A 221,044-nucleotide genomic window follows, 5' to 3' on the forward strand; every position below is an offset into this window, starting at 1 on the left:
ATAAAAACAAAAACGGATGATAGCAACTTAAGATTAATGTACATAAGAACGATAGCTTTACAATTTGTTATGTATGTACTCTAATGGATGTGTTACCAGGTGGAATCATCAATAAAAATGTTGACACATAAAAAGATGGGGGAAAAAAAAAAAGTCTTTCAAGCCCGCCCGGGCCAGGCCCTTGCAGTTGAAATGACTCAAAAAGCAGGGTTGGGTTTCTGTGTAACCCGCCATAGGCGAGACACATGAAAACAAAACTGGGTCAAAAGTCTAAAACCTGGGGGGCAAGTCCAAACCATATGTCTCAGATGTGCTCCAGACCCAGTATACTTTGGGCAATCATCACCGGGGCTCAAGTGTAGCTCTAAATGCTTTGTGCGGGGAGATATGGAGACGCAGAAATCTGAATTGTAGCTCCCAAAAATCAGCATTCCCTAAAGTTTTGTATGTTCTCAACAAACACGCTTGAATTTGGGTGTCCTGAATGTGAAGTCCCAGTTCAGACTCTGAGCACAGGGACCATAAGCAGCAGTGGGTAGATATTCCCGCAAATGCCAATGGTAATACCTGAGGGGAACTAATAGTTGGGCATCCAAACCATATATTTCCAACAAAAGTTCTCATACCTATAGAGACAGAGACCCAAGGGAGCGAGGCAGTAATGTGCTAGCTGAAGATAAGAAAAGGAATCCTTAACCGGAAGGTGATGGCTGACCCGTAGATCTGTAAAGATTTAAATGTACCATCCTCATCAACACATGAAAAGGTAAACAAGTCCTTTTGGCTTCCAACGACGGAAAACTTGTGGACGAGTTTCCCACTGGAAAAGTCCCGCATTCCCTGAAATTGGTAATAAAGGGGATACGTGTGGTTTAATTTATGGAATTTAATATCCATCGTCATGCCTAGGTAATGGTAGGAAAGTGGGGCAAAATGTATGGAGATCGAAACAGTTCCCGGGCGGGCCTGAAGCCAAAAACTGAAACGATGGGTGCCCAGCAGACTGTACTATGTGTTGGTGTAAGAGAAAAATGTAGTATCCCAAACCAGTCCGTCAAATACACATGCAACCAGCCACCAAAGCAGTTTTAATATTGAGTGCCCCCAAGTTCCCCTTGAGTCTGGGTAAATATGTTTGAAACAGAGGGACACGAGAATGATGGCCCCTCCATAAAAACTGCTGCAACAGATGATGTAGCCCAATTTCGCCCCTACGTAATATGAAAAGACACAGAACTTGAACCACATAGGTCCACTTGGGCACCAGTAATCATGTTATAAAGGGTAACCCTAACCCATAAGGAGATGGAAGGTTCTGCCACATCATAATATTGCCCTCGTTGTAGTCCACAAGGGTGCAAGATTGATGGTATATAACAGCTTCAGCTCCCACTGGATATAAATACCAAGATACTTAATCTGCGAAGGTTGCTCTACTATAGTGAGAACTCCCCAACCCAACAATCCTGGATTGAGGACTATATTGGTAAAGCTACAGATTTTAAATTAAGCCTAAACCCAAGTAAAAACCAAATTCCCGAACATTATCCAATAAGTTCGACAGAGAGTGTTGAGGATTAGTGAGAGTGAGAAGGATATTATCAGCAAAGCAGGTTCCTTAATTGAAAGCTGTGTAAGGGAGACACCTGAGACATCAGGGTCTTTGGCAATGGTATGTAGTAGGGGCCTCCACATGTAATAAAACGGCAATGGGGATAATGGGCATACCTGGTCTGGTGCCTTTGCCTACTGAAAAAGTTGGAAAGCGAAAGCCATTAACTACAAGGGTGGCTGAGGGAGTAAAATATAAATGCTAAAATCACCTTGGAGAAACCACCCTCTATCCCCACATACTGTAACACCTTAAAAAGATAATCCCAGCCTAAGGGATCGAACGCTTTCTCAGCGTCCAAATAACCAACAACATGGGTCCTGGGAGGCCCAGCTTTGTGCCACTGCTAGAAGCGCTCTACGAACATTTAAGACAGAATGGTGACCCTTAACAAACCCCACCTGGTGGTCACCCACCAAGCTCAGAATGTGTTTGGCCAGCCTGTCCACCAAAATCCGCGCCAGAATCTTTATAGCCACGTTGAGAAGGGAAATGGGACAGAACGCTTCGGGATACTCTGGGGTTTGCCAGGTTTAGGTATTAGTGTTATAAGGGCTTCATTAGCCTGAGGAGAAAAGGCACCCCCAGAGACGGCTGCATCATAGTAAGCAGTAAGAGGAGCACATATTTGTTGTACCATCAACTTATAATATTCTGAAGAGAAACCATCGGACCCTGGAGCCCTGCCCGATGAAAGGGATTTAATTACTTGTTGTATCACCAGTGCTCGTAATGGAACACTTAAGTGAGTTTGTGTCTCTGGGGAAAGTGTCAGTATACCAGAACCGATGGACCTACTGGTCCCAGATCCACCTTGTACATTCGTGAAAAATAATCATAAAAAATGTTAACAATGTCTGCCGATGTTTGCATGAGTCGTCTGGGGCCACTAAGTGGGAATGAATTTTCTTAAGGACCATGCTTTTGCCACCCAGGCCAGTAACTTTCCTGTCCAGTTGCCATATCTGTAGTATTGAAAGTGATGCAAAAATAAAAGATTTTTCATTCGCTCATGAATCAACGAGTTCAAAGCTGCCAGAGTGGCCATCATATTCTCATAGTGGACTACCGAAGGGTGTTTCACGTGAGCCTGTTTGGCTTGTTTGTAACACCGTTCCAACAAAAGTATTCCCTGGGACAGTCTTTTGTTGCAGGCCTCATATAACTAATTATTTCTCCACGAAGAACTGCCTTCAAGGCCTCCCAGAATAAAATGGGCGTTTCCTGATATACACAGTTCGTCTCTGAGTGTCCATTTTTTAACCAGAAAAATCTCCGAATTCTGAGTTCATAACTAAATATGAAGGAAACCTCCAGTGACCTAACGTGTCTGTTGGGGGCCTCATCTCCAAATCTATCCAGAGCAAAGTATGGTCTGACACAACCATTGGGCACAGTGTCTCAGCAGCAACCCTAGAAAAAATGGAGGTAGAAGTCAAAATGTAATCTATGCAGGACCACGTTTGATGAATATGAGACAAATGAGACTAATCCCGCTGTGAAGGGTGTAATAATCACATCATGCATTTTACATAGATACGGCAGTCCCTTTCCCATTCCATGTAATAATTGTGTATTTTGTAAGCATGCTATTCATATGGATGCCATAAGAGTTCCTGGGTCCAATAGATTTTTCTATCTTCGTTCACGCACTAATTGTAATAGTGAACGTATTGTTTATTGTATAGTGTGCCCGTGCAATAAATATTATATTGGGCATACCAGGAGGAAATTAAAGAACAGGCTAGCTGAGCATATAAGCATGTTAGGATTTTAAGGAGTGATGCCCCCTTGGTTGCTCACTGGTTGATACAAGCACACAATTGAAGACATTAAATGCTTAGTGCTGGTGCAGGTTCCTTTGTCGGTTTGTGGAGGTAATGTGAGTGACTATCTGTTTCAATATTGAAACAGTGCTTCATTTTCCAATGGAGAACTGTGGCGCCTCTAGGGTTAAATCTTGAGGTAGAGTGGATATAAGGTTCTGACGTATCAGTGGGTGTGGCTTGGTTGGATATTTTAGGAACGCCAGTATGGGTTGGAAAGTGAGCGTCGTCATTTCCTGACCACGTAGATTTGGGAAACAGCCTGCTGGGCAAGCTGCCAAATGAGTAATTATTATTAGTGGAGATAAAAAGAGGCATATTTTCAAAGCACTTAGCCTTCCAAAGTTCCATAGAAACCTATGGAACTTTGGAAGGCTAAGTGCTTTGAAAATATGCCTCAAAGTGGGTTAAATCAGTTTATAAGGAGTTGTAGGAAAGTTTGTTGGGGTTATTTTATATAGGAATGTTATGTGTGTTTTTTTAGGTTGTCGGTTGTGGTTCTCCTGAGGAAGCCAAGAGTGAAATGCAGTCTCGCATTGAGAACAGAGAGTGAGAATATGTTCTGATTAAGGACGTGCTGAAGGTTGGATATTCAGTTGGCTTTTATGCTGAATATTTAAAAGGACAGTCATCAAGGACAGTCAGTTGAGCCTGTTGGCTTTGGATTTTGAAATATGCAGCAGAGAAGAAAGTGACTATGTAATCTGTATTTACTTGTATTTAGTTGTGTGTATTTAATAACAGCTGGGATACGGATTATGTATGTGTGTGAGTGACTGGAATTGGTTAGGGGAGATCTTTAGGAGTACTGAGGGTACTTTGGGGTTGTATGTTTTGTATTGTCCATATTTGTTTATATTTATATATTAAAGAAATTGAAATATTTAGGTAAAATTGTATTGATTGAACAACAGGGAGTACGTGGGGGTTTGGTTAAAGAGTTTGTACTTTGTTTACAAGTTTTCCCAGTATTTGTTATTATAAACCTTTGTCAAACCATGAGGCCATTATTTTATTCTCTTGGCCCCCTGGGAACCCCGGCTCCTGCGTTAGCCACGCGTAAGTGGATCTACTTTGCGTCCTCCTTAATTTATGCTTTAGCCTACCCCGGAGCACAAATAAATGGGAAATGAAGGGGTTCAAGGTCAGGGTTTTGTAGGTGTCTTCTGGAAAGGATCCCCAGAGAAGTGCATCCAACCGTCCCTCCCTTACAAAGATCTGCTCCAGCCGTGTCACCGGTGAGAGATCTACTCTGCTCCAGACCCCTATTTGCCTCAGTTGCGCTGCCCAGTAATACCAAGTTATATTAGGGAGTCCCCTTCCTCCTTGTTCTACCGTCCTCCACATTATTTTCCTGGACAATCTAGCCGGTTGACCCCCCCATATGAATCCCCCTAATTCCGCCTGAATTTTCTGCAATTCCCCTTTAGGGACTGCAATCGGTAACGTTTGAAATAAAAATAACAGCCTGGGGAGTAAATTCATCTTGACCACCGCTATTCGGCTCCACCAGGAGAGCCAACCCTCTTTCCATTTATTTAAATCTCTTCGAATGGCGGAAATAAGCGGTATGTAATTCAATTGATATAAAATGTTAAGGTCCCGAGGTATGTGTATGCCTAAGTAACGGAAACTTCTGCCTGTCCAGCATAATCCGTGCCTGCAGCCTATTTGTTCTATTTCCTGATCCGTAGTTGTTATCCCCATAAGTTCAGATTTATCAAAATTCACTTTGAATCCAGAGAGCTTCCCAAATGAATTCAATTCCTCTATATGTATCGGTAGTGTTTCTAGTGGTGATCCTATGTAAAACAGCAAATCATCAGCGAAAAGTGCTAATTTATGCTCTGTCCCCCCCCATGCGTACCCCTTTTATTTCCTTCAACATCCTTACTCGTTGGGCCAGAGGTTCAATGGAAATGGCGAACAGCAGTGGAGACAAGGGGCACCCCTGCCTGGTCCCCCGGTGTATATTAAAGGGGCTCGACCATCCTCCATTGACTTTGATCCTTGCAATCAGATGTTCATACAGTCTTTTCACCCAGCCTACAAATGGGGTCCCCAGTCCCATTTCCAACATCACTTCCCACAAATATGTCCACTCCACTCTGTCAAACGCCTTTTCAGCATCTACTGTTAGTAATGTCATAGAATCCCATCTCCTCTGTGCCCCCCACATCAAATTTAGGGTTCATCTAGTATTATCTGCTACCTGCCTATGGCGAATGAAACCAGATTGATCTTCATCTATCAGAGATGGTAAGAATCGATTCAGCTTGTCGGCCATTACTTTGGCTAGAATCTTGACATCTATGTTTAACAGGGATATCGGTCTGTAGGACCCGCACAACGTGGGATCTCTCCCAGGTTTCAATAACACCGATATCCCTGCTTCTTGCATACTGACCGGGAACTCCTTTCCTACAAAGCATGCAATCCCCATTCTCACTAGAAGAGGCCCCAACTCCTGCTGAAAGAGCTTATAGTATTTGGCAGTGAATCCATCTAGCCCCGGAGATTTCCCCTCCTTTAGGCCTCTGATTACCCCTAATACTTCTTTCAGCATAATTTCAGCCTGCATCTCCTCTCTCTACAGAGCTGTCACTTTCTGGAGACCTAGAGGCATATTTTCAAAGCACTTTGGGAGGCTATGTTCCATAGGTTTCTATGGAACTTTGGGAGGCTAAGTGCTTTGAAAATGAGCCTCTTAGTCTCTGTATATAGCCCCTAATATCTGCTATGGTTGCTATTGACTCTTTTTTTGTATAGTGTTTTATAGAATTGCATAAATTGATCTCTAATTTCCCCATCTTTATAAAACAGCATATCTTTTGGACCTTTAATTTTGGTGATCGTGTTCCGAATTCTTCTATCCCGCAGGCCTTTAGCTAGTAGTTTCCCTGCTTTGTTGCTAAACTCAAAGAACTTCTGTTGCATTAATTGCCTATGAAATTCCATGGTTCTCATCTGAATTTTTTGCAACTCTGCTCTCCATATGCTGGAGACCACCCTCCCTTTGATGTAGTGATTCCCATCTGGCCAATTGTTTCCTAACTTCCAGCTCCCTCTCTACCCTCAGCTTCTTCTTATGTGCCCCTTTCTTGATTAGTATCCCCCTCACTACTGCTTTTAGTGAATCCCAAACTATCCCCTCAGATACTTCTCCAGTGTCATTTATCTCCAGATATTCTTTGATAGTTTTTTTGATTTCCTGACAATCTGTTTCCCCATCTAATAAAGATTCGTTGAGGCTCCAGGTACGACCTGCTACTTGCCTGCCCAGCCCTGCTAGGGTGACCCATACTGTTGCATGGTCGGAGGCATGTATGCTCTCAATTTCTGCATCTTTTGTGTCCCCCCATACACTCCGGCTGCCCCAAATGGCATCAATTCTAGCATATGTCCCCTATACATGAGCATAATGTGTGTACTGCCGTTGCTCTGGGTGTTTCAATCTCCATATGTCTACCAGGTATAACTCAAGCATTAGCCTAAGAAGTTGGCGTCCATTATAGCCTCTCTCCTCATCCCATCTGTCAGAGTGATCAAGGGTCCCCACCAAATGATTAAAGTCTCCCCCCATCAGTACCACCCCCCCCTACAAAGGGAATCAGCTCTGCCCTGATAGTTTCAAAGTATCTCCCTTGGCCCTTATTTGGTGCATATAGGTTTATTAGGGTAATACTACTGTTATTCACCTTCCCTTCGATTGCTAGGCAGCGTCCCTCTGTATCTTTATATACTGCCTCTTTGACAAACTGCAAATGCTCTTTCACATAAATCACTAGACCTCCCGTCTTGTTCCCCCTAGAATCAGCCAATGCAAACCCCTCCCCCAACCCTTTATTCATAATTAACGATTCATCCTTCTTCCTGATATGTGTTTCCTGTAACATTATTATATCACAATTTAATCTCCGCAGTTCTCTGAAAATTATACTTTTTACCCGGACTATTTAGTCCATTAACATTCCATGACACAATGCGCAACCTTCCTCCCCCTTCCCTCCCCCATCCCCCCGCCCTCCCTACGTTCCCCCTCCCTAACCCCCCCTTTCCACTGGCATCCTCCATTTTATGCCAGTTATCCCCTCTAGGAAGCACGTCCTCTTCAGAGTATGACTATCCGATCTTTCAGCCTTACAAACATCCCCTCTCTTATAACAACTAATACAAACATTGCCCCCTACCTCAAATCTCATAGTTAACCCCTCAATTAGTTAAACTGTTGCAACCACTTCCCATATTGGGAGACTTATACCCGTTCACAGTTTGTTTCAAGTTCAGGTGCCATCTTCCTTCGCCATTTCGTCCCTCACAACCCGCGAGGGAGGACGATTCTTCTTTTCCTCGACCCTCTGGCAGCCTGCCTGTTCCTTCCTCCCGGGGCTGCGTTGAGAGTATTGCGCTGGGTCTTCCATTCTCGGGACATCAGTGCATCCCATCTGCTTTAGAATTGTCCACGCTCCCTGCGGAGACTGGAGCCGGCGTGAGCTGTTTCCCACCGATACTTGTAGCCCAAAGGGAAACAGCCATCGATAACGCAGTCCAGATTTTTGCAAGTAATTTGTGACTTCCTTAAAATTCCTTCTGCGCTGTAGCGTTTTCCTAGCCAAGTCCTGGTATATCCAGAGCTTGATTGATTTCCAGGTTATATCTCCTAGTTCTCTCGCTCTTTTCCATACCTTTTCTTTGATTGGGAACCTATGGAAACAGGCCACAATGTCTCGAGGGAGTCCATTCTTTGGTGATCCCAGGCTTCTATGTGCTCTTTCTAGTTCAACAGGTTCTAGCTCCAGACTTGCTCCATCGCTTGAGTCCTGATTTAGCAGAAAAGCACAGATTTCTTGCACCACTTTCTCTGAGTCTTTATATTGGTCCTCCTCAGGAATGCCTCGAAATCTCAAATTGCACCTTCTGGTGCGGTTTTCTAAGTCCTCCATCGCTAATTCCATATCTGCCCTTGCTTGCTGTTCGGATTTCAAGGACCCCCGGAGTTCACTCACTTCCAGCGTTACTGCCTCCATTTTCTCTTCATTCTCTGCCATTCTGTTTCCAATTTCCTTTACTTCCTCGCGTAGCTCCGCTACCGCAGTTTGAATACTGCGTCGCGTCATCACCATATCGTTTTTCAGCTCCTTAAACCACCTGGCAAAGTCTCTCTTGCTGATCTCTGCTTCGCTTTCAATCTGTTCCTCGGTGTCCGGGTCCGACTTACTTTCTTCGGCCGCCATCTTGGTCCCACGAGGCCGGAGACCGGCTCCTCTGCCAACACTCGGTGCATCCGACGTGTATTTAAACTTAGCCAACTTTTTCTTTGCTGCCATATTTCGGAAGCAAGTTCTCTTGCGATTGGGAGTTTATTTCGCGATATGATGCGGGGGGACGTCTCACTTTTGCTCTAAAGACTGCAGAGCTCACTGATCAAGCAGCCATCTCTTCAGCTGATGTCACTTCCTCCGAAAACCAAACATATCTTGTGCTTCCCATTATTAATCTATACTGATATAATTTGAAAACCATAATACGATTGCTCACGTCTCCATCAGTTCAGTAGTTTCTGTTGAGAACATTCACAGTCCAAACAGCAAGAAATAAATGGCAAACTAGTACAAAACTAGTTTCTCCACCAGTAAAGCACATGCATGGGAAAAAGCATGCCGCCAAACAGTCAGGGCGGCTGAATAATCTTGAAATATTTTGATCTGATCACCATCAAATTTTATTTCCTCCCTGCAGCCTTTGTAGAGCCAGAGTACCAATGATTTTTGTGAATAGCGGTGAAATTTGGCTATTATTACATGAGGTCGCAAGTCCCTCGTTTGGCGCTGACCCACACGGTGGGCCGGATCTAAACTAATCTTAGATTAGGCTAGACAAAGTATGTTCTAACTTCTATACGGAGGCCAGCTCCTTATATAGGGAATTTGGCATCTTGAACACAAAGAATCAAAGGAATACATAAAAGATTTATTATTACAGCAGCATAAGTTAATTTACCAATGATTGCACACACATAAAGTTTATAGTCTCCGTGAAAGACTCCTTTGCCCCTTGACCATCAGATTACCCATTATATACTGGAGTCATAAATTGCTCCCTAAGTCAAGATACAAATGACTTGTGATGTTTTCCTTTCCTAAATGTCGCTGTGTCACCTAATAGCACACCCTGCTATTCATACTTACACAGTGAGGTGATACACATTCAGACAGTGGTCATACATACTAGATTCTAACCTACTATCAATACCATATTAATAAATATATATCTTTAAAGTATAATTTTTTTCCATAAGACCATGACAATAGCAATGCCTCAAACAAACTTTCATAGCATAAATCCTCTTATCCTATATAATAATTTGCACCTCCAATGTTCCATTGCTGTCTGGCTGCCTGGGTTTGTAACATCTGATGACGTCAGCCCGCCTCCAGCGTTCCATTCCCCCTCACTGTCCCGCCCTCACGTCAAAACGTAACGACGTCAGAGGGCAGAACAGTGAGAGGGAACGCTGGAGGCGAGCTGACGTCAGGAGGGATGTTACAAACGGAACGGAAGCCAGCGCCAGCCAGCCAGAGAACATTCAGGTACAAATCAAGGGGAGGAGAGAATCGCGGGACATTGAGGAGAGGGAGGGAGGGGAGAGAAGAATTGATGGACATGGATGGGATGGGAGGACAGTAGAGGAGAGAATCGCGGGACACGGATGGGAGGGCAGGGAAGAGGAGAATCGCTGGACATGGAGGGGAGGGAGGGAGGAGGGATGGGGAGGGCAGGGCAGAGGAGAATTGATGGACATGGATGGGATGGGAGAACAGTAGAGGAGAGAATCGTGGGACACGGGTAAGAGGGCAGAGAAGAGGAGAATCGCTGAACATGGAGGGGCGGGGAAGGAAGAATCGCTGGACATGGAGGGGAGGGGTTGGGATGGAAGGGGAGGGAAGAATCGATGGACATGGAGGGGAGGGCAGGGGAGAGACAAAAAAAATTCGCTTACAAGAGAGCCTTTCTAGGGCCCGTTTCTTTGTTGAGGAAATGGACTGGGGTCCACTAGTAGTTAATAAGATTCCACGCCAACCAGTAATTCATAGCTTGGTTTACTTCCTAGAGATTTCATTAGCCACCTGGCACAGCTAGCAAAAACAATATAAGACAGACAGTTAGTCTTACTTTCTGTGCAGGAGCAACATCAGGCAGTGGTGAAAGAACGTGCTTTACCGGCTAGGTTTAGACTCCATGACAGACTCTACCCAGGCAAGTCCAGTGTTTGTCTAGGGTTAGGCAGCTTGTATCGTTTTGCTAGGAAGGTTGAACAAAGCCTGTATGACATGAACTACTGATTTGGGACTGTGAGAAATAATAAAACCAAAGAAATACAGCCTTCACTGCTATCAGTGATTAGCAAGACAAGATTTGCTCTTCGAGTATCTGTTCGTAGAGGGTTCTTCTTGTCCTTCCTCCCAAGTCCTAGCAGAAGTTGTGCACAAGGCTGAACCCTGCACCTCACACAGCACCTCAGCCGTTTCCCATCTCGTGCAGAGGGATTTCAGATAATGAGGGCCCAGAGTCATCTGTAGAATTCATGTTCCATGCAGCTGAACATGGTTACTACAATGTTGCAGGTCCAAAGCTCTTAAGCCTGGTCTCTGTGAAGAGAAATTTCAGGACCCATATTTTCTACGTGCGCATGGGAAGAACAGTATATCTATTTCCTTCACACTGAGTGCTGAGAAGGCTGAAGTGTTATGAGTTCAACAGGGTGATGGGTGGACTGACATGGAGTCATAATGGTGGCTTGATTCTGTTCTGGCTGCATGGGTACATTGAATGACTGGACAGAGAGACAAGCTGCCCTATGGGTTTTATTTTATTCCAGAGGAGACAATGCATAACATTTTGAAAAGCTTTTATGTTTAAATCTTTTTTATTATTATTAAGTCATAACAAAACTTGGCAGACATGATCCATATACAAACATCTCCATTGGCTTAAATGTGTCTGCCTCACGACAATGAACAATTTTCTCCCCACCCCCCCCCTTCCTCCCCCCTCCCCCCCCAAACAAAAAGGGAAAACCACCCCCCCTTTCCCCCCCCACAACACAAGATAACACTCAACAGTTCTCTTCCTTTCCAATGACACTGTCAATTCAAGAGTCTACTGCGAGCTAGGGGTTGCAGTGTGTCCCAAAAGTTGGCCCATGTTTTTTGAAGCCCCCGACCCTCTATAGAGTCCAGGTCATGGACTCCACGTCTCTCCAGCTTCAGCAGTTCTATCATTTGTGACCTCCATGCTCCAATTGATGGTCCTCTGTGCTCTCTCCAATGGAGGAGGATGACCCGTTTTCCAATCAGGACAGCACGCTGAACAAACGAGCAGAAGCCTGGTAATGTGGGTTTAGTTTGTTTAAAGTCTCCAAAAAGAAGTAAAGGTTGTCTCTTAATAGTGCGCCCCCAGTATTTCTTGGTCTCGCCTAGAATGAGAGTCCACAGTTTGGACACGTGGCGACAGTACCAAAACATGTGCGCCAGCGAAGCCGGGGCCACCGCACACCATGGGCAGGCGTCGGAATGACCAAAGCCTGCCTTGAAGGCCCTTGTTGGGGAGACATATAGTCTTAACGCAAATTTATATTGCATCTCCCAGAATCGAATAAAGAGAGATGTTCTGTTTATGGAGTTCAGATGTCTGTTCAGTACTTCTCCTGTAATTTCCGCCTGCAGGTCACCGCCCATTTCGTGCTCTAGTATTATAGTCTATGTCCTCTGTGGAATCCTGCAGGAATCTGTGGTGGAATTTTAGAGGCACTGGGTTTTGCGCTCCCAGTGTCAGAGCAGTGTTTAAGGTATCCTGTACATCCTCACTCAAGTTGCTCCAGCCCAAAGCTGTGATGTAGTGCTGGACTTGTAGATAAGCAAACCGGTCACGTTCAGTCAATCTAAATTCCTGTTGAAGGTCCGCAAATGTTCGTGTCTTGCCCTCCTCCGACACCAGTTGATAAATGAATCGTATTCCATTCCTCCGCCATCGGGCAAAGGCAGCTGAGGAAGTCCCTTCCGGAAAGTCTGGATTGTTGAGCAGTGGTAGGAACGGGGTCGCCCTCCATTCGAAGTGATGTCTCTTACATAACCACTGCCACGCTGCTCTGGCTGCTGTCATTAACGGGTGCGTTCCCAACCCCTCCTCCAATCTCTGTCCTAAAGCATGTAGTCCCCACCCCAGGTGTGCAGTGGGAGCCAAACCCCTCTCTAAGAGCGTAGCCGAGAAATCCTGCGCTCCCGTTAACCAATCTCTGATGTGCCTCATGGCACACGCTATCGTTAGGTGTCTAATGCTGAGCAGTCCCATTCCCCCATGTGATTTCGGTTTCTGTATCACCTGTATTGGCAATCTGGGCCTCCTCCGATTCCACAGAAACTGCTGTATGAGGTGATTGAGGACCCGCTCCTCCCTTGACTTCAAATACAGGGGCAACATCTGAAACGTGTAGAGCCATTTCGGGGCGATCATCATGTTAAAAAGGCCTACCCGACCCGTGAGAGAGGACATGCGCCCCATGTCTGTAATAGTCTCCTAGTTGTCTCTATTAGGGGAAGCACATTGAGCTCATATAGGTTTTTCATATCTGCTGGTATAAGTACTCCCAGATATCTGATCTGACCCTTTGCCCATAATAATGGAAACGGGCCCCTCCATGTGTGTTCTCCTGTCTCGTTAATTGGTAGGGCCAGAGACTTAGTTCGATTGAGCTTATAGCCCGAGAGATGCCCATAACTATCTAGGACGGAGAGGAGAGCCGGTAATGAACCCTGTGGATCGCTCAACAACATCAGCACATCATCCGCGTATGCGAGCACTTTTATTTCCTTCCCGGACACCTGTATGCCCTTTATGTCTTTGTTCCCACGAATCTCAGCCAGCAACGGCTCGAGTGTTAACAAGAAAAGCAATGGGGACAGGGGGCAGCCCTGTCTAGTGCCCCTTTCAATGGCAAAACTTTCTGTGAGGATCCCATTCACCCTGATCCTAGCCCGTGGATTTGTGTATAGTGACCCCACGGCTTGAAGGAACCACCCTGACAGTCCTCTGTTCTTCAGGACTTCAAACAAAAATGGCCATTCCACTCTGTCAAAGGCACGTTCCGCATCTAGACTTGCGAGCATCTTTTCTGCCTCCGGATGTTCCCCTGACAACACTGCTAATATTAATTTCCTGACGTTAAGGACCGATTGGCGGCCCCTCACAAACCCGGCTTGCTCCTCGTGCACCAATTGTGGCATCAGGGGCGCCAGCCTATCCGCCAGAATGCGTGACAATAATTTAACTTCCACGTTTATGAGTGAAATTGGCCGGTAGGAGCTAGGTTCTAGGGGGTCTTTATCTTTTTTGGGAATGAGGCAAATGGAGGCTATATTTTCATGTCTTGGAAGGCTGCCTTCCTCCACTACCGAGTTAAGGTAGTCCAGCAGTGGGCCCAGAATCTGTGCTTTCAGCATTTTATAGAATTCCCCGGACAGCCCATCGGGACCCGGTGCCGAATGATATTTCAGGGCTCCGATGGCCTTCTGCAATTCCTTTGCTGCCACTGGCTGATTTAACAAGTCCCGGTGGGCTGTCAGGACGTCCCCCAACTCTCTCTTTCGCAAATAAGCCTTAATAGATTCCTCTTTGCTCCTGTGTTCCATTTTTCCCCCATATAATGTAGCAAAATGGGTAAAGAATGTCTGGGCAATTTCTTTTAGGTTATTGGTGATCCCGCCCCCTTTCCTTTTTATGGCTGGGATAAAGTGTGGTTTCCGGGCGCCTTTCACTAGCCTGGCCATCATCCTGCCTGCCTTATCTCCAAACTTATAAAGCTGGTATTTCCTAAATAGCAAGGATTTCATTGTCCTTTCATGTATTAGGCTATTTAAGGCTGCTTTGGTGGACATAAGTAACTCAAAGTGAGGCTGGGTGGGATCCCTGGTGTATTTTCTTCTCGCCCCTCTCAGCTCCTTTTCCAAGGCCACTATTCTCTGTGTTATCTGTCTGTTCCTGTTGCTTACATATGCAATTATCTCGCCTCTGAGCACCGCTTTGGCAGTGGACCAAAACAACATGGAGTCCTCTAAGTGTTCAGAGTTGTGTTCCTTGAATTCTTCCCATTTCTTATGTAAATGTAATTGAAACTCCCTGGAGGAGGACAGGTATGCTGGAAACCTCCATCCCGGCGCCCCCTGTGAAGCTGCCCCAGACTCCATCTCCACCCAAATGGGGGAGTGGTCCGAGATCTCTTCCGGTCCGATCGTAGCTGACGTGATTTTTGCAAAAAGTTCTTGGGATGCGAAGATGTAATCTATTCTCGATTGTGTTTGGTGTGCTCGGGAAGTGTGTGTATAATCTCTCTCTTCTCCGTGTAGGGTCCTCCAAGGATCCACCAATCCTAGCTCCTGACAGAAGAGCTCCAGAATGGAGGGGGAGGGCACCGCGTGCTGCGTCGATGTGTGTGATCTGTCTAAATCTGCGTCCATGACCAAATTCATATCTCCAGCTAATATTAATGGATGCATTTCTTGTTCCTGGCTTTGAAAAGCTTTTAAAACAACCATTCTCACCACTGTGCATGTAAAAAACAAGCACTTTTTATTTTATGGTCCCCTTTTTGGTGGGGGGGGGGGACAGTTTACCACTAGATATTAGATCTGAGCAATCCCTTAAGAAATTTAAGAGTATTTTCAAAACTTTTTTTGTACTAAGGCATACTCTTCAGGTATGGAAAATGCTGGGATGGAAGGAAATTCTCTTGCAGTCCGGTATAAAGTGATACGATTGTTCTTGATGTGTGCTCTTTCCTGTTGGATACTGGCATTCTTTTATTATTATTGATTTTATTTGTACTGTACATCACTGACTTACCTGTCAATTTATATTTAAATTTATTTATTCATTTCAAATATTTATAACGATCATATTTGAAACAAGAAAAGGTACCTTCATCAATAACATCTTAATAACAATAATAAAGAAACATTTACTTGACTGGGTACACTCAAGTCCACAATTGTCGATCCAAGATTAACTATTTGGAGAATTAAATTGGATAAATTCAAAGGAAAATTAAACCGGTCTAATATCTGTGTCTTTAGTCCATTCAGAGCTAACCTCTAAGGAGTTCTGGCTGTAATAAATTCAGAAAGTTGAACTGATTCAAAAAACACATATTTAACCGCTTGATGGTATACTATACACTTACAAGGATATCGTAAGAAAAAGGTTGCCCCCAATTTGAGCACACCTGGTTTTAACAAAAGAAATTGCCTTCGGTTTTTTTTGGGTGTCTTTAGATACATCTGGGAATATATGACTTACATGTTAAAAAAACGAGTAAGAAAATTTTAATAAACAAACTTATGGAAGGGGAATTGGGGTGGGGGATCATTCAAGCAAGGTTTCCCATATTAGTATCAATGTCACGCCTGCATGATTCATGTGTAATGATGAAACTAACATGAACAAATGGAAAATGATTTCAGGAAACAGTACAAAAGAACCACTTTTATTCCAAAATCAATGGACAACAGAAACGTGTAGTCAGGACATTTAATTTCAATGTATAACCTGAGAATGTGGCAGCAATTCTCAACCTAATCCATGGGACTCATGCAGCCAGTCAGATTTGCAGGATCTAGCCAGATCTGCATGCCAATCTCTCTCATATTTATTGGGGAGATCCTGAAAACCCAACTGGCTGGGTGTGTCCTTGGTTGCGGATCCCCTGTGAAACACTACACCCACCCACCCAAATTCAAATGACTGAATTAATTATAATTACAAGTGTCAATAACATTTATTTTATTTATTTTTTGTTACATTTCTACCCCGCGCTTTCCCACTCATGGCAGGCTCAATGCGGCTTTCATGGGGCAATGGAGGGTTAAGTGACTTGCCCACAGTCACAAGGAGCTGCCTGTGCCTGAGGTGGGAATCGAACTCAGTTTCTCAGGACCAGAGTCCACCACCCTAACCACTAGGCCACTCCTACACTGTTGCTACTATTTGAGATTCTACATGGAATGTTGCTATTCCACTAGCAACATTCCATGTAGAAGTCGGCCCTTGCAGATCACCAATGTGGCCGTGCAGGCTTCTGCGAGTCTGACGTCCTGCACGTACGTACAGGTCGTCAGACTCACAGAAACAGAAGCCTGCGCAGCCTTCTACATGGAATGTTGCTAGTGGAATAGCAACATTCCATGTAGAATCTCCAATAGTAGCAACATTCCATGTAGAATCTCCAATAGTATCTATTTTATTTTTGTTACATTTGTACCCTGCACTTTCCCACTCATGGCAGGCTCAATGCGGCTTACATGGGGCAATGGAGGGTTAAGTGACTTGCCCAGAGTCACAAGGAGCTGCCTGTGCCTGAAGTGGGAATCGAACTCAGTTCCTCAGTTCCCCAGGACCAAAGTCCACCACCCTAACCACTAGGCCACTCCTCCCATCAAAGGTAGCTCAAGGGGCTGTGGTACCTTTAGCCAACTTTTGCTTTTGAGACCATGGTAGCTAACTCTGCCCACTCTCCTACCTCTCAAAAGTGAGAGCATTGCCGCTTCTACAGACACTCTTTGCAGTGAGTGATGGAGCATGAAAAATGAGCAGAGCCTGCTCCTTTGTGCACTCCTCCTTGCACATCCCATTGAGCCCCTCACTTGGCTACTTATTTTTCTCTTTTCACTATCTTCGGTTTGCTTTATGGACTCACATATCCCATTCATCTGGGGATGCAGATCAACAAATCCCTAGTTTTACTCCTCTCCTAAAAGGTTATTTATTTATTGTGAACATTTATATCCCACATAATCCCACCAAGGCAGGCTCTATGTGGCTTACAACGTTGGAGGAAGAGAACAATACAATCAGTCATACGCAAGATGGAGTAGAGAGTAGAGGAGGGGAAGAGAGGGGGTCAACAGGGGAGAGGAATGAGGGAATGCAGGAGATCAAGCAGGAGTGGTGTAAAAATGAGTACACAGGTAAGTCTTTAGAGATTTCTTGAAAAGGCTGTGTTCTGCTGTCTCTTTTATCATTGATGGAAGAGCGTTCCAGAAACGGGGGCATGTGTAGCTGAACGACGAGGCAAAGAGCAGCTTATATCTCAAGTTCCTGCAGTTAGGAAAGTGGAGAGTCAAATACGTGCGGGAGGACTTCACGGAATTCCTGGGCTGGAGGTCGATAAGACTAAACATGTAGGTTGGGGCCTCCCCGTAGACAATCTTGTGAACGAGAATACAGACTTTGAATTCAATTCTCTCTTTCATCGGGAGCCAGTGGAGCTTTTCCCGGAGGGGCTTCGCAGCCTCAAACCGCGATTTGCCAAATAGAAGATGCGCCGCTGTGTTCTGCGCAGTCTGAAGTTTCTTAAGGAAGTGCTCCTTGCAACCAGTATAATCCCATTGCAATAGTTAAAGTGGCTTAAGACGAGTGAGTGGATTAGCATCCTGAGTAGGTCAAAAGGTAGATACTGCTTAATACGCTTAAGGTACCTCATGGAAAGGAACATGCGCTTCGTGACAGCCAAGACTTGGAGCTCAAGGGTCAGATGGGAGTCCAGAATGACCCCAAGGAGTCTCATTCTGGCAGCGACAGGAATGGAGATGTTCTGCGCAGTGATCGACGCTGGGATAGATTTGTTAAACTGGGAGGAGAGTATGAGGCACTGCGTTTTTTCCTAGTTGAGTTTAAACTTAAATGTGCTAACCCAGTAAGACATGATGGCGAGGCTGGCCTCAATCTTAGCTGTGATTTCGGCTATGGAAGAGTGAAATGAGATGTAGATGGTCACATCGTCAGTGTAGATGTATGGATTCAGCCCGTTGTTATGGAGGGCCGCTGCGAGAGGGGTCACCATGATGTTGAACAGGGAAGGCGACAGGGGAGAGAGCCTTGCGGGACCCCACAGCAAGACTTCCAGGAAGGCGAGATAGAGGACTGGACTTTGACCCAATAGGACCGGCATGACAGGAATTCCCGAAACCAATCCAATACAGGACCGCCAACACCATTTTCCGCCAATAACATGAGGAGGAGACTGTGGTCAACCATGTCAAATGACCTTGACATGTCAAATTGAAGAAGCAAGATGTTCTTTCCGAAAGACAGCTCTTTCCTAAAGTTGGACAAGAGGGTAACCAGAACTGTCTCTGTGCTATGTTGCATCCGGAATCCAGATTGGGAGGCATGAAGAATCGAGAATTTGTCCAAATAGTCAGATAGTTGGGAATTCACTAAGCCTTCCATAGTCTTCACAAGCAAGGGGATTGTAGCAACAGGGCGGTAGTTGCTGATAACACTAGGCTCACACTTCGGGTCCTTCGGGATTGGTGTTAGGAGAATATGGCCTTGCTCAACGGGGAAGCGACCGTGCTGGAGCATGAAGTTAAGGTATGATGCAAAGTCAGCAATAAAACGGTCCGGCACAGATTGCAGCAGGTAGTTGGGGCAGGTATCCAGTTTGCAGTGCGTTTGGGAAAATTTGCGAAGAGCCAGAGAGACCTTCTCGGGGGTGACTGTCTCGAAGGTGGACCAATAGCGGTCGGCTGGGCAGGGGCCTTGTGTGGGTGCGAGGCCTTGCAGGAAGTCAGAAGCAGTAGAGTATGTTATGAAACATATCGACCCAGATTCAAATATCACTTCAACTGTATATTGAAAAATCACTTTCCATCTCTTCCATTCAAGTAGATCTTCTCAATGTTTGTGCAATTTGGAAAAAACATACTTACCAAAAGATCTCATCTTACTCGATAAACTGGATCTTCTTTGTCTTGTAGAAACATAGCTATCCGATTTCATCATTTCCTACTTGATTCAATCCTCCCCTCCAGATTATGAGTATACTGCCCAGCAAAGACAAACAGGTATAAGTGAAGGTCTGGCAGTCATATTTTCCCAAACATTTAGACTAATACCATTATTGAGATCCTTGCATTTCATCTGCAAATTATCTTCACATATTGACTTCACTTACATACCAATCCGTCCCTCCACCCCCAGTTACTTCTATATCTATTGCAAAACTACATCTCATGGTGTCACAATACTTTCTATTAAATAGGCTTATTCTCCTAGGCAACTTTAATATTCACATCAATGACATTACTGACTCATTCTCCAAAGACTTTCATTGCTTTATTCAAGACTTAACAACATGAATTCTTTCCAACACACTCAGCAAGACACACGTTGGACCTCATTCTTACAAACTCTTCTCTAAACTCTACTATAATCAATTTAATAACACATACCACTTCCACAGACTAATCAGCACTTATTATATTTTCACACTGACTGAGTTTTATTCCTCCTTGTTTTATATGTCATCAAAGAAACTAGATCAAATTACCACTGAGGCCCTGGATAGATCCACCTCAAGCCTTGACACAAGGAAACAAATACATAATGGCATTTAGCTACACTCAGCCCTAGATAAAATTGCACCAATCAAGATGCTTTCTCAAGATTGAAAAAAATAAACAACCATGGTACTGTCCAGAACCGAGTCCAGACACCAGTGTACTTCAGAGACTCTCCTGACTTACAAACACATAGCATTTCTCTCTATAAAAATAAACTCATTTGGAAAATCTTATTACCTGAAACTGATAAACTCAGGTCCAAAATGCTATTAAATTTTTTCATATGGTCCGATCCCTTACAATACCCAAACAATGGACAGATACAATTATTGCATTAAAAATAAAGTTGAGAACTTACAAGGCCAATTTGTCCCTTTAATTCCAAACTTCACAATTCAAACTGTTGATCATGCAACACATATTTGCTCACTGTCTATCTCTCTCTCGAAGTTCAAAACTCCCAACGCCTTTAGACTTACAGAAAACTCTTTTTTTCTGTAAATCTATTAGAATTAAAACAACTACACATGATCCAATACCATCTTCCTTATTAAAAAGAATTCAAGGTCTTCTTTCTTCCCTAGATGCACAATACGATTACTTCATCTTTGGTTCAAAATGCTTGGATAATTGCATGCACCAGTCCAAGAACAAAAAACCCGAAAAAAAGTCTCTCTGATATTACAAATTATCAACCAGTATCAAAATTGCCTTTCTTATCGAAACTGACAGAAAAAATTATTGCTGACCAACTATCTAGACTCTATAGGATACCAATTCTCTCCAACCAAATCAGACTAGGTTTCATAGGGGCTACTCTTCAGAAACAACTATAATAGGAGTTACCACACACATTTTGGCCAACCTCAACCAGAATAAAACAATAGTGCTAATTTCCTCAGATCTATCACCCACTTTTGACATAGATGATCATAATCTTTTAATTAAAAAGACTATAAGAAACTGGACTTCAAGATGCTGAACTACTGTGGTTTGTCTCATTTGTCAAAACTAATCAAAAACACTGTTATCTGAAAAGAACTAAAATCCCAGCCCTATTCACACACACTTCTAAAACAACGGTATGCTGGATTACCAGAACATATAAGGACCTACTTGGACCCCACCCACATCAATGTTTCACTCCTGACAGTGTATTGATTCCGCTAAGTGTATAAATTGATTGTACACTGTCATTCGAATACCAAATTTCTCAGGTGGTCCAGAAAGGTTACTTTTGGTTCTGCTGTATTCATTCTATCCACAAATAACTTGATTTCTCTTCCATGCATATTCTGATTCATGCATTCGACATCTCTAGATTGGATTATTGTAACTCTGTCTAATCTGATATCTCTCAGTTTCAGCTATGACATCCCTAAATCCTTCAAAGTTCAATACGTTTATTATTTCAGGCTAAGAAATATGACATCACCCCTCTTTTCTTGAAGTTACATTGACTGCCCGTAAAATTCTGAATACGGTTCAAAACCCTATCACTCACAAGGTGTTGCAGACAGAATCCCTTCTCTACCTTTCCTCACTGGTTATTCCATATACTCTGAATCGTTTCCTTCGTTTCTTGGATTCTCATTGATTGATTCTACCATCACTGAAATCTGCACATTACAAAGCCATAGATTGTCAGTGTTCTTCTATTTGACACTGAATGTTTGGTACAATCTTCTCTCCAACTTTCTTTGTCAAGATTTAAGTCACTATTAAAAACCCAATGTTTTTTCAGCAGGCATTTGATTTGCCTTGCAACTAAATGCCACCGCTTTCAGCCTACACAGATCATCAGAAACGCACCATCCCTTATCTTATCTGTTTATATACTTCGTGTGAGTGCGTATTGTTTCTTGTTTTAACTGGAGTTCCTTTCCATTGCATCTTTAATTTAATGCCTGTAAACCACTTTGACCTTTTGTTAGTAAAAGACGGTACATCAAATTCTACAATAAACAAAAACTTGCGGAGCCCCTCAGGGACAAGTCTGTCCCCAATGTTAAAATTTTCTTAGCCCCATTTGCTACTCTCATCTAATCCTTGGAAACTTCTGCGCTTACATACGCTGATGATATACAGCTATTACGTGCTATAGACTTGAATGACCCTTCCTCCATTTTATCACTGAACACTAAACTTGATATCATTCCTCCCTGGCTCCAAATCCATAAAATGAAACTGAATATGGAAAAGACAAAAGCTGTGATATTTTCTAGGACGCCCGATGTTTCCCTCCCCATTCCACTAATGATATCAAATGTAAAAATACAGCTGGTTTCATCTCTGAAAATTTTGGGCATTAGAATTGATAATAATTTTTGCTACCAGACACATATCTCTCCTCTACAGCACAAAAATGTTTCTTTAAAATGAAACATATTTGCTCCATAACATTTGTTTCTAAACTAAAACGCACTAAGAAAATTACTTCATGCTTTTGTACTAGGTCATGCGGAGGGGCATTTTCGAAAGGGACGTCCAAGTTTCGATTTGGACGTCCTTGCAAAACGGCAAAATCTAGGGGTGGGGAAACCCGTATTTTCGAAACAAGATGGACGTCCCTCTTTCGTTTCAAAAATACTGTCAGGGACGTCCAAATCCTTAAATTTCGCCATCCCTAGATTTGGACATCCCTAGACATGGAAGTTTCTGATTTTCAAAACCAAAGACGTCCATACATAGTAACATAGTAGATGACGGCAGAAAAAGACCTGCACGGTCCATCCAGTCTGCCCAACAGTAGAACAGCATCACTTTTTTTTGTGTGTGTGTAAGTAACACCTTAACTAAACTGAAGTACTGTCATCTGAATCTATAATAGATCAAAAATTTGCACCATGTCGTGGCTTTGCATATTTTTTTTTCTGTTCATAGAGATCGAATACAACAGAGGTGGTGCTAATTTGGTGTTTCATTTTAGAAGTTGTATACCAGACTTTAAAAGCTGATAAGTAGTTGAATAAACTGCTCTTGAAAAGTGGCAATCCAATGTTGTGGGGTGCCTAAACTGTGAAGCACAGCTGTGTTTCATGCATTCAATATAGTATGCTAATGCTTTCCTGTAGTCGAAAATGTGCAACTCAGGTTCCCCTTATTAGCAGAAAGTCAGTATATTATGGATTAGTATGGAATCTAGAAACTATTGTTGCTAGAATTTAATATATCTGCATAGAACACCTGTTTAAAAAAAAAAAAAAAAGCTGGCAATAGAGAATAGTAAGCTAGAGCTTGTAATTCACTCTTCATTGATGTAGTTTAAACAAACAACAGGTACCTTTCAGGTAAACTACAGTGTTGAATCCTCCTCCCTTTGAGGTAATGGAATCATTAGCAGTTAGAACCAAACAGATCCCATGGTGTTGGCAGTGCTAAACAAGCAGTTTTATTCCACAGTCTCTCCATAAACATAGCTATCAGGGAGATCACAGGGGTCAGGCAGTGTGATAGGGTTTTCCGTCTTTTGAAAGATGGCCATTGACTACCAGGTGCTCATCAAAAGAAATTCAAATTCTGGTTTTAACTCTGTGTTTTATTCAGCCCAACCTCAATATTTGGCCACTCTTTATTCTTTACTGTCCCCTGTAGTCATTGAGATCTCAAATAAAATCTGCTAGTCATTCCATCTTTGTCTACAGCAAGGCTCAACTCCATCTGGGAGTCTGTTTTTATTACTTTTCTCCAACATTATGGAATTCTCTCCCTGCCCAGCTTTGACGTGAGTCTAATCTTTACATTTAAGAAGGGGTTGAACTTCCACCCTTTATCCCCCCTCCCCCCCTCCCCCGCAAAAAAAAATAGCTCTCAGCTTTGGGTCACTTGAGTATCTTCAGGCCAGATTTGCTATATGGTCTCCTCCCCTTTGTGCTTCTTTTAGTTTATGATATGGTTTTGTGGATTTGATTTTAACTATAGTTTTATAAACCACTTTGATAGGCTCTTTTCTGAAGGGTGGTATAGCAAGTGTGATAAATAACTCTTGCCACTATTGGGTGCATCAAGATGGAAAAATTACCCACCTTAACACAATGGTATGCAGATGAACTTTGACTATCATAGGAGGTTGGTGACTCAGCTATTTGGGGAGGCTAAAGTGGGGGGGGGGGGGCTAAGGCGAGGCGCAATGAAACAGAGCAAGTTAAATCTTCAGAATGGGGGGGGGGGTAATGCATATGTCATGTCAGAAACGACCAAATGCAAGCCATTTGGTCATGGGAGGAGCCTGCATTTGTAGTGCACTGGTCCCCCTGACATGCCAGGACACCAACCGGGCACTGCAGTGGACTTCATAAATTGCTCCCAAGAACATAGCTCCCTTACCTTGGGTTCTGAGCTCCCCCAGACCCCCCAAAACCCACTACCCCCAACTGTACACCACTACCATAGCACTTAAGGGTGAAGGGGGGCACCTAGATGTGGGTATAGTGGGTTTTGGAGGGCTTGCTGTTTCCTCCACAAATGTAATAGGTGGGGGGGGGGGGCTGGGTCCGCCTGTCTGAAGTGCATTGCACCCACTAAATCTGCTCCAGGGACCTGCATACTACTGTCATGGACCCAAGTATGACATCTGAGGTTGGCACGTAATATTTTGAAAGATGTTTTTTGAGGGTGGGAGGGGGTTAGTAAGGGGAGCTCATCCCCGATTCCCTCCAGTGGTCATCTAGTCATTTCGGGCACTTTTTTGTGCCTTAGTCGTAAGAAAAACACGACCAGGTGAAAACGTCCAAGTCCTCATCTGGGACGTTCTTGTTTTTTTTCGATTATGGGTCAAGGATGTCCAAGTGTTAGGCACGCCCAAGTCCCACCTTCGCTACGCCTTCGAAACGCCCCCTTGAACTTTGCCGGTCCTTGCGACGGAGTGCAGTTGGAGACGTCCTAAATCGAACTTCGATTATACCTATTTGGATGTCCCTGGGACGGCGTTGATCTTCCGATTTATGTCGAAAAATGGATGTCCTTCTCTTTCAGATTGATCTGCTGCTGCCTGCAGCGCTTTCACACGGAAGTGAGAGGCACTGTCAGGTCAGTGCAGGGGGCCCGGCACAGAGGGGGGAGGGAGTGACAGCGAGGAGGGTTGCAGAAAATCTCGGCCGTTTTAACGGGCTTAACAGCTAGTACATTATAAAGAGTGATCTATCCTTCACTCCTCTGTATGCTTTTAGAGGATCTCTGAGAGGAAGGGATGGTAGCTGTATGGATTGGCAAACTTGATAAGCCATGTGGTCTGTATTTGCCATAATTTTCTCCGTTTCTATTTTTCTGCACTCAATCTCACAGCATAGAATACGACGGCAGATAAGGGCCAAATGGCCCATTGAGTCTGCCTATCCTCAGTAACCACTAACTCTTCCTTTCCTAAGGGATCCCACATGCCTGTCTCACGCTTTTTAAAATTCTGACACAGGCCTCATCTGCACAACCTCCACCGGGAGGCCATTCCACGCATCCACCACCCTTTGGGTGAAAGAATATTTTCTTAGGTTCCTCCTATTTCCTCTTAACCTCATCATATGCCCCCTCATTCCAGAGTTTCCCTTCATTTGAAAAAGGCACACCTCCTGTATACTGACACCACAGAAGTATTTAAATGTCTCTATCATATCCCCTCTCTCTCGCCATATACCGCCATTCTATGGTTACAATCAAAGCAGTTTACATATTATATACATAACTGGGGCAATGGAGGGTTAAATGACTAGCCCAGGGTCACAAGGACACAAGGAGCCGAGTTTGAATTGAACCCGGTTACCCTGTTCTCAGAGCACTGCACTAATTATTAGGTTTACTCCTTTCTACACTTTTGTAGGTGTATTTTATAACATATAAAAATGAACTCCAATTCACTTTATCACACATAAACAATCCAAATATAGGAAGGAATCATCTTTGTGATCATTGCAAGCTCTATTGATCAGTTGATCTGGAGCTCTTTGAGGCTTGTTCCTTCCTTTAATTGAATACCCATCAAGAGCACCAACAACTGCTTGTTAAAAAGCCAATTATTGGTACTAATCAGTTTGTTCAATTAAATTGCGTGTGCAAATTGGGCATGTGTCCAAATTTGCACACACAATTTTGGCAACTTTTATAGAATTAGAGGGCATACATTTAAATATTAAGCTTTATTTAGTATCTACCTAATAAAGGCAATTTCCAAAAACTATTTACCTGCAACGCACTCTACGCTGGCTGCAAAGAGCAAATAATCAAGAAACTTCAAACAGCCCAGAACACTGCAGCAAGACTCATATTCGGTAAAACAAAATATGAAAGTGCTAAACCCCTACGAGAAAAGCTACACTGGCTCCCACTTAAAGAACGCATCACGTTCAAAATGTGCTCCCTAGTTCACAAAATCATTCACGGAGATGCCGCAGCTTACATGTCAAACCTGATAGACTTACCACCCAGGAATGCTAATAAATCATCCCGCACATTCCTTAATCTTCACTTCCCCAACTGTAAAGGTCTAAAATACAAACTAACGCATGCGTCAACCTTTCCCTACCTGAGCACACAATTCTGGAACGCGCTGCCGCGCAACTTAAAAACGATTTATGAATTAGCTAACTTCCGCAAACTACTGAAGACACATCTCTTTAACAAGGTATACCATAATGATCAACAAATGTGAACTCCTCCACACACATCCAGAATTGTCTTATAATATCTGCTTGTTATACTACTATTATGTTTTATCATTATAATGTTACACAAGAATCTTCTGCAATACTAAATGTCTATTTTCTTACTTATTTCCACCATTCATGATGTATTGTAAGCCACATTGAGCCTGCAAAGAGGTGGGAAAATGTGGGATATAAATGCAATCAAACATATAAACGGCGAGTGACCGTACTCACTCGCAAATGCGCAGTAGAGACCTTCTCTGCCCCGCCCCCCACGTCAATACGTGATGACGGGGGGCGGAACACAGAGGCTCTGTACTGCGCATTGCTGAGGGAGGGACACCGCCGTCTAACGCTCCCCCCACCCGAGTCGCCGCCGCCACCCACCTTCTACCCGGTCGGGCCCTCACTCCACTATTGAAACAGCGAGGGTCCGGGAACGCAGCACTGAGCTCTGCTGAGCTGCCGACATCGCCCTTCCTTCTTCTTCTCTGCCTCTGTCCCGCCCTCGACGACGTTACGTCACACGAGGGCGGGAAAGGCAGCTGCAGGCAGAGAAGAAGAACGAAGGCTGACGTCGGCAGCTCAGCAGAGCTCAGTGCTGCATTCCCGGACCCTCGCTGTTTCAATAGCGGAGCGAGGGCCCGGCCGGGTGGAAGGTGGGTGGTGACGGCTCGGTGGGGGGGCGCGAACTCGGAGGGGGAGGGGCAGCGGCGAACTCGGCGGTGGGGGCGGGCCTTTCAACCCCCCCCTTCCTATAATAGCCCGTTTTTACAGGCTCAAAGTCTAGTAAATAAATAAATAAATAAAAATACCTGGCAATTTCCATTCTCTCTGCGAGCAAAAGTATATGCTGATGGCTCTTTGAGAGAGTTGGCCCATCAGGACTATTGCTTTGCTTTGACAGAATCAGCTCTTTGCCGCCTTAGGCAACCACCTAGTCTTACCCTTAATCGCTTGGCACTGAGAGCTACCAGTTTAATGCAGCACCCATTCATGATTTCAGTGACAGGTAGAGAAAGGTTGAAAGAACAGACAACTCACTCTGCACCAAGCTCATTGTAGAAACATCTCAGCAAGTCTTTCTTTTATATAGAGGGGCCTCCCTGGGAGAGAGAGAGAGACTGTAGCACTAAGGAGGTCTTCCCACACCTGCTCCATGGACCTCGCAGCCTGAAGCATTTTCAAGACATACAGACTGAATGTATTTATTTATTTATTGCATTTGTATCCCACATTTCCCCACCTCTTTGCAGGCTCAATGTGGCTTACAATATATCATGAATAGTGGAAGTAACATAGTAGATAACGGCAGAAAAAGACCTGCACAGTCCATCCAGTCTGCCCAACAAGATAAACTCATAAGTGCTACTTTTTGTGTATACCTTGATTTGTACCTGTCCTCTTCAGGGCACAGACCATGTAAGTCTGCCCAGCACTATCCCCGCCTCCCAACCACCAGCCCCGCCTCCCACCACTGGCTCTGGCACAGACCGTATAAGTCTGCCCAGCACTATCCCCACCTCCCAACCACCAGCCCCGCCTCCCACCACCGGCTCTGACACCCAATCTCGGCTAAGCTCCTGAGGATCCATTCCTGCTGGCCGTGGGGGCGGTGTTGGACTACTTCTCTCTCCCTCCTCCAGATTTCAACCCCTTCTTCCACTTCAATCTCACTGTTTTTCCTCCTTTGAAGTCCACTCTATCCGCCTTTTCTCTCCTCTGCCTCTTCGAATAGCGGTCATTTATCGTCCCCCTGATAAGTCCCTTTCATCCTTTCTCAGTGACTTTGACGCCTGGCTTGCCTTCTTCCATGATCCTTCCTCCCCCTCTCTCATCCTTGGTGACTTTAATATTCCTGCTAATGATCCTTCCAACTCTTACATTTCCAAGTTACTCGCTTTAACGTCGTCCTTTAATCTCCAACTATGCTCCACCTCCCCCACTCATCAAAATGGTCACTGTCTTGATCTCATCTTCTCCTCCAACTGTTCACCTTCTAGTTTCCTTGCCTCTGATCATCCCTCCTCTGATCACCATCTTATAACTTTCACACTTAAATCTCCTCCCTCCCAGTCCCGTCCTATCCTATCTAATTTATCTAGGAATCTTCACGATATTGACCCTTCATCTCTATCCTCCCATGTTTCAAACCTCCTCTCTACTATGGCACCATCCACGTCTGTCAACGAGGCTGTTTCTTCTTACAACAATACTCTATCCTCTGCCTTAGACACTCTTGCACCTTTGATGACCCGCCCTGTAAGGCGCACAAAACCCCAACCTTGGCTGACTTCTAATATCCGCTACCTACGTTCCTGTACCCGCTCCGCCGAACGCCTCTGGCGGAAATCTCGGGCCCTTGCTGAATTCTTACACTTTAAGTTCATGCTGACCTCCTTCCAATCTGCTCTTTCACGTGCCAAACAGGATTATTATATCCAACTGACCAACTCTCTTGGCTCTAATCCTCGACTTCTCTTCACCACATTGAACTCTCTCCTCAAGGTGCCCCCTCCCCCAACTCCCCCTTCATTATCTCCTCAGACCCTTGCTGAATTCTTTCACAACAAGGTTCAAAAGATAAACCTTGCATTCTCTACCTCACCAGCTCTCCCTCCACTAGGCCGTTCCCCTCTCTCTCCTTCCCCTCATTCCCTTTCCTCCTTTCCTGAAGTTACTATTGAGGAAACTACACTTCTCCTTTCTTCCTCAAAATGTACCACCTGTTCCTCTGATCCCATTCCCACCCACCTTCTTAATGCCATCTCTCCTACTCTTATTCCTTTTATCTGTCACATTCTCAACCTCTCACTTTCCACTGCGACTGTCCCTGCTGCCTTTAAACATGCTGTGGTCACACCTCTCCTTAAGAAGCCTTCACTTGACCCTACTTGTCCCTCTAATTACCGACCCATCTCCCTCCTTCCTTTTCTCTCCAAATTACTTGAGCGTGCTGTTCACCGCCGCTGCCTTGATTTTCTCTCCTCACATGCTATTCTTGACCCATTACAATCTGGTTTTCGCCCTCTCCACTCAACCGAAACTGCGCTCACTAAAGTCTCCAATGACCTATTACTGGCTAAATCCAGAGGTCAATATTCCATCCTCATTCTTCTTGATCTTTCCGCTGCTTTTGACACTGTTGATCACAGCATACTTCTCGATACCCTGTCCTCACTTGGATTCCAGGGCTCTGTCCTTTCCTGGTTCTCTTCCTACCTCTCCCTCCGCACCTTTAGTGTTCACTCTGGTGGATCCTCTTCTACTTCTATCCCTCTGCCTGTCGGCGTACCTCAGGGTTCTGTTCTTGGTCCCCTCCTCTTTTCTATCTACACTTCTTCCCTTGGTTCATTAATCTCATCCCATGGCTTTTCCTACCATCTCTATGCTGATGACTCCCAAATCTACCTTTCTACCCCTGATATCTCACCTTGCATCCAAACCAAAGTTTCAGTGTGCTTGTCTGACATTGCTGCCTGGATGTCTCAACGCCACCTGAGATTAAATATGACCAAAACCGAGCTTCTCATTTCCCCCCCAAACCCACCTCCCCGCTCCCCCCGTTTTCTATTTCTGTTGATGGCTCTCTCATTCTCCCTGTCTCCTCAGCTCGAAACCTTGGGGTCATCTTTGACTCTTCTCTCTCCTTCTCTGCTCATATCCAGCAGACCGCCAAGACCTGTCGTTTCTTTCTTTACAACATCCGTAACATCCGCCCCTTTCTTTCCGAGCACTCTACCAAAACCCTCATCCACACCCTTGTCACCTCTCGTTTAGACTACTGCAATCTGCTTCTTGCTGGCCTCCCACTTAGTCACCTCTCCCCTCTCCAGTCGGTTCAAAACTCTGCTGCCCATCTCATCTTCCGCCAGGGTCGCTTTACTCATACTACCCCTCTCCTCAAGACCCTTCACTGGCTCCCTATCCGTTTTCGCATCCTGTTCAAACTTCTTCTACTAACCTATAAATGTATTCACTCTGCTGCTCCCCAGTATCTCTCCACATTCGTCCTTCCCTACACCCCTTCCCGTGCACTCCGCTCCATGGATAAATCCTTCTTATCTGTTCCCTTCTCCACTACTGCCAACTCCAGACTTCGCGCCTTCTGTCTCGCTGCACCCTACGCCTGGAATAAACTTCCTGAGCCCCTACGTCTTGCCCCATCCTTGGCCACCTTTAAATCTAGACTGAAAGCCCACCTCTTTAACATTGCTTTTGACTCGTAACCACTTGTAACCACGCGCCTCCACCTACCCTCCTCTCTTCCTTCCCGTTCACATTAATTGATTTGATTTGCTTACTTTATTTATTTTTTGTCTATTAGATTGTAAGCTCTTTGAGCAGGGACTGTCTTTCTTCTATGTTTGTGCAGTGCTGCGTATGCCTTGTAGCGCTATAGAAATGCTAAATAGTAGTAGTAGTAGTAGTTCTGAACAGGATTCCTTTATGTTTATCCCACGCATCTATAGTTTGCTCATCTATAAGAGATGAGCAAACTATAGCCTGCAGGAGTTTGGCAATTTGGATCCTGAAAATGCTGAATAGAGCTGGGGGGGGGGGGGGGGAGAGGGAGAGAGCAGCAACAATTGCTGCGACAGCCTCTGCGATGCTCCAGAGATTTCCACCACTCCTTAGGCTTCCTGGGCAGGAGATGGGTACAACTGCCTCAGCCTACCACCATCAGGATGCCAAACTAAATGTTGTCCACCTTTGGTCTATAACCTGCTCCTCCCTTTCTGCACAATGCTGTGCTGGAAAAGGATTCCTAAAACAAGGGAAATGATGTACTCAGTAGAGACAAACTGCTTGCTTGAGATGTGCACATAGAAAAAAACAAGTAGATTAGAAAATAGACATTTAGCGCGTTAGATAAGGATCTTGGTAGCATTATAGTGATAAAACATGATAGTTATAAACAAGCAGATATTATAAGACAGTTCTGAATATATGTGGAGGAGTTGTGTATATATTCACGTTTGTTGATCTTTGTGGTAAGCCTTATTAAAGAGATTGTTGATCTTTGTGTAGAGGAGTGTGGTAGCCGTGTTAGTCCACTCTTAAGGTTATCAATAGAAATCAAACAAAATAAAACATGGAAAAGAAAATAAGATGATACCAGGGAGAATCTGCTACAGTACAAAAAGAAAAAAATCCACAGACAGAATCCCGCTTGTAGTGACATACAATCCAGAGCTGGAAAAACTGAGGAAAATCATAAGAGATCTACAACCTATACTCCAGGAGGATGAATTACTGAAAGAGATATTCCCATCCCCACCAGTACTGGCCTTCCGACAGCCACCCAATTTAAAACACAAGCTAATCAGAAGTAAACTTCCTTCACAGACTTAAAAGGAACAGAAGGGCACACTTCCCTGTAATTTATCCAGTTGCAAACTATGCCAAAATATTTCACAGGACCCCAAAGTCATCCACAAAGGAAAGATATTCAACATAAAGGGATCTTTCACTTGCTCATCTTCCAATGTGGTATATATCATTCAGTGTAAAAAATGTAACGAAGGATGCTATATTGGAGAAACAGGCCAGATGCTTAAGACAAGATTCAATTTACATAGACATCATATGAACAATACTGGTGCCAGCAGGGTTCCCACGCCTGTTGGCCAACATTTTACAGGACCAGGACACTGTACCAGTGACTTCACAGTGAGAATCCTCAAAGGTAACTTTAAAACCATACAAGAACGTAAGACCTTTGAAGTCAGAATGATTGAATATTTTAACACCCAACAGAAAGGACTTAACAAGGATCTGGGGTTCATAGCCCATTATAAACCATAAAGCTGTATGTCTCTGTTGATCACCCTCCCCTCACCTATCCACACCCATCCTGTTAGAATATCAATGATATGCTTTGATGTCCCCATCCGACTCACCCCCATCCTCCCACCCTGTCAGACTGTCATAGTAATGCTTGACTGTTTTCACTTATATACACTGTCAGCTAGCACATTTGCTTATTTCCAATCTGACCAAGAAGGGCAACCTTCGAAAGCTAATCAAGAAATGTATTAAGTTATGTCCAATAAAAAAGGTATCATCTTATTTTCTTTTCCATGTTTTATTTGGTTTGATTTCTATAGATTCTACATGGAATGTTGCTATTCCACTAGCAACATTCCATGTAGAAGTCGGCCCTTGCAGATCACCAATGTGGCCACGCAGGCTTCTGCTTCTGTGAGTCTGACGTCCTGCACGTACAGCCTGCGCAGCCTTCTACATGGAATGTTGCTAGTGGAATAGCAACAATCCATGTAGAATCTCCAATAGTAGCAACATTCCATGTAGAATCTCCAATGGTATCTATTTTACTGTCATAGTAATGCTTGAATGTTTTCACTTATATACACTGTCAGCTAGCACATTTGCTTATTTCTGATCTGACGAAGAAGGGCAACCTTCGAAAGCTAATCAAGAAATGTATTAAGTTATGTCCAATAAAAAAGGTATCATCTTATTTTCTTTTCCATGTTTTATTTGGTTTGATTTCTATTGATCTTTGTGGTAAGCCTTATTAAAGAAATGGGTCTGGAGACCAACCACAAGGAAATTCATTCTCCCTCTCTCTGTCTCCTCCTCCTCCCCAAAAAAGGTCTGGGAAGCCTCTGACAGAGGAAAGAGATGGAATCACACACATACCCGACCTGCCCTCACACGCCTTCATCACAAGCAACCGGCGACCCCAACCTCTCCCTCTCTCCCCACAGACCCGGTCTGCCACTTTTGCCCTGACACTGCCCACCCCGGCGTCCTAGCTTTCAACTTACCCTTCTGGTTACCCATGACTAGACGCACAGGATTCCTTCTGCAGCGTCCCGCTATCTGCTCTGTCTTTCCTTCAGGCGCATCGCTCCCGTCCCGCCCCTCCCTCCTTAGATACCTACAACTTCCTGTTTCCAACAGGAGGGCGGGACCAAGGCGGTTAGAGAGAGTGAGAAAAGGAGCCGACGTGACGTCGTCAAAAAGCTGAAGCTAAGCAGGTTAGTCTCCCTTCCCCGTGCCTCTGCGCGGCCGTCATCCCTGTTCTCCCAAAACAAAGCAAGCCTATGAGCTGCTGCCTTCACGTTTGTCGTTCTTCATTGTTGCAGAGCTGCCAACAAGGGGTCCCGATTCTTGAGAGGGAGATTTTTAGTACACGCCCCGGCCACGCCCATTCGGTATTGGAACTCCACCCGCTCTTTCGGCTCCACCCGCTCTACCTTGTGTCATCTTGAATTTCTTTTGATGTAGGCATAGGGGGAAAAAACACATTTTAAGCGCTCCCAGGTTTCAACCCAATTCATGTTTAATTATGGGATATAAATTGTATAAAGTAAATAAATAAATAGAAACGCTGAATGTTGAACACCTGATTCTCATAGAGGCCATTTACCTTGAGAAAAAAAAATTTCTTCACCAATGTAACAGTGCTAGGGTGTCCCTATGTTGCAGGAATTACCACTATTGTTAGCAGAATCTGTGGTACTTCAGGAGTCAAACACCACACACCAGAATGAGAGAGAAATCTTCTTTATTTGCCAGCAAACAAAGTAGGACATCAGCACTAGGTCTCTTCTTCTCTTTCTCAGCTCTCTGTGTCTTGTGGCTTCTGTCTCAGCTCCTTCTCTTCTTCTGACATAAGCTGCTTCTGCTCTCAGTTATATAGGGTCCTAAGCCCTTCTGGCCCCCCTTTCTCACCAGATGGTAAAGAATAGATTGATTACCCTGTCCTGAACTAATTATCTCTATACATTTACTCCAAAATATCAGTTACATAGGTTTGAGATATTTCCTAAACTGACCTATGACCTGGGGCCTCTCACACTAGACAATGTGGCACCTATCTCTTGTATTTTATTATTATTAAATTCTTAGGTTCCCAGCTAACTTCATACTAACTGCTAACTGGACTCTGGCATTCATTAAGGGGTCAAGGGCCAAGGGGCCAGTCTTGCTTAATGGCACACATACATTTATTATTTTCAGAATACCAGTCCTATACTTAGCTATAACTAATCAAGACTTTCCCTGACCTCTTTCACCTATTAGCTTCCTACACAGAACTCGCTAGGACTGTGGATAATTCAAACCAGATGATGACCTCTTAAACTGCAGACAATCTCACTTGAAAAGTCAGGCAAAGATGTAACACTGAATTGAAAAGATATTCTACATAGAAATAGAACTTATTAATTACACAGAATAAAACATATTCTAAAATAAGCAGAAATCAGAATTCCTTATAAGACAAATTCTAACTCATCTAGAATATCTATATCTAAACTATCTCCTTCTAGACAGCATTAGTCTAATCCTTTAATCTGCCTGCGAAACTGTCCAGTATGCCTTACTCATAATGGCATCCAGATGTGGTAAATAATTACTTCTCTCTGACCTTTCTAACCTCTAGTCTAGCAAAAGCTAGACTTCTGAGTAAATTAAACCCAGATGGCATTCCATCACTTTACAGGACTGAAAAGTTAAACACCAAATTAATATGATTTCTTTGCCCAAGCTGCCTCACCTATAATCAGCTCCTCCAAATGATACACTGATTACACTTTCTAACAAATTACTACTCTACCTAAGAAAAGTTATTCCCTTATTATACTTCCTCTGAGTACATCTGTATACTGCATAAGCCAGCAATTTTTTAAAATTTAAGTGAGATAAATAACAAAAAATGCTACCAACAATATAAAAATGACAACCGTGGATGCAGCAGCTCAGAGGTTACAATGTACTTACTTACAGAGACCAATCAATGGGCTTCAACTTTTCATCCGATCCCTCCACCACGATGCAGCCTGTGCTGTGCAGCAACTACATCCACGACAAAAAAAAAAAAGCAAGCAAACGCGGGGCCGCAGCAGCCTTCAGGCATGCGCTGTCGGCTCTGCTGCTCCTCTGCCCCTGCTGACGTCAACTTTGAGTTCCGGGGGCAGAGGACCGGCAGAACTGACAGCGCATGCCTGAAGGCGATGCTGCGGCTCCGCGCGTTTGCTTTTTTTGTTTTGTTTTTCCGCCGCTGCTGCCTTGGGAGAAGCAGCGGCCGATGAAATCTCAGCGGGAGACTTCACTGCTTTGGTGGGAGGGTGGGAGATGGCCCGCCAAAGCGGGAGTCTCCCACTGAATGCAGGAGACTTGGCAGGTCTGTTGTTGGTAGCGTTTTTATTTGATCTCACTTATATTTTTCAACATGCCAGCTTGTGCAGCATACGGATGTACACAGAGGAAGTATTGGTTTCATTGGTTAGAGTAGTAATTAGTTCTAAATTGTACATCATTGTGGCAACTGTAGGGGCTGGTTATAGAGACTCCTATTTGTGCAGAAATATTTTCACCTAGTAAAGGTCCACCAAAACAGACATCATGTTATGAGAATTAGGTGTTTAACAATAAGACTTACTGTTTATAAGTACTTCAAAAGAAAAAAGATGGCATGCAGGAACTTGCGCCTTTTGTTATGTGGAATATAGTGATATATCATCCTATATAATAATTCTCACCTCCAACAGGATGTGCTTGGGACCGTGCCTGCCGGAAGTGGTCTGCTAGGCAGGCACGCACTGACCTCAGTGACATCAGTGACAGACAATTTGGCAAAGCAAAACAATCTGAGTGCTGCTGACCATTAGGACACAGGGTTGATAGGAGAGTTTTAAAAGACTGAAGGAAACGAAAGTGTTAAACTGGAGAAGGGGGGGGGGAGTTGTGAATGACTGAAAGACATGCAAATTTGGGACAACAAAACAATCTCAATACTGGCCATTAGCACACAGGGTACAAAGGAGAGGGGGGGAGGGGCAAGTTCTGAATGAATGAAAGAAATGAAAATTTACCAGAGGAACACAATCTGAATGCCGGGCATTTGTATACAGGGTAGATAGGACACTTTAAAAAAAAAATGAAGAACGTGAAAGTATTACATCTTGGGAGAGGGGTGAGGAGGAAAGCGGTGGGGTATCCGGATACTGGACGTTAGGGCCACGGGGGTACATAGACTTTTGAAAGCCTTAAGGAACCCAAAGTGTGGGAAGGAGGAGGAAAAGGAGGGGAGGGAATGAGGTGAGAGGCATTAGGAACAGGGGAGGGGGCCCTGTCACACACTCTCATTCTCACACATACACTGTCACGCAGACAGTCTCACTCTGTTACACACCCGCACATTCACTCTGGCTCTCTCTCTCAAACATACACACTCCCAGGAAAACCTTGCTAGCGTCCGTTTCATTCATTCCAGAAACGGGCCCTTTTTACTAGTATATTATAAAAATGCATTTGCCTATTTTTATTACTACTATTTCAGAGGGGTATTGAATAATGAGAGAAAGGCTTCCTTCATGCAAACATTTTGTCCAGAGTCAGTCTAAATGTGCCAACATTGTCCACTTCAGCACACTATAAGGCACCAAGTTCATACAAAATTATTTATATTCAGTGGAAAATAAGGGCCCTGTTTACAAAGGCACACTAGCATTTTTAGCGCTCGCAAAAAATTACCATATAGTCGCCCATAGGAGTATGGGCATCTACATGGTTAGCATGTGCTAATTTTTACCACACACTAAAAACGCTAGTGCGCCTTTATAAACAGGCCCTAAATCTGTTGGCTTAGGCTGCTTGCTATGTGAATATTCCATCACTGTTTCATTATTGCTACCAAGTATTACATATTAAGGGCATTTGATTTAAACTTTGTTTTAATTCGTTTATCCAGTCCTTATATTCATTTGGTTTTGCTGTTAAACCCAAAAGTGAATCCTAAAGGTCGTTGTACAATTAGGTATAAACTGTGTTGTTTCTGACTTTACTTGTTTTGGACTGCTTTGGATCCTACTGATCTGTACATCTGCTGTCTAGAATTTTGGAAGATCGAAATGAGGAAATAAAAAATTGAGTTTTGGATATACTCTGTAGAAGTTATTGTTTACTTTTGCAGTGTGGATGCCTGTTCTGTTGTGTGCATGTGATAATGTTTGAATAACTGTCTATACTTATGGCTATAATTTTTGAACATGCGGCATCATTAAATGACAGACTTTTATACCAGTTGGTTATATATTGTGAGAGTGCAGGTGAAAGGGGATCCAGGAAGGCATGAAGAAAGGGGGTACAGGGAGCCGGGGAATCCCAATGGGGCAGATTTCATGTGCACAACACCCACATTCAGAAAGCTGGGCTACCGGAGGCAGAGAGGTTGGCTGGGTTAAGGAAGACGGGGAGGAACTACCAGTCCCAGAATCCTTCTCTTCCCCACCCGGCTGTGCTAGAGTTAGGGGAGGAGATAGAAGATTGGGAAATGGTCTCTGAGGAAGGTGATGAGGGCCAGCTGGAGAGATTGGGGGCGGGGGAAGTTGAAGAGGAGGATAAAATGGAGATTACTGAAGGACTAGGGGAGGAACAGATGGAGATTGGAGCCCTGGCTCAAACCTAAAAAGCTGCTGTAAGAGGGTGGCTAGCTGTACCTTGGAGAGACTGGTGGAAGACCAGAGGAGAGAGGCTGAGGCACTGGGGGAAATCTCTACTAAAGAGGAAACAGGTGCAGCCTGTCATGTGGGAGAGAAAGAGAGCTGGGCACAATTGAAACCCCAGCCTGAACCAGGTGGGAATAAAGCTGTGTAACCGTGCTGTAAGAAGGTGCAAGAAAGACTGTGTAAACTGTTTCATACTAAAAAGGTCTGGGCTGCAACCTACCAAGCTATTTGGTTTTTCCCTCTGATAATGTACTGTTCCCTAAGTGAAGTAATCTGAGCTAAAGTGACGGGAAGTTATATGGACTGTTTTTGAACCTGAATTTGACTGTGTTGAACCTGAATTGTGCTCTGGGCTGCTAGCCTAAACAACCTGGAGTGAAGGGTGTTTTGTTGATTTGAAGCAAGAAAATAAAAGCTCTTACTTATAAACATTGGGCTTTGAATGTGCCTCTGTGAAAGGAAAGGAGGGAGGAGGAAGTCCTGGGAGTTCATAGGGCCTGGAGCCAAGGCTCAGAAGAGCCAGATTGCAGTGGAGTGAAGGCAACAGTCGTGTGGCAGAAGAGGCAGCTAAGCAGGGTCAAGCCTGGCTGGGTCCTGGATGGGTGACCCAGCTACAATATGCCAATCTGAACTTTGTTAAATGTTTTAGATTTGGAGGGGCATAATCGAACGGCGCCGGCCATCTTCGGGGCCGGCTCCACGATGGGGCGGAGCCAAGCGTATTTTCGAAATACATTTGGCGCCGGCCAAATCGCTTGCCGAGTTTAGAGCAGGATCGCTGGGTTTATATGAGATGGCCGGCTTCGTTTTTCAGCCATAATGGAAACCAGGCCCGGCCATCTCAAACCCAGTGAAATGCAAGGCATTTGGGCGTGGGAGGAGCCAGCATTTGTAGTGCACTGGCCCCCCTCACATGCCAGGACACCAACCGGGCACCCTAGGGGGCACTTCAAAACGTAAAAAAAAATAGCTTCCAGGTGCACATATCTCCATAGGATACAGCGTTAGGGGCTCCTGTGAGTTGTCATGGAGGTTGTGAATGAGCCAACGGAGCACACATATATATAAAAGTGTTTTAGGTATATTATTTATTTTATGCTCACAGTGTATGTTGAGCACTTGAGGGTTTAGCTCATGTTATAAAATACTTAAAATTGAGTGGAGTGGTTCAACGATTGAGAAACTTGTCCACCCTTAGAGACACATTGTCTCAGATGGGTGAGTTTATACTCTGAGACCACTTTGTCCACATACACATTTATATATATATTATATACTATGCACCCCTACAGTTTTGAGTGGTGCGTGTGTGTATAGGCGTGTTGACTCTATAGTGTGCTCATTCACTTCCTCCGTGTATGCATGTTTTTTTGGACCTAGGTTCGTTTCATATATTGGACATTTGTTTACCTATGGTCATTTTTGGGGGGATTTAGAATCTAGTTGAGCTGAGTTGGGCGCTGGCATTTACACCAGGTTTTAGCTGGCGTAAATACTGGCACCCAGCTTTGGGCGCAGAAATGGGCTCTAAGCGCTATTTTATAAATGGTGCTCAGCCCGGAGCAACATTTCCAGAATAGCGCTCTGCAACAATTTTTTCCAGTGCCAGGATTTTGGTACCATTTGTAGAATGCACTCCTTTATCTCCAATTTCCTCAGATACCTACTTAAAGGGTAAACAAATAACACTCATTAGGGGAATAGTGCACATGTATTGCCCAAATAGCATGCGTTAAAGGGCAAAATCATGTTTATTTGCCCTTAATGCATGATTTTTTAGTACAGCACAAGTAATAATGAGTTGCAAGCATGTACATGCATGCAAAGCAGCTAATTATGCAAAATGAATGACACAACTTGACTTTGCAACCTAGATTATTCATGAAAACATAACAAGTTCACTGAGCTGGTATTATCTTTCCTCCCCTAAAATATCAGACTGTTAATATGTGGCCTCATGCTCCCAGGGAACCTACTACTACTACTTCTCATATCTATAGCCCCTCTTAAAGAGGCAGGTGCAGGTTCAAAAACCTGTGTCCCATCCCTCAACACCCCTGATCAGAACCTCCTCATCCCCCAAAGCCCCCTCCTAGAAAACCCTCAGACACTGAAAGTCCCTTCTTAGAAAGTTCCCCATATCTCCAATCCTTGGCACCTATTAGGGGTCTCCAGGTTGGCTACTGTGGTTGCTCCTGCCCTGTTGGTGCCTGAGTTCAGAATAGCACCCAAATTCCCTTACCAATAGTCTTGCACAGTTTACTTATACTGCAGCTAGGGGGTGGAGCTGTGCATAGGAGTGATTCATCTGCTACACAGTTCAAGTATTTGTTTGGCCTTTCAAATAAATGAGACTGTCAAAACACATTCCACAGAAGACAAATGCCCTCTAGTTGCTTAGTGGAGATCTAAACCTGGACAGAAGTTTAAGCATGTATCTTTAACATATAAGCTTTAAAAAAAAGATAAGAAAGCTGGCTTTTTCCATGACCTATTTTATATTTGAACCAAAGCAAAATTTGATTTATTGCTTTACAAAACATTTCTGGTTCCACATAAAATTAATAATCTTCAAAATATGTATTCATTTTAATTTTATGCTGGTCTTGTTGATACATGTCCTGCTTAAGTTTCATCAACAGCCCTTGTTAAATCAACTTTGACCATTTTAGTAGCAGTAGACGTTTGACATCCACGAAGACCTGCCAGGTAGACTTGTGGCTTTGGTACATTGCTTGAGTTCTCCCGTTTGGTCTGGGTACCAGTTTGCTTTGGTAGGTATACCTGGGTAAAGTTGTCTCTTCTCATGTGACTGTTATTAGTCTGCATTGAATGAGTTATTTTCCTTCGTAAATTAGCCTAAAAATGAAAACCAAATCAAAGCACAGTCAGATTAAGCCACCCTCAATTTTTAGTCAAAGACAAGTTTCCATAAATTAGTTGTTATTGCATAATGTACATAATGCAAGAATAGTGATCTCTTAATTACAAATACTCAGATATATAGATTATTTTTATCATGGGGAGAAAAGGATATTCAATTCAGATTGTTCAGAATTCAGCCGATAGGCTGTTGTTTGACTTATCGAGCTTGGAGTACATTACAGTATATTTGAAGAGGTTAAAGTGATTGCCTTAGATTTATAGTTTTAAAGTATAAATTGCTTGTGATGATACATTGTGCTTTGTACCAAGATATTTATTTTTTTTTTCTTTAACTTCCTGAACCTCATCTTATGGGAATTTTTGCTGACACATTTGCTATGCTTAAATCTGTAGACCTGCAAGAGACACAATACAAGATTTTGCATAGAGCTTATATATCACTAGTAAAAAAGGCCCATTTCTGTTTTAAAGGAAACGGGCGCTAGCAAGGTTTTCCTCGGAGTGTGTATGTTTGAGAGAGTGTGTGTGAGAGTGACTGTGTGAGAGAGAGTGAATGTGCGAGTGTGTGTGTGTGTGTGTGTGTGTGTGTGTGTGACAGAGAGAGAGTGAGACTGGGTGCGAGTGTGTGTGAGAATGAGAGTCTGTGCCAGGGTCCCCCCTCCCTCCCACCCAGTTCCAGGGTGATGCCCCGGTCTGTCTCCCAGTTGCAGGGTCCCTCCCTCCGTCCCAGTTGCAGGGGGTCCCCCTCCCACCCTCCCTTTTTCCCAGTTGTAGGGTCCCCCCTCCCCCTCCGACACCCCCTCCCTTCCTCACTCACTCAATGTAAAAACGACAGTGTGAAGCAGCAGCTCATAGTTTTGGTTTTTTTGTAGTGTATAGGAATGACGGCTGCGTAGGGGAGTGGAAACCGAGATCAACCAATGTGCTTCCTTGCTTACCTCGGCTCTCGCCGTCTTGCCGCCGTCCCTCTTCGTCATCTCTGACGGTCGGACCCACTGCTGTTTCCCTCCCCCATGTATTCCGATTCGCCAGTCGCGCCGTCTCGCCGCCCTCCCTCTTCGTCCTCTCCGATCTCCGACAGTCCGAATGTTGAGGAGGGAGGGCGGCGGCGTTTTTTTTGAGGGCGGAGTGTTGAACTGGGTGGGAGTGGCGTGAGGGCGGTTAGGTTACACAGAGGGGGGCGGAGTGTGGGAGGGGCGTGAGGGGGAACGTCAGAGTGTGGGAGGGGCATGAGATGGGACGTCACTGATGGTGCCTCGCAGACCACCGGATCCACGGTCCCAGGCACAGAACGTTGGAGGTGAGAATTATATTATAGGACTAGGGAAAGGGGGCAGCATTGCACCTCTGGGAAGATGCCAATTGTATTAAATGTAAAATGCAAATATCGTAAGGCAAGTCTGGATATATGTGAACTCCTACACATATATCCAGACTTGCCTTACGATATTTGCGTGTTATACTACTACCCTGCTTTATCACTATCATGTTAACCAAGATCCTTATGCAATACTAAATGTATATTTTCTTATATATTTCCACTATTCATGATGTAATGTAAGCCACATTGAGCCTGCAAAGAGGTGGGAAAATGTGGGATACAAATGCAATAAATAAATAAAGCTAACAAAGGGGAAAAACAAACAATGTTCTTACCAGAACTCAGCAGCACACAGAGACAGAGCAAACAGAGCGCCCACAGCTGCATGAAAGCAAGATAATCAAGGAAAGCAGCTAGGCTACGGAAACAATCAAGCTTACGCTGGGAACAACCAGCACACAGAGAAGCTACAAGCAACAAGAAGAGTAAGCAAACTCCAACGGATGCACAGTGTGCTACTAGCCCAGACAGAGAGAGGGCAAGAGGCTCAGCTGACAGGAATCAACGCTAAAGCATAAGCTGTAGGGAGAGGTAGGTTTAAATAGATCTGGCTTCTGACATCTGCTGCCTCAGATGCCAGCTCAATCCCTAACAGGCCAATCAGAAGTGAGTCCCAGTCAATACCCTGCCTGTCTCAGCAGAATCATAACATCCTGCTTTACCAGTAGTAGGTGTATTGGTGTTCTAGAGTGCTATGTAATATTTGTAGTTCTGCCTGTTCTGAGATAGGGTTCATGGCATTTGAATCATAGAAATTAGTGCTACGGTTGTATGCTAGGTTTGCTACATGTATGCCGAGTTAGGATTTTTTCAGATTTTGTAATATTTCACAGTGTGCTTGGTAGTGGAGAGATTTATGTAGATATTAGTCAGATGACATAAAAATATCAAAATATTCATTTTGTATGGTAACTTCCATGTAGATAATATGCCAGTTGTGGTCTGCACCTCTTATTTGGGGGGCAATAAGCTTTTGTGGATGCAGAGTATACATACATTTAATTCACAAAAACTGCTACACTAAGTATATAAGTACATAAGTATTGCCATACTGGGACACACCGAAGATCCATCAAGCCCAGCATCCTGTTTCCAACAGTGGCCAACTAAGGTCACAAGTACCTGGCAAGATCCCAAAACAGTACAATACATTTTATGATGCTTATCCTAGAAATAAGCAGTGGATTTTCCCCAAGTCCATCTTAATAAAGGCTTATGGACTTTTCTTTTAGGAAGCTATCCAAACCTTTTTTTAAACCCCACTACGCTAACTGCTTTTACTATATTCTCTGGCAACGAATTCAAGAGTTTAATTGAGTGAAGAAATATTTTCTCCAATTCGTTTTAAATTTGCTACTTTGTAGTTTCATTGCGTGTCCCCTAGTCCTAGTATTTTTGAAATGAGTAAAACAATCGATTCACATCTACCCATTCCATTTCACTCATTATTTTATAGACCTCTATCATATCACCCCTCAGCCATCTCTTCTCCAAGCTGAAAAGCCCTAGCTGCTTTAGCCTTTCCTCATAGGGAAGTCGTCCCACCCTATTTATCATTTTTGTCGCCCTTCTCTGTACCTTTTCTAATTCCACCATATCTATTTTGAGATGCGGTGACCAGAACTGCACATAATATTCAAGGTGCAGTTGGACCATGGAGCAATACAAAGGCATTATAACGTCATGTATGAAGTATGACATATATGTGAGCATCGTCCATCAGGTGTGTCCCAACTGAAAAAACGTTGAAAACCCCTGGCCTAGTTTACAAATTCAACTCAATAAATACATAAAATTAATGAGATTGATATTAGATTAATCTTGAGAATTTTTCTACCTCAAAGAGTAGAATGCGAACTCAGAAACACAAATGAAAAATGAAGCAAAACAACATATGGTATAACAGGGGCGGACTGACCATTCGGGCAACCGGGCAGTGCTCAAGGGCCCAGAGGTCCTAGGGGGCCCAGAGGCTCTGCCTGGTTGCCTGCCACTGCTGCACATTACAGCCCCCCCCCCAGCCTCAGTGGGCCCTCCCCAGTCCTACCTTGAAGGGCCCTGGTGTCTAGTGGCCTCTGTGGGGGCAGGAAAAAATCCCACTCTTTCCTGCTGCTGCTGCTCTGCCTGGTAGCACCGCTGTATTTTAAAAATGGCTGCTGAGACATCCTGCGGCAGTTTTGCGAGACTGCCGTGACCCGTGAGACTACTGTGGGAAGTCTTGGTGGCCATTTTGAAAACATGGCAGCGCAGGGCACAGTAGCGATAGCGGGCAAGAAAGAGTGGGGTTCTTTCCTGCCTCTGAAGAAGCCAGTAGACCACCACGGCCCTTCAAAGTAGGCCTGGGGAGGGCCCAATTTGGCTCAGGGGTCTGTAGTGTATAGGAAAGGGGGCGGTGGTGCAACAGTGGGATGACGGGCAGTGGTCAGGTAGGCCCCAATGACCTTTACTGCCCGGGGACCCGACCACTGTCAGTCCACCCCTGCAGTATAATGATAAGCCAATAAAATATTACTTAATCCATTTTCCAGTGTGGAACATTACACAGTATCCTGAATACAGACCAGCTTTTGGGCTTTTCTCCTTAGTTCCCATTCATTCCACTCGTATGACTTCACAATATTTGATTCCATGAAATGGGTGTCAGTTTGTGTGCTGCTGTCACACTTTGTGATTGGCTTCATCAAAATTCTTTCACCAATATGGGCCTAGATAAAAAAAATATATATATATATGAATTTAAAGATACCAAACTTAGTACAAGTGTCTGAATAGCAGTTTATGTATATCTACTACATCCAATAACCTGTGGCATAACTACCAAATCTTTGAAGTCTTGATTGACAGGTTTTGCAATATCTATGAATCAGAAAAAGTTTATTTCATTGCCAGCGCCTGATTCAGTTTTGGGGGAAAAACATGGCACTGGGTGAGGCTCCAGTGGATATATATGGATTGATATCAGCAACCTTTTAGACTGTTCAAGATATGTACTGTTTTCATGTTAATACAAATTTTGCTGCTGTTATTTTAGGCCAATAGCAAACATTCCTTTTCTTTCACTAAACTAACTGAATCCCTTTGTTGGGCTGCAATTATCTAAATCTCAAGATGGCCGCTGCTTAACGGGCTGACGATCCATCGGCTCCTGACACCATCTCGGAGTTGCCCGCTGTTTGCCAGGGATCTGGCCCGATTTTGATCTTCGGGGTCCGTGGTGAACTGTGGCTCCTTTTGCCATCTGCTTGGAGCAAGTTGATTCGGGGAGCGGCTGGCTGCCGTCGGTGTTTCGGTGCCAGCGGGTAGCCTGTTTTGCTCTGTCGGTGCGGTAGCGGGTGCCGGGTCAGTACGGGGTGCTCGTTCGGGCCGGTGTTTCCTTGCTCGGACTTCCTTCGGTTCGTCCGTGCCGCCGGTCTCCTCGCTCTACGTGATCGTCCTCAGCGTGCTCTGCCGAGCCTCTTGTCGCACGGCCTGGCGCCCGTTGACCGCTGGTTGCTGCACTGTTGCCTCTCCCTCGTTCCTCATCTTTTTCGTTGGGAGTCTGCTGCCTTCTCGCTCTTCTGGCCGTCGTGTTGGAGTTGACGTCGCTGCTGACATCGCCGGCTCTTCCTCTTCTGTCGGCCTGATGGGGGAACAGTGGAGGAGGTCCTTGGTCTGGAGAGCCCGACGGTTGGAGCTGTGGAGGACGACCGTTTGTTCCACCATTTTGATTCCCGCGCAGCTGACTCCGTTGCTGTGGATGTCTGCATGCTGTTGCTGTTTCTTCTGTGCTTCATGTGTTCCAGCAGGGCACTGTTGCAGCTCCTGTGTGAGGATTGCCTTGCTGGACCTGTTCGTGTCAATCTCCTCTGCCTGGATCTCCATCATCCCTTTTGGCCTCCTGCCGTCCATCTTTGTCTCTCTTCCCTTTCCCTCTCCCTTCTCATCTTGTCCTCCAGCCCCTCACTAATGTAATGTACCTGTAATTGTATTTATTTTATTAGCTCATTGTAAGCCGCTTTGGGGGCTGCTCACCTGTGGCAAAAGGCGGAGTATAAATTATCTGAAATAAATAAATAAATAAATATTTGGATGATCATGTTAGTTTACACTCCTCAGTTTGGGTTTAGGTGTTTACATAATATAGCAGCATTTACTTATCACCCTGGTAGCAGATGTTAAAACTATACTAAGTCAAGGCAGCTGGATAGTGCTTTTCCAATTTGATATCTCAGCTGCCTTTGACATGGTAGACCGTTCTTTATTATTGGAAAAATTAATTGACATAGGAGTTTCAGGTGGTGTTCTTAACTGGTTCGATGACTTCCTATATAATAATTCTCACCTCCAACGTTCGAAAACCTGGCTGCCTGTGTCCGTAACTTTGGGTCTCCGAAGCCTCGCTGACATCATGACGCATTACGCCGTGCAATCTGTTTGTGTGCGTGCGTCAGACGCACGAGCACAAACTGATTCCAACGCGGGTCCTCATTCAAGCCGTCTGGCCGACAAAAGGAGACTTCGGCTGGCGGGGGTTGAGGTCCCCCGCCAGCACAGGTACGCGACGGCGGCTGGGGAGGTTTGCCGGCGGGAAGGGGGGCTCAAGACGGTCGCCACAGGGGGGCCACAGGTCGGGAACTACGAGGGGAGGGGAGGGGAGGGGGGGCAGGAAATTGGAGGGAGGAAGGCACAGGTCGGGAACTCAGAGGGAGGAAGGTGGGATCTGGAACTCGGACCGGGAGGGACGGGCCTCGGCCTAGACCTGGGGGGGGGGGGGAGTGATGGAGGGATCTGGAACTGGGGGAGGGGGGAACCTTGCTAGCACCAGTTTCCTTTCTGCCTGAAACGGGCCTTTTCTACTAGTTTTAGATAATAGAAGGTTTTGCATCATGAAAGAATGGGGACCAATCTTTCACTTGGCAACCACCCTGTGGAGTTCCTCAAGGTGTCCTACTCTCACTCATATCTCTCTATATAAAACGCACCTCCAACGTTCGAATGAAGCCTCTGTTAGCCAAAAGTGAAGGGGGTGAGATCGCATTGTGTCTGCCCCGCCCACGCGTCAAACGTGATGACGTCGAGGGCGGAGCAATGACACTCATCCAATCGCAACGCTCGGCAGCGAAGCGTCAGGGAAGGAGGCGGCGCTCTCAACGTCTAGCCTTCCCTTCGCTGTGTTCCGCCTTCTTCTGACGTCAAGGATGACGTCAAAAGAAGGCGGAACACAGCGAAGGGAAACCTAGACGTCGGGAGCACCGCCTCCTTCCTTGACGCTTCGCTGCCGGAACCACGGAGGTACATTTAAAAACAAGAAAAAAAAATAAAAACCATGTTGGGGGGAGCGAAGAAGAAAAACAATGGGAGCGGGAGGGCAGGGGAGAAACGACACCATGGATGCGAAGGGGGGGGGGAAGAAGAGGGCGGCCCAGGCTGGGACATGGGAGAGAGAGGAGCATGGATGCAAGGGGGGGGTCATGGAAGGGAGACAGGGGACTTGCTGGAAAAGGATGAATGGAGGCGGCAGGGGACAGAGGAGCATGGATGGGCATGGATTGGGAGGGCAGGGCTCAGGGAGAGAGGGCAATTGCTGGAAAGGGATGAATGGAGGGGGCAGGGGACAGAGGAGCATGGATGGGCATGGATTGGGAGGGCAGGACTCAGGGAGAGAGGGAAATTGCTGGATAGGGATGAATAGAGGGGACAGATGGGCATGGATGGATATGGATTGCAGGGCAGGCCTCAGGGAGACAGGGCAATTGCTGGATAGGGAAAAATGGAGGGGCCAGGTGACAGATGAGCATGGATGGGCATGGATTGGAAGGGCAGGACTCAGGGAGACGGGAATTGCTGAATAGGGATGAATGGAGGGGACAGATGGCCATGGATGGATATGGATTGCAGGGCAGGCCTCAGGCAGAGAGGGGAAATGCTGGATAGGGAAAAATGGAGGGGCCAGGTGACAGATGAGCATGGATGGGCATGGATTGGAAGGGCAGGACTCAGGGAGAGGGGAATTGCTGGATAGGGATGAATGGAGGGGACAGATGGGCATGGATGGATATGGATTGCAGGGCAGGCCTCAGGGAGAGAGGGGAATTGCTGGATAGGGATGAATGGAGGGGCCAGGTGACAGAGGAGCATGGATGGGCATGGATTGGAAGGGCAGGACTCAGGGAGAGGGGAATTGCTGGATAGGGATGAATGGAGGGGACAGATGGCCATGGATGGATATGGATTGCAGGGCAAACCTCAGGCAGAGAGGGGAAATGCTGGATAGGGAAAAATGGAGGGGCCAGGTGACAGAGGAGCATGGATTGGACTCACACTTTCACTCTGACTCTCAAACACTCACGCTCACATACACTCTCCCAAACACACACACTCCGAGGAAAACCTTGCTAGCGCCCGTTTCATTTGTGTCAGAAACGGGCCTTTTTTACTAGTTGTTTAATATTTTCATGAGTTCCCTGGGTTCTATTTCCCTAGACAGGGGTGAGCAACTCTTTTTCTATGCAGACATGAGCTCTATGCACTGCTATTACACTCAACGTATACCATTGATTTTATTTTAGTACATTTTCTTTTACTGTGTATTGTTTTTTACATATTGAATTGTTGAGTATTGATTTTATGTTATTTTAATAGTATTTATTATAGACACAATAGTAATAAACTTTTTTTTTTTTAGCTTTTACTGTTTTTTTTATTAATAAAAGCATTTAGTCAGAGAGTCCAAATCCCATATCTTCATCGGACTCCTCTGATTCTTCCTTCTTCCTCTTTTTTTCTCAGCTGCTGGGGCAGCCCCACCAGCAGCAGGAGCAGCAGCAGAAGGAGCTGTAGCAACAGCGCCACCTGTTGGCAAGACCTGCATTGACAACATCATCAACATCTTTTATAGTAATAAACTTTTGATCTCATTGTTCCTGAGGTTTGTTTAGCCTTCCTCTGTTTCCACTTCCCTGCGTACTTTTAGTCATGATTGAAACAGGTCTAGACCAAAACATCTAACTTTTAGCCCTGGACGTTTTTGCTTTGTTCCATTATGCAGAAAAACGTCCAGGTTTTGGGATTGTTCAAATATCACCCTCAACATGCCTCCTTGTGATTTGGATGCACTGCAGATGAACAACATAGAAAAACGTCTTAAAATTGGTTTTGAAAATAGCGATTTGGATATTTTGGCAAACAAAACGGCCATCTGCCACTTTGTGCCACTTTTTGGATGTTTTTCAGTTTTGAAAATGAGCCCCTTAGCTTTTATTTTTCTTGAGTTTTAAATGTTTTCTAAATGTTTATTTCACCATTTGAATGTCATATCGAAAATGCCCTTCCAAATACACATCTTCTTCAGCAAGAGAATATTCAGACCGCTTTGATTACACTGTAAACCTTTTGTGTAATAGGAAGCAGTATGAGTAAAATCCATTTCTTCCTTTTATAAATTCATTATTTTTCATATTGTTGCACCCATTTGAACAGGAACCAATGATTTCACAATTAACACACTGAATCATCCAGGCAGAGCAATGCTATTCAACTATATAAATCCCTGCCCTGTTTCCTGAAGTGGAACAAGTTTAAGTGCATGAGCTGTCAAGAAAAAAAAGACTTCTAATAATAGCCGTTTCTGGTAATCTAAAAGTCTGAATTGCTGGCTGAACTGAAATGAATTCTGATCATCAGATGTGATTAAAGACCAATGCTTGGCAAAAGGAACTTTAATCACCCTCCAACCGGAAGCTGGAGTTTTGGCCAGAACACTGACTATGGCTCAGGGAACAATCAAAAACCTCAATCTGAATTTTTCAGTGGCTGGCACAATGGGACTTATAACTTTTGATTTTTTTTTTTTATAATTTATATGACGTCTTTATTTACTTTGATAACATAACAAAAGGCCCTTTGAGCAGTACGTATAGAGGGGCATAATTGAACGAAAACGTCTATCTCCATGGGCGTTTATCTCCGAGAACGGGTCCGTGAAGGGGCGGACCAAACCGTAGTTTCGAAAAAAATAGACGTCCATGTTTTATTCGACAATTTGTGAGCTGGGCGTTTTTGTTTTTCAGTGATAATGGAAAATGAAAGCGCCGGACTCAAAAACGAATAAATCCAAGGCATTTGTTCGTGGGAGGGGCCAGGAGTCGTAGTGCACTGGTCCCCCTCACATGCCAGGACACCAACCGGGCACCCTAGGGGGCACTTTTACAAAAACAAAAAAAAAAAAAGGTAAAAGAGCTCCCAAGTGCATAGCACCCTTCCCTTGGGTGTTGAGCCCCCCAAATCCCCCTCAAATCCCACCGTCCACAAGTCTACACCATTACTATAGCCCTAAGGGGTGAAGGGGGGCACCTACATGTGGGTACAGTGGGTTTGGGGGGGTTGGACGACTAAGCATTAAGCAGCACAATTGTAACAGGTAGGGGGGGATGGGCCTGGGTCCACCTGCCTGAGGTCCACTGCACCCCCTAACAACTGCTCCAGGGACCTGCATACTGCTGCCAGGGAGGTGGGTATGACATTTGAGGGTGAAAATAAAAAGTTGTGAAACATCATTTTTTGTGGTGGGAGGGGGTTAGTGACTACTGGGGGAGTCAGGGGAGGTCATCCCCAATTCCTTCCGGTGGTCATCTGGTCATTTAGGGCACTTTTTGGGGCCTTATTCGTGAAAAAACAGGGTCCAGGAAAAGTGCCCTAAATTCTAGCAACAAACGCATACTTTTTTTCCATTATCGGCGAAAGGCGTCCATCTCTCCTCGGCCGATAACCATGCTCCAGTTCCACCTTCGCCACGCCTCCGACACGCCCCCGTCAACTTTGTACGCTTCCGCGATGGAGTGCAGTTGCAAACGTCCAAAATCGCCTTTGCATTATACCGATTTATTCGTTTTTGTGAGATAAACGTCTATCTCCCGATTTGGGTCGAAATCTAGGCGTTTTTGTCTTTCAATTATAAGGTGGATAATATGCTAAAACTTGATTTACACAGACATATGATAACAAAAGACATATACCATCGTCTTAGAAACTTCTATCCCACATTATCAACATCCATATGGAAATCTGAAAAAACTTCAAAAATATTTTTTTTGTTAAGTTTTAACTAAAGTGTAAATCCCCCCCCCCTCCTTACCCACCCAGCACCCCCCTCCCTCTCAACCATAACTTTTGATTTTATGCTCACTGGAAAGTCTAGTGCTTGAGCCTTGTAGATTTGATCCAGTGATTCTGGATTTTGGATACAGTTTAGACATTTGACTGGTTAATAGTATCTCATGCTTTATAATTTATGCTAAAACTAAAAGGTGTCACTTTTTTTACCTAGTGATTTGCAGCTAATTCTGAGAATAAAGATGCTGAGTGTATTATACACAGAGAAAATGAAAATATATCAATTTACCTGTGAAAATGGAATGATGGACGCAAATTGTTGATAAAGCTCAAGCAACTGAATTAGTTCTGCATTTTTTTTAGCTTTTTCTCCAATTAACCTAATATATTTATCCGGGTTTTTGGCAAAATTGTATGCTGATTCCTTAGAACTGAAACAATAATATTTATCTTTGTGCTTTAGGATTCCAATATCAGGATTTCCTAACAACAAAAAAAAAAAAAGAAAAGAACATGAGGTAAAACACTGAACATACAAAAGTCTTCATCTTTCCTTAAAATGTCTAAAATTCAAGAATTTCCTGTACCAGCTGTTGTCTGTTACAAAATAATAGGCAACACAGTTGAGAAAATATCATTATTCCATACAACAATATCTATATAAATAAATCCCACCTCGAACGTTCTGAAGCTCACTCCAAGGTACTGAAGCACTGAACTCCTGTAGTCTTCGTAGGCTAGGCTATCAGGACCACTCACCCTCACTCATAGACCCGCCCTCAGCCACGCCCCATCTGTACATAAAATGCTACCTCAACGTTCTGAAGACAAAACCGGATGAGGCCATCTGCACACTCCCTCAAGGGTTCGTTAGTTCATGGTGGTGAAGCCATGAAACTCACCATGTCTGTGTTCCCCGCCCTTGCGTCAAACGTCATGACGTCGAGGGCGCAACACAGATGGACATCAACACACCAGTCCCCAACCACCATCCCTCCCACTTCAAGGCCCGTCACGCCCCTAACAACCACTTACACACGCCCCCCTCCCTGCGATCCCAACACGCCCCCTCCGCGTCACTGCCCCCTGGACCCCCCCCCCCGCCGTGACCCTCTGTACACCACCCCTCCCTCCAAAACCCCCCCCCCAAACCCTTCCTCTACCTCCGCTAACGCCGACTAACTTCTCCTCTTGCCTGCGGGGCCTGGCTTCACAAAGGAGTATCTGTCGTCTCTGTGCGTGCGTCTGACATCAGATGTCAGACGCACGCACAGACATGTCAACAGACGCTCCGTCAACAAGGAACGCCCCGCAGCCCTGAAAACAACTTCACCCCGCTCAGCACAGGTACGCAGAGGCTTCGGGCCACGCCTTCCAGAGCCAAAGGTGGCGCCCACATGGTCGCGCCTCGGGGGGGGGCAGGCAGCAACGCGAAGGGAGGGGGCTGCAATCGGAGGCAGGAGGGAGTCCAAAACTCGGTGGGAGGGCCGTGAAGGTTCAATTGCCACCCACGGAGCCTTGCAAGGCTGAAAGGCTCCTCCTCTCTCTGGCGCCGCCTGCCAGCCTTAGTCCACTCCCATCTCCCACCCCAACTAGCGTGCGTACCCATGTCGATGAGGCTCTACTGTCATAGGCGCTCCACCCCGCCTCCCCAACAGCGTCGGCAATAATAGTAACATAGTAACATAGTAGATGACGTCAGAAAAAGACCTGCACGGTCCATCCAGTCTGCCCAACAAGATAAACTCACATGTGCTACTTTTTGTGTATACCTTACCTTGATTTGTACCTGTCCTTTTCAGGGCACAGAACGTATGTCTGCCCAGCACTATCCCTGCCTCCCAACCACCAGTCCCGCCTCCCACCACCGGCTCTGGCACAGACCGTATAAGTCTGCCCAGCACCATCCCCACCTCCCGCCACCGGCTCTGCCACCCAATCTCTGCTAAGCTCCTTAGGATCCATTCCTTCTGAACAGGATTTCTTTATGTTTATCCCACGCGTGTTTGAATTCCGTTACCGTTTTCGTTTCCACCACCTCCCGCGGGAGGGCATTCCAAGCATCCACTACTCTCTCCGTGAAAAAATACTTCCTGACATTTTTCTTGAGTCTGCCCCCCTTCAATCTCATTTCATGTCCTCTCGTTCTACCGCCTTCGCATCTCCGGAAATAATGGTGGTGCTTGCAGCTTGCTTGCTAACCTGCTTCAATCACTGTCGGCAGGCGGGTACCGCAGTGATTGAAAGGAGCTGCCTGGATGCCTGCGTCGATCTTCCTTGTGATGGGTCCTGCCCACGCGGAACAGGAAACTGCATCAGCGAAGGCAGAGAACGCATGACAGGGAAGATCGAGGCACTGAGGCAGCATCTTTCAATTGCTGCGGTACCTGCCTGCCGACAGTGATTGAGGCAGCTTAGCAAGCACCATTGATGGTAAATAGGATGCATAAGGACACAGGAGGATGGTGGACATGGTGGGAGAAAAAATATCAAATGGAAAGAAGACACTGGGACCAAAGCGACTAGAAAAACTAAATGCTCAGACAACAAAGGTAGAAAAAAAAGGGTTTTATTCAGAATGTATTCATTGGAATATGTCAGCTTTTGGAAATGTGCATCTGTGATATTTTGCATTTAAGTTTCAATTTCTCTAGTATTGCTGCATGCAGAGTCTGACTTCTTGAGGTAACTTTCCAGTTCAGTATTTTGCCTTCATATTTTCTGATTTCTAGTTCCTTGTGTCATGTGTTTTTCATGTGTGATCAAGGTGCAGTATTCTGCTAGCGTGTAGTATTTGCAGCCCTTTTTTTTTCACGAGGTAGTGTATTGGTGTTTTAGAGCCTGGTGTAATTACAGTTCTGCTTTTTCACGCATAAGGTTGTAGCTCGTCCTGTCCAGGGCCGGTCAAACCCAGTAAGCGGGGTAAGCACCGCAGGGGGGCGCCTGCCTTCAAGGGCGCCGCTGCGACGCCATACCGCGCCGCCCTTGGGGGTTTAAATCTTATATTTACTTCCGTTCCAGCAGCCGAGTCATTTCAAAGCCTTGCCCGTCTCTAGCCTTCCCTCCCTTCGTGAGTTCGTTCCCTCAGAGTCCCACCTTCTGACATCAATTCCTCTTTCCTCGAGAGCAGGACTGACAGAACGAGCTGACGAAGGGAGGGAAGGCTAGAGATGGGCAAGGCTTTGAAATGATGCGGCCGCTGGGACGGAGGTAAATTAAAAAAGACTTAAACCACGCAGGGTGGCAGGAAGAAAAAGGGGGATGTTGGGGGGAGAAGAGGGCGGAGATGCTAGATGGGACAGGATGGGGCGGGGTGGGGGGGCACCAACTGATAGTCGGCAGGGGGGCACCAGAGACCCTAGGACCGGACCTGGTCCTGTCCTTGGATTAGTGCTGTTATGGTTTGGTAAGGATATGAGTGTGTTTTTGCACAAGTTTGTGTATAGCATTTTGCAATGGAGAGATTGTGTGCTGGCCTTACTGAGGTGGCACCAAAACACCAGAAAGGGTTTTAGAGCCTAAATCATGACATACTACCTCTTGAAGGATCTACATAAAGAGCCTATACATTTCTAAGATTAACACTGGCATGGTATGGAAAAGGGGGTGGGGAAATACTACTGGAGAGGAAGAGGGAGTGCTGGGTAAGGAGGAAGGAAGGAAGGAAGGGAGAAAGAGCTGGCTTGATATACATATTCATTATGGTTATTCTCAGAAAAAGCCAGCTCTTTCTCCCTTCCTTCCTCCATATTAGCATATTCATTTGCATATTTACAAATGAATATGCTAATAAGCTCCACCCCATCCTTTGCCCCCCCAAATGAAACAAACTACGCCCATGCATGTGCTAATTTTTAGCGCACACTATAAAGTGGAGTGGAAAACATGAAAAAGGATCTGCAGAAGCTAGAAGAATGGTCTAACGTTTGGCAATTAAAATTCAATGCGAAGAAATGCAAAGTGATGCACTTAGGGAGTAGAAATTCACGGGAGACATATGTGTTAGGCGGTGAGAGTCTGATATGTACAGGCAGGGAGAGGGATCTTGGGGTGATGGTATCTGAGGATCTGAAGGTGACGAAACAGTGTGACAAGGCGGTGGCCGTAACCAGAAGGTTGCTAGGCTGTACAGAGAGAGATGTGACCAGCAGAAGAAAGGAGGTGTTGATGCCCCTGTACAAGTCGTTGGTGAGGAACCACCTGGAGTATTGTGTTCAGTTTTGGAGGCCATATCTTGCTAAGGATATAAAAAGAATTGAAGCGGTGCAAGAAAAGCTACAAAAATGGTATGGGATTTGCGTTACAAGACGTGTGAGGAGAGACTTGCTGACCTGAACATGTATACCCTGGAGGAAAGGAGAAACAGGGGTGATATGATACAGACATTCAAATATCTGAAAGGTATTAATCCACAAACAAACCTTTTCCGGAGATGGGAAGCCGGTAGAACTAGAGGACATGAAATGAGGTTGAAGGGGGGCAGACTCAAGAAAAATGTCAGGAAGTATTTTTTCACAGAGAGAGTGGTGGCTACTTGGAATGCCCTCCCAAGGGAGGTGGTGGAGATGAAAATGGTAACGCAATTCAAAAATGCGTGGGATAAACATAAAGGAATCCTGTTCAGAAGGAATGAATCCTCAGAAGCTTAGCCGAGATTGGGTGGCAGAGCCGGTGGTGGGAAGTGGGGCTAGTGGTTGGGAGGCAGGGCTAGTGCTGGGCAGACGTCTACGGTCTGTGCCCTGAAAATGGCAGACACAAATCAAGGTCAGGTATACATATAAAGTAGCACATATGAGTTTATCTTGTTGGGCAGACTGGATGGATCATACAGGTCTTTTTCTGCCGTCACCTACTATGTTACTATGCGCCTACAGCACAGCTTAGTAAACAGGGCCCTTAGCGCATGCTAAATGATAATATGCCCATAGGAATATAATGGGTGTCTTATCATTTAGTGCACCTTAGTAAAAGGACCCCATTTTCAGTATATTATTAGGTATATTTTCAGCCAAACTACGCATTTAAGTCTGAACTCTGAAAATGCTGATATAACTTTATGTGGACACCTTATTAAAATCACCGCTATCCATACAAATTCTAGCCCCATACTGGCCCATCCCAAATTCAAACCCACTTTAAACGCATAACATTTGACCATATACAGGTCAATTTTATAAACTGGGCGCACACATTGCAGGTAAACATACAGAACACCAGCATTTTCTTGGATAAGTATATACTTACACATGTAAGTGGTAGCAAAGCAAAAGAGAGCTATTTTGAAAGGGTGCGTGCAAGTATGTAACCCTAGCCGCTTTAGCCATTCCCTATAAGGAAAGGCTAAAGTGGCTAGGGCTCTTCAGCTTGAAGAAAAGACGGCTGAGGGGAGATATGATAGAGGTCTATAAAATAATGAGTGGAGTGGAATGGGTAGACGTGAATAGCTTGTTTACTCATTCCAAAAATACTAGGACTAAGGGGCATGCAATGAAGCTACAAATTAGTAAAATCTAAAATGAATTTAAAACAAATCAGAGAAAATACTTCTTCACTAAATGTGTCATTAAATTCTAGAATTCTTTGCCAGAGAATGTAGTAAAAGCAGTTAGCTTAGCGGGGTATAAAAAAGGTTTGGATGGCTTCCTAAAGGAAAAGTTCATAGACCATTATTAAAATGGACTTGGAGAAAATACACTGCTTATTTCTAGGATAAGCAGCATAAAATGTATTGTACTGTTTTGGGATCTTGCCAGGTACTTGTAACCTGGATTGGCCACTGTTGGAAATCTCAACCAGTTTAAGACGAGAAACTTTGCATTTGAAATTTTAAACTTTTTTTCTACTTAGATTTCAGCAAACCTTTGATACTGTTCCTCATAGGAGGCTTATAAGTAGTGGTGTGCTGGAGCAGGCTCTCACAGGCTCGCAAGAGCCGGTTGTTAAGAATTTAAGAATTTTGGGAGCCGGTTGTTAAAGTAGGGCCCTCCATGGCTACTTTAACAACTGACTCCCAAAATGTGGGGTTGGGCCCCCTGCTGAATTCTCTTTTACTTTGCTGGAAGGGATGGTGAGCCCTGCCAGCCAAGTAAATAGATTGCTGCTGCCCCGCTCCTTGTTTCCAGCTCTGAGCATCAGGCTGGGACTTCTCCAGCATGTGAGAGAAGTTTCAGCATGCTGCTCAGAGCAAGACGTTGAGAGTGGTGGCAGTCCATTTATTGGCTGCCAGCAAAGGTATGCCTAGCGTGCCCGCACGAAGGGAGGGAGGAGAGAGAGGCAAGTGTTGCTCCCTAGGCCTTCCAACTGCAGAGCTGGCTACGTCTGGAGAAAGAGCCTGTTAAAAATTTACCAGCACACCCCTGCTTATAAGTAAACTGAATGCCCTGGAGGTGGGTCCCAAGGTGGTGAACTGGATCAGAAATTGGTTGATAGACAGAAGAGGGTGGTAGTAACTTGAATTTACTCAGAAGAAAGAGAGGTGAGTAGTGGTTGTGCCTCAGGGTTCAGTCCTGGAACCAATTCTGTTAATGACTTTGTGAGTGAAACGGCTGAAGAGTTAGGAGGATATGTTTGCCCTTTTGTGGATGACACAAAAATCTGCCACAGAGTGGATCACCCTGGAGGGAGTAAACATGAGAAATGATCTACAAAAATTGGAAGTGTGGGCTAAAGCTTGTCAGTTAAGATTTAATGCAAAGAAATGCAGAGTAATGCATTTTGCATGCAGAAATCCAAAGAAGCTGTATATGATAGGAGGAAAGAGGTTAATGTGCACCAGCTCCTTTAGCTAAATCCATGGCTTTGTCCCATTAATCAATGCCTATGCCCAGTAATTTTGTTCTTTATAATAGTCTCTACCATTTGCCTGGCACTGAAATGAGGCTCACTGGCCTATAATTCCCTGGGCCACCTCTGGAATCCTCTTTAAAAACTGGCATTACATTCCCCAGCCTCCAATCTTCGGGTACCATGTTTGATTTTAAAGATAAATTACGTATCATTAATAATAGTTAATACAAGTTAATTATTTAGTTCTATCAGTACTCTGGGATATATACCATCAGGTCCACTCATTTTTTAATTTGTCAACTTTCTCTATTTTAGTTCTCATGACTTATCACCATTAAATACTATTTTTGGCATGGGTATCTCCCCCACATCTTGCTCAGTGAAGACTGAAGCAAAGTATTAATTTACTCTATCCACTATGATCTTGTCAAGGTTTCGATAAGTTCCTGGAGGAAAAGTCCATAGTTTGCTATTGAGACAGACATGGGGAGGCACCTCCTTGCCTCGGGATTGGTAGCATGGAATGTTGCTATGGGTTTCTGCCAGGTACTTGTGACCTGGCTTGGCCACTGGTAGGAAACAGGATACTGGGCTAGATGGACCATTGCTCCGACCCAGTATGGCTACTCTTATGTTCTTATGTATGTTCTCCCAGAGTGCCCCTTTTACGCTTTGATCCTCTAGCGGAGGAATGGGATCAAAGCAAAACAAATTTATTTATTTGGATTTTGCTCAAACAGTTATTCAATAGTAGCTCAAGGTGAGTTACATTCAGATGCATGGGGTACTTCTCTGTCCCTGAAGGGCTCACAACCTAATTTTGTACCTGAGGCAATGGAGGGTTGAGGACTTCTTTTACAAAGCCACGCTACCGATTCCCACACGGCTTTGTAAAATGAAAGAGCTTCCTTTCATTTGCTGTACTATCAGCAGCACGGCTTTCTAAAAGAGGTCCCGAGTGATTTGCCCAAGATCACAAGGAGCAGCAGTGAGATTTGAATGTGCCACCTCTGGATGTCAAGACTGGTGCTCTAACCACTAGGCTACTCCTCCAGAGAAGGATATCTATTTATTTGTGACATTTCTATCCCACATTATCCAAAACAAGGTTGAGTTCAATGTGGCTTACAATAAACAGTATAGAATACATAACAAATCATAATGCATAAGAAAGTCATTTGTTGTAAGAATCCAATTTACAATACAGTATCATAAAGGTACTGGGATAGCTATGGATGTTTAACATTTAGAATTTATCTATTATGAATGAGAAATTGTACATGAAACAAAGAGAAAGTTAATGGTAGAGTAATAATCAATTCAGGTAATAATTAGTTGTTTGAAATATGATTGTTCTTTGTGAAGGTTTGTTTGAATTTGAACAATTTGAGGATTTTGCGGAATCTAGTATATTCCTGCAAATTTCTTATTTTGGGTGATAAGGAGTTCCACCATTTGGTTCCTAGGTAAGTGAAGAGTGGACAGTTTTGTAGGTCACCTTTTGCAATTTGGGAGGTGTAGTCTGAGATAGTTTCTTGCCTCATATTTAGTGTTTCTTTGAGGTTAGTTTATTAATGGTACCATATAGTCTGGAGCTGTGACATTTAGCGTTTGAAAGATAAAGGTACATAATTTGAAGGTGATTCGCGCTTTGATGGGAAGCCAGTGTAATTTGATTAATAAAGGGGAGGCACTTTCAAAACGAGAGATTTTTTAATATGAATCTGGCTGCAGTGTTTTGAGCTATTTGGAGTTTTTTCTTATAGCCAGCATATACGGCATTACAATAATCGAATTGGGATAATGTTAATGATTGTGCCAATAGTCTGAATGTTTCTGATGGGAAATAGGGTCTGCTCCTTTTTCTTTTTCCAATAATGTTGAGACCAAAACAAGTTTACACAAAAAAAGTAAAACATTTAAAAGAAAAAAAATCTTAAATCAAGACTTTCTTAGAAACTTTTGTAACAATAAAGTTTTCTAGTGCTTACGAAATAATGGGCATAAAAATATTTTCTTTAGTGTGATAGGAAGACCTGAATCGCTTTGTAGGAGAAGGACTTTTCCAGCTCCTTTGTTTTTAATGGCTCAGCAAGTCAGCATTGAGGGGGAAAATTATCAACATGAGATACCATTAAGATGGATTATTTTACCATTAACATAGTACTACTTATCATTTCTATAGCGCTACCGGACGTACGCAGCGCTTCACACTTGAGCATGGAAAGACAGGCTCTGCTCAATAGAGCTTACAATCTAATTATGACAGACAGACATGCTGCTTTCAGATAAAGTCCTTGTCTCTACCATTTCTACTTAGAGGCTGTTCTGTAAGAAATATTTCCTTAAATTTCTTCTGAATCTATACCCTTTCACTTCCATCCTATGGACCCTCATTCCTGAGTGTCCTTTCAGTCGAAAGAGGCCCAACTCCTGCACATTTATGGCACAGATGCTTTTAAATATGTTTATCATGGGGAAGCAGGCACTGCTGGACCAGTCACCTTACCCTGCGAGGCCGGGAGGCAGAGTGCTGTTTTACCACAGGTCCCATTTTGAATTTTTAAAGGGATAAGTTCTGACTCTATTTTTTTCAAGATTTACTACTTATCGCTCTGAGGTAACTACTACTGCTACTTATCATTTCTATAGCACTACAAGGCTTACGCAGTGCTGTACACCATACACAGAAAGACAGTCCCTGCTCAAAGAGCTTACAATCTAGATAAGACAGGTAAACAGATAGGTAAACAGACAGAACAATAAGGGTAAGGGAATAAAGAGGTGAGGATAAAAGGACAAGGCAGGTGAGTCGTGGTTAGGAATCAAAAGCAGTGGTAAAGAGGTGGGCTTTAAGTTTGGACTTGAAAATGGCCAAAGACGGGGCTAGACATACAGGCTCAGGCAGTGGCGTTACAAGGGACGCTGACACCCGGGGCGGATCGCCGATGAGCCCCGCCCCCCTGGGTGCAGCGCCCCCCCGTGCAGCATGACCCCCCCGGCGAAGGGACACCCCCCATCCCGGCGAAAGACCCCCCCGGGTGCACGCCGCTGGGGGGGGGTGCCGCGCGCCGGTCAGCATCGTTCGTTTCCATGCTCCCTCTGCCCCAGAACAGGTTACTTCCTGTTCCGGGTCAGAGGGAGCATGGAAACGAACGACGCTGACCGGCTCGCGGCACCCCCCCAGCGGCGTGCACCCGGGGCGGACCGCCCCCAACACTCCCCCCCCTTGGTACGCCACTGGGCTCAGGTAGTCTATTCCAGGCGTGAGGTGCAGCAAGATAAAAGGAACGGAGCCTGGAATTAGCAATAGGTAACCTATGGCTTAGGTGTGATGACTGATCACTGTTTATTGAAATCCAAGCCTTGACAATCCCCTGAAAGGGCTCTTAGACTAACCTGTTGAGAAAATATTTTTAAAGTCACCATACATACCTGGAAGGAGAAGGCCATCTTTAGCCGCCACTGCATAACCACAAAATCCATGGTACTGAATTGTCAGCTGATCAAAATTAGCTGTATTCTCTGGAAAAAACCACTCTTGTGTCTTAAAGTCAGAAACATTTACTCTCGTTCCTGGAAAAAAAAAAGAGAAGATTAAAAAAGGTAGTTAAATTCAAAATTTGGAGTCTGATGTCTACTGAAAAAAATAAAGAAGGCGAGTCACCATCTCCTTTTAGATAGAAAAGGTAATGCTCAATTCTATTTCTACAGATAAAAAAATCCCAGCACTTTACTCATGGACATAAACCTTTAGAAATTATTCTCTCCGCGTGGGTAATTCTGTAATGTAGGCACCTACATTTAGGCATCACATATATGTATAAATCATTATAATTCTAGCATATACATGCGTATATGTCCACATACATACCTATATGCTATATAATCCCCTCAGGCAGCGGCATACCAAGGGCGGGGCGGTGGGGGCGGTCCGCCCTGGGTGCATGCTACTGGGGGGGTGCCACGCGCCTGTCGGCTCCGCTGGTTCCCTGCTCCCTCTGCCCTGGAACAGGTTACTTCCTGTTCCGGGGCAGAAGGAGCAGGGAGCCAGTGGAGCCGAGAGCCACGAGGCTTCTCCCCGCAGTTAAAGATGCACCCGGGGGGGGAGGGGGGGTTGATGCGCCGGGGGGGGGTGTCATTTCTCCAGGAGGCGGTCATGCTGCACCCGTCTATGGCTGGCAGAAGCATTCACCAGTTCCACTAGTCCTATATAATAAAATGCACCTCCAACATTCTGAAGCTGCTCTCTGTATCCATCTCCTGAATTGACATCACGTACTTCCGGGTTCGTCACAAGCAGAAGTGACCAACCACACGAGGTTTCTCGGCTTCAGAATGTTGGAGGTGCATTCTATTAAATAGGATTGGTCAGTTCCTTGAAGCACAGCCAGAGCTCAGCGTCCTGCACAGTAACGCTCAGACACCAGAGAGAGAGGGGGAGGGGGGCCTGACACCAGAAAGGGCGGGGGGGGGGGGGGTATCTCTGTCACACACACACACTCTCTCTCTCACAGTCAATGTCTTTCTCTCTCTCACTCTCACACACTATGTCTCACACTGTATCACATTCACTTTCTATGTGTCACACAGTCACTCACATACTCTCTTGGTCTCATACACTCAGTCTCACAGAGAGTCTGTGTCTCACACACACTTTCTCGCAAACACTGTATCTGTGTGAAACACACTCTCTCTCTCTCACACTGTGTCTCACATAAGCACTTGCACACACTCTCATTCTCACACACACACTCTCTCTCACAGACACTCTCACACACACGCACATTCACTCTCTCTTGCACATTCACTCTCTCTTGCACACACAGTCACTCTCACACACACACTCTCTCTCACACACAGTCACTCTCACACACACTCACTCCGAGGAAAACCTTGCTAGCGCCCGTTTCATTTGTGTCAGAAACGGGCCTTTTTTTACTAGTATTCTATAAAGCAAGGCAATTTCAGTCCTTGAGAACCTCAGGCAGGTTAAGTTTTCAGGATATCCATAATGAATATGTTGGAGATAGATTAGCATACCAAGGAGGCAGTGAATGCAAATCCATCTCATGCACATTCATTGTGGGTAGCCTGAAAATTTGATCTGCCTGGGATTCTCGAGGACCGGAATTGCCCTGTGATAAAGGAAAGTAGGCTTTTACCATATGGCAGATTTTGATATCATCCACAAAGACTCAAACCTTACCAGACAGCCCTTCAGCAATATCGCTTTCAAAAAGTGTTAGAAAGTACAGGCCCAAGAACCAAGCCTTGTGGCATGTCACTTTCCTGAAAGTGAACTCCGTTCACTTCTCCCCTTTTCACCTTCCACTCATACAGTTTCTAACTCGGTCAGTCACTTTAGGGCCCATACCATGGGAACTTGCATCTGTGGAACTATATCAAAGGCTTTGTTAAAATCTAAGTACACCACATCTAGCACCCTCCCAAGATCTAATTCTCTAACCATCCAGTCAAAAAAATTAATCAAATTTGTCAAACAAGACCTACCTTTAGTAAAACCATATTGCCTCTGATCCTGCAATCTACTCAGTTCCAGAAACCTCACTATGCTCTTTTAGAAGCGTTCACATGTCAGACTAAGCAGCTTATTTTCGAAAGAGAAAGACGCCCATATTTCGACCCAAATCAGGAGATGGGCGTCTTTCTCCCGTGGGCGTCCAAATCGGTATAATCGAAAGCCGATTTTGGGCGTGTTCAACTGCAATCTGTCGTGGAAACTGCCAAAGTTGACGGGGGCATGTCGGAGGCGTGGTGAAGGCGGGACTGGGGCGTGGTTATCGGCCGAGGAGAGATGAGCGTCCTTGGCCGATAATCGAAAAAAGAAAGGCGTTTTTAGCGTGAATTTGGGTCACTTTTTTTGGGACCCTTTTTTTTCATGAACAAGTCCCAAAAAAGTGCCCTAAATGACCAGATGACCACCGGAGGGAATTGGGGATGACCACCCCTGACTCCCCCAGTGGTCACTAACCCCCTCCCACCCAACAAAAAAAACAACTTTAAAACTTTTTTTTCCAGCCTGTATGCCAGCCTCAAATGTCATACCCAGCTCCATCACAGCAGTATGCACGTCCCTGGAGCAGTTGTTAGTGGGTACAGTGGACTTCAGGCAGGTGGACCCAGGCCCATCCCTCCCCTACCTGTTACACTTGTGGTGGTAAATGGGAGCGCTCCAAACCGCCCCCAAAACCCACTGTACCCACATCTAGGTGCCCCCCTTCAGCCATAAGTGCTATGGTAATGGTGTAGAGTTGTGGGCAGTGGGTTTTGGGGGGGATTTGGGGGCTCAGCACCCAAGGGAAGGGAGCTATGGACTTTAGAGGTAGTTTGCTTTGTTTTTTTAATTGTTACAAGTGCCCCCTAGGGTGCCCGGTTGGTGTCCTGGCATGTCAGGGGGACCAGTGCACTACGAATCCTGGCCCCTCCCACAACCCAATGCCTTGCATTTGGTCGTTTTTGAGCTGGGTGCCTTTGGTTTCCATTATCGCTGAAAAACGAAACCGCCCAGCTGAAATCCGCACAAATCCGATGCATTTGGCTGGCACAAACCGTATTATCGGAAAAAAGATGGACACCCATTTTTTCCGAAAATACGGTTTGTCCCGCCCCTTCACGTACCCGTTCTCGGAGATAGACGCCCATGGAGATGGGCATTCGCGTTCAATTATGCCCCTCCATGTGGCCTGTAGTTCTCAACCTGCTCCTTACTTCTGTTTTTCTGAAGAGGGACCACTACTACTACTTATCACTTCTATAGCGCTACTAGATGTACGCAGCGCTGTACACTTGAACATGAAGAGACAGTCCCACCACATCTTCCTTTCTTCAGTACTCTGGGACCACCACTGACACTAAAGAAGCATTGAAAAGGTCAGAAAGCGGAGCTGTCAGACCTTCCCTAAGCTCCTGCAACACCATCCGGCCTCATCACTTTGTCTACCTTTAGTTTAGCTAGCATCTCATGAACACAGATTTCTGAAAAATTTTCAAGGACTACCACACTTGTGTTTGTCTTCTGCAATCCTGTTCCTGGCCCTTCATCTGTGAACACAGAAAAGAAATATTTGGTACAGTGCCGTAGCGAGGGCGGCTGACACCCGGGGCGGGTCGCCGCTGTGCACCCCCCCCCCCGGGTGCAGCACGGTGCAACCCCCTCGGCGCGTGCACACCTCCCCCCCCGGAGCGCATTCTTACCACTAACATAGGAAAGGGAACAGGTGGGAGGGCTGCTCCGCCCCGAGTGCACGTCGCTGGGAGCTGCGTCGGCTCCGCTGGTTCCCTGCTCTCTCTGCCCCGGAACAGGAAGTAACCTGTTCAGAGGCAGAGAGAGCAGGGAACCAGCGGAGCCGACACCCCCCCCCCAGCGGGGTGCACCCGGGGCGGACCGCCCCATCGCCCCCCCCTTCCTACGCCACTGATTTGGTAAGAATTTCCGCTTTATTTTTCTCAGCTTCTGTGTATTTCTCCCCTTCACCCATGAGACTTACAATGCCACTTTTGCACTTCCTCCTATCACTAACATATCTAAAAAAAAATGTCTTGTCTCCCATCTTATCATATTGGCTTCTCTTGGCTTTTCCAGATATTGTTGGCTGTCTTCCTCTTTCTGTGATTTATGAAGGCTAATCTCTTCTTTTCCTCTTACTTTTATTTACTTTCCTAGCAAAAGGTTTGTTGCCCTTAAAAAAGCTCCTTTCAGTTTTGCAAGCCACTTTTCTACTTCCCCCAGATGTTCCAGCTAACAACTCCTTGAGGTATTCTCCTATCTTGACTAAGTTTTTTTTTTTTTTAAGTTTAGAACCTTCACTTTTCAATATACCCTCTCTGTGAGTCTTAATGCTGAACCTCACCAACCGGTGATCACTGGATGCCAGATGATCACCCATTATAAAATCTCAAACACTGTCTCCATTCATAAGCACTTACATAAGTACATAAGTATTGCCATACTGGGTCAGACCAAAGGTCCATCAAGCCCAGCATCCTGTTTCCAACAGTGGCAAAGCCAGGTCACAAGTACCTGGCAAGATCCCCAAAAAGTACAATACATTTTATGCTGCTTATCCTAGAAAAAAGCAGTGCATTTTCCCCAAGTCCATACACTTTTCCTTTAGGAAGCCATCCAACCCTTTTTTAAATCCCGCTAAGCTAACTGCTTTTACTGCATTCTCTGGCAACGATTTCCAGAGTTTAATTTCATGTTGAGTGAGGCAAAATTTTCTCTGATTCATTTTAAATTTTCTACTTTGTAGCTTCATTGTGTGTCCCCTAGTCCTAGCATTTTTGGAAAGAGTAAACCAGTAATTCACATCTACCCGTTCCACTCCACTCATGATATATATTTCTGAATAAACTTTTGAACATAGATGAGCAACATCAGATAATAATCAATAGGCTTTATGAGCCTTGGCAAACTCTCTGTAGCATCTCGAACCTTGGCACGAAGCAGACGGCAAACCTCCTGGGACACCATGGCTGGTTGGCAGATGGATGCCTTTGTTCCCTTCAGAAGGGAATCATCAACCACCACTATCCTTCACCTTCTAGTGGTCACTAATCTTGGAACTTTCAGGGTTTTGAGCTTCAGTTCCTCCTGTCCCTGAGATATTTTCACCCCCTCCACTTCCAAGGCTGTATACCAGTTCTTCAGGTTGAGGGAACGTGGATTTGGGGCATTGATTCTGTAGTATCTGGTTATGTGTGCCCAGTTGTCCTCTTTCAGCAAAGCTTCTCCTTCCTCTCTGCCGGGGTTCCTTGATGCCTTCAAGAAGCACTTCATTATTTCTCATTGTCATAGATATTGCTCAGTCTCACCACGCCCTCTCTGTTAGTCCACTTCTTTCATGAGAGAGTCAACATGGAACCAATCCCTTGCTTTTGTTCACACTGTCTGTCTGGGCAGAGGCAGAAGTTGTAATGAGGGCAACAGCATTGGTGATGCAATGCTTCCCAGCCATACTCTAATTGTAGGAATTTTTTTTGCTTGTTGCAACAACAACAAAAAAGGGACCTACCAAAGTCCCTACCTTTTCCTCAGCTGAATAAGTCAAAAGAAGTAGCTAGCCTCTTTTACCTTCCTGCGTCTTCTCTTCTCCCTCGGTCTGTCACTCTCGCTGCTTCTATGTGCGGAGACCCAGGTTATCGTGTTAACGCAATCACCTGGATCCCGACACACAGGAGCAGGAGAAAGACAGACCCCGGCACTGGACCCCCCTTGGGAGGCCAGGCCCAGGGAATCTTGCCCCCTCTCTCGGTGGCCTTGGACAGCAATCACTGGGGGGCTGATGCCAAAGGTCCCCAGAAAGAACCACTCGTTATTTCCACCTCGGTAAAAATTACCAAGGTGGAAATACGAGTGATTCTTAAAAGGAATCATATGCAAATGAGCTGCTCACAAAAACAGCGAGCAGCTCAGTAGGGGGAAAGCCAATTACTAAGCTGCACATGTGCAGAACAGTCAATCGCTAAGCGTGGCTGCTCTGTGGTTGCTCAGAACAGCGTGTGCTTCTCACGGATTTCATACACGCATACAAGCTGAGTGTATGACAGCCATGCGTAGCTTTTTTTTTTTCTTCAAAACTTGAGCTAAATCAAATGGAAGGAAAGCAAAAAGCAAAGTCAGAGGTTGTTCAGGACTCTGCAAGATTATAAACTACACAAGGAAAGGCATTGTAGTTTGAAAATAAAAGCTCAGGAAACCTGATCCAGCAGATTGGGGATCATTCAAGTTTTGCAGTAACCCATGGAGTTTTTTTGTTTTAATGAAATTAACGGAAAATGTACAATGTCATTGCAAAGTTTGCAGGAGCACGCTTTGCCATGGAATACTGACGGGAGGAGAGAATTCCAAAGAGGAGGGTGAACCAGCTGCTACATCGCCTTGACCCTTCACTGTTGATTCCACTGCTGAAGGACCTGCTATGACAGCTCCTGATCTTTCGTAAAATTTCACAAAGCCCAAGGCATAGAATGGGGAAAATCACTCGGCTCCATTCTCTCACATACTCTGTCCAATACTTGTTTGTACCCCCACCCCCTCTTCACGATCATCGAAAATCAATATTGTGTACCATTCTACTATGCGTATGACATACAGATTCTGTATCACGTTTCAGATTTTTCTTCCCCACCATCTGTACTGAATTTCTGTCTTAACACTGTTTCTGCCTAGCTTAAGGACAATGGCCTCTTTCTTAACCCCTCTACATGAGAAGCCATCATCTTTCCTAATCCCTTCCTGTCCCCTCCTCTGGTCATCAACAACCATTCCCTTTATTTTAGTGACTCCATCAGAATCCTGAGTGTTATCTTCGATCCCAAATTCACGTTTAAGGCTCAAACAGATTCTGTAGTTCATTCTGCCTTCCTTGCCCTTCAACCAATTCATGCTGTTCGTTCCTTTCTTCCCCCTCACTCCCTCTGTTTCCTTGCCTTGGTTATTTCACGTTTCGACTACTGTAACTCTTTATGCTTTTCTCCCCCTCCATTCACTGAAGCGTCTATAATTGATCCAATCTACTGCCGTAAAATCAATCCATCGAGCTCATTGTTTTGACCATGTCAGCTCCCTTCTCCATCTTGAATATTGGCTTCCTGTCTCCTCCCGAGTCCCGAATCCGCTATAAAGGTCGTTCTACTTCTGCTCCCACCTTTCTGAATAAACTTTTGATTCCCTATTCTCCCCTTCATCTCCTCTGGTCCTCCTCCAATAACCTGTTGTGTGTACCTTCAATGTCTGCCTTACATCTTTTGATTTCATTTGATACAGCCTTCAGCTACCTTGGTCCTAAATTGTGGAATTCTCTTCTCTCCCCCCTCCAAACTGTTGCCTCCTTCCAGTCCTTTAATGCTCTCAAAACTTTTCTCTTCTCTCTTCTCTGCTCTCACCTACATAGCCTGCCCCTCTCCTTTCTGAGTTGACCCTCTTTTTCTGTTCTCTCTCTTTGTATTTATTGTCAACAGCTTAATCGCCAGTTTTGGATCTATCTGCAGTATATCAAGTGCAATAAATAAAAAATATATATATACTGTATTTACAAATAAGTGTGTGGTAAATATAGGGGCCTTTCATAGGATATATGTACTATATACAAATATACACACATATGTTTTGAACGCAAACAGTACACAGAAATTCGGCACAGAAGCCATGATACTGAGTGCACAAACATATCCCCTGAAGAAGCCTGATGGGTGAAACGGAGACCCCACTAGAGATATTTTGAATAATTTGACAACATAAATGTTCATTTTGATTTGTTTCAACCAGAAGTATAGTAGCTGTACAATCTGTAACAGTACTGAAAATAGTATTTGTTAAAAAGAAATTTTTGATATTAAAAACAGATAAAAATCTGATCACATTGAACACTTTGCATTTGATTAAGGGAGTTTTTTTTTTTTTAGACCAATGAGTGAGTGAGAAATTCTAAAGTGTTGCAATAGAGTTCTGAGGTCTTTTTTCTCACTACTGTGAGAAGGCAGGTGAAAAGGGATCAAGGAAGTCACGAGGAAAGGGGGTGCAGAGAGCAGGGGAACCCCAGCGGGGCAGATTTCATACTCACAACTCCAGCATTCAGAAAACCGGGCTACCAGAGGATGAGAGGTTAGCAGGGTTAAGGAAGAAGGAGAGGAACTACCATTCTCAGAATCCCTCTCTTCCCCACCTGGCTGTGCAGGAGCTAGGGGAGGAGATAGAAGATTGGGAAATGGTTTCTGAGGAAGGTAATGAGGGCCAGCTGGAGAGGTTGGGGGCGGAGGAAGCTGGGGATGAGGATAAAATGGAGGTAACTGAAGGACTAGGGGAGGAACAGATGGAGATTGGGGCTCTGGCCCAAACGGGGAAAGGTATTGTGAGGGGGTGGCTGGCAGCTCCTTGGAGACGGTGGTGGAAGGCCGGAGGAGAGAGGCTGAGGCACTGGGGAAGGTCCCCCCTAAAGAGGGGACAGGTGCTGACCTCAGGGAAGAGATAGGAACTGAGTACAATTCAAACCCCAGCAGGAACAAGGTGGAAAAGAGCTGTGCTGTAAGATGAAGCAAGAAAAGCTGTATAAACTGTTTGATACTGGAAAGTGCTGTGACTACAAAATACAGTGAAACCTCGGTTTTCGTCGACTTCGGATTTTGTCGTTTTCGGTTACCGTCGATTTGTTTCGCGAAATTTTTGTCTCGGTTTTTGTCGGTCGCCTCGGATTTCGTCGGCGTTATCTCAATAATTTCTATATACTGTATGTAGCAAGGGCTGGGACGAGTATTCAACATCCGGGGAACTTCCGACGCTCCTTCACTTTGCATACATGCGAACAAAACCCCGCCTTCGCGTTGAGAGGAACTCCTTGCGTACAGGCAGCGTTGATTGAGAGATAAGGGCCAGGATTATGTGAGGACTGCTTGCGCTGCCATGGTGCCTCGGTTTTTGTCGGTTTCGGTTTTCGTCGATAATTTTCGAACGAATTATCGACGAAAACTGAGGTTTCACTGTACAGAGCTACTGTGTTTTCTTTCTGGTTATGCTCTGTTCCAAAGAGAAGTAATTTTGGTTAAAAGGAGTGGTTACATGGACTGTTTAAACCTGAAAGGTACTTTGGCAGCAAACCTTAACTAATGTGCTAGGTCCTGATTAGAAAAGGACTAATCAAGAAGACTGATTTTATGTTAAAGTAAGGACCTTGTAGGAGCTGCTTGGGCCTGAAAAGGGGCAGGACCTGCAAGAACCTGGAATTAAGGTGTTTTCCTTTGTGTTTATGTTGAATGGAAGCAAGAAAATAAAATTTTTATTTTTACTTATAAACGTTTTGCCTTGATTGAGCCTCTGTGGAAAGAACAGAGGGAGGAGGGAGTCCTGCGAGCTCTCAGGGGTCTGGCGCCAAGTCCCAGAGCAGCCCAAGGTGGTGTGGAGTGAGGCAAAGGCTGCCTAAAGAAGGAAGCTAAGCAGGGTCAAGCCTGGCTGGGTCCTGGAAGGGCAACCCAGCTACACCACTCATTGGTTAAATTACCTTCTTATACTGTATTATAGACAGTGTGTGTTTTTTCTAGCAAAAAAGGTGCTGATACCCAAATGCTAGGCCACCCTTCAGGAGTAGGCTGATCACTGAGGGACCCACCCCACAATAGCCAAGCCCTCTGCAACCAGTCACAGAATCTATGACAAGGCAGAATTGATGTGTAGGGCCTGAGCTCTTTCATTAAAACTTGGGGACCATGGGTCAATTTTAGCAGAAAATGGAAAAGGTGCCAGTACTCAGTACCCCCCCCCCTCAAAAAAAAAGCCCTGATTATAGATAAGTAGATACCTGTCACAGAATATATATATATATATATATATATTGTAAAAATGAGGCTATTGTGATGATGAAGCTCCCACCTCAGGATCCCAGGTCCCTCTTTCACTCAGGGTGAGCTGGTTCTCAGTATGCAGATTTTATGCAAATTAGTATCCTACCCCTTTCTACTCGGGGTGACCTGGTTCTCAAAAAGGCAAACATAGTCAGGTCTTATCAACAGGCTATTTTCATACACATCTTTATTCTGAGGCAGTGGGCAAAGAATAATTCTAAGAAATCATATTTGTTAATTCTAACTTTCACTCTGTAAGTGAAGGAATGCCAGATGGTTCAGATTATTTTCAATGTCTAGCTTGGCCGAGCAAAAGGTTAAAAAGGTCAGTGAGAAATGAAACTCTGTCCCTTGTGAATGATGAAAGCTAGCTCAACATCTGTATACTATTAGGCATATTGAATAGTTTTGCAAGCAGGCATGAGCCAGACATATGACATATTGTAGTTTAAGAATAAAGCTGAAATAATTTCAGAAGTTCTTGATATGTAGATTTTGTTATAAGGAGATAGCTTAGATATAGATATAGAGACCATTATAAGTATGTAGAATATGTCTTATAAGGATGCTTACTTTAGAATATGCTGTATTCTGTGTAAATTAATAAGTTTTGTTTCTGTGTAGAATGTCTGTTAAATTCTGTATTACTCTTTGTCTGCTGTTTAAGAGGTCAAACATGTGTTTTGAATTATCTGCAGTTCTGGCTGGTTCAATGTATAAGCTGATAGGTGAAAAGAGGTCAGGACTAGTCAGCTCTCTTCTCCTTGATTAATTATAGGTAAAATGTAGGAATGGTCTTGAAAGTAATAACTGATATGTATGCCATTAAGTAAGATTGGCCCTTGACCCCTTTAATGAATGCCAGAGTTTAGTTAGCAGTTAGTACTAGGAATATGAGAATAATAAATGTAAGAATATCCATTATCCTCTAAGTGAACCCAGGTTAAGCTATAGATGAGAAATCAATCATAATAACATGCAGGAGTTCTGGAGCCCAAATGTCTAGCTTGAGGGGCCCCCAGGTCACAGGTCAGTTTAGGATGTCTGGAACCTATGTAACTGATATTTGTATAGAGCTGATTGGTTGAGGCAAGGTAATCAATCTATTCCTTAACCAATTGGAGAGTAAGGGGGCTAGGCTAGGCTAGATAGAACTGTATTTAAGTGGGAGAAGAAGCAGTTTACGTCAGAAGGAGCTCAGAAGGACAGAAGGAACAGACAGAAGAAGGAGAAGACAGCATAAGAAGAGAAGCAGCTGAGACAGAAGCCACAAAGACACAGAGAGCTGAGAAAGAGAAGAAGAGACTTAATGCTGATGTTTTACTTTGTTTGCTGGCAAATAAAGAAGATTTCTCTCTCATTCTGGTGTGCTGTCTGACTCCTGAAGTATCATAAATTCATGCATCAATTCCTGCAACAATTCCAGCCTCTGGGGCACACTTCTTTTAGCTTAAAACACTTTCACAAGCTTAAACAGTTCTTCCAGCTTAACCATTTCATTTCTTCCTACTCAGTGCAATCTTCCATTTTAAACATTTCTTCTTGCACAGTTCAATATCCATAGATTTCTTCCCCCTGAGCCCTCTCACACAGGCATTTGGGCTCAGTACTAACTCAGTCCCTGGACACACAGTCCCTCCTTGTAGCACACAGCTCTAGACACACAGTCTCTTCATCTTGGACACACATTTCCGCATTTTTAGGTATAACTTGTCTGGAATGTTTTTACGTTTGGGGAGCGTGCCAGGTGCCCTTGACCTGGATTGGCCACTGTTGGTGACAGGATGCTGGGCTAGATGGACCTTTGGTCTTTCCCAGTATGGCACTACTTATGTACTTATGTACACAGTCCCTCTTCACTGTTCTAGACACACAGTCTTTTCAGCTGGGGACACACCGTACCTCTTTGAACACACCGTTCTTATTCTTGATACTCTAGGGCCTTCTTACCCCAGCCAGCTTCCTTCTTGGGAACACACAGTTCTACCACCAGGCCATAGGGCTCAGCCAGTACTTTCCATGGGGCTATTCCTGCTTCAGCTACCCGCCCCCCTCTGCAGCTGCTAGCTCTCCTTCCCCTCACAACTCAGGTGGGGTATTACGTGATTAATGGCCAAACAGGACCCAGCCCATAATCTGCTGCACCTGTTTCTATCCCCCAGGATTCTCCTCGGTCCTAGCGACCTCCTGCTATACACCCCTTACTGGCTCCCTTTAGTGACTCACCCAGCCCTTCTCCCTGGACATTTTAGGGGAACAGCGCCCTCTAGGGGCCTAACCAGGGTAGGACAGCCTCTTCCTTCTCACTATATATATATATATATATATATATATATATTGTGAAGATGAGGCTTCTGCTCCCACTCTCCAGCAGGCCTCACTGGCCTGTGGCCTCTGAACAGGACTCCAAACAGTCTCTTCCCAGCATCCTGAGCAATCCAACCTCAAGCTCCTGGGCCCCTTGCTCACTCACGGTGAGCTGGTTCTCAGTATGCAAATTGTATACAGATTAGCATGTTATCCTTTCACGCTCAGGGTGACCTGGTTCTCCAGAGGCAAAATTAAACAGGTCTTACCAACAGCATATTCAGGCAATTCTTTATTCCAGCCCCTGGGCACAATTCTTCTAGCTTAAATACTTTATACATTCACATATCTTTACACTGAGCCTCCCCACACAGATTCCTGGGCTCAGCATTAACCTCAATACTTTGGGGACTTCTAACCCCAGGCTTTGCAGCCTGCTTCTCAATACTGGGACACACAGCCCTACTTCTTCTTTGGACACCCAGTCCTTTCTTTCTTTAGACTCACCGTCCTTTCTTTGAACACACAGTTCCTCTAAGTACTGAGGCTACACAGTCCAACACTAATGCTTTAGGGACTTCTTACCACAGCCTGTTTTTCTTCCTTGAGCGCACAGTCCACCACAAGTCCATAGGGTTTAGCCACTTCTTTCCAGGGGGATTCTCTTTCTTCAGCTACCAGCTCTCCTCCTTTTCCTTTCCCAACTCAGTTGGGGTATAAAGTGGTTAATTAGCTACACAGGACCCAGCCCATAACCTCCTACACCTGTGGACCTCCCAGGGCTCTCCCCGGTCCTAGCGACCTCCATCTATTCTCCTAGTGCCCTCTAGTGGCCTACCCCGGACATCCTGGACATTTTTAGGGGAACAGCGCCATCTAGTGGCCTGCCCTGGCTAGGACAGCCTCTTATTTATCACAATATATATATATATACAAAGATACACACACAGATATGCGTATATATATATATAGATATAGATAGATAGATATAGATATATCATACACATAGAACAAACAGCTGGGGCTTACTCAGAAAAAAATTAATTAAAATTAGGTGGTTTCTGCACAATTAAAGGCTTCTAACTTTATTCCAAAACAAGTAAAACATATAACAAAATATATTAGAACCAAAACCCCAAGGAGGTCTCATGAACAAACCTGAGCAGCAAGTTGTTCATTTGTTTTTAGAAAGGGGTGGGGGAGGGAAGGATGCTACTCGCTGCTGCAGCGCATTGTCATAAGGATAAGGGAAATTGAATTTTCATGTTAGTACCTAGGGTTTCATTGATTCGGTCTTCATCACTTTTTACACGTAATCCACCCAGAAGAGATTCCAGAAAATTAGGAGGAAGGAATTGTCGATGACTTCCCAAGAATGGCTGCAGGTTGGTTACCATATTGCTGAGGACACTAAGTAAGACAATCTCATCTTGAAAACCATTCCACAGGTTAGACAGTGAAATAAAATGAGGCTGGAAGAGAAAATCAGAAAGGAAGTGAGAGGAGCTATTTTAATCCACATACACACTGTAGATAATTTTCAAAGCATTGATTCTCATAAATGACACCAGGTAATACACAAAGAAATGCAAATGAATGATAATTGTGTGCATGGATGTAGTTTGACCATTTTATTTGGGGGGGCAAAGGGTATAGCTTGGCATATTAGCATATTCATTTGCATACATACATCTCATATATATTCATTATGGTTATTAAAAAGAAATACACACACATATACTAGACTAAAATGCTGAATATGAAGCCAGCATATAGAAAAATGAAGCGATATTTTTTAACCAAAATGAGCCAGCACCATTTCTCTCATTATGCCCCCTCTCACATTCAAATGAATTAACAAGTGGAGAGTGCACTTTCCCACTCCCCCTTCCCGACACCAGCACACTCTTTCTCCTCCAAATCACAGCTTTTTCTCCCTCCTTAAAATAAGCCCCTAAACACAGTGGCGTACCAAGGGGGGGGGGCGGTGGGGGCGGTCCGCCCCGGGTGCACGCCGCTGGGGTGTGCCACGGCGCACGCCTGTCAGCTGAGTTTGCTAACTTCGTTGCAGCTCCCTGTGCCCCGGAACAGGTTACTTCCTGTTCCGGCCGGGGCAGAGGGAGCTGCAGCGAAGTTAGCGAAGTTAGCGAACTCAGCTGACAGGCGCGCACCGTGGCACACCCCCCCCCCAGCGGCGTGCACCCGGGGGGGGGTCATTTTGCCAAGGGGGGCCGCGTTGCACCCGGGGGGGGGGGTGCATGGGCGATCCGCCCCGGGTGTCATGCAGGCTAGGATCGCCAGGCAGCACTTTTTCCTCTTCTCCACCCCCCCCCATCCTTTACACAAAACCCTACAAAAAGACACTCAAAGCTTATACAGAAAACTTAACACACAACAGCCATAACCCATCTATGAAAAGACAGTGCTATAAATATTACACTGGACCCTAGAGCACCAATATACCTGCTAGTGGAAAACTATTACACATTCCTACACAGACAATACATTCCAGTAGAATCCTTCACCTCAGTTGCACATGCATAACACGGACAGACCCTCACGTGATACAAAATAGCAGCTCACAAAAACTAAAATAGAGATTCCCTTAAGAAAGCCAGACTCTTTAAGCATTGCAAATACTGGTAAATGAGAAACAGAAATGTATTTTTCCTGCACTCTGCAAAATACAAAAATAGAAAAAAATGTACATTTCACAAAGCAGGCACATCTTAGTTCTTAAAAAGGATTAAATTAAAATAACGTTTTCTTTTCTACCTTTCTAATTGGGCTGGTTCCAGTTTCTTTTCCACTTTCCACGTGTCAGTCATCTCCTGAATTCTTTTCCAGACTGGCTTTTCTATTTCTTCTCTCTCCTCTTTTCTTCCTTTCCTTATCTACAAATCATTCATTTAATGTTTTTTTTTCACACTTTTCTTTCATCCTTTAGTCCTTTGTCTCCGTTTCACTTCTCATCTACCTACTGGCTCTTGCCATCTCCCTCTCCAGAACTCCCATTGCCCTTTCTGTCTCTTCCTTGCCCAGTCTCCTAAACCCATCCCCCATCTTTCACCCACTTCCTTAGTCCCCCAATCCCATCCTCTGTACTCACCCTCTTAGCCCTTATCTACCCTCCACTGCATCTCATCACCCTGTCACAGCTCCATCCCTGTCTCTCTTTCCTTCCCTTGCTACCAAGGCCATTCTTCTGTCTGTTACCCTATGCCTAATAGTCTCTCTTTCACCTTCTTTTTAATCCCATTTCCACTCTCACTCAACCCTCTTTAGAGACCCATCCCCTTCTTCCATACCCCTTCCCCAGTACCTCCATCCCTTTTCAATGCCTCTCATCAGTCTTCTAGATTGACATTATGTCTCAACCTTTTCTCACATCATTCCCTTTTCTTGTCTCTCTTCTCTTATCCCTCATTTCACATCCCCACTCATTCTCCCAACCCATCAAAATATCCTCACATATCTAAAATTGCCAAGTATTCACTAGCCTCTCAAATTCCCACTCCATCTCTCTGATCCATAATTCCCTGCTCTGTTCCACTTTCTCTCCCCTCCACCCATACCCCCCAGTCCTATTCATCTCCTGCTCCTTCCCTTCCCCATCCCCAGTTCCATTCTTCATTTGATCTGGGAAGCCCAACGATCCTTGACTAGCATAGTTTTCTTGGGGGTAGATGCTGAGAAAGCATTTGATAAAGTTAGTTGGACCTTCTTGAGAGGGGTGATGCACCGAATGGGTTTGGGGGCAAATTTCTGTTCTTGGATTACGGTGTTTTACAAAGCTCCGAAGGCATGTCTCCGCATCAATGAGTCCTATACTTCCTTCTTTCCTGTTAGTTGAGGGACCCAGCAGGGGTGCCCCCTGTCGCCTCTTCTATTTGCTCTTTATATAGAGCCTTTGGCGGATTTAATATGTTGGCACCCAGATATTCGGGGGGTCCAGGTGGGGAGGAGTGGAACATCGCATAGTTCTTTTTGCTCATGAAGTGTTATTTTATATTAGAGATCCGGGCTTGATACTACCCATCGTGTTAGAGATGCTTCATGAATTTGAGAAGTTTGCAAGTTTGAAGGTTAATATGGATAAAAGTGAACTCTTGGGGATCTCTACCTCTCAGATGCAGGAGGATAGACTGAGGGCCGCTTTCTCTTTTTGATGGGCCTCCCATAGTATTCAATATTTGGGAATTTGAATACCTTGGGACCTAGATAGGCTATTTGCCCTCAATTATGATAAGATTTTTTCCCATATTAGTACAGATTTGTCCCATTGGAGAGGGTTATGGTTATCTTGGTGGGGCCGTATTGCTGTGGTGAAGATGAATGTGTTACCTTGGTTGCTCTTTCTATTTCAATCACTACCTATTCACATTCCTTGTATAACATGGTGTTAGAATTATTGAACAGTATGTCAGTTGATTGGGCTGAATCAGATACAAATATATAACAATATAAAAATACAGTTTTAAAAGACTAATTGAAATTGCAACAGGGAAACTGATCTGAACTTCAAGCCCCTCTAGACTCTGGAATTCATTGCCGGAGAACGTGGTACGGGCGGTTAGCTTGACGGAGTTTAAAAAGGGGTTAGATAGATTCCTAAAGGACAAGTCCATAGACCGCTATTAAATGGACTGGAAAAATTCCTCATTTTTAGGTATAACTTGTCTGGAATGTTTTTACGTTTGGGGAGCGTGCCAGGTGCCCTTGACCTGGATTGGCCACTGTCGGTGACAGGATGCTGGGCTAGATGGACCTTTGGTCTTTCCCAGTATGGCACTACTTATGTACTTATGTACTTATGTACTCTTTCCCCTCCCTTTTCCTGGGAACTTCTGATAGCAGGGCTAGTCAATTACAAACACTTAACAGAGACAAAAGGTACTGGCTTCACAGAGACATAGCTTCCTCTGCCTAAAAGACCTAACAAAGACTGGTAACAAAAGCTGACTGGGTGGATCACCAAGACACCTCTGAAGATCAAAGATACAAGGAGACCGAAAGTCTGGAGAAGCCATTGCAGACAAAGGCTTCAGAGGAAACCATAAACAAAACATTTGCCTGTCATCAGATGTATACCTGCCTCCTCCCATCAGCTATCAGACATGAAGACGCCAGGACATGTGCAGAAAGGAAAGACTTATAATGTGATCATGTGAACAGACTACATTAACCATAATGCCTTGCAAATTATCCAGAAGCAAGTGCTGAGGTTCATGTGATCATATCCGCCTGCAACTTGCAATGTTTAAAAGACAGAAGCTGTTCCACACACAGAGCTCTCTCTTCTATCCTGCTGCAGCCTTGGTCAGAGACTCTCCCTCCTCCTGTAACTATGCTGTTCATCACTCAGCTTCTACAACAAAGGACTCCTGTAAGTTCATAAATTTTGATTTAAACCTGCTACCTTACTTTAAGTACAGATTCTCTGTAAGAAAAAAAACTACCTCTCGCTGCAATTGTATTAAATAAACCTTTTCTGAAGCTAAATAGATGATCTTTTGTGTCTTGATACATGCCTTTAAATCTTGCAGCGCAGGATACTGCATTTCAACAGAGATAATATTTAATTCATTGCAATTGTGAATCATGTTGCCTTAAAGAGCAACTGGTGGAGAATTATTCAATATATATATCTTAAAACTTATAAATATTAGCTAGTGCTCTGGAGCAATATCCCCAAGTATAAATTATTTCTGGTTACACTTGGAGTCTTCTTCAACATATGAAGGCATTATTTCTCAGTTTATTTGGAATGGAAAGTGTCCCCACCTGGCATAGCGGGTTCTCTGGGGGGCCTTAGAACAGGGAGGAAGAGCGGTTCTCAATGTTGACTGGTACTATATAGTGGATAATATTGGATTGAGAGAGGAGGAAATTAAAGCCCTCTGTATTGCTGGAACAAATTTACTTCCCCTCACGTCCTTTATGGTCTCTTTTGTGGACTACAGAAGGAATAGGGGGCCTATCTTTGGGAGTCCAGAGTCCTTTTGTATGACATCTGTTTGACATCTGGGGGGAAGTATGTAGACGCTGGGGTCAATTGAACCAAGATTCCTTTTTAGTAGCGATTCTGTGGGAGCCTAGCTTTGCGGCAGGAAGGGAGAACAAGATATTTGCTTGTTGGGAACAAATGGGGTCGATTCACTTTCAGGATGTAATGGCAAGGGGCAGGGTTATGGAATTCGAGGCACTGCATTCCATGCATGATCTATCTATGGAGGATTTTTTTCCCTACATGCAAGTTCAGCATTTTATGATGAGACTGGGATGGCAATGGGAAGATAGATCCCTGTAAGCTGGAGTGTTTGGAGAATTTATGGCTCCTTCTGAAGAAGCTACCTAGACCCATTTTGGTGATATACAGATTTATCAGGGAGTGGGACCCATTTTTTCAGAAATTTAGGTGCTCCTGGGAGGAGGATTTGCAATGTAGCTTTTCTCCTTCAGCATGGGAGACCATGTGTGGAGAAGTACAGAGGGCTTCAGTGTATGTACTGGTGCAAGAAAATGCCTACTATGTCTGATATATGTTGGAGGTGCAAGACTCAGACGGGAACATTTTTACATGTCTGGTAGGGATGTGCTTTGATAGTTCTCTTCTGGGTGGGAGTGATGAAAGCCCTCTCGGTTATGCTTAGGACTTCCTTGGTCTGTGGTCCTACAGATTGCCTGTTGGGAATGCATAATGAGTGGCCTCTTTGGTAGGAGGGCAAGATGCTGAGGTGGGGGTTAGCTACGGCAAAATGCCTCATAGCATTGCACTGGAACAGCATGGACCTCCTACCTTAGAGGAGTGGAAATGTAAACTAGGCCAACTACTTTGGATGGAACGCCTCACGGCTCGGCGAAAGGATTGCTTTTTGCCTCATAAGCAAGATTGGGATAGACTCCAAAACTGTTTAGCTCACATTGAAAGGGGGAGGGATATTTTGGGAGATGATATGTTGAAGGGAAGTTCGTTTGGAGGGAGGGTGGTTAGGAGAGAAGGTGGGAGATGTTGAGGTTATGGGTAGATTGTCCTGAAGAGTTCACTGGACAATCTGATAGAGTTGGGGGTTTATGGCACAGGCTGGTGAAGGGGGTGTTGGGAGGGCATTTTCTGGAAGGGTGTTGGTTTGTGGAAGGGGATGCTTATGCTATTGTAAGTTGAGGCTTTTGAGGGGGGGGGGTATAATGTTTGTAATTTCCCTCCCACTTATCTTTCATATTTTGAAATGTAAATGTGCAAGCTGTTAACTTATTTTGAAAATAAAATATTCATTGAGAAAAAAAGTTATACAATATTTAGATATTATGTTTTTATAAGTTTCTTATTATTTTTGAAGATAATAACTGATAGACCTTTGACCATTCTTCTAATTTTTGGATATCTCTTCTCATGGTTTCTACACCCTTTGGTGTATCTATATTGGCTGTCTTTGTGTCATCTGCAAAAAGGCAAACTTTTCCCTATAACTCTTCAGCAATGTCTCTCACAAATATATTAAACATAATAGGCCCTAGTACCAACCCCTGAGGCACTCCACTACTCACTCTTCTTTTCCTCTGAGCAGATTCCATTTACCACCACCCTCTAACGCCTGCCTGTTGGTCAACCAGTCTCCAATCCAGTTCATCACTTTGGGTCCTAAGTTCAACCCTCTCAGATTATTCAGGAGTCTTCTGTGAGGAATCATATCAAAGGCTTTGCTGAAACCCAAATAGATTGCATCTAGTGCATGTCCTTCATCCAGTTTTTTAATCACCCAGTCAAAGAAATCAATCAGATTAATTTGGCAGGAATCTTTTCCTTCAGCGCGACTCTATTTTTCCTATCACTGACTTGAGGTTTACTGTCCTGTAGCTTCCCCAGTCCTTCCTTGTCCCTTCTTCTGTGAAGGGGGACCATATCCACTCATTGCAAATCCCGCGGAACCTCTCCTGTCTCTAAGGATCTTTTAAATAAATCCTTAAGAGGTCTTGTCAGGATTTCTCCCTCACTCTCCTGGGATGTATCCTATCCGACTCCATAGCTTTGTCCACTTTCAGATTTTCCAGTTGTTTATAAATACTTTCGTCCGTGAATGGCGCAATATCCACTCCATTCCCAGATATAACCTCGGCACCCAACAGCGATCCTTCTCCAGGATAAAGTCAGAAGGACAGAAATATAGTAACTTATAGGCACCAGTAGATCTCCAAGTCACATGAAAGGAAGTTTTGTTTTTGTTGTTGTTTTTTTTTTTAACATAGGATAGAGGTAAAGTCAGCAGATTACAAGAAATCTATTAAGAAAGAGGGACACACAGGGAAGAGAGCAGTTTAGAGTTTATGAAACAATCCAAAACACAAATTTGAAAATATATAAATTCAAAATATCTTAGCTTCATGCTTTCTAGGATTTCCTTCTCTCCAGAAAGCAGTTCCTCCCTTAAAGACAGACTCTTACTAGGCACCAGGTACAATGGAAGCTAAATTAATTAAATTAAGCCTTAATCAAATCTGCAATAGGAAGTTTCAAGAAAAAAAGAAGCCACAGATCTGGAAGTACAGCACCCTTATTTGGGGTCCCATGCTGGTGTCTGTCTCTTTCCTGCTCCTGCGTGTGGGCTGATTGCATTAACACAATAACCTGTTCCCAGCACACAGGAGCAGGAGAGTGACAGACCGAGGGAGGAGCAGACACAGTAAGATAGGGGGGTGGCGGGTGGTGACAGCCCAAGAGGGGGTGGAGGCGGCCCAAGTGGAGGGAGGCAGTGGGGGCAGCCCTGCACTGGGCTCGGCTCTGTCTGTCGGCAGCCCTGTCCTTATTAAACAATCAAATCCAGCATAAAAAATAAAACACATGGCAAGTTTAAAGTCAGAAAGGAAGAAATATAGTAACTTATGGACCATTTACTTGGGAACCTCTTAACAGTAGCAGCAAAGCTGCTTTTCAGGGTGCTAATTCAAACAGGAGAAACACATACTTAGATGAAAAGGCTGCTATCTTGGAATGGGCAGGGTGTTACTCCAGAAGACTACTGACAGCAGTTCAAGAAAAAGGTCCTCTATACAAGACAGTTCCTGAAGCTTCCTCTGCAGAATTAAGGAGGTTACCTGGAAGTGATAACAACCAGAAGGGAAGACAGGAATGGAAAGAGCCAAGGTTATTCTCCTGGAACAATTTTTAGATGGCTTGAGTTCATCCATGAGGCAGTGGGTCCAATGGAGAAAGGGACCAATGATAATGCATCCACAAGATCCAGTGAGAATTCAGGGGCCTTGAAACTGATGCCAATGATGCTGATGCCTTTGGATCAGACTTATATGATCTGAAGAGATTCTCCTTGAACTCCTGATGGCCACGAAGACCTCTAAATGTCATCTTTGACGGATGTTTGTGTAGCAAAAAACACAAAGTCAGGAGTAAACTAATTAGAAATTACAGACCCAAAAGACTCAAATTCTAGCAACTGGTTCAGTCAACTGTAATAAACACACAAAATTTAGTGAGATAAGATGAGTTCCAAGATGGCTGCTGACTGAGACAGACGTGTTTTAGAGCTCCTCCAGATTTTACTGCTACTCTCTAATTACCTTGTAATGCCGAAGAGAAGGGGCAGAGCTGCTGCTACTGCAGCCCAGCAGCAAAGACCTTTGATATCTTCTGGCTTGATTGAATCTTATCTGCAACGAGCTCAGGTTTCAACAGCAGCGTCGTCGGTGAGCAGTTCACTGGAACAGCCCAGGATAGGAGACCAGGAGCTGAACCTTGAACTGGAAGTTTCTTTGAGCCCCCACGCAAGGGCCCCTCCTCCCCAGCCTGTGAGAAGTAGTTCTCCGTGGCGGCATCCTTAGCCCTGAATACCGAAGTGTTACAGGGTGGAACTGGACGGGAGGCAGTGTTAGCCTTAATGGAGATTTGTCAGCTTCTTCCCTGTTATCTCACACTTCCGGAAAAACACAGGAGGAGTTGCGAGGGACATTGGAAGGTGAGAAACATGTTTCACAGGAAGAGAGTGAGAGCATTGCATTTGCTAAACTTTTTCAGAAACCAGATGAAGTGACATTGGACAATCTATGGCAGTTGATTGCAGAAATGGGGAAGTTTTTGTGCCCCCAGATGAGGAAAATAAGAAATGAAGTTGTGATATTAGATGGGAAGGTAACAGAAATTGAGAATGAGGTGAAAATAGTTAAAGCAGATTTGGCTAAACAGGAAAAGGATGTTTTAGAGTTGAAATCACAGCAAACAACAATGCTTAAAGACTTGGTTAATTTAAGGAGAAAATCAGAAATGCTGGAAAATACTTCAAAATCTAATAATCTGCGTTTTATAAATTTTCCGCGACAACCACTTATCTCCCCTCGGGAGATGCTAAACAATTACCTCAGAGAAATTCTAGAGATAGAAGATAAAGATATGCCACCCTTTTCACAGGTTTTTTATATACCTGTGAAGAGTTTGGATCCCTTACAAAGGAATAATATTCAGAATGTGCAACCATTGGATGTTTCTGCCCTTCTTGAAATGTCGGATTCAGAACAGATAACACCAACTACTATGTTGGCCACAGTAGCGTTACCTTCGGACAAGATCTGGATTTTAAAGAAGTTTTTTCAGAATAAAGAAAAAACCTTTCGAGGTTTGCAAACTCGTGTTTTTCCAGATCTAGCGAGGGAAACGCAAAGGCGACGACAAAAGTTTTTACAGATGAGACAGGAGACACTTCAACTTGGCGCAACTTTTTACCTTAAATATCCTTGTAAATGTTTAATTTCCTATCAAGCCGTGAAATATGTTTATTTTGATCCTGACCAATTGTCATCTTTTTTAACATCTAAGAGAGCTCCTAGTTAAGTAAAGTTGAATAGAAACTCATCTGTATCTCAAAATTTGATTTATAAAGTTTATTACCTGTTTTCTCCTATTTAGGAATCTTGGACTCCTGTTGTGGACTTTAAATGAAGCTATAATATTTAATTTGTGTTATGAATAATATCTTTAGATTTAATTGTAATAGTGGATTTTTCTTTACAAGTTTATACTTGTTTACTATGTATAAAAACGATAAATAAAATATTTAAAAAAAATTTAGTGAGATAAATGTGCTCAGAAAACCAATATGTACCCAACAGTGCAATCTCAGGAAGGCAGCACTTTTTCTATCATTGCACATTATATATCTCTAGTTATGAATTCAAGTTGAAAAGTACAATCATATTATATGCTTCCACATATTCTGACGGGGACCTTCTCGTATGAAAACATATATCCACAATCCCATCTTTGATAGGTGCACAACTAAGGATATTGGGAAAGGGGATGGGACTTGATATACCGCCTTTCAGTGGTTACAATCAAAGCGGTTTTCAGTTTATATACAGGTACTTATTTTGTACCAGGGGCAATGGAGGGTTAAGTGACTTGCCCAAAGTCACAAGGAGCTGCAGTGGGAATCAAACCCATTCCCCAGGATCAAAATTCACTGCACTAACCACTAGGCTACTCCTCCACTCCAGACCAAAGGCATGACAGGCACAAATTATGGATGTCAGTGTCCAGCAGAGTATGGTTATACTAGACATGTTTGTTGAAGCCACTGGGCATCTTCTACTTCTGGGATATCAGAAGAAAAATGGCTGATTTGATGGTATAATTTTCATCCAGTGGGGTTCAATGCACAGATGCTGATACAGGTTACGACCATGTGAAAAATTAAGGAAATATTAAAAACACTTGAAAAGCCTAATTAAAGGATCACAAAGAACTAAACTAAGGCAGTCCAATGTTGCCATTGAATTAGCTATTGTCTTGTATCTTGTATAAGTCTATCTATATTCCTTTTATATAGAAGACTAGTGTCTGCAGTCAACTGGACTCCCAAGTAGGCGGTTAGCTTGGCAGAGTTTAAAAAAGGGTTGGACGGTTTCCTAAAGGACAAGTCCATAGACACTACTAAATGGACTTGGAAAAAATCCATAATTTCAGGAATAACTTGTATAAAATGTTTGTACGTTTGGGTAGCTTGCCAGGTGCCCTTGACCTGGATTGGCCGCTGTCGGGGACAGGATACTGGGCTCGATGGACCTTTGGTCTTTTCCCAGTATGGCATTACTTATGTACATCTCTCCCTATGCTCCCTCCCAGGAACTCCGTTCACTAGGCAAATCTCTCCTAATTGCACCCTTCTCCTCCATCGCTAACTCCAGACTCCGTTCCTTTTGTCTCGCCGCACCTTATGCCTGAATGGGCTTCCTGAGCCATTACGACTAGCTCCATCCCTGGCTGCCTTCAAATCCCGCTAAAGACCTACCTGTTTGATGCTGCTTTTGACTCCTAACTTGTCACTTGCTTGTAACCTTTATCTTGTCTTCCTCTCTTCAATAGTCTCTTTCCCTATGTGTCCTTCTGTCTGTCTAACCCTTATCCTTATTGGTCCTGTCTGTCTGTCCTGATTTAGATTGTAAGCTCTTTTGAGCAGGGACTGTCTTTTCTTCATGTTCATTTGTGAAGCGCTGTGTATGACTGGTAGCGGTATAGAAATGATTTATAGTAGTAGTAGTAGTATCCTATATAATAAAAAGCACCCTCAACGTTCTGAAGCTGACTCCATGGCTTCAGTGAAGGGTTTGAAGCTTCTGAAGCTCAGGCTCCATCTCAGTAAGCTCCGCCCTTGTGTCAAAAACGTCATGATGTCGAGGGCAGGTAAATCGGAATAAAAGAATCACGCCGCTCGAGCTTCCATCTCAGTAAGCACTGCCCTCGCGTCAAAACTTCACGATGTCGAGGGCGGGTAAATCGGAATAAAAGAATTGCGAAAAGGCTCCAAAAAAAAAGAAAAACTACACTCGCGAACCCACAACAACCGCGCCAGCGCAACGCATACCCTGTCTCTCGCACAAAACGACTCGCGTTCACAAAACAAACCTGCCTCTCGCTGTCAACATCTTGCGTGCCCACACCAAACGCACATGCGCATCGACTATGCACACTGTGTCTCGCCGCTCACGCAAAGCACCAGCTGTCATTTCAAACACTGACAGCCGATACTCAACCATTACTTTTAAAAGAAACAGGGAAGAACGGAGTGGTGCAGAAAAACGGACCAAATTCTTTCAGCAGACAAAAAGTTTATACAAGTGAGTGCCCAGACTCTGCCACACAGATTTCCCTACACTCCCCACACCCCCAAACATCATACACAAACCATAACAACCTCCACACACATCACCCCTACCATCACCACCCACTCACATCATACAAAAAATCACCAAAGGAGGGAGGAGGGGGGGGGGGCAAAGGGAAAGAGAAGAGAAGGAGGGGGGAAGGGAGAAGGGGGGGGAACACACTCTATCTCTGTCAAACACACTCTCTCTCACACAATCACACTCTCTCCCACACACGCACTCGCACACAGTCATTCAGAAACACACACACTCACAGATACACAAGCACCCAGTCTCAATCTCTCTCTCACACACAGTCACTGAAACATACACACTATGAGGAACACCTGGCTAGCGCCCGTTTCATTGGTTTCAGAAACGGGCCTTTTTTACTAGTAAAAAAATAAACTTTAAAGTTACTCGTGTTGAAGAAACTTATGGTAATAACAACACAGGTTTGGTGGACTTCATGTAAAAACTGGAACAGAGGTGGCCCTTTGTGATGGTGCAAATACTGGAAATCTTACACATGCTCAGCAGACCATTCTAGAAAGTTCTGAAGCTTTGTTTACAATTTTCCTTTGCAGGCTCCATTAGATGATGTGATCTGCTTGTGAGGACAATAATATCCTGGGTGTCTGCAGAGAAAGATGTAACTTCTGCTCGAACATTACTTGATGGTTAAAGGTGAAATTAGATCTTACCTGCTAATTTTCTTTCCTCTAGACCCTCCAGACCGGTCAAGACGCGTGGGTTATGTCCTCCTACCAGCAGAGGGAGACTGAGAAAACACTAAGCTTTTGAAGCCTGTATATATAACCTGTGCAGAACCTCCACTAGCCAGTATAACCCTGACAAAGCAGAGAAACAAAAAACACTAACAACAACTAGCAACCCTGTACGTGGTCACAGTAAACTGCAAAAACAAGAAACATCTTCCGCTTGCTCTTACGGAAACATGTTCCTTTGCCTTTGATAAAACAGTTGGGCTTCTACAGGTGGACTATCAAAGAAGAGCCCCACCTGTCCCGGACTCCTATCACAAAACAGAAATAAACAGTCTGCAATTAGAGAAACAACAATTTACAGCAGCCAAGAATTATCCAACAAATACACCTCCTGGCCTCCAATACAGACAGGACGGGCTCTTGACCGGTCTGGAGGGTCTAGAGGAAAGAAAATTAGCAGGTAAGATCTAATTTCACCTTCCTCAGCGACCCTCCAGACCGGTCAAGACGCGTGGGACGTACCAGAGCAGTAACTAAGTTATGGGAGGGACCTACTAAGGCCAGAGGTCAAAACTGCTGCCCCAAAGCGCACCTCGTCCTTTGCATGCACAGGAATCCTATAATGCTTCACAAAGGAATGCAACGAAAACCAAACCGCAGCCCGACAAATATCTAACAGAGAAATCATACTATTCTCCGCCCACGAGGCTGCCATTCCCCTAGTGGAATGAGCAGACCAGCCCCTAGGCACCACAGGACCCTTCACCAAGTAAGCAGATGCAACCGCCTCCTTCAACCACCGTGCTATGGTCACCTTAGGAGCCGCTGCACCCTTCTTTGGGCCACCATGAAGAACGAACAAACGGTCAGAGGCTCTGAAGTCCTGAGTTCCAGAGAGATAACAACTCAAAACTCTCCTGACATCCAGCTTGGCAATACCACGCTGCTCCGAATCTCCAGCCATATCACCCAACACTGGCAGAGAGATGACCTGATTAACATGGAACTCGGAAACCACCTTGGGCAAAAAAGGAAAGCACCGTCCGCAACGAAACCTTTCCCTCAGAAAGGACAAAAATGGTTCCCTAAAAGACAAAGCCTGAAGCTCTGAAACACTCCGTGCTGAAGTAATCGCCACCAACAAGACCGCCTTTAAAGATAAATCCTTACAAGATGCCGATACCAGAGGCACAAACGGAGGCCTGATCAAAGCATCCAAAACTAGCTTCAAATCCCACGGAGGCACCATCCGTCACTGAGGCGGACGCAGCAACTTAACACCCTTCAAAAAACGCACTACCTCAGGCACAGACGCGAAGGACTTTCACTGAAGCTTCCCACGAAAACATGACAAAGCTGCCACCTGAACCTTCAGTGTAGACAAGGCCAGACCTCTATCAACACCATCGTGCAAAAATTCCAAAACTTCCGCCACCGAAGAGTGAAACGGCCGAACTCGATGGTCTTCACACCAGTGCTCAAAGATTCTCCAAACCCGGACATACACCAAGGAAGTGGATCGTCTACGGCAACTCAACATCGTAGCAAAGCCACTGGACGAAAGCCCCTTCTTCTTCAACTTGTGCCGCTCAAGAGCCAAACCATAAGCGAAAACCGAGCCGGATCCGGCATGATTATCGGGCCTTGACACAGAACTGATCCCAACAAAGGCAGGGCCGCCGCCCCTGCCAACCGCACCAGGTCTCCATACCATGGTCGACGCTGCCAATCCGAAGCTACCAGAATCACCCGACCGGAGTGATGTTCGATGCGCTATATTACTCGACCGACTAACAGCCACAGAGGAAACACATACAGTCACTCCCGAAGCCAAGGCAACAGAAGAGTGTCGATTTCCTCCGCTCAAGGGTCTCTTCAGCGACTGAAAAAAAAAAAAAATCTCTGAACTTGCGCATAGCGAGCCGTTGCGCTAAGATCACCGAAAGTCCCCAGACCGACACAACTCACTGGAACACTGACCGAAGAAAAGACCACTCTCTGGGATCTAGAGTGTGCCTGCTGAGATAATCTGCATCTATGTGACCTACCCCGGCCACATGCGCTGCCAAGAGAGCCTGAAGATGAGTTCAACTGCGCCGCCAAGGCTCTTTGTTCCCCCCTTGACGGTTGACATATGCTACTGCCATGGCATTGTCACAGAGCACTCGGACTGCCTTGTGGCGAACCACCGACGTCAAGGCCTGGCGCGCCACCCGAATGGCCCGAGTTTCCAGCCGGTTGATGGACCACTCTGCTTCTGCCCGAGACCACCGGCCTTGAGCTACCTGACTGAGACAATGTGCCCCCCAACCTTGCAGACTGGCATCCGTGACCATTACCAGCCCCCGTGGGGACTCCAACGGCATTCCTTTCCCAAATTGCGCGGACTGAGCCACCAGCGGAGACTGAGACGAGGGGCCACCGACAGCGGACAACACATTTCCAAGTCCTGCGACAGAGGGGACCAACGACTGAGCAGAGCTGACTGTACCTGACGCATGTGCGCCCTGGCCCACGGAACTACCTCTATGGTCGCCGCCATCAGGCCCATGACCTGACGATAAGTACGGGCCGTCGGCGCCTTCTCTGCAAGGAACCGACGAATCGGACCCTGTAACTTGGAACCAAAAGGCTGCACAAAGGAAAGTGAAGATAAGCTTCCGTCAAATCCAGGGAAGTGAGAAACTCTCCTTTCCTGACCGCACCAGTGACCGACTGCAACGTCTCCATCCGGAAAGAGGGCACCTTGAGTGCCGCATTGACCCTTTTGAGATCTAAAATGGGACGAAAAGTGTCCTCTTTCTTGTGGACCACAAAATAGATCAAATAGCACCCTGAGCGTTGCTGATCTGAAGGAACAGGAACCACGGCTCCCAACGCGAGCAGCCACCGCAGAGTGTCCCTCACTGCTGCCCTCTTGCTCCAAGACCGACAGAGGGATTCCAGAAACACTTCGGGAGAACAGCTTTCGAATTCCAGCGCACATCCGCCTCGAAACACCTTGAGAACCCACTGATCTGACCTGATTTGGGCCCAACTCTGGTAAAACAGACTCAGCCGAGCCCCAACATGCACCAGAGCCTGAGCCTGCACACCTTCATTGGGAATTGTGGCCTGAATACTAACCTCCCGTGGAAAAGCCACGCCCTCCGCGACGACTCTCACGAAAGAACTGTGTGCGCTGGAAAAACCGACCCCTAGAGGTCCTACTACTATTAAACATTTCTATAGCACTACTAGACTTATGCAGCGCTGTACAAATTAACATGAAAAGACAGTCCCTGCTCAACAGAGCTTACAATCTAAATTGGACAAACAGACAGCTAGGGGTAGGTCCCACTCGATCTGCCCGGCCTATACCGCTGAGCCTCCCTAAACCGTCCCAGAGAGGAACTAGTTCTGGCCCCTGCCTTGAACCGAAAATCTGGAAGCCATAGAACCTTGGTATCACTAAGACCTCACACTAACTTGTCCAAATCTTCTCCAAAGAGCATAGCTCCCTTAAGTGGCAGAGACCTACAACCATAGCCATATTTTTTGTCTGAAGTAGGCAACAAATCATAAAAGCCTCAGACAAAAAGGATGAACCCATGTCCAAGTCGGCTAACTCCTGACCCCCAGAAGAACCAACATCTACCGAATCATCCAGGAGCTTCTCGGCCCAACGAAAACATGCCCGAGCTACCAGACCCCCACAAACCGAGGCCTGCAGGGCTAGAGCCGACAAAACAAAACTACGCTTGAGAAAAGATCCCAACTTCCTATCCTGAGGATCACGGAGGGCCGTTCCTCCATCAACCGGGATAGCCGTAGCTATAATTACTGCCGTCACTACTGCATCTACCGTGGGAGCCTTAAAGGAATCCCTATCGTCCTGAGGGAGGGGATAAAGCCTCGCCATTGCCTTTGCCACCTTACACGGCAAATCCCATTCCTGACAAATCATCTCCCGGAGATCCTTGTTCATAGGGAAGGATCACGCCTGACGCTGAATGCCCTTCACCAACGGATCCTGGACAGTTTCCCCCAAAGCCACCTCAGGACCAAACTGAAGGGTGGACGACACCTGATCTATGAGTTCTGACAGCTCATCTCTATGGAAAATCCGCACTACTGAAGGATCCTCTCCAGGAATCCAACAATCCTGCTCCTGAGAGCCGTCAATTCCATCTGACTCCCCCAGATCACTAAGCGCAGCTTCTGCAGCTACAGGAGAAAAACATTGCCTGTCCTCTGACCACTCTAACCGTGGTCTCTCAGCCAAGACGGAAATAGCCCCCTCTTCCAATTGGGGGGGGGGGGGGGGGGGGTCCCGATCTCCAGGCCTGATACCGCGTCTAGACAAAATCTGGAGGAAAGCCCACCATTCCTGGACCGTCATTAGGCCCTTTTGTGCCAAAAACGGAGGCCGCAGGCCCAAAACCAGCCGGCTCCACGGGCCGCGTCAGACTCAAGATGGCGGCTGTTCCCGCCGAAACTGTTCCCGCTGACAGCGGCCCTGCCTACGCTCCCGCTGACCCGGAGACTCCCGACACCATCGATCCCTCCGCGGTCAAGTCGGGGGGTGCCGCAGCCACCTTTATAGGTGCACCGCAAAGCTACACTGAGCGCCTGGCGCCTCTACCCCTCGCCACGAGCACGCGTGACATCGGAGGAGCTGGGCCGCCATAAACCACGAGGGAAGGGAAAAGCTGTTCCGCAAACGCGCCAAACCAAAAACTCACTCACACTGCAAAAGCACTGGAGAAAGCGCTGCTCTCTCGTTCCAGCAAGGAATCAAAACCCCCGTTCGGTCCGCTGAAAATAAAGAAATAAATGCCCTTAAAGGCACAGTACTCCAACTCTGGCAGCTGGAAATTGTAAGGCACTCAAGGCTACAATACTGAAAAAGCAGCCGAGGCACAAAGCTGCCAAGCAAAACGAAATAGAATAACTGACCTTAAAGGCACAGTACTCTAATTCTGGCATCTAGAAATTGTAAGGCACTCAAGGCTACAATACTGAGAAAGCAGCCGAGGCACAAAGCTGGCAAGCAAAATGAAATAGAATAACTGACCTTAAAGGCACCGTACTCTAATTCTGGCATCTGGAAATTGTAAGGCACTCAAGGCTACAATACTGAGAAAGCAGCCGAGGCACAAAGCTGCCAAGCAAACAGAAATAGAGAGCAGCACAGGGGGAGGGACCCAAACATAGGTGTAACACCCCAGGGGGAAAAACTGGGCCCCACCAGACCCAGGGCCCCAAAGCACTTTTTTTTTTTTTTTTTTTTTTTTTTACACACACGTACAGGGTACTGCAACAGAATAAAGTTTGGAAGGAAAAAATCCTACGACCCAATGACAAACTACCTCACCAGATTATTGGAGACTGCACAGGCTGTCAACTGCTACCTCTGCTGAGACTGAGAAAATACTGGCTAGTGGAGGTTCTGCACAGGTTATATATACAGGCTTCAAAAGCTTAGTGTTTTCTCAGTCTCCCTCTGCTGGTAGGAGGACATAACCCACGCGTCTTGACCGGTCTGGAGGGTCGCTGAGGAAGTTGATGTTTTCAAGCAGTTCTAGCACTTACATAGACTTGTACAGTAGGTACAGCTATCTTTGATTGAACGGTGGTTTTTAGTTGCTGCATCTGTTCTCCCAGCTGCTTCTCCATCAGTTCTACTTGCTGTGCGCATGTGATCAGATCCGCCTGCAAACACAGGATACTTTAGCTTAGTACAGTCTTAAGATTCCAAAATATCTGGACATCCAGCACCAGTTTATGGAAGACATTATGGGGTAAATTCTATAAGTGGCGCCTAAAAATCGATGCCAAAACTTTTACGCGCTGAGCACTAATTCTATACATGATACATGCCCTTTATAGAATAGTGCTTAGGGCAAAAACCACACCTAACTTTAGGAGCCGACAATTATGCCTGCTAAAAGCTGGTATAAATGCCGGAGCCTAAATCAGGCGCAGTTCAGCTGAATTCTGTATTTCTGCGCATAAAGTTTTAGAATGCCCCCCAAAATTTATGAGCATTAGGATTTACACGCGGATCATTAAAGAATACGATCTGTACATAAATACTAATTAAGGCCAATTAACACCAATAATTGGTTGTTAGCAGCCAATTATTGGCGCTTATTGGCTGGCTAAGCAATTAAGTTGTGCATGCAGATTGACTACATGTGCTGATTTGCACAAGCAACTTCAATTGCCGTTTATAGAATCCAGGGCTATGGGGATAATTCTATAAAGTAGGCACTAACATTTATGCAACACATCTATGCCTGTTGTTTTGGGCCTAAATACGAGCTAAACGTCTTATACATAAAGGAATCCTGTTCAGAAGGAATGGATCCTAAGGAGCTTAGCCGATATTAGGTGGCAGAGCCGGTGGCGGGAGGCGGGGATGGTGCTGGGCAGACTTATAGGGTCTGTGCCCGGAAAAGGACAGGTACAAATCAAGGTAAGGTATACACAAAAAGTAGCACATGTGAGTTTATCTTGTTGGGCAGACTGGATGGACCGTGCAGGTCTTTTTCTGCCGTCATCTACTATGTTACTATGAGCCTTGCAAACGTTTTACGTGTAAGACATTTTAGCAAGGCTCATATTTAGGTACAGAAGAACAATGTTGTTTTTTTTTTTATTTTTATTTATAACCATTTAAATTTTTACAAGCGATAAAACAACTTGCTGGAAATACAGAGAAAATAATATGTAGGAATTATTTCAGTCAGGTAATTCTATTCTCTTCCTTAGACCACTAAATAGGGAGAGTGAAACAAGATAAGGAGATCAATTAAACAATAAACAGAGAAAAAAACTGTGGTATTAACCGGATTATCCCCCGATATTACTCGTCTAATTCATTATTCCACATTGATCATCTGGTTGGCTTCTTCAAGGCCAATACGGTGTATAGTCAAATCATTTCATTGAAAAACATACTTATTGTCCAATATTAGTTAGAATACATCTGATTACATTCTTTCTCTTTTAAAAACCAGAAGTTATTTAACAATACATATACTTAAGTCTCTAATTCAAATCCCACTGATTAAAGTAATCCCAGTTTTCACAGGCTTCACTCCTTTTAAAGTAATAATTTGAGGAATTGAAGAGGGTATAGATGGCTAAGTGGGAGGCCGGTGAGGAGTAAGTTGCAGTAGTCAAGGCGAGAGGTAATGAGAGCGTGGACGAGAGTTCGGGTGGTGTGATCAGAGAGGAAAGGGCAAATTTTGCTGATGTTGAAGAGGAAGAAGCGACAGGTCTTGGCAGTCTGTTGGATATGCGCAGAGAAGGAGAGGGAGGAGTCGAAGATGACACCGAGGTTGCGGGCAGATGAGACGGGGAGGATGAGGGTGTTACAGCTAAGGGTCACACTCACTCAGGATTCCCCTTTTTCTCCTCCTGGTCTCTTGGCAGGGGACTGTCAGGCAACCAAAAACCCCTCTATGGGCATAATTCCAACCTTTTTCCCCTTTGCAACTCCTCCCCACTTGTATTCTTCCTCCCCCCCTGCATTCTATTTCCAAACCACTCCCCATGGGCTGGGCTTCCTCCCACTCCAGCCCTCTAGCAGGGACCTCCCTCACCCCATGGCTCTGGAATAATCTGTCGTTTTAGTAATACCCATTCCCATGGGGTATTACACTAGCATGCATTGGTACCTGTCCTTTTGCGCCTAAATATGAGACAAGAGATAAAGTAGGGGCGGGCCAATCCAATTCCAACACAAGGGTAAAACAAAATGATTATTATTTTGGTCAGACTCAACGCAGATCTGCATTTCGGCACAGAGGTGCCTGCCTCAATAGTCAACAAATCAATCCAGATGAATATGGATAACAGTGTGCACAATTTCATGTAAACAATGTACAGGCATTGCTGTTTTGTGTTATGTCATTTTTTGTTTTACAAGTTTGCGGTTTAGCTGTATCCAATTTTCCTCCACTGGTATTTGTAATACCAAAGTCGCTGTCGTTTATGCACCTTGTATATTGTTTATATGAAACTGTGCATACTGTTATCCATATTCACCTGGATTGATTTGCTGCCTCTGTGCCGAAACGCAGCTCTGCATCAAGTTTGACCAATAAAATTATCATTTTTTTACCCTTGTGTTGGAATTGAATTGGTCTGCCCCTACTTTCTCTTATCTTGACTTTTATACACCTCCTTCCACTTGCTGCAAGTTTTCTGAGCATATTATTTGAATACATTTAGCTTGAATACGTGATGAAATGATGTGTGACAAACAGGCATATTTTCGAAAGAGAAGGGCGCCCATCTTTCGACACAAATCGCAAGATGGGCGTCCTTCTCCCAGGGTCACCCAAATTGGCATAATAGAAAGCCGATTTTGGGCATCCTCAACTGCTTTCCGTTGCAGGGACGACCAAAGCTCATGGGGGCGTGTCAGAAGCATAGTGAAGGCGGGACTGGGGCGTGCTTAACACATGGGTGTCCTCGGCCGATAATGGAAAAAAGAAGGGCGTCCCTGACGAACACTTGGTCGACTTTACTTGGTCCTTTTTTTTTTTTTACAACCAAGCCACAAAAATGTGCCCTAAATGACCAGATGGCCACCGGAGGGAATCGGGGATGACCTCCCCTTACTCCCCCAGTGGTCACTAACCCCCTCCCACCCTAAAAAAAATTAATATTTTTTCCAGCCTCTATGCCAGCCTCAAATATCATACCCAGCTCCATGACAGCAGTATGCAGGTCCCTGGAGCAGTTTTAGTGGGTACTGCAGTGCACTTCAGGCAGGCAGACCCAGGCCCATCCCCCCCCCCCACCTGTTATACTTGTGGTGGTAAATGTGAGCCCTCCAAAACCCACCACAAACCCACTGTACCCACATCTAGGTTCCCCCCTTCATCCCTAAGGGCTATGGTAGTGGTGTACAGTTGTGGGGTTTGGGGGGGCTCAGCACACAAGGTAAGGGAGCTATGCACCTGGGAGCTTTTTCTGAAGTCCACTGCAGTGCCCCCTAGGGTGCCCGGTTGCTGTCCTGGCATGTCAGGGGGACCAGTGCACTACGAATGATGGTTTCTCTCACGACCAAATGGCTTGGATTTGGTCGTTTCTGAGATGGGCGTCCTCGGTTTCCATTACTGCCAAAAATTGGGGATGACCATCTCTAAGGTCGACCTAAATGTTGAGGTTTGGGCGTCCCCGACAGTATGATCGAAACGAAAGATGGCCGCCCATCTTGTTTCGATAATACGGGTTTCCCTGCCCCTTCGCAGGATTCCTGCGAGGACGTCCTCAGGAAAACTTGGGCGCCCCCGTTAAATTATACCCTTCCACATGTCCACAGTGATGAAGTGTTGCAATGATGCAATGTCACGAAACTGTCATAAATGATATTACACACAGTAAGAATTCGATCCTTTTCTAAGTGACACTATTTATGACCAAACTTCCAATTCCCAGGAGACCATAGGGAAGAAGCTTACTTCATTTCAGTTCTGGTACATTAGAAAATGAATTTGTATCTGGCACTGGTTGCTGTATGGACTTCGGAAATACCATTCAGCACACAGAAGCTAAGGTTTTCATGTGCCACCTTTACATAGAATATACCATAGGAATTATTTGATGGTAACTAAAATCCTGATTTTTTATTACTGTATTTGACTTTATTACTTAAGTAAAAGGTTTTGCATTTGCATTCCAAAAGACAAAAGGAGAAAAAAAAACATATAAATCAAAGAACAGCTTCGGGTTTTACCAAAATGATGTGTAAGAAGACCTCATGTTGTCTTAAATTGAAAAGTGCTTTTGTCAGCAGAAACTTTGTATCCTGGCTGCTTTGGTCTTGTTTTTCCTCTAACTTTTCAAGAATTGTTGTGTACTGGTACGCCAGCTCTTGGGATGCTTGCAGATCAGCATCGATATGATTGGTGGTTGCTGGAATAGCTTCATTCAGAATAGACGGCACTGTGTATACAGATTTAATAAAAGATGTGCATACAATTGCAAATTATTATTACTATCTTCTTATATATACAAATCTAATTTCAGTGTTCTAATCAGAGAAAACACTAAGAACTCTTTAACTCAATAACATATCTAGGATTTTATGGTGAAATCTGGTTATTACCACAAAGTAGCTCCCTTTTCGTGTAAAGGGTACATAAGTATTGCCTTACTGGGAAAGGCCAAAGGACCATCGAGCCCAGCATCCTGTTTCCAACAGTGGGCCAATCCACGTCACAAATACCCGGCAAAATCCCCAAAATGTACAAAACATTTTATACTGCTTGTCCCAGAAATAGTGGATTTTTCCCAAGTCCATTTAATAACGGTCTATGGATTTATCCTTTAGGAAGCCGTCCAAACCTTTTTAAAACTCCGCTAAGCTAACCGCCTTTACCACATTCTCTGGCAACGAATTCCAGAGTTTAATTACACGTTGAGTGAAGAAATTTTTTCTCTGATTCGTTTTAAATTTACTACGTTTTGACCTTGTCTTCCCTGAGTGCCCCTTTTTATCCCTTGGTTATCTAGCAGTCCAGCTATTCATTTATGCCTTCTTGTTTCTGTATACTTTAAAACAATATCAATTTTTTGTAACATTTTGTAGTAACATAGTAGATGATGGCAGATTAAAGACCTCACACTTTGACAATTTTGATAATTTTCTGATGCTTCATTGGATAAAGCAAAGACACTCACCTGCAGCAGGTATTCTCCGAGGACAGCAAGATAAATATTCTTACCGATGGGTGATGTCATCTGCCAGAGCCCTGCGTAGGAATCCTTTCTAGAAGAGTTTGGAAGCGGCTCACCGTACAAGTGCATCTTTCCTGCCCGCTATCATTGCGCAGGATCAGCTCAGTCTGATGTAATAGCTGATAGAATTCAATTCCAAGGGGAGGTGGGTGTAGCAGTAAGAATATGAATCCTGCTGTCTTCGGAGAACACCTGCTACAGGTGCAGCCCTTCTGTTTTTCAGCAGTGGATTCCTCAACCTCCCAAAGTACTGTTATATGAAACTTGGTCCAGGAATCGGGCTGTTTGGACCCACCAGTATGAAGCAGCTGGCAATGTGGCTGCTCCAAATAAGTGATCTTACTCTTTTGCTTTAAAGAACGAATGAAAGGATGTTTTGGAATATTTATAATTTTTTTGGGGAATTTTGGAATACTTATAAGCACTCTGAATCGTTTGAACATTTGGGATATTGTTAGAATAGCACCAAACACATTTTCACTGAAAAAAAATGTTTACACAAAGGAAGTTTCAATGATTATAAATAACGGCCATAACAGTTGATAATGCTATATTGATGTTTTTTTTTTTTTTAATTTGCAAATGTGAGGCCGAAGGGCAGTAAGTAGTACTGGTAGTAGTATATCCCTACTCGGAATATTAGAGTCTTCCTCTGACTGGATGTATCTGTATGTGGGTAATTTGGATATAGGCAACCTTTAAGTCTAGACAGCATAGTCTATTTCTTTTCTGAGTTAGAGGAGTGTGGAGGAGTGGCCTAGTGGTTAGGGTGGTGGACTTTGGTCCTGGGGAACCGGGGAACTGAGTTGGATTCCCACTTCAGGCACAGGCAGCTCCTTGTGACTCTGGGCAAGTCACTTAACCCTCCATTGCCCCATGTAAGCCGCATTGAGCCTGCCATGAGTGGGAAAGCGCAGGGTACAAATGTAACAAAAATAAAATAGATACTATTGGAGATTCTACATGGAATGTTGCTACTATTGGAGATTCTACGTGGAATGTTGCTATTCCACTAGCAACATTCCATGTAGAAGGCTGCGCAGGCTTCTGTTTCTGTGAGTCTGACGTCCTGCACGTATGTGCAGGACGTCAGACTCACAGAAGCCTGCTCGGCCACATTGGTGATCTGCAAGGGCCGACTTCTACATGGTAGTGGAATAGCAACATTCCATGTAGAATCTCACATAGTAGCAACAGTGGAGGAGTGGCCTAGTGGTTAGAGTGGTGGACTTTGGTCCTGAGGAACTGAGTTCGATTCCCACTTCAGACACAGGCAGCTCCTTGTGACTCTGAGCAAGTCACTTAACCCTCCATTGCCCCATGTAAGCCGCATTGAGCCTGCCTTGAGTGGGAAAGCGGGGGGTACAAATGTAACAAAAATAAAATAGATACTATTGGAGATTCTACATGGAATGTTGCTATTCCACTAGCAACATTCCATGTAGAAGGCTGCGCAGGCTTCTGTTTCTGTGAGTCTGACGTTCTGCACGTACGTGCAGGACGTCAGACTCACAGAAGCAGAAGCCTGCGCGGCCACATTGGTGATCTGCAAGGGCCGACTTCTACATGGAATGTTGCTAGTGGAATAGCAACATTCCATGTAGAATCTCCAATAGTAGCAACAGTGGAGTAGTGGCCTAGTGGTTAGGGTGGTGGACTTTGGTCCTGGGGAACTGAGGAACTGAGTTCGATTCCCACTTCAGGCACAGGCAGCTCCTTGTGACTCTGGGCAAGTCACTTAACCCTCCATTGCCCCATGTAAGCCACATTGAGCCTGCCATGAGTGGGAAAGCACAGGGTACAAATGTAACCAAAAACAAATTATGGGGAGTAGGGTGCCCAGGGAAACCATTCTGAACTTTTGGTCTGCCAGATAATAAGATATTGACACCTAACGCTTGAGAGTCATGCGAAAAACATAACTAAGAAGATGTTTCATTCAATGTGGAAATTAAAAAGAATCAGACCATTTTTCCAAGGACTGTCTTCCGCAATCTGGTACAATCATTGGTACTCAGTCATCTGGACCATTGTAACTCGCTCTACGCTGGCTGCAAAGAGCAAATACTCAAAAAACTCCAGACAGCCCAGAACACGGCAGCCAGACTAATATTCGGCAAACCAAAATACAAAAGCGCGAAACCTCTACGAGAGAAACTACACTGGCTCCCACTTAAAGAACGCATCACGTTCAATCTCTGTACCCTAGCCCATAAAATCATCCATGGTGATGCCCCAGCCTACATGACAGACCTAATAGAACTACCACCCAGGAACGCAAAACAATCTTCTCGCACATTCCTTAATCTTCATCCTCCCAAGTGTAAAGGTCTGAAATACAAATTAATGCACGCATCTACCTTTTCCTATATGAGCACGCAGCTCTGGAACGCGTTACCACGCAACCTGAAGACGGTCTATGAATTAACCAATTTCCATAAACTATTGAAAACCTATCTCTTCGACAAGATATATCACAAAGATCAGCATGTGTAACTGTATATTCTTTAATATATCCAGAAATGTCTTATAATGTCTTTTACTTTAAAACTATTATGTATTTCAACACTATGTAACAAATAACCTCTGTAAACCAAATGTATATTCTCTTCTATTTCCAATTTCCATGATGAATTGTAAGCCACATTGAGCCTGCAAAGAGGTGGGATAACGTGGGATACAAATGCAATAAATAAATAAATTGTTCCGGGCCCTTAAGTCTAGGATGGAGCAGAATCCCCTCATCTGCTTTGTGACTAGGAAATACTTGGAGTAAAATCCCTTCCCTTTTCCCCCTGGTGGAATGGGTTTGACTACATTAGCATGTAAAAGGGATAAGAGCTCCTTTGAAAGGAATTCCTGATGCGTGGGATATGCATAAAGGAATCCTGTGCAGTAGGAATGGATCCTCAGAAGCTTAGCCAAAATTGGGTGGCGGAGCAGGTGGGGGAAGAGAAGTTGGTGGTTGGGAGGCGAGGATAGTGGAGGGCAGACTTATACGGTCTGTGCCAGAGCCGGTGATGGGAGGCGGGACTGGTGGTTGGGAGGCGGGAAATACTGCTGGGCAGACTTGTACGGTCTGTGCCCTGAAAAAGGCAGGTACAAATCAAGGTAAGGTATACACATATGTTTATCTTGTTGGGCAGACTGGATGGACCATGCAGGTCTTTTTCTGCCATCATCTACTATGTTACTATGAGCTAATTTTGATGCTCCCGGTGGGCAATTTGCTTCCTATCTGGACTGTTTTGAGAACCCATCGGTCTGAGGCCACCTTTCCTGAAAAGAATTTGGCCTCCCTCCTATTGGAAGGTTGTCGGGAGCTAGTCAAAAACCCATCCCCTGATTTGATTGGGCAGTGGGTATTATTCATTTACAGGAGGAGACAGCAACATTCCGGGTCCCTGACGAAGATCGTCTCGAAACCCTGCAGAGTTGGACACAGATGGTATTCTGCCACTACGTTGGAAACGGTGGCGAAGGAAATTTGTCGACGCCGATACTAGCAGCAGCCGCCGGGTGTTATGCACACACCCGGCAGCACAGAGATAAGTGCGCCTTTCTTCAAGAATATCTTCTTTAGGAACATTTTCTAAGAGTGTCCTTCCCTACATCGTGTTCCTCGTTACCATTGTTTATAACAAATTTCTAGTGCATAGGTATAGGACACTTCAGATGTTACTTTTGTAAAGAGTGTTGAAGAGTGTTATAATCATATGGTATTTGTGTAAAACCTGCGTTTAGGTTTTGTTTGAACTTATTAGCAAACGGTTTGTAAGTTAGCAGTGAATATGATCATGGATCTGTTCAGCCAACTCCAAGGATTCAACGTATTACCTGCAGTCCTTTCGATCAACATGTACCTACGGACAATTTTAGACTCTCTTCTCCTTCCCTATTTTCTTCTTCCCCGTTCCTCCTATTCTAACTAATTTTATTGTATTTGAATTTAATTGCATTGTAAGCCACGTTGAGCCTGCACAACTGTGGGAAAAACGTGGGGTATAAATGTACAATAAATAGATATGAGTAGGAAAGTTTCTTGTGTAGGATATAGATAGAGGGCTTTCTTTGTAATTGATTATATGGTAGGCACGTTATTGTTGTGGCCATCACTTGATTTGATTTGCTCACGGGTGTATTAAAGATAATTTGGATATATTCTATGATAGAGAAACCCATCCACCCTCTAGGAACAGCCTAACTCATAGTGGGCTGTCCGCTTGGGTGAGTTCAGCCTCTGAGAATTTCTCCTTTCACACAAAATATTATTTTCATTGCTTTTGTGTATCGGTTGGCATATTAAGCTCTCTATACCCTTTTAGCAAGTGTGTAGAATTGAGTTCTATAGAACCCTGGTTTGTATTATTTGTAATTGAGAAACACTTCTACAGTGTATTCAAAAGACGTGATTCCACATCTTAGTAGAGCACTTAATCAGACATCAAAAGTTACTAATTGTCCTGTTCCGAATTAGCTGCTATTTTCTGTCAACATAGCCACTCCAAATTATCCTACGGCGAATTTTCCGCACCAAATTGTCCACTCCCAATTGCCCGGTGCCGAATTTACCAGTTACTATTGCATATCCAGAAGATGCAGGGAGGCTTAGTCCTTACCATAATCCTCCCTCCGAAAGGACGGGAGGAATAATTGAGGTGACTTTTGGAAAAAAAGAAGGAACCGTGAACATGGACACACCCATCTGTGAAATAAAAAATCCTTCTAGCTGAAGAAACAGCCACCAGGAAAACAGCTTGCTCCCAACTGCCCTAGCACCTCAGTAGTCCGGCACCAGTTGTCTTCTTCGAAACGTCCGCTCCGAATTGTACGCTTCCAATTGTCCTGCTCCCAATTACCCTAGCACCAAATTGTCTGATCCCAATTGTCCTTCTTCCAATTGCTGTGCCACCCCTTCACCCCCAATCCAGAGTCCAGAACCAATCTCCCTTCGTCTCTCAGTCCCCATCTGTGAATTCAGCACATTCTCTTCTCCTCTTTTTCCCTCAGCCTCCACCTGCGAATCGAGCACCTCTCCTTCTTCCCTCAGCAACCCCATCCAGCAACTCTCTCTCTTCTTTCCTCAGCCCCCGTAAATCCAGCAACTCCCCCTCATCTTCCCTCAGCTGCCCATGAATCCAGCACCTCTCCATCTTCTTCCCTCAGCTCCAACTCTTTGAGTCCAGTAACTCTCCTTTTTCTTTCCTCAGCCTCCCTTGTCCAGTACCACTCCCTCAACCCTTCCCATGAGTCTAGCAACACTCTCTCTTCTTACTTCATCCCCCTCATAAGTCTCCCTCGTGTTCCCTGAGACCCCCTCTGCAAGTCCGATACAGTTCCTTTGTCCTCCCTCAACCTCCCCTGTGCATCAAACCTAATTTGTTTTCCAGCACCTGCAGCAGTAACATGCTACCTGGGCTGGCATCGGATCCTTCTCTCTACCGCGTCTGGCCCCCCCCCCAACACAACTTCCTATTTACGCAAGGGCGGAACGCAGCAGAGGGAAGGATCCGGGGGAAGGGGTTGAGAGAGGATGAGGAAACGGTGCTACATTTGGGGGGGAGGACGTCAGACTCACAGAAGCAGAAGCCTGCGCGGCCACATTGGTGATCTGCAAGGGTTGACTTGTACATGGAATAGCAACATTTCCATGTAGAATCTCAAATAGTAGCAACAGTGGAGGAGTGGCCTAGTGGTTAGGGTGGTGGCCTTTGGTCCTGGGGAACTGAGGAACTGAGTTCGATTCCCACTTCAGGCACAGGCAGCTCCTTGTGACTCTGGGCAAATCACTTAACCCTCCATTGCCCCATGTAAGCCGCATTGAGCCTGCCATGAGTGGGAAAGCGCAGGGTACAAATGTAACAAAAATAAAATAGATACCATTGGAGATTCTACATTGAATGTTGCTACTATTGGAAATTCTACATGGAATGTTGCTACTATTGGAGATTCTACTGGAATGTTGCTATTCCACTAGCAACATTCCATGTAGAAGGCTGCGCAGGCTTCTGTTTCTGTGAGTCTGACGTCCTGTACGTACGTCAGACACACAGAAGCAGAAGCCTGCGTGGCCACATTGGTGATCTGCAAGGTCCGACTTCTACATGCTAGTGGAATAGCAGCATTCCATGTAGAATCTCAAATAGTAGCAACAGTGGAGGAGTGGCCTAGTGGTTAGGGTGGTGGACTTTGGTCCTGGGGAACTGAGTTGGATTCCCACTTCAGGCACAGGCAGCTCCTTGTGACTCTGGGCAAGTCACTTAACCCTCCATTGCCCCATGTAAGCCGCATTGAGCCTGCCATGAGTGGGAAAGCGCAGGGTACAAATGTAACAAAAAAAAATATTGCCCTGGTACCAGCATTGCAGGAAGCGTAAGTACATAAGTATTGCCATACCGAGACAGAATGAAAATCCATCAAGCCCAGTGTCCTGTTTCCAACAGTACCCAATCCAGGTACAATACATTTTATGCTGCTTATCCTAGAAATAATTTAATAATGGCTTATGGACTTTTCTTTTAGGAAGCTATCCAAACCTCTTTTAAACCCCACTAACCTAACTGCTTTTACTATATTCTTCGGCAATGAATTTGAGAGTTTAATTACACGCTGAGTGAAGAAATATTTTCACCAATTTGTTTTATTTTTCAACAATTTTTTTATTGATGACAAATCATTGCAAACATAATCATCAGCAATTAACCAGGAATTGGTTCCAATAACCAAACATACATGCCAATGGTTTAATCGTCCTTATTACCATCAAAAGTTTTTTGTTTTCACCCCCTGTTCCTTTCCCCCCCCCCCCCCCCCCCCTTTACCTCCCCTCTCCGATTTGTTTTAAATTTATAGCTTTGTAGCTTCATCGCATGCCTCCTAGTCCTGGTATTTTTGGAAAGAGTAAACAATCGATTTACATCTACCAATTTCATTCCATCATTTGTAGACCTCTATCATATCTCCCCTCAGTCATCTTTTCTCCAAGCTGAAGAGCCCTAGCTGCTTTAGCCTTTCCTCATAGGGAAGTCGTTCCATCCTCTTTATCATTTTCGTCGCTCTTCTTTGTACCTTTTCTAACTCCACAATATATTTTTTTGAGATGCAGTGACCAGAATTGCACACAATATTCAAGGCTCAGTCGCACCATGGAGCAATTCAAAGGCATTATAATGTCCTCATTGTTTTCCATTCCTTTCCTAATAATACCTAACATTCTATTTGCTTTCTTAGCCGCCACCACACACTGAGCATAGGGTTTCAACGTATCATCAACAATGACACCTAGATCCCTTTCCTGGTCAGTGACTCCTAACGAGGAACCTGTAATTTGGGTTCCTCTTTCCCACATGCATCATTTTGCACTTGCTCTCATTAAACATCATCTGCCATTTAGATGCCCAGTCTCCCAGTCTCATAAGGTCCTCTTGTAATTTTTCACAATCCTCTTGTGATTTAACAACTTTGAATAACTTTGTGTCGTCAGCAAATTTAATTACCTCACTAGTTACTCCCATTTCTAGATCATTCATATGTTAAAAAGCAACGTTCCCAGCACACACCCCATGGGGAACCCCACTCTCTACCCTTCTCCATTGAGAATACTGATCATTTAACCCTACTTTCTGTTTTCTATCTTTTAACCAGTTTTTAATCCACAATAGAACACTACATCCTATCCCATGACTCTCCAATTTCCTCTGGAGTCATTCATGCGGTACTTTGTCAAATGCCTTTTGAAAATCCAGATACACAATATTGACCTGTATCCATATGTTTGTTCACCCCTTCACGTTTCAGGTTTGTTAAGACTTGCTATACTGCCCTTGAGGAGAAACTGTCAGAATAGTTTATACTTGCAATACATACCGTATTTTTCGGACTATAAGACGCACCGGACCATAAGACGCACCTAGGTTTTAGAGGAGGGAAATAGGAAAAAAAAAATGTTCCTCTTTCCCTCCTCTAAAACCTAGGTGCTCTGCTCCGGTGCGTCTTGTCCGGGTTTCGGACCTCCGTTCCAGTACTTACATGATTCCATGTGCCCTGGTGGTCTAGTGACGTTGGGGCAGGAAATCTCGGCGGCCATTTTGAATATCGCCGAGACCATCAGAAAGCATTGAGAAGCACGGAGAGCAGCGCGATGGGCAGGAAAGAGGGGGCTCTTTCCTGCCCCGACGTCACTAGACCACCAGGGCACATGGAATCATGTAAGTACTGGAACGGAGGTCCGAAAACGCTACCTTCGGACTATAAGACGCACCCCCCATTTTCCTCCCAAATTTTGGGGGAAAAAAGTGCGTCTTATAGTCCGAAAAATACGGTAATCAAAAAGGAATGGAATAATAGAAAGGAACTGCATCTGAGAATAGGACAGAAGGAGAAATAGAGTATCTGCAGAGCAGGCGCCAATCACCATGCAACTGTGACAGTACCTCGAGCACAGGGACCTCAAGAGGACATTAGTCAGTGTAAGCATCATGAAACAGAAACATTTTGAAGTCAATTCTGCAATTCTCTTAGGTGCATTCTAGGTGCAAATATGGAGGGAGTGTGTTCCACAGGGTAGGACCTACTACACTAAAAAATTTTGATCTAACAGATATGACAGAAGGAAGGGACTACAAGATTGCATGATTTGGGGGGGGATCTAAGAATTCTGGATGCAGTGTAGGGGACGAGAGATACAGCAGCAAGCCAGAATAATGTACTTTCTACAGTCTGTATAATTATAGTACAGCAAGAGACCCTCACTGGATGCCCACCGGAAGGGTGGGAAGGCCAGATTTTAGGACTCAGGCTGTAAAAATACCAGCCAGGTTTAAAAATCTATGACTGGCTGCGCAAGGACTTGCTTTCCTGTAAGTTAATATGTGTCCCCGCTTGGGATCCATCCACTGGAATAATGATGGGTCAATTTACATACCTTTAACAGCTAAAATAACTGAAAAAGTACTGACTAGGCCAAATATCTGTAAAAAGCAGGTCTGAACCATGAGTTCTGACACAAACAGGTACAACTGTCACTTTAAATCAGATGAACAAAATGGAGTCTATTAGTTTTGTATAGAAGGCTACAGAGGTTATACAGGGTTCTTAAGATGGCGTGAAAAGTATTGCGACACAGACAGATGTGGAACTGTTATCTCAAAGCTTCTCAAAACATGCTGATAAGACTGTGTGGGAAAGTATCATCTCAGAAATTGAGAGCTAGGTATCTCACCATTGACTTCTATGGAGAGTTTGTGTATAAAAGAGGGGACAATTTGCCATAGCTTTGGTATCCGCCCCAACGCTTATCTCAGACGGCGAAGCTCTGTCCGGTTGTACCCAGAATCTATCTGCTGAATGTACCTGATTAAAGTCTGATGTACAAATAAAATCCTTATTCGAAATGATGATTTGTGGGCTTAACTTAATGATGAAAGGCTGTAAGTATAAATGCTTCTGCTGTATCAGGCTATCACTCGCTGCATTATATAACTTGTAACCTAAATCCAGTTTGTCATAAGGCTGGTATCTATTCCTTGCTAGTGCTGAGAGGCGGACTAATGCGGGTCTCTTAGATCTAACGTCTCTCTCAGTGGCAACTCCTCTTAGAACTTCACAACCCCCTGATTGCCCCAGTTCTAGGGCTATTTAGAGATGGAGTCAGATTAAGGTCATTTAAGCCTTCTTGGGGGGGCTTGGGACCCCTTAATTCTCAACATTGGTGACCCAGCGTTCGATTTAAACACGCCATGAGAATTTTTGTCAAAGTGGGGATTTATTCTAGCTCTTGACTAAAATTCTGTCACTGTCTTTCAATATTCTGTTCTGTTCTTTCTCACCCCCTTTTCTTTCTCCTATTCTGTCCATTTCTTTGATTTGCGTGATGTACGCAAGACTGTGCTTGTTGTGTGAATGGTGCATAACACCGAATCCAGGCGACTGCGATTTGGGGTTTGCTGCAAGTTTATTTCAATGTTCAAAATCTTTGGATTGGTCTTTATGCTAGCATTCTCGCTTAACAATCCTTAGAGATTGGGCATTTTCTGTTTCCCATTCCATCTTGTGTTCTGTCTTTATCCTTCCTTTTCAAATCCCTGTTCCCTTGTTCTCACTATGTATTCTGTTCTTCCTCCTTCTTCCCCTATCCCTTTTCCTGTTCTCCTTCATCCTAACTTCTTCTGCCTACCTCTTCCTATTAATCCCCTGGGTCTAATCCTGCTCCGTTCTTTTCTGTATGCTCCCGGATCGGGGGAATTTCCTTTACTCTAGGAGAACAGCACGCTTTCAGATTGCTCCCTTCTAAAATCTTTCTGGTTTCTCTGCTCCTAGTATCCTCGAGATTTTTTATTGCCTCGGGACTGTCCCTCCTACTTCCTACAACTTTCTTCTCTTTTCAGCTGCAAACACTAATTGCGGGGCTCAGCTATGTAGCTGCTTACCGCCGTTCAACTGCTGTTTTCCCCTTATCTCTAAACTTCTCTGCCTCCCATGACTTTGCCGTATCCAAATCTTTGTGCACTACACTTCCCATAAGACCCTATTCAGTTCTTTTAGTTCTCTGAACTATGCTTTCCCTTTAACAGCCCACAAAGCCCCTTCTTCCTGTACTTTTCTCGGCTCTTTTTCTTAGCGCTGTATTACAACCTCTGATTTCCGTTTCTCCTTATGCCTACGGGAAACTATAGTGGATATCTCTGAGTGCTATCGTTTCAGCTGTTACATACATTTCCTGGTCTTGTATGAATAACTGCGTAGTATCTCTTATTTTTTTTTGTGTCAGTAGGAGTGTCCGCTCTTTTTTCCTTTTACATCTTTGTGTGTGTTTTTGCACTCCGTCTGACTTGGATTTTTTGTGTGAACTATACTGTTCCGTCTCTGCTTTTCTTAGTTCTTATCTCTGTATGTCGTTGTCTAAATCTGGCTTGGCTTTTTCACTTTGAAGCGCATTTTCTGTCCTTTATTATTTACTGCGTAGTTCAACTAATTGCCCTTTTTCACTGCTGCTCAGTTCTGTGCTCTCACCCCACCCCCATGGCCCTTTCTTTTTCCCTTAAGTCTAATCTGAATTCCTCCCTCCCTGCCCTCTTCTCTGATGCTCTACCGACTCCTATACCATATGTCTGTGGCCCGCACGATACCATTTGGGGTAACTTAACACCTTACATACACCTTTTTGGCTTCTCGTGCAAACTAGAAATCGTTTTTTTATTCCCTATAAAACTATTCTTTCTTCTTCTCAGTCCCATGTGGTGTGAGTTTTAATTTTCTTTCTGAAACAAAATTTACTACATTACTAGTAATTGTCATATTTCATATATACTCCCTCTTGGGCTTCGAATCTGCCTTTATAAATCCATTTAAATTTGCCCGAAGAGCTGAAGTTCTAAACCCTTTTTCCCTCACATATCCTTATCCAGGCTTCCGAAACTGCCATTTCTTTCTGTAACTTTTGAAAGTTTTCCCTAACAAGCGCTGTAGTTCACTATCTCAAGGACATGAGAATCTGGGAAGCTTGCCCATTTTAGCTGCCTTATCAGTCAGTCCAGCACTGCTTTGGCAGAGGCTACAGTTCACTTTTAAAAGCTCAGAAAGTAATTTTTTTTTCCCTTCTCCGTCCGTTTTTTCTGTTCTATGCTGAAGCGGTACAAGTTAACCAGTCATTTACACAGGGATATTGTGAACCTTTTGCTGTCTATCCTCCGTCAACTGTATTGCTCCTAAATTTATCTAACTATATCTAATTCACTGGTATATTTCCTCATGCTGCCAAGTCCGTTATACGCGCACTTCTGAGCATGTAAGAATGTACGGATGCATCTTTGCTTTCACTTCTACGATTATGGCACTGCATCTTAGTCTTACTTTGCATTCTCCTTTTACTCTAATACTTTCTCACTCTGTCTCTGAGTCATGATTTTAAACCCGAGACAGGTTTCTTTATTTTTGTGCTGCTAGTGACAGCCTGATAGACTTCATTGTGCTACACCATGTGCTTACAAAGTGTTAAAAAGGTATCTTTCCTTCAAACATACATAACTTACCCCTTTGAAAACCGGCTTTCTCCTTCTTTGTCCTAGTGTAGCTTTCTGTAATTATGTTGCAATACTTCTTTAATCTGTTTTTCGTATTATGCTGATAGTTCATTTACGTGGCCCCCCATGATTTATGCTTCAGGATCCTGGTTTTCGCACTTTAAATGGTATTACTCAATTCCTACAGATGTTACTTTCTTTTGCCCTGTACAGATATATGTCTTAATGTTCCACTATAATGTCACATTTACCTTACTATGATTAATACGCATGTATTTCTTGCTGAATGCTTAACTGGTAGTGTTTTAGGAAGACTGTTGCATATTGTGGTTATATTGTTGAGAAGCAACTGTTTTTGTTACATTTAAATGCTATCATATTGTGCTTGTGTTCTATAACACGGGGGTATAGCGTGATTTTCAGAGCATGCTAGCTACAGAATCTTTCTTGTACAAATATTTGTGCTCAAATTTTCATAACTTTTACTTCTATGATGGCAGTGCTGGTCCGCTGCCCATCCATAATCTTTAACACTAAGCTACGTATGTCAAAACTGTCCTACAAGGTTTAGTATTTCTCAGTCTTTTTCAGCTTTGTTCGTCTTGCATGACTGAGTTTGTACCGCTTGCCCTAGCTTCCTTTCTGTTCTGCTCTACTACCCTCAAGCTTTCCTTTCATAATTTGCTGTGTGGCAACCTTGGTATACACTGTAAACTAAGGTGCCTTACCCGAAGAGCTTACATGTTTTTCTCCATTTAAAACAAAATTCTTTCTTGCTACCTTTCTAGTTGTGAACCACACTTCCTGCATTCTATTTAAAACTGCACAGCTACCTTTGTTTCCTCTTGTTATTACAGTTTCGTTCTGTGCACACCCCTGATAAGATTGCTGTTCGGAGTGTGTCCCTTTTTCCTCGTACCCGCTTGTATGTCTCCTTATTCTATTTGTTTATTTATAACTTTCTTTCACCGTTAGCTGGATGCACCGATTACGGCGTTCAGCTCTCTAGCCACTTTTGTTTTACTTCTCTCTAATAAAGGAAAGGTCTGTTTCCTCTCGACGGCTGTTTTTAAGTTCTCAGCTTTTTATGACTGAGACCTCTCGCCCTATACTTGCAGTCTCATTTCTCTGTATTTTTGCTTTCCCCATTTACAAGTGCATAGCTGTCTATTTTCCTCTTTTTCTGTGGCTGTTTTATAAATAACTTCCCCTCCATTCTCTGCCCTCTCTGTCTCTCGTATCTGTTAATCTCTAGCTTTGGAATGTATTATCCTGTTTCTAATAATCTCCGGTAATAACCTTTCGCCCTGTACTGCAACGGCACCCTTCTTTTCTCCTGACTATGCTTCCTGCTCTTACGTATAGCCTGTCTGTCTGTAAGGTTACGTTCTCTTCTCTGCCACTTATTTAAATATATTCCTTTTTAATTTTGATAGTCTCTTGGCTACTATTTTCAGTTGTTTTATTAAATTTGTACTTGTCCTAGCAGTTGTTATCACACCCTTTTAATTTATAATGTTATACTTTTAATTAATGCTTAAGGTTTGTTATTTATTCTCCTATTTGAAATTTGCTTAGACGCTATATGGATTATATCTTGCTCCCGTTATAAGCTAGGCGCTGTGCTGTCCCCGCCCATCAGTTTCTATTGCTTGCATTATTATTGCACTGGCTTATTTTAAACATTTGCAGTAATGACTTATGTTATAATGTTTCCTGATTAATATTTCCACGTCCTGAGAATGACAATCGCTTTTAAATAATATGGTTCTATAAAGAGTTAAATTGTGTAAGTCTTTATAACAAGTTTGCTATGAATTAGGATCCAACACAGAAAGTCACATGAAATTACAATAGATTATTGTTATATTAAGAGCTAGATAACCCCATGATACTTATATGATAGTAGAAGTATTATGTACTATATAGCAGCATTTCTTTGTTTTTACCTTAATAGATATGCATATAAAATATGTTTTCCCTTTTCTGTTGAGAAGATGATGACTGCGTGCCATGAGAATACAGCGTTGCTTCACTTCTTCAGTTATTTCCTGTTGGTTCTTTATAACCCAACCCACCTTCTCTTTCCTTCTAATGCTGCAGCTGTTCTGTTTGTCATCATTTAGACATATCATTTCAGTCACTGATTAGTATGTATGTTTCATGCTGTATCATTGGAAGTTCTTGATGTAAAAATCACATGTTTTAATTTGTTTTTTTTCTCTTTTACCTGTTTAGTCACAAAAGCTTTCTGCCATCGCATTGGGGTTTATTTTGTTTATTATGTTCCTTTTCTGAATGTATGAGTATTAATTTGTCATATTTATGGGTATTAACTTGTCATGTTTGCACAACGATTCTAGTGTCCTGTTTCACAATTTCTTGAATTATATGCTTTTCTTATATTTTCCTGTTTAGATGCTACTTCCAACCTATCCGGTACCCGCCCCAAAAGCATTTAATATGTATTTACCTTTATTTCATTTATTCTAGGGGTATAGCTCCGGACTACACATGTTATAATGTCTTTGTTAATATACATTTTCTTGCCTTTTGTTGAAATCGGTTTTCCAGTTACATATATGGTTCTCCCCTGTTACTCTTATTATAGTATGTAGTAGTTTCATGTCTTGTTTAAAGTCTATATTTTGTTTTCATATACAGCTTTCAACCTACCCTTACAGCTTATTTTTGCCTTACATTACAAATTAGGTAGGCCCAGTTTTTATCATATATTATGTACACTTATCTTTCCTAATTAGTTTTCTTCTTTTACTACAGGTATGAATGAATTTAATTGTACTGTTTGCCCTTGTATTGCAGGCTTTCTTATTGTTACTGTTCCGCTCTAATGCTTTTGAGTTTCCTTCTCCTGGTTTGTTGAGTGGGAAATATATTGTCTAGTGAATGATGAACGTGGAATTTTTCACATTTTTGTCCTGACTAAGGTGTTCCAACTAGAGGCTCTTTTTATGACTGTGCCTTTCCCAAAGAGCTTACATTTGTTTTGTTTTGCTTTGGAATATTTCGTTTTTCTCTCTATTTTTCTATCACTTCTATAGTAATTTTCAGGGGCTTTCCCCTAGGACATACTATACTTTTATTGTTTTCTTATATACCAGTGTCACGCTATAACCATTGGGTTTGATACCGATGTCTGGGACTCACATCCATCGAAGGTGCTCCTTCAATGGATGACGGTATCTCATTTATTAGATTTTGAGCAGACTTCCATTCCATTTTCGGAGTGGCCTGCGGTTTCGGCATTATTGCCCACCTATGAGTTACTTGTATAGATGAGCGCGGGGTTAATAAAGAGACGTCTAACGACTTTCGTTGCGATTGTGTACAGGTTGACTCGGGTATTTAAAATTATTTAGAAATGGTTAGTTGTATACGCGGGAGAGCCTAACCTATAAAATTTTTATTTCACTGCGTGCGTTGTAGCCACTTAAGGTTCATTGGGGTGATTACGTTGTAGCTAATCAGCGGGACCCGTTGGACCGCTGCTCCTCGACTCAGAGGACCTTATTCGCAGGTTTTTTGAGTTCATTTTGGGAGTGTTTGCAATGTCCCTTTTTGGGGGCTCTATCATGGCGTTGGTGCCCATGGCCAATAATTATCAGTGTAGTTTTTGGCAGGCATGTTGTAGCTGTCTTTAGAAGCACACTCTGGGGAGTAGTATTTATTAATTTGGGATAGAGTAGTATAAATATATAATAGCTGACACTACGTATTTATTTACTTTTATACTGTCTCTCTAGGCATATTTCTGTTTGCAGTTTTTGTCTTGCTTTCTCCTAATGTCACTTGCGGTCAAAGCGTTGAGCTTTCCGCTAATTAGTAATTTTTATTTTATCCCTTTGTCGGAGCACATTAATAGATGCGTGAGTATGATTGTGTTATATCTCTGTATGTTTTACTATCAGGATAATCATTGCATGTTTTTGTAAACTGTTAACAAATTATCATTTCTAGGTCTCCTTGCTATCCATGAAGCTGCCTTGTGAACCACTGACCTTGTACCAGGTTCTAGATCTAATCAATATATGTATATATTGCTAATCTAGTTCATTTTCCTATAGCATACATTAAACCAGCTAGTTATTAAGGAATCATTTCTTTAGTTTTAAATTTGTGCTTTAAGGTTACTCTGCGAGATTGCCTATCAACTGCAGTGGTAGTAAATCTCAAAGGAGTGTTTTGTTTCCAGGATTGTATATTATTTCATTTAAGCAATGTTTGTTTGATTTGTGATGTTAAATATCTGATTGTTTTTGATTTCTGATAAATTGCTTTCACTAGAAATGCAAGCACTTTATGACATTGTTTAAAATAACCTGGCTTTTTATTGGGGATGTGTTCCGTAATAATGAATTAACTGTTTTAATTTTTCCTTTCACGTCTTATCTACTACTTTCAAACTTCCTTCCCTGCCTCTTAAAGATTTATAGTTTTATGATACAGTTAACCCTTGTTGTTCTTATTTTCTCTAAAGTTCATCTTTGCAAATGCTTTGAACTCAGTATATGATACAGGAATTTATTTTAATAACTAGATGGGTTTTTCTGTGATTCTGTGTTATCCTTGCTACTCTCTGTTTAGAATTCAATTTACAATGTAGGTTTACAAGCTGTTCCATTTATCATACTGGTCTATATGAACATATCCTATTGGCCAATTGTGTGCATTTATTGCATTAATAAAAATTGTTATTATATTCTTGATTTTTGAATGTTACTAAAATGTTTAAAGAAATGCTCCTACTTCTTGTCTTCTGCTTATAAAGCTGCTCCTCCTCTGTATTTAAAATATACTCTAAATTGTAAATTGATTGCTGGGAATATATAAGCTTATTTTTAGCTATCTCTCTGAATGTGAATCTTCATATGCTGTCATAATTTAGGGCCCAAAATTGTGAAAGCATAGAAATGATCAAATTAAAATTTAATATAATTTTTATTTTCCAAATTGGCTGTGAACTATTACAGAGGACTATAGGTTATTGTCCTTCTCATTTGACCTATTTAAACCTTGTGAAGGTCACGTGAGGAGGCCTCATAGAAATATATAGTTTTTTACATTTCTGATATTAGCTTTTCTCTATCTCTCTAAATATCATGTTAAGGGCTGCATTTTCCTGGAACAGACTCTGACCACAATGTTTCCTCAGACTCTGCTGACTTCCTGTGCCAGCCACATGTAATATACAGAGAACATTTTTTTTTCATTTTATTATTCCTACTGGTAATTTGTGATATTATATATTGACACTATGCTCCACCTACTGATGCGCAAAGGAACTAACAATGCATTTTATAATCTATTCTTTCTAATGGTCCTATGCTAAGATTTGACCACTTGATTTTACTTCTTATATCACCTCTATTTATTAAGTCCTGTAGGTTGAGTGAAGACTGTCAATCCAATTTCTGATCTACCGCCTCTATTCTAGTTTGGTACTTCAGCTACACCTGACCTCTTGCAAGAGAAAGCAGCGCCACCTTCTCCAATGAGAATTTTCTTTTGTCCAAATGATGTTATTAATTTAGACCTTCTTGGTTATGCTCTTAAATATTCTGCTGTATTGAATATTTTTGCAGGCTTCTCATCTTTTTCAGAACCTACATGTCACTATTACAACAGACAGCGATCGTGATTCCAGAAGATACTTCCATCACCTGGACTATTTATGAGTTTTAAATTTCTGCACATTGGTCTTCAACTTTGACTATGACTATTTGCTAATTGACCCTTCTTTCTGAATCATCTAACTCGTAAGTCCTGCTGGCCTCCTGCAGCTGAGGGCTCAACCCTTGGTGAATGGTAGTCATCGTAGGTGAAGATTCCATATCTATTGGCGATAGATTGCGACGCATTGCCCTCCATACATCAATAATTGAACATTTACCATCATCTCTAAATTCTAATTGTTTTTTTTGTAGATACAATTTCATATATACTATTGCTATTTATGTAAATTGGCTTTTCATTATTGAACCCTTCTGGTTACCCTTTTGCTTTTGCACTTAATTAGCACTGTTTTCTCCATGTTGACATTGTCTTTCATGTCTATTCAATTCACACTGATTATGCCCACTAAGATATACAGTTATTATTTTGCTTATTCCTTTGCCAGCCTCTGGCTCTTGATGGGCTGCTTATGATGGTGTATGCCTAGATCCAACTTTGTACACCACAAGTACGTCTTCAAGATCTATCCAGGCCCAAATGATGTTAGATCCCCCAAAGTTGTGGCAATAATCTTTACACCTTGCAAACTGCTGGACCACAAGTCTCGGGTCCATGTGAAAGATATACAGATTTACTCAGCCGCAGAACCAGATGTTACCAGCCTAACCATCTCAAGACCGACCACTTCCTTCAACAGGCCAGCCTGAAAACCCAGCCCTGTTAGATCTCCGTCCAGATTCTTCAGCGCTTCCACCGCCTCAACCATGATCGATGAAAGAGAATTCAGAACTGATACTTAATTTGAGAATTACTGTTGCTGTTTATGGACATTATAGATTCATATTTTGTTTTATTTTCAGTTTAGCAGTTTAGCAGTAATCCTGTCTAGAAAAGGTTTTATTTTATTTTCCTATTATTTTCTTTATTGTTCTTTATTGTTCTAATTGGTTTTCTAAGAGTTTCCCTATTATTTCTGTTTAGGTAATTTAAAATTGAAGTTGATCTTGCTCAGATACAAGGGTAACATCAAACCCTAATACTGGCTAAGATATCATAATGTAGATGTAAACTCTGTTAGTATCAACCAGCTATGCAATTGTTTAACTCTGGTGTAGGCTTACTTACATTACATGTCTTTCTGTAGGTTTGACTAAGCTCCAAGTGGGGTAATGGATATATAAATTGCTTCCCATACTTCCAGGTCATTATGCATATGTCAAGATCCATGCATGACCTTTGTTACCATTTTTGCTGTATGAGGCAACCTCATACTTGTTATCCACTTATTAGTGCTCATGATTGGATGCCAATGATGAGTACTAGTAAGGTCCAGGAATCCCGACCTATTTAAGGATTCTGAATACCTACAACCTTAAACAGCCTGCAATCTGAATACTAACCATATATTTGTTGAGCCACCATAACAATGCTTAATCAAAATCACTGTTCCTTCTCAAGACCACTAAGAAAGATACATTAGATTATCTCCCCATGTACTATGCAACAGATATAATAGAAGTCATAGCAAAACCTGAAAGTATTAGTATGATCCACCTGAAATTGCTATTACCCGTATACATATACTTCGTGAGATTTTGTAGATGAACTCATGGTTTTGTCCCATTTACGCCTCAAGAGGGGTAATATCAAGATTAAGGCCCAAGGGGTTGAGTAATATAAAGGGAATTCCATATGCCCAGAAATATACCACCTAAGATTGAAGTTTTCTGTCTGGCATAATATCTGCTAGCAACCCATAAGAGCAAAACTCCCCCTCTCGTTTGATAGCTTGCCACCTTCTGGAATGGATGATGACGAGCTTTGTGTCACCCCTCCTCAGAGGGGGTGACAAGTGGGGAATGTATAATTATAGTACAGCAAGAGACCCTCACTGGATGCCCACCGGAAGGGTGGGAAGGCCAGATTTTAGGACTCAGGCTGTAAAAATACCAGCCAGGTTTAAAAATCTATGACTGGCTGCGCAAGGACTTGCTTTCCTGTAAGTTAATATGTGTCCCCGCTTGGGATCCATCCACTGGAATAATGATGGGTCAATTTACATACCTTTAACAGCTAAAATAACTGAAAAAGTACTGACTAGGCCAAATATCTGTAAAAAGCAGGTCTGAACCATGAGTTCTGACACAAACAGGTACAACTGTCACTTTAAATCAGATGAACAAAATGGAGTCTATTAGTTTTGTATAGAAGGCTACAGAGGTTATACAGGGTTCTTAAGATGGCGTGAAAAGTATTGCGACACAGACAGATGTGGAACTGTTATCTCAAAGCTTCTCAAAACATGCTGATAAGACTGTGTGGGAAAGTATCATCTCAGAAATTGAGAGCTAGGTATCTCACCATTGACTTCTATGGAGAGTTTGTGTATAAAAGAGGGGACAATTTGCCATAGCTTTGGTATCCGCCCCAACGCTTATCTCAGACGGCGAAGCTCTGTCCGGTTGTACCCAGAATCTATCTGCTGAATGTACCTGATTAAAGTCTGATGTACAAATAAAATCCTTATTCGAAATGATGATTTGTGGGCTTAACTTAATGATGAAAGGCTGTAAGTATAAATGCTTCTGCTGTATCAGGCTATCACTCGCTGCATTATATAACTTGTAACCTAAATCCAGTTTGTCATAAGGCTGGTATCTATTCCTTGCTAGTGCTGAGAGGCGGACTAATGCGGGTCTCTTAGATCTAACGTCTCTCTCAGTGGCAACTCCTCTTAGAACTTCACAACCCCCTGATTGCCCCAGTTCTAGGGCTATTTAGAGATGGAGTCAGATTAAGGTCATTTAAGCCTTCTTGGGGGGGCTTGGGACCCCTTAATTCTCAACAAGTCATATACACTGTATTTCTTTCAGTGGTAAGAATTAAAATCAGTGGCAGCCCTACTATTAAGCCATCTGAGGCGGGGGCCTCAGGAGACACTCTTGTGAGGTACCATCGCCCCCCCCCCCCCCCCGCCCTTAACTCCCCAAACCCCTTTCCCAAAATTATCTTTTTCTTTTGTTTTTCAAAAGAAGGCGGCGGCAGCCCCTTCTTTCTACTGCGGGGCCTCCGAGGAAACAGAAAATTATGTCAGAGAGGTGGGTCACCTGCAGTGGAGAGAAGGAGCCCAGAAAGGAGGCAGGGCAGCCTAAGAGAGTCGCTGCTGCCATCTTCTTTAAAAAAAAAAAAAACAAGAAAAGAAAAAAAGGGATTGGGGAGAGAAGGGCGATGGGGGAGGGGGCGGTAGCAGAGGAGCTGGGGCGGCAGCTCATTTTCTGCCTCAGGCAGCAGATTGTCTTGGGCCACCTCTGATTGATACAACAATTAAATTCTTACATGTTACAAAACAAAATGTTCCTTTGAAGTTCAGAGCACTCGTGAAGTTATTAGAGGAAACCATGTGCTCATGCGGGGGTAGAAGATTGAGATTGAGCAAGTAAAAAATGCAGCTCAACAGAACAAAAGACTTACAGTCATCAATGCCTTCTCCTCCTTTTCCATTGTCTTTGTTGAATAAGCGAATTCCTGTGACAATCATTGTAAGCTCTTTCAGCTGGCTTTCCTTGTCTTTCTTGCCAAGTGAGAGAAAGTTGCCTAACTCAGACTGGGGAAACACGCTCTGCAGAGCAGCTGGAAAAGAAAAAAAAACTAATGAGTATTACAAGCACTAAGACCATGCACAACAAACAGCTATGACATCTGATCTAATGGCACAGCCAGACAGCTTATTTTGAGTGGGTCAACAGGAAGACTGGATGTGCATGAAACAGGGGCGGAGTGACCATACGGGCAACCGGGTAGTGCACAAGGGCCCAGAGGCGTTGGGGGGGCCCAGTGCTGCTCTCCCCCTTCTGCACACTACAGCCCCCACAAGCCTCGGTGGGCCCTCCCCAGGCTTACCTTGAAGGGCCCTAGTGGTCTAGTGGCCTCTTTGGGGGCAGGAAAGAACCCCACTCTTTTCTGCCCACTGCCGCTGCTCTTCCTGCCACTGCCGCATCTTCAAAATGGCTGCTGAGACTGCCGAGACCCGCGAGACTAATGCAGAAAGTCTCGGCAGCCATTAAGAAGAAGCAGAAGTGTAGGACAGAGCAGCGGCAGCGGGCAGGAAATTCTTTCCTGCCCTGAAAGAGGCTACCAGCAGTGGCGTAGGAAGGGGGGGCAGTGGGGCGGTCCGCCCCGGGTGCACGCCGCTGGGGGGGTGTCAGCTACGCTGGTTCCCTGCTCCCTCTGCCCCAGAACAGGTTACTTCTGGGCTGTATGGCAGATGGGGTAAGACTGTGAGAACCCACTGAACGGAAAGGAACAGGTAAAACTAAAATCTAGAAAATCAAAACACTACTTCTGCCCGTGGAAGGTCATACCATATGGTCTCTCTAATTTTTAATACCAAAATCAAGTTCACCCGCTTTCATGTATATGTGGAGTAAAGGACCTTAGAATAAGAGCTTCAATCATGCATTAAATATGTGCTCATCCAACCATTGATCAGAAAACACTGCGTGAAATGAGAGTCTCTTAAATGTGCAATATGTCAAAATTAACAAAAATGCAGAGAGCAAAATGGTAGGAACCATTTTGAAATACTACCTGTTCCACGCGCAGAGCCCAAGCAACAGGCAGAGATATGGAGTCTCAACGCGTGGATGAGACAATGGTGTGGGGAAGAGGGTTTTAGATTTGTCAGGAACTGGTCAGCATTCTGGGGAAAGGAGAGCCTGTTCCGATCTGATGGGCTTCACCTTAACCAGGGTGGGACCAGGCTGCTGGCGTCAACTTTTAAAATAGAAATAGAGCAGCTTTTAAACTAGAAATAGGGGGAAGGCCGACAGTCGCTCAAAAGCGCATGGTTCAGGATAAGGTATCTTTTGAGGATATCACCCAGACAGGGAAGAAAAGGTTACTTGTAAGTAAGGATGTCCAAGAAATCATAGTAGATCAGATGGCCTTAAATAAAATTAATAATGACCGGACAGAAGATAACACATTAATAATGCCATGTATTAAACGTAATATAAAACGGAACAACAAGCATGCATTGAAATGTCTATACGGAAATGCCAGGAGCCTGAGACATAAGATGGGAGAGCTGGAGTACATTGCACACATAGGCGGTCGGTGGCCCAACTGTTTGGGGAGGTTAAAGGGGGCGGGGTTAGGGGTGGGGCCAGGGGTGGAGCTTAAATCCATAATTGTCTGATAACACACAAAAAATAAATAAATAAAAATAAAAGTCACAATTAATACCTTTTATTAAATTTAGATATTAGATATGTATCATATGTCAAAGAATAAAGTGGTTGCTCAAAGCATATTCTAAGCACAATCGCTCAACTGCAAAACACTATGAACAACTTTGTGCAAAAAAACACTCAGAACCTTACTGTACCATAAATATTACACTGGGCAGAACCTAATACACCAATATACCACCCATATGGAAAACGCAGACCGTCAACAATATGAAACAAGGGATCATATCATCACAATTCTCATGTAGAGCCACAAAACACCCTAATTCATGCTTAATGTTGGATAAAATGCCATAAATAAGTAAATAAATATAAACTTTTAATGTTGAGCAACTGATTCTCAAAGTGGACATATTCCAAACACTATAATGAAAATAAAATGATCTTTTCTACCTTTGTTGTCTGGTGACTTTTTCTGATCATGCTGGCCCAGTATCCGATTCTGCTGCTATCTGTCCTCAGTGCAGGTCAGGAAGTCATCCTCGTTAAATATCTCCCTGGCAACCCAGGACACCTTCAGCCAACACCCCCCCCCCCCCCCCCCCCCCACTCTCTCAGCAGTAAGGTAAACAACCCATAAACCAATTTCTACAACTGGTTACACAAGGCTACAGGGCTTTCACTGCAGCTCCAGCTGTGAGGATGGAGGTAAATCAACAATTTAAACCCCTCAGAGCACAGCAGGGGAGGCTTAGCCTCTCCAAGCCTCTTATACCGGGCGCCTATGATTGCACACAATGAAAAATTGTATATTATTGGCATCTCTGAGACCTGGTGGAAGGAAGATAACCAATGGGACACAGTCATACTGGGCTACAAATTATATCGCAGTGATAGGGTGGATAGGATAGGAGGAGGGGTAGAACTGTATGTAAATGAGAACCTTGACTCGGATAGGCTGCAAAAATTGCAGGAGACAAAACCCCTATTGGAATCTTTGTGGATTGAAATTCCACGTGAAAAGGGGAAAAGGACGGTGATAGGAGTGTACTACCGTCCGCCTGGCCAGGACGAGCAGACGGACGCAGCAATGTCAAAGGAAATTAGGGAAGCGAATAAATTGGGCAATGTAATATTAATGGGTGATTTCAATTATCCACATATAGACTGGGTTAATGTAACATCGGTACACGCTAGGGAGGTGAAATTTCTTGATGAAATCAAGGACGGCTTCATGGAACAGCTGGTTCAGGAGCCCACAAGAGAAGGAAAAATACTAGACTTGGTCATTACTGGAGCTCATGATCTGGTGCAGGGGGTAACGGTGCGAGGGCCGCTTGATAACAGTGATCATAATATGATCAGTTTTGATATTGGCATTGAAGTAAGTGAACTTAGGAAATCAAATACACTAGCATTTAACTTTAGAAAAGGTGATTACGACAAAATGAGGAAAACGGTGAAAAAAAGACGAAAGGTGCAGCTCGCAGGGTAAAAAACTTGCATCAGGCGTGGATGCTGTTTAAAAACACCATCCTGGAGGTACAGGACAAATATATTCCGCGTATTAGAAAAAGGGAAAAAAAGACCAAACGTCAGCCGGCGTGGCTAAACAGTAAGGTAAAGGAAGTCATTAGAACCAAAAAACAATCATTCAGAAAGTGGAGAAGAGAACCGACTGAAGGTAACAAGATAAAACATAAGGAATGCCAAGCCAAATGCAAAACGGATATAAGGAGGGCAAAAGAGGACTTTGAAAAAAAGTTAGTGTTAGAAGCAAAAATGCATAGTAAAAGGTTTTTTAGATACATTAAAAGCAGGAAGCCGGCTAAAGAATCGGTTGGGCCGCTGGACGAAAATGGTGTTAAAGGGGCGATCAGGGAAGACCGAGCCATAGCGGAGAAATTAAATGAATTTTTTGCTTCGGTCTTCACCGAGGAGGATTTGGGAGGGACACCGGTGCCAGAAAACATATTTGTAGCGGGCGAGTCAGAGAAACTAAACAAATTCTCTGTAAACTTGGAGGATGTAATGGGTCAGTTCTGCAAACTGAAGAGTAGTAAATCGCCAGGACCTGATGGTATTCATCCCAGAGTATTAATAGAACTGAAAAATGAACTTGTAGAGCTACTGTTAGTAATATGCAATCTATCCCTAAAATCGAGTGTGGTACCGGAAGTCTGGAGGGTAGCCAATGTTACGCCGATTTTTAAAAAGGGTTCTAGAGGAGATCCGGGAAATTATAGACCGGTGAGTCTGACGTCGGTACCGGGCAAAATGGTAGAGGCTATTATCAAGAATAAAATTACAGCGCACGTACAAAAACATGGGCTGATGAGACAAAAGTCAGCACGGATTTAGTGAAGGGAAGTCTTGCCTCACCAATCTACTGCATTTTTTTGAGGGGGTGAACAAACATGTGGACAATGGTGAGCCGGTGGATATTGTGTATCTGGATTTTCAAAAGGCGTTTGACAAAGTGCCTCATGAAAGACTCCTGAGGAAACTGGAGAGTCATGGGATCGGAGGTAGGGTATTACTATGGATTAAGAGCTGGTTGAAAGATAGGAAGCAAAGAGTAGGGTTGAATGGTCAGTATTCTCAGTGGAGAAGGGTAGTTAGTGGGGTCCCACAGGGGTCTGTGTTGGGACCACTGCTTTTTAACATATTTATAAATGACCTAGAGATGGGATTAACTAGTGAGGTAATTAAATTCGCAGATGACACAAAATTATTCAGGGTCGTCAAGTCGCAGGAGGAGTGTGAAAGATTCCAGGAGGACCTCGCAAGACTGGGGGATTGGGCTTCCAAGTGGCAGATGAAGTTCAATGTTGACAAGTGCAAAGTGATGCATGTGGGTAAGAGGAATCCGAATTACAGCCATGTCATGCAAGGTACTGCATTAGGAGTAATGGACCTAGAAAGGGATCTGGGAGTCATCGTTGATAAGACGTTAAAAACGTCTGCCCAGTGTGCTGCCGCAGCTAAGGAAGCACACAGAATGTTGAGTATTATTAGGAAAGGGATAGAAAACAAACACGAGGATGTTATAATGCCGTTGTATCGCTCCACTGTGCGACCGCACCTCAAGTATTGTGTCCAATTCTGGTCGCCGCATCTCAAAAAAGATATAAAGGAATTAGAAAAGGTGCAGAGAAGGGCGACGAAAATGATAAAGGGAATGGAACGACTTCCCTATGAGGAAAGGCTGAGAAGGTTAGGGCTCTTCAGCTTCGAGAAAAGGCAGCTGAGGGGTGATATGATAGAAGTCTACAAGATAATGAGCGGAGTAGAGCAGACAGATGTGAAGCATTTATTTACACTTTCAAACAACAACAAAACCAGGGGACACAAGATGAAGCCAGAATATGGTAGATTTAAAACAAATAGGAGAAAGTTTTTCTTTACTCAGCGTGTAGTTAGACTCTGGAACTCGTTGCTGGAGAATGTAGTGACAGCAGCTGGCCTTACGGAATTTAAAGGGGGTTTGGACAGATTCCTGAGGGAAAAGTCCATTGAACATTATTAATCTTTTTTTTTTTTTTTTGGGGGGGGGGGGGGGTTGCTGGGTTCTTGAAGCCTGGATTGGCCACTGTCGGAGACAGGATGCTGGGCTTGATTGACCCTTGGTCTTTTCCCAGTATGGCGGTGCTTATGTACTTATGAAAGCCGAGCTGGTGAGAGGTGGTGGTTCCCTTCCTCTGATACAGCTATATTGTGAAATCGTGTCAGGAACTGATAAAGTCTTAATATTTCTAGTCGTTATTGGCAAAAAGAAGCATTAACTTCTTTTCAGATAAGTGGAACTATGCCAACATTTGAAAGGTTTGGATATTGGCTTATATAATTGACTTAATTTTCACCTTTCACATTTTTTTTGTGGTTCCTACCATTTTGCCCTCTGTATTTTTATTAATTTTAGGAATAAACCAAGTAGATCATGAGAAAAAACAAAGAAATCTTTATTGATGATACTGAAACCAAGATGATGCCCGACACAGGCATTGTTTTCACCCACATAAGGGCTTCGTCAGGGGCACTGTAGTATATGAAAAAAAAAATTATAGTGTTATATGGTTGTGTATACGCTGCCATCATGTGGAGAGCGATGTGACAGACGTGAAGTCACTGTGCTGTTTTTTCTGTGCCTTTTCCAAGAGGTTTTTGCCCGACTCAGGGCTAGATGCACTAAAGTCCTTGGAAGAGCCGTTCCCTTACCGATTCCATAGCGAATCGGTAGGGAACGGCCATGCATCAAGGAAATGGAATGCAAATGAGCTGCTCGTTGTAGCTCACTTGCATTCTCTATTTCCTCGGAAAACAGTCGGCCAGTCGGCCGGTCGAGCATGCGCAGAGCAGCCAAGTGTTATGCTGGCTGCTCTGCGCATGCCAAGGGCGTCCTTTATGGACGTCCTTCACTAAAAAAAAAAGGACGTCTCTGATGAGTAAAAAAAAAAAAAAAGGACGTCGTACTTCTTAATTTTTACTCTCGCTCTTCTGTTTTAAATCTTCCTTACTGGTCTTTGAGGAGCCAAAAAGTTGCTCTCTTTGAGCCAGTTGCACCCTCTCACCTGCATTTTTAAACAGAGATCAGAATCAGAGGGGTCGTGATCTGTCCCAAGGCACCCGATGCACCAAGAGTGCGGGTCAGGGAGAGAAATCACCCTATTACATTGGGCTCACCTCTTGAAACCACTGGGGGTCTTCTGTGACATTGAAAAAAGAATCTCGGCAAATTAAACTTCTCAATCTTGAACCCTCGGAAAGGGGCAATGTTCAAATTGAGGTTGGGACTGTGGCCTAAATCCGGAAGCCACACCGAAAAACAAAGAGCACTTAAATAGGCTGAAAAATCCTAAAAAAATAATAGGGATTTAAACAAAACAAAAATTATGAACAAAATAAAGAAATAAATCTGCATGGGAAGGCACTCCACAAAAACAGCACAGTGTGCTTGCTTATTAAGCTGGAAGGGTACAGTCAGTGGGGGAGTACAGGGGAGAAAGGCCTGGTGCTGTATCTGGGGGCTCATCTGTCTCCCCTGTACTCCCTCACTGACTGTTCACTTCCACCTTACAAAGCAAGATTCTGTTCTCCTGCTTGAGTCACTATTGGGCGAATTAGCTATGAAAAGATCACAGTGCCAGGACGAAGGGATCACACTTCTGGGTACTCTTTACAAAACTTATGTGGAAGGCCATGTTATAAGAGAGTTCTGGAGACAAAAAAAGGTTCTGGTTACGGGGCCAGTCGTTGGCTAGCCGTGCTTCCTCTTGTGTGTTACTTTCTGCGGGTCAGACAATGTAAAAAGGGAACAGAAGCTGTTTAAAAAAAAGTTATTATTTTTGTAAGTTTAAAACTGTAACAGTACAAGCAAGGAACAAGTCCCGCAAAACAATTCTGGCTCTAGGCTTTGAAACTTTCTAAGGATCTTGAACGACAAGAAAAGAGCTGGGAAAGGTTCTGACTGGGCTGAACACCTAGGTACCAGAGACAAAACAGTGAAACTTGTTGAAAGCAAAGACATAGTAGGTGTCTTAGAACAATAAACGCTTTCTCAGCCCTTGAACTGCTGTGAGAGTTCACATTTTGTATTTGTATATAGTTAATGCTGCTTATTAAATATAACACTCCACAGCAGGCAAGAGCAAATTTTTGATCTTTATAAACCGGACTGTCAACAGATAGCAATAGATAGTAATATAATCCAGTTTAAATTTTCTTTATACCCACTTAATCTTTAAAAGTAGTACAATCTTTTTTACACCAACACGATTTATAGCATGAATACTTCAACAGCAAAAGTTAATCATATATATTTTTTTCGTGAACCTCAGTGATGTAAATCGCCATCCTTTAGATGGGGTCGATTTAATAACATCAAATTCTTCACTGGTTCTTTTATTTTCTTTCTAAATTTATAAGTTTCGCATTCACTATATATGAATTTATCACTTATCTTTTCAATTTTTCAAGGTTTGTCGGACCCAGGGGATCAACTGCCCGACATGCACGTTTCGCCCATAATGGGCTGTCTCAAGGACATTCCCCTGCAATATAGATATAGATAAAAACTCACACGGGGTGAGTTTATCTTTAGTTCTTTGGGTACTCTCTGAATGTAGGCTTACTACCAATATTTGGGGAGACTATTAATGAACTCTTTATCTATATTGCAGGGGAATGTCCTTGAGACAGCCCATTATGGGCGAAACGTGCATGTCGGGCAGTTGATCCCCTGGGTCCGACAAACCTTGAAAAATTGAAAAGATAAGTGATAAATTCATATATAGTGAATACGAAACTTATAAATTTAGAAAGAAAATAAAAGAACCAGTGAAGAATTTGATGTTATTAAATCGACCCCATCTAAAGGATGGCATATTAAATATATACACTGCAAAAACTAGTTCCTTTCCTAACCTGTTGCCTCTCTGACGACCTTAATATCTGTTGGGGCACCAAGCCCTGAACGCAACAATACATAGCTGACGATTTTCCGGTACAGACTTTCCAACTCTTCACGAGTACGAGCACGGCTGTCTGTGATTTCTCTACTCACAGGGGCCAGCCTTGATTCCAGGATATGATGGTGCTCCACAAGAAAATCACCTGGACAACAGCAACATATACGTGTGAGGATAGAAATACAAATATAGAGTTATCACCAAGGTAAGTGAGAGTACAGTACTTTCACAGAAAGGCACAACTATACAGCTGTAGAAAAAAATATATATTCACCCATTTTACACTTTATTCATTTTAGTCTTTTACAAGGATTGCAAAAAATAATCCCAAAAATGTTAATGCATTATGCACATTATGTAAAATATAGGATAGGATAACAATACCAAAACATACTAACAGGAATGAGAGATAGGACCTAACAATGACATTTTTTATGCTGGCCCTTTAAAGTGTCTTTTCTGTACTTAACTTTCAAAAGAAGTTAAACATAGGGAAGGAGTATAAAATTCTCAATAGTATTTCAAGAGAGAGACAAGTTAAAAATGAAAATAAAACAGTAGTATATCTCACCGACAAAGGTAATTAGCATTTTTGACAGGTGGCCACACCCACTTCCAGTCCCAACAGCCAATCAGAATCGAGGACATGCCCAAGTCCCACCCACTTCTGGTCTAATTCCCACCCATGTCCACCCATTTCCTGCCCCCATTGATGATGTCACCATATGTGATGTAACAGCCCCATCCCTTTTGCATAACCCCATCCTTAACCTCACTTGATTTGCATAGCCCTGCCCCAAACCCCACCCCTTTTTGTTTTGGAATTCTAAAACACAGGTTGCCATAGAGATCCCCAAATGATTTTAATGTGATTTTTTTCCATATTTATATTTTTATCACCAACACCGAGTTCAACAGAACAAATTTACAAATCCCAACTTGTACAATTAACATACTAGTATCAGTAACTGGGGTGATATATTTTATCGTAACATAACCCCACTCCCAACTTCCTACCCTGCCATCATAAGCCTTAAAAAAGCAGCACCCAGAAAACATATGTCATATTTACAAAACTTATTGTAAGAAATTTTACAGTGCTAAAGAAAAGTATTTTAAATACATTTGATGAGAGTAGATTACCTCTGTTGGTATAATTCATATCAAAGTAAATTTGCATCTTTATTGTGTCCAGAGATGGATTTCTTGTGTCAAGCAGTCTATCGACACAGAGCTAAGAAAAAAGAAATCATAGACTTAATTACTATCAACATGTCTTATAAATATCAAAAGCAAGCAAAGTCACTCCAATGGTAGCTTTTCTAAGGGGTCCTTTTACAAAGGCGTGCTAGCGTTTTTTGCACTTGCTGAATATAAGCACGCGCTAAATGCTTGTTGTCTCTAGCGTTCAGTGCAAGCTTAAAAACGCTAGCGCGCCTTTGTAAAAGACTCCCTAAATATGGTTTAACTGCTGTTTTGTGATCTTGCACATTCAATCCTTGCTACAGTTTTTTGTGTAAAAGCAGAATTAGCTGAGAAAAACCCCAAATGTATCCTAGAAGAGTCCAGTAAAAAAATTTGGAACTATTTTTAAAAATATTTTTTGGATTTTTAGCTTACCTTCTCAAATATTTCAGGAATCCAACACATCTAACCTTGTGAAGAAATGTTGGGGGTATGACTTCTTTTTCATATTTTAAAAACTCAAACATTTAAACTGTTCTCATAGGGGCCTGTGATACCCCGAGCAAGGGTTGGGAGTGGGCCGGTGAAATAACACAGCTGGACAAAAGAGATGAACACAAAATAAGTATTTATTTAAAGGAATCCCGGGGCCTGTTTCTTCACAGGGCCTGAGACATAGCGTGGGTAAATGTCTGTGATTCAGGAAACGCAGTTATTAAGCAGGCCTCTAGAAACAGGCCTATCACAGTTTGTGACTGCTGGGCTTGTCACACCACAAATACAGCCTATAGTTTTTGATTATCCTCAGAGGTCAAGGTCTGGGTTTCAGCCAGACCTCAAAGCAAAACTTGCAATATTTAGTTCAGTAGTAGCAAATAGCTTACCTCAACCAGGTCACGATTATGGAACAGGGACTTCAGCAGAATACAGTGGGGATTCAAATTTTCCCTCCCTGGGCCTCTCCAACGTCAGCCTGGCTCTGTCTTTTAAACTTCCAGGTATGGGCTCCACCCCTGCTGGCACACTTCCTCCTGGGGTGGGGCCAGTGCTCAAGGTGGGGTGGCCCAGCCTAGTTAGAAAGGGACTTTTCTTAAGGGTGAGGGACAGCTGGGCTGCTGCTAGGGTCTCTGGGTGAAGAAATATTTTCTCTGATTTGTTTTAAATTTACTACACTGTAATTTCATCGCATGCCCCCCTAGTCCTAGTATTTTTGGAAAGCGTGAACAGACGCTTCACATCCACCTGTTCCACTCCACTCATTATTTTATATACCTCTATCATGTCTCCCCTCAGCCGTCTCTTCTCCAAGCTGTATAGCCCTAGCCTCCTTAGTCTTTCTTCATAGGGAAGTCGTCCCATCCCCGCTATCATTTTAGTTGCCCTTCGCTGCACCTTTTCCAATTCTACTATATCTTTCTTGAGATGCGGCGACCAGAATTGAACACAATACTCGAGGTGCAGTCACACCATGGAGCGATACAACGGCATTATAACATCCTCACACCTGTTTTCCATACCTTTCCTAATAATCCCCAACATTCTATTCGCTTTCCTAGCTGCAGCAGCACACTGAGCAGAAGGTTTTAGTGTATTATCAACGACGACACCCAGATTCCTTTCTTGGTCCGTGACTCCTAACGTGGAACCTTGCATGACGTAGCTATAATTCGGGTTCTTTTTTCCCACATGCATCACCTTGCACTTGCTCACATTAAACGTCATCTGCCATTTAGCCGCCCAGTCTCCCAGTCTCGTAAGTTCCTTCTGTAATTTTTCACAATCCTGTCGCGAGTTAACGCCTTTGAATAACTTTGTGTCATCAGCAAATTTAATTACCTCGCTAGTTACTTCCATCTCTAAATCATTTATAAATATGTTAAAAAGCAGTGGTCCTAGCACAGACCCCTGAGGAACACCACTAACTACCCTTCTCCATTGTGAATACTGCTCATTTAACCCCACTCTCTGTTTCCTATCCTTCAACCAGTTTTTAATCCACAATAGGACATTTCCTCCTATCCCATGACCCTCCAATTTCCTCTGCAGCCTTTCATGAGGTACCTTGTCAAACGCCTTTTGAAAATCCAGATACACAATATCAACTGGCTCCCCTTTGTCCACATGTTTGTTTACTCCTTGAAAGAATTGAAGTAAATTGGTCAGGCAATATTTCCCCACACTAAAGCCGTGCTGACTTGGTCTCAGTAATCCATGTCCTTGGATGTGCTCTGTAATTTTGTTTTTAATAATAGCCTCTACCATTTTCCCCGGCACCGATGTCAGATTCACCGGTCTATAATTTCCTGGATCTCCCCTGGAACCTTTTTAAAAAATCAGCGTTACATTGGCCACCCTCCTATCTTCCGGTAACAAGCTCAATTTTAAGGATAAATTGCATATCACTAACAGTAGCTTCACAAGCTCAATTTTTAGTTCAATCAGCACTCTAGGATGAATACCATCCGGTCCAGGAGATTTGCTACTCTTAGCAATAGAACAACCCAATTGTGAAGAAACAGGGTGTTTTAAGCATATAAAATGTATTGGAAATTTTCCTGCATTATGTTCTGAAATGTATTTCTCCCAGTTTTTATTTGAAAGTTGTGTTCTGGGCTCTGATTGGCCTGGAGTTTTGAAAATTACCCAGCAGATGCTGATTGTTGCTTCAGTCTTAGCCTGGAAGAAGGAAGAGACAGATCCTTTTGCTAAGGCTCTGTGACCTGATCATCCCGGGTACTGTTTGGACAGTATATAGATTTTTTAGTTAGTTTTCGAATTGATCGATTTTTCAGTTACTTGTTACTGTTTGCTACTTGCATATTTTTGTTCATTGTTACAGTGTGACAATAAACACAATTGTTTGTTTGTTCTGCCTGTCTGAACTGATAAAAGAATCCTGGTGGTTTGTGTGTTGGGTCTGTGAGTGCTTTCTGGGAACTGAGGGAACACTGGGCGTGTGGCCCCAGTAACCTAGAAATCACTGGGGATAATTTGAGAGCGGGAAACTCGCCCAGAGGCGGTTGTGACCCAGGTAGTGGGAGGAGGGTGCTAGTGTAAAGCACAAGTGGCAGGTGCAGGTGGACCTGAGCTGTGCTGGGGACAGACCCTCTAAGTAGCTGCGGGGTAACCCCAGGTGAGTGGCTAGGCGTTTTGTGACACCAATATTCAATTTCAGAATAAGGAGGTACCTTACTATGGGGCTCATTTTCGAATGAGAAAAATGTCTTTAAAAAAGTGACATAAAGCAGCATTTGGACGTTTTTCTCATAAAAACGTCCAAAACAGCAATTTAACTGCATTTCGTCCAAATCACGAGGGGGCATGTCAGGGGCATTTTGGGAGCGGGATTAGAGCGTTCCTAACTCTTGGACATTTTACAGCCATAATGGAACAAAACGAAAACATCTAGGGCTGAAATGTCAACGTTTTCATTTAGATTTGTTTTTAGAATGAATAAGGTACAAAAAGGTGCCCTAAATGACTAGATGACCACTGAAGGGAATCAGGGATGACCCCCTCCCACCCCCCAAAAAGGTGAATACAAATATTACCAGCCTCTATGACAGCTTCAGATGTAATGGCCAGGTCTATTAGAGCTTGATAGTAATTACAGACCAGGGTACTAAGTACCAAACATCATAGAGGACATATAAAGCAATTTCCACAATACCAAATCAACTGAGGACAATGTATGTATATGAAGATGTAAAGAGCATTAAACATTTCCAAAAAACAGCTGGAGAAATTCTCAGAGTAATAACTCACCCAAGCACAGTGCCAACCCTAAGGTAAAAGGCTACTCTTTAGAGGGTGGATAAGTTTCTTAGTCATTGACATTCTCCTTTTTTTAATATTTAAATTTAAATTTTGTATATATATAAGCACACCTTATGCTCCAAATGTTTTATATATGTACTTGTGCTCACACATAAACCATACATTGTAGGCAGTGAGAAAACTCAATGGAAATTTAAACAGCGGAAATTTCTTATGTCCCCACACCTATGGAGAGCACTTACTTACAAAAGTAAAATACTCAATATCTCATAGAAATACCTAATGTCCATGACATATAAATGAATAGATTGTAAGCTAGAATACTTAATATCTAAAGCAAGCTTATCTCGGGGCCGTCGGGTAAGTTCACTACACCCGGCAGCCATTATAACTTGACGCTGTTTCTCCCAATTCTTCTGAACGCCAGAAAAATACGCTGAAAGTGAAAAATACCACAACTACTCTATCGCTTCTACCTACCCTCACCCTGAAAACTACCCCCACAAATATCCCATCACCCCAACCACCACTGCCCCCTAAAACTACCCCACAACTACAACTCTATCTAAACCCCTAACTACATCACCCCTAAAACTACCCACATACTATACCCCAAAACTATCCTTATCCCCCACTATCCTGACCCTCAGCACTACTCCACCTCTTTACCACCCCATCACTCTCAACTACTCCCATTCTACCCTATCACCTCCAACTACCCTCACTCCCAAAATTACTTCCTACCTCCCAAACCTAACTAGCACAATTACATCAGCAACTATCCATTTACCCCTACCCCATCATCTCCCACCTACCTCCACCCCCAAAATCACACCCACAGCCACCTCATCAAGCCAACCATCCTCACTCCCAAAACTAACCTTCACAACCACCCTCACTTCCCAACATTTCCAACCACTGCCCACTAATTCTTAACCCCAAAACTACCCCAACCCCCACCCTCAAAACAACCTCCCCCACACCTATCCCACCCCCAAAACTACCCCTACTCCTCTCATCTGTGTGACAGACACATAGAGAAAACAGTTATACACAAACCCACGTACACATGGAGGAGTTAGAAAACAATCCATGAGCCATGTTATTCATAAGTTAATTCCTTTTGAATGCGTTCAGAAAATTAAAATTAAAAATATACAGTGAGTCATTGATGTTGAACGGTAATGTGCCCTAAATTAATATGATCACACCTTTTCTAGAAGTATTGCTTGGAGCATAAAAGTCAACTACCTACACATGGTGTGATCCATTATTGCTAAGTGATTTCTGACTTCTTTTTCTCGATATGTCAACTGTTTGGCTGTGTTTTTTATTTCACATTTCTGATCCCTGTAGTTACCTGTACTGCTAGTTATTTAAATCAGATGTAGTAAAAGATTAGTAGCTAAGGATGATGCTAAGGATGTAAAAAAAATGGAAGCGGTGCAAAGAAAAGCTACGAGAATGGTACGAGATTTGCGTTACAAGACGTATGAGGAGAGACTTGCGGACCTGAACATGTATACCCTGGAGGAAAGGAGAAACAGGGGTGATATGATACAGACATTCAAATATTTGAAAGGTATTAATCCACAAACAAACCTTTTCCGGAGATGGGAGGGCGGTAGAACGAGAGGACATGATATGAGAGTGAAGGGGGGCAGACTCAAGAAGAATGTCAGGAAGTATTTTTTCACGGAGAGAGTGGTAGATACTTGGAATGCCCTCCCGCGGGATGTGGTGGAGATGAAAACGGTAGCGGAATTCAAGCATGTGTGGGATAAACATAAATGAATCCTGTGCAGAAGGAATGGATCCTCAGAAGCTTAGCCGCTGGTGTTTGGGTGGTGGGGCTAGTTCTGGGCAAGACTTCTACGGTCTGTGTCCTGAAAATGGGGCTAGTTCTGGGCAAGACTTCTACGGTCTGTGTCCTGGAAATAGACTGTAGAAGTCTTGCCGAGAACTAGCCCCATTTCCAGGACACAGACCGTAGAAGTCTTGCCCAGAACTAGCCCCATTTTCAGGACACATACTGTAGAAGTCTTGCCGAGAACTAGCCCCGTGTCCTGAAAATGGGGCTAGTTCTGGGCAAGACTTCTACGGTCTGTGTCCTGAAAATGGGGCTAGTTCTGGGCAAGACTACTACGGTCTGTGTCCTGAAAATGGGGCTAGTTCTGGGCAAGACTTCTACGGTCTGTGTCCTGGAAATGGGGCTAGTTCTGGGCAAGACTTCTACGGTCTGTGTCCTGAAAATGGGGCTAGTTCTGGGCAAGACTTCTACGGTCTGTGTCCTGAAAATGGCAGATACAAATCAAGGTAAGGTATACACAAGAAGTAGCACATATGAGTTTATCTTGTTGGGCAGACTAGATGGACCGTGCAGGTCTTTTTCTGTCGTCATCTACTATGTTATGTAAAAGATTAGTAGCTACTTTCAATATCATTGACCATGATATTCTATGACCATAGTTAGGATAAAGGGGCTGCTTTACAAGGTCTTTCAATGGGTTGGGACATATCTGTCAATGTCAATGCAGTTAGTGCAGCTGTGTTATTACTTCTCACATGCTTGGCCACTAATATATGACTTCCCCCATGGGTCATTCGCAGATTATGGGTGCAATCTGGGACATCAGGATGCAGCCCCAGGCATCTGTAGCAAATGGTGTCTGTGATGGACATTTTCTAGCCCCGAGGGCATCTTCTGAAACCAGTGACTGCGTCCATCATGGCAAACAGTCAGTCAGCCAGGGTGAACTCAGTTTTTTTTTTCAAAGAAAAAGAAAAAATATATACCTATATGTAATATATAAAATAAATGGGGAACTCCAGAGAAAGAAAAATCTTTTCAACAGCAAAAAAGTAATACAATGATAGCAGAACCACATATCTGTGACAGTTTGGACAAAAAGACTGGGAGACAAGGTAGTATGTACAGGAAATGCCCACATATGCTCTAAGATAAAGTATATTGCCACTGACTGATGTCTTTACCCATTTGTGTGGCTGATTCATCTTGCTTGTTGACGAAGAAAGAATACAGTGGAACGCCGATTATCCAAATGCCGATTATCTGGATGTCCAATTATCCGGACCCATTCAAATCCTTGCTCAAAGCCCACCTCTTCAATGTCGCCTTCGGCACCTAACCACTACACCTCTATTCAGGAAATCTTGACTGCCCCAACTTGACATTTCGTCCTTTAGATTGTAAACTCCTTCGAGCAGGGACTGTCCTTCTTTGTTAAACTGTACAGCACTGCGTAATCCTAGTAGAGCTCTAGAAATGTTAAGTACTAGTAGTAGTAGGCCCAGCAGTAGCGCATCAGTCCCCTGGTTCCCTCTCCTCCAGCGTCCCCTTCTCTCCCCCAAAATCCAATCTTTTCTAAAGGTTTGACCAATAATCCGGATTTTTGATTATCCGGACTGCCCTCTGCAGAGGTTAGTCTGGATAATCAATATCCTACTGTATAAGGTCATATAAAAGTATAACATACACAGTGCATATAAGAAAGACTCTACTATTTAGAAATATCATAAAATCAAGACTAACTTCATAATTCAGTTTTACCTTAATAAGATTTTGAACATCATTTTTTGTCAGAGTTCGGTCCACATTAAACTCATTTTCTGGATCCAGAACAACTGCCTTGACCTACAATAATTGACAGAAATTAAATGAGGTGACGAAAATCACATTGTTCTGTCACATGTATTTTGACAAATTTTGTTTAGCAAAACCAGTTTTCTGGTTGTCATTATTGTTCTTTTCAATTTCAGTATATATTGGTTTTCTTTTAACCCTCCTTCACCTAGAAACTTCAGCATTCTACACTCCACTGAATGTATAGTATTTTCTAATCGTTTTTAGGTGATTGGAGAGACTGTTTACTGAAAAAAAATGGCTCCTAATATTGCAGTATTCATAAAAGCACAGTATCTTTAATTTTCAAACAAAATCCCAAAGCACTATATACATGAATCTATCTCAGAGGTAGAAGGCAATGCATATTACATAAATTGTATAACAAGCGGAAACCTCAGAAGGAGACAAATCAATGGGAAGAAGTTGTAGATCAGTAAATCAGTTCACATAGAAGTAAAAGGGGGGGGGGGGGAATTCTGGCGCTCAAAAATCATGACTGTTAAAAATTTGGCACTAAGCACTGTTCTATACAGGGCGCTCGGGGATGAGCAGCCTTTACAGAATAGTACGTAGAGTTGATTCCCGCACCTAACATTGAGCGCCGGTATTTACGCCAGCTGAAACCCAGTATAAATGCCAGAGCCCATTTTCATGAAACACAGCAGGACGATAAGTTTGCGTTTAATGATTCAAGCATAGGCGAAACACGTGTCGGCACATCAATCCCCGATGTATCATGAGAAGATAAGGGTATACAGATCCCTACATAAGTATTGCCATACTGGGACAGACCGAAGGTCCATCAAGCCCAGCATCCTGTTTCCAACAGTGGCAAAAGCCAGGTCACAAGTACCTGGCAAGATCCCAAAACAGTACAATACATTTTATGCTGCTTATCCTAGAAATAAGCAGTGTATTTTACCCAAGTCCATTTTAATAATGGTCTATGGACTTTTCCTTTAGGAAGCCATCCAAACCTTTTTTTAAACCCTGCTAAGCTAACCGCTTTTACTACATTCTCTGGCAAAGAATTCCTGATTAAATTTGAGAAGATAAGTATGGAGTAAAAAAAGATACATATATACATAAGAAAATATTGAATGGACATATACATAAAAGTGAGAAAAAGATTGAAAAAAACTATAAAAAAGAATTAAGAAAATTATTACGGACCAATCACGAACTGGGTGTATCACCTAGGCTCTGAATATTTGAAAGATTTGTTCTCTTGAGGAAGTCCTCCCCTGATGATCCTATACAAATCACAAGTTAATGGTCTGAACTGGATGAAACTACAGATGAGGTACGTTAGCATTGTTTCATAAATATATCTGTAGTAGATTAGTTATAAATTAAGATTAGTTATAAATTAAGCACGACGTTTGGACACTCATGTGCTAAAGTTGTCATCTGTATGTGGCCATAAAAAATATTACCGTGTGAGCACTTACGATCATCTATTTTGTAGGTGGTGTTTTGTAGGTGGCAGATCAGGTCATGCAAAATCCTGAAGTCCTAGCAGCCCTTCAGAAACGGCTTGAAAATGTCTTGCACACTCCTTCAAATTACATTGAAAGTATCAAAACACAGATAAAAGCTGCCTACATTGTTGGAAGAGTGGCCTAGTAGTTAGAGCACCAGTCTTGTAATCCAGAGGTGGCCAGTTCAAATCCCACTATTGCTCCTTGTGAGCTTGGGCAAGTCACTTAACCCTCCCTTGCCTCAGGTACAAACTTAGATTATGTGCCCTGCTGGGACAGAGAAATATCCAGTGTACCTGAATGTAACTCACCTTGAGCTACTACTGAAAAAGGTGTTAGCAAAATCTAAATAAATAAATGCAGATGTGCAGAATCACCCACTCTCCTTCCCCAGACACACCACATCCCAGAAAAGAAAAAGTATTTTTAGCATGCAGATTTGAAAATTACCACAGGACACCATTTTAAGCTGTGGTAAGTGCAAAGTAGCGCTTACCATAGCTTAGTAAAAGGCCCATTAACAGGGGAAGGGACTTGTATACCCCCATTCTGTGGTACAAAGTGGTTTACATATCATAATCAGGTATTTTTTTGTATCTCTAATGGGCTAACAATTTAAAGGGTCATTTTATTAAAGCGTGTTAACAATTAGTATGTGCTAAATGATAAGGCACCCATAGGAATATAATGGGTGTCTTATCAATTAGCGTGCACTAATATTTAGTGCATTCTAAATCTATTAGCGCACCTTAGTAAAAGGACCCCTAAGGTGTTTTTTTTTAATTATTATTCATCTCTAATTTCTATAAGTAGATAATTCCAAAGGCTTGGACTAACAGCATTAAACAGCTTCTTATGAGAAGAGACCAGTATAGTAAAAGCCTTCATTGAGTGGAAGGTACAAGCAGGTACAAATCCTTACACAAATACCTAAGGGTTGCCCAGTATCCTGTTTCCAACAGTGGCCAATCCAGGTCACAAGTACCTGGCAAGATCCCAAAACAGTATAACACATTTTATGCTGCTTATCCCAGAAATAAGCAGTAGATTTTCCCAACTCCATTTTAATAATGGTCTATGGACTTTTCTTTTAGGAAGCTATCCAAATCTTTTTTAAATCCCACTAAGCTAACTGTTTTTACCACATTCTCTGGCAACGAATTACAGAGTTTAATTACACATTGAGTGAAGAAACATTTTCTCCGATTCATTTTAAGTTTACTACTTTGTAGCTTCATTGTGTGCCTCTAGTCCCTTCCCCCCGCATTTATCCTAACATTTATCTGGCTCTTTATAGGGTCTCTGGCAACAATTCCAACATGCTACTTGCAACTGATGCCGATTCCTGCTACGTTATGGCAAGGTGAAATAGGAGAGGCAGGGGAGAGAAAGCAATGCTGGACAACAGGTAGGAGTTAAAAATTGTGATCACGATTAAAAAATGTAAAATTGTGGCAATTTTTTTTTTAAATTAATCGCATTAATAATGCACTAAGGGGGTCTTTTACAAAGCAGCGGTAAGCCCAACGCAGGCTTACCGCACGCTAAAATGGAATTACCATTGGCCCAACGCGGCCATTACTAAACTGAAAATAAAATCATTTTTCTCCCCTTTGTTGTCTGGTAATTTTATTTTTCTCATCATCTCATTCCCTGGTTTTGCTTTGTTGTGTTCTGCATTCTGTTCCCAGGGCCTATTGTTTATTCACTATTTCTTTTTTTCTCCTCCTTCACTTCCTTCCCTGTATCTATTTTTCACATTAAACTTTCTCCCAGTTTTTTCTTCCTTCTCAAATCTATCTAATATCCATCCCCTTCCCTTCCCCTCCATCCATAGGTACCATCTCCTCCCTTCCCTTCTCGCTTCCCTTCCCCTCCCCTCCATGGGCACCACCTGTTCCCTTCTCTCTTTCCTTCCCCTCCCATCCATGGGCACCATCTCCTCCCTTCTCTCTTCCCTTCCTCTCCATGGGCACCATCTTCTTCCTTCCTTCTCTCTTCCATCCCCTTCTATGAGCACCATCTCCCTTCTTTGTTTCTTCCATTCCCTATTTCCAGAATGTCCCCCCCCCCCCCCAGTCTGTATCTCTCTCTCTCTCTCTGTCTCTCTCTCTCTCCCTCCTGGCATCTCTGCTTGTCTCTCCCTGCACTCCTGTAGCCCCCCCCCCCCCCGCATGCTCTGTTTTCTCGCATCCTTCTTCTACCTCCCCCTCACAGCCCCCTGAACTTGCCTTTAATGCTGCAGATCAGCTCAATGGACCCTAGCTTCCCAGTGGTATCAAGCTGCCGGGAATCTAGAGGACGTCATCCACCTGTCCAAGAGTTTTCTCGAATCCCTACATTGATGGACAATTTGATCCAATTTGACCCTGGGACGTCCTTCTCAAATTCCTCAGCCGCAAAAAGTGCTGACTACGGATGTGTCTGTCCTGGGGTGGGGAGCTCATGTCGATGGGCTTCACACCCAAGGATATTGGTCCCTCTAGGAAAGACGATTTCAGATCAATCTTCTGGAGTTACAAGCGGTCTGGAACACTCTAAGGGCTTTCCGGGATCGGCTGTCTTATCAAATTATCCAAATTCAGACAGACAACCAGGTTGCCATGTATTACAACAACAAGCAGGGGGGCACAAGATCTTGCCCTCTGTGTCAGGAAGCCGTCAGAATGTGGCTTTCACCTGCTTGAAGCCTCGTTCTGCAGTGTCCTGTCTGTAAAAGGGAAGTTCTATCAGAGGAGGCGGGGCATTACAGAGAGAAGCTTTGGGTGGGTGAGAAGCAGCATGTATTCAGTGCTGCAGTGTTAAAGGCAAGTTCAGAGGGCCACAAGGAGGAGGTAGAAGGAGAGGAAGAGAAGAGAGAGAGTGCGGGGGTGCTGCAGGAGTACGGGCAGAGGCAAGCAGAGATGCCAGGAGAAATAGGGAGAAATGCAGACTGTGGGGATGGGGGTGGGGGCTGCAGGAAGCGAGGAGATGCCAGAAGGAAGATCAGAGATGCAAGAGTATGGGAGGGGGAGGAAGGGGAGACAGAGAGATGTGGGAAAAGAAGCAGGGAGCCTAATGCCTTAATCGTATTAAATGTATTAACATGAATTACGTTTAACATGATAATGTGCAGTCTTAATTTTCATACATATAAGAAAGAAAATACACCTGACATCGCTACCATTATGAAGCAGTTTGCTGATTTTTGGGAAAGATTTCAACATTACATAAGGACTGTATATATTAAGAAATGCATTTTGTAAAAAATAAAATGATAATTTTTTTAAACAGAAAATGAGTTACTGTGGGATATCTGTAATGTCAGAAAAATGTGCACCTTTTTATATTCATTATCGTAGGAGCCAACTTCTTAAACCCAATAGAAATTACCTCAACCGTAGACACAGTCAAGGAGTTTGCTCAATATTGGGTGTGCTCAAGCACTCACAGCATCCTCAGAGCTGTGACACTATCCCATCAGATGAATAAATCAATTGGCAGATCAGTTGTTTTCCACTCACCATAAAAGCCACCAGGGTTTCCGAAACACTTTGCCCCTTTACTGCGCATTCTTGTGCTATCTCTCGAATGATATTCTTTATGACACTTTCTGTCTGGGAATGAGACATCCTGGGGATGAGATAAGGTCAGTGCGTTACTATGTAATATTTTCCCTGCAATTTCCCCTTCATACAAATCCAAATACATTTATAGTCCACAAACTATCAATGTAGATATGATAGAAGTGTATAAAATAATGAGTGGAATGGATCGGGTGGATGTGAAGCGACTGTTCACGCTATCCAAAAATACTAGGACTAGAGGGCATGAGTTGAAGCTACAGTGTGGTAAATTTAAAACGAATCGGAGAAAATTTTTCTTCACCCAACGTGTAATTAGACTCTGGAATTCATTGCCGGAGAACGTGGTACGGGCGGTTAGCTTGACGGAGTTTAAAAAGGGGTTAGATAGATTCCTAAAGGACAAGTCCATAGACCGCTATTAAATGGACTGGAAAAATTCCTCATTTTTAGGTACAACTTGTCTGGAATGTTTTTACGTTTGGGGAGCGTGCCAGGTGCCCTTGACCTGGATTGGCCACTGTCGGTGACAGGATGCTGGGCTAGATGGACCTTTGGTCTTTCCCAGTATGGCACTACTTATGTACTTATGTACTTATGTAGGTTTGATGCAGATTACAAGATTTACTAGGTATACCTGGAAACAACAAACATATAATCAAATTATATATGGTAATAAAAAAAACTGCCTCTAAATCAATTAAAACAAGTGGGTTTTCGACATTTTATGAGAAGACATGTGGAGGGGCATTTTCAAAAGAATGTCCTGCTCATAACGACCAAAAGAACCATCCATCTCCCAGCCATTTTCAAACAGGAGAAACATTGGGATTTCCTGTTCAAAAACATGTGAGAAGGACTTTGTTGTGCTGAAACTGTCCAAAATGAACAGCCATTTTCCAAAATGAAACAGTGTAGTAAATTTAAACCAAATCGGAGAAATTTTTTCTTCACCCAACGCGTAATTAAACTCTGGAATTCGTTGCCGTAGAACATGGTGAAGGCGGTTAGCTTGGCAGAGTTTAAAAAGGGGTTAGATGGTTTCCTAAAGGACAAGTCCATAAACCGCTACTAAATGGACTTGGGAAAAATTCACAATTCCAGGAATAACATGTATAGAATGTTTGTACGTTTGGGAAGCTTGCCAGGTGCCCTTGGCCTGGATTGGCTGCTGTCGTGGACAGGATGCTGGGCTCGATGGACCCTTTGTCTTTTCCCAGTGTGGCATTACTTTTGTACTTATCCAAAATATGAATGCCAAGAAATCAGGCACAAAAACATCTGTCTGGAACCATTTGTATAAAATCGGCCACACAGACGTCCCTGCAGAGCAGACGGGCAGACTAGTGACAACCCTGTGGACTTTGAATAACAGGACCCAGGTACAAATCCCAATTTAATTCATGTTATCGTGAGCCCTCCAGGAACAGATCAAAACCTACTGTACTTAAAGATACACCACTACAATAGCCATCGCAGGTGTCTTATACATTCAGGTACAGTAGATATTTCTATCTGATAGGCGTGCTCACATGTACAGAAATAAAAGAGTTAAAGTTACACCTGAGTCCTGTTGTTCACAGCAGGGGCGTAGCCAGCCTTCCGTGGGAGAGGGGTCCAGAGCCCGGAGGGAGGGGGCACATTTTAGCCCTCCCCCCGGCGCCGCCCCCCCATCGCCGACATTGCCGCCCCCCCTCCCGCTGCGAACCCGTCGCCGCTGCAGCCTACCTTTACTTTTGCTGGCGGGGGATCCCACTCCCCGCCAGCCGACGTCTTCTTCTTAGTCGCTTTCTGTTCTTCAATTTGTTTGCTGACGTCGTGCAGGACGTCAGACTCAGAGAACAGAACTGTTCTCTGAGTCTGACGTCCTGTACGTACAATTACGTGCAGGACGTCAGCAAACAAATTGAAGAGCAGGAAGGACTGAGAGGACGTCGGCTGGTGGGGAGTGGGATCCCCCGCCAGCAAAACTAAAGGTAGGCGGCGGCGGGGGCGGGTTCGCCGGGAGGGGGGTCCTGGGGTGAATCTGCGGGGGCCCCGGCCCCCTCAGGCCCCACGTAGCTACGCCACTGGTTCACAGTCCACTGCACTGACCACTAGGCCACTTCTTACACTTGTTTGCTGCTCTATTAGGAATGGCTATAATACCTGAAGCTGTCATACAGCCTGGTATCCACTTGTGAGAAATGTGTAAATATATTGCTTTTTCACTTAACATAATTACAAAGATAGAATATGTAGCTTATGCCCTGGTAGAAAGGAACTCTTTAGGGGTAAGGGTGTAACTATATTTGTGTAGGCCCTTTCTAACAGAGATCACCACATTATATCTTTCTAAACTGCTGAGAGAGATGTATGAAAGTTTCAAGGACAGGCCTTAGAGCTGAAATAAAACTTTAGCCAGGCATGAGACCATGAAACTGTGAAGCTATTTCTAACAAAAGGGAACAGAAGAAAGGGGGGTTGGAGGGAAGGTGAAGCATATCATGTATGAAACTACGAACGCAGAGTTCTCACATAAAGGTTTACAGATAAGCAAATGTAAATCGAACAAAAGAACTAACAATGAATTGAAGCTCTGTCTATGGAAAATTTTCAGAAGGCATTGTCATATGATAACCAGCACTGATGTAATAGGGGGTAAATGTGATCAATATTCAATGAGAAACTTAGGGGCAGACACCTAATGTAACCAGAAAGAAAGAATATATATAAACTGTAAAAATTAAGGAAGGGTGCGCCTGCTTGCTTTCAGAGACACAGAAATCTCCAGACTGTTGACCCCTCCACCTTATCCTCTACTATCTCTGATCTCCTCCCTTCCATCTTGTCCTCCACATCTGTTGACAAAGCTGTCTCCACTTACAATGCCACTCTTTCCTCTGCTCTAGACACCCTTGCACCGTCCACCTCCCGGCCCACAAGACGTACCAATCCCCAGCCCTGGCTGACCCCTTGCACCCGATACCTTCGCTCCTGTGCCCGTTCGGCTGAACGCCTCTGGAGGAAATCTCGCACCCTTACTGACTTCATTCACTTCAAATTCATGCTATCCTCCTTCCAATCCTCCCTATTCCTCGCTAAGCAGGACTATTATATCCAATTGACCAATTCCCTTAGCTCTAACCCTCGTCGTCTATTCGCCACCCTCAACTCCCTCCTCAAAGTGCCCTCTGCTCCCACCCCCCCTTCACTCTCTCCTCAATCTCTGGCCCACTACTTCCGTGACAAGGTCCAGAAGATCAACCTCGAATTCACCACCACTCCTCCTCTTCAGCCTATATCTCACTCTCTCATCCAACCTACCCAGCCCTCCTTCTCCTCCTTTCCTGCTATCACCGAAGAGGAAATCGCCCATCTCCTCTCCTCCTCGAAAGCCACCACCTGTTCCTCTGACCCCATCCCCACCAACCTACTTAACACCATCACACCTACCATCACCCCCACCATCTGTCATATACTTAACCTCTCTCTCTCCACTGCATCTGTCCCGGACACCTTCAAACATGCTGTGGTCACTCCACTCCTCAAAAAAACCATCACTTGACCCTACCTGTCCCTCCAACTACCGCCCCATTTCCCTCCTACCCTTCCTCTCCAAGATACTTGAACGCGCCGTTCACAGCCGCTGTATTGATTTTCTCTCCTCTCATGCCATCCTCGATCCGCTCCAATCCGGCTTTCGCCCCCTACACTCAACAGAAACGGCACTATCTAAAGTCTGCAATGACCTATTCCTCGCCAAATCCAAAGGTCACTTCTCCATCCTCATCCTCCTCGACCTCTCCCCCGCTTTTGACACTGTCAATCACAACCTACTTCTTGACACACTGTCCTCCCTTGGGTTCCGGGGCTCTGTCCTCTCCTGGTTCTCATCTTATCTCTCCCATCGTACCTTCAGAGTATACTCTCATGGTTCGTCCTCCTCCCCTATCCCGCTCTCTGTTGGAGTTCCTCAGGGATCTGTCCTTGGGCCCCTTCTTTTTTCAATCTACACCTCTTCCTTAGGCTCCCTGATTTCTTCTCATGGTTTCCACTATCATCTTTATGCCGACAACACCCAGCTTTATCTCTCCACACCAGAAATCACCGCGGATACCCAGGCCAAAGTCTCGGCCTGCTTATCCGACATTGCTGCCTGGATGTCCAACCGCCACCTGAAACTGAATATGTCTAAGACTGAACTTATTGTCTTCCCACCCAAACCCACTTCCCCTCTCCCTTCACTCTCTATCTCAGTTGAGAACACCCTCATCGTCCCCGTCTCATCTGCCCGCAACCTCGGTGTTATCTTCAACTCCTCCCTCTCCTTTTCTGCGCACATCCAGCAGATAGCCAAGACCTGTCGCTTCTTCCTCTATAACATCAGCAAAATTCGCCCCTTCCTCTCCGAGCACACCACCCGAACTCTCATCCACTCTCTCATTACCTCTCGCCTTGACTACTGCAACCTACTCCTGACTGGCCTCCCACGTAGCCATCTACTCCCCCTTCAGTCCATCCAGAACTCTGCCGCACGTCTTATCTTCCGCCTTAACCGATATACTCATATCACCCCTCTCCTCAAGTCACTTCACTGGCTCCCAATCAGATACCGCATACAGTTCAAGCTTCTCTTACTCACCTACAAATGCACTCGATCTGCGGCCCCTCCGTACCTCTCTACCCTCATCTCCCCTTACGTCCCTACCCGTAACCTCCGCTCTCAAGGCTAATCCCTCCTTTCAGTACCCTTCTCCACCACCTCCAACTCCAGGCTCCGTCCCTTCTGTCTCGCCTCACCCCATGCCTGGAACAAACTCCCTGAGCCCATACGCCGTGCCCCCTCCCTACCCATCTTCAAATCAATGCTCAAAGCCCACCTCTTCAATGTCGCCTTCGGCACCTAATCACTACACCTCCTCTCAGAAAACTTATCTACCCCAACTTGACATTTCGTCCTTTAGATTGTAAGCTCTTCCGAGCAGGGACCGTCCTTATTGTTAATTTGTACAGCGCTGCGTAACCCTAGTAGCGCTCTAGAAATGTTAAGTAGTAGTAGTAGTATTCCTGCAAGAGTGTATTTCTTTTCTTTAACAATAAATTAATTAAGACTTGCTTCACCAATTTGATTTTGTAAGTTCTTTTTGTATAGGTTCTCAGGTTATCTGGGGGCTATTTATACACTCTCACTTTCACTTCTTAGAGGGGGTGTATAGGCCTAAAACCCTGCATCAAGGCACTACAAGTCAGCACTAGTCTACATCATGAACCTGACTTTTGAAGACTTGGCCATTGTTAGCACTAACACAGATGCTTGGTAGTGTGTAAGGCCTCGGAGTCATCGAGCCTGACAAAAGCAAAACAATTTGGACAATAACAACTTTTTGTTGATGTATTGTTATCAGCATGGACGTCATTACAGGGACATCAGGTCGTCATGTTCCAGTACTCCTGGCACCAAGACTTGGGGAGAAAGTTATAAAGACCCCATCCTTGAAAGTGTTATCAGTTAGCGGGCAAAGGAGATGTTATCTGCTTGGCCCAGGGGTCTGGCATCTCCATCTGCCCCCTGCTCTCCGCAAACATGCTGCCCCGTCTCCTCTGCAAAGACAACTTTGTTTCTGTTTTTGCAACTAGCTTTATTCTCAACACAAGAGAATAGAGCCAAACCCAGGCAAGAGCCAATCTTATTAATGTTCTTAAAGCCTACAAGCTGCAGGTAAGCCCAGAGGAGAAGCACCTAAACAGATGTATGGGCAACAAGAGAGGGGAGTGGATGGAGACATGTATCCCTTCCAGCAGGACTCTGCAGGGATGAATTTATTTTAGTTATATTTGTACCCCGCGCTTTCCCACTCATGGCAGGCTCAATGCAGCTTACATATACAGGTACTTATTTGTACCTGGGGCAATGGAGGGTTAAGTGACTTGCCCAGAGTCACAAGGAGCTGTGCCTGAGGTGGGAATTGAACTCAGTTCCTCAGGACCAGAGTCCACCACCCTAACCACTAGGCCACTCCAATTGAATGCCAAGGTGCAACTGGGAGCAGTAGAGTTGTGCTCCGTGCTTAACCAGGTCAGGAGAACAAAGCTGGAAATCTGGGAGCGGCCCTTAGGGTCGACCAAGCAGTGAGGCCTTAGCCCTACAGAGCTGGGAGCTAGGCCAGGGACCAGGAGCACCAGCCTGAAAAACCTACCATCTGCTAAAACACTGCAGTTTCCACTGAGCACCCTGCAAGTTATACCAATGAGTTCACTGGAAAAAAAAAAATCAGTTGTCTCTACCTTCATCTACTGGTAAGAGGGGATAACACCTGCTTGTTCAGGATGCTACAGCCCAGACAGTAAGAAATAAAAAATAAATAAGGTTTTCTACAGGGTTGATATACCTGCACAGAATTATAATCCTAACATGAACAAGTATGAGGTGATCAAATGTTTCAGAAAACAGCATTTGGAGGCTATGGGAAGCAGTACGAAATGTAGTGGTTATCCATAAGAGGGGGTTGGGTTTTAATTTAAGTATGGGTCTCGTAGAGACCAAAGAGGAAGACAAATTCTGGACTTATCTAAGAGAAAGGTAGACATCACCCCTGTAATACAGCCGGGGGTGGAGGAGTAAACTAATGGGATATAGCTATACCTGGCTATAATCTATTCAGGAAGGACAGGGTAGGAAAAAATGGTGGAGGAGTGGCATTGTATGCTAAGAATAATATTTAAGTGACAGACATCCTGTGGTAAATGCCAAATCGGCACACACTAACTGCACGTTAAAAAAAAATATATATTTTTTTTCAGTGGAGGAAGTGTGTCCGGGGAGGGAGAGTGGGACGTCCCTGCGCAATCAGTAATCACAGCAACAATACTGTGAACTAATTGATTCGTGCAGGAGTAGCGAGTGAGCCCTTACCACCTACAAAATAGGCGTTGGTAAGTGCTCATGCGCTAATTTTTTTAAATGGCCGTCCATTAATGGCCAACGTTGTACTTCGCAGTGGAGATCTTCTCAAGGTAAGTGGTGGAACTTATTTGGACTCTGTTTGGACACTAATACATTATAAGATACAGAATATAGTGAAGGGCCATTAATTCAAATAATGGAAAATCGACCATTTTATTGCTGAAGTAAAAATGGAGTTAGTGCACTGGAAAGAATCGCTTAAGGACGTGCTGAGGCCACTTTTTACTGCAGTTTAGTAAAAGGAGCCCTTAGTGTGTGCTAAGCAGTAGCACAGGCCCATGAGAGGAACTACCACGTGCTAAAAATCTCACTCGAACTGCGCTTATTAACAAAGATAAGGTATGGACAGCACTTACAGTTAGCGCATGGTAACGCACTGAGAATTGAAGTACAGAGGTGCCAAACTGCCTAGTTTCAGGAAAAAGACTTTCTAGCCAGTCCTAATTTTTAAACTTACATCCAAAGCAAAGTGGGATTTGTGGTCCCTGATTCTACTCAATGTTATTAGTGCAGGTCCCATAACAAACCAGGATGAGATTGTGGGAAATCTAGGACCAGTCTAAAATCTCCCCCCCCCCCCCCCCCCCCCCGGAACTAGATATTTTGGAAGCTCTCTGTATGCATGGACAGCTGTCGTGCAAGGAAAAGTAAGAACATAGTAAGGGGGGGGGGGGGGAACCCCTGCTCACTAGACCCACTGCTCTTTTACACCCTCATCGTCCCCGTCTCATCTGCCCGCAACCTCGGTGTCATCTTCGACTCCTCCCTCTCCTTTTCTGCGCATATGTTCCTCTATAACATTAGCAAAATTCGCCCCTTCCTCTCCGAGCACACCACCCGAACTCTCATCCACTCTCTCATTACCTCTCGCCTTGACTACTGCAACCTACTCCTGACCGGCCTCCCACGTAGCCATCTATCCCTCCTTCAGTCCATCCAGAACTCTGCCGCACGTCTTATCTTCCGCCTTAACCGATATACTCATATCACCCCTCTCCTCAAGTCACTCCACCGGCTCCCAATCAGATACCGCATACAGTTCAAGCTTCTCTTACTCACCTACAAATGCACTCGATCTGCGGCCCCTCCTTACCTCTCTACCCTCATCTCCTCTTACGTCCCTACCTGTAACCTCCGCTCTCAAGACAAATCCCTCCTTTCAGTACCCTTCTCCACCACCTCCAACTCCAGGCTCCGCCCCTTCTGTCTCGCCTCACCCCATGCCTGGAACAAACTCCCTGAGCCCATACGCCGTGCCCCCTCCCTACCCATCTTCAAATCAATGCTCAAAGCCCACCTCTTCAATGTCGCCTTCGGCACCTAATCACTACACCTCTTCTCAGGAAATCTTAACTACCCCAACTTGACATTTCGTCCTTTAGATTGTAAGCTCTTCCGAGCAGGGACCGTCCTTAATTGTTAATTTGTACAGCGCTGCGTAACCCTAGTAGCGCTCTAGAAATGTTAAGTAGTAGTAGTAAAAGTAAGAACATAGTAAGGGGGGGGGGGGGAACCCCTGCTCACTAGACCCACTGCTCTTTTACACCAAACTATTTTTCCAAAGGAACCTAAACCCATACGTTTACTCCAAAGAGGTTCCTTATTTCATTTGATGCATCGCCTTTCACGTTAACAGCAAGACAGTTTACTAGAACACCTTTGTGTTTTAATCAGAATTCAGAACTAACAAACAAAAGCTAGTCTCAGGGATCTGGCCTCAGCGGCCTGACTCTCTACTAGCCAGTCTGCAGCTGGACCTGATCCTGGCTTCCATTCTTGCCACACAGTGTATCCTGGTTGTCTCTCACCTCTGCTGCTGCACTTGTGCCTGGCTGAGCCTCCCAGTCCCAGCGGGTTCTGTTGTTTACAGGCCTTGTTACCATGGAGATACAATTGAAGCCCAGAGAAGGAAGTGGGCGTGGCTATGGGGGACACCTACAGTGCAGAGCAAGTCTGCTGCTTCAGCCAGAGAGAACTGAACTTTGTTTCTCTGGAGATGTGCTGACCAAAGGAGAGAGTAACATAGTAGATGACGGCAGAAAAAGACCTGCACGACGGTCCATCCAGTCTGCCCAACAAAGATAAACTCATATGTGCTACTTTTTGTGTATATTTTATTTATTTGTAGCATTTGTATCCCACATTTTCCCACCAATTTGCAGGCTCAATGTGGCTTACATTTGCCGTAGTGGAGATTGCCATTTCCGGTTAACAAAATTACAAATGGTATTGCATTAAGGTGCGTGCATACGTGGTAAAGAAGAATACATTATGATATTGCATATAGGTTCGTGTGTGATAGCTTGGCCTATTTGACATCGTTATTAAAGGGCATTGCATTAAGGTGCATTCATACGTTTTAAGTAATGGTAGTAGGTTGGTTTGCAACATATGTTAGGTCATCAATTACAAAGAAATCATTTTCGACATGAGATTAAAGTACTGACCTTGATTTGTATCTGTCATTTTCAGGGCACAGACCATGGAAGTCTGCCCAGCACTAGCCCCGCCTCCCCCCACCGGCTCTGCCATCATTAACAGGCTTATTTTCGAAAGAGAAGAGCGCCCATCTTTTGACACAAATCGGGAGATGGGCGTCCTTCTTCCAGGGTCGCCCAAATCAGCATAATCGAAAGCTGATTTTGGGTGCCCTCAACTGCTTTCCGTTGTGGGGACGACCAAAGTTCATGGTGGGGGGTGGGGGTGTCAGAAGCATAGCGAAGGCGGGACTGGGGCGTGCTTAACACATGGGCGTCCTCGACCGATAATGGAAAAAAGAAGGGCGTCCCTGACGAGCACTTGGGCGACTTTACTTGGTCCATTTTTTTGTTACGACCAAGCCTCAAAAAGGTGCCCAAACTGACCAGATGACTACCGGAGGAAATCGGGGATGACCTCCCCTTACTTCCCCAGTGGCCACTAACCCCCCTCCCACCCTAAAAAAAAAACTTTAAAAATATTTTTTGCCTGCCTCTATGCCAGCCTCAAATGTCATACCCAGCTCCCTGACAACATTTTGCAGGTCCCTGGAGCAGTTTTAGTGGGTGCAGTGCACTTCAGGCAAGCGGACTCAGGCCCATCCCCCCCCCCCTACCTGTTACACTTGTGGTGGTAAATGTGAGCTCTCCAAAACCCACCAGAAACCCACTGTACCCACATGTAGGCGCCCCCCTTCACCCCTTAGAGCTTTCGTAGTGTTGTACAGTTGTGGGTAGTGGGTTTTGGGGGGGGGGTTGGGGGGCTCAGCACAAGGTAAGGGAGCTATGCACCTGGGAGCAAGTCCACTGCAGTGCCTCCTAGGGTGCCCGGTTGGTGTCTTGGTATGTCAGGGGGACCAGTGCACTACGAATGCTGGCTCGTCCCATGACCAAATGGCTTGGATTCGGTCGTTTCTGAGATGGGCGTCCTCGGTTTCCGTTATCGCCGAAAATCGGGGACAACCATCTCTAAGGTCAACCTAAATTTCGTGATTTGGCCGTTCCCAACCGTATTATCAAAACGAAAGATGGACGCCCATCTTGTTTCGATAATATGGGTTTCCCCGCCCCTTCGCCAGGACGTCCTGTGAGGACGTCCTCAGGAAAACTTGGGCGCCCCTTTCGATTATGCCCCTCTAAACCTCCTTGTGCTAACTAATGCTTGGTCTCCATTGGATCTATTTCCCACATTTAGTCATGGTGGTCCTGTTCTACATAATGACTTTTTAAAAAAGCTAAGTTCGTTTTTTCAACTTTAAGATATTTGCATAGAAGTTACAATAAAGTTTGCACAAGTAATATGTGATTATAATATTGGACCGGTGAAGAGCAGCGACATACCAAGGGTGGGGCGGTGGGGGCGGTTCGCCCCGGGCACACGCCGCTGGAGGGGTGCAGAGAGCAGCTGCGCGCCTGTCGGCTCCGCTGGTTCCCTGCTCCCTCTTCTCTGGAACGGGTTACATACTGTTCCGGGGCAGAGGGAGCAGGGAGCCGAGAGCCGTGCAGCTGCTCTCAGCATCCAAGAATGCGCCCGGGGGGGGGGGGGGGGGGGGGGTTGATGCACTGGGGGGGGGGTGTTGCACCAGGAAGGGGGGGATCGTGCTGCACCCGGGGGGGGGGTGGTGCACATCAGCAATCCGCCCCAGGTGGAAGCCGACCTAGGATCGTCACTGGTGAAGAGGCAATGGCGAATTAAGAGAGTTGAGTCTTGAGTATTCCTTCTCTTAATAAATGAATCGCCGCCGCACAGTTGGTGCCGCTGAGGTCCACGTGACTAAATGTGGGAAATAGATCAAATTGATCTGGGATTGAATTTATGAATTGCTCTGCTCAAAGTTGAAATTAAGCCAAGAGGCGCTGGGCTTTTTTTGAGTGTAGACTTTGTTACTTGGCCCCCACCTGGCGAAGAAGTGTTGACGTCTTGAATTTTGACCTCTATAAGAAGATGTATGGTCTCCATTGGAGGCAGGCTCCAAAGCAACATTTTTAACTGGGTTCTGCAAGTCCTCAAGTCTGGAGTCCTTCTCCTCCCTGCTCCCTCAAGCCAGTCTGCTTTCCAGTCCATGATGATATCCCTAGTGAATATCCATGCATAGCTTCCGGTATGGATAGGTAAGGATGTAGGTTAGAAACCAGGACTAGTCAAAAATATGCCCACTGGAAATGAGTAACGTTTCACCTATATATACTGTATATATACGTGCAAATTTATATTGTGCATATTTATTAGTGATATCCTGAGCACCAGACAAGCTTGGATTGAGGGGGGAGGGGGGAGAAGAAGGGCAGGAACGATTTAAGCACTACCAAGGCCAGTTTGCCACTCGAGGACAGCAGGATGAATATCAGACCTGCCAAGTCTCCCGCTTTGACTGTTCAGCTCCCGCATTTCACTGGAGAAGCTGAAATTCCCACTCAGAGGCTGAACACGGTTCTGCCCATCCGAGGGTACTCAACGAACTCGGAGATGCTCTGGTGGCTCCGCTGTCTGACCTCTTCAATGTTTCCTTAGAGTCTGGAGTGGTCCCGGAGGACTGGAGAAGAGTGGATGTGGTCCCTCTGCACAAGAGCGGAAGGAGGAGGTTGGAAATTACAGACTTGTCAGTCTGACCTCAGTGGTGAGCAACCTAATAGAAACGCTTCTAAAACGGAGGATCATGAGGTTTCTCGAATCGAATGGACTGCAGGAACTGAGGCAACATGGCTTCACTAGAGGCAGGTCGCTCGTGTCAGATTTCTTTGACTGGGTGACCCAACAGTTGGATGTGGGAGGGGCACTAACTGGGCAAATATAACTACATAAATAGCATTCCTAACTTTGGGTCTCTTTCAAGCTGTGCTAGCAGTTCCTGCAGGGCAGTGCCGACAGAGCCCATTCAAAGTGAATGGGCTTTGTCCAGTGGTTCCCAAACCTGGTCCTGGAGGCACCCCAGCCAGTCAGGCTTTCAGGATATCCACAATGAATATTCATGAGAGATGTCTGCATGCACTGCCTCCACTACATGCAAATATCTCTCATGAATATAAATTGTGGATATCCCAAAAACCTGACTGGCTGGGGTGCCTCCGGGATCAGGTTTGGGAACCACTGGCTTTGTCGGCATTACTGCATTGGGAGATGCTAGCGCGGCTTGATAAAAGAGGCCCTTTGTCTAATTAGCTATGCGGTGCTGGTATTATCGGTCAGTACCCACATAACTACCAGCTAGTGGCTGGTAGCCTGCAAAGATCTCCTCTCCCTCCTGCCCCCCCCCCCCCACTAAGCATTGGGCCTCCCCACCCTTAGAACTACCTTTAAAATCCCTGGTAGTCTAGGGGTTCACAGGGCAGGAGTGAGTGCGCATTGCTCCTTCCCATTGTGGCTCTGACATCAAAATGACTGCCGCAATCTCCAGAAGCAGTCTCATGGTATTACAAGTAGCTGAGATAGTTCCGGGGGAAATGGGTGCTTAATGGGGAGGGGGGGGGCAGGAGGGAGTGGAGACCTTTGCAGGCTACCAGCCGCTACCTGTTAGTTATATGGATACTGACCGATAGTGCCAGCACCGCATAGCTAATTAGATAAAGGGCCTTTTTTATCAAGCCATGCTGTAATGCCAACAAAGTCCATTCACTTTGAATGGGCTCCATCGGCATTGCCCCACAGGAACCGCTAGCACGGCTTGATAAAAGAGGCCCAAAGTTAGGAAAGCTATTTGTGCTGTCATATTTGCCTGGTTAGCTATGCAGGCACCGACACTGAATGATGCCGGCACCCAAATAACTCTCAACTCCTCCCTGACTCTGGTCTAGAATGCCCCTCTGCAGCCCAGTTCCAAAATGGCCAGTTCGTGTCGATACCGAGCAGCAGTGCCAGGTTAAATGCCACTGAATATGGCGATTTAAGTGAGCAGGAACCTTTCTTGGCTGCTTAAATCGTTTTGAATATCAATGTTTTCCTGTTTAAATTGAAAACTCTATAGGATATCTTGACCCTGGGCATTCCTGAGAATTCAGAAGTACTCAAATTCACGTCATAGTATTTCATGGAGGGGCATAATCGACCAGAAACGCCTATCTCCATGGGCGTTAATCTCCGAGAACGGGTCCGTGAAGGGGCGGAGTGAACCGTATTTTTTAAAAAAAATAGACGCCCATGCTTTATTCGCCAAGGTGTGAGCTGGGCGTTTTTGCTTTTCACCGATAATGGAAAATGAAATCGCCCAGCTCAAAAACGAATAAATGCAAGGCATTTGTTCGTGGGAGGGGCCAGGATTCATAGTGCACTGGTCCCCCTCACATGCCAGGACACCAACCGGGCACCCTAGGGGGCACTTTTACAAAAACAAAAAAAAAGGTAAAAGAGCTCCCAGGTGCATAGCACCCTTCCCTTGGGTGTTGAGCCCCCCAAATCCCCCTCAAAACCCACTGCCCACAAGTCTACACCAGTACTATAGCCCTAAGCGGTGAAGGGGGGCACCTACATGTGGGTACAGGGGGTTTGGGGGGGTTGGACGACTAGTAGCATTAAGCAGCACAATTGTAACAGGTAGGGGGGGGATGGGCCTGGGTCCACCTGCCTGACGTCCACTGCACCCCCTAACAACTGTTCCAGGGACCTGCATACTGCTGCTTGGGAGGAGGGTATGACATTTGAGGGTGAAAGTAAAAAGTTGTGAAACATCATTTGTTGTGGTGGGAGGGGGTTAGTGACCACTGGGGGAGTCAGGGGAGGTCATCCCCGACTCCCTCTGGGGGTCATCTGGTCATTTAGGGCACTTTTTGGGGCCTTATTCGTCAAAAAACAGGGTCCAGGAAAAGTGCCCTAAATTCTAGCTACAAACGCATCCATTATCGGCGAAGGGCGCCCATCTCTGTTCGGGTGATAACCACGCCCCAGTTCCGCCTTCACCACGCCTCCGACACTCCCCCGTCAACTTTGTCCGCATCCGCGACGGAGTGCAGTTGAAAGCGTCCAAAGTTCGGCTTTCGATTATGCCGCTTTATTTGTTTTTGTGAGAAGAACGCCCATCTCCCGATTTAGGTCGGAACTTGGGCGTTATTCTCGTTCGATTATAAGCTGGATAGTAACATAGTAGATGACGGCAGAAAAAGACCTGCACGGTCCATCCGGTCTACCCAACAAGATAACTCATATGTGCTACTTTTTGTGTATACCTTACCTTGATTTGTATCTGTCTTTTTCAGGGCACAGACCATATAAGTCTGCCCAGCACTAGCCCCGCCTCCCAACCACCAGCCCCTTGATTTGTATCTGTCTTTTTCAGGGCACAGAACGTATAAGTCTGCCCAGCACTAACCCCACCTCCCAGCCACCAGCCCCTTGATTTGTATCTGTCATTTTCAGGGCACAGACCGTATAAATCTGCCCAGCACTAACCCACCTCCCAACCACCAGCCCCGCCTCTGCCATCCAAATTTCATTATTTAAGAATATATTAGGTGACGTTGCTCTTTAGTATGGACAATATATTTGTATACACATAAAAAGGGCATAAAATAAATTTATGCCTCTGGGATTTTGATGTACATTTTCTTAGCTATGAGCCAAATGCACGCAAAGGGAAATCTAGAAAGAGGAATATTTTTTTCATTACTTTAGTGTGGTACTTTTCTGTTCTGTTCTAGTACTGATTTCACTATAAGCAATAATACAACAGCAAAGAGAAAAATATTTATTTACACATGCTCATGGCTTATGTTTCGTTTGCTGGTGAATGGACTCTCAACAACTCCGTCCTCAACTTCTTTCATATATTTCTTTCTTAGTGGCAGAAGAAAATCTGCTTGCCCTGGACCTAACATAGGTAATGTGATATTGATATATTTTTGAAAAGCTTCTCGTATTTCTTGTATTTCCTCTTCCAGCTCATGTTTGCTGTTTTCTATTGTTTCCAGCAATTCCACGTCTTGCTGCTGGTGGGTTTTCATTTCTTCCACTATCTCCTTAAAAGCTTCCAGTTCCTGCTTTTGAACTTCTTCTGCCTCCTTGATCACAGCTCGCGCTTTCTCTTTCTCTACTTTCTGGGCTTTGGCGACTGCGGCTTTGATTTCATCAACTGCATTCTCTCTGAATGTTTGCAAGCTCTTCTGGTGTTTCTTTGCAGCAAATGCATGAGCCCTCTTCTGTTGCTGAATTAATGCCCTGTCGTGAATTAAACGTAATTAATAGAGCAATGAAATATATGATATGAATTAATAATGTCACAGATAATATACAAATGGTATTCATAAGTACGTAAGTATTGCCATACTGGGACAGACCGAAGGTCCATCAAGCCCAGCATCTTGTTTCTAACAGTGGCCAATCCAGGTCACAAGTACCTGGCAGAAACCTAAATAGTAGCAACATTCTATGTAGAACCCCAAAGAGTAGCAAGATTCTAGAATTCTGAAGAATAACAAGATTCCATGCAGAATTTCAAAGTGTAGCAACATTCCATGTAGAACCCCAAAGAGTAGCAAGATTCCATCAAGAATCCAAAGTACATAAGTACTGCCATACTGGGAAAGACCAAAGGTCCATCAAGCCCAGCATCCTGTTTCTAACAGTGGCCAATCCAGGTCACAAGTACCTGGCAAGATCCCAAAAAAGTACAATAAGCAGTGGATTTCACCAAGTCCATTTTAATAATGGTCTATGGACTTTCCATTTAAGAAGCCATCCAAACCTTTTTTTAAACTCCGCTAAGCTAACCAGTTTTACTACATTCTCTGGCAACGCATTCCAGAGTTTAATTACACATTGAGTAAAGAAATATTTTCTCTGATTGGTTTTAAATTTACTACTTTGTAGCTTCATTGCGTGCCCCCTAGTCCTAGTATATTTGGAAAGAGTAAACAAACGAATCACGTCTACCCGTTCCACTCCACTCATTATTTTATAGAGCTCTATCATATCTCCCCTCAGCCGTCTCTTCTCCAAGCTGAAGAGCCCTAGACGCTTCAGCCTTTCCTCATAGGAAAGACTTCCTAACCCCTTTTTCATTTTCGTCACCCTTCTCGGTGCCTTTTCTAATTCCACTGTATCTTTTTTGAGATGCGGCAACCAGAATGGAACACAATATTCAAGGTGCAATTGCACCATGAAGCGATACAAAGGCATTATAACTTACTCATTTTTGTTTTCCATTCCTTTTCTAATAATACCTAACATTCTATTTGCTTTCTTAGCCGCCGCAGCACAGTGAGCAGAGGGTTTCAACATATCATCAGTGACGATGCCTAGATCCCTTTCCTGGTCGGTGACTCCTAACGTGGAACCTTGCATTACATAGCTATAATTCGGGTTCCTCTTTCCCACATGCATTCATTTTAGTATTAATTTTAATATTCATATTACATTTCTCTGCTATGTAAAAATATTCTAAATCAAGTGCAGACATGTTCCCCTGCTGGCCTGAATTTTGAAAATTGGTTTGCAAGCCCCATGGCTAATTTCAAAATTGCCCCCGAAAAAAATGAAAATACAATTGACAAGGCAGTCTAATGCTGAAATTTGTACTTTATAACTATTGTAGATAAGTTGAAAGGATATTCCATCAAAATGAAACAAACATTCCTTGTCATCCAGGATCATACTGTTTTGAACGAGTGACTATTATCCCCTCCTACCAGCTATGGGCTATGGACTTTCCATTTAAGAAGCCATCCAAACCTTTTTTTAAACTCCGCTAAGCTAACCAGTTTTACTACATTCTCTGGCAACGCATTCCAGAGTTTAATTACACATTGAGTAAAGAAATATTTTCTCTGATCGGTTTTAAATTTACTACTTTGTAGCTTCATTGCGTGCCCCCTAGTCCTAGTATATTTGGAAAGAGTAAACAAACGAATCACGTCTACCCGTTCCACTCCACTCATTATTTTAGTGAATAGTGAATATTTTAGAGGTAGTGAATTCACCGGTATAATCTGCTGGTGCTCCGTGGAAAATTCCAGTATTTTTCTCTAGCAGGTGGTAGGTCATTTTAGCTGCTGCTCATGGTCCCTGGCCTAGCTCCACACTCTGCAGGCCATGGCCACACAGCGAGGTTGAGCCTACCAGCTGCTCCCAGGTTCCCAGTTCTTGGACAGAACCTGGTAGAGCACAGATCGTGGCTTCACTGCCCCCAGTCGCATCTTTTAGCATTCACAGGGTAAGGCATTGGCTTGGCCCTGCAGGGCCCCACCAGAGAGGTGTGGGTCCCCATCCCTCTCCCCTCATTGCCCCTACAATCTGTTTGGGTGTTTTCCCCCTGGGCTCCCCTGCAGCTCTCAGACAAAATCATTTTAATCTGATCTGCTTGGTTTGGCTTTATTCCCCAGTTGGGGGGAATAAAGTTCTTTTACTAAAAAAACAAACAAAAAACCTTTGAATGTGAGCAAGTGCAAAGTGATGCATGTGGGAAAGAGGAACCCAAACCTTAGTTACGTGATACAAGGTTCCACATTAGGAGTCACCACCCAGGAAAAGGAACTAGGTGTTATCGTTGATGATATGTTGAAACCCTCTGCTCAATGTGCAGCAATGGCTAAAACAGTAAATAGAATGTTAGGAATCATTAGGAAAGGAATTGAAAACAAAACTGAGAAAGTTATAATGCCTTTGTATCACTCCGTGGTTCGACTGCACCTCGAATACTGTATTCAGTTCTGGTCACTGCATCTTAAAAAAGATATAGTGGAATTTTAAAAAGTACAGAGAAGGGTTCCATCCACCAGCAGAAGAAGACTGAAAATAGTTCCAAGTAGGGTATCGTGCAGCCTGAAATGTTCAGTATTTTCGGTCTCCTAGTGGATGGATCGTGCCGCTTCTGTTGGTGCATTTCATTTAACTCCTGTCCCAGCTTGTTCTGAGTGAGGTGAACCCAGGAGTGTACTGATAGTCCAGCTCTGGGCCTTTCAGGATAACACTCGGTGGCGCTTGGTCCCTCTATCTGCCAGCTGTGGTGACACTCGGGGAGCCTGGGTTCCTCCCTTCCCCTCCCCCTCCCCTAGTTCGCCTGGGTGCCTCCCTTCCCCTCCCCTAGTTCGCCTGTATGCCTCTGAGGCATGGCAGTATTTCCCGCGACATGTTAGTAATTAGCACTACTAGTAGATGACGGCAGAAAAAGACCTGCATAGTCCATCCAGTCTGCCCAACATGATAAACTCATATGTGTATACCTTACCTTGATTTGTACCTGCCTTTTTCAGGGCACAGACCGTACAAGTCTGCCCAGCAGTATTTCCCGCCTCCCAACCACCAGTCCCGCCGCCCATCACCGGCTCTGGCACAGACCGTATAAGTCTGCCCTCCACTATCCTCGCCTCCCAACCACCAACCCCTCTTCCCCCCACCTGCTCCGCCACCCAATTTCGGCTAAGCTTCTGAGGATCCATTCCTTCTGCACAGGATTCCTTTATGTATATCCCACGCATGTTTGAATTAGGTCCGGATATGGCGATTAAAGTTGCATATGGAAATTTAGTAGTGCTGCCAAACTGCGCACGGAACTTAACTGATTAACAAGCCAATCTGTGCCGATAATTGGCCAATAACAAGCAATTATTGGCGCTAAGTAGAATTTACGCACGCAACTTTCTAAGGGTATTCTGTAAGGCGGTGTATGTAAATTCTAATGCGTGGATCTCAAAAGAGGGCAGGTTGTGGGCATTCCTAAAAATTACACACACTGTTATAGAATATGGTCGATCTGCACCTGAGTTAGGCGCGGGCATTTAAACCAGGTTTTAGTTGGCATAAATGGTCATGCCTAACTTTTAGTCGCGGGAACAGGCGCTACACGCATTCTATAAACCGCACCTAACTTTAGGCAAGGTTTATAGAATAGCACCCAGTGTGGTTTTTTTCGCCACCATATTTAGAATCAGGCCCTTAGTGGCAAACCAGCGGCGTAGCAAGGGCGGGGCGGTCCGTCCCGGGTGCACGCTGCTGGAGGGTGCAGAGAGCAGTCATGCGCCTGTCGGCTCTGCTGGTTCCCTGCTCCCTCTGCCCCGGAACAGGTTACTTCCTGTTCTGGGGCAGAGGGAGCAGGGAGCCAGTGGAGCCGACAGGCGCGCGGCTGCTCTCTGCACCTTCCAACAGCCAAGAATGCACCCGGGGGGGGGGGGGGCTTGATGCGTTGGGGAGGGGGGTGTCATTGCGCTGGGGAGGAGGGTGTCATTGCGTCAGGGAGGTGTCGTGCTGCACCCTGGGGGGGGGGGCGGAGGCTGCTGCAACTGGGGGGGGGGCGATCCGCCCAGGGTGGCAGCTGACCTAGGCAAACAGCAGCATATGTAGCTGTCAGTAGTCACTAGTAGATATGTGGTTTAGGAAATGGGACCAAGTGTTTCATTGATCAGTTAAAGGATTGTAGAAATCAAAAAAAGGTTAAGAACTCGTGGTCTAAACAAACAGCCTCTAGAAGCCGTGGGCTTTTGCTTTGATTATTGCTGCAAGTGTCATGAGCAAAAGTATCTGCAGAGTTTGCATCAACTCAGGCAGTTTTGATTAAAACAAGGGACACTCCAATTGTTTCGCATAATTATGCAAAATGTAACCCATAACCAATCTGTAACAAATTGTATTTCCAATATTTAACTCATATTGAGGGGCATAATTGAACGAAAACGCCTATCTCCATGGGCGTTTATCTCCAAGAACGGGTCCGTGAAGGGGCGGACCGAACCGTATTTTGGGAAAAAATAGACGCCCATGTTTTATTCAACAATGTGTGAGCTGGGCGTTTTTGTTTTTCAGCGATAATGGAAAATGAAAGCGCCCAGCTCAAAAACGAATAAATCCAAGGCATTTGTTCGTGGGAGGGGCCAGGATTCGTAGTGCACTGGTCCCCCTCACATGCCAGGACATCAACCGGGCACCCTAGGGGGCACTTTTACAAAAAAAAAAAAAAAGGTAAAAGAGCTCCCAGGTGCATAGCACCCTTCCCTTGTGTGTTGAGCCCCCCAAATCCCCCTCAAAACCCACTGCCCACAAGTCTACACCATTACTATAGCCCTAAGGAGTGAAGGGGGGCACCTACATGTGGGTACAGTGGGTTTGGGGGGGTTGGACGACTAATAAGCATTTACCAGCACAAGTGTAACAGGTGGGGGGGGGGGGGGATGGGCCTGGGTCCACCTGCCTGAAGTCCACTGCACCCCCTAACAACTGCTCCAGGGACCTGCATACTGCTGCCAGGGAGGTGGGTATGACATTTGAGGGTGAAAATAAAAAGTTGTGAAACATCATTTTGTGTGGTGGGAGGGGGTTAGTGACCACTGGGGGAGTCAGGGGAGGTCATCCCCAATTCTCTCTGGTGGTAATCTGGTCATTTAGGGCACTTTTTGGGGCCTTATTTGTGAAAAAACAGGGTCCAGGAAAAGTGCCCTAAATTCTAGCTACAAACGCATACTTTTTTCCCATTATCGGTGAAATGCGCCCATCTCTGTTCGGCAGATAACCACGCCCCAGTTCCGCCTTCGCCACACCTCTGACACGCCCCCATCAACTTTGTCCGCATCCGCGACGGAGTGCAGTTGAAAACGCCCAAAAATCGGCTTTCCATTATACCGCTTTATTCGTTTTTGTGAGATAAACGTCCATCTCCCGATTTAGGTCGGAACTTGGGCGTTTTTCTCGTTCGATTATAAGCAGGATTGTAAGCCACACTGAACCCGCAAAAAGGTGGGAAAATGTGGGATACAAATGCAATAAATAAATAAATAAATAAATAGTAAACAAAGCTTTTAAAAGTTACCTTTTTAAGAGAACCTGCGCTCTCCGAGCTATTATCTTTTGTCGCTGCTTCTCGTGCGCTACAGCTTCCACTTTTTCTTCGTAGCATGCCTCAAGCACCTTTTTAATTTCTTCAGCCAGGTGGAGGTCAGCAGCTTCCTGTTTCTTCAGCAACTCAGTCTGCTTCTCCTGATCCATTTTTCCTTCAGCCTGGCGTACAGCTTCCTATTAAAGAAGGATGAAAAATATTAGAACGTAAGCATTTCCCTGAAAATGTGTTATGAAATATCAGAACCTCTATATCAATGTCCCAATGCTAAGAATATTGTAACAAAGATCTTACATGCCGCTTATGGGATTTGTGTAATGTACATATATAATGTGCATTATTTTATAACCTCAGTAGCATTATTTTATAACCTCTCTTGGATTCCGGGGCCCTGTTCTTTCCTGGTTCTCTTCCTATCTCTCCCGACGTACTCTTAGCGTATACTCTGGTGGTTCCTCCTCCACACCTATCTCGCTAACAGTCGGTGTACCCCAAGGATCTGTCCTAGGACCTCTCCTCTTCTCCATCTATACCTCTTCCCTTGGTGCTCTGATCTCATCCCATGGCTTTTCAATACCACCTTTACGCTGATGATACCCAGATCTACCTCTCCGCACCGGATATCTCAGCTGAAATCCAGACCAAAGTATCAGCCTGCCTGTCTGACATCGCTGCCTAGATGTCTCGCCGCCACCTGAAACTAAACATGACCAAAACCGAGCTTCTCCTCTTTCCCCCTAAACCTGCCTCTCCTCTCCCCCCGTTCTCTATTTCGGTAGATAACACTCTCATCCTCCCTGTCCCGTCTGCGCGCAACCTTGGAGTCATCTTTGACTCCGCTCTCTCCTTCTCTGCTCATATTCAGCAGATTGCCAAAACCTGTCGTTTCTTTCTCTATAATATTAACAAAATTCACCCTTTCCTCTCCGAGGACGCTACCAAAACCCTTACCCACACCCTTATCACCTCTCGCCTAGACTACTGCAATTTGCTTCTCGCTGGTCTCCCGCTCAGCCATCTATCTCCTCTTCAATCTGTCCAAAACTCTGCTGCGTGTCTTATATTCCGCCAGAGTCACTATACTCACGTTAGCCCTCTCCTCAAATCGCTTCACTGGCTCCCTATCCGCTTCCGCATACGGTTCAAACTTCTCCTTTTGACCTACAAGGGCATCCACTCCGCAGCTCCTCAGTACCTTTCCGCTCTCATCTTTCCCTACACTCCTCCCCGTGAACTCCGTTCGCTGGGTAAATGTCTCCTGTCGTCCCCCTTCTCCCCCACTGCTAACTCCCGGCTCTGTTCCTTCTATCTCGCTGCTCCCTATTCCTGGAATAGACTCCCTGAGCCAGTACGTCAGGCTCAGTCTCTGGCTGTCTTCAAGTCTAGGCTTAAAGCCCACCTCTTTGCTACTGCTTTCGACTCCTAACCATGACTCTCTTACTCAACACCCTCACTTATCACCCTCACCACTGCAATTTCCCCACCCCTAGCTGTCTGTTCGTCTGTCCAATTTAGATTGTAAGCTCTGTTGAGCAGGGACTGTCTCTTCATGCTCAAGTGTACAGCACTGCGTACATCTAGTAGCGCTATAGAAATGATAAGTATTAGTAGTCTTTGGGATTCCGGAATCTTGCTATTTGGGTTCCAGAATCTTGCTACTCTTTGGGACTCTGCACAGAAGCTTGCTACTCTTTGGGATTCCGGAATCTTGCTACTCTTTGGGATACGCTCTCGGCACCGACCGACGTCTGATGCCAGGATACCTCCATAACAGAGGGAGCAAAGCTCTGGGCACCGATGGTACCGACGTCTGCCGATGCGCCCGAATGACCTGCAAAGCAGAAGGCGTCGAGGCAGGTGGAGACCCACTCGATGCATCACTGTACCCAGCGTGCATCGGTCTCTATCGGACACAGAAACAGAAGCCTGCGCTGCCTTCTACATGGAATGTTGCTAGTGGAATAACAACATTCCATGTAGAATCTCCAACAGTAGCAACATTCCATGTAGAATCTCCAATGGTATCTATTTTATTTTTGTAACAAAATATACATGTAGAAGCCGGCCCTTGCAGATCACCAATGTGGCCGCGCAGGCTTCTGCTTCTGTGAGTCTGACATCAGACTCACAGAAATAGAAGCCTGCGCAGCCTTCTACATGGAATGTTGGAATGTTGCTAGTGGAATAGCAACATTCCATGTAGAATCTCTCCAATAGTAGCAACATTCCATGTAGAATCTCCAATAGTATCTATTTTATTTTTGTTACATTTGTACCCCGCGCTTTCCCACTCATGGCAGGCTCAATGCGGCTTACATGGGGCAATGGAGGGTTAAGTGACTTGCCCAGTCACAAGGAGCTGCCTGTGCCTGAAGTGGGAATCCAACTCAGTTCTCCAGGACCAGAGTCCAGCACCCTAACCACTAAAAAAAAAACAGATTGAAAAAATACATGAGAAATGGGTCAAATATGATGCAAACTGGTCTCAGTATGGATCGTTTGATCGTCCAAAATTATTATCTCTCCTGAAATATATACAAGAGAATAAGAAAAAGAAGAAAAGCTTAGAGAAGCATCTTACAATTTGGAATTTATTTTCTGTAGCAGCAGATCTTTTTCATGCCGATGTAGATAGGATACAACAAGAGGCAGAAATGTATAAAAGAAATAATCCCCCGTCGTATGAATCTAGCAGGGACACGTTGTGCCCCCTAAGGGCGACTGATAAAATGAAAGAATCAAAGCCAAAGCGCTCTGTGCCATGCGCTGGGTATTCGGCTCTTAATGACCCCCCCAGTGATTCAGAAAGTGAAAAGGGAGGGGATAATGAGGACAGTGATGTGGGGACTAGGGAACAGAAAAAGGAGAAAAAACGGGTGAGACAGAAAGAAAAAGGAAAATCTAGTGCAGAATCAGGCACGTACCCTGATTTGAAAACCCTAATTACATCAGAACAATATGACCTGGCAACACAATTTGAAATTGAGGGACGACTGCGGATGTACTCCGAGCCTCCCATGACCATGTCAACCCCAACTCATAAGCGAACAAAAACTATGTCAACATCTTTAACCCCAGGGCCCCCCAGGCCAATTTTTCGAGGCACGCATGTGGCTGCAGAGCTTATGAGACTGAATAATACTAAATATGGTGAGGAATGGTGGGGGGCTACTAGACACTTGTTAAATGTAAAACGGCTCCCCTTGCCGTGCGATGAAAATGGTCCTAGTACACATGAGGACATTCAGGAATTATTAGAGGTTGTCAACAAATCTTGCCCGGGTATAGGGAATGGAACATTTGTAAAGGAGGGATTGGAATTCTGGGATCATTGGTTCCACAAAATAAAACGTGATTTGGAAGAAGAGGTGGAAGAGGAAGGTAAACAGGAGATTTGCGGCGCTTTAGATAGTAGTGCTTTACACATGCCAGTTATGACGCGCTTAGACGCAGCTGGCAATCGAGTACGCCATAACAAACCATACACCCCCGTAGATGTTACAACTTTAGTTGCAAAAATTCCCAGTATAGTGAAAGGAGCTCGTATGTGGTTAGATGGGATAGAACAGGCAACTGCAGGGACTCAATTGACTATTGGAGATTTTAAAGCCCTGTGTGCAGCGTCAGGTATTAGTATATCTCAACTGGCAGTGCAGTGTGGATATCAGCGCCTGCCATCACATACTGTGGATGGGGATGTATACGCAGGGAATAGTAAGGCTGCTCTTTCTGCAGCACTGCATGTGATGTATCCAACCCCGATTGATTTTTCAGCCATTACGGCAAATAAATGGGACCCTAAAACTGATTTTTCGGCACATTTGACAAAATGTATAAATTTGTATAAGGCTCAAACAGGGCAAGATGCAGATGTGGATCATAATGTAGCAGTATTTTTACACCTATTCATGTCCACACTGCCTGATAATATGCGTAAGAATTTAGACGCTGTCATTGCCCTGTCCTCAAAGCCGTGGCCAGAAATAAGAGAGACATTGATGCATTTTAGTAATGTGCATCGTAAACTGATAGAGACCCCACAGAAAGAACAGGCTAAATTAACTTCTAAGTTAATGACTATGCAGTTAAAAGATTTGGAAAATAAGGAACAGGATAGAAACAAAAAACAGGAAACAATGGTAATGCCCTCTGCCTCACCTCCACAGGTCATTTACTATGTACAACCGGGATATAGCCGGCCGTACCAACCAAGGGGACGAGGCATGGTTAGAGGCAGGGGTAGAGGTCGAGGGATGCAAGGATCAGGACCATCACCTAATAGAAGGGCACATGTACAATGTTGGGGATGTCAGCAATATGGTCACTATGCTTCAGAATGTTATCAGAATGCAGGAATGCCCCAAGTACAAATGCAGACGCAGCAAGGATTGATGCCCCAAGTAGTAGGGATACCTGCGAGTGCCCCGCAGACTGCAATACAGCAGCCGGCGACGCAATCACAGGGACCAGGAGCGGCAGTACAGAGACAGGGTACTGTGAATGCCTTTCCAACTTGGCAGAATATTCCAGACCAATGCTATTGACTGGAAACAGACCCGTGTCAGGAGGAGGGAATGATTTTCAGGTTAGACACAAGGGAGCCCTTTATTACATTGACAATTGGAAAATATGGAACTCCTGTGAGATTTTTGATAGATACAGGGGCGAGTACCTCTGTGTTATGTGCAAAACCGCAGGGAGTTAAGCTTTCAAATCAGTATAGAACAACAGTGGGATTTACGGGGTTAGAACAAAGAAAAAGGCTAACGGAACCGACTCTGGTGCGCTTGGAATGCCAACCGCACGGTTCAAGGGAGGCTGTGGTACCCTTCTTAGTGGCACCTGATTGCCCAGTAAATTTGTGTGGTAGAGACTTGTTGTCTCAATTAGGACTGTGTTTAGATTTTGGAAATAAAGAAATACCAAGTTTGCTCACTATGGTCCAACAGTTGAATAATGAAAATAAAGTAAGGGTTATGGAAGAATTACCACAACATATTTGGAGTACAAGTGAGTCACCATATGGACTAGCCGTAAATGCAAAACCCCACAAGATAGAATTAATAAAAGGGGCACAGGGGCCGAAGCAAGACCCTTACCCCATACGACCTAAATTAGTATCCAAAACCCTGGAACACATTGGTAAATTATTGAAATGTGGTATTATTGAACCTTCAGTATCCCCGTACAATACCCCATTGTTTCCGGTTCCAAAAGGGGAAAACAATGTAAGGATAGTACATGATTTAAGAGAGCTAAATGAAGTTACAAGAAATCAATTTCCGATTTGTGCGAATCCTGCTACACTTTTGCATACCCAGAATATATATGCGTACAATACTGTCATTGACTTGTCTAATGCATTCTTTTCAATACCTCTTCATCCAGAGTCTAGGGATTTGACGTCATTTATAGTACAGAATGAGGCATATCGGTGGACTAGGATGCCGCAAGGCTTTACTGATAGTCCATCGGTATTCTCAAAACAACTAATGATGGATTTAAAAGATTTCAGGAGTCAATTGCCTGACACGGTGTCATTGTTTGTCTATGTAGATGATATTCTATTGTCTGCTGAGACTGAAGCAGAATGCCTAGAATGGACTAGAAAATTATTTTTGTTATTAGGAGAGTTAGGATATAAATGTAACAAGGAAAAATGTGTTATAGCTCAGTCTACTGTCACCTTTTTAGGACAAAATGTGTCAGCAGAACATAAGGTCATTATACCGGAAGTTATATCTATTTTAAATGAGACTCCGGTACCGCAAACAGTTACCCAGTTACGTGCTGTTTTGGGAATGTTAAATTACTGCAGACAATGGATACCAAATTATACACAAAAAGTAATGAGACTTTATAAACATTTGAAACTGCCCGCAGCTACACCAAAGAATACACTAATTGTGTTGGAAGAGCAGGATAAGATAGTGCTGGCTAAGATTGTGAGGGATCTGTTATCCCCAGGACCCTTAGCAGTAATAGATATACAATCACCTGTGCATTTGTGGGTAAAAGACATGGGAAACAGTTGGGCAGCTATGATTAATCAAAATAATGAAGTAAATACACCAGTAGCTTTTTTATCAGGCTCTTTTAATCATGTGGAAAAGGGAATGAAAGAAATACCAAAGTTATTGACAGCTATTGTGGCAGCAGTAGGCAAATGGAGAGCACAAATGCCTATTGTTCCTATTGTAATACATACTAACCACACGATTAAAACGCTGTTGAGCCCTAGCCAGATGGCATTGACAGCCACTAGATTTGGAAAATATCAAGCAGTACTTTTAGGACAAGATATAAGAATAATACCATTAACTAAAGAACAAAGAAATAAGATAGATCTGCTTTTTCCTGTCGATCTAGAGGGTGAGATCGATACTATAGAAATCCCTACATTTCACTGTCTTACTTTTGAACCCTTATCTGATGGATTAATATGGTTTACAGATGGAGCTTGTGAAAGGACTGTTGCAGGCTTTGCCTGCGTGCAAGTGGATGAGAATCTAAGAAAGATAATGCAAGTACAATATAAAACCCCTCCTGACCATACTGCACAGCATGCTGAACTTTTGGCCGTTATTACGGCCTTACAACACACTGATATGACTCAAAATGTCACTATATATACTGATAGTGGTTACGTTGCAAGTTCACTACAGTATCATATATTAAAATGGCAGCGTAGGGGGATGATAACCAGTGCAGGTAAAAATCTACAACATTACACATATTGGAAATTGCTGTTTGAAATTTTGGCAAGAAGGGAACGTGAAGGTAGAAAAACTGCAGTTGTGTGGACCCCGGCCCACACTGAAAGGCCAACCTTTGAGGCACAAGGTAATGCAATGGCTGATGCAGCAGCAACGGAGGTGGTTAAGCAAAGTGAAAAGATTTTGTATAATACTAGACAGACACAGGAAGGGCCACTTACGAATGTAGATAAGATTGAAATGTGGCAGCCAGAGGGACAGGAAAGTGAAAAATGGTTGAAGAAGGGATGTATGAAGTTGGGAAGTGAATGGTTTAATACAGAAGAAGGATTGCCTTGCATGCCAATGAGTCAGGCGATTAAGGTATTGCTCGGGTGGCATGCAACCATGCATTGGAACAGAGAAACAATGAAACAACAATTTGAGCAAAGATTTTGGACTTTGAAAATTGATAACCTGATTCAACAGGTTGTGCAAAATTGCATGGTATGTAATATTAACATACCTAAACGAGGTCCTAAAATATCACCTGGGACACTTCCAATACCAGAAGGCCCAGCAAAAGAATGGTATATTGATTTTACCGATATGATTGTTCCAGTGCAGGGAAAAAGATATTTGTTAGTTTGGGTGGATGCTTTTTCAAGGTGGATAGAAGCATTTCCATGTAAAAGGGAGACAGCACATGAGGTGGTACAATGCCTGGTAACTCATATTATGCCAAGACATGGGTGTCCGTCTAGAATAATTTCTGATAACGGGACACATTTCAATAACAGTGTTTTGAAAGAAATGGAAACGATTATGGGTTTAACACACAGGAAAGTATCAGTGTATCGCCCCACCTCCAATGGTTTGGTGGAGCGCTACAATGGCATTTTAAAAACAAAATTGAGAGTTTTACTAAAATCTCTCAATAAAGAAATGGTGGGAAAATTATATACATGGCTTGATGTATTGCCATTAGCATTGATGACAATAAGGGCCCAACCTAATGGGCGTACTAAATTGTCCCCATTCCAAATTCAGACAGGACGTCATTTCTTCCCGATGCAGACAGCAAGTACTGATAGCACAGCTCAGTACTGGCAAAAGCTACAACCAATGTTGAACCTGACAAGTGATACGATCCGAACAAATGTAGCATCACAGGCAGGGACTACTAATGATGTTTGTGCTTTTAAAGTAGGTGATTTAGTACTACGAAAGAACTTTACACATAAAACATGGAAGGATCCTGTGTATGTAGGGCCTTTTGCTATCACGGCCCTTACTCAGACCGCTGCCCGTCTGGAAGGTCATACTTCTTGGATACATTTATCAGATATTCGACGAATCAATAATACTGAAGTGGACAAGGAATAGATAGACAACATGTCCCTGAACATATTGATATTGCGTTGTTGTTGCTGTTTAGTTTTCCAATAGGATGGACAATGAATACGTATGAGAACAGGCTTGTAACGGCAGCAAAAATGTTGAATTTAATTGACTGTATTATATGCGCACACAGACTGACATCATCCTTGTCCTTGCCAGCTATGATGTTTGGGACTACAATGATAAACCTCAACATCATGTCTGTTATCCCAATAATACCTGTGTAAGGGATGATGGAAACTTCATTGGACAAATGAGACTATTTATAAGCAAGCCTTGCTTATGGACAAGTACCCACAGACATCATTTACAATAACTAGGTTTCACTCTTTATTTTTAACAAAACTTTTCCCACACCTGTATCACTTTTTCACGCTCCTTTTCTATATCTTCTATGACAAATTTATGTTCTTTCTTGACCACTTTAATGGCTTCTTTCACTGCTCTTCTTTTCTCTCTCTCAGCCTTGGGGAAAAAAAAAACACACACAAAACAGAAATTTGCTAATCGCACATTCGTTAATGTGACAGTTTATATATCCTATCTAATAAAACTCACCCTCAACGTTCTGAGGACACTGACGTCACTGTCAGGTCCTCCGGGCACTTCTTTTCCGGTTTGAAGCCTTCGTGGTGGTGAAGCCACCGAAAACACTGTGTTGGGGCCCCGCCCTCGCGTCAAACGTGACGGCGTCGAGGGCGGAGCAACGGCGTCAGCGGCTTCACAACCAACGACAAAGCGGATTGAAGGTGGCGTGCCGAGATCCGCAACAATGCCGGTCAGTGCCTTCAGAACGCCGAAGGGGTGAGTAGGGAGGGGGGGGAGGTTTGGAAGGAAACCGTGCTAGCGCCCGTTTCATTTGCGCAAGAAACGGGCATGTTTAACTAGTATATATATATATATATATATACACACTAGTGGAACCATGCTCGTTTCCTCAACAATGAAACGGGCCCTAGGAAGGCTGTCATGTAAGCTTTTTTTTTTCCCCTCTCTCCCCTGCCCTCCACTCCATGTCCAGCGATTCTTCCCTGCCCTCCCATCCATGTCCCGCGATTCTCTCCTCTCCTCTACTGTCCTCCCATCCCATCCATGTCCATCAATTCTCCTCTGCCCTCCCCTCGATTCGTACCTGAACGTTCTCTGGTTGGCTGGCGCTGGCTTCCGTTCCATTCGTAACATCCCTGCTGACGTCAGCTCGCCTCCAGCGTTCCCTTCCCTCTCACTGTTCCGCCCTCTGACGTCATTACGTCTTGACACGAGGGTGGGACAGTGAGGGGGAATGGAACGCTGGAGGCTGGCTGACATCAGGAGATGTTACGAACCCAGGCAGCCAGACATGGAATGTTGGAGGTGCAAATTATTATATAGGATGTATTCATTCATTCATGTGCCTGGCAGTTTACACCTTCCTCTCAGGCTTTCATTTCAAGTGAAACCTGCAGCACATGGGAGTTCAGCACCATTAGGGCCTGAGTTAAACACGCTGGGGCCCAGGACCAAAATTTGGAAGGAGGCCCCCAAAATCTATCAATAGGCCACATATCCTTCAGTGTCAGAAAGGCTTTGTGCCCCTTTTAGCATGGGGGTCCGGAGCAATTGCTCTGTTTGCTTCACCTAATACCAGCCTTGGGTACCATAAATCTTCATTTCAGTTTGACTTTTATTCTCTGTGTACTATGTTTCCACAAAATAATACTACGGCCAAATAATATTGAGTTAACGCAGCTCTAAATAGTTCAAATATGAACCCATAACCAATTTAACAGACTTCAATATCTGTAATAAATAAAATAAGAATGCATAAACATTCACCCCATCACTCCCCCCCCTCCCGGCTGTACAGAAAACTGGTCGCTATACTTCAGATAATAAAGGGGCCCTTTTACTAAGCTGCGTAAGAATCTACGCGCACCCAACATGTGCCAAAATGGAGTTACCGCCCGACTACCACGCGGCTCTTACGGTAATTTCATTTTTGGCGCGTGTCCAATATGTGCGTCTGAAAAATATTTTTTATTTGCAGGAGCACATATTGGACGCGCCCAGGTCATTACCACCTAGATCCTTTACAGCTAGGCCAATGGCTGCCGGTAAGGTCTTAGACCCAAAATGGACGCGCGGCAATTTTGATTTTACCGCACGTGTTCATTTTCGGCAAAAAAAAAGAGGCCTTTTTTACAGGCGTGCTAAAAAATGAATCTCAGCGCGTCCAAAACCACACCTATACTACTGCAAGCCATTTTTCAGTGCGCCTTTGTTAAAGGACCCCAAAGCTGGTAGGTTACTTGCCAAATATATTGCTATAACACAACAAAGACATTGTATATCAACTATACATTTAGATAATGATCACATAGCTACCACAGATAATTTCCAGAGCTTTTGTCACTTATTATCAACTAGTAAAAAAGGCCCGTTTCTGACACAAATGGAACGGGCGCTAGCAAGGTTTTCCTCGGAGTGTGTATGTTTGAGAGAGAGAGTGTGTGTGTGAGAGATGGAGTGTGTGTGTCAGAGAGAGAATGAGAGAGAGACAGAGTGTGTGTGTGTTTGTGTGAGAGACAGAGTGTCTGTGTGAGTGAGACTCTGTGTGTGTGACAGAGAGATAGAGTGTGATAGACAGAGAGTGTGTCAGAGAGAGTGTATGTGAGAGACAGTGAGTGAGTGTGTGTGTCTCGCAGGGCCCCCCTCTCTCCACACCCCCACCTCTCTGGTCTCAGGACCCCCTCCCCACCTCCCCCTGCCCCCCCCCCTCCAGCCACCCATGTCCAGCGACCCTCCCCTCCTCCTCCCCCCTGCCCCCCTCCAGCCACCCATGTCCAGCGACACTCCCCCCCCCTCGCCACCCGCAGCTGCCACTGGTAACGCTGTCCGGCTGCTGCTGCTTCTCCTGTTGAGCAGCAGCGGCCGCTACAAAAAGAAAAAAAAGCCATAAATGTTTTTAAACATCAAGCGCGGCACCGCAGACAGCCATCAGGCATTGGCTGTCAGCTCTGCAGCCGCTCCTCCTCTTGCCTCTCACGTCGCTGCGCTCCTCCGGGGTCTTACTCCAGGGGCAGTGACGTGGAGGCGAGAGGATGAGCGGCTGCAGAGCCGACAGCCAGTGCCTGATGGCCGTCTGCGGTGCCACGCTTGATGTTTAAAAATATTTATGGCTTTTTTTCTTTTATTGGCTGAAAATAAGTGTTTCTTAAATAGATACATGAATTTAAGCCTCAACATTTATATTTTGTATACCTGAGCCTGTACAGCTGCCTCAGCTTCATGAATTGTTTTTCTGTGTTCTATTGTAAGTTCTTCAAGAATCTTTTTATGAAGCTCTGACCCGATTTCTGCAAATTTAATAAGAAAGAAACTGACAATAAGCAACATTTTCCTTCTGTATCTTGTTATGAAATAGTGTGCAGCCTTTAGACAGCTATTAGTAAATTATCCCCAATATAAAAATTAACACATGCTTAATATTTGCTGCAGAGCCCAAGGTCCCTTTGTGCCTTACCACCCTGTTTACTAAGTTGCGTTAGTGGCTGGCGGTGCGGTAATACCGACACAGCCCGTTCACTTTGAATGGGCTGAATCGGCATTGCCATGTGGCAGCTGCTACCGTGGCTTTGTAAACAGTGGGGTTATACTTTGAGAGCAGCCATATGAACAGCTTGGTGGATGCAAACCTGCTCAATGTGTCCAGAACAGGAATTCTCAACCCAGTCCTTGGGACACATCCAACTAGTCAGGTTTTCAGGTTATCTACAATCAGTGTCGTAGCGAGGGCGGCTGACACCCGGGGCGGGTCGCCGCTGCGCCCCCCCCTTTGGGGCACACCCTCCCCCCTCTGGAGCGCACCCTCCCCCCCCAGAGCGCATTCTTACTTGAATTAGGAAGCGAGGGGCGGGCGAGAGGGCCGATCCGCCTCCGAGTGCACGTCGCTGGGAGCTGCGTTGGCTCCGCTGGTTCCCTGCTCTCTCTGCCCCGGAACAGGAAGTAACCTGTTCCGGGGCAGAGGGAGCAGGGAACCAGCGGAGCCGACACCCCCCCAGCGGCGTGCACCCGGGGCGGACCGCCCTACCGCCCCCCCTTCCTACGCCACTGTTTACAATGAATATGCATTCCTACAATACAACAGGGTTATAAACCTAGTACAATGATTCACAATTAAAAACCAAATTATATAATCATTGACAAAATCCCATAAATTCCATATCAAAACTTTCATGTAATTATCTATATAATAATTTGCTCCTGCAACGTTCCAATGTGTCTACCTGCGTTCGTAACCATCTCCTGACGTCAGCTAGCCTCCAGCGTTCCATTCCCCCTCACTGCCCCGTCCTCGTGTCAAAACGTAATGACGTCAGAGGGCGGAACAGTGAGAGGGAAGGGAACGCTGGAGGCTGGCTGACGTGAGGACATGTTACAAACGGAACGTTACGGAAGCCAGCCAGAGGGCGGGACTCTGAGGGAATGAACTCGAACGGAAGGCTGGAGAAGGGCAGGGCTTTCAGTGACGCGGCCACTTCGACTGAGGTAATCAGGGGAGTGAGGAGAATCGCTGGGTGACTGGAGGGGGGGCAGGGGAGCGAGTAGAATCGCTGGGTGGCTGGAGAGGGGGGCAGGGGAGAGAGGAGAATCGCTGGGTGGATGGAGGGGGGAAGGGGAGAGAGGAGAATCGCTGGGTGGCTGGAGGGGGCAGGGGAGAGAGGAGAATCACTGGGTGGCTGGGGGGGAGCAGGGGAGAGAGGAGAATCGCTGGGTGGCTGGAGGGGGGGGCAGGGGAGAGAGGAGAATCGCTGGGTGGCTACAGGGGTGGCAGGGGAGAGAGGAGAATCACACACACCCTCTCTCACACAGACACACTCGCACCCAATCTCACTCTCTCTCTGTCACACACTAACTCTCACACACACTCTCTCAAACATACACACTCCGAGGAAAACCTTGCTAGCGCCCGTTTCATTTGTGTCAGAAACGGGCCTTTTTTACTAGCATATAATAATCATTAAAAATTATATGTAGCCCAATCAGTCCTTGCTGCTTTCATGACTTCACTCCAAATCCTTGATATGGATGGACTGTTTGCTAGAGATGAAAAGACATTAATAGCTGACGTTAATTGCCTTCTTATTCAAACACTGCTCTTTTTTTGTAGTCGCCACTCTCGGCGTGCTGTGTTTGAGTTAATCAATATATGTCCGCATTTCTTGTGGATTTCAACTTTGTGCTTGTTATTGCAATAGTCCATACACAAGCTCAAAAGAAGTATGTCCGCTAACAGTCTCGTAGGTAAGCAGGAATGTCCAGAGCAGAGGCTAATGACAGGTGCCACTTGTGCTCTATGTTAGTCACTACACGACTGCGTGTTTTGCCGAACAGGCGTCCTCAGGAGACTAAACCTACAATGCAAAGCTTCAACTTACTAAACATTCATCCAATTAAAACCATCACCCCACTATAACACTAGCTCCCAATCAAAGAACGCATTGCTTTCAAAATCTGCACCCTGGTTCACAAAATCATCTACGGTGAAGCCCCGGGATACATGACAGACCTGATCGACTTACCAACCAGAAACATATCCGAATCAACACGAACATTTCTAAATCTTCACTACCCAAGCTGCAAAGGTCTTAAATACAAATCAATCTACGCATCCAGTTTCTCCTACATAAGCACACAATGATGGAATGCATTACCAAAAGCCTTGAAAACGACGTACAACTACCTAAACTTCCGGAAATCACTAAAGACTAACCTGTTCCAAAAGGCATACCCTACCAACCCAACTTAAATGCTTAAACTCTGCTACACAACAAAACTCAAGTACGTAATGGACATGACTCAACTCTTCCATTGTACGACTCCCTAATGTGACAGTGCTACACGAACTCTATCCTATCGCAACATTACCTTGTATTTGTTCACCGGAGACTTCAAAGCCTCTCCGGTACTATGTAAGCCACATTGAGCCTGCAAATAGGTGGGCAAATGTGGGATACAAATGTAACAAATAAATAAATAAATAAATAACAATAAAATTACATACCATGAGTCGTAACATTCCTGTATAAACCCGTCCGGGTATAGAATCCTTCCTGGTGGGACCTGAAACCAGAAATCCACCACCGGATGTTGATTTATCGCAGTATTCGTACCTAAATACTCTGCGATTTCAATTGATTATACAAGGGTCCAATCAACTTCCTTGTTAAATCCAAGGGGTTCAATGGTGTTCCACTCAAATATTAGTGATTCGTGCCACTGAAATGTCGCCTCCCCTATGTAATGTAATGTGTTGTAAAACAAAGCACAGATCATCCACCAAGTGATGTGTTGATCTCCAATGATCTATTAAAGGGACATCATTTTTATCTAGTCTTAGATTACTCAGATGCTATGCAATTTGTTGCTTAACAGGTGTTTTGGTTTGTCCCAAGTACCACTTGCCACAGGGACATAAGATGCCATAAAAAAACCTGCCCAGACGAACAATCCATCTTGCTCTGCAACCTAAATTGTTTTGTACCGTTAGGTACTTGAATACAATGGTCAAAGGACAATAACCACAATGTCTGTGTCTGCTGTTAATGGAGTGAGACCGTACACGAAGAAAATTGCCTTGACCAAGCTGTTAATGCGAAACAGGCTCCTGTCGGGATCATGAGGTTTCATGAGTATACCTGGGATTAAATGCAGATAAGTGACACAGCTTCGCTTGCAATTCTGTTGTATGAATATACAGCCAAGTTTCAAGGCAAAATGTTGTAAGAGATGTGCCTGACATCGTGAAGACTGTGGCTATATAATGTTTGAAGACATTTAAATGTGTCCTGCAATCGATAGCAGTTTAAGCAAGAGTGCTGCAGTTAAGTCGATGCAATCGATCAGCCAGTGCATATACATAAGTACATAAGTAATGCAACAATGGGAAAAGACCAAGGGTCCATCGAGCCCAGCATCCTGTCCACGACATCGGCCAATCCAGGCCAAGGGCACCTGGCAAGCTTCCCAAACGTACAAACATTCTATACAATCAAGCCATTGTGACATCACTAATGAGGTTGGCTCTTATTGGTGGAATGAGCCACTATGACATCACAATAGGTTAAATCACTGCTCTATGTAATAAAGGTGAGCCAAGTAGAGGACATAAGTACATAAGTAATGCCACACTGGGAAACGACCAAGGGTCCATCCAGCCCAGCATCCTGTCCATGACAGCGGCCAATCCAGGCCAAGGGCACCTGGCAAGCTTCCCAAACGTACAAACATTCTATACAATCAAGCCATTGTGACATCACTAATGAGGTTGGCTCTTATTGGTGGAATGAGCCACTATGACATCACAATAGGTTAAATCACTGCTCTATGTAATAAAAGTGAGCCAAGTAGAGGACATAAGTACATAAGTAATGCCACACTGGGAAAAGACCAAGGGTCCATCAAGCCCAGCATCCTGTCCACGACAGTGGCCAATCCAGGCCAAGGGCACCTGGCAAGCTTCCCAAACGTACAAACATTCTATACAATCAAGCCATTGTGACATCACTAATGAGGTTGGCTCTTATTGGTGGAATGAGCCACTATGACATCACAATAGGTTAAATCACTGCTCTATGTAATAAAAGTGAGCCAAGTAGAGGACATAAGTACATAAGTAATGCCACACTGGGAAAAGACCAAGGGTCCATCGAGCCCAGCATCCTGTCCACGACAGCGGCCAATCCAGGCCAAGGGCATCTGACAAGCTTCCCAAACCTACAAACATTCTATACATGTTATTCCCGGAATTGTGGATTTTTCCCAAGTCCATTTAGAAGAAAAATAAAGAAAAAATATAAAAATGGAAAAGTAATAAATAGAGACACTTAAGTTATAGGGCTGAGCACTTGATATATTTTTGAATGACGATTTTTTGCACTAAGGGAGGCTGGGGGCAGTCAATGATTATACATTATACAAGGAAAGGCTTACCGTGCTGGTGATAAAAGATAGCCTAAGTGACTGTATGAGACGTCCCCTTGATTAATCAGCAGCACTGAACATCATAGGTTCCACCACTACTTGGTTGTGTATTATCCCAGAAATAAGCAGAGCATTTCCCCCAAGTCAATTTAATAATGGACTATGGACTTTTCCTTTAGGAAGCCGTTCAGACCTTTTTTAAACCCAGCTATGCTAACTGCCTTTGCCACATTCTCTGGCAACGAATTCCAGAGTTTAATTACACGTTGAATGAAGAAAACTTTTCTCCGATTTGTAGTAAATTTACTACTTTGTAGCTTCATCCCATGCCCCTTTGTCCTAGTATTTTTGGAAAGAGTAAACAAGAGTAACCACTTTGAATAACCATGAGTCATCAGCAAAGTTTATTACCTCACTAGTTATTCCCATCTCTAGATTATTTATAAATATGTTAAAAAGCAGCAGTCCCAGCACGGACCCCTGGGGAACCCCACTAACTACCCTTCTCCATTGAGAATACTGACCATTTAACCCTACTCTCTGTTTTCTATCTTTTAACCAGTTTTTAATCCACAATAGAACACTACCTCCTATCCCATGACTCTCCAATTTCCTCTGGAGTCTTTCATGAGGTACTTTGTCAAACGCCTTTTGAAACTCCAGATACACAATATCATCCGGCTTGCCTTTATCCACATGTTTGTTCACCCCTTCAAAGAAATGTAATAGATTGGTGAGGCAAGATTTTGAATATGCTCTGTAATTTTGTTCTTTATAATAGTCTCTACCATTTTGCTCGGCACCGACGTCAGGCTCACCGGTCTGTAATTTCCCGGGTACCCTCTAGAACCTTTTAAAAATATCGGCGTTACATGGGCAACCCTCCAATCTTCCGGTACCGCACTCCATTTTAAAGATTAATTACATATTGCTAACAATGTTTACCTCTGTGCTTCCTAACTGAGACTAAAAATGACCTGCAGGAAAAAGAAAAACTGTCACTTCTGGTTCAGCTTTAAAAAAAAAAAAAAAAAAAAAGTGCCAATCGCCATCTGCTGGCCAATTAGGAGAAATACATGTCATCAGTAAAAAAATACAGTTCATAGGCATAGAAACCCACTGTTTTGTCACATTGTTCATCTGATAAGTGCTTATTAGCCTCTTCTATGTACTGCTTTGTGTCTTGGACTACCACCCTCATCTTTGTTGGCTCACATAACAACGGGTGATGTAGCTGCTCTAACTGATTAGTTCAGAACACGCCTATTCTCTGCCCTCCCCAGACACGCCCCAGCGCTAAAAAAGAAATTCTACTTAGTGTGTGTGGGAAGCATGTGTTGATACCAAAGTCCCATAGTCAGTTTTCTCAAAGGAGAAGCTTCAATTATGGAGTACCCTTTAACAGTGCCGTAGCGAGGGCTAATGGCACCCGGGGCGGGTCGCCGCTGCGCACCCCCCCCGGTTGCAGCATGGCGTGCCCCCCCCCCCCCTCTGCGGCGCACCCCCCCTCCGGAGTGACCCCCCCCCCGGACCGCATTCTTACCTGCGGGAGGGCCGATCCGCCCCGAGTGCACGTCACTCGGAGCTGCGTCGGCTCCGCTGGTTCCCTGCTCTCTCTGCCCCGGAACAGGAAGTAACCTGTTCCGGGGCAGAGGGAGCAGGGAACCAGTAGGGCCGGCAGCCCCCCGAGTGCGTGCACCCAGGGCGGACCGCCCCCCTTCCTACGCCACTGCCCTTTAAGGAGTGGAGGAGTAGGCAGTGGGCTGAGAACCAGAGGAGTCTGGTTCAAATCCCACCCTGGCTCCTTATGACCTTGGGCAAGCCACTTAACCCTCCATTCCCTCTGACACAATGAGCAGAATGCTTAAATATATGCCACAGGGATCTGTATCAGGACCAGCGCTTTTCAACATCTTTATAAAGGATCCAGAAACATGAACAAGTGAAATGATCAAATTTACAGATGACACAAAAATATTCAAAGTTGTCAAATCAAATGCAGATTGTGAGAAATTGCAGGAGCATCTTGCCACACTGGTTAGCCAAATGGCAGATGAAAATTTAGGGCAGACCAGGCAAAGTGATGAACATAAGTTACAGTAACCCAAATAATATCTACATGATGCTAGATTCCTACAAAATGGATCTAACCGCACTGGAGCCAACTCTGTAGGTGCTGTGGGTGCTTGAGCACCCCCAATATTGAGAAAATTTCTTGTATGTGTCCAGGGAGGGGCTATTTTCATTGGGTTTAGCACCCCCAATAATTTTGAAAAGTTGGCTCCTATGGATCATCAAGGTGTCATCATGGACTATATGTTGAAATCTTTAACTCGGTGTGCGGCAACAGACAAAAAAACAAATAGTAATTATTAGGAAAAGATTGGAGAATAACAGAGAATATCATAAGGCCCCTGAATTGCTTATAAGTACATAAGTATTGCCATACTGGGAAAGACCAAAGGTCCATCAAGCCCAGCATCCTGTTTCCAACAGTGGCCGATCCAGGTCACAAATACCTGGCAAAATCCCCAAAAAGTACAAAACATTTTATACTGCTTATCCCAGAAATAGTGGATTTTCCCCAAGTCCATTTAATAACGGTCTACGAACTTTTCCTTTAGGAAGCCGGCCAAACCTTTTTTAAACTCCGCTAAGCTAACTGCCTTTACCACATTCTCTGGCAACGAATTCCAGAGTGCTGAGCACCATCAATATTGAGAAGCTATCAGAGGAATACAGTATATACTATTGTTCAGGCTCCTAAATTAGTAAAAGGAAACAAGAAATCTGGACACCAACTTACCTATTATGTCCTTGTGAGTATAGTATCTTACTTTGTGGGGCCTGTATGTACACAGGGGGTCGAAAGCAGGACTAAATGATTTTGCTCTTCCTGTAGCTATATCACAGGTAGCAAATGCTGATAATGTGGAACCTGACAACATGACTGTGTCCAAGATTAGCGACAAACAAAAATTAAACTATTCCATGAAATTGGCTTATTGTTTTTAAAGAGAGAGAGAGACAGAGAGACAGAGAAAAAAAACAACCAGAACATAGTATCTGGGGGAGGGGGGGAGAGAAAGAAAGGGTCTGGTATATATAAATAAACCTGCTCTTGCAATGCCAGCAGCTATAGATGCGATTTAATAAAAGTCTCTGCAAACTCAGTTAAATATCTCCTAGTAACAGGTCTTTTTAGTGAGAAGCATTGTGATGTAAGCTTAAACAATACCACTATAGTGTGGGTGGGGCTGCATGGGAGGAGTCAGCATTATGACATCAGCAGAGTATAAGCTCAGACAGTAAGGGGTCCTTTTACTAAGTCACAGCAAAAAGTGGCCTGTGGTAGTGTGGCCGTGTGTTTTATTTTACCGCGTCTGGGAAAAAGGGCTTTTATTTCAATGGGCCTGGGGAAAGGGCCTGTGGTAAAACTGAAACCAGTGCACGCCTATTTAGGGCTTGAGCCCTTAGTGCCACCCATTGATCTAGCGGTAAGGGCCACGGGGGCATGGGCCCCCAAAGATTACGCCATGGCCCCCTCTACATTTACTCCCCCCCGCCTCGCTGCCGCATCAGGTACCTTGTTTGCTGGCGGGGGTCCCCAAACCCCGCCAGCCGAAGAGTTTTCTTCAGCGCCGGTCGACTCCAGTGCCTTCGTTGTGGGATCATCTGTTTCTGACAACTTACGTCCTGCACCGTGCATGTGGCCCCGTGCAGGATGTAAGGCATCAGAAACAGATGATCCCACAACGAAGGCGCCGGAGTCGACCGGCGCTGAAGAAGGCTCTTCGGCTGGCGGGGATTAGGGACCCCTGCCAGTAAACAAGGTACCTGATGTGGCAGCGGGGCAGGGGGTGGGTGGGTGGGTGGCTGCGGGGGGGGGGGGGGTTAAATGTAGAGGTTGCGGCGGCGGTCCAAAGTGGTGGTGGGGGGTTTGCAGTTACAGCGGAGGGGGGGGGTGGCTAAACAGTGACCCCCCACCTCGAGCTTTGGCACCCCCCTCCTGCCAAGGTCTGGCTACGCCCCTGGCTACATGTGCGGTGACCAGTCGGCGTCTGTCAACTGCCGATTAACGCCAGAAACACCACGCGTGGTAGGAAATAAAAATATAATTCATCCAGCTGGTATGGGTGTGTGTCAACTCTGAAATTAGCACCAGGGGGGTGTGCTAGCATGGTGGTAGTCTCATTTTGGCACATGGTGCACGTTCACAGAGTCTACTGTGCCTTTGTAAAAGGGCCCTTTAGTGTATTATGTGACCAGGGTCCTGGGTTTTGTGGGACAGGATCAGGGGTGGCACATGACCATTAGACCACCTGAGGTGAGGGCTTTAGGCGGCACGTTTCAGGAGCGGCATCTTGGGGGATGGCTTCGCGGTGTTTTACCTTGTCACGGTGAAGTACCAAACCCAGCAGCGATTCCCATATGCTGCCCTGCCACTGCCAGTATCTGCCTCTTCCCTTTACTGCGGCCGCCTCTCTGAAGCAACTTCCTGTTTCGTCAGAGGCTCAGGCAGCCACAGTAAAGGGAAGAGGCGGGTGCTGGCGGCAGCAGGGCACTGTATAGAAAACGCTGCCGGGTTTGGAATGTCACCGTGACAAGGTAAAACGCCCGAGGGTAGGGAGGGGCAGCATGTTAGCCCTGCCTCAGGCAGCATCTTACCTTGTGCCGGCCCTGGAGAGAACAGCAGCCTTGCAAAAGAGTCGGACTTTAAAAGGACATTGTATATGGAGGACTCCACAGGTTCCCAAACTTTCATTACTTTTCTACCATTTTAAGAGTTTGCTTTGTCTGGTGTTATCTCCAAAATCACAAAATATAAAAAAAATAAAAATTACAGCAAACAGTATTGTAGAGAGCCCTATGATTTTACCAGGAGAAAAGAGAGGGTCCAAAGTACACCAAAGAAAGGAGAACAAAAAGCCCAAGTGGACCTCTGGGAGCGGAGGAGTGGCCTAGTGGTTAGGGGTGGTGGACTTTGGTCCTGAGGAACTGAGGAAGTGAGTTCAATTTCCACTTCAGGCACAGGCAGCTCCTTGTGACTCTGGGCAAGTCACTTAACCCTCCATTGCCCCATGTAAGCCCCATTAAGCCTGCCATGAGCGGGAAAGCGCAGGGTACAAATGTAACAAAAATAAAATAGATACTATTGGAGATTCTACATGGAATGTTGCTACTATTGGAGATTCTACATGGAATGTTGCTATTCCACTAGCAACATTCCATGTAGAAGGCTGCACAGGCTTCTGTTTCTGTGAGTCTGACGTCCTGCATGTACGTGCAGGATGTCAGACTCACAGAAGCAGAAGCCTGCGCGGCCACATTGGTGATCTGCAAGGGCCGACTTCTAGTGGAATAGCAACATTCCATGTAGAATCTCAAATAGTAGCAACAATGGAGGAGTGGCCTAGTGGTTAGGGTGGTGGACTTTGGTCCTGAGGAACTGAGTTCGATTCCCACTTCAGGCACAGGCAGCTCCTTGTGACTGGGCAAGTCACTTAACCCTCCATTGCCCCATGTAAGCCGCATTGAGCCTGCCTTGAGTGGGAAAGTGCAGGGTACAAATGTAACAAAAATAAAATAGATACTATTGGAGATTCTACATGGAATGTTGCTATTCCACTAGCAACATTCCATGTAGTCTATCTTCATCCCCAATGGACATCTCCTGACCCCAACCAGACTTCCTGACTCCCCAATCACCTCTAAATGGAGGAATTGCTCCTGATTTCAGCATCAACCATCTTTCAAAATGGTGATGCCATGACCCCTGGGGGGGGGGTTGGAGTATGGCGTGTCCAGAGAGGTCAGAGGAGTGCCGGGGGAGGGGGTTGACAGGGGTCATCCTAGAGGTTCCCAGGGTCTGCTGCTGGTTTGTGGGCCTTGTATTGAAGAATACTGCTGTACAGTAAGAGGATGGAATAAAATTTGAGCAACTTTTCTACCCAATACAAACATTTAGATGATTTTCACACATTTAAAAAGGCAGAGAAGGCTAACCTATATGGAGCAGCAGTTACAATACTAAATCAAAACGGGGGAGGGGGGAACCAACCAGGTACAGATACAACCCTAGTCACTTTTATTTATTTATTAGGATTATTAAAAACTGCCTTTAGGAAGCAATTCACCTAAGGCAGTGAATAGCAGGCTTCTGGGCACACTGGATGGGCCATGCTAGCCTTTATCTGTCATTATTTTAGTGTTGCTCAAAAGTGATTATATTGGAGATTTTTTTTTTTAAACACACACAACAGTCTCCCCAAGTAGCTATCACGGATCCAGCAAAAAACAAACAATAAGTATTACAAATGTTATATTTATTATAGTGAAAAATAATTTACTTATAGCCAAAAAAGCAGTTTACAATTCAAAGCTTTACTACTATACAATTTAAGAAATAAATCCTAATAGGAAGCTTATTTTTACATAGGACATTCCCATTCTACGGGTCAGACCTGTAAGATGATCAGACCACTTTCAATCAAGCTGCAAAATCAACAGTCCCAAGCAAGCCAACAGACCTGTACCTATGTTATTACTTGTGCTATACTCAAATAAAGGTGGGTTTATAAAAAGAATGCAAACCACCGTATTTTGACTTTGTTTTGAACTCCATTTTAGTTTGTGATGGTCCTATGTTTTTCTCCACAGTGCTAACGTTTATTCCAGATGGAAAGCTTTGGGAACATTAACTGATAGTCCACCTAGCAGCCAGCTTCTCTACCTTCCTGGGAAGACCGAAGTTCCAAGCTGCAAGCCTGTTGCCCAACAAATCTCTTTTAAAAAAGGGAATTACAAAAACTTGAGAATTTAAGCGAGGTTCGATTCAGTCCCATTGGAAGATTTTCTTCTCATATATCTAGTCCCTTCGCTGTCAATAGCTTCATAGAGGTCCTTCTTATTCTCTTCAGTTGCATGGAGATAAGCAATGTACGACACACAAAGGGTAATCGTGATCAGACCAAAAGCCATCACTGGCTTGTTCTGCCAAAGAAAAAAAAAGTTATATAGGTATTTTTTAAATCTATTTTTCACAGCTAAATCTGTGAAAGTTATTGTTACTCTACTCACATTGGACAAGACTACTGTGTGTGTACTGCTAAACTCTCACACAGAGGCTAAGGTTGTCTATTCTCAGTTCTTACCAATTAACTCCGTCACTCAAATACATATTGAAGTTATCAGTGAATTAATTTAGAGACTGGTACCCAGAAAGCTTGACTGTACCAAACTCTGGAATTCATCGAGTGGAACGGGTAGATGTGAATCCCTTGTTTACTCTTTCCAAAAATACAAGAACTAGAGGGCACATAATGAAGCTACTAAGTAGTACATTTAAAATAAATCAGAGAAAACATTTCTTCACTCAACATGTAATTAAAAACTCTAGAATTCGTTGCCACAGAATGTAGTAAAAGCAGTTAGCAAGGTTTAAAAAAGGTTTGGATAGAAGGATAAATGGGATAAGAGCAATAAAAGAAAGGCTGTATCATAACATGTATAAATGACATAAGTTTATTGACAAATGGTTGTATAATCAGTTTGAGATATGTTAAAGGTTAACTGCAGAGCCTTGTATGGCTTTGATTATATTTGTTGCAAATCTAATAAAAATCGTTTAAATATAAAAAGGTTTGGATAATTTCCTGAAAGTCCATAAGCCATTATTAAGATGGAATTGGGAAAATGTACTGCTTTCTAGGATAAGCAGCATAAAATCTGATGTACTCTTCCGGGATCTTGCCAGGTACTTGCGACCTGGATTGGCCACTATTGGAAACAGGATCCTAGGCTTGATGGACTTTCATGGCAATGTTTATTTTCTTATGTTCTAACTCCCCTTCCACCGTTTAGATGCAAACACAGTGACACAGTACCTTAAGTTGGCATGAATAGGTAATTTTAAGTTGGTCTAAGCACCCACTAACAAGGGTGGGAGGCAGATTAGATAGCATGTCCTAAGAGTAAATATCTGGAAAAAGTACAGGGTCTCTTAATCAGCCCAAGTTTCTGTAGCTTTCAGAGAATATAAGAAGTATCATGTTGGGTTAGACCAATGATTTATCAAGCCCAGCATCCTAGTTCTGACATTGGCAAGGTTGATTACAAGGAAGTACCCTAAAGATCCCTTTCTTGAGGTTCATTCTTAGATGTATGAGGTGACAATCCTCATGCGTGGCTAAAAAGTATTAATGGACCTTCCTCCAGAAATCTGTGCAAACCTTTTTTCCCCAAACCCAGATATACTACCGACTTTAATCACATTGTGTAGCAACAAATTCCACAGATTAACTGTACACTGACTGGGAAACTGGGGGGGGGGGGGGGAAACTCTCTCAAATTTATTTTAAATTTGCTTCATAGGATGCCACCTAATCCTAGGCTCATCTAGCGCTGTCAAAGGTATCTGTTCCAAGAGAGATTTTAGGATTTAAAGTGACCCCATCCTGATGCATTATGGGACTTCAATGGACAGAATTGGGACTACAAGTAACACACTGCTTTGGTATGTAACTTCAAAAGCTGGACTGGAACTGAGTAATTTGGTGGTCTTACCTGATAATAGAACTGCTATTTACTTTATCTGTTCTCCACTCTGAATTTTGAAAACCAATTCTTTGCCAATTGTTACAGTTATTCACGGGATAAATTGTTTCCATGCAACAACAGATCACATAAAACACTTCACAAAAATCTGAATAACACTGTAAAAAAAGTCCTCATGGCTTGGTAAAACAGCACAGACATGCTCTGAAGACAGGCAAAAACTTTCCCTGTACACTTGCAGCAGCTCATTTTCACATATTCTTTTACTCTAATCTAATATTATTTCTAGACCACCTTTTCCCAATAATGTTAAGACCAAAACAGGTTTTCATATAAAAGTAAAACATTTAAAAGAAACATCTTAAATCAAGACTTTCTTAGAAAGTTTTGGAACAATGAAGTTTTCAAATAATAATGGGCATTAAGACATTTTCTTTAGTGTGATAGGAAGATCATTCCATACCTGAATCGCTTTGTAGAAGGACTTTTCCAACTCCTTTGTTTTTAATGGCTCAGCAAGTCAGCATTGAGGGGGAAAGTTAACATGAGATACCGTTAAGATGGGTTATTTTACCACTAATGTGTGCTGTTTTCAAATAAAGTTCATGTCTCTACCATCTCCACTTAGAGGCCGTTCCGAAAGAAATATCTGCTTAAATTTCTCCTTCATCTATACCCTTTCACTTCCATCCTATGGCCCCTCATTCCTAAGTGTCCTTTCAATCGAAAGAGGCCCAACTCCTGCACATTTATGCCACAGATGCTTTTAAATGTCTCTATCATGAGGAAACAGCAGTGTTGGACCAGTCACCTTACCCTGTGAGGCTGGGAGACAGAACGCTGGACTTTGAATCATTGCAGCCAACCTGTGATGCCATCAGGATGGGTTTGTCAACTATAAGAAGCAGTAGCATCTGTGGTGTTTGGGAAGTAGCACAGTTAGACCAGTCACCTTACCCTGTGAGGCCAGGAGGCAGAGTACTCTTTTACCACAGGTGCCATTTTATGCAATGAAACCTAGTTACTAACAACTGGGATAAACAGTAAACTAACACATCTCAATGGTAGCCCATGTTGATACTTTGCCCCCTCCCCCCGTTTATGAAAGGAATACAACTGTTGTATTGAAAATCAGAACTAAATCCAAGTTTAAAGCTTTCACGCTGGCATTATTTTATAATCCTCACTTTAATATTCCCTTATCTCTTGTTTGTCTGTCCTGATTAGATTGTAAGCTCTGTCGAGCAGGGACTGTCTCTTCATGTTCAAGTGTACAACGCTGCGTACGTCTAGTAGCGCTTTAGAAATGATAAGTAGTAGAAGCAGTAGTCTTTGGGATTCCGGAATCTTGCTACTCTGGGATTCTGCACAGAATCTTGCTATATTGGGATTCCAGAATCTTGCTACTCTTTGTCCTTATCCCTTATTTGTCCTGTTTGTCTGTCCTAATTAGATTGTAAGCTCTGTCGAGCAGGGACTGTGTCTTCATGATCAAGTGTACAGCACTGCGTATGTCTAGTAGCGCTTTAGAAATGATAAGTAGTAGTAGCAGTCTTTGGGATTCCGGAATCTTGCTATTATTTGGGTTCCGAATCTTGCTACTCTTTGGGACTCTGCACAGAAGCTTGCTACTCTGTGGGATTCTGGAATCTTGCTACTCTTTGGGATTCCGGAATCATGCTACTCTTTGTCCTTATCCCTTATTTGTCCTGTTTGTCTGTCCTAATTAGATTGTAAGCTCTGTCAAGCAGGGACTGTCTCTTCATGTTCAAATGTACAGCGCTGCGTACGTCTAGTAGCGCTTTAGAAATGATAAGTAGTAGTAGTAGTTTTTTCTTCTTCTTTTAGAAAGTTCTTCCCATTTATATCACAGCTGGCTCTGTTGCTGCTTCTCAACCACAGATAAAGGTGGAGGACATGGAAAGAAAACTGCAGATTACAGCAGCCAGAGAGATGAAAAACAAGAAACCAGGAAGACAAAGCTGAGCAGGACAGGAGAGAGGCCGTCCCATGGGGTGGGGGGGAAGGATTTTAACCGTTATCACAAGAAGGACAGTTCTTCCAGTAGGGGCCTTGGTCTCCACTTTCAGTCCTAGAGGGCAGGGCCACTGACAGGTCAGATTTTAAATATACCCCTAATGAATATACTGCACATGAGAGAAACTTGCATGCCTACTACCTCAACCGTAAGTAAGTCTCTCTCAACCATATTCATTAATATCTACAAAATTAACTGGGTATTGATATCTATATATCTATTTCTTACATAACATGTGCATTAAGTGAAAAACACACCACAGCATCATTCTCATCATTGCACGTAAATCCAAGGTCTAATAATAGTTCATCAGGTGATTTATTCATTCTTGTATCCCACTATTATCCAAAAACAAGATTACAATTTACAGTTATGCGGTTACAGTGGTTTATTACAGTTACAAAGTGGTGTTAGAGATGAACAGATACAGTGAATAGCCATTCCCTATTTATCAGGTAGAACTGCCAAGTTACTCAGCTCCAGTCCTGCTTTTCAAGTTACATCCCAAAGCAGTGTGTTACTCGCAGTTAAAAAGTGGTGTGAACATCGCTGCCACGTGAAGTTACCTATAGAATTTCTTGAAAAGGTAGGTCTTCGGTTCTTTTCTGAGTTGAAGATAATTAGTAATACTTCTTGTGGTCTTGGATATTGAGTTCCACCATTTGGAGCTCAGATTACAAAACCACCTAACACAGCTGGATTTAGTTAATTATACTGCTACAGTTTGGTAAATGAAGAGGTAACCAACCTCTGGTTTCAAGGCTTGCATTTCTTGGGGACAGTTCATCAGGAGACATGCTGAACAGTATTTTGAAAATGAGGGTGCTAGTTTTGAAAAATAATCTTGCCTTGATTTATTTGCTGCATTTGTATCCCACATTTTCCCACCTATTTGCAGGCTCAATGTGGCTTACAATATGTTAAACAATAATCACATTAATGGAATAAGAATTTCAGAATCTTGTTACAAATAAGGTGCATAAGAATATCATGGCAAAAGATTATTCTCAATATGTAAAATGAAACAGTCACTCATCTTACGTTTTCATCAAATAACATAGTAACATAGTAGATGACGGCAGAAAAAGACCTGCACGCTCCATCTAGTCTGCCCAACAAGATGAACTCATGTGTATACCTTACCTTGATTTGTACCTGTCTTTTTCAGGGCACAGACCGTATAAGTCAGCCCAGCACTATTCCCTGCCTCCCAACCACCAGTCCCGCCTCCCATCACCGGCTCTGGCACAGACCATATAAGTCTGCCCAGCACTATTCCCCGCCTCCAACCACTGGCTCTGGCATAGACCGTATAAGTCTGCCCATCATTATCCTCGCCTCCCAACCACCAACCCCTCTTCCCCCCACCTGCTCCGCCACCCAATGGCAGTCAATGGTAACCGGTGTCTAGCTAAAAATCTAGTTCCAATAATCATAAACTTTTTCCTCAACTGGAATCCAATTTCACCCACAATGGCTTCTTCAGGAGGAACTATAATAAAATTAAAATTACATGCATCACTAAAATCCTGTATCTTCATAATATTTTATCCAAACTTATAAACTAACACCTTGAACAATTTCTCTTGTAGCAAAAAACATCCAAGCATAATGACGACTTACAGGCTGCAGCCTGCACTTGGGACCACAAGCAGGAAGCACTAACGGTATACAAATGATAATCTTTAAATTACATCCATAAGCGTCATAACATTTTAACTTCACCATCCAACCAAAAATCTATGTTACTGCTTTCTTTAACCGACCCACACATGAAACTGACCATATAAAGCTTTCAGAGATTAGTCCATTCTGTTTCCACATTTAACCTGTTAGGCATCAGTTTCCCACATGTACATAAATCACTGTTCTTTCCTTAGTATTATCTGTGTCACGTCTCCTCCCTGAGGCAGGCTTACTTGTAGCAAAACTAGAAATCATAAATTTTCTATTTGATAAGCAGCATGATTCCAATGAGCTACTAACTGAGCTTCCCACTTTCTCAGTCAGATTGCTTAAATGCTGAGTTTTGCAACACTTAATTTTTCTTATAGTGTATCCAATACATATTACAAGGGCATTTAATACAATATATAACCTGAGAGGACTCACAATTAGTAACTTGAGTAAGAAAATACGGTCTGCTCGTAGTATAACAAAATACTCCATCAGTTTCCCAAGTAAATTGGCAGTATATACAGTGGCCACGAGAGACATTTTGACTTACTGGGTTATGATTTCTCAAATCAGAATGATCAAATCTGTCAAATTCTTTCCACGACGATATGCAAACCCAGAAAACTTTTTTTTTTAACACCTGAGGGGGATATCCCCTATCCAAAATCTGGTAGTCACAGATCTTGCCTGAAACTTGAAATCCTGAACTGAGGAACATACCTGCCATTGCCCCAGGTATAAAATAAGTAACTGTATATATGTAAACCGCTTTGAATGTAGTTGCAAAATACCACAGAAAGGCAGTATATCAAGTCCCATTTCCCTAGTTGAGATTCTACATGGAATGTTGCTAGTGGAGAAGTAGCCTAGTGGTTAGTGCAGTGGAACATGGAATGTTGCTACTATTAGAGATTCTAGATGGAATGTTGCTACTATCTGAGGTTCTGTTGCTACTATTTGAGATTCGACATGGAATGTTGCTATTCCACTAGCAACATTCCATGTAGAAGCCTGCCCTTGCAGATCAGCAACGCGGCCGCACAGGCTTCTGTTTCTGTGAGTCTGACGTCCTGCACGTATGTGCAGGACGTCAGACACACGGAAACAGAAGCCTGCGTGGCCACATTGCTGATCTGCAAGGGCAGGCTTCTACATGGAATGTTGCTAGTGGAGGAGTAGCCCAGTGGTTAGTGCAGCGGACTCTGATTATGGGGAACTGGGTTCGATTCCCACTGCAGCTCCTTGTGACTCTGGGCAAGTCACTTAACCCTCCATTGCCCCTGGTACAAAATAAGTACCTGAATATATGTAAACCGCTTTGAATGTAGTTGTAAAATACCACAGAAAGGCGGTATATCAAGTCCCATTTCCCTTTTCCTAAGGCATAGAAACTGCCCATTTTATAAGGTCAGTTTCATGTATGGGTTGGTTAAAGAAAGCTGTAACAGTTTTTTTGGTTGGATGTTGAAGTTAAAATGTCATGACGCTTATGGATGTAATTTAAAGATTGGCATTTGTGTACCGTTAGTGCTTCCTGCTTGTGGTCCCAAGTGAAGCCTGCAAGTCGTCATTACGCGTGGACGTCTTTTGCTACAACAGAAATTACTAAAGATATTAGTTTGGAGAAAATATTATGAACATACAGGATTTTAGAGATGCATGCAATTTTAATTATAGCTCTCCTGAAGAAGCCTTTGTTGGCGAAACCGGATTCCCATTTTGAATTTCTGAATGCATATTCAATAGGGAATCCTGAAAACCTGACCCACTGGTGACCCTCAAGGACTGGGAGAAAAGACTAAAGAATTAGTATAATGGAGACACCTACCACTGACGGAGTCAGGCTTTAAACACAACACTGCAGGAGTACGAACAGTACCTCTTTCAAACAAATGCTACTTTCTCGAGATGACTATTTCAGAATGAGACTGCTGTGTCAAACGCTGTACAGTGTACACTATTTCCCTTCTGAACTGGACTTTGCTATCTCTAGACTTCACTTTGTCTCCCGATGGTAACAGCATGCCATAGCTTCTCTGGCTGAGCTCCTTACAGGTTTAATAAACAGCTCAGGGTTTACAGCTCGGAACAAGCTGCTTGTACGCACACCCCTTAGCCCTGGAACTCGGTACTCTCTCTCTTTGGGAGCTTCAGTTTTAACGTCTGGTGGCTCAGACGATGACATCTTCATTAACAGGAACCTAACATGTAAACACAGTAACAAAAAAGAATTTTGTTCACAAATTTTTTATGCCTTGACATACACATCTCACATTTTCAGTTTTTTAAAATTGTATCCTTTTATTAACACATCTATAACTGAAACAAACTTCTTTTTTTTGTCACTAGAAGGACAATACTTACAGAGAAGTGTTTTTCTTTCACGTCTTCTTTGTCTGAAAGGAAACTATCTTTATGTGAAGACTGGCAAAATACCAGTCGCCTGGGTACCCCCATGACTAAAATTTGGGACATGGTGCCTGGTGCTGCTCAAACTTAAGAGGAACCAGTGAGTCTGGGCTACAATGTCTGGAATAACTTTTGCAAGGATCAACCACCAAGGTGGAGGAACTGGGACCACATTACTCCTTTTGTCTGATCTGGAATAACTGTTGGCCACATAAAGGCCCCATCACGCAGTACAACCCTCCCAACTATACAGCAAAGACACAGCCATCCTACGTGAGGATGGGAGAGGGAGATAATCAATAAGAGCAATCATCCTGGGACCCTCACCACTACAGCCTCCAGGCCTTCCTTGTACTGCCATGACTAGCCACTTCCATATCCTGCCACCTGGACCCTCAAATGATCCCACCCAGTCCTCACAGAAGAGTGCTTCCTGCCTCACCTGCTTCTTCCTCTGTTAGCTCTGTCTGAAGTCCTAAACTTCTCCTACAGGCCAGAGATTATGCTGTAGCGGGGAAGGGAGCAAGGACAGATGTGGATGATTGTGAAATGTGGGAAAGAGGAAGATTTCACCTCAGGTCTGCATTTTCCAAGTGGCAGACCACTACCACTGAACCTCAGAGAGGACCTACAGCACACCCATTCCATTTATGCATAAAGGAATCCTGTGCAGTAGGAATGGATCCTCAGAAGCTTAGCCAAAATTGGGTGGCGGAGCAGGTGGGGGAAGAGAGGTTGGTGGTTGGGAGGCGAGGATAGTGGAGGGCAGACTTATACGGTCTGTGCCAGAGCCGGTGATGGGAGGCGGGAAGTACTGCTGGGCAGACTTGTACGGTCTGTGCCCTGAAAAAGGCAGGTACAAATCAAGGTAAGGTATACACATATGTTTATCTTGTTGGGCAGACTGGATGGACCATGCCGTCATCTACTATGTTACTAATCCTCCCTTAGGCCCATCCAAAATCTACTCTCTGGCTATGCCACTGCTTACAGAATATATTAAACCCATGTGCTAAAGTGACAAATTGAAAAACACAGCAGAAGCACAAAAACTTCACAGCTATAACAAAAATGGAAATGAGACACATCAAAACAAAGCATGCTTGTGAGAATCCAAAGCAGTTCTACAAGGAACTGGAAGACAACCTTACTATACAGTGAAACTACGACTAACCAAAACAGGAAAGATCCGGAGAACTTATATGAAGATCTCCTACAGAGCCCAACAAAGAACGTCTGGTTTGCACACAGAAGAAGAACAAACGTCACAACTTTGTAGCTCTAACATTTGGACAACCGTAGCCCATTTTATTTATTTATTTATGTTACATTTGTACCCTGCGCTTTCCCACTCATGGCAGGCTCAAAGCGGCAGGCAATGGAGGGTTAAGTGACTTGCCCAGAGTCACAAGGAGCTGCTTGTGCTGGGAATCAAACTCAGTTCCTCAGTTCCCCAGGACCAAAGTCCACCACCCTAACCACTAGGCCACTCCTCCACCTGTATCCTCCACGTGTATCCCGCATTTTCCCACCTATTTGCAGGCTCAATGTGGCTTACACAGGCCTGTTATGGCACTGCCATTCCAGGGTAAAAGATTCAATTGGTGTTACAGAAGATCAAGGATAATAAGAGCTGATCAAAAAGTTATAGGAAGAAGACTGTCAGGGGAGGGTGAGGTGATGCAGTGTTGCAGTTCAACTATGGATTCTTTTACCGGCAGCCTTTGGAAAACAAACAAAATTCAGGTCCCCTTAAACGAGCTCTCCTAGCAAACAGCTCTCTCCGCTGTCAGTGCCATATTTTACTGAAAAGTCAGTTGAATTCCTGCTTCATCAACAACTTTCTCTCCGAATATGACCTTGACCTTGGAGATTCTTTTTTTGGGGCATCAGCAAACCCATAGTAAGTTATAAATAATGAAGGGGCCAAAACCCCCACTTCCTCAGCCCAGGTGAACCTCTTTGCGTTGCCCCATTCCACAACTCGCACACATTTCGGGGACCCCCGTGGTCCCTGCCATTTCTCCCTCTCTTTCGCTCTCCCCTTCGCCAACCACAACCCCCACCACTCCCGCCTACCATCATACCTGAGGTCGCCCACCAACAGGTCTTCTGCGCAACCGCAACAAAGTCCGGCGCAGCCTTGCCGGAAACAGGAACTCGCGTCGCAAGAGGGCGGAAGGAACGCCGAAAAGGAAAGCTGGGGGGGTGGGGCAAGCAAGACAAGGAGGTTAGATTGAGAACAGGAGACGGCGTCGCGTCGGACAAGGCGGCTCAATAGTCAGGAGTGGAAGTGAGCCTATCTAGTCCACTGTAAGCAAGGAAGCCAATTTGGTTAATATCTGTTTCCACTACCCCCCCACCCCGCGCAGCCGTCATCTCTCTAGTACACTCAAAACAAAGCAAGCAATCCTATGAGCTGCTGTATATCCACGTTGTCGTTCTTTATTGTCTGTCCATAGACTGTAAACAAGTCTGAAGCTGTTTCAGTTGGATAGGGAGTGCCTTAAAAGGTGGAGGACAAAAGATTTTTCTTTTTACTTGGACAGCTTTTTAATTTATTTGAATGCTTCCCATATGTAGAAATTTCAGACCATTGGAGCCGACTCTGTAGGTGCTGTGGGTGCTCTTGAGCACCCCCAATATTGAGAAAATTCCTTGTATGTGTCCAAGGAGGAGTTATTTTCATTGGGCTTAGCACCCCCAATAATTTTGAAAAGTTGGCTCTTATGCTTCAGACAGCCCAGAACACTGCAGCCAGACTCATTTTCGGAAAAACAAAATACAAAAGTGCAAAGCCCCTAACAGAAAAACTACACTGGCTTCCACTTAAAGAACGAACCGCGTTCAAGATTTGCACTCTAGTTCACAAAATCATTCACGGAGATGCCCCGGCCTACATGCAAGACCTTGTCGACTTGCCACCCAGGAATGCCAAAAGATCAGCCCCGCACAATCCTTAATCTACACTTCCCCAGCTGCAAAGGCATAAAATACAAATTAACACATGCGTCCAGCTTTTCCTACATGAGCACGCAGTTGTGGAATGCACTACCACGTCAGCTAAAAACAATCTATGAACGAATCAACTTCCGCAAATCTTTGAAGACCTATCTCTTCAACAAGGCAGGGCCGGTTTTAGGCAGAGGCGACCAAGGCGGCCGCATAGGGCCCCGCGCTTAAGGGGGCCCCGCACGGCGCGCCTCAACTCTGCCTCTCTGAGCCCAGCTCGCTCGGACCGCATCATCATGATCCCGCGCGCACTCCGTCAGACAGGGGCGGGGCCAGGTCAGAGAAGGAGAGAGACGTCCTGAAGACTGCAGCGATCTGATGGTCTTCTTGCCCGTGCAGCGCCTTCATACAGAGGTGAGAGGCGCTGCACGGGCCTGGTAATGCGGGGGGGGGGGGCCCGGTGGAGAGGGGGAGCGGCGGGGACAACCTCAGGGGGGGCGGCGGGGGCGGGGCACGGGGGCAGAGGATGGCAGGAGGCGGAGCTGTGTGCAGAAAGAAAGAGTTGAGAGACAGGAAGGGAGGGGGTCCGGGGCTCTTAAAGCTTTGACTTTTGGTTTTTTTTATTTAATGCTGGCGAAGGAAGCGGGGAGCAGCAGCGGCGACCACGGGCGGGGGGGGGGGGGCAAGGCCGTCCATAAAGGACACTCCTGACGAGCGCCTTTGCCCCCTCCCGAACCTTTTTTTTTCACTTTTATAGTGATGCAGGGGGAGCGGGGAGCAGTAGCAACCTCGGGCGTCAATAAAAGATGCCCCTGACGCGCGTTTTCGCCCCCTTGCTTTTTTTTGTTTTTTTACATTAAAGTTTTTAGTCGGATAGCCCTAACGACAGGTACAGACCTATCGTTAGCTTTCCGGCACTTTTCCTGCGTTAGGGTAGTTGGAAAACTTTGATGCATCTCGTTTCTATGGGGTTTCTACACAATTTGCTCATCTGCATTCCGTTTTCGTTTTCTGCTACCGTGGTCGGAAAATGGCCTTTAATGCATGCCACGGTTCGAAAATTCTTCGTTAAAGGGTCGTTAAAGTTTAGTGCATCTGGGCCTGTGTTCGTGAGAAGCTAGCTGAAATAAAAGTAGACAAAGCAGTGGGGCCTGATGGGATACATCTGAGAGTGCTCAAGGAACTCGTTGAAGCAGGATACTGAGATAGATGGACCATTGTTCCGACCCAGTATGGCTATTCTTATGTTATTATCTTCTTAAAATATTGTAAGAGCTGCAAAACCTAACGGATAAAAATAGAAAGTAAATACTGCACCGATGGCAAAGTGTATGTGCATTCAGATAAAACCTGAAAAAAATTAATAAATAAGCGTAATAAAAAAGTAATAAATGTGGAAGTCATAAACTGTATAATGGTGAACTGATTGAATGCACCCAACCATAAATGACAGAGGGGTCCGTTGAGAGAAAGGGGCAGCAGAGGCTCCAATGAATTACATGCAGCATATTTATCAGTAGAAAGCAGCGCATAAAAAAACAAAAAAAATGTAATGGGGAATATGCAAGAAAATGCATATATGTCGTGAACGAAGTTGTAAGTTATGTTTTACGCCTTACTTTGGGTTCCTTTTCTTAAGTGGCAGTAAGTCCAATGCAGGCTTATTGCTCGCTATATAGGAAGTACCGCCGGGCTACCGCAGCAGCCGGGCAGTACTTCCCACCCCTAGCACGCCGTCATTTCTGGCGCTACAAAAATGTATTTATTTTTGTAGTGCCAGAGTGTACCCGGCAGTAATCGGGCAGTGCCACAGGTTAACACAGGAGCCCTTACTGTCACCTCAGTGGGTGGTGGTAAGGGCTCCCCCCCTCTCCCGAAACGGCCTTGCAGCAAGTGCTCTACTTGCCTCCCAGCCATTTCCTGTAGGAAAGCGAGACTTCCTTTTCACCAGATGCGGTAAAAGGGGGCCTCAGCAGCGTGTGTTAAAACACGCACTGATGCCAGCACCAGCCCCCTTTTGCCCGCAGCTTGGTAAAAGGGGCCCCTTGTTTATAAAAAACCAAAGGAGGTACTTCAAAATGAGGGACATGAGAAACTACTAGAGACCATGGAGATAAACAAAGGTAGTAGCTAAAAAAAAGCACTCACAAAAATAAAAAAGTTATAGTCTTATTTCTCATTTTAAGCCAGAGGGCTGAAGGGTATTTAGACTTAATCCCACCCACCCTACCCCTCTACCCACCCACCCCTAGAGTGACATGTCTTATATAACCTCCCTATCAACCCACCCATTACTTTACCTCACCCATTTCTATTCTTCTATCACCTTCTCCCACTACTCCAACCAGAGTTACACCTAATCACACTGACCATCCTTCAACATCTTCTGTCCTTCTGTGACTGTTCTCTTGTGCTTGACTGCTTAAATATTTTAAATTTAAATGCTTTACTTTTTGTCTATTAGATTGTAAGCTCTTTGAGCAGGGACCGTCTTTCTTCTGTGTTTGTACAGCGCTGCGTACACTTTGTAGCGCTCTAGAAATGTTAAATAGTAGTAGTATTAAGCTGATATATAAATGTCTGCTCCTCTCTGCCCAAGTGATTCAATGTTGCCTTTGCGCCATCTAGTGGTGATACGTTTAATGATGAAAAATGTAATATCTTCTATCAAATGTTTCTCTGATTTCTAGTGTTCTGTTATTAGGTACAGTGCTGACTTCTCTATTGATGCAACTTCTGTGTTCTATTATGCGTGACTTTAACCATGCTCCTTATGTATTATGTATAATTTGTCGCAAGGACAAATGATGACATAAATGACAAAAGCAGTGTTACAATCTGAAGAAAACTTGAATGTGAATGTTTCCTGCCTGCGGATCTGTAAATTCAGTAATCTTCCAGATGTGCCTACACACAGAACAGTGACCGCTGATGTCATTGTCCAACCGGTCCAATTGTCTGAGTCTACAGATCTGGTAACATGGATGGCACCAAAATTTCACAAAGGTTTTTATTCCTGGTGTTGGCAAAAATCAACTTCTTGTTTTTAAAAACAGGGTTTCTTTATGGATCTCTTAGTCTTACTTGAGAGGTGGGAGAATCTTAAACTACATACCATATCTGGTGATGGCCTGTGCTGTTGGGGAAGAAGGGGGGATATGATAGAGATTGTAAATTGTAAAGGCCCTCTTTCCGCCCCGGGATTACCCTTTTCCAGGGACAAAGGGTCTTCGTTTGCACTATCTGTTGGGCTGTCTGCCTAAATTCTCTTGATATTCCATCCCAGGGATATTTCTGCTGTACAAGTAACTCTAAGATAAGGCCCATGATCATGGTCTTATGTCTATCAGGGTCTAAATGAATCCTTGGTTATCTGTGTACCCAAATGTATGCTATTAAAATGTAACAGTATTTTGTACACAGAATGAGTGTCAGGTGTGTGTGTAGATTAGTTTGTAGAATAAATGGGAAATGAAGAATAGATAGAAATTAAGACAAACATAGTTTCAGGAATAGAAGTACATTTTATTTCTTACCCAAGACAAGTCTTCAAGTTGGTACAAATCACAGAATCAGTTGGACAGCTGTTAGGTACAGAAGTTGGACAGATTCTGGATACAACCGGACAGAGCTTTCGCTGCTTCCAAGGTGTCGGGGAAGGACTCCGAAATTAAGTCAAATTCTCCCTTCTTTTATACCCACAGATCTCAATAGAAGTCTATTGTGAAGTACATTTTTTTCTAATATTTCTCAATTTCTGAGATCATACTTTCGTATCCGGCCACCTGTTCCTCTGTACCCAACTCTTTTCCGTTCTATCTATTTCTAGAGATTGGCACATTTTCCGGTAATGTCAACATGTTTTTCTCTTCTGCCAGAACATCTTATTTTTAGAATATCAGTTTCACTTCCTCTTTTTCTCAGTTTCATCTTATAGAAAGACAAACTCCATTTTAATAAATGCTACATTCAATTTGTACCTGATTTTATTAAGACTCATCTATAAGGCCATTAGTAGGTTATCAGGCCTAGTCAGTGCTTTTCAGCTGTACAAAGCTATGTAGCTTGGCCCACCAACTAGAACGCATATTAACTTGGAGGAAAAGCAAGTCCTTGCTCAGCCAGTCATAGATTTTTAAACCTAGCTGGTATTTTTACAGCCTGAGTCCTAAAATCTGGCCTTCCACCCTTCCGGTGGGCATCCAGTGAGGGCCTCTTGCTGTACTATAATTATACAAGATCTATAAAATAATGAGTGGAGTGGAATGGGTAGACTTGAATCGTTTGTTTACTCTTTCCAAAAATAGGGATTGGTAGCATGGAATGTTGCTGCTAATTGGGTTTCTGCCAGGTACTTGTGACCTGGCTTGGCCACTGTTTGGAAAACAGGATATTGGATGGACCATTGGTCTGACCCATTATGGCTACTCTTATGTTCTTATGTGCTAGGACTAGGGGGCATGCGATGAAGCTACAGAGTAGTAAATTTAATACAAATCGGAGAAAATGTTTCTTCACTCAACGTGTAATTAAACTGTGGAATTCGTTGCCAGAGAATGTGGTAAAGGCAGTTAGCTTAACGGGGTTTAAAAAAGGTCTGGACGGCTTCCTAAAGGAAAAGTCCATAGACCATTATTAAATTGACTTGGGGAAAATCCACTGCTTATTTCTGGGATAAGCAACATAAAATGTAGCGAAGTTTTTCGGGATCTTGCCAGGTATTTGTGACCTGGATTGGCCACTGTTGGAAACAGGATGCTGGGCTTGATGGACCTTTGGTCTGTCCCAGTGTGGCAATACTTATCATGATCTCTTAGTGCTTTGTTATAATATGCTTGTACAGAAGTGGCAGGGTAACCACTGTTTCTGAACCATTTTTCTGTGGTAATAGCCTGTTTCTTGAACTCATCAGTATCTGTACAAAGTCTGCGTAACTGTAAACATTGTGAGAATGGTAAATTATTCTTCAGAGTCTTTTGATGAAAACTGTGGAAATGTAGATATGCATTTAAATAGTTGTAACAAAAGAATGTCTTGGGTTTTTTTGTATAAGGATATTCAGTAATGAAATTGATTCCCTATTGCATTTGGAAACATTAACTTAGAGTGGCGATTCGCACCTCTACTTTCTGTCTATTGATGTGCATGAGCTTGGATTGGATGATAGTGATTGCTGCTATTATTATTTTCTTTTTCAGCATTCCTTGGTTTTTTTTTTTTGCTGTCTTCTGATTTTCGAGGGGTATCTACTACTACTTATCACTTCTATAGTGCTACAAGGTGTACGCAACGCTGTACACCATACATGAAAAGACAGTCCCTGCTCAAAGAGCTCACAATCTAAATAGGACAGACAAACAGACAGAACAACTAAGAGGTAAGGGAATTAAAGAGGTGGAGATAAAAGGGTACAGGGCAAGTGAGTAGTGGTTAGGAGTCAAAAGCAGCGTCAAAGAGGTGGGCTTTTAGTCTGGACTTGAAAACGGCCAAAGACGGGGCTAGACGTACAGGCTCGGGAAGTCTTTTCCAGGCGTGAGGTGCAGCGAGATAAAAGGAACGGAGTCTGGAATTAGCAGTAGAGGAAAAGGGGACAGACAAGAGAGATTTATCCACAGATCGGAGTACCCGAGGGGGGGCGTAGGAAGAGACAAGAGTGGAGAGGTACTGGGGAGCGGTAGAGTGAATGCACTTATAGTTCAGTAAGAGAAGTTTGAATAGAATGCGGAAACGGATAGGGAGCCAGTGAAGTGACTTGAGGAGAGGGCTAATGTGAGCATAGCGACTCTGGTGGAAAATGAGTCGCGCAGCAGAGTTTTGGACTGATTGAAGAGGAGAGAGGTGGTGAGAAGCAGGTTGCAGTAATCTAGGCAAGAGGTGATAAGAGTGTGGATAAGGGTTGTGGTAGAGTGCTCAGAGAGGAAGGGACGGATTTTGCTGATGTTATAGAGAAAGGAACGACATGTGATCCCAAAGCATCATCTTCAAGCACCAAACTTAGAATGGCAATTGTTGCTGCAGAAGCGAGCACCAAAGGAGCGGGTCGTGCTCCTTGGGTGAGCTCCTTAGAGTGAACACCTGGGGACGAACTCCTTTAGACCCTCGCATATTGTTTTTAGGTAGTGCTTTTATATTATTGATGTTGTTTTTTGTCAGCCTAATGGCTGCTTCTTTTTCTGCTCAATCATATTTGATTCCTACCATTTGAGGGTGATGTCTTGGATGTTGTACAGCTACTTTCACAGAATCTTTGTCCACTAGATGAGGAAGTAATCTTTATGTTCTAATCGTACATATCCTATTCAGTTACTGAAGATATTTTTATGTGGTTTGATCAGGGCTGCCAAGAGCACAGCTGGGCCCGGGGCAAGACTGCTGCCCGAGCCACACACCCCCACCTTCGGGCCCCTGCCCCCCACCTTCCTGTGTCTGACTGCTCTTCCCTCTGGCTGTCTTCTCCTGTTCCCATGTGCCGGGACCCGGATGATTGTACTAATGCGGGTCACCCATGTTATCACGTTAATACAATCATTCAGGTCGTCCTGGCACACAGGAGCAGGAGAGAGACAGACTCAGAGGCAGGCAGGAAGAAGCTTGCTGGCACTGGGTCCACTCTTGGAGGCCGGGCCTGGAAAATGTTGTCCTTCTGCCCCCCCCCCTCCCCCGGCAGCCCTGGGTTTGATTAATTGTAGATCTCTCAGGAGGAAAACTCACCTTATTAAGGACCTTTTGATTTCTAAGGGTGTGAGTGTTCTTTGCCTGACAGAAACCTGGCTCCGGCCGGGAGAAGAATCAGTTTTAGTTCAATGTCTCCCGACACCAAATTTTTCTGTGTTTTCTGCAACCCGTCAGTCTAAACGAGGGGAAGGTCTTGCAATTTTTTGTGTGTCCTGATATAAAAGCAAAGAAATATCTTCCAAGTGTTTGCCTTATACAGAACTCTTATTCTTAGAATTGTCTACACGGCCTGTAACATCTTTTATTTGTATATTGCCTGCCCGCTCTTAGGGGTCCTTTTACTAAGGTGCACTGAAAAATGGTGTGCGCTGGTGTAGATATGTGTATTGGATGTGCACTGGTCCATTTTTCAGCATACCTGCAAAAAAAAGGCCTTTTTTGCCGAAAATGGACGTGCGGCAAAATAAAAATCAGCGCATGTCCATTTTGGGCCTGAGACCTTACTGCCACTCATTGACTTAGCGGTAAGGTCTCACCCGTTAACCGGGTGGTAATTGTTAGTGCATGTATATTGCTGATTACTGCCTGGTTAGCGCCACGCAGTAGAAAATAAAAAATATTTTCTGCCGCACGTAAAAAATGGAATTACCGCCCAGGTCATCTTTCCAGTTATAGGGCTTAACAGAAATTTTATGAATCTCAATTGATTAAAGCAAGAGAATTATTACTCTAGCTTAATCGAAAAATCATCTAATCCATCTAAACAATCGTATGCAGTGTTTTTGCAGTTAATGCAGCTTAAAATTTCTTCCCCCTCAGAAGCTTAGCCAAAATTGGGTGGCGGAGCCGGTGGGGGGAAGAGGGGTTGGTGGTTGGGAGGCAAAGATGGTGGTGGGCAGACTTATACGGTCCGTGCCAGAGCCGGTGGTGGGAGGCGGGGCTGGTGGTTGGGAGGACGGGATAGTACTGGGCAGACTTATACGGTCTGTGCCCTGAAAAAGACAGGTACAAATCAAGGTAAGGTATACACATGAGTTCATCTTGTTGGGCAGACTGGATGGACCGTGCAGGTCTTTTTCTGCCGTCATCTACTATATGTTACTATGTTAATGCAGTTTAAAATTTCTTCCCCTTCTGAAATTCCAACAGCAGAGACTTTAGTCATCTATTTCTCATTGAAAATTATGGGGTTAGAAGCCTCTTTTCTTCCACTGGAGGCACCTATGCTTACTGAAAGGGAATCTACCTCTGTTCCAACTTCAATCTGGTGTCATTTTAATCTCAGCAACAGAGGAGTAGCATGATCAACAGGACTCTTCGAAAACACCAAGGAGATGTGGTGTGAAAAAAAAATAACTTTTAATAGTAAATAAAATAGGACGCGACACGGCACCATGTTTCGGCAACAATGCTTGCATCAGGAGTCTTTAGAAAGACTAGTGATTACACCGAGACTAAACTAGGACCTTGTCATGGAAGTGAATTTTAAACGATTGTTTTTCAACCCTGTCTGGACCGACCAGCGTACTCGGGGGTCTGTATTGTTGATTAGAAGTAATTCCGTTTCATTTATTGTTTAAGTATTATCTTTAAGTCTTTTGTCTTTGACCGAAAGTAACTTCTCTTGGAATGCAGGAGATAAGTCACAGCTCTAATTTGGCATGCATGGTTCTTGGTTCCCGGGCCTAGCTTAGCCACCTGGACTTGGGAAGGCATGTAACCACGTTCCCATAGACCTAAATCATTCTGTAATTTTCCAACGAAGCTGTCTGTAATTTTCCTTAGCTCTGAACATGAGCTCAGAGCCTAATAAAAGGGAGGGCTTGTCACAGCACAGGGGGGTTCATCTGTGAGTAACGTACGGACTGCGCAGAGATATGTTCCTGGTCTAAAGCTCCTAGCTCTCACGCTGCGTGAACTGGGCTCCCCCCAGCTGTTGTTAAGAGCCTGGATGATGGAGAACCAGTGATGTTGTATGTATGTATGTAAATTCTTGTTTCTTTCCTGGTCTAAGAACTCTTTGCATTGCTTAGATGTAGAGGCCAGTGATGTAATAATCAGTGATGTAACCATTGTTTTTATATAGCTGATCACTGTATATGTGCTAACCATTATATATATATATATATATGTATATATTAACCATTGTAGAATTTAGCTTCCTCTAATAAAAGGTTTCATTTACTTATTACGAATCCAAAAGAATCCACGGTAATTATCAGGCAGTCTGTTTTAGTGAGACAGGCAATAAATCCATAGCAGAACAGACCTGCAGTGCCTGCTAGAGGCTATCTGTTAATGCTGTGGTACAAAGTTCAAGTTTTAAAACTAGGGGGAAAAGAGTATGGAGATTAGTTGATAAAGTTTGCTTTTTTATATTTTTATCCTGCTTATCACTAACCTACAATTCCTCCTTTAAACCCCAATCTTTAAGTTCCCAAAGCACAAAGCAAACTAGTGTTCACTTACCAGAGAAATGTCCTCGTCTCTCTGAACTTCTCAGAAAATTTCCTGGAGGAAAAGTCCAGACATGGGAAACAACTGCTTGCCCTGGGATTTTTAGTATGGACCATTGCCACAATTTGGGTTTTTGCCAATTCTGCCTGGTTAAACCCTTTGAATATCCAGTGGCGTACCAAGGGGGGGGGGGGGGCGGTGGGGGCGGTCCGCCCCAGGTGCACGCCACTGGGGGAGTGCCGCGCGCCTGTTGGCTCCGAGTCCGCTCGTTCCCTCCCTGCTGCTCCCTCTGCGTGGAACAGGTTACTTCCTGTTCCGGGGCAGAGGGAGCAGCAGCCAGGGAACGAGCGGACTCAGAGCCAACAGGCGTGCGGCACCCCCCCCCAGCAGGTAAAAATGCACCCGGGGGGGGGGGGGGTAATTTTGCCATGGGGGGGGGCGTGCTGCACCTGGGGTGGGGTGTAATTTCACCGGGGGGGGGGGGGGGGGGGGCGTGCTGCACCCGGGGGGGGGGGGGGTCAGCCAGCCTAGGAACGCCACTGTGAATATCTACCCCTCTGGGGTGCCCACAGTGCTGTATTTAGCTAATATAGGGATCTATATAGTGTGTTAGGGATACCACATGCAATAAAATATATTTGTAGCTTTGCCTGAGCTCGCCATTGAATTTTGCTTTTCAGGTGCATATAATTTTATTCCTTTTTTAGGGCTAACTTTAGAACCAGGCTGACCTGTGCACAGGAGACATGCATAGGAATGCCACATCCAGCCCTGGAGCTATTTTCAGATCATTTTATCACCAAGGGTTAGGTGTGCCACATCCAGCAGCACAACCAGTTTCTAACTTGCATTCAGGTGTTAAGAGATTCTTGATATATTATAGACAGCTGAAGAGCCAAGTTTCCATTTCTCCAGCTTCAGCTTTTCTTGCTGAGCTTATCAATAGAAATCAAACAAAATAAAACATGGAAAAGAAAATAAGATGATACCTTTTTTATTGGACATAACTTAATACATTTCTTGATTAGCTTTCGAAGGTTGCCCTTCTTCCTCAGATCGGAAATAAGCAAATGTGCTAGCTGACAGTGTATATAAGTGAAAACATTCAAGCATTACTATGACAGTAAAATAGATACTATTGGAGATTCTACATGGAATGTTGCTACTATTGGAGATTCTACATGGAATGTTGCTACTATTGGAGATTCTACATGGAATGTTGCTATTCCACTAGCAACATTCCATGTAGAAGGCAGCGCAGGCTTCTGTTTCTGTGAGTCTGACGTCCTGCACGTACGTGCAGGACGTCAGACTCACAGAAGCAGAAGCCTGCGCGGCCACATTGGTGATCCACAAGGGCCGACTTCTACATGGAATGTTGCTAGTGGAATAGCAACATTCCATGTAGAATCTATAAATCAAACAAAATAAAACATGGAAAAGAAAATAAGATGATACCTTTTTTATTGGACATAACTTAATACATTTCTTGATTAGCTTTCGAAGGTTGCCCTTCTTCGTCAGATCGGAAATAAGCAAATATGGTAGCAGATAGTATATATAAGTGAAACATCCAAGCATTACTATGACAGTCTGACAAGGTGGGAGGATGGGGGTGGGTCGGAGGTATGCATGGGGACATCAAAGCATATCATTGATATTCTAACAGGATGGGTGTGGATAGGTGAGGGGTGGGGTGATCAACAGAGACATACAGCTTTATGGTTTATAATGGGCTAGGAACCCCAGATCCTTGCTAAGTCCTTTCTGTTGGATGTTAAAATATTCAATCATTCTGACTTCAAAGGTCTTACGTTCTTGTATGGTTTTAAAGTTACCTTTCAGTATTCTCACTGTGAAATCACTGGTACAGTGTCCTCCGACCCACCCCCATCCTCCCACCCTGTCAGACTGTCATAGTAATGCTTGAATGTTTTCACTTATATACACTGTCAGCTAGCACATTTGCTTATTTCCGATCTGACGAAGAAGGGCAACCTTCGAAAGCTAATCAAGAAATGTATTAAGTTATGTCCAATAAAAAAGGTATCATCTTATTTTCTTTTCCACGTTTTATTTTGTTTGATTTCTATTGATAACCTTAAGAGTGGACTAACACGGCTACCACACTCCTCTACTTGCTGAGCTTGAAAGAGAAGATTTGTAAATGAGATTACACATAGTTCTTGCCTACACACTTTCAGTTTTGTTTCTGCTAGTAGGACAGTATATAACACGCTTTGTGTTTGTGAGACATCCTCTTTCCTGGTCATATATTATAGGACCTTTTAGCAAATGAATGGATGTCTATACAGTTATACACTCTGGGATTTCATTGGTTCAATTCCCACTGCAGCTCCTTGTGACTCTGGACAAGTCACTTAACCCTCCATTGCCCCAGGTACAAAAATAAGTACCTGTATATACTATGTAAACCACTTCGATTGTAAGCACTGAAAGGTGGTATATCAAGTTAGATGGAGTTAGATGGACATTGTTCAGTACCAATTTAAATACTTTGAAGCATTCAGATTAGTGTGGTTGTCATATTAGACCACTGAGACAGAGTGCCAGGTATAACATACATCAGTATCCCAGCGCTAAACACAGTACTCAAGGTGTGGTTGTACCATGGAGCAATACAGAGGCATTATAAAATTTTCGGTCTTAGTCACCATCCCTTTCCTAATAATTTCTAGCATCCTGTTTGATTTTGTTGGCCGCCACCACACATTGAGCCGAAGATTTCAGCATATTATCTATAACAACACCTAGATCTTTTCTTGACTGCAGACCCCCAAGGTGGACCAGGTAACTATGATTTGGATTATTCTTTCCAATGTGCATCACCTTGCATTTGTCCACATTAAATTTCATCTGCCATTTGGCTACCTAGAGGGGCATAATCGAACGGAAACGCCTATCTCCTTGGGCGTTTATCTCCGAGAATGGGTCCATGAAGGGGCGGGCCGAACCGTATTTTCGAAAAAATGGACGTCTTCGAACTGGGCGTTTGTTTTTTTTAGCGATAATGGAAACTAAAAACGCTCAGCTCAAAAACGTCCTAATCCGAGCCATTTGGTCGTGGGAGGGGCCAGGATTCGTAGTACACTCGCCCCCCCTGATATGCCAGGACACCAACTGGGCACCCTAGGTCAGTGCGGTGAACTTCAGAAAAAGCTCCCACATGCATAGCTCCCTTACCACGGGTGCTGAGCTCCCAACCCCCTCCCCCTCCCCCAAAACCCACTACCCACAAATGTACAACACTACCATAGCTCTTAGGGGTGAAGGGGGCACCTACATGTGGCTACAGTGGGTTTTGGAGGCCTCCCATTTACCAGCACAAGTGTTACAGGTAGGGGGGGATGGGCCTGGGGTCACCTGGCTGAAGTGCACTGTGGTACCCACTAAAAGTGCTTCAGGGACCTGCATACACGCAGGCCTTTAGGACTGGTTGCTGCTATATAACATTGGCACACCAGTTGACACCTGAAGACTAATCTCTCCGAAAACGTCCTTTATTGGAATAACCGCCTTTACTCACAGTTAACTGCAGATCAGAGGTTGTGCCCCACTGGCAACGAGTCTCCCTGGTACTGAGATGAGCAGTAGGTCAGAGCTGGCAGAATGCTGTACAATGCCCTCTTTCAGCCACATTCAAGGGAAGAACTAAGTTGTCTAACGTGGCTAACAAAGGAAAGGGAACTAAAACTGGCTTACAAAAATGGCCACTACCGCATGGACTACAACAGGAAACACAACAGGGCACATTGTGACCCAGTAGGCAGGGGGAAAAGCACCATGGGAGAAGAGCCTACCAACTACCAACATCGTGAGACTGTAACACAAGCTAATGAAATCACGGAGCCCAATACCCTACACCCACCACAATGCAATGCTGATGTGACCCTGTAGTGCACCCGAGAGCCACATCTGACCCAGGGAAAGGCTGTGACAGGATCAAACACATTCTGCTGTCATGGAGGTGGGTACGGCATTTGAGGCTGGCATACAGGCTGGAAAAAAAGTTTTTAAAGTGGTTTTTTTTTGGTGGGAGGGGGTTAGTGACCACTGGGGGAGTCTGGGGAGGTCATCCCCGATTCCCTCCAGTGGTCATCTGGGCAGTTGGAGCACTTTTTTGGGACTTGTTCGTGAAAAAAAAGGGTCCAAAAACAGTGACCCAAAATCGCGGTAAAAACGCCTTTTTTTTCGATTATCAGCTAAAGATGCCCATCTCTCCTCGGCTGATAACCACGCCCCAGTTCCGCCTCCACCATGCCTCCGACACGTCCCCGTCAACTTTATTCGTTTTCGTGACGGAGTGCAGTTGGAAACGCCCAAAATCGGCTTTCGATTATACAGATTTGGGTGCCTTTGCGAGACAAACGTCTATCTCCCGATTTAGGTCGCACTATAGGCGTTTTCCTCTTTCGAAAATAAGCTGGCTAGTCTTCCAATTTCCTAAGGTCTTCCTGTAATATTTCACAGTCCACACGTGTTTTAACAACCTTGAATAGTTTTGTGTCATCTGCAAATTCACCAGAACCTTGCCTCCTATCCCATGACTCTTTAATTTTCTCAGGAGTCTCTCATGAGGAACATTATTAAAAGCTTTCTGAAAATCTAGATACACTACATCAACCGGCTCACCTTTATTCACGCCTTCAAAGAAATGAAGCAAATTGGTAAGGCAAGACTTTCCTTGGCTGTCCCATTAAGCCATGTCCTGCACACCACCAAAAACCAGATCCAAAATGGCTCCCCCTCTCATTGGTTCCTGGACCAGTAGTTCCAAGAAGCAGTCGTTTATTACATCTAGAAATGTTATCTCCCTGGCACTCCCTGATGTAACATTTATCCAGTCAAAATCAGGGCAATTGAAATCACCCATTATTATAGTGTTGCCCAATTTGCCAGCTTTCTTAATCTCTGTAAACATTTCTTCATCTGTCTGTTCGTTCTGTCCCAGCGGACGGTAGTACAGCCCTACAAGAACACGCCTTCCCCTCACCCATGGAATTTCTATCCATAATGATTCCACGCTGCTATCTGTTTCATGTGGAATGTTTATTTTATTGGACTCAATTCCATCTTTAACATATAGTGCAACCCCCCCCCTTCAATTTGATCCTCTCTATCATTGCGATACAATTTGTAACCTGTTAACACAGTGCCCATTGATTGTCCTCTTTCCACCAAGTCTCTGAGATGCCTGTTATATCTACCTCATCATTTAGTGCTATATACAGTGGCGTTCCTAGGGGGGCTGACACCCGGGGCGGATCGCCGATGCGCCCCGCCCCTGGGTGCAGCGCGATGCCCCCCCCAACCGGCGAACCCCCCCCGATCCCCCGGCGAAAGAAACCCCCCCCGGGTGCACGCCGCTGGGGGGGGGGGGTGCTGCGCCTGCCGGCTCTTCGTTTTCATGCTCCCTCTGCCCCGGAACAGGAAGTAACCTGTTCCAGGGCAAATGGAGCATGAAAACGAAGAGCCGACAGGTGCGCAGCACCCCCCCCCCCAGCGGCGTGCACCCAGGGCGGACTGCCCCCACCGCCCCCCCTTGGTACGCCACTGGCTATATACTCTAACTCTTACATCTTATTTTTAGGCTTCTAGCTTTTAGGCTCCACTTAACGCAAGACTATCTCTATTTCGGGAAGAAGGTGAAAGCTCTAGCTTTTAGGCTCCACTTAACGGAAGACTATCTCTATTTTGGGAAGAAGGTGAAAGCTTGGCTCTTCAACCAGGCCTTTAATGGAAGAAGTAACTAGTTAATCTCACTCACACACACAAGGAGTGACTCGGGCTGCACATACTGCAGCGGGACATGTTTATCCACTCCTACCCTAGCTGAGATAATATTTAACCATCTCTCTGACCTCATGTACAACTTTCTTTAAATCAGTCACCTTACTTTCTAACTCTTCTTAGTCTCTTACCTATCTATATGTCCCATCTCTGCTTTACCCTTCACTATCAATTAAAATGTTCTATTACGTATTGTGTTGACATTGTAAGTATTATACTATGCCCTACTTTGTATTGCTATTTGAATATTTTGACTGCTGTAATTGCCTATTGCTCATGTTTGATTTATTCTTACCGTGCACCGCCTTAAGTTAATTCCTTCAAAAAGGCGGTAAATAAATCCTAATAAATAAATAAATAAATTTGTATACAGGCACTTCAGGATTGTGTTTTTTCCTTGGATCTACAAGCTACTTAGAAGTTGAAGGGGATAATGTGCATCCTTTATCCTGCTCTCTCATTAAGCACACCTGGCTTACTTTCAGCATTGTTGAAACCTCTCTACTGGGATTCCCTAAATGTCCTGTTTCAATAGTATCCGTCAAGGATACTCCACACTGAACAATGCGCTTCTGGGCAACTGTTGGCTCCCCCCCCCCCCCATTCTAGTTTAAAAGCAGCTCTATCTAAGGTTTCCTAGGGGGCGTGGTAAGATGGCATCCTAGCTGAACTCACGGACGCTCTCTAACTGGTTGCTGGTAATTCCTACGAGTATTCCTCTAAATCGTTATGCCCCACAAGAAAGGAAAGGGGACGACAAAAGTGCAACCGCCAGCTGCACTAACGTCGTCTCCAATCCAGCAAACATTGGACCGCTTTGTGAGAAGTTTACCATTCGATTCCGGTTCGGCGAGTCCCACATTGATTGACGTCGAAGGAGCGACGTCAATCCAGGGCCTTGATACCACACTATCGCCACCGGTGCTGAATCCCCCTCCTTGTCCCGCTGGAGCCAGAGTGGAGTCAAAGGTTCAAACTGGATCCGATGAGGTCGCTGATTTGTCCCTATCTGGCGGTTTCTCCCCTGGAGCAGCGGTTGAGAGTATACTGGTGCAAGAAATGCCCCAAGAAGTGACTATGGAGGCCATTTGGACTGTGCTTCAGAGACTGACTATTGAGGTGGCTAAATCCACGAGAGAAATGTCTACAATTGCAAGTAAGTTGACTTTAATGTCTGAATCTTATGATGAAGCTAAAAGAGAATCAGCAAATCAGTTTACCACAATTAAAGAAGACGTTAATACAGTTAAAACAACTGTGGATGCCTTGGTGAAAGATAAAATCTTTATAGCCCGCAAAATAGAGCAAATAGACAATTACAACTGCCGGTTTAACCTTAGAATGCTGAACTTTCCTATTTCACCAGCTTTGACGCCTCAAGATTTTCTTAAGAAATACAGGAGATTCTGAAATTATCTCCGTCGGATATTCCTCCTTGTAACAGAGTCTATTACTTGCCTAATATACAAAAACATGGAGAAATCTCTGAGCCTCCTGTTATTGATACACAGAACTTAACAGCATTACTAGAGGATTCAATGATAGAAATAACAGCTAGAGGGACTCTGATAGTATCTATGGTATTTGAACAAGATTTGAATATGATTTTGAAGTTGTATTTTAAGTATTCTTCAGCTCTATTTTGTGGTCAGAAAATATGGGTATATCCCGATGTTACTAAGATGACTCAACAGAGACGAAAACAATTCCTGGCATTGAGAGATGAAGTGAGATCATTGGGAGCAACTTTTACATTGGTATATCCATGTAAATGTATAATTCGCATGTCCGGAATTAAATACGTATTTTTTGAGCCACCTCAATTAAAAACTTTTCTGGACACTAAAATTCCAACTAGCCGAGTAAGAGGAACAACTGAATCAGCGATAAATTTGAATTAAAGAAAATGAAGATCAGGACCATGCCAATTTGAAGCAGGAATTTTTCTTTATTGATAATTCTTCTTAAATTTTATGGACCACTCCGTCTCTATCTTTTCTTTTGGTGGTCTAAGGAAGAGTAAAATGAAGCTTATGTGTAATCTTACAATTTTTCCTTTATATATTTCTCTGCATTACCTTACAAACTGGTTATGTTTGTATTTTTGTGAAAACTTAATAAATAAATAAAAAGCTGCTCTATCTCCTTTTAAAAAGTTAGCACCAGCAGCGTGGTTTCATCCTGGTTAAGGTGGAGCCCATCCTTTCGGAACAGTCTCCCCCTTTCCCAGAATGTCAACCAGTTCCTAACAAATCTAAATCCCTCCCTCATCCCTGCACCATCGTTTCAACCACGCATTGTTACTTCGGAGCTCTGCCCCCATTTTGGGTCCCTTTGGGGTAAGATATGGAGGATGTGAAAAATTACAGGCCTATTTCTAATCTACCGTTTCCAACTAAATTAGCGGAACAAGCTGTCTTAGAATTGCTAGTGGAGTTTATAGAATGTTTTCCATCCACTCCAAGCGGATTTCAGGGCAAGCCACAATACAGAAACAATAATAACTTTGTTTTCGAGTGAGACCTATGAAATTCTTGAATCAGGAGAGGTGGCATTGGCAATCTCATTAGATTTAGTGTCTGCTTTTGATCTGGTGGATCGTGAGCTTCTGATTCAAAGATTGAGTTCTGTATGGATTAAGGATGTAGCCTTATCATGGTTTTCATCCTTTCTCACTGAGAGAACATTTCAGGTCTTTGTTGGATCTACAAGGTCAAAAATGTTTCAATTAAAGTGTGGAGTGCCACAGGGGGTCAGCACTTTCACCAGTTTTATTCAACTTATTTCTTAGTCCATTAATTAAGATCATTCAAAATTTCGGGCTTCATATATATGTAAATTTAAAACAAATCTGAGAACATTTTTCTTCACCCAACGCGTAACTAAACTCTGGAATTCGTTGCCGGAGAACGTGGTGAAGACGGTTAGCTTAGCAGAGTTTAAAAAGGGGTTAGACGGTTTACTAAAGAACAAGTCCATAAACCACTACTAAATGGACTTGGGAAAAATCCACAATTCCAGGAATAACATGTATAGAATGTTTGTACGTTTGGGAAGCTCGCCAGGTGCCCTTGGCCTGGATTGGCCGCTGTCGTGGACAGGATGCTGGGCTCGATGGACCCTTGGTCTTTTCCCAGTATGGCATTACTTATGTACTTATGTTAGGTGGACGATATACTTATTGTTGCCAGGGTGAATGAGTTGGTGCTCAATTTGTTAAATCTGTAGTCAGGATTGTTGGCGGTGGCCAATTGGCTACAGGAACATAGGTTGATTTTGAATATTGAAAAAAACAAATGTTGTTGGATTACTGGACGGTTGCAACCTCCCAACATCATCAAGTGTGGTTAGAAGACTTTTATGCCCTTAGGCAATTATGATCAGTGAAGCAACGTTTGGATGAAGGCACATTGCACAGGGTCATCCATTCGTTTGTAGTCTCTAGATTAGATTATGCAAATGTATTGTATGCAGGATTGTCTCAGGTGAATTTGAAGAGATTTCAAACACTAAAAAAATACAGCTGTTAGGTAACTGTAAGAAGTATGATCATATTACACATTTATAAAAAAGTTATCATTCGTTACCTGTTGTGCAAAGAATTAAGTTTAAGATGTTGAAGCTGGCGCATGCTGCATCTCATTTGTATAGGGCGTTACGTTCTACACAAGACCACAGAATGCTCATGCCTCACCAAACTACATTTTCAGAGGAATGGACCTGGGAGAGGGTGTGCTTTTACCTAGCACTATATTAGTGGAATGTTTTGCCTAAAGAGATTTGAGGTGAAGCTGATGCAAAAAAGTTTAAGGTAAGGTTAAAAACATTTTTATTTACTCAGAATTTTGGAAGTTGAGTGGCTGTGTTGAGGGGTGAGCCCAGCGACTCTGTATAATGCAAGTAATTGATTGTTATTTTGGTCGTGTGCACGTGAAAACTGTATTTTTCTGCTGTGTGGTGGCTTTTCTATCAAAGAAATGGCATTCTTTTTTGGTAAATTAAATTTTTAAATGTATACCACTTTGTGTTCAACATGATAAGTGGTATATCAAATGCAAAATTAACATAAGCATCTAGCCCAGTACCCTGCTTCTCTCAATGTCCAATCCAGGGCACAAGTACCTGGCAGAATCCCATAGAGTAGCAAGATTCCAGAATCCCATAGAGTAGCAAGATTCCGGAATCCCATAGAGTAGCAAGATTCCGGAATCCCATAGAGTAACAAGATTCCATGCTACTGATACCAGAGCAAGCCGTGGCTCCCCCCATGTCTATCTCAATAGCAGACTATGAACTTTTCCTTCAGGAAGTTGCCCAAACCTTTGCTGCTTTAATGTGTTCTCATGATTGACTCTGCATGCTACATTTTAAATCTGTATAAAATATTATAAGTGCCAGGAGGTTTGATGCATCTACCAAAGTTATGTCATGCCCTACCACAAACAAAAAGTATTACAAGGTGTTTGTAACAAACTAAATGCCATTTTCCATAATAACTTTAATGGTGTAGATCTCCAGAAGAAAAGTAAAGACCTAAGGAGGAAGACTCCAGACTCCGCCCTTTCTGCCTCGCCTCACCCTATGCTTGGAATAAACTCCCTGAGCCCATACGCCAAGCCCCCTCCCTGCCCATCTTCAAATCCTTGCTCAAAGCCCACCTCTTCAATGTCGCTCTCGGCACCTAACCATTGTACCTCTATTCAGGAAATCTGGACTGCCCCAACTTGACATTTCGTCCTTTAGATTGTAAGCTCCTTTGAGCAGGGACTGTCCTTCTTTGTTAATTGTACAGCGCTGCGCAACCCTGGTAGCGCTTTAGAAATGTTAAATAGTAGTAAATAGTAGAGCGGGGAGGGGGGGGAAGGGCAACAGAAAATGGACTGGATTACAGTGCAGAGAGTGCCCGTTCTGGGCTCTGATTGCTCCAGGCTCACCTTCTCCCCTCCTCTTCCCTGCAGGCTGCCTGGAAGCGCCATGCTGGCGCACAATACCATTGCTGCTCTGGAGCCTGGAAAAAGTGGCAGGACTGCATTCCGGGCTCCTTACCCAGAAATAGATCTTTGTTTCTCTGCCAAAGAATAAATTCCCTAAATCCTTCCTCTTTTCAGACTTCTTGAATGAAACGTGCCTTTAGGCTGGGCTTGAGTAATTATACCTTTTTATTTGAAGTATAAGAGTTAGTGTTTTTCTCTCTTCTTTGCTAGGGCTTCTTGTATAGTAACTAGCTGGATTGAACAATAAAGCCCTGTTCTTGCAGGGAAGCAAATTATAATAGCGCTTTACAATTATAAACAGGTTTATAAAGCACAGAAACTGAACTGACCTTACATAAATAGTACCTTGTCTCAAGTCTTTTGGCAATGCTGTACTTTTATTCATAAAAGGGAGTGACTTGCTTGACATCAGTAATTATTATTTTTTTTTACTTTGTTTGAACCTCACTAAGAGAGTTATCAAGCTGTGTTATAGCTTTAAGTCATGTCATTTGCTCGTTAACATTTATTTATTTATTTACATTATAATGTCCTCCTACATGTGAGTAACTTTTTCTCTGAGGACTTAAAAGGACACTAATGCGGTTTGTCTTGCCCTAACATGGTTGCATTTAAGTCATCGAGGGTTACATGAGATGCACAGCGGCTAATTACTATGAAAATTCCATAAAGTGACTGATGGGTGATGTCATCCCGTGGTGACATATACGGGAACCCACTCTCCAGTAACTTTGAGGATGATGCACAGTGTCTGCATGCACTTTTCCACCCGACACCATCTTGCAAGGACCAAGCTAGTCGAATACAACTGCAAGGGGAAGTGGGTGGGGCATTGTGGATATTCATCCTGCTATCCTCGGAGAACATAAGTATGTATACCTAAGTACATAAGTGTTGCCATACTGGGACAGACCGAAGGTCCATTAAGCCCAGAATCCTGTTTCCACCTGTGGCTAATCCAGGTTACAAGTACCTGGCAAGATCCCAGAACAGTACAATACATTTTATGCTGCTTATCCTAGAAGTATAACAAAATATTTAAACACACATGAATACAAGTGTATTGCTTCTTCAGCTTATTGAGAGTGGAGTAGTCTCATATATAACACACGATAAAGATTATTTGATTTTTCACCCAATGACTGGGTGTATTATCTGTGTGTATTGTCTAATCATTGACTCAACCTCCACCACCCTTTGCTAGTCTTATATATGAAAATATATTTCTGTTTATCAATATGCTATCATCTAATTTTATGCACCACTTAGCTTGAACAAGTTGGTGCTCTTAAAACCCCGACAGGTCCCCGTTTCGTGGCTACTTTTTCAAGGGGGAGTCACCAGTTCAAGTAACTGTCTCAAGTGCAACTGCAGCATTACTTGTTCAAGCTAAGTGCTGCATAAAATTAGATGATAGCATATTGATAAACAGTAATATATTTTCATATATAAGACTAGCAAAGGGTGGTGGAGGTTGAGTCAATGATTAGACAATACACACAGATAATACACCCAGTCATTGGGTGAAAAATCAAATAATCTTTATCGTGTGTTATATATGAGACTACTCCACTCTCAATAAGCTGAAGAAGCAATACACTTGTATTCATGTGTGTTTAAATATTTTGTTATATTTTGATGCTCGACAGAGCACAGGCACAATTGTTTGTTTTGTCAATTACATTGATTACCATATCCTAGAAGTAAGCAGTGGATTTTCCCCAAGTCCATCTTAATAATGGCTTATGAACTTTTCTTTTAGGAAGCTATCCAAACCTTTTTTTAAAGCCCACTAAGCTAACCGCTTTTACCACATTCTCTGGCAATGAATTGCAGAGTTTGATTACACGTTGAGTGAAGAAATATTTTCTCCGATTCGTTTTACTACTTTGTAGCTTCATTGCATGCCCCCTAGTCCAATATTTTTGGAAAGAGTAAACAAGTGATTCATGTCTACCTGTTCCACTCCACTCATTATTTTATAGACCTCTATCATATCTCCCCTCAGCCGCCTTTTCTCCAAGCTGAAGAGCCCTTGCCGCTTTAGCCTTTCCTCATAGGGAAGTCGTCCCATCCCCTTTATCATTTTCGTCGCCTTCTCTGTAACTTTTCTAATTCCACTTTATCTTTTTTGAGGAAAAAAAGATTGCTCCATGGTGTGACCAGAGTTACACACGGTATTCAAGGTGCGGTCACAGCATGGAGCAAAACAAAGACATTATAACGTCCTCCTACATGTGAGTAACTTCCCTTTCTCCGAGGACAAGCTGGATGAAAAATCTACATTGATGGGATTCCATAGCTACCAGGCTGTCTGAAATAAATAAAGAGGAAAAGAATGCCTGTGTAAGGGAGTGGGTGGTACATGGCTGGGTTTCCATAGGGTCACTCCTTCACCAAGGCTGAAGTTGAACCACCTTACGGCAGATGGCGCTAACCTGCTGACTCAGAGAGGTGGAGATCAGGCAGAGAGGGGTTAAATGCCCTAAGGAAGAACAGTTCATGGAGGACCTACGTGAAGAGGTCTTTAAGGGAGTGACAACTGAGGCTACAGTACCTGAGAGGAGTGGGAGGGATGAGAAGTAGTCAGAGCTAAGTGTTTCCCTGGGGTGGGAAACTGTAAGCAGTCAAGTCAGCTTCCAGGAGTTATTGGTAAATGGACAGAAGACTGCCAAGGTAGGAGAGCACCTTGCAGAATATTCCTAAAGTGTATATAAAGTGTGAAAGATTGCAAGAAGACCTCATGAGACTGGGGGATTGGGCGTCCAAATGGTAGATGAAGTTCAACGATGACAAGTGCAAAGTGATGCATGTGGGAAGGAGGAACCCTAATTACAGCTACGTCATGCAAGATTCCGCTTTAGGAGTTACGGACCAAGAAAGGGATCTGGGAGTCATCGTGGATAGGATGTTGAAATCTTCAGCTCAATGTGCTGCGGCGGCTAAGAAGGCGAACAGAATGTTGAGTATTATTAGAAAAAGGATGGAAAACAAGCATGAGGATGTTATAATGCCGTTATATCGCTCCATGGTGCGACCGCACCTGGAGTATTGTGTTCAGTTCTGGTCGCCTCATCTCAAAAAAGATATAAAGGAATTGGAGAAGGTGCAGAGAAGGGCGACAAAAATGATAAAAGGGATGGGACAACTACCCTATGAGGAGAGGTTAAGACGGCTAGGACTCTTTAGCCTGGAGAAAAGGCGGCTGAGGGGCGATATGATAGAGGTCTACAAAATAATGAGTGGGGTAGAGCGGACAGATGTGAAGCGTTTGTTTACACTTTCTAACAATAATAGAACCAGGGGACACAAGATGAAATTAGAATGTGATAGGTTTAAAACAAATCGGAGAAAGTTTTTCTTTACCCAGCGCGTGGTTAGACTCTGGAACTCATTGCCGGAGAAGGTAGTGATGGCAGCTGGCCTTGCTGAGTTTAAAGGGGGTCTGGACAGATTCCTGAAGGAAAAGTCCATTGATCATTATTAAATTTGGGGGGTTTGCCAGGTTCTTGGGGCCTGGATTGGCCGCTGTCGGAGACAGAGTGCTGGGCTTGATGGACCTTTGGTCTTTTCCCAGCGTGGCGGTGCTTATGTAATATGTTTGGGGTGTGCCCAGAAGGGACCTGAGACAGCATTTGTTGCCACAGTGTTTGAGCCTGGCTAGGAGTCAACTCCGTGAAGAGTACTGACTGGGTCTATAATGTGAGAGAGGAAAAGAGACTCTGCTTAAAGGACTAAGCCTGTGAAGTAAAAGAGCTACCTACATCTTTTTTTGTATATATGAATAAAGCACTTTTTACTTTTACGTACAACCTGTGTGTGTGTGTGTGCCACATTTCTACGAGGTCCTGCAGCCAGCCGTGAGCCACGCTGCAACAGCCTGCAACAAGCAAGTCGCAATGGAGAGTTCCATCTTTTTATTTATTTATTTTTGACAGCCTGGAACAGAAAACAAAACGGCCTAGGGGAGTGGAGTTGGATTCTATACCCCGAATAAGTTCTAAAGCACAGTCTGACCAAATCAGATATTGTGTCAGGAGTTTTGTTTTAGACAGTAGTGAGATTACATTACATTACATGAAACACTCATACCCCGCAAAGTCCCATTAGAGCTCTATGCGGTTTACAATAAACTGGGCACTCCCAGAGAACTACAAATCCAGAGTACAACAAAGGTGTATGTCATCACTTATTAAATAACCGAAAAAGATGCGTTTTAAGAGCGTTTCTAAACAACTGAGTTAAGGCCCTGTTTACTAAGGTGCGTTAGTGTTTTTAGCGCGCCTATACTTGGCACGCACACTAACCATTTAGGCACCTATAGGGATATTATAGGCACGTACATGGTTAATGCACGTACATTGTTTAATGCGCATGAAAAACGTTAATGCGCCTATAACGCTGCTTAGTAAACAAGGCCCTTAATACAAAACAACTTACGCATCTAGTTTTTCCTACATAAGCACACAACTGTGGAACGCATGAACAAAAACCTTGAAAACGACGTACGACCACCTAAACTTCCGGAGATCACTAAAAATCAACCTGTTTAAAAAGGCATACCCTACCGAATAAACATAAATGCCTAATCTCTGCAACACAACCAAACTAAAGCACGTAATGGACATAACACAGCTCTTCCGTTCTCCGATTCCCTAATGTGGCTGTGCCACATGAACTTGATCTTACCACAACATCACCCAGTATTTTTTCACAACGGAGCCTGCAAAGGCCTCTCCGGTACTATGTAAGCCACATTGAGCCTACAAATGTGGGATACAAATGTAACAAATAAAATAAATAAATAATATTCAGAAGACGAGCATTCCGCCATTTAGCGGAGTGA

The 221,044-nt window shown here is 44.1% G+C and overlaps 3 protein-coding genes across 4 annotated transcripts; all 3 read right to left on the reverse strand.

The window, feature by feature from the left end:
• Positions 1-40,488: 40,488 nt before the first annotated feature.
• On the reverse strand, positions 40,489-150,183 carry CFAP206 (cilia and flagella associated protein 206). The gene is made up of 13 exons (XM_030199112.1): positions 150,153-150,183; positions 141,339-141,447; positions 136,280-136,363; positions 128,890-128,980; positions 127,703-127,891; positions 119,562-119,720; positions 97,373-97,581; positions 93,211-93,330; positions 75,036-75,234; positions 61,532-61,672; positions 51,600-51,793; positions 44,782-44,925; positions 40,489-40,812 (listed from the first exon to the last, which is right to left on the reverse strand). The coding sequence occupies exons 2-13, from the start codon at positions 141,444-141,446 to the stop codon at positions 40,579-40,581; spliced, it is 1,872 nt and encodes a 623-aa protein (XP_030054972.1). The 5' UTR covers position 141,447; positions 150,153-150,183; the 3' UTR covers positions 40,489-40,578.
• Positions 150,184-156,500: 6,317 nt separating this feature from the next.
• C3H6orf163 (chromosome 3 C6orf163 homolog) lies at positions 156,501-182,167 on the reverse strand. Its single transcript, XM_030195178.1, has 6 exons — positions 182,163-182,167; positions 179,575-179,606; positions 173,908-174,002; positions 171,025-171,132; positions 162,545-162,747; positions 156,501-156,966 (listed from the first exon to the last, which is right to left on the reverse strand). The coding sequence occupies exons 1-6, from the start codon at positions 182,165-182,167 to the stop codon at positions 156,501-156,503; spliced, it is 909 nt and encodes a 302-aa protein (XP_030051038.1).
• A 3,069-nt stretch (positions 182,168-185,236) lies between these two features.
• On the reverse strand, positions 185,237-195,495 carry SMIM8 (small integral membrane protein 8). Of its 2 annotated transcripts, none has more exons than XM_030199113.1 (3): positions 195,397-195,495; positions 192,954-193,101; positions 185,237-185,622 (listed from the first exon to the last, which is right to left on the reverse strand). In XM_030199113.1, exons 2-3 carry the CDS (start codon positions 193,089-193,091, stop codon positions 185,449-185,451), a joined length of 312 nt encoding a protein of 103 aa, XP_030054973.1. In that variant the 5' UTR covers positions 193,092-193,101; positions 195,397-195,495; the 3' UTR covers positions 185,237-185,448. The 2 variants fall into 2 exon arrangements, with proteins under 2 accessions (XP_030054973.1, XP_030054974.1); XM_030199114.1 differs by lacking the exon at positions 195,397-195,495 and adding an exon at positions 193,265-193,885.
• Between the last annotated feature and the right edge of the window lie 25,549 nt (positions 195,496-221,044).

This window comes from Microcaecilia unicolor, chromosome 3 (assembly GCF_901765095.1).
Source record: "Microcaecilia unicolor chromosome 3, aMicUni1.1, whole genome shotgun sequence".
Lineage (NCBI taxonomy): Eukaryota > Metazoa > Chordata > Amphibia > Gymnophiona > Siphonopidae > Microcaecilia > Microcaecilia unicolor.

Coding starts and splice junctions, on each gene's coding strand:
- CFAP206 (XM_030199112.1), bottom strand. CDS start 141,446: ATGTCTCATTCCCAGACAGAAAGTGTCATAAAGAATATCATTCGAGAG. Junction 61,673..75,035: donor CCGAATCAATGAAACCCTAG/GTACTAACATGA, acceptor TTTTTTTTCCAG/GAACGAGAGTAAATGTTTCT. Junction 51,794..61,531: donor AGATGGCCTTCTCCTTCCAG/GTATGTATGGTG, acceptor TTTTGTTGTTAG/GAAATCCTGATATTGGAATC.
- C3H6orf163 (XM_030195178.1), bottom strand. Junction 171,133..173,907: donor AGGCAGCTGTACAGGCTCAG/GTATACAAAATA, acceptor TTTTTCCCCAAG/GCTGAGAGAGAGAAAAGAAG. Junction 162,748..171,024: donor AGCGTGAAAAAGTGATACAG/GTGTGGGAAAAG, acceptor CTTCTTTAATAG/GAAGCTGTACGCCAGGCTGA.
- SMIM8 (XM_030199113.1), bottom strand. CDS start 193,091: ATGAAGATGTCATCGTCTGAGCCACCAGACGTTAAAACTGAAGCTCCC. Junction 185,623..192,953: donor CTGAGCTGTTTATTAAACCT/GTAAGGAGCTCA, acceptor TTTCTTTGGCAG/AACAAGCCAGTGATGGCTTT.